Source organism: Bubalus kerabau, chromosome 1 (assembly GCF_029407905.1).
Source record: "Bubalus kerabau isolate K-KA32 ecotype Philippines breed swamp buffalo chromosome 1, PCC_UOA_SB_1v2, whole genome shotgun sequence".
Classification (NCBI taxonomy): domain Eukaryota; kingdom Metazoa; phylum Chordata; class Mammalia; order Artiodactyla; family Bovidae; genus Bubalus; species Bubalus kerabau.
In genome coordinates this window covers 61,999,774-62,288,131 of record NC_073624.1, presented here as the reverse complement: position 1 = coordinate 62,288,131, position 288,358 = coordinate 61,999,774, and the positions used below count along the sequence as shown (strand labels likewise).

Below are 288,358 nucleotides of genomic sequence, written 5' to 3'. Positions count from 1 at the left end.
CCCATGGGCAGAGAAGCCTGGCGGGCTACAGTCTATGGGGTCGCAAAGAGTTGGACACGACTGAACAACTAACACACTGCATTCAACTAGAAAGTTAATAGCTAAAATAGTACCTGTTAGATCTTGATGCCAATGCTTGCAATTAATGCATGAAGCTGTACACTGAAGATAGCTTTGTGCATTAATAGACAGAAAAAAATAATCTTGAAGATAGTCTGCTCCTATGTTGCAAACAATTTCATTATTTTAATACCTGTAATTTCTTGCTAAAACTTTTTTCTAAAATTTTAAAGGTATGTAAGCTGACCAGCCATAAAATGGATTTCAGCTGTTAGAAAGATGAAGAGTTTCAATAAACAAACCATTAATCTGTGAGCTAGCCTATATCTACATAGTCTACATAGGCAGCATACAATTGAAAGTTGAGCATTTGTTGGTGGAAAGAGAGTCTTTTCTCAGGTTCTGTTTCAGAGCTTGGGTATGGGCCAGCCTGGGTCATAGATATAACAGGGTGCCATATGTCATATGGACAATTTGAGAAGTATCAAAAAAATCCCTCCTCTTCCACCAGCTCTAAACTTCTGCAGATATGACATCTTTATGTACCTACCAGCCAACCAGCCAAACAACCAAACCTTTTGGATAAATCCTCTAGCTCAAATCCTGGCTCTACCATTCACTAGCAGTGTGAGCTTGAACAGGTTACTCTATGTGTTTGTTTACAATTTGTAAAATGATGGTGATAATAATGTCTCTGTTATAGGAATCATTTTAGATTAAATGAATATTATACAAATCACCTAGAAAAATGACAGTACATATTAAGCATTCCTAACAGCTAGATGTGATTATCATTGATATCTGTCAATTTATTTGTATTCCTCTAGAATATTCTTTGCTAAATATTCTCTTAACAAGCAGCAAATGACAGACCATTTTATAAGACTATCTTGCACTAGTGTGTGGGTGCTCAGTCGCGACCAAGTCTTTGCAACCCCGACTGCCAGGCTCCTCTGTCCATGGAATTTTCCAGTCAAGATCACTGGAGTGGATTGCCACTCCCTACTCCAGGGGATCTTCCCAACCAAGGGAATGAACCCATGTCTCTTGCATATTGGCAGTTGGATCCTTTACCACTACACAACTTGGGAAGCCCATCAAATGATATGTACATTATTATTCACTTAATATTGCAAAAGATTAGAAAAGTCCAAATTTTGTAACTTAATTTAATCACATATTATGGTTTTTGCCATGAAATGTTAACCAGCTATAACAAGAAATTGAGATTTTTATGACATATGAAAGAAACATGATATGCTACCAATAATAGAAAAAAAAGAAGAGGATAAACAAACTTAATATTTGTACCTAATGTACCTAATATCTGCTTACATATTCATAAAATATCTCTGGTAACTAGTAAACTAAAAATTAAAAATTGATTTCTAGTTGGAGAGTGAGTACTGGACAGATGGAGATTGGGGGTGGGAGGATGACTTTCATTCTTTTTTATTTCTTAAATATTTTAAACCATTTCTCTCCCTCGATTAATCAATAATATTTTATTAAAGTTTATTTTTATCATCATCATCATTATTATTTCTTTGTCATCAGCAGTTATGCATGTAAGAAGGGACCCTGAAAAATTTTAACTGGAGAAATCTGAAAGAAAAAAATCTTGAGAAGGAGCTGTTAACAGGCAGTTGCCAAAAAACATGCCTCATAATTTTTTGAAGAGTTGGTAGGCCCAGCTAAATTTTGGATAATAATTTATCTTCCTGTGGTCCACCTCTCTGTACATCATCTAAGTCATCTCTTTGATGGCTTAAAACACTCAAAGCCATAGAGTTCTGTAAATGGGGAGTTGTTTTTTTTTTTCTCAATTGCAGATGGTTGATTATGTGAGTGGCAGAGTGCATCTAGGCTTCTAACTACTTGGTTTAGACCTTTCAAATCTTCTGGAAAGATCAGTTGAAATATGGGATGTATAAATCCTCCGGACGGGCCAGCAATCCTCCTGTTGCTCGTAGGATTTAGAGCCCAAGAAAATTAATAGGTGAAAATAAAGAAAATCTTTGAAGACTGACAATGCAAACACAACACAATGTCTATTAAGACTCACAGCTTTATTTCTGCTAGAAAAAGAGGAAAAACATTTTTTTTTTTTTTTTACAAAATGTTTAAACAATTGTTTTGCATTATTGGGTAAAGTCCCCAGAACAAAAAGACCATCCAGGGTTGGAGAGTAGGTTCTTTCCAATTACACGGCATTTACAAATTTTATTCAATTATGAAATCTCTGAACAATCCCGCTCTGGTTCACAGATACCATAGTCCCTAAAAGCATAAACAATGAGCCAAAATGATTGGCTCATCTTAGAGTGAAGAAAAAAAACTAAGAAATATTAACTTGCATAGCCATTCAAATTATTGCTGCTTTTTATAAAATTCGTATAGGTAACTTTGCACTAACTTCCTCCTTTGCCCTCATCCCAAAACTCAGGAATTCCTAGCAAAATTATGAGCTACTTTCCGAATGAAGTCTTGGGGAGGGTTTGCAAGCACATGTATACAACCTAAGGAATTTGCATGAAAATGAGAAATAAATTAAATAAATATCTAATAAATAACTCAGACAACATTCATTATCTACAAACTTAAATGCCACAAAATGCTAACTTCAAGGATAGCTTCCCCCACCCCCATAACTTTTCAGGAAGGTAAGAACCAGTATAGACTCAGAAAGCACCGAGGATGGCTTCATCAATCATTTTACTTGTCTATTCCCTCTAGGGCAAATCACGGTGAGGGGAGCCACTTTGGTGGCTGATGGGGTTTAGGATCTCTCTTCAAGGGTACTTTCAAGTAGATTTACAAATTAAGGGTGCAAAAAAAAAGTAAGGTTCGTGTTGCAAGCAAAATGAAAAGAAAATGACTTTGGCTATAAGGAGATAATAAGTAAGGGTAAAAAAAAGTCGATACACAAATAGTTTGGCAGGTTTTAGGAGTTAGCTGAGCTGTAGAAAATCACATACTAATCTGCCTTATCAATTTTATTCATTGGCCCTATTTGTGTACCCTGCCTGCTTCCTAAACTTATCCTCTCTGGCAGGAGCAGGATATGATCCACTATCATGTAAACCATGTAGGCTTTTGGTTTGTTTTAAATAATTGTTCTGGCAGATTGAACAGGACAGTGAAACTTCTCAGATCACATTTCTCTGGGAAAAAATAAACTTAACAAAATGACTGCTAATATAAAGGAAAGAAGAGTTACATGAAGAAAATAAACATCCTGCAAATCAGGATAAATCTGTGATGAAGACATAGATTAGTAAAAGCATTTGCTGACCTTGGATTTGATTTCTACATCCCTAAGTTTGGTCACTTGAAATGTTATTTACAATATGTAATAACATATTTTAAAAGTGAAGAAGAGGTAACTATTAGTGGGAAAGGAGATAAGGAATTATATATGTTGGAAAAATTCAAGTTTGGTCAATAAATTGACTGGTGCTTGTGCTTTGAGAATATATGTGTGGGCAGATGTTAGTGGTTTTTAGCCATGCTTTCTTTAACCAAATGAAATTCATCTTGCCAAAGAAAACCTAGTGGTTTTCCTATGGACAGGTTAAGAGTCCCAAAATGATGGTTAGTTAGTATCCAATGGCCATTTTATTGCTCTTGAATGTGACCTGGGTTGTTTGCTGATTCCAATAGCAGAACCTGAGTTTCATCAGAATTTCCATGCCTCTCTGGTTATGAAGGTCATGAAATGATTCTCCAAGTCCTGTTGGCTTGGAAGAGTCTAAGGTTTCAGTGTCTTGCTTGCCCCACTTCGAGTACTGAGAAAAGTGCTTTTGAAATGTTATCAAGAATCAAGTTGGTATGAGATCTCTATTATGGTTCTCAAATTACTAAGGAAGATATGTTCAGCTTTCAGCCCAGTAAGAAATAGAGCTAATCTCTTAAAGAACATTATTCACAGTGACAATCAAGGTAGAATGTCAGCCTCTGGAAGCTATTTTTAGATGGATGCAAAGAAGTCCTTTCATCAAGTCTGAAAGACATGCACCTGGTGCTCCTTTGGCGATTCCATCCGATCATCCCATACATAGTGTCCATTTCCTATTACTCCTCAGTCCTTCCACCGTTAAGAAGTTTGTAGGAATGATCCCCAAAGTCATAGAATTCCATAACTGTGAAGAACTTTAGAAATTATCTAAACTTAGAACAATTTCCTGATTTACCAGTAAGTAAACAGAGGCCAGAAATGAAAAACGAATTGGCATAGACCATCCAGTGAGTTTTGGCACCACCAGGATAAGACCCAGGGCTTCTGATCTATTTTCACATGATTGTAAACAATCAAATAATTTCTTGTGAGGACCCAAAATAAAGGAATCAATACAATATGAGAAATTGATGAGAAAGGAGGGTGACAAGTTAGGGAGACCCAAAGAGCCTAGGACTATTGTGTTTGATATATATCTATAGGGTCCCATTAAGGTCACCGAATCCTCAGCTCAGTGACTTGAGCTATGGAAAATGTCTCCAGGCATCTTTCTCTGAAATGCTGGTCTGACTGCCCTAGTCAGTGAAGATTGTATTGAGTTGGGCCCCAATGCTGTGGTGGGGGTAAGAATCATAGGACATATCTATGGGAACATCATAGCGGGGGGTGCCAGCCTGAAAAGGAGTTGAATGCACATGCCCTGAGCTTAGACTTGCAGCAGGGTAATGTGGCATGAAACTGTAGGATTTATCCAGGTCAGGGGAGCCATCTTGCTTCAAGGAGAAGTTCCCACTGATGCTCAGGGGTGGAGTAAGTGGGCCCTCATAAGGTGGTGTACTGCAGTCAGGTGGGTGGCTCCCAAAAGATGACTCTCCCAAACTCTTGAATACTGGGGGTTTGAGATTAATAAGATGTGTTTCCATATGGCCATAAGGAGGGCTGGGGAGCCCAGGAGATTGATAGTTGAAGTTGTGGACAGAGATGGCAGAGTCACAGATCGATTTCTCCTCACGCTTTTCCAGGAGGACGGACTGAGAGCCCAACTGGAGGCACCCAGCCACCAGGTTGCTTGTAGGCTGAGAGAGCCCTTTACAGAGCATCTCCACAAAGCCCTTCCCTTCAGGTGTCTGTCCAGTTTCTAGGACCTCAGACAAAGCCCAAATATAGTTCCTGGCCAGTCTAAGAGTCTCTATCTTGGAGAGCTTTTGGGTCTTAGAGTAGCACGGCATGACCCTCCTCAGATTGTCCAGGGCATCATTCAGGCCATGCATCCGGGTCCGTTCCCTAGCATTAGCCTTGACTCTTCGAGCCCTGAATCTCTCAAGGCGAGCTTTTGTCATCTTCTTTTTCTTGGGACCTCTTCTTTTAGGCTTCTCCCCATCTTCTTCCTCTTCTTCTTCCTCCTCAATACTGTCATGATCTTCAGCTAAGCTGCCAAGCATTCCATAAGCACCCAGTCTTCTCTCCTCCTCCTTTACCTCATTCTGAGAGGCCAGACCTTTGTCCATCCAAGATGGTGTGTTGACCAACTCTGTCATCTCCTTGGGTTTCACATAAGCTTTTGCCATCTCCAGACTCTGGGAAGAAAAACAGCAATGGTTAGTGCCTGTGTACATTTGACTTGGTTTAAAGTTAAACTTTCTTTTTACATCTTAGATGTAAAGCACAGAATTTGTGTTGGAATTCAACTTATGATTATCTATCCCAAACCCTCCACTCTAAATAACAAATCTAAACTCAAGTAAATGCCCAGCACACTCATTGGAATGTAGTATTTTTAAGAAAGTCAACTATAGAAAAAGGAAATTGACTTGATTATTCATTGCAGAGTCAATATCTAACTCTTTTTATTCTCCAGTTCTTCATCTCATGGATATTTTATTCCAAAATAGCTGATATACCACTCAAAACATGTTTTTCTTTCTTTGCAGAATCAGATCACAAAAGAAAATAGCTAAGGTGGGCATATAAATTATTGTCCAAATACAGAAACTTCTGAAAGGAAAGAAGATGCTGAAGTAGTTATAATTAGATAATATGTAAACAATAATTGTAGTTGTTGCACAATTTTAAAGCATATCAAGAGATAATATTAATAAATTGTTGTATATTTACATCACAAAATAAACGAGAAACTGTAGTGAGATCATTCAGAGTTTATGTTCTACAAAGGACTACTCAATCTCTATTTAGAGACATATCTCTTACATCTAACCCCAACATCCCTTGTTTCCCACTGTCTCTGCTGGTACACCATATGATCATGAAATATTTCTCTCACCATGGCCAAAAGAGCACTTAGTTTTTTTGGTAAGCACCTTGTGGTCTGCCTAATGTTAGTGGTGTTAGAGGTGTTAGTCACATGGTGTCTAGAAAGAATCAGAAAAACAGAGGAGGTTACCATTGATTATCTTTCAAATCCACCCATATGTTAAAAGTGAGAACTCTTCATTGAACATGTATCTCACACCACCAGACAAGAAAATGGCAGCAGCTAGAATTACAAGCCAGAGTTCTACCAAACCTATTTAAGATTATCTTCATGCAACTATTATAATAAGATTTCATTAAAAATGAAAAATCTGGAACAGATTTTACACTTCACCAAACAGTGACTGCAAACATAGCAAAAGACTATTTAAGGCAAACATGCAAATAGTCTAACTATTTTAACTCACCTGCCTAACAGACACTGTTTAGTCAGAATTTTCTATGAAAAAATAGTAAAACTTATTTGAAAACCAAAAGAGACTAGTTGTTTAGTCAACATTTAGCATTCAATTCTGGAAGAGCCTGAATTGTTTTGAAATTTGTTGAGAGATTTGTAGGTATATAATTTACCAAATAAAAGTATCTGATAAACTCCATTGGGCCATCCCAGTTCACCAGCTAGTTTTTGAGATGTTAAACCCTCCATCACCTTTGTATATTAGAAAGGGGAGAACATGATAAGTGTTTTTTGATGCTTGAGGCTTGAGCCTCAAATCAATGAATGCAGGAATTAGTATGTAGCTTTTAAAAGTATAAATATATGGTTTGATGGTTTCTGGTAATCTGAGCTTGTTTTCCTTGTAACCTCATTTACCTCCTATAAATAATTAATGCGACTGCATGGCAAAAACAGCCTAGGTTTCATGTTAATCAGCACGGAAATCATGTCAGCTTGACTTACTCACTTAATAAGGCTTCCTGGGTAAGCAGCTTTATTGAAAACACACGTTCAAACCTATTGGTCAACTGGCTGCCCAGGCCAAATCAGAAAATCCCACTTTTAATATGGATGATGGAGCTTGTGTGCTGAGCTGCACTTCTAACGCAGGCAAATATCCAGAGGGAGGGTGAAAGACCTAATTAACTTTCTGTTAAAGTAACACAGACCTTCCAGAGGCAGGTGCACTCTGAGGCCAGAGAGGACGGAGTGGGCTTGGGAAACCTAATGTTCCACACATAGCTGTAATACCGTTTGTGTAGTCTTAGAGCAAAATGTTGAGGAGTCTCTCCTTTTGGGAGACTCTGATGCTCATTTTATAGTTGAGGTCACTGCAGGTCAGGTAGATTAAGTAATGGGAATATGAAGACATACAGCAGGTAGAGTAAGACATAGCACCAGTTCTTCTGATTCCAAATACTAGGTTTTATGCTTTTTTTCCTTTTTATTTTCATCACAGCTACCAGAAGAAACAAAGAGACTTTGACTTCAGGAGATGTGGGTCAGTAGAGCTAAGTCAATAGGAAATGATCCTCATCCAAAGGGAGGCTCATTTAAGAGTTCTCTGCTTTCTAAACTTTTATATTCCAGGATTCCTTCCTCTTCAAGCTAGATTCTTGTTGTTTTTCATTTATTCTCCCCTCCTTTTTTAAAAAACTGTTTCCTTCTCCTTTACCACTTTCTTCTCTTTCTCTCTTCTCCTTTTCATTGTCATCATTAGCATTGGGTGGTACACACATGCACAAAGAGGATAGAAGGAAGATGCAGGAGAGTTTCCTCAATTGTCCTAAAACCAAATACTATCCTAGCCTCTGCATTTGAGTTTTTTTATCATCCCCACCTCTGGACACTAGCCAAGTGCTGTCTACCCTCACACCCATCACAACATGGGATTAGATCAGAACAGACTATATTTTGCCTTTAACATAATTGGATGGTTTCTGTAAGAGCTGTTTTCAAATCAGATTTACAGCAGGTATAAAGGAAAAGAGCCAAAAGACTTTGACTAAAACAATTAAAAGGGCAACAAGTTTTCATCTTTGTTCTCTTACTGACCATAGAAAGGACATAGATAGCTCCAGTTTAACTTTCTCTATTCCCATAAATTCTGGTCCATAAGCTCTTAGAGAATCCCATGAATATATAGTGTGGTTTCAAAACATGGAAGCTGGAATAACACACATTCTAGTCCCAACTCTTTTAATTCCTGGTAATCGTTCCCAAACACAGTACATAAGCTCTCTGATCTTTCACTTCCTCTTTGATAAAGTGAGGATAAGATATATTCTATGTGGTTTTGCAAGACAAAAATATGAGAAAGGATTTTGTAAACTTTTAATGATATAAAACATTGTCCATATATTTATTTGTTTTCTGTTTATTCTGGGGTTTTCTTATCAAATTCATTCACACATCTGCTTATTCAGAAATACAAATTATTCCTCATGGGTGAATAGTAAAAGGAAACTGTATTAATTACTGTGACCCTTATTATCTGGATGGAACCTCCTCTGATTGGCTCAGATCATCTGACAATTGCCTAATAACCTTCCCTTTTACCCAATATGGCTAGACAGCACAAACCCTGGAGTCAGATTGTGCATGCGTGCTCATTCACTCAGTCCCCTTTGACTCTTTGCATCCCCATGGACTATAGTATCTCCTGCATCTCCTGCATTGGCAGGCAGAAGCTTTACCATTGAGCCACTACCTGTGTTCAGATTTCAGCTCAATTACTTACCAAATATGTGGTCTTAAGCACGTTTCATAATCTTTCTGTCCAGTCTTCTCTTTAAAATAGGAATAATCATAGGAATACCTCACTAATTTATTATGAGCATAAATACATTTAAAGACTTTGAATAGTGCCAGATATTGTAAATGCTATGTGCTGCCCGCTGCTGCTGCTAAGTCGCTTCAGTCGTGTCCGACTCTGTGTGACCCCATAGACAGCAGCCCACTAGGATCCACCGTCCCTGGGATTCTCCAGGCAAGAACATTGGAGTGGGTTGCCATTTCCTTCTCCAATTCATTAAAGTGAAAAGTGAAAGTGAAGTCACTGAGTCGTCTCCAGCTCTCAGCGACCCCATGGACTGCAGCCCACCAGGCTCCTCCGTCCATGGGATTTTCCAGGCAAGAGTACTGGAGTGGGGTGCCATTGCCTTCTCCCAAATGCCATGTAGTTGTGAGGTATTTTGTTCCTAAAGTTCACCATGAGTTTTTCTGGCCACATGGACAAAATAGGTGTAATTACAGTCTACGCTTAATGTTGATTTTATGCCAGCAAAAGCCAATGGCTCCATCTCAACACCAATTTCAAATACTGCCCTGATAAACCCTCTCCCCTAACCTCCTAATGAAATGAAATTTCAAAGCTCCTATTCTGTTACAAACGATGAGGAAACAGAACTCTATCCTCTGCCTTTGCTGTGTTGACTAAAACTCTGCTACCATGTTCCAGAAGGAAGTTAACCTCTTTTATCCTGTTTTATAATTCCAAGACAGCAGTTGACTGGACTCCTCCTCAGTCACATGAATTTTCAGGGTCATAAAGTTTCTGGTAGAATAGAGACCACCCTTGGCACTTGGACATTTTTCCTTTGTCTCTGTTTAGACAATATTTGGGATAAGACTTTCCTACCAGAATCAAGGGCCAGATCACTGAGGAGAAAAATCAAGAGTCTCTTAAATAGAAATAAAAGCCAGGATTCCCCAAAGATACAGAAGAAAACCTTTCCTTTGACTTTTTCCACCTAAATATCTTCAATTCATCAAAAGGTCAGCAGGGGAAAAAAGATAAACATCCAGTTTTTTATTTGAGAGTTGAAAATGTGTGTGATGTGCTTCTGAGTTTCAATCAAGGAAACCAAGCTGTGTTCAGAACAGGTAAGTAATTCTACCATGGTTCTCAGCCTGTTAATGAACCAGCTCCAAGGTGTACTGAAAAAAGCATGAAATCGAAACTGTGTTCCATCACTCACTTATTATATGAGCACAAAAAGTATTATAATTCTTTTACCCTTGGGGCAAAATGGACATAATATTTTTGTCTTTCATATCTCATTTAGAAGCTTTTATAAAAGCAAGTACTTTGTAAAGTTATTATGCAAATGTAAGGATAAAAGCTGTATGGAAAAATCTATACCACTATTCCACAAAGTTCTGTGATACACCATTTTCAGGTTTTCCCAATTCCTAGAAAAGAAATTAGCATTCAAAATTTACATGAAGCAGATTCGAATAAGACAAAAATCAATGAATACTGGCTCTGGAGGCACAATACAGGCTCCCCTGTATCCCCAAATACATTCTGATCTTTTAAAGCTCATTTTATCTTTTAATCTTAGAATTTGGATTTCCTTATGAATCTACACTTTATACAGAATTTTTCCCTTTCTTTAGGATTCTTCTGTGAAATTTCAAGTTTGGAAAATTCTCTCAAATTCAATTTTTTCCCATTTTTTTTTCATTTAAAAAAAATCTGTTCTGTAAAACAAAAAGTTTTGCTTAGGCAATGATTATGATGACCTAATACTTTCATCCTTGGTGAAGGAAATGGCAACCCACTCTAGTATTCTTGCCTAGAAAATTCCATGGACAGAGCAGCCTGAAGGGCTACAGTCTATGGTATCCTAAAGAGTTGGACTATAGGAGGAAATGGCAACCCATTCCAGTATTCTTGCCTGGAGAATCCCACGGACAGAGGAGCCTGGCAGGCCACAGTCTATGGGGTCGCAAGAGTTGGACACGACTGAGCAACTAAGAACACACAATACTTTCATCACTGGGGCTGAGGTCTTTGGGCATTACTGTCATGTGGGACTGTCCTGGAATTCATCCTACACATTTACTATTTTTGAGTTGTAAAGAAGTTTCAGTTGATGAATAAGTGAGCAAGGAGCGCTTGCATGTGTGTTTGTGGTGATTAGGTGGTATCTTTCCTCTTAAAAGCTGATTGTACTAACTTCATCTCCTGATCTTACAACTAAATCCTAAATACAAAAAGGACAGGGACTATTCAGTCCAGTTTCTTGCAAATGTAAGGATCAGAGAGACTGTGTTTCTTGGATTTACAGTCTTTGCACTGACAACAGAATGCAAACCAGGGTACTCATAAGTCATGCTGCCTGGAAACAGCCAGCAGGCTGTTTTGCACTCTTCCTATTCAACCTTTTGGGTTTCCCTGGTGGCTCAGATGGTAAAGAATCTGCCTGCAATGCAGGAGACCTGGGTTCAATCCCTGGGTCAGGAAGATTCTCTGGAGAAGGGAATGGCTACCCATGCCAGTCTTCTTGCCTGGAGAATTCCATGGACAGAGGATCCTGGCGGCCTACAGTCCATAGGGTTGCAAAAAGTCAGACACAACTGAGCGACTAATACTATTCAACCTTTACACACTCCCACTTTCCTTCTTGATTAATACTTGTACACACACACACACACACACCCCTTATCCAGCATAGTTACATCATACTTTAGTTTTCATAGTCTCAGATCCTGATGGGGAACTTTGCCAACAGAAATTACTCAGTCCTTCAGTTTTCCCTCCTTGTTCTTCAGCATTTCATCTCTGGTCCCTCTGTCAAAATGAGGGAGGCATTTTACATATATTATTATTTTTCTGAATATATTTCTAGGGGTAGGTGAATGATAAAAGACTGAGGAGGCAAAACTATACATGGACAATCCTTCTTTTCTGATTGCCCATCTGAAAGAGCTGAGGAAGAGGAAATGTTTCCCCCCTGATGCTAACAGTCTAAGGACTTTTAGCCAAGCAAAGGGGGTCAATGGTGAAAACATATGCCTTTCTCTCCTTCCCTTTTCTATTTTCATCACTCCTGCCCCATTCCCTTCATTCCTTGCATAGTCAAAAATGCTGTGAACTGAATGGTGGATTGGGTCAATTCTTTCAACATATTTGGTGACCCACCTCTTCTTTGGCCCTTTTCTTCTGCATCAATAAAATGGAAAAATAGGTTTGATAGGAATGGTGGATAATTTATAATCCCTATTTTATAAAAGTGATTGGCATATTTGAATTTCACTTTGAGTGACAGATGCTTGGGAATTAGTGAAATTATTACAATTTTAATATCTGTCCATAAGCGTTCTTTCTCTGCTTCTCCATTCAAGTTTCCTAAATCCTACTCCCTTCTTACTTAGCCCAGAAGAGACTTACCTCACCCCAATTGCTCCTCTAGGTCCACAGAAACTACCCACAGAAACTTCAGTAATCCCCGTACCACCCCATCGCTGGCTCACCTCTGTCAGTAGCAATCCCTGGAGTGAACTCTGTGAATCTGTGTCCCGGAGGAGACTTAGAGAAGCCAAGTCTCCCTGACCATCCAGAGCATAGGAGGAGGTGCTTTTAGCGATCCATGTTAAACCCGGCCACTGCCTCTTAGAATTGCCCCGGGTCTGGTTTCCCTGACTGCTATTCTACTCCTTCCTTGGAGTTCTATATGCGCCTTCAGGACTCCTTTAGGCTGATGCAGCTGGTTTAGTCGGTCTTCAGTACCTCCTCTCCCTGGCCAGTTCCCTGGAGTGGAGCTTTCAGGACCACAGCCTCTGGGCAGCTCCTGTGCTCTGGCTGGAGCCTCAGAGTTGCAGCAGTTTTGATTGCTTTCCCAGCTGTCCAGGGAGGGGTGATGCTGCCGGCAATCTAACTCCTCCCCTTCCCCAGATGAAAGGCACGCCCACTTCAAAGGGCTCCTCTGGTCAGGTCCAGCTGAGCCATGCGTTTGTTTGTTTAAATGGGGATAGAGGTTAGTAGGAGGGGAATATGAGAGAAGAGCTGCTGAAGTTGAGAGGTAAAGAAAAAGAGGCCTGGAAATTTTTGTAGTTAAAAAGATAAGAAATGGGACTTGACCAAAGGGCAATACAGGGAAAGAGAATTGGTGGTAAACTTGGATAAAGGCAAATAAAATATATTCGCCCATGTCTGAAAAGTCAAAAAAAAAAAAAAAACCTGAGAAAGATGCATGCCCAGGGCACAGCATCAATGACTGTTATCTTACACATGTGGATTGGTGTCTTGGCTTTAAAACTTCCAAACTCTAAAAGTAGAAGAATTATCTTCCTCTCCCTTTTTTCAAACTTGTCAAACTTATTCCCATTTAAAACCCTTTCATTTTATTTAGTGAATATAGACAAAGCTATATCTATATTTACTATTCTGTTCTTTCAACTTTTCTATTTGTTTGAAATTTTAAAAACAAAAAGTAAATGAATTAAATATTTCATTCTGAGGACACTTAACTCCTCAAATTACAAAGGAGGATCCTGTATTGTTTTTCACAAAATATATCATTACGCATTCAGGTAGAAAAAGTTCACCTGAGGGGTAATGAATTTGGAAGGAAAGAAGGGTCAAGTAATTCCTAAAATTCCTGTGGCATTTTGAAGTTAGATTAAATCACTAGAAGAGAAAAAAGAAAACTACATCTGTAAAGATTTAAAGAAAATACATGTATATGCTTTATGACAGAGAACTATCTGTGGACCAGACTATCAAGTCAAAGTGTGGAAACTTCATTGTAGAGATTGTCAAATTTGGAATACTATCTGGTGTAAAAAATTTACCAAGATCAAATAAATAATTGTGAGTTCCTTTTAAGGTATAAACAATTTTACAATCTTCTAGTCATTCTGAGGAGGAAACGGTTGCATGAACTTTAATAGTTTGACTTCATTTCTGGCATCAATTTTCACATCTGTAAAATGATCGAATCACTTAAGTGTTTTCTAGCAGTAGCAAGATAGGATTCTCAACCTCTTTTTGAAATTGACTTGAAGGCAATTCTCCAGGCTTTTTGGAAATCACTTACTTTACCAATGTAACAAGCACATGTTTGTGACAGAGATGAAGAGTTATGCCTTGTTGTAAGGAAAAGTGCAAAAGTTTAAAAGAAAACATAAGTTTTACTGCCAATAAAGTTGAAAGAAATACCGTAGGTTTGAAATTGTTAAATTTTTTCTAATTCTAATATAGGTGTCACATGACTCTTGTCCTTCCCCAAAAGCTAGAAAATAGAAATTAATACTTTGTTTCATACAAAGTTGTTCATAGGAAAATTTCAACGCTCTTACTGATCTTTTTCACATCCCAATCCAGGAAATATCTGCTCAGTAAAATAAACTTCATTTTCAGAGTCATTAAATAACACATGCTAGGAATGGTGAACTTCTAAAAACCGAATCAAAATCTACTCCTCAGCCAGAGGAAATTTATCCATGGAGGGATTTGTGTTTAAGAGTACAGCTGCAATGAGCACGTATAGGACGGATTGATCTCGTTTGTGTCTTCCGAGCCACCTACTTGAATGTTTGAGAGCTGATGGCACCAGTGGTGTTCGAATCCTGCCCCTGAAATGTTCAGAGGGCAGGGAGGAGGTTAGCAGAAAGGTGAACATATTGAGACAAAGATGAGGGTGGGGACAGAACATTCTGTGGGGCTCCTTGCTTTAGCTGACAGATGTGAGGAACTGGACACAATAGGATTAGCGCTCAGAACACGTTTAATTGTGTGTTCGTGTGTGTGTCTGCGCATGCATCCTTCGTAGGGAGTCGAAGAGGGTACTGAGTTTTCTTTAAGAGCTGCCTTTTTAGAGGGAAGGGTGGAATCTGTTTCACCAGGGTCCCCCTCATCACAGCTCTTGGACGGTTAGACACTTGGCTATTCAACTCAGAGGGAGCAGGAAGGCGGCGGTGGGGGCGGGGAGGGGCGGGGTGGGGATGCAGTCGGGAGAGGCCAGGGGGTGGTGGCTGAATGCCGGGCAGTTGTACTCAGTCTCCTCCCCCAACACGGTTTCTGGGCCAGAGGGCCAATCCCCAGCCCTTCCTTCTTTCTCTGCTGCTTTTTGTAAAGCTCTGAGCTAACCTGTTAGAACCATCTGCTGGGCGGGGGAGAAAACGCAACCAGCGCTCAGTGGCCGGCCCACGGGCCTCGCGGCCAGGAGCCATTGAAACGGAGAGGAGGGAGGCAACAGGCAGATTTATGGGCAGCAATCTGTTACCAACCCCCGCCCCCAAGGCCCCTCTGCCAGGAGACAGCTTGATAATCCATCAAGCCCACTAATGAATTAATTAGTATTCCCAGTAATCCCGACCCCCAAAGGGAACTGGCCCGCGGGCCCCTAAGAGCCCTGGAAACTGCCTTCTTCGACCAGACACTGAAGACCAGGGACCAGTGCCTGACATCGGTCCCCAGGGTGCTGAGCTGCAAGCCGCAGAGCCTGTTGGGAAAGATCCCCAGATGTCTGCCTTCTCACCTTCCCTCGGGAGATGGCTGGCTTTTGCTGAATTAAAACCAAATGGAGTCCCAGAGCCATAAATTAGGGACTGTGGAGAGTAGGACGATGAACTTCCAGAAAGTGAGAATTCCGGCTGCCCATATTCCGGGTAAAACTTGAGCAGTTACTAAAGATATTCTCCGAAGACTAGTACAGGGTTGAGGCGGGCCAGGGATGGGGGCAGAAGCTCAGCACTCCGGGCGGGAAATAGTACAGGGTCAAAGATAATTATGAAACAGGTTGGAGCAAAATGACATGTCTCCCTACTGAATAAGAAGACTGGAGTAACACAGAGGTGTCCAGTTGAGTTTCTGAACAGTCTGGAAACGGAGTTTCAATAATCCTCCCTTACAACTGCAGAGTCCTTCTTTCTTTCACTCTGTGATGCAGTGGGGTGAGAAAAGCTTGGGAGTAAGGAAAGCTTTGATCTTAAACCTGTGTCTGCCCTTGATTGTGTGGCCATAATGAGTGATCTAAGGACTCACGTCACCAGTAAATAACCAGGTTGGATTACGATCTCTTGGGTTCCTTCAGGCTCTATCATTCAGCAATGATGACATAGTTAAGTGTTACAGTGCCCCTTTGAGGGCGATTAACATTAGCCCATTCAAAAGCCTTCGGTCTGAGTTGCCAAGTTTGAATGGGTAACAAATGAAGTTAGTGACAAAAAGGGATCTGGAAACTAGGTAATAGTCTTAGGTGTATCCTCTTCTTGGGAATCCCCAAATTCCTTGTCTCTTTGGGGAAGAACATTTGACTCAACCTTCTCTTGTGCCATTCACTCAAGGCCTGTACATGTGGGCATTCACTGGTTATACAGAGTGACTCATTCCAGCTACAAAAAATACTACCACTTATTGAAATCTGTTGGGAAATGTCTGCACCTGTATTCTCTGCCTCCCGCATCATTTTCTCTACATCCTCACCAACATTTGTTATTTGTAGACTTTTTTGATAATTTCTTACTGTTGTTTTAATTTGCATTTCCCTAAGAGTTAGTGATGTTGAACATCTTTTCACATACCTATTGGCCATCTGTATGTCTTCTTCAGAAAAATGTCTATTCACCTCCTCCCCCATTTCTTAATCTTTATTTATTTATTTATTTTGTTGTTGTTGAGTTGTATAAGTTCTTGATGTATTTTTGGATGTTAACCTCTTATCAGATATATCATTTGCAATATCTCCCATTAGGTAGATTGTCTTTTTGCTTTGTTGATCGTTTCCTGTGCTGTGCAAAAGTGGTTTTTTGTTTGTTTATTTGAGTTAGTCCCATTTGTTTCCTTTTCCTTTCCCTTGCCTAAGGAGACATATGAGTTAAGTTACTGCTAAGACCAATGTCAAAGAGCAGACTGTCTATGCTTCCTTCTAAGAGTTTACAGTGTTGGGTCTTACGTTCAAGTCTTTAATCCATTCTGAGTTAATTTTTGTGTATGATGTGAGATATCGGTCTACTTTCTTTTTCTTTCTTTTCTTTTTTTTTTGCATGTCAGTTGAGTTTCAGTTGTTCAGTCGTGTCCAACTCTTTGTGACCCCATGGACTGCAGCACACAAGGCTTCCCTGTCCATCACCAGCTCCTGGAGCTTGCTCAAACTAATGTCAGTTGAGTCAGTGATGCCATCCAACCATCTTATCCTCTGTCATCCCCTTTTCCTCCTGCCTTCAATCTTTCCCAGCATCAGGGTCTTTTCCAGTGAGTCAGTTCTTCACATCAGGTGATCAAAGTATTGGAGCTTCAGCTTCAGCATCAGGCCTTCCAATGAATATTCAGGACTGATTTCCTTTAGGATTGACTGATTGGATCTCCTTGCTGTCCAAGGGACTCTCAAGACTATTCTCCAAAACCACAATTCAAAAACATCAATTCCCCAGCACTCAGCTTTCTTTATAGTCCAACTCTCACATCCATACATGACTACTGGAAAAACCATAGCTTTGACTAGACAGAGCTTTTTAGGCAAAGTAATATCTCTGCTTTTTAATATGCTGTCTAGGTTGGTCATAACTTTCCTTCCAAGGAGCAAGTGTCTTTTAATTTCATGGCTGTAGGAGCCCAAGAAAATAAAGTCTGTCACGGTTTCCATTGTTTCCCAATGTTTTTGCATGTGGCTGCTCATTTTTCCCAATACCACTTATTGAAGAGACTATCTTTTCTCTATTTTATGTTTGTTGCTTCTTTGTCGTAAATTAGCTGTCCATATATGTGTGGGTTTATTTCTGGGCTCTCAATTCTGAACTAAAATTTTTTAACCAACTTTCAATATCCAGAAAATCAAATTACATAAATATATATTTCAAACCTCCACTTCTTCATGTCTTTTATATATATATATATATATATATATATATATAAAGTAGAATATATATATATATAAATATATATTCTACTTTTTATTTATTTTTATTTTTCTGTTATTTGGGGGGAGCTGTACCACATGGCTTGTGCTATTTTAATTTCTCATCTGGGGATTGAACCCAGGCCCTCAGTACTGAGAGGTCAGAGTCTTAACCATTGGACCACCAGGGAATCCCTCTCCATGTCTAACATAATTACCTATGTCCCATGGAACCATGTATGGACCAAATGTGTTCAATGCAGTATTGTTTTTAATATAAAAAGTTTTTGAATGCATTGCGTAACCAATGGGTTAGCCAACGTGAAGTCGCTCAGTCGTGTCTGACTCTTTGCGACCCTGTGGACTGTAGCCCACCAGGCTCCTCTATCCATAGGATTCTCCAGGCAAGAATACTGGGGTGGGTTGCCATTTCCTTCTCCAGATGATCTTCTCAACCCAGGGATCGAACCTGGGTCTCCCTCAGTGCAGGCAGATGCTTTAACCTCTGAGCTACCAGGGAAGACCATATATATATATATATATATAATTTTACTTTTATTTATTTTTATTCTTCTATTATTTGGAGGGAACAATACCACATGGCTTGTGCTGTTTTAATTTCTCATCTGGGGATTAAACCCAGGCCCTCAGGACTGAGAGGTCAGAGTCTTAACCATTGGACCACCACAGAATCCCTCTCCATGTCTAACATAATTATGTATGTGCCATGGAACCATGTATGGACCAGATGTGTTCATTGCAGTATTGTTTTTAATTTAAAAAGTTTTTGAATACATTGCATAACCAATGGGTTAGCCAAATAATGGAATACTTTCTGATTTGCATGAGTTGGTATATATATCCTTAAAAGAAATGTACTTTATGTATTAATATGCTGTGGGGGAAAATATATAATGATTTTTAGAAATACAGGTTCAACATGATACAGTTAACCTTTAATATTTACACACATACATTAAATAATAGATACACACACACAAACTGATAACAGTGAGTCTTCAGAATATCTCAGGACTGAGATATAAAGTAGATTTAGATCAGGCAGGTATTAAAAAGAGATTGTTTATATGACAAGTATCAAGTATTCATATATAAGTTTTGAAAGTAAAATTGATGTTAAAACATGCTGTCCTTAAAATCTCATTCCCTACTAATAGCCAAACTTATTTTTCTGAAGGATCTTATAACTCCTTCCAACCCCAAACTCTGGAGTATATGGTGGTATGACTCCTTCATGAAAAGATTGCTGTACTAGCTCCCATTAAGTCTACCCTCATACACTCAGCCCCAGGAGCATTTGTCTGATCTTAGTAGCAAACTTTGGGTTGAATTTAAGAGGCTTCTATCAAGCTCTGAGAAATATCTGGTAGGGATAGTGGAGGTTTCCTAAGCATCCAGCCTTAATTTATACTATTGGAAGAAAATAAGGGTAATGAGATGAATAATACCAAGTCTCCTGGGAGGACCGAGCAAAGCATTGCCCTTGGCAGTCTCAGATCGCAGCCAAAGCTCAATTACTCTAAGTGGACCCTGCACCATTACAGAGACTGTTCCCTTGCATCCATAGGAGCTTTCAGTGGTCTGCTCCACAAGCCCAGTTGCTCCAATCATGTCACCTCTCCTAAGCATTCATTGATTGAGTGAGGCAGAAGTCAATGAGAAGAAACTAATTATTAACTGTATTAATTACAGCTAGGCCCTACAGAACATTTAACATCTGTTAGAGACTAAGTGCTTTGCATGTATTATTTTTATCATCATAACAGCCTTATTATGTAAGTATTATTATTATTATCATAATCATTATTATTAATATTATGTCTGTTTTACAAATAAATTGATCAAATACAGAAAGGTTAAAGCAATTGCCCAAGGTCACATGGGAAGTGTTGGTGTACTAAATGATGATCCTGGGATTTGGATACAAATAGCCCACTACCCCATATTGCCTTCCTAAAGCAGACAACTGGTAGTTAACTGTACATCCAGAATCTATCCACTGGATGCTCCAGGGTGGAGATGGGGTGGCGGGTGGGGGGTGCGGCAGGGAGGGGAACGACACAAAGTAAAATGATGAATAGTAGCCCTTCTGCTACCACAGCCTGAAGCACCTGGCAGGTTGGCATTCTCATCTGGTTCCCCACTGTTCAGAAAATGTTCAGAAGAATCATGTTTTGCCCACAATACAGTTACCTGAGATTCAATTTCAGGAGACTTTTTACCACTACAACTGATGATGCAATATGAGGAGGTGGTCGAATCGTGGTCCCTAGAATAGCTCCTGCAGCACATGAGATACTCTCCTCTCATCTGGCCTATCCTGAGCCCCACTCTGTCTCAGACCTCATGCTCTCAGAAGGTATTTGATGAATCCAGAGCAGAGAGAATAACCCCTCTTATGAAAATAAAACATAAAACCTCTGGGCCAACCAGAGTATTGCAAGAAGACCATTGTGGGTGCTACCTACAGCAGCAGGCTGCGTACTCACCAGCACGGAATTCATCTTCCAAATGGGGTTTTCTCCCACTAATCTAAAGGGAAAATAACAAAATAATATAAGAAACAATCACATAGCCCAGCTCCCAAACTCTGACGTTCTGCTTCTACAATAAACAATTTTCAACCTCAAAGGTCTGGTTGAACCTCTCAGACATTCTCCCCTTCCTCCTGCTCTTCTATTCTCTCATCAAGGAAGACCTTTATTTCTTGACACCTCAATTCCTGGTATGAGCTAGGAAGACAGGGAATCAGGCAACAGAAGGAAAAAGTGCTCTGGCCCTTTGGGGTTCAAAGGTGAGTATTTTACGATTCCATAATTACAGTATGGGGAAAAGGTAGGGATCAAGGAGGAAACTGATATATGCAAGGTATTTGCACCATACAGTCACATTAATCGTCTGCATACATTATATCCATTAGAAACACAGCCAAGTTTCCTGAATGTCCACATTGAATTCAGTTTTACCTGGGTTACTTCATTTAATTGCCACTACTTTTTGATGTAGGAGCTACTGTTATCACTTTTTTAACAAAGAAGGAAAACAAGGTCCCTTAATTCATGCCTTCAATAAATATTTGACTGCTTCTTACTTGCAACAGACCCTGGGGATCTATCAGCAAACAAAACAGAAAGAACAAGGAAGTTGCCCAAGGTCACACAGCTAGGAAATGAATGCGGTACTTTGAAAGTCTGCTTGCTCTTATGTTGCTTTTGTTTATTTATATTATTATTTTATCCTTTTAATACATAAACATTAGGAGGATAGATTTAAATGAAAATTAAATAGGTTAATACTTCACCTCCTCCTCCCTGGGTCAGGAAAAGCCTCCGCAGAAGGAAATGGCAAGCCACTCCAGTATTCTTGCCTGGAGAATCCCATGGACAGAGGAACCTGACGGGCTACAGTCCATGGACTTGCAAAGAATCAGACATCTAAACCACTCACCTCCTCTTAATTGGCCAGGCTCCTCCATCCATGGGATTTTCCAGGCAAGAATACTGGACTGGGTTGCCATTTCCTTCTCCGGGGGATCTTTCTGACTCAGGAATCAAACCCGGGTCTTCTAGCATTACAGGCAGACTCTTTACCATCTGAACCACCAGGGAATCCCCTAAGGAGTCATACTTCTACATAAAGGGAAGTAGTTATCAGAAAGAGATTCTCTGTGACAAGTTGAATAGTTTTTGTATCCCACCCCTGTGCTCTAGTCACTCAGTCATGTCTGACTCTGCGACCCCATGAACGGTAGACTGTCAGGCTCCTCTGTCCATGGGATTTTCCAGGCAAGAATACTGGAGTGGGTTGTCATTTCCTACTCCAGGTGATCATCCTGACAAGGGATTGAACCCACATCTCTTGCATCTCCTGCATCCATAGGCAGATTCTTTACCACTGTGCCACCTGGGGAGACTTGCCCTCCCTTCAACCACACACACACACACACACACTCACACACACACATTCACATAGAGTCAATACACAGCTATAGAGTTACCTGCCAATTTATTCCTGTCCAGAGTGACTAAGCTCTAGTTTTCTTAGTACAGTGGCAGTTCACACCTGATGTAGAACACCTAATGCCTGTTAATTATTTTTAAAGCCCTTTCCACTTTTAAAACTATCCCAGCTTTAATGTACATTGTTCGATCACCCTACTTACACTCTACATTGAAGCTTCAAACTTTCTCATTCCCAATTAGGACCTTAGCTCTCCCTGTTCATTTTCCTTTCCTCCACCATTAAAGGGGTAAAGCCTCCCACACCCTCCCTAAGCTCAAAAGAATCATAATGAGGGGAGTTGGAGGGGTGTGGAGATATTGGAAGGTGAGGGCTTTATAAATGAACTGTGACAGGTGAATGGAGAAAGTGAGAAAAGAGAGGTTAAAAAGCAAAGACAAAGGCAAAACCTTTCTCTACCCCATCCAATAACCCCTGTGAAAAAATATTCCCAAGTGCAGCTCAGCCTCCTGATAGCCAGCCCCCACCACTCCCACCTTCACCCAGATGAATCTAGGAGTTAGAAGCCCAAATCCAGCTTTAAGGGTGGGAGCTGTTTATTCCCCTAGGCTAGAAGGGATTTAATGTCTTTAAAGGCTAAATTAAGGCTCTGAATATTTTCTGTGGGTACCAGCTGAGGCCAAACCACTCTGCTCTCCTCTAGGAACCTCCCACAATAATTCATGGGAAGGGTTGCCACCTATTATTAAAGAAGCTGATGGAGTCTTTCTCTAGATATTGTTTCCCACCCAACCACCTACCCCAGGCAGTTATCTATTTATTGGTGGTACTGAAGATTCAGTCTTACCTAAATTTTTTTTCCTTGTGAGTTATCCATTTTATTTTCTTTAACAGCTATTGAATTAACTAATTTTTAAAACCTTTTTATTTTGTATTGGGGTATAGCTGATTAACAAACAATTTTGTGATAGTTTCAGGTGAACAGCATAGGTACTCAGCCATATATACATGAACACATGTATACATTCTCCCCACAAACTTCCCTCCCATTCAGACTGCCATATAACATTGAGCAGAGTCCCCTGTGCTATACAGTAGGTCCTTGTTGGTTATAAATTTTTAAATAAAGCAATGTGTACATGTCCATCCCAACTCCCTAACTATCCCTTTCCCCCACATCCCACATTTGAGAATAATTGGAATACTCATCCAAGTTCCCCAAGGTTTGGGGATATTATGAATGTCTGACCCTCCCTGTATCTCTCCCCTTACTCCCCAACTGTTTTGGAAAAACACTAGCCTCCCAAGATGTGGCTTCCTTTCCTTTTTCTCTGCCTAACTAACTCTGCACTCTCTTCTTCAGGCTCTGAGGGGGTCTCCATCCCACTGTCTCAGTCACCTCTCTACTGTGTGTGTGCCCTTTTCCCCCTCCCATCTTTTCCCTTCTTTAGTGCACATGTTCCTCAATTTGATTTACTTCTGTACATTGTGTAGCTTTGCAACGGTTGGTCCTTAGAGAGCCCTCAAAGAGAGCGCTCCATCTGTCAGCCTCTCACTATCCCCTCCCTGGCCTCCAGCCATCACTCCCCTCCCCCTTCCCAGGGGCAATTTCTATGGGAGCTGTGGAAGATTTAGGCAAACTTCCCGTCCTCCACCTCTTCCCACTTCAGCCCTCACTTGAGAGTTTTCTCTTACCTGATTTTCCCCCACTCTCACTCAGTCTGATTCCTACCATTCTCTCAAGGAAAGCCTTTGAAGTCACAGAAATCAGTGAGAAAGTGCAGTCCAGTGAAGTCACCTTGCGCCCTCTATCCTACTAGGATGCCTGATGCTGTATAATTAAGACTTGCTGATCTAACACTACATTGGGTTATCCATAGATTCAGGCTTAGGCACTTGGACAGTAGGGAGAAATGGTGCGGAAAATCCCAAACTGGAGATAATTCAAAATTATATCTCATTCAACAAATCCTTGTTCAAAATTATATCTCATTCAACAAATCCTTGTTCAAATCCTGGAAGGTGCTGGAGACACAAATGTGAATAAAATTGGAACACTCCAGGGATTCATAGTCCAAGGGAGGCTATTCACACATATGAATAACTTTAATCAAGGAAAAGGATGATGCATGCAACATAGGCACTAGGATTCTAGAAGGTGTCTTTTGCCTCAGGGAATGCTTCCAGTAGGAGGTACAATTTGAGCTGTGCCTTGAGACAGACAGACACAGCTTCTGTGTGTATTCCTGTTAATGCAGCAACAAATGGAAACTGGGCATTTGTGTGCATTTTTCTCTAAATAATGTGCATTTTCCCCATAATCTTTATTTTATACTGTGTATGAGTAACTGTGTATAATAATAAACTCCTCAAGGGGGTATATTTTTTAAGGTGACACCCTTAGATGTTTTGTTTTGTTTGTGACTGCTGAGGAAAATCAGCAGATTTACTTATCATTTTTGACTAGGATTGATAATTCAATTAACTTGTTTCTGGGAAATGTGTTGCATGATTGTACTAGCTTTTGAGGGTCTGACAGTTTTGAGCCATAGAGAATAAATAGCATATTCATATATACAGAGCGCTTTAGATATCTGCCTAACTTTTTCCTCCCTTGGGCAGAAAAATCTAAATTATTTTGTGCATGTTAAAAAAAGATCCAAAACATCCATAGGGAGAGTGAACTTGAGGTTACCCACTGAGATGGCTTAATGACGTGATGGGAGCTTATCTGAAAACAACCACAACAAAACCAAAAGTCACTTGTGTGTTAAGATGAGACTACAATTCTTTGCTCGCATAGTTTCACCTCAAATCATCTAAACAAAACAACCTCAAATCAGAAGTATCCTTGTGTATAAGTAAATTCATCCCTGTGCTGTTTATTTAAGTTAAATTAGGAAATAACTCAATTGGGCTCAGCAGAATAATTAATTCAATTTAGATAAATTTGTGAAATTAAACTTTGCAGCTTTTACCCTGTGTTTACCACAGATTTTGAAGACATCTAAAAATGGCAGAAAGTAAATAAAGAGCACACGCGCGTGTGTGTGTGTGTGTGTGTGTGTGTTTTCAGTTGTTCAGTTGTGTCTGACTCTTTGTTACCCCTTGAACTGTAGCTTGCCATGCTCCTCCGTCCATCAAAATTTTCAAGCAAGAATACTGGAGTGGGTTGCCATTTTCCTCCTCCAGGGGATCTTCTCTACCCAGGGATCGATCCTGAGGCAAAGGAAAATTTTGTACACAATGCGACCTCAACTGTCTGCAATGTGTGCTAAGAACTGACAATTTTCTACCCCCATACAGCTTACTGTATACATTAACCTGACTTCCCTATTCAAGAAGCTCTTGTCCAGGAGGAAAATTATTTCAAGCGCTTTACGGTTTATTTTAGGAATTTTGCTGAAAGAAAGGAGGAAAAAAGTTTAAATGAATATTGAATGATAGTACCAAGTGACTCCTTACCATCTAAGACTCTTCAAAATTCTCACTTCATAATCCTTGCCTTTCTGTCTTTCTTAATCCTAAACTGTTATATCATTATCTTTATCCTGTTATCTTCACATCTCATACTGAAACACTCTTCTTAAACTACACCTTCACACTATAAATATCCGAACCCCCTCCCAGTCCCTCTAAAAAAAAAAAACAAAGCAAAACACACCTAAGATTCTGACAACACAATGATCTCCCTTGCCATGGAAAGCAAATATAAATAGCTTATTTTGGTAGAATTTTGGAAGAATCCAGCATTTTCAAATATTCAAAGGAAAAAAAGTAGGAAAGAAACACAACAGATTTCGGTTATTCCTCAGGCAGTAAGATATGTTTGATTTTTTTTTTTCTTTATTTTTATAGTAAAATGTTGTTTTACCAGTTTAAAATAAGTTGTTAGTCAAATATGTAAGAGTCTCCTCAGGTTTCTTGAGATACATTTCACATCACTAGGACACAGAATTTATAATCCCTCTGAAAGCAATCCAACATGGTGATTCAAAACACAGACTTTGAAATCCCAATATTTTCTAACTTCCTTTTAAAACTTACCTTTCTGAGTCTATACTAACTCTACTGATACTAATTTCCTGCATCTAACTCTTTATGATTATGTTCTAAAGCCATCTTTGCTGTAAATGTTCATGCCCAAGTATGTATCTTCAGTCCAGACCACCCCCTGGATGCCAAACCCATATATTCGACAGCCAACTTGATTATCACCAAGTTGCGAGTCAGAGACATCTCAAGTTAAACTTGTCTAAAGCTGTATCCTTATCTCTCCAAATCGTATCCTCCTCCAGGCTTCTACCTCTCAGTTACCACTGACAAAATCCCGCTGTCTAGGGGCTCTGGCCAAAGAGCTTGAGATCATTCCTGTGCACTCTCTTTCCCTTACTCTTCTAACCAGTCAACAAACTTTGGTTGGTCCAACCTTCCAAGTATATACAGAATCCCACCAGTTCTGCTATGACCCTGGTCCGAGTCATCATCATCTTTATCTGGGTGATTGTCATAGTCTCCTGACTGGTCCTCTTCTTTACATCCCTAATACAAGTCTGTTCTCAGCCTAGCATTGAAGTGAGAACTATTGCCGTTGTTTGCTCAAAAGCTTTTAACAGCTTCACACTTTCCTCACAAAGTCCTTCCAGTGACTTATACATCTTTCCTTCTTCTGACTGGACCTTGGGTCCTCTTTACCTTGCACACTCTCCTCCAGGATCCCTGGCGTCTTTGCATGTCTCAAATACCCTGATCTTCTCATGCTCCCTCCTTTGTCTCCTACAACCATTAAGTGAGTGAAGTCGCTCAGTCGTGTCCGACTCTTTGCAATCTCATGGACTGTAGTCTACCAGGCTTCTCTGTCCATGGGATTTTCCAGGCAAGAGTACTGGAGTGAATTGCCATTTCCTTTTCCAGGGGATCTTCCTGACCCAGGGATCGAACCCAGGTCTCCTGCATTGCAGGCAGATGCTTTACCCTCTGAGCCACCAGGGAAGCCCATTTATTCATATCCAAATTATATTCAGATTAGATTATTTTGCCTCCCAACAAATAATTTCCATTCTCTGTTAAAAACCCATTCATTTTTCTAGTGCATGCCACCTTTTTAATGAGCCTATCCTTCCAGTCATTTTTTTACCTCTACCGTAGCAGTACTATTATGTGCTAAATGATCACAATTCATTCTGTTTGTTCATGTCTCCTACAGAATGAGTGCTCTCCTCATGTCAAAACTTATCTTCTTTTCAATGTCATTTCTGTAGCACAAAATGTACTGTGTTAATTACATGTGTTGAACCGAGCTGTGAGAGTTGATCTCAAGAGTCCCACATCAGGGACTTGCCTGGAGGTCCAGTGGTTAAGAATTCACTTGCAATGCAGGAGACATGGGTTTGATCCCTAGTTGGGAAATTAAGAAGTCACATGCTATGAAGCAATTAAACCCACTAACCATAACTGTAGAGCCTGCATGCCACAACTAGAGAGTCTGTGTGCGCTGCAACAAGAGAGTCCCACACCACTGGCAGGATGACCTGGCCATCATTACATAAACTTTTTCTGAGCACCTAGGCTGGCCAGACAGTTTTGGGCACTAGGGATCTAGTGGAGGATTGGGTTGACAAGTATCTTGTCAACTTTCTTTCAATAATACATGATATTATTGTTTACATTAAAATGAGAAAAATCATTTAAACACTAGAAAATTTAATTTCACAAGTGTTCTCAGGAATAATCTCCTGACATTTAAACTCAGGATATTCGATCTTGGTTTCAACCTATCCTATTTTCCCTCTGCTGTCACAGAAATCCTATTTTTGTCTTTCAGTGAGAAGTTCTTATTGAAAATTCTTTACTCAAAACAAATATCTTTGTTCCAGGCCTCAAGGAGCTTATGCCTTTAAAATGCTTATAACACTGTATAAGTAATTGAATTAAATGTGTTGTAAAACGTCCATGTGCATGGCAAGAGTAAAGACTAAAATGAGATGTTAAATGTTTGTTTTGAATGCAAAAAGGGGAAATAAAAATGGGTCAAAATAGGGAAGAGGTGGTGAAGTAGGTCCTTCCCTCTCTGTCTTTTCTAGAAGCATTCCATCCAGTTCCCTTGGCTTATCCAGGAAATTTTCCTCTCTTAGGAACCAAATTAGCCCAAGATCTAGGTATCTCTCTGGTGCCCAAAGTATGCTCCATAACAAAAGTATGTGTGTCTGTGTGTCTTTGTGTCTGTGTGTGTGTGTGTGTGTTTATAAGAGATAGGGACAAAGACAGAGAAAAGAGACAATGTGTGTTTACAGAAGGACTTCGGCCTGAAAGAGTTCCTATTCCTATTCATGGAGCTTATAGAGAGTGAAACTCTTAAAGAAATGGGAATGCCAGACCGTCTTACCTGTCTCCTGAGAAACCTGTATGCAGGTGAAGAAGCAACAGTTAGAAACCTCCTGTGTGGAACAACTAACTGGTTCAGGATTGAGAAAGGAGTACAATGAGGCTGTTTGTTGTCACCCTATTTATTTAACTTTTACCCTGAACACATCATGAGAAATGCCAGGCTGGAAGAGTTTACAAGCTGGAACCAAGATTGGCGAGAGAAACATCAGCAACCTCAGATATGCAGATGATACCACTCTAATGGCAGAAAGTGAAGAGAAACTAAAGAACCTCTTGATGGGGGTAAAGGAGGAAACTGAAAAAGCCAGTGTAAAACTAAATATTAAACTAATATCATGGCATCCAGCCCCATCACTTCATGGCAAATAGAAGGGGAAAAGGTGGAAACAGTGACAGATTTCCTCTTCTTGGGCTCTAAATTCACGCAGCCATGAAATTAGAAGACCATTGCTTCTTGGCAGAAAAGCTATGACAAACCTAGACAGAGTGTTGAAAAGCAGAGACATCATTTTACCAACAAAGGTCTGCCCGTGTAGTCAACGCTATGATCTTTCTAGTAGTCATGTATGGTTGTGAGAGCTGAAGGCTGGCTGCTGAAGAATTTATACTTTAAAACTGTGATGCTGCAGAAGACTCCTGAGAGTCCCTTAGACAGCAAGGAGATCAAACTAGTCAGTCTTAAAGGAAATCAACCGTGAATACTCATTGGAAGGACTGATGCTGAAGTATAAGCTCCAATATTTAGCCTTCTGATGTGAAGAACTGACTCCATGGAAAAGACTCTGATGTTGGGAAAGATTGAGGGCAAAAGTAGAAATGGGCATCAGAAGATGAGATGGTTGGATGGCATCACTGATGCAATAGACATGAACTTGGGCAAACACCTGGAGATGGTGAGGGACAGAGAGGCCTGGCATGCTGCAGTTCATGGGGTCATGAAGAGTCGGACACAATTGGGTGACTGAACCACAACAACAACATAGGGAGTGAGGACAGAAGCTCCTTAAAGAACAGGAACATCTTAAATTTATAAAAGAAAAGCAGAACTTCAGTAAAGTAGATTCACTCATTAATATGTATCATGCTAAATTATTAGCAGTCCCTCCTTTTCATTCTCAAAAGTGCCTCAATTTGGAAAATACACATAAGATTATCCTACTTTTCATGAAGTTTTAGAGGAATAGTAGAAGAACAGAAAGAGGCAATATTTGTTCTCTAACTTAATGTTAGTCACTCAGTTGTGTCTGACTCTTTACAACTCCATGGACTGTAGCCTGTTAGGCTCCTCTGTTCATGGAATTCTCCAGGCAAGAATACTAGAGTGGATTGCCATCCCCTTCTCCAGGGCATCTTCTCAACCCAAGGACTGAACCTGGGTCTCATGCGTTGCAGGCAGATTCTGTACCATCTGATCCCCCAGGGAAGCCCAATATTTGTTTTGCTTTCATAGCAGCCTCAATTTCATAGGAGAAATAACCAAACAAACATAGGCAAAACAGCGTGTCCACAGTTCAAATAAGAAAAAAAAAAGCACACTGGCTGGAAGGTAGGTGATTTGGGTTTCAGTTCTGAATTAGTCAATAATTCACTTCATTACTTCTAGCAAATTATAACACCTCTGTGAACTCTGTGATCACTACTCTCCCATTTCAGATTTAACTTGCTAAGATCACATTGAGATGACACTGAATAAAAACAAATATCATATGATATCACATATATGCAGAATTTTAAAATATGATACAATGATTTTAATGATTTTTAACAATTTAAAAAAGAGAAACAGATTCATAGACATAGAGAACAAATTTATGGTTACCAAAGGGAAAAGAGGGGTAGGAAAGGGATAGATTAAGAGCTTGGGATTAAGATATACACACTACTATGTATATAAAAAAATAAGCAACAAGAACCTACTGTATAGCACAGGGAACTATATTCAATATCTTGTGATAAACTATAATGGAAAAGAATCTGAAAAAGAATATATATATATATGTGTGTGTGTGTGTGTGTATATGTATATATGCATTAACTGAATCACTTTGCTGTACACAAAAACATTGTAAATCAACTACTCTTCAATTAAAAAATTATGAGCTGCATTATGAAGCCAGACTTCTTGGAAGAGGAGATGTGGCAGGTTTAACAACCAAGAAGGTTAACCTCCTTTTAGACTCCTCCTCCACACTGCTTGCTCCTGGCTAAGTCATTCTTTGGCTGGGGGATATGTTGGGGGGAAGTGGCTGAGAAGATCAGTGGAGGGATAAAAAGGGCCCTAACAAAGCAGCTGGTCTAGTTAACTGCAGAGGTCTACAGCACTTTCAAAATTAAGAAAAAACAAATTATGTGTTCCTCTCCCATATTCTGAAGGCACTGCCAGTTAGCTGAGCACTTAATAAATTTTGTATTGTTTTGCAATTGTCTCTCAGTGTTGTTGTACGTAGCTGCAATACTCATTAGCGCTTTGTAAGATTTTTTTCTTTAACTACTTTAGTCCATTTATAAGCAAACTTTTGGGTGTCTCTCTGATCCAGATACTGGGAAAACAGTTACAATGAACTCTTGTGAATCATCTATGAGCTTAAGGAAATGAGAAAGAAAATTAGCATATCCCTACGAACCCACATGCCAATGCACAGGTTTGATCTCTGGATCAGGAAGATGCCCTGGAGGAGGGCATGGCAACCCACGCCAGTATTCTTGCCTGGAGAATCCCATGGACAGAGGAGCCTGGCAGGCTGCAGTCCATAGAGTCACAGAGTTGGACATAACTGAAGCAACTTAGCATGCATCCAGTCAATTTCACACCATTTTTTAATTTAAAATTTGTGATGCTTAATTTTATGTGTCAACTTGACTGGGCTAAGGGATACCCAGATAACCTGCAAAACATTCCTGGGTGTGTCTGTGAGGGTGTTTCTGGGAAATGTTTACATTTAGATAGGAGACTAAGTAAAGATCACCCTCACCAGTGCAGGTATATGTCACCCAACATGCTGGGCCCCTGAACAGAATAAAAAGGTGTAGGAAGGGCCTACTGTGCTGATCTCAAGTCTGTGCTCCCTGCCTGAGGGACATCCATCTTCTCCTGCCCTCAGATTTGGGTGCTCCCATTTCCTGAGCCTTTAAACTGGGACTCGGCAGTCCCCTGGTCCTCAGGCCTTCAGACTTGGACTGAATTGCATTATCTTCCTTCCTGGTCTCCAGTGTGCAGTCAACAGGTTGTAGGACTTCTCAGCCTCCAAAATCAAGTGAGCCAATCCCTACAATAAATAAATACATATAATTGGTTTTGTTTCCCTGAAGAACTTTGATTGATATAATATTCCCCAAGAAACTACGAAGAAACATGATTTTGTCTTTTGCAGATAAGGACTGAATAGTTAAGAAAAAGTATATAACCAAACAATGTGTCCACCTGTTCAGTGCCATGGCGGGACTCTCACCCACACTTACCTGACTGCAAGTTTCATAATCTTTTGATCACCCAGTGTCACTGGGGAGGAAGACAAGGCCCACGTGTGAAGAGAAGTATGAAAGGCAGCCTATAAAAATATGAATAAACCCATACAAGGCATGAGCTGATGAAGTGGCAGAATCCTGAAGGGCTATGAAATTTCAGACCCAGATCATCTCATTCTGATATACTCAATCACTTACTCTGAAGAAGGGTCTTAAAAACAAGTGTCTGGCGGTCCAATCAATGCCTTGGCCAAAAGTGGACATGCAAGTTGCTACCAGCTCGGATTTGTCCTTTGGCCAGCACTACAAGTAACAGTATGTCATGTTACCCAGAGAACTTTTCAAATACCCACACCCATCTGATGTTTGAAGAAGGGTGGAGGAGACTGAGTTTCCAGAACATCCAGGCTGGAGTCATTACATGATTCGTGAGCCAAAACCACCTGTTCTTTGGAACCACTCCTCCGAAAGATCAACTATAAAGACATGTATATGGGGATAAGCAGTTGAATCTTTTTCACATTAAATGTACAAGTATATCTAAGGCAGTATTCAGTGAATACTCAAAAAATGTACAAATTATTCATCCATACCTGTGTGTGAGCTGTATTCTTCCCAGCAACAGAGCTCAGTTAAATTCAAATAGGTTACTGTTCAGTGTTCGAGATAAGTTTTCTTCTAGTCAGTTTTTCTCTTCATATAAAATGGACTTAATATAAAGCCTGTTTGACTTTACCTCTTACTTTTGTTAAATAAAGTTTGTACATTGTATTTACTTTGATGTCTGTTTGGTCCACTGTGCCTTACTGAGGATGGTGGCTCATTCTCCCTGAAGTTATCATTCAGGCTTTATCTAGAAATTGGCAGCAAAACATTGGAGCTGACTGCACCCAGGGTCAGAGGCAGACCTTGTGTAGGTCATGTATGAAGGACACGCATCCCCTGTGGAGGGCCTGGGGCAAAACCCCAGGGGGACATTTCATTTTGGATATTGGTAAAGAGACCTCATCAGACCCTCTCCTGGAAGTGCAAACTTAGGACACACAGATGGTGAGTTAGGAGAACTCAGTTTGTCTCCTTAATTATCCCTGTCTCTCTCTCTCTGGGCGTCACTATCCTGGCATTCCTGGACTCAGAATAACTGAGTTCCTGCCGCCATGCGCTCCCCTGCAGCCTTATAGTGGACCTGAACTACCGAAGGCACGTCTACACATACGTAGACCAATCACGAGTCCCTGCTCTTCTTCAAAGCAGGAATTATGCCTTTACAAACTTTCACATGGGCTTCCCTGATGGCTCAGTTGGTAAAGAATCTGCCTGCAATGCAGGAGACTCCAGGTTCAATTCTGCAGTCGGGAAGGTCTGCTGAAGAAGGGATAGGCTACCCATTCCCATATTCTTGGGCTTCCCTTGTGGCTCAGCTGGTGAAGAATCCACCTGCAATGCAGGAGACCTAGGTTTGATCCCTGGGTTGGGAAGATCCCCTGAAGAAGGGAAAGGCTACCCACTCCAGTATTCGGGCCTGGAGAATTCCATGGACTGTATAGTCCATGGGGTCACAAAGAGTCGGATGTGACTGAGGGACTTTCACTTTCATACTTTCACATCTACCTCACTATGGGATGTATGGTAAGCACACAACCAATATTAATGGAATGAAATTAAGGACTGACAAACTTTGTCTCTAGGCAATTTGAGATATCAGTTATGTTCCAGTCTTAAAGGCAAGGCTCCCCAGGTGGCTCAGCTATAAGGAACATGTTCTGCCAAGGCAGGAGACATAGGAGACGTGAGTTCGATCTTGGGTCGAGAAGATCCCCTGGGGAAGGGAATGGCAACCCACTCCAGTATTCTTGCCTGGAGAATCCCATGGACAGAGGACTCTGGCAGGCTACACTCCATGGGGTAGCAAAGAGTCAAACACAACTGACTAAAACAACATGAAGGCAAAGGCTGGAGGACAAGCTGTAAAACAGAATTCTGTAAGGAAAGTAGCCTTCTTTTTCACTTGAGATAGAGGTAGAAGAAAAGACCCTGATGCCAGAAAAGATTGAGGGCAGGTGGTGAAGGGGGCAACAGAGGATGAGATGGTTTGATGACATCACCAAATCAATGGACATGAGCGTGAACAAACTCCAGGAGATAGTGAAGGACAGGAAAGGCTGGTGTGCGGCAGTCCAGGGGGTCGCAAAGTTGGACACGACTTAGCAACTGAACAACACTGCAGGATAAGTGGCAATGAATATTCGGAGAAAAGACTTGGGAGTTAGGAAGAGGGGAAGGGCTTACAAAAGTAGGAGTAGAATCTCAGTTTTGAGAAAGAGTTCTGTGCCATTCTTTCTTCCTTGGCCTGGTGATAGTGGCCAGGCACAGCTGGCAGAAGGATGGATGGGATTTAGGTAGGTCCTTTGAGTAAAAGTCTCTTCTCTCTTTCTGATTTAATCTAATTCCAGGGGCCCAGATTGGCTGGGGAAGACAAAACCACCCAGGCAAAAAGAGTCAAATGTCCTCAGCAAATATTGGCAGTGCTCATTTACTTCTCATAGGCCCCGTACCCTAAAGGTGGGGGAAGAAAATTCCGGGCTGAAAATATAATTAGTCAGCCTGCTGGTTTGGGCTCTAATTTAATCTGGGCAGCTGTGTCAGGAGCCTGTATTAGCATGACACTGGGAGGCGGAGAATATAATTACTGAGCAATAGAGTAGGGGAGGAGAAGTGGGATGGTGACCGGTTTGTGCTTGTGGGAGAGGATGGGGGGTGGAGGGTGATGTCAAAGAAAAGTGAGGATTCTCCTGGGAGAAGGCGCTAGGAAAGAGGCTTCTCTTCGTGGATGGACGGTGACTTTAATTTGGCTTTTGAGAAATGATGTGTGTGTTGTGCAGGATGTGTGCGCCTGTGTTGGTGTGAGGGGCAGGGGAGGGGGAGGGTGCTCGGTAGCTGGCAGCTAGTCCACTCTGCATGACAAAGGTGAGCTTGAGAGCTGATAGATGGGCCTTGTTGGCTAGTGTGGAGAAAAGGAGACGGAAGGGACAGGAGTGAAGGAGCAGGTTAGGGTTCAATTCTGAACAAATATTCTCAGATACTTTTTCAGTGGATCGAAGTGGGGAAACAGAAGAAGAATTTTAAATGTGCATGCTCATTATCTCCTTTTTGTCTTAGGCAAAAGAAATGTGATTGGAAAAATATTTTGTAGGCAATTTCACTTAGACCAAAAAGCTACCAACTACCAATTTCACTTTGAGGATGCCTACTTTGTGCAGAGCTCTGGGTTAAGCAGCTTATACTTTAATGTCCTAAATGGTCCTTTGAAAGTTCAACAAGATACATGGTATGCTGCTGCTGCTGCTAAGTCGCTTCAGTCATGTCCGACTCTGTGCGACCCCATAGATGGCAGCCCACCAGGCCCCCCCATCCCTGGGATTCTCCAAGCAAGAACACTGGAGTGGGTTGCCATTTCCTTCTCCAAAGCATGAAAGTGAAAAGTGAAAATGAAGTCGCTCAGTCATGTCCAACTTTTAGCCACCCCATGGACTGCAGCCTACCAAGCTCCTCTGTCCATGGGATTTTCCAGGCAAGAGTACTGGAGTGGGTTGCCATCGCCTTCTCCGGATACATGGTATGATAACCCCCAATTAACAATGGAGGAAACTGAAGTTCAGAGATGTTAATTACAATACTCAAAGTCAGACAGCTAGTAAGTTTGAAGTTATCATTTAAATCCAGGCCTATCTGACTCAAAACACTATGCTATTAACTAGCAACCCAAAAGAGGTGTTATCCTCTCCATGTATGGGGCTTCTCTGGTGGCTTAGACAGTAAAGAATCTACCTGCAATGTGGAAGTCTTGGATTCCATTCCTGGGTCAGGAAGATCCCCTGGAGAAGGGAATGGCTACCCACTCCAGTATTATTGCCTGGAGAATTCCATGGACAGAGGAGCTTGGCAGGCTACAGTCCATGGAGTCACAAAGAGTCAGACTTGACTAAGCAACTAACACTTTCACTTTCTTCATGTATATTTGGGGGAACTGAGGCTCAGAGTAGTGACATAATTTGCATTAGCTCAAAACATGACTTAGTATCACAACCGGAAACAGATCTTGGATCTCACACAATACTGCCTTTTTACATAAAGGATATGTAGGGGAAAGAAGATATTATTTACCAAGAAAAGAACTAGATATCTTGAAAGATATACAAATACAAGAACGGTTTTCCTCACCCTCAACCCAGCACTTTTCGTTGTAACTAAAAAGTATGCTAACAAACAGCCAAATTTTTTGCTCACTTGTCATATACTAGGTGATATACTAAATTTTATACACCTTCTTATTTCACTTTCACAACACCAGAGATGGGCATTAGTATTGTCCCATGTTACATGAGAAGATAAGGCTTCAAGGCTACACAGCTTGCCCAAACTCATATAGCTGGTTAGTGACAAAGCAGTGATTCAAATCCTGACAGCCCGCCTCTCTCTTCATTACCATCTCCCTGTGAAACGCTGTTCCTTCAAGCATCAGCCCATCCTTCCTTCAATATCCAAGATGGATCTATCAGCTTTATCTACCCTCTTAAAGTGACATAATACTTAACAATATTCCACAGAAATCTTCCTTTATTTCGACCCTAGGCCAGTCCCACTCACATTTCAGCCTATTATTTTGGGGAGTAGGAAAACATATAGATATTTATTGGGGATCTTTTACTTTACTCTCAGAGCTATCTTTCTCTGTAGCTTTTAACTTTTCTCCGCCCTGGCAAGGCCTTGCAAATTTGTCCTCTGTCTTCTGTCCTAGGGGTCTCTGTCTTTTAAGCAAAAATCAGAGGAGAAGCCTGGTTCTTCTATTGCTTTTGTCCTTTTGAGGTTCCATCTGCCCTTCAGCTCTCTTTTTCCTAGGCAAATATCTCTCAAGGGGCCTAGAGAGCCAATGGGAGTGAGAAGGTAGAGAAGTCAACTCTTGGCCTCCCAAGGGAAGGGGAAGCCCGGGAGGAAGCTGTGCTCCAGGGCTTCTGGACAACCGATTAGCTGGAGGAGATGGCCCTTCATGCCTGCCTGCCTAGTCCCGCTTGCTCAGCTGCTCAGCATCTGCCCTGCCCCCAAGAGAAGAGTGGGTCTTCTCTAGGGTCCCTGCCAATCTCCTGGGCTCTGGCAAAACGAGCCAAGAAGGGCGCAGATGTGTCCTGCATCCTGAAGCCTGCAGGCACCACTGGGCGGCTCTGCAGCCCATATCCGGGAAGCCAGAAGAGGCATCGTGATTTCACAGGTCTCCCTACCCCTGAAATCCTCCACCCCCCACAGTGTTTGCTCCCTATGTCTTCCCCCTCAGGCCCCCAAATCCTCTCCTCCCTCCTCAGAAGAAAGCATAGGCTATAATTAGAAAATGCTTCTGACTGGAAGTCAAAGAGGTTACTTTCGTCACTAGCCACTAAGACCCCACAAACTGAGCAGCATGACCTAAGTAAACAAATAAAGTTGATTCAAAAGAAAGAGACTGGTTATATCAGTTACCAAGGCAATGACAAGGGTCGCTCCTAGTATGGCCATCAGAATGAGTGGATTTATAAGCCAGCAGCAATGATACAGTCTTCATAATCAGACAGACCAGAGATGAAATCCTGGCCTTCTTCTGAGACTGCTGGAGCTCCTTTTCTAACATCTAACCCAAAGTCAATCCCAGGCAACTGCAGACAAACCAACCTGGGGGACGCTCTACACAACGGAAGAACGATAGATACTCTTCCAAAATGTCAAGGTCACGAGAGAGAAAGGGAAATTAAAGAGCAATTCCAGATGAAAGGAGATAAAATAGACATGAAATCTATGTGCTATGTGTGATTCTATACTTCATGGAGGAAAAAATTAAATTTGAATAAGATCTATCTTAGATGATAATGTTGTGTCATTGTCAGATTTCCTAATTTTGATCATTGTACTAGTCTTGTGAAAATTAGTAGCTTTGTTTTAGGGTGACACGACATCTGCAAATTATTCTTAAAATTCAGAAAAAGAGACTGTGTGATAATGCAAAATATTAACCATTGTCAGTCAGCGTGACAGGTGATGTGCATGTGCAGAGTCTTCTCTTGTGTTGTTGGAAGAGGGTGTTTGCTATGACCAGTGTGTTCTCTTGGCAAAACTCTATTAGCCTTTACTCTGCTTCATTCTGTACTCCAAGGCCAAATTTGCCTGTTACTCCAGGTGTTTCTTGACTTCCTACTTTTGCATTCCAGTCCCCTATAATGAGAAGGACAGTTTTTGGGGGGTGTTCTAGACGCAAAGAGTCGGACACGACTGAGCGACTGAACTGAACTGAACTGAGACAGTTTTGTAGGTCTTCATAGAACCTTTTGAAATCCTATTCAACTTTGACTCAAATAAAAATTTACCCAATCTTAGGAATAAGCCCTCTTTTAACCCTTAAATCCAGCCAATCTCTTGAGATAATGCATCAGTTTGGGTTATGTCAACCTTTTCAACTGTGGCCTGGTAGTTGATGCCTACTACTACCTTAGGCAAAGCAGAACTCAGAGAATAAGTATAGGCTGCCACCTGGTGGCCTTTAAAGAAAGTTACTTGAAAAATTCATCCTTAAACAGAAGTTGGCAGAATAGGAAACACTAGGACACAGAGATTCTGCTTAAAGTCTCGTTTAATTTATCTGTGGGTTATAAAGTCCACTCTATGGAAGTGAATTTTGAAGTCTAGAGTCAAGATATATTCACTGTTTTCCCCAGAGTATTTACTCAATAAATGGTAACTAGAATTACTAGAAACATAAAATGTTATACTGGAAAGAAACTTGAAGACCATTTATTTTTATCTAATCATTTTATAGTTAAGAAACCTTGGGACTTCCCTGGTGATCCAGTGGTTAAGAATCTGCCTTGAAATGCAGGGGATTAGGGTTTGATCCCTGGTCAAGGAACTAAAATCCCACATAACCTCTGCCAAAAAATATTAAAAAAGGAAGAAGAAGAAAGAAAGAAACCTAAAATCCAGAAAAGATGCAGATCAAAGTCTAAAGGACAGGCTTTTGACTCCTTGCTTTTACCAAACCTATTTCAGAAGAAACCAGTTTATCCTGAGTGCAGCAAAATGATAGAAGGTGACTACAGAACACTTGAGTTTAAATCTCATTCACACCCACCCTCTCATTTACTCCTACCTTCTAAAGTGGGCCTGGCTGCTGCCAGCTCCAAGTAGGTTAGGGTAGGAGGGGGCTCCAGAGGACAGAACTGTCCCCTCGGTGAAGGAGGAGGACAGCTGTGACAGGAGCAGGTGCCTGCAAGAGATGAGATGTTTTTATGAGGTTGGTCGGCCAAAGCAACTTGCCTTTTGAAGTTGGGGTGGTTTTACACTCTAGTTTTGCTTTCTCTTGTGTATGGATCACTTCCTTTCAGATTCTCTCTCTGCACTTGTCTTAGGTTCCATTTCTCTTCTTCTCCTCCCTTCTTCCTCTTTCTTTCTCTCTAACCCTAAACAAAGAGAACTCTCCTTGGAGCCGAGAGTCCTGCACAGACCAATAGCTGGGGTGGACCCTACACCATCTCCCACTCTGCAACTCTGCCTCTGATCAGAAGCTGACGGTTATTCCACTTCCTCTGGTTAACTGACACATCACTGATGAAACTTTTTAGCATCCTTGCAGATATCCTGGTTTGTTGTTCTCCACCCATCAGTGGGTTCTGCCCCACACCCTCTCTTACCTCCATATCTGCTCCGCCCCCCAGGTTCTCTGGTCCACTGTGGCTGGGAAGAACAGGCTAACTTCGGTGGAATGGCCTCAGAGTTTCAGGGCTTCTCTTCTGTAGAGATGAGAGGAGAATGTAAGCTTAGAAAAGAGCCCTCCACTTCTTCCTGCAATCTGCTTCTCCTGCCCCTTCCTCATCAGAACCCAAGGTCTCTTGTTCTGCCTCTAAACCCTAAACCCCACACTCAAACACTGCATTTCCCCTTATATCAGATCTAAAGCAGCTTTCAAATTCTGCCTGCTGTTGTGGCTTTTAATCCCCCTCCTTTTAAAGACTTTAGCGTGCTGGACCTAAAGACCCCAGCTTTAAATGTTTCCCCAGTCCATGAGGTCACTAAGTGCCTCCTGGCACTTGACGCACAGTTTCTCAAAGGTTCAACTCACCTTAGATGCTCTTTCACCCAAACATTTTGACAGCTTTTCTTTCATCCCCTCATTGTTTTCTTACCGCCAGTTATATCATTGCTGTCAGTGTTGACTTTGTACCAGCTTCCTGGTAGAGAGAGGAACCGTCCTAGAAGCCGTCCTTTCTTCTAGCTAGGAAGACCAAACTGAAAATGTTTCCACATTTCTTGTTCCTCAAGTCCACAGGGTTGTCCCAGCTCCCAAAGTCCTCGGACTCCCATCCTGTGAATCCCCAGATCCCTCCTCGTTCACTGCACTTATGTTCACATCCTGTGGACCTCAGACTCTGTCCTCCTCAAAGGGCTTCTAAGACATTGAGCTTACTACATGAATCACACTTGAGACCCCATGAGGCCTCTAAGTTAAATGACATACTTCTAAATTAAACAGGCTTGATCAGAAGAAAGGTAGGACATAGGCTTACCAGACAATCTCTGTTCAAACCATCCGAGTGTGATGAAAGACCTGAGCAGCGTTTTTTAATCCAGAGAGGGCAGAACAGAAATGACTGTAGTGGAGGACAACTTTCCTATGAGTGATTTGTTTGGGATGTTCCTCAAAAAAATAAAAGAGAGAGAGAGAGACTAAGACATTTGGGAAATAGAAACTCCTTCTGAGAGAGTCACAACTGATGTCAGCTTGCTAAAATCTTCAAGAAGTTGTGCCTTAAAGAATCAAGTTTTTTCTTTTGTTAGCCACGTATTTCCTCCAAATTATTTAATCACACAAGAGAGTGAGCCTTCTAAGGGATAGCATTTTATATTGTCTATCTTTGTATCCCCCTGGCTCTAGTTTTTCTCTGGAACTTAGATGGCAGACAACTAAATTCAATTCAAATAGAATTATCACATCAGATCCCCACAGGAAAGCCCTCTGCTCTTTAGTTCTGCTGGATTTATAACAGGGAAGCGATAGCAAAACAGAACGAAGAACTTCACTGCAGTTAAACTAAGTGATTCAGGGCACTGGGTGTATTAGGAAATAATAGTAAATCCCATTTCTTTGAATCCTGTACTGCCAAGCACAGAAGCAAAGAAAAGGACAAGATGAACCTCTGCAGGTCTGAATTTCTCATGAAGTTCAGAAAACTCTTCATGAGTTGAACCCTTACTTTCTCTCCTATGGCATTACCCATGCTCTCTCCCCACTTCTTAAAAAAAAATTTGGCTATGTGGGCTCTTAGTTCCCTGACTGGGGATCGAACCTGCACCCCCTGCACTGAAAGCAGAGTCAACCACTGGACCACCAGGGAAGTCCCTCTCTCCCCTACTTTTGAGCCTTTGATACAGGAAGGGGACAAATGCATTCAAACTCTCACATCAGTGATTTGCAGAAACAGACCCAGTGGAAAATGGCTGTTCGCAAACCCCACGGTCTGAAAACAGAGAAAGCTGAGAACTGAAATGAAAGCAACTAGCTTGCATCTGGGCTGTGGCAGAGGGGTCCAGTTGCTTGGCCCAGAGCAGCGGCTGTGAGCAGCAGCTTGTCCATCTTGGGACAGTCTTGCTGGGCAGCTGTCCTGGCTCTGCCCCAGGTCTGGCTGGGCTGCCTGCCAACTAGCTCTCAATCTGGTAGCTTCAGAACTTTTTCCCAATCCTGCTCAGCTGTTTGATGGACACCTCAGTGCTAGGAAACTGTTCTTACTTATCAGTGTTATCAGGTTACATGTCTGGAGGACAATATCATTCAAAGGCCATTTTTACTTAGCTTTGTAATGGATAACACTTTGTTCCCTAACGCATTCTCTCTTGCCTTTCTAACGATTTCTTACCAAAGATCTCTCACTTAATATTTTCACTTTCTGTAAGAAACCACACATAGGTACATGAGAGAAGAGTAAAAGTATGTGTAGATTTCTAGAGCCAAGAGAACCTTACAAAATCTTTCTCTATTTGTCGAAAAGGAAGCTGATAGCCAGAGAAACTGAGTAACCAGCATATAGCTAGTGTTAAAGCCAAATGGCTTTTTTTACTCCCAGTTCAGTGTTTTTACTAAATTTCTTAAAGCAAGGGAGGTCACCCTAGAATGACAAGTTGACCATGTGATAAGGCGTTAATCTACTGAATCGCATGGGCAGTAGAGAGATAACTCTACATCTCAGATAGTTTAAGAGTTTTTATTTTTAACCAGGGGTGGGGCGGGGGGGGGTGGGAAACGAGCAAAATCTCCTAAAAACCTCCTGAAATCTTGAACTACATCTAGCAGAAAAAGGACAATTGGTCAAGGTTTCAGGAAGCCCATGGAATATATGATGAGAAAACTTTAGCGAGTCAAAGATATAGAGGCTCCATCCCTGGACAGGGGAGATCCCCTGGAGAAGAAAATGACCACCAACTCCAGTATTCTTCCCTGGAGAATTCCATGGAGAGAGGAGCCGGCGGGCTACAGTCCAAGGGGTCGCAAAGAGTCGGACACAACTGAAAGACTGAACACACACACACACACACACACACACACACACACACACAATGTTATCAGAGGACATAGGAAGGGTAGATAAGAGGGAGAGAGAGAAATAATCTACAATTGAGGAATAAGACAAACATAGAATACTCTGGACTTCTTTGTCTTCCTAGGGATCATACAGCAGCATCTTTGTCTTTCAGCAATTGCTTTTAAAGAAGAAAACATTTATTTAAAAAAAATCACAGACCTTTTTTTAATTAACAAAAAAAAAACTCTCAAAATTTGCTTGTGAAATGAAAATTTGTTTCTTTAATAAGTAAGGTCACTTTGGTGGCTTCAGGGACTAGAGTTTTCCCAGAGTTTTGCAACTAGTCCTTTAGGAAGATTATCTTCATTTTGCAGATAGGAAGTTGAGGCCTGGAGGTGTTAGTTAATGTGTCCAGGGCTTCCCTGGTGGCTGAGTGGTAGAGAATCTGCGTGCAGTGCAAGAGACTCGGGTTTGATCCCTGGGTCGGGAAGACTGGAGGAGGGCATGGCAACCCACTCCAGTGTTTTTGCCTGGAGAATCCCACGGACAGAGGAGCCTGGTGGGATACAGTCCATGGGGGTCACAAAAGAGTTGGACGTGACTCACTGACTAAACAACAACAGACAACATAGAGGTGGTACTTTCCCTGTCCCCAGCATGTTGAAGATAACAGTTAAGGAAAGTAGTGAATTTCAGAAACAAGGTTAAAAACAATTTTAACTTCCATTAGTTAGTTTTTGTAGTTAATTTGTACAGGGTAAAAATAAATAGTGTTAAAGAGACCAAGGGAGTGCTAGATTTGGTTTTTTACTTGTGGATTTTGAGTTAATTCTCTGAAAAGTTTATATTTAGCACCTACTATATACTGGGAAAGAGGTTTAGACAGTTTTATCCCTACATGTAAATGAATGTATTGTGTGTGTCTGTGTGTATGAGAGAGAGAGAGAATTATTATTTTAATCCTACTTATCTTTGAAGAAAATAATATTTAGAGAAGTTGATTTGCTGAGCAGAAATTTAGGCTTCTTTCCATAACACTATAACTATATTGTGAATATCCAATGAAGTTGTCCCACTGGCAATTGGAAATGAAATTTTGGAACATGGTAAAAAGAGATCCAGCTGTAGTTACAGCCATAAAATTGGGAAGAAAAGAATGAACACATGAAAGTCAGTCCCAGCAGTACATCAGAGGTGTGTCTCGTATGATAAATATTATGATAAATATTTGTAAGTAAATGACACAGGAAAGGAACAGAATCAGGACCTGAAAGAGAGATAGGAGATAACTTGGTGCAACACCAAAGAAGAAAGAGTATCAGGAGATGGGGTGAGGGATCGTCAAGGATACTGAATGCTGGTCAGAGGTGAAAGTGACGGAGGGATGGAAGAAAATCTAGAGTCTAATCAGTCTTCTTGAAACTGAAAGCCAGTAAATGGAAGACGTCTCCAGGGTGGGACAGATTTGGGGGTGAGAAATCAATCAGTCATTTAACAAGAAATACTTTGAGTTGGTTTGAGCAAAAAATAAAACATTAAGAAGTCAACACAGAGAGACAGTTGCTTACAATGGTGCAGTATTTGAAAACAAGCTTCTGGGGACTTCATGAGAGCGCGAAAGAGTTATGAAAACAGATGTACTCTGGCTTAGAGGCCTCTTCAGTTTGTGATGGGGCTGTAAGCATCTTCTCAGAAATAAATGTGAGATCATTTTAGGGAGAGAGCATTACCATTTTTAGACACTTCTCCTGCTGAGGACAGAAGCTTTACGTGAGGCAACAGAATTATCTGAGGCAGTTACATGGTTAGAAGACTTTTCCTATACACATCCTTCAGTGAGCTGTACCTTCCCCTTAATAGGAAAAGATCTCCTGTTGTCTCGGAAAGAGCAACACAGCTCTTGACGGGAAGGGCTCCTTAGTGGTGAGCTGCGGGGACCTCAGATATTTTGTTCTACCATCAGTCTGCCGAGCTAAACAGAGGATGTGGCTGGGGTAGGAGGCGGGGACTGTGCATGTGTGTGTGTGTGTGTGTGTGTGTATATGAGCATTTTCTCATTTCCGCTTCCCCTTTCAAGCCGGCAAAAGCAGTTTCATGAAGACAGAGAGAAAGGTGCGATATGCAATATGATACCTTCTCCCTGTCCTCGCCTCTGTCCCAAAACAGGGGAAGGGCAGTGCCCAGCACTGACAACTGCATTGCCTCAAACTCAGCTCTCTACCAGTGGACAGGTGAGTACAACTTCCACCTCAGTTTTAAGACTGTGCTGATTTTGAATGATGCCAGGAGATAGGGAACTTCCCTGGTGGCTCAGCAGTAAAGAATCCATCTGCAATAAAGGAGACCCAGGTTCAATCCCTGAATCAGGAAGATCCCCTGGAGTAAGGGGAAATGACAACCCACTCCAGTATTTTTACCTGGAAAATTCCATGGACAGAGAAGCCTGGAGGGCTACTGTCCATGGGGTCGCAAAAGAGTCGGACATAACTTAGCGACTAAACAACAGAAGACAGGGCGAAACAAGTCAGAGAAAACTCAGGCTGCAGAGAAGAGGGAAACAGGAGAAAAGCTCCCACATCCCTGACTTCAACCTTAAGAAATGCATCACTGTGCCTCTTGGAACGTGGTCTCTTTGCTTTTTTTTTTCCTTCCTGTTATCAGAGAGGTACTCTTGGCAGGGACATAAAACATGGGTTCCTTTGAGGACCTGGTTAGTATTTAGGAATTCTTTCTCACCTGAGAAGTTCCTCTCTGTGCCCTGCTGTCCTTAGTTTTGCTTCATTTCAGTCTGGTTCTAGCTTTGAAAAGTTCTCAAGGAGAAAGGTTTCTTCCCTTCATCTGCTCTAGTATTCATAACTCTGACTCTCGAGAGTACCTAGCCTAAGTCAACTTTGCTTTTTGTGGATATGGCCTCTTTCTTCAAAAGCTGCAGAAGGAGGTTGGTGAGGAGATAAACTATAGCAATATATGCTTGGGTGAGAGGTGAGGGAGAATTTATACAACTGGACAACACTGGGTCAAATTTACTGGAAAACCCAAGATCAACAACCACCTCTCAGGTTGGTGTTCAAGCCGTACATCTCAGAGACAGGTTGATGAATATATTGACCCCTTAATGATCTATGTAATCCTGAGTGAGGAGGGGGTCTGCTCCTCCAACACACCTGGTCTCAGCAGTAACCAGGCTGAGCATGTCACCACCTGCATGAGTTTGGGGGAAGGTAGAGGAGTGTGCTGGGGTTTTCCCATGCCCTGCTTGCTACTGAACCCACCAGTGGGTGGAGGAGCAGAGGTGAGTCCCCAGTGCAGAACAAGGACAAGATGAAAGAGCCCCCCAGAAGGGATTTGATGAGACCAGGAGGATTTGGAGGTGAGCCTCAGTGACTCTGTCTACCACAAATGGCCCTGAATAGAGAGAAAAGAGAATTTTCTAGACTTCTAGACAGCACACAGTGGTACCCAGGATAGGAGATTGGCAGTTGCAGGATTTCAACTTTTTTGTCTAAGCTTGTTATTAGGCTTGAGTGATTAGACCTAAAGATCTGGTATAATTTTCCTATAACTTGAAGCATTATTGTGAGGAGGGCAAGTCAGGTTTATTATCTGTCTCTACTGAGAATATCATCAGAGATAACTTGCTGAAGCTATCACAAGAGAGATAGAAAGGGGTTTTACAAATGGTTTCTTACTCACAGACACCCCAGGGAGTTTAGAAATTCTTTCCAACTGTACTAATAACTTTTTCTCATAACTCCTTTGCTCCACTGAAACTTAGATGGAGTTCAGTGATTAAACATAATGTAGTGGCCATGGAGACCCAACATAGTCATTTTGATTCATATTCTATTAGAAAAAGTAGAGGGGAAAAAAAAAGGAGAGGAAATTTATTCTCAGCTCGGATCATGATTCACATAATAAGAGAAATAGATCCGACATCTATCTCCACTTAATAACTGCCAAATGTTTACTGCCTAAAAGACAAGACCAAGGTTGGTATTCCAGTACCCATGGTACTACTACGTGTCTGGCCCATACCTGGGCCTACTCCAAAAAGCTTGAACACAGATTTTGAGAAGATGAAGAGAGGGTGTAGATATAGTGAAAGAAAAAGAAGAGTAAACGTGAGTACCTGAAGGACAGAGTTTCATTACCAAGGAAATAATACTGAAGCATTAAAGATTGTAATTCACAGAACTAACTCAGTGATCGAGACATCTGCTCATTCTCACTCCTGTTTTTAGACTGAACTGCCTGTAAACCAGTCCAAATGAACTGATGCCTCTTATTCTTGATGCCTGATGATAATCCATCCAGAGGAAAGAAATTAGTGTCTCCCAACATGGACAGCACAAGATTCCTTTTTTCCAAATGTACAACTTAAGTAAAGAAGAGAGAAAAAGAGTCTGTAGATGGTCTTCTTTCAGGATGCATTCAACTAAGCTTATTTGTGTGTAAGGGGGGAAGGAGGGGATGAAAAGAGAAGGGGAAAAGAGTTATAAAAGTGAATAGGCATTTTTCTTGGTTTTATTTATCAAATAGTATCCCTCTTTTCTCCTTGAATAGATTGAACTGCTCCCTTAGACAACAAGAATTCTCTAATGCAAAAATGCAGCACTCAGGATAAATTTTGTTCTGATGGTCTTCCAAACAGCAATGACATGGGAAAGGGTTACAGACTGGGAAGGCATTGCCTATCTGTGAAGGGACATGAGAGCTTGTGGCAGGTATGGAGAGCCTGGGGGTATGGAGAATGGCGGGCTGTCAGCCTGGCTTGAGGTGGAGTTTGTCCTATTCAAAAACCGAGAAATTGGCGGTCCTGGGATTTCCCACACCACCTTAAACAGTGGTGATGTCTGTCTTGGCTGTGACCGAGGATAAGATGTACCCACTGCGGAAGGTCTTACAGGCCCCATCATGGAAACTCCGTTTCCTTTTTCTCTCCTCCCACGCTTGTTTTCACTCTCAGTCCAATTCACAGGTACTGCTCAGGGTGTAGGCATAATTCAGAGAGAAGAGAAGAGAGGCCTGTCTGATACATGTCCTAGGAGGAGGCCCAGAGTGCTGAAGAGAAAACCAGGGCTGGGTCTTAGAAACCAAGAGTGGAGGAGGAGGGCTGTGCAATATAGAGGAAGAAAGCACACACCTGGGGCTCAGAACTTGTGTGTGTTCCATTGATAACAGTCGGTATTCTGTGTGACTTCAGATAAGTCTCTCTCTCTCTCTGTCAGTTTCCTTAACTGCAAAATGAGGGATCGGGATTATATGATCTCTCTGATCCCTCTGAGTATTAAATAAGAACAAAGAACCTATTTACTGCTTATTTTTCATCTCTTCTTAACAGCGTCGTCTTCCTTTCATCCTCTGGATTTGACACGCACTTCTGTACCCTGTCCCCTGGAGGAGGAAATGGCAACCCACTACAGTATTCTTGCCTGAAAACCCCATGGACAGAGGAGCCTGGTGGGCTACAGTCTGTGGGGTTGCAAAGAGTCAGACATGATTGAGCACAAACATATCTCTACTCTACTAACCACTTCTTGTTCCTTCTTTCCTTATTCCTGAAAATGTTCCAACTTTAGTGAATGATTTAGACTGAGGGAAAATTAATAATAATAATAACTATGTTTATTAAGCATCTCCTTTATACATCAGGGACTTAATATGCATTATCTGATTTTTAAATTCCAATAACCCAACAAGTCTGGTACTCTGTCTGTTTTATATATGAAAAAATTTAGGTTTAGAGGGGAAAAGGAATTTCACCAAGGACACATACACAGTAAGTAGGCAGAACTGTGATTTCAAACAAGGTTTATTCTGATTCCACAGTGCACATTCTTTCTACAGTTTTCCTTCTCAAGAATTGACCATTCTTCCTAAACCCCTTCAAAACTTCCTCATAGTAAGATATCTGTAACTGGAGCTGATATTTGGCAGGTTCAGATTGGTAGGCTATAATGGTTGTTAAAATATTAAAATATGTTCACATCAAATTATGATAAATATTCATTGTTTCAAGCCCTCTGAATGCCCATCACTAACTCAGCTATCCCAGTGCTTCCAACAAGACTCCCCAGATGGCACCAAAAATTCAGTGCCATGCTAGCCATAGCACTTGTGGGACCCAGGCCAAGGACTCTGACTGGTGTCACCTCTGATTTTCCTGTGCTGCTAAATGTTCTGAATGCTACAACCATCTAAAAGTAATGTGAGATTCCAGGCAAACTCTCCTCTAAAGTAGAACGTAGGGTCTTGATTGCTATTAACCAAACAAAGTCACTCTTCTTTTGCTAAGATGATAGTAAAGTTGAGCCAAAATTACTTTTGGTTTGTCTGCCTCCTCTGTACTAGATTATAAGATGGAGAGTTTATGTAGCATGATGTGGAATAGAAGATTTACTAACATCGTTTCTCCTTCCTTTTATCCTAAATTGCATTTACTGCTGACATCTACGTGGTGATCTTAGGTTATTCTCATATGCTATTACCAGTGGAAAGATGATACAACTAGAGTCAGATTAATGTGAATTTAAATCTCAGTACCACAAGATCTTAAATATATGACCTTGGATCACTCACATATCACTCTGAGCTTCAGATAACAGTAATTAGCTCCAAGGAGATTGTGGGGATTAAGTGAAGTAGTTTGTGGAGAAGTTTTATGGGTAAATATAAGGAACTCTATACATCTCAGTTATTATGAATACCTATTACTTTGACTTGCCCATGTTAATATTAAGTGAATCTCAGACTACATTCCTTAGAAAAGAGATACTGGAAGTAAGTGATGATCTCAGTGTAGTTAAAATCACATACCCATAAAGATTTTCTCTGCTACAAAACTTACTGCTTCTGCTGATGATTTTGGTTGGGAGATATTCCTTTCAAAGCTCTTAAACAACTTCCTAGTCTGAAACCATGAATGGTGACTCTTCTTGTCTAACTCCAATCCTATCTGCTGAAATTTTTTCTTTTAACTATGACATCCTCAGAACAAAGAGAATTTACTCCTTCTCTGTTTGGTTGTAGTCAGTTTCCAGAACACTCAACAGATGATGGAGAAATATTTGGGGAGTAAATCTCTAGAGAAATGTAGGGAAGGCAAAGACAAAGGACTGAAAATAGTAGCAGAAGGGGAAAGAAGATTTTGGAGTGGTTTAGGCAAGTAGCAATAAAACCAGTGTGGCATTTTTATTGTTTTTTTTGGAGTGTGTGGGGGGAAATAGTTAATGGAAATGTCAGAGAAAATTTATCAGACATCCATCCTTACAGAAGATAGATTAAATATAACATTATAATATAAACCAGCATTAAGAAAGATGGTACTCAAATCCCAAAGGAACTTTTGAACAAGGAGTAAAAATTTACAATGGAAAATTCTGGAAGACAGTTTTTTTTCCATGTTTTTGTTTTTTAGGATAGGAGGATTTGATAGTTTCAGCTTATAAATTCAGTAAGACTTGTGTGGCCCTACGTTCTAGCAACAAAGCCTTGGTGTGACTATGCCCCAAGCCTTCTTCCTCTTCATTACAAGGTATATAAAACATATACTGATACATTAGAATTTGAGACCGTGTGGACCTGTCCTAGGACATAGTCTAGATGAGGGTAATTTTTCAGCTCCAGTGCGATTCTTGCTTCTCTGCAGGTACAGTGTCTACTGAGCCCCTTCTGTTGTGAGGTACTGTGCAATGTCCTGAGTAAGATTTAGGGGAGAGGTTCAAGCATTGGTGGATAATGACAAGAAACGTAGGCACATATATCTTTCTGAACGTGACATAGGTACATGTGCTGGGTGCTAGAGGTTGGCAAGAGAACAGAGATGACTTGAGGAGGTCTTCAAAGGATAGATAGCATATGGTTGTGTAGAGAGGAAGGTGGATGAGACTGTATAAACTAAGGCAAAGGATCAGAGAAGTTCAAGAAGCGCCAGGGGTCCATGAGCTCTCCTGACTGAGTCACACTCCTTTGGTCTCCTTCTTTCAGCCTTCCTCATCCAGGCTTACCACTTTCCTAGGTCACTAGGAAGTTTTAAGTCTGGAACCTCATGAAAGTGAAAGTGTTATACACTCAATCATATCTGTCTCTTTGTAACCTCATGGACTGTAGCCCACCAGGCTCCTCTGTCCATGGAATTCTCCAGGCAAGAATACTGGAATGGGTAGTCATTCTCTTCTCCAGGGGATTTTCCAAACCCAGGGATCAAATCCGAGTCTCCTACATTGGAGGCAGATTCTTTACTGTTTGGGTCACCAGGGAAGCCCTCATAAATCAGTATTAATTGAAAGTAAATTTGTTAAGTAGGAAGTAACTCCCGAGGCCACTGGACCATTTTCTAATTCTTACAGGGAAAACTACACAAATGCTTCTTTTGTACAGTATTGTTTGTACAAATATTTCAAATTCAACTAGAATAAATTCATAAATGTTACTATTAGAGGCAAACTCTACAACATTCATTGCCACTAATTCACTTTCTAGAGGACAAAGTCAATGCCCAAGTAGAAATCTGATTGACTTACCAGAAGTCAGTTAATTGGACAGCAAGTTTGGAAGAATGCCCAAGTCTCCAAACTCCCAGTAAGTGCTTTTTTCACTGCACCAAACTCCACTGTACACACAGGTGTGTGTTTTTGTATGACTTGTTTAGAGGAAATACCTCCATACCTTCTATTACAAGCCACCCCCCATACCTTCCAAGGTGCCATCCTGACAGCTGTGTGCATACATCCCTCAGTTCTAACACTCTCACTGCTGATGTGCTTGCCTGATAATCATTTGCCACTTCCTCCAGATTTCCACAAACACTCAGTTTCTTATCTTCCAGCAACATCGCTTCCTTCTGCTACCACTAACCAGACAATTCTATTTCTTTCTGCCTCGGAATATTGCTGTACTTATAGTGTTCCCACACAATGCCCCATGAACCCATCTCTATAATCCAAGTGTGGCAGAGATTGGAGAAAACCAGTTAGATTCTGTTTAGGCAACAGAGACGTAGCAGTGAATAACCCAGAGAAAAATCTCTGCCCTGGTGGAGCTTCTATTTTAAGCAGAAGAGTAAATAATGAATTAGATTAACAAGTAAAATATAATGTTAGTGATAAGAACAATGAAGAAGGGGAGGAACTACGAGGAAGTGACTGTTTCCTGGATGCTGTGGAAGCCAGGCCTGGCTTCACAGAGAAATTGCTTGAGAGCTGGGCTTTGCAGGTTGAGTGCGTCAAAGGCAGAGGTGGGGGTAAGACAGGGGAAAACAATGTGTGAAAAGCCTGGGGTTGAAAAAGAGATAAGCATTTTCAGGGGGCAGAGGGGAAATTAGTCTATATGCGTGTGATGTATTTTCCAAGAAGTAGGAGGAATACAGGATAGATTCACATCATGGAGGATGTTAAAACCCAAGTAGAGGCCTCCATCACTCATCTCAGGTAGTGAGATTCTGACACAGTGCTTGACTATAGCATCCCCACTGAGAAAACAAGCCCAGAGAAAGGGGGTGAATTTGCCAAGGTTATACTTTTAGCAAGTGGCTGAATATGGGAATCCACGTTCCTTCCTTTTTTCCCTCCTTCCTTCACTTCTTCTTCCCTCTCTTCCCGACTTTTTTCTCTCGCTTCTTTCCCTCTTTCTTTCCTTCCTCTCTGCCTGCCTTTCTGACTTCCTTTTAAATTCCTGCTGCTGCTGCTAAGTCACTTCAATCGTGTCCGACTCTGTGTGACCCCATAGACAGCAGCCCACCAGGCTTCCCCATCCCTGGGATTCTCCAGGCAAGAACACTGGAGTGGGTTGCCATTTCCTTCTCCAATGCATGAAAGTGAAAAGTGAAAGTGAAGTCGCTCAGTCGTGTCCGACTCTAGCGACCCCATGGACTGCAGCCTACCAGGCTCCTCCGTCCATGGGATTTTCCAGGCGAAAGTACTGGAGTGGGTTGCCATTAAATTCCCCTCGTCCCCAAAAAAGTTCTGGTGAGCTGAAGATTTCCTGTGATTTAGGTGGGGTTCATTTGCTCTGGAAATTAAAGACAACAGGCAAGTCGGAAATTAAAGACAACAGGCAAGTCAACCTTTGATATTTTCTTCCCCAGTCTGACTGATGCCAACCTATTAAATGCTTTGGATGGTGGTGCAGGACCAGGTAAATGCAGGCTAAGACGGCTTTTTAGACTCTCTCCCTAAATTCTTTACAGTGGCAGTTTCATCCTTGTTTTATCACCTCACAGCAGCTTTAGCCAAAGGACAACAAATTCTCTCTGCTATCGCTCTTTGCGGCTTCACTCTGCATCACAGGTTTCAGTCAATCATTTAATTTCCCCTCAAAGGCACTGGCTGTGGACAAAGAGCACAGTGTCAAGGGTTAATAAAGTTGCATAGTGCCAACTACTATCTCTCCTTGGGGGAAAAATATGCCTTAGGCTGAACCTGAAGTAAAAGAATTTAGATCAGACAGCAGTAATTATGTATCCTTTTCCTCTGAATATATTTTGTCTGTAACAAACAAAAGCATCCAAAACAATTTTATTGTCTTAGGAAGGCTTTTCTATTTAGGATGTTCTTTTCAAAAATAGCTATTTTAGTGCCTAAATTAATGCTTCACTGATGGTTTTGTTTTTAAGAGTTTGAAAAGCAGGAGTCTCTGGAAACTGGCTCTCTTCTTATTTTTCCCCCTTTTATTTTTCCTAACTCTAACAGATAAAGGTGTAGGTATGAGGATGGAGTGTTTATGGCAGCTGCAGGGATGAGGGGTGGCCCCACCTCCACCTGTTCACTGTGGAAGTTGTGAGTGCAGCTGGTGGAGAAGAGGCAGGAGAACAGAGTATAAGCAAATTACAGTATATTAGCCTAAATCTTTTAAGCTCTATTTGCACAGTTGAATGATTCATTCCCTCTGATTTCCTCTTCAAATAAGTGGCTCGTGCCATCGGAATGCATCACTTGGAAAAACACACGTGTTGATCAGGAAGTGTAAAATGAAATATTAGCACACTGATAAACTGGGGAATTAACTCTGATCCAGGGGAAAACCCAAGATGACAAATTAGAAGGTGATGATTGTAAAGGTGGTAACTGCTAATTGATCCAGAAATTCAAGAAAAGAAACATCTACATCTGCTTCATCAACTGTGCTAAAGCATTTGACTGTGTCGATCACAAAAAACTGGAAAATTCTTAGAGATGGGAGTACCAGAACGCCTTACCTGCCTCCTGAGAAACCTGTATGCAGGTCAAGAAGCAACCATTAGAACCAGACATGAAATGACTGATTGGTTCAAAATTGGAAAAGGAGTATGACAAAACTGTATATTGTCACCCTTGTCACCCTGCTTATTTAACTTATATGCAGAGTACATCATGCAAGATGCTGGGCTGGATGAATCACAAGTGGGAATCAAGACTGCCAGCAGAAATATCAATAACCTCAGATATGCAGATGATACCACTATAATGGCAGAAATTGAAGAAAAACTAAAGAGCCTCTTGATGATGGTGAAAGAGGAGAGTGAAAAAGCTGGCTTGAAATTTAACCTTAAAAAAACTAAGATCATGGCATCTGGTCCCATCACTTCACGGCAAATAGAAGGGGGAAAAGTGGAAGCACTGACGGATTTTATTTCCTTGGACTCCAAAAGCACTGCAGAAGGTGACTGCAGCCATGAAATTAAAAGATGCTTGCTTGTTGGAAGGAAAGTATGACAAACATAGATAGTATATTAAAAAGCAGAGACACTTTTATGCTAACAAAGGTCCGTATAGTCAAAGCTATGGTTTTTCCAGTAGTCGTGTATGGGTGTGAGAGTTGGACCATGAAGAAGGCTGTGCACCAATGAATTGATGCTTTTGAACCATGGTGCTGGAGAAGAGCTTTGCGAGTCCCTTGGACTTCAAGGAGATCAAACTGGTCAACATTAAATGAAATCAACCTTGAATATTCATTGAAAAACTGATGCTGAAATTGAAGCTCCAATACTTTGGCCGCTCGATGTGAAGAGCCAACTCAATAGAAAAGACCCTGATGCTGGGAAAGGCTGAAGGAAAAAGGAGAAGAGGGTGACAGCAGATGAGATTATTGGGCTGAATCACCAACTCAATGGACATGAATTTGAGCAAACTCCAGGAGACAGTGAAGGACAGGGAAGCCTGGTGTGCTACAGTCCATGGGGTCACAAAGAGTTGGACATGACTTAGTGACTGAACAACAACAATAACAACAGTGTCTCCGTGTTGTTTTTATTATGGGATTCTCCCACCCCTATTTCCCCCAGAGAAATCCTATTTTAAACAGGAAACAAAACAAGCCCAGAATGACTAGTTAGAGTGACATCCTGGTTGTGAGACCTTTAGAAAATTGGTTTAACCTTTGAGATCTAATTTTTCCCCTTTCATATATCTTTATGAAGATCAAATAAAGTGAAATTTACACATTGCAAATTTAAAGATATTTTCATTTCAATGGAATATTCTGGGAGACAAAATTCTTAAGAATTAAAGAAAATGTTTTCTAATACGGCAGCTAACCTATCATGAGAGGCAGCCCTTTCTCGTTGTCCCTTAAATCATACGATGTTTCAAGTTTTCAGATTTGAAGAAATCTGAAATTGCCCTGGTGTTTAGGTTGTTCAGAGCATTCCTTTTTTTTTCTTTGAAGAACCAGACATCTCCTCCCAGCTCCTGAATAGGCAGAGGGTTATGCTCCTTTGTGCAGAGCTGGGAAAATGTGGAGGCAACCCTGGGGGTGGTGGATTCTGAACACAGGATGATGGTGTATCACTGTGTTCCAACTCTCAGGATAGCATCTCTGTGGCTAGAGGCCCTGAAGTCTGAATCGGCGCCATGGAGGGCTCTGTGCTGAGCCCCACATCCTGGGAGAGACGCAGGGCCTGGCTCCGTCAGAGCCGGCACTGGCAGACCCAGGTCCTGGAGGAAGAGGCTGCAGCGGCCCTACAGAATGTCCCAGATGCCGAGCCCTCTGGCCTGGATGACGTTTTCCAGGAAGGTAAGGAGGCCAAACAGAGAGGCATATTGTCTTGAGATAGGGAATATGTGGCAGATGCCCAGGTCTGCCGTGAGGGCAGGGGGTCCCCGGTTTCCTCCCTGATAGCTTGGTTGGTAAAGAATCTGCCTGCAATGCAGGAGCTCCCGGTTCGAATCCTGGGTTGGGAAGATCCCCTGGAGAAGGGAGAGGCTACCCACTCCAGTATTCTTGGGCTTCCCTTGCGGCTCAGCTGGTAAAGAATCTGCCTGAAGTGAGGGAGGCCTGGGTTTGTTCCTTGGGTTAGGAAGATCTCTGGAAAAGGGAAAGGCTACCCTCTCCAGTGTTCTGGCCTGGAGAACTCCACAAACTGTATAGTCCATGGAGTTGCAAAGAGTCCGACACAACTGAGCAGCTTTCACTCTCACTCCATGTGGCTCATTTTGACTGGGTTAAATGAGCTAAAGGGAAGACCATAAAGACAGTAACGTAAGGTATGAATTGTGTACAAAAGAAAGGGCATAAGATTGAGAAAGAGGAAGAGGCGCACTTTTGCGTCGTCTTGAGTAGTTGTGAGGACCCCAGGCCAGGTATCTCTGTGAATGTTTGGAGTGTTTCTATCTTGAATGTGTGACAAAGCTACACTCAATCTTGGTGCCTGGACTCTGGCTGCTGCTCAGTTGCTGATGTGACCTTTGGCAAGTCACTCACCCGTCTAGAACATACTTGTCTAATTGAAGTATTAGTACCTGAAATAGTAATATTACCTTTTCCACATGCCTCTCAGAACTTCTTGGAGTTTCAAATGATGCTACAGACATGATTGAAAAATAAAAAATAAATCTTATGTAAATACGCCTACCCTTGCTTATTTAATAGGAAACAAAAAAGGACAAAAGCAAAATTGTGCTGGTTTTTCTTGTTTTTTCTTTCTTTTTTCTTTAAACAGAATAATCTACCCCTGCTCCCAAACCTTGGGGTATTTCCCAAGTTTCTGGGAGAAAGGGGGCCCAGAGGCCAAGAGAAAAGAGATGTCCACTGTTTTTTTACATGGGTATATCACTCTTGTATCTTAAGGGAAAGTTTTATGGGAATAAAAAGGGTTCATGAGGTGGCTTGAATAAGGATAAATTTGTGGAACAGGTTGAGTTCCAGGGAGGAAGTCTGATATCCTTCAGTCCCCACAGTGATCCGATATCTGACTTTTCTAGGAAATCCAATCAATAAGATTGAAGACTGGCTGCAAGATTGTGGGTAAGTGCCAGCAAAGTGGTGTGTTGAGCATGGTTGGTGGTTGGGTGTCCTGACTGGAGGACTCAAAGACAGGGACATAAGTTTTAATTGGGCCTAATAATTAGAAGTGAGGTTGAAATGAGTGAGAGGGGTCTGTAAAGAATTGGGTGAGTGTGGGGGTTAGGGCTGTGAGTCAAGTGCCTCTCTGGGCTGAGACTAAGTTAGGGTGAAGGTCTGGAAACACAGACTGGATCTGGTCTAAAACCAAGAAGGATGGAAATTGGCAGCCATAGTGAATGACGGCTAAATTCCAGACCCCTGCTCCATTGCTTTTACCTTTGGATGAAAGTCTTACACTGCGTGACAGAAGAGGAGTTAAAAACCTAACTGTTCTTATGATCAGAGCAATTCATTATTATGAATCACTATATTGTTTATTTCTACAACAGAACACAGGAAGGGCTAAGCATTTACCCTAGTTATTCAAAGCATTGACTAAGTGGAATAGGTACTTCAAGACAGATTGTAGTATTTCTTTCCTGAGAAACTCTTAAAATTTGAGGCCCCACACCCCCAACAGGCTGTCCCATTTTAGGCTCAGTCTACTCAGACACGGAGGGAAAGCTTCTGTGACCTGTTTAAGTGTGATCACTTGTGTGATAATGAATTCTCAGAACTTAAAATCTACTGCCTGCTCTTTATTTCCTCTCCAGAAATGTCTCTAGCTTGATATAGCCTTTCATCTAAACTCATTTATTAAGATAAAAATAAGCCCATCCTGGTTGATTTGGTAGGAAATAAATAGCACTGCATAATCCAAGGTTGTTTATTTTAACTCTACCCTGGCAGGTAAGGCCAGGAAGGATTTATTTTGTTTTGTTTGTTGTTGTTTATTAAACATATTGTCTTTATTGATTGTCATAATCTAGTTCAAAATTTTTTTACTTCAAAAGTCAATTAAGGGTAATCAAAATACAGGGAATTAAAGGGATGATGTTAATGGGAATGCTTGCAGGTTTGGGTGTGTAAGAACTGTCCCAGGATTTAAAATGCTTCCCAGAGTTCAATACTCCTTTGTACTCTTTGTTTATGAATTCAGTATATAGGAAGAGCAGTAACTTGGCCCTTCTATGTCAGAATGAAATGATGCTAAGGGACCTTTCAATGCAAATATAGAGAGGAGCAAACTCTGGATTTAGTCTCTAGTCATTGATTTTATGTCCTAAGCAACAACTCATGAAAGGCCTGGGACTTGGACGAGGGCTGTGAAATGTCAGACCATCATTCTCCGTGAGAAGACATCAACAGATCCAGGCTTTTGTCCATACTTCTGTTGTGTATCCCACATACGCAAAGAAAAGCAAGGGTCAGCCTGAGCTGGTCTTCATATATAGACTATAGAAATGCCTACTAGAGCACAACTAGAAAATAGAAGCAAAGGGTGTGCACCCAACAAATTTTGTGTTACCAAATTTTGTTTTGGACAAATAAGGAATTTTATCAGTGGGATTTTAATGTAAATTTTATTGAAGTATAGTATACACATCAGTAGAATTTTTCTTTTTAATATAAATTGTACAACTCAATGAATATAAGTTCCAGCTATGGTAGATGAATACATTCTAGTGACCAGTGCTTTACAACGTAGTGCCTGCAGTTAACAATATGGTATCGGGCACTTCAAAATTTGTTTAGAGGGTAGATCTCATGTTAAGTGTTCTTATTTCAAAAAAAAAGTCAAAGGGAAATGAAGATACCCTGGGAATTGTTGGATATGTCTGTTTTCTCGATTGGTGATGGATGGTATCACAAGTGTTTACATATGTCCAAGCTTATCAAGTTACACATGTTAAATATGTGCTGTTCCTTGTATATCAATTGTACCTCAAAAAAAAAAAACCTGTTAAAATAAGAGCAATATAAATCACATTGAAGTATAGAATATTTACTGAAAAATAAGTGAGGATTAAGTATATGGTTCAGTGAATTTTCTCAAAGGGAATAGAGTGATGAAATCTGAAAAATCTGGAGTGAAACATTGCCCGCGCTCCAGAAGCCCCTTTTGTCCCCTTCCATTCACTGCCCTACTTCCAAGGGTAACCAGTACCCTGACTTGTAGCATCATAGATAAGTTTTGTACTTTTTAAACTTTATATAAAGGCAATCATACTATATGCACTTTTTTATGTGTTCTTCTTTTGTTCAGCCTTAAATTTGCAATGTTCATCCATGAATTTTCATCCAGCATTAGGTCCTTCTTTTTAATTGTGTAGCCCTGTCTATCTATCCATCATGCAAATAATCCACTTTACAATAACTAGAGATTTGGGAGTCTCCTGTTTCTGGGTTATTATATATATTATTTCTTTTGGTGACTATATACAGGCATTTACATTGATGGCATACCAAGAAATGCAACAATAGTGTGTTTTATTGTAGTCATATTAATAGTGGGCTTTAGTAGTGCATTACTGTGTTCTGACAGCACAAGCATTAAGTGGAACAGTAGATCTTGTCATTCTAGTAGTTGACTGCATTAGCTACCATAATAGTAGTAGGAAATATTAATTTATACTAGTATTTGTGATGTTCTATGTACTAACACATGTTTGTTGTATTATATGTTTTTATGCAATTATATATTAGGAAGAAAAGCATATATTTGTAGTTCTAATTGTGTTTATTAGAGTTACCCATTCTTAATTACCTTGAGTATAATTCTACATTTTATAACACACATTGATGTTTTTCTTATAAGGACATGTAAAAATACAGATTTTAGAAAGTATTGTTGATTTTTTCACTATTTAAAGAAAAGTACCAGTAATATATAGTGATTTATTTTGTAAAATTAAGCAAAGTTTGTTCTACAGTGTCTGTAAGCCCATTTTCATTACAAAACATTTCATGAACTGAAACTCTGATAGCCTGAGACTTGCCTGGATCACTGAATAAAGAAGACTTATTTAAGAACAGCCCCAGTGGCTGCTTTCCAGTCAGTTTCCCTGTTAACTTGCTTTAGCAACTCTCCTCTATTCCAGCCTCCATTTGAGATTATATTCAAAGCATCATGTGCAACTTCCATTTTTAAAACTTTCAGGAAAGCCAACTATAAAACTCACAACACATCAGTGCTCAAAGTGAACTTAGAAAATGATAATATCTAGGCCTCTAAATCCCCTTACTTAATACATTTGAGAACATAGCAGCAGCAAGGAGCCAGGACTGGAATCCAGGTACTCTGTTACCCATTCAAAGCTTTTTCATCGACAACTTCATTCACTTGCTTCAGACAGTGAATCTCTTCCTTGTTTAAGCTGTTTCTCACTACCGTGTATGCTGACTTCCATCTGTTCTTGTGGAGATAGTGAATGTTTGATAAAGCACATATCTCAAAATGTAGAAACATAATCTTTAACCAAAATGCTGTTCCGACTGCTTCCTGAAAGACATGATATTCACCAAGAAAGGAGCTCAGAGGAAAGGAAGGAGAGGTGGGTAAATAAGATGATTTAAAAAATCTCCTAAAAGATTTTTTCTTAGTCTCAATATTTGCATTTGTAATGAAAGTTTATGGCACTCAAACCCCTGCTTCTGTAAATAGATTTCTCCAGTTTTGTTTCCATATTCTTTCTTTCCTAGCTTCTAAAGAATTATTGCTAAGCTGACTTGGGGCACTGTGGTCAGCACGATGGCTGCTGCTGCTGCGGCTGCTGCTGCTAAGTCGCTTCAGTCGTTTCCGACTCTGTGCAACCCCATAGATGGCAGCCCAATTTAAAATATGGGGCCTGCTGACTACCTCTATGGATTTGTCAGTCAAATCATCACTCTCCATTTTCTTCAACATAAAAGTGATTTAAATACTACTGACTCTCATTAGAAAATTATACAAACTTGTGGGAGATATTTGAAGAAAAGCCCCTTTGAAAATGTAGTGATTTCAACCTGTGTTTCTTTTTGGTTTTTAGATACTCTGAAGAAGGGTTTTTTGAGGAAGCAGGACAGTTGAACTACAATGGTAAGTAGAGGCTCTATTCTTTCTTCTCCTGTTCATCTACCTTAGACAGTGACATCACTGCGTATGTGTACATGCACATGCATATGAGTGCATATGATGCTATCCTTTCACTGCCTGCAGAACACCTATTAATGGTCATAAGGCAATCCAGGAGGCCCAGAAGATAGTGTTGGCTGAGAGCCCACAGGCTGACTAGTCCTCAAAGGTTATCTTCTGTTAGTGGTTGCTCAGCTAATAATCGGAGAAGGCAATGGCAATCCACTCCAGTACTCTTGCCTGGAAAATCCCATGGACGGAGTAGCCTGGTAGGCTGCAGTCCATGGGGTCACGAAGAGTCGGATACGACTGACCGACTTCACTTTTACTTTTTACTTTCATGCATTGGAGAAGGAAATGGCAGCCCACTCCAGTGTTCTTGCCTGGAGAATCCCAGAGACAGGGGAGCCTGGTGGGCTGCTGTCTCTGGGGTCTCACAGAGTCAGACACGACTGAATCAACTTAGCAACAGCAGCAGCAGCTAATAATCACTGCTATGGAAAAAGAGCTTTATAAAATGTGTGTGTCTGTGTATGTATGTTTATGTGTCTGAGTGCATACCTCCATGTGCTAATTCTTTGATAAAGGACTGTGTACATGACTATGTGATTTGGGGACAGATTAATTATAGGTAATTTTATAAAACAAAAAAAAATTACATGATTATTTTTAATCAGAATTATGAATGTAATTTCAGTATATGTATGGCTGGGGTTGTTGTGCAAATGTGTGGATGTGTGATGTGATTGTGTGGTTGTAGATGTGTATATAAGTGTGTGAGCATGTGTGTGAGTCCAAGCCTGATTTTCTGCAGCCCTTGACTCATTATTTAATAGGGTGCCCCAGCCATGGAACCAGCTTTGAAGATGACTTGAGCCTTGGAGCAGAGGGTAAGTGGCACAGCTCTCTGAGGTTGGGATTGAAGAAGCAGCTATCCACTAGATGAATGAAGATAGACTGGAAGGGGAGAACTGCAGAAAGAAGCAGCCCATCCCTGGCATCTTCTCTGCAGGGAAAGAGCAATCCCATATGATCTAATGGAAAACTCAGAAAGCATCACATGCCCAGAAATGTCTGCTCACCATCCTATCAAGACATTTACTGGTTCATCATTGGAGCTTTCCTTTGGCCCCTAGGAAGATAATACATAAAATCACCATAAAGTTGGCTGCCCAGACATCTTTGAAATGGTTTTCTATATAGAAGACCCAAGCAGCCTGAGTACTGGGTGTAAGAGAGATATTACATTGGAGGAAGATAAAGGCTGAAATGAAGGATGGAGGTACATCAACCCACCTGCGTCTTCTGGGACCCTTAGAGACCCATGTGGTGAGATAGGAACACTAGCCTGGGGGCCTGAATGACTCTGTCTTCCTCAGGACAGAGAAACTCTTGTCTGGACACCAGGCATGGTTCAGAAGTTCGGAGACACGGGGCCAGTTTTTGTCTACCATGTTTGTCCCCCTTCCAGGTCTATGTTTGATAATCTTCATATACTTTCCTAAAGAAAAGGGTTCATAGGGTTTATGGGCCTGTAGTAGTAGCAGAGAGGAACAGAAGGGGCCGAGGTTTCAGTTCAGAGGGGCAGCTCAGATGATTTTCCTTTCCCCTTCTAACTTTGTCTTTCTGTTACTTGTCCAGCCACACTGTTGGCCGCCAGCAGCAAACTCTACTCCAGGTAAGTGTTAGTTTCAGCCAGGCTGAGTGATATCTCCTTCAGGAGCTACTGAACTGGGGTGGGTGTCAGAGTCCAAGAGATTAAAAACAAAGAGCTGCAGTTTCACAATAGAGAGTGAAATTTCCAACCAGAAATGAGACCATAGATTCAGTTTTTACAGTAGATGGTTCAAACATACCCAGCAGGGAGTGACTGTGCCCTGCAGGGCATGTCTAGAAGCCAGAGTACAGACTGATTGCTCACAAGATTAGTGTGTCTTAGCATTGATCCCTGCAGGAGCTTCCTGGAGACATCCCGGCCCGGACAGCTACTAGATCTTGGCTGCAGTTTGGCTTCCAGCAGCATGACTGGTGGGACCAACAAGACTAGTTCAAGGTAGGTACCAAGTTTGGCAGGGTTATAAGGTCAGGGAAGATGAGAGGCAGAAGAGACTGGAACTTAGAACCATTGCCAGTTTTTTTCTGGGATATATTATTACTAGTGCTTTTATGCAGTCACATACTTGACAAGGGTGACAGCGTGCTTCAAGAATAGCAGGGATGCACAGATATCTACTACTCAGAGCTGGTTGCTGTGTGTAAAATACAGGTGTCTCCTCCCCTGAACTTTGTACCCCAGGAAGTGTAATATTGGTCCAATCACATTTCCAGGACTTATAATAAGTTCTCAGTAAACAATCAGTTGGATATCAATTTCAGCAAACTCTCAGAGATAGTGAAGGACAGGGAAGCCTGGCATGCTGCAGTCCATGGGTTGCAAAGAGTTGGACATGACTTAGTGACTGAACAACAACAAAACAATCAAATTATTAAAAAAAAAAAAATCAATAAGTGTATCCATTAATTGATTGATCAATTGAGGTGATAAAATATTGATTCATTCAAGCAATTTTGTATCTCCAAATGCAGGCCAGGCAATGACTGTATGGAATTTGAAAATCAAGCAGATAAAAAGTTTGCCTGAAGGAGCTCAACAATTCTATAGGGTGAAAAAAAAATACACACCAATAACTCTAAAACAAGGTGGAAAATGATGAGAACTAGTGTGCTATTATAAAAATTGTTTGGAATTTGGAGTCAAAGTTTGAATCTCAAACCTGGTTCGCAGACTTATTAGCTTATTTACTATTTTTAGTGATTTGTACTCACTGAGCCCTACACCCCAATTCAGTTAACATGGAATCTCTGGGGGTGAGACTCAAATGTCTGCATTTAAAATAAAATTTTTTTTGAAGTACATTTGATTTACAATGCTTCAAATGTACCGCAAAGTGATATATATATATATATATATATATATATATATATATATATATATTCTTATTCAGATTCTTTTCTATTATAGGTTATTACAAGATATTGAGTATAATGTCCTATGTTGTACAGTAGGTCCTTAGTGTTTACCCATTGTATATATAGTAGCATATATGTGTTAATCCCAAACTCCTAACTTATCTCTCATCCCTTGCTATCCCCTTTGGTAACCATAAGCTTGTTTTCTATGTCTGTGAGTCTATTTCTATTTTGTAAATAAGTTCATTTGTATCATTTTTTTTGGATTCCACATGTAAGAAATATCATATGATATTTATCTTTCTCTGACTTACTTCACTTAGTATAATAATTTCTAGATCTGTGTTGCTGCAAATGGTTTTATTTCAATCTTTTTTATGGCTAATATATACCACATCATTTTTCCCTTGATTTTCTGGTTTTTAATTTATTCATTCTTAATTAGAGGATAATTGCTTTACAATATTGTGTTGGTTCCTGCCACACATCAGCATGAATCGGCCATTGGTATACGCCCCGCCTCTTGAACCTCCCTCCCACCCGATCCCACCCCTCTAAGTTGTCACAGGGCGCCAGGTTTGAGCTCCTTTTGATTTAGAGCAAATTCTCATTGGCTATTTTACGTATGGTAATGTACGTATTTCCATGCTACTCCCTCAGTTCGTTCCACCCTCTTCTTGCCCTGTGTCCACAAATTTGTTCTCTATGTCTACATCTCCATTGCTGCTCTGCCAATAGGTTCCATATATATGTGTGTGTGTGTGTGTGCATGTGTGTGTGTGTGTTAATACATTTTTTTCTCTTTTTGACTTACTTCATTCTGTATAATAGGCTTCAGGTTCATCCACTTCATTAGAACTGACTCAAATGCATTCCTTTTATGGCTTAGTAATATTCCACTATATATATATATATATACCACAACTAGCCTATAGTTGTTAGGGTTAGAGTTAGAGTTAGGGTTAGGGTATCTCTATATATACCACAACTTCTTTACCCATTCGTCTGTTGATGGACATCTAGGTTGCTTCCATGTCCTAGCTATTGTAAACAGTGCTGCAATGAGCCTTTGGGTACATGTGTCTTTTTCAACTATGGTTTCCTCAGGATAAATGCCGAGTAGCAGATTGTTGGGTCATATGATAATTTTATTCCTAGCTTTTTAAGGAATCTCCATACTGTTCTCCATAGTGGTTGTGTTCATTTATATTCCCACCAACAGTGCGAGAAAGTTCCCTTTTCTCCATACCCTCTCCAGCATGTATTGTTTGTAGACTTTTTGATGATGGCCATTCTGACCAGTGTGAGGTGTAGTTTTGATTTTTAGTTCTCTAATCATTAGCAATGATGAACATCTTTTCGTGCCTATTGGCCATCCATATGTCTTCTTTGGGAAAATATCTATTCAGGTCTTCTGCCCATTTTCTAATTAGGCTCTTTAATTTTTTGATATGAGTTGTATGAGCTATGTATTCATTTTATATTAACTTATTATCAGTCATATCATTTGAAAATATTTTCTCCCATTCAGTAGGTTTTCTTTTCATTTTGTAAATGATTTCCTTTGCTGTGCAAAATGTTTTCAGTTTAATCAGGTCCCATTTGTTCTTTTTTGCTTTTGTTTCCTTTGCCTTATGAGACAGATCAAAAAAAAACTTTACTGTGATTTATGTTCAAGAGTGTTCTGCCTGTGTTTTCTTCTAGGAGTTTTGTGGTTTCTGTTCTTATAGAACTGTCTTTATCCATTTTGAGTTTATTTTTTATATGGGGTAGGAAAATGTTCTAATTTCATTCTTTTACATGCAGCTGTCCAGTTTTCCCAGCAGCATTTGTTGAAGAAACTGTCTTTTTTCCCCATTGTATATTCTTTCCCCCTTTATCATAGATTACTAGACTATACATGCATGGGTGTATTTCTGGGCTCTGTTCTGTTCCATTGATCTGTATGTCTGTTTTTGTGCCAGTAGCATACTGCTTTGATGACTAGCTTTATAAAAGAGCTGTATCTGAAATGAGCACAAGTCACATCTTCCCCCAGAGTGTGCTGGGAACTATCACCTTAGTGGAAAGTGCAGCTAGAGATCGGGGGTGAGGGCATTGGCTAGAGCCAAAGTTAGGTGTGAGCCAGGGCTTCCGTGCTCAGTGACTGACAGTTCCCTATTCAGGGCAAGATTGTGTCCTAAGTTTTTGGAGCAGGATTCCTGAGGGTCAGGTCTGAGCTGGTTCCCTTCTCTTTTAGTGTGTGGTCTCCCCCATCCCAGCTTTGGTACCTTTGCCCTGGAGGGGAACAGTGCTAGAGCAAGAAGGGCCAGAGCAGGTACCCAATGCAGGCTAGAGCACACTCTGGAGAAATTCTGGCACATTCAGTTAGAGTTTCAGCCCGTTCTTGATCCGCCTCCTCTGGGAGCAACAGTAACGGCTGCCATCACCCCTTTCAGATGTAGTGCCAGGTCCAAGCCAGCTCCATCCCCCACAGCTACACACTGTCTTCACAAATGGTGGCCTCCACCCTAGTGGAGCACTGCACTAGCGAGTGAGAAGAGTTGGAGTGATGCTCGGTGTAGGTTTCAGGAAGCTGGCCAGAGCCCTAGACACATTGAATCTGCTTCCTCATCCCTGTTTCAGGAGTAAGCAAGTGTGTGCATAATCTTTGCAAGCACAGTTCTTACTGCCCTCCTGTTAGTCCTACTGGTTTTCAAGCTAGTGAATGGGACTCCTCTGCCCAGCATCAGACTCGAGGGCTATGGTGCCCAATTTGTGGTTTGAACCATCCATTCCCCAGGGAGGATCTCTGAGCCTCTGGGACCTCCCTTCTCCTCTGTGTCCCTTCCTAGGGATACAGATCCTGACCTGATCGTTTCTCTTCTCTTCCTACCCACTTCCGTGTAGATCATTCTTTATAGCCTTAGTTGTAGAAGAGTCTTTCTGCCAGTCTCCATCCAGTTTGTTTTCAGCAAGAACTGCTCCTCATGTGGATGTATGTTTTGGTGTGTTCACTGAGGGCAATGAGCTCAGCATCTTCCTTCTTTGCCGCCTTGATCTCCTTCCTCCTCAGGGATCTAGTCTTATGAGGACAATTCAGATAAGGAAACTCGGGATCATGGAGATGAAATTAGCAGTTAGGAGGAACACACAAGAATAGAGCCAGGGATTCCAATTATCCAGCTTTTACTTAAACAAGATGATTTCAGTTTGGAACACCGGCATCCTTTCCGAAGAGATTAACAGTGATTAGTCAAAGCCTCAAATAATTCACAGCTCCCCTACTCTCACTGATGTTTGGAATGTACTGTTAGTGAGCTCTTGTGTCACCAGCCTGGTACTGCAACGATTTGCACAGAGATGGTGGTTGGAGACAGAAAGTGTTTGATCTACAGATGCAGGGATTCTATCCTGAAATTGTGCTACAAACAGGCCTACCTATCACAGCTGTATTGATAAAATTTTATCCTCAAGGTGAGAATAAAATGAGTTCTATGTTGCTTACACACTTATTGCCTGGTTGTTCCACCAACCACTGGTGCAAGCTGGTAAGCAAGTGACAAAGCACTTGGCAAAAGCCAGCTATATCATATAGCAAATGGGAACTGACTGGTTAATAACACAACCACAGATCATTTTGCAACTATACTGATTTTGGTTTTTCAGATCCCTCTCATAGCAAATTTTCATTCATCTGTAATCATTTTAATCAGTCATTTGAAGTACTCTAATAGAATCATGTTCAATTTTTAAACCAAGGCCAGATTGTAATTCCCAGGTTTCAGACAGAGAATTTAGATTCAGAGAAGTGAAAGTTTTTCTGGGTTGCAGTGGTAGATAGAGAAATGGCCAGAAAGATATCTCAGTGTCCTGACACTTTTATTAGATAGTCTGGATTACCCTGCTTCTCAAAGCTTCCTGTGTTTACCCAAACCCCCACTTTTCAGCATCTCAGAGATTCTGGACAAGGTGCAAGAAGATGCGGAAGATGTCCTTTTCAGCCTGGGCTTTGGTCAGGAGGACCACAAAGACACTTCTCGAATCCCTGCTCGATTTTTCACCACCCCCTCTCAAGCCAAAGGCATTGATTTCCAGCTCTTCCTGAAGTCCCAGGTGCGGAGGATTGAGATGGAAGACCCTTGCCTCATGCTGGCCAGTGAGTGTTAGCACAGACCCATGCTCTACTTCTCTCTCAACCTCCAGACAGTCATAACAGGGATCAATGGCTCTAAATCCAACTTTCTCTTGGTTAGCTTCTCTGGACCCTTTGTCTCTTGTGTCTGTTTCTTCCTATGTTGTCTTAAGTGAATGGAGAACTTTGAGTTCTGCTTCTCTCTCTGACGAGTTTTCTTTTTTTTTTTTTTTAAATTTTATTTTATTTTTAAACTTTACATAACTGTATTAGTTTGGTATCACAGTGACTTTCTTTTAGATCTTCTCTCTTTTCACTGAATCAAATTGGACTGGTGTCTTTAAATCTTATCACCATTTTCTATCTCAGTTGGAATTAGTGAATGTTTCCCATTTATAACCATTACATTAATACAATTTCCATTTAGGACAGCAGTTCTGTTAATTATGTTAAATTGTGCAGGAGTTTATAAAGCATTCATATTCATTGGCTTTTCTTCCACAGAAAGAAAGGCTCAGGAATATTTAAGTAAGCACACCAGTGATCGTTATGTATAATCTTACCATATCTAGGGAAACAATGACTTAAGTTGTCCCAATTCCATACTGAAGAAAGATATGAGAGGGCCTCTCTACTTTGATGAGGGATGAAAGACTCTATTTTATTCTGTATGTTAGAATATATTTCAAATAATATTCTTTTACAGCCCACCCACCCCCATCATAATGGTGTTCCTGATAATGTTGTTTCAGATCCTTTGTCCCAGATTCAACTTCAAAATTTGGTAAATTATACTCCTGAGCTCCACTTGCTGAAATAAGGATTTTCAGTGAATTATTTCACAAGCACTTTATATGATTCTTATGCACCTTAAAGGTTAAAGATGTTTTTGTTGAATGTATTTTATGTGCCAGGTACAGAAGTTAAATTCTGGAAGAACAGCAGCTAGGCAAGAGGAACATGATCTTGCCTTTAGGACACTTACAGTTTAATGGGTAAATGGTTTATCACATGCTTTTCAAACATGGATGTGCCTATGAATTATGAAAGGATATTGTTAAGATGCATGGGATACAGTCTGAGATTCCCAAGTAATGCCAATGCTACTGAACTACTGACCACACATTGAGAAGCAAAGTCTATTAGAAATAACATAGTCCATCTAGATTTCTCTACCCTTGTCCATTGCCTAGTAATTGTTATCTCTCAAATTTGCTTCTATCAGAGAAGATTTCCATAACCCTAAATTTTTCCTACTAAGAACACAATGTTAGTTTTGCCTTTTTTAGTCATGTTTGTCATCTAAAGCAGGGGTCCCCAACCTCTGGGATCTAATGCCTGATGATCTAAGGTGGAGTTAATGTAATAATAATAAAAACAAAGTGCACAATAAACGTTTGCACTTGAATCATCCTGAAGCCATCCCTCTACCCCAAGTCCGTGGAAGAAATTGTCTTCCATGGAACTGGTCTCTGGTCCCAAAAAGGCTGGGGACTGCAGAAGCAAACATAGTGATAGAGGCCATTGTATACTGACAGCAGAAAGGATATGCTAAATCAAGATATGGAAAAGTTTCTCATCCCGTATAGAATTAATTTCTAGACTACTGGTGATAAAGAGTCAAAAAATCAAGAAAGGGAATCCTAGGTCTAAGAAATCTAAATGGGAGAGATGTTGGTAGAGAAATTGGCATCTTCTTTCTGAACTTTGAGTTTTAGGAAAGCTATTGAAGGGAAAAATTCAAGAAGTAATTTTCTGATGACTCCTAGACTCATCATCTTCATCCCTTGCACTCAGGCAGGTTTAAGCAAGTGCAGACACTGGCCGTCACTGCAGATGCCTTCTTCTGTCTCTACTCCTACGTGTCTAAGACACCTGTCCAAAAGTTCACACCATCCCACATGTTCTGGAATTGCAACCCAACTGATGTGCCATCCATCAAGATTCTGTCCCCAGAGCCTGAACCTCACTCACCCAGAGAGCGCCTCCGGAAAGCCATATCCAAAATGTGCCTGTACACATGCCCACGAGATAGGCTATCACCACCCGACCATACTCCCAAAAGAAACAGTTTAGACCAGGTGGTGTGGGAAGTGATGGACAGAGTGAGAGGAGAGAAGTTGGTCCTCCAGCAAGACTCTGGGTTTGGACCAGGCCCACAGGGAGATCCCGTGCCCCCTTTCAAGGGTACAAAACTGCCTACTTCTTCCTGTCCATGTGTCCTCTGCCTTAAAGAAGAAACACAGCAGGGGATGTCCACATGGCAAGAACCTTCAGAAACTATGGATTCTGACTTCAAAATACCATGTTGCTCACATTCTCTGCCCAGAGCAGATATACAGTGGAACACAGACTCTGCACAGGTAAAGAGAGAGCTGTGGGGGCTACAGGCCACCAGTAAGGAAGCCCATTCAGTCAAGGATGATGCCTTCTGGATAAGAAAGAGCAGAGCAAGAAGGAGTCTGTTTCAGAAGAATCCCATGGGCAAGAAGGTTAAATCACTGGATTTGTCCATCATCCAACAGAAATGGAAACAGAGTCAAGAGAGAACAGAAATGCACCGATCTCTAACTGAGCAGTGGCAGGACACTTTGGACTTGGAGGTGAGTGGGTTGAAAGTGAAGGAGAGGTTGGCATTCCTGGCCGTGAATTCTGGATTCCTGCTCTTGAGTTAAAATATATCTTCCTTGTCAGATATACCAAGTCTTGAATTACATTCAGAAACCTTTGAAAGTGGGTTCCCTGGTGGCTCAGATGGTAAAGAGTCTGCCTGCAATGCTGGAGTCCCGGGTTTGATCCATAGGTCGGGAAAATCCCCTGGAGAAGGGAATGGCTACCCACTCCAGTATTCTTGCATGGAGAATTCCATGGACAGAGGAGCCTGGTGGGCTATAGTCCATGGAGTTGCAAAGAGTCGGATACAACTGATCAACCAACATTAATATAGAAGGAAGGGGAAAGAGAAATAGACCCAGTTTCTTAAGAGCACCCAGTTTTTGTCACTATTTTTCTAATTCCTCTTCCAGGCTGATCTTCACTGAAATTTCCCATCAAACACACCTACCCCTATCATCTGTGGGGTAGACACACAAGAGTAAAGATAGAGGTCAGTTACACACTAGACTAAACACAATTATATAAAATCTCTTCTACCTTGGCAGGTATATAACCATGAAGACCTAGAAGTTCAGATTCAAATCTAGAATTCTCACTCTTAGGACTTCAGTGCTAGAACATGGCAGCATGGGCAGAGCCATCCCAGCCCTGGCCTATCTCTTTCTCTTCCCATACCCATGTCTGTCCTGCACCATAAGGGATTTTGCACACCATGTGTGAACACCCCAGCTGGCATATTCAAATGCCACAAAACCCCTGCATGTGTGCATGCATGCTAAGTCACTTCAGTCATGTCCGACTCTTTGCGACCCTATGGACTGTAGCCTACCAGGCTCCTCTGTCCATGGGATTCTCTAGGCAAGAATGCTGGAGTGGGTTGCCATGCCCTCCTCCAGGGGATCTTCCTGACCTGCGGCTTGAACCTGCATCTCTCACATCTCCTGCATTGGCAGTTGGGTTCTTTACCACTAGCGCCACCTGGGAAGCCCCCACAACCCCCCTACCAATGCATATAACCATCTACCAGTCATCATTCAGGCCTAGAAGTGCATACCCTAGGAAAAAGGCCAGCCTTGAGAGAACAGACACCAGGCGAAACCAATGCATTTCCCTGAAATAGGCTTTGGGCCATTGAGTTGCCTTTGGGGAGGGGATTGTGGGCATCCAGAGCATGGTCTAGAAGGCGTAGTGCAATATCAAAGTGGACACATTCTCTCGGTCCACTGATTCTTCAGCCCATGAGCTCTCTAAAACTCGGGATTCCTCTTGCCTGGGTCTATAGACAGTGCTATGATCAAGTGCCAGAGTCTCAAGGAAAATCCCTCAAACCCTTGCCACAAAGAGAAGCGTGGTGATTTGCAGTCCTGTTTGCATGTGTGTCACCTCTCACTGAATGTAGAGCTGGCCCTGCCTTCCTCACTGCCAGGCTCCTACCACAAGAGAAGAGCCCAGGTTTCTCAAGTACACTCAGCCTCTTTCCCCTATAGTCCCCTGCTGTCCTGCACTTTCCCCTGCCACTGGTACTGACTGAGTTCTGCAGGGATCTTGGTTACAGGTGCAAAGCAACAGTGAGGAGGAGAAGAGCCACTGGCCCAGCAGACCTGGACATCACCACCTCTGCCAGACTTTTGCTGGTGAAGACTCCAGAAGTAAGTGAAGTGGATCTCTCATCTCTCTCTGTCTCTCTTGGTTCTCAAACTGGGCCGCACATTGCAAGCACATGTTGAAATTTTTACAAATACTCATAATGAAGTGTCCCACATCCTGCCTTCTAATTTAATCGATATGGAGCCCAGGGACTGATTTTTTCATTGTTAAGCTCTTAGGTAGGGTGATTCTATTATGGCTGGATAAATACTTCTGTAAATCAGTGATTCTCAGACTTTAGCATCAAAATCCCCTGGAAGGCTTGAGGCACTACAGATGCCTGGGTCCTCACTGCCAGAGTTTCTGATTGAATAGGTCTGGACAGGGCCTGGGAATCTGCATCTCTAACATGTTCTCAAGTGATGTTGATGTGGTTGGTTTGGTGATCACAGTCTGAAAACTGTTGTCCGGGGAGAAAATTCTGTATTACCCTAATATTCAAATATAGTCTACAGAATAGCAGTTTTAGCATCACTTGGGATATTGTTAGAAATGTGGGATCCCAGCCCTTCCCCATCTTAGATCTGATGAATCGAATTTTACTAAGACCCTTAGGTGATTTGCTTGCACATTGAAGTTTAAGAAGCATTGTAGTTTTGCAGCAGGTGAAAACCAACCATGGAGATTTATACCCTCGCACCTGCTTTTAGCTGCTTTCTAATCGGCCTAAATCATAGGACTGAGGCAAAATTCCTTAATGTGTTCATTTAAGCTATGAGGTCCATCTTGCAGCTCGGGTTAGGTATACATAAGCTTTCCTTCCCTCCTCAAAGAAGGACCATTAATATTATATAGGTAGTTACTGCAGCTAAAATGTCTTTCCTCTAGATGTGAATTTCAAGCATTAATTCTTTCAGAGGTATTTTTTATTCTTTTTAATTTTAGCTAAAGATTTGTATTTAAACTAAGCAGAAATTAGTCTCCTGGTGCTACAACTGCCTGTCCCCTAGGACCACAGAGAATATGGCAAGAGTAAGAATTGAAATCTTTCTTGAATTAAGTAAATGGATCATCTTGCTTGGGGTTCCCTCCATTTTGGATGTTTTATTACTATTTACTGTACTTCCTAGTCTGATATTAATCAAATTGTTGATTATTAACCAGTTGTTAACCAAAATTTTGATTAACACTGAAATTTCATTGTTACTGGTCCTGAATCACAAAGGTCTTTATGAGACTAACTCCTTTAACTCTAATTATCTGTGGTTTTAGGGCCCTAGTCACTTTATTTTCTCTTGTGCCCATTACCTTCATCTCCAGGTACATAACTAGTAGCTATCAGTCACTCACAAAAGAGGTAAATATCAGAAGCAGCAATCTACTATGTGTAGTTGAAAAAATTTAGGCTATGAAGTCAAATAACCTACCTCGTACTAGCTCAGTAATCTTGCAGAAATCAACTTTTGTTTGTTCCTATGAAACCTTTCAAGGAGTATGTGAAAGAAATGTGATTTATTGGAGTAACTGTTATGATGTTGCTGCTGTAGATGATGATGATATTTTAGGAAAAATTAATTATGGGCATAAAATATTTAGATCAGTGATTCCCAATCTTGCAAGCTTTTTTAAAAAAATATATTTTATTTCCTGGATTCCACCTAATAGAATTAAATATAAATCTCTTAGATTTGAACTTGGGCATTATTATTGTTTATTCTTCTTTAAAAGTTTTCCTAGTGATATCAATCATCTATTGTTGTATAATAAACCACCCAAAATGTAGTGACTTAAAGAAAAACTTACTTATTATTTCTATTTTGTGGGTTTGCTGGGGGGATTCTTCTGCTTGTCTCATCTGGTTTCACTTATGCAACTGCTTTTGGCTAGTTGACTGGGCTGGATCTGGTCAAAAGTGGGCTCGCCCTAATGGTGCTGACCTTGGACCAAATCATGGTGCTTACTGTCAGCCAAGTACTCTCTCCATGGGGGTTGAGTCATTCTTCAGTAGTCTTAACTGAAGAATGTTCAGCAAAAACTGAAGTTGCAATGCCTCTTTTTAAGGATATGTTGTAAGTTGTACAATGCCCCTTCAACCACATGTTATTGCTCAAATTAAATTGCAAAGCCAATCTAGATTCAAAAGGAGGGAAAACATACTTTACTTTTTTAATAGGAGTGGCAAAGTCACACTGTGAAAAGGCATGTGGAATGGGAGGGTTGTTGTGGCCATGTTTATAAACAGTCTATCACAGACAGTGATTCTGGCACCCGGTGAGGGTTAAGAACAACTAGTTTAATTAAAGGGCTTTATCCTCACATATTAAAGATGCCCCAAGGGCAAGCTCTCATTCTAAAGCTCACTGAGACTCAGCACAGCATACAAAATTTGAAAATAAAATTAACTGCCAAACTTACCAAATTCAAATAGAAAACGTGGAGTATATGCACCACAGCTAAGCTTCACTGCCAAAAATTTTAATTTACTCTAAAATACAAAACTCTGATCGAGTGTTATTTGTCCAGCAGATGTCAGCCTCACACAAGCAAAAAATAATGCCAAGATGTCCAGCAAAGCAGGCTGTGCAGAATCTATATGACTACACTTTTCTACACAATTCATGAAATACCCAGCACATCAGTTCCTCTCTCAAACATGTCCCATCTTTGGCTAGAAGTCAGGTATACAGAAAGATTGGAATTGCTTTGCCAGAGAAGAAGTTTTAAGGAGTTACACATTTCAAATAAGTAATAGATTCTATTTTCTGCTAGGGTAATAGGATTTCATTATAGTAGGAGTTATTGTGGTTAGAGATGCTGTATTTCACTTATTCTAAGATGTACATTTTTCTGTATTTGAATATGTCTGAAATAGAATGGGTCTAACAATTGGCATTGTCAACCAATGTAATTATAAGATATACAGTTTTGTCCTACACACACACACACATATACTTGCCTCCTTGAAAATAATTATAAGCCTTACAAACAATAGCTTATCAGATTCAGTGAAACACAGTAACTTTAGAAAGGAAATCAACCCTGAATATTCATTGGAAGGACTGATGCTGAAGCTGAAACTCCAATACTTTGGCCACCTGATGCAAAGAGCTGACTCATTATAAAAGACCCTGATGCTGGGAAAGATTGAAGGCAGGAGGAGAAGGGGACGACAGAGGATGAGATGGTTGGATGGCATCACCGACTCACTGGACATGAGTTTGAGCAAGCTCTAGGAGATAGTGAAGGACACGGAAGCCTGGCGTGCTACAGTCCATAGGGCCACAAAACGTTGGACATGACTGAGCGACTGAAAAACAACAACAACAAAAATAATGTTTCAAGAAGGGGGGTGTAGTGTTCAGTAACATATGTCATAAAATATCTAGTAGGAAAGACTGTGCAACTATACCACTAGATTTTCCACTAGAAAATGGTTAGGAAACTTGATAAGAGTATTTTTATTTGTGTGACAGAGCTTTATAATATTAATGTTAAAAATGAATAGGAAACTATGCAAGCAAAGTAGATAAAAGGGTCAAGAGTCTCTAAGGAGTGTTTTGTGTTTTTTTCCCCTAGGATGATGAAGTTTTAAGCATGTATATTTGCTGGAGGAAAAGAATCAATAGAGTGTGGGGGACCATGGTTCAGGAGGGTAGGGAAATGATGATGTGAGGTCAGTGGAGAGTGGGAATGAGCTGAGATCCAAAGCACTTTTGGAGGGTTCAGCCAGGGACTAAGATACGGATCTTTGAGATGAGAGGAAATGAAAAAGGACAGGCGTGACTAGTTACATTGGTCATCTGGAGAGGAGGTCAAGAAATGTATGCTTACTCTTTTCTCCCTTTTTCCTGTCAGGTCAGCAATAAAATTGTGAGGCAGGAAATCTGAGGAAGATCATAAAGGTTTGAGATCACCACTATGGAGAAAGGAGAATAATAGAATAATAGAAACATATATTAGTATTTGAATTGGTGAATAACATTAGGGCTCAGCTCAAGTTGCAGAACATGGATTGGCAATGGTTTTGTCATTTTCTCCAGCAGTGCTCAGTAATCTATACAAAAGAATAAGAATAAAAGTATAGGTAAACGTTTTATAACTCTAAACATTGAGTTCAATAGAAAGTCTAAGTCACATGATTCTTTGATGTCTCTGCTGCTGCTGCAAATAACTTTAAAGATCACTTGTAGTAGCAAGAAACATTTCCCCAGGTAGGGTATGGAAATTTCTACCAACCCAGTGCCTACAGTTGTCTCAAAGATGCATGATGTGACAAACAACCCAATCAAAAATGAGCAGAAGACCTAAATAGACATTTCTCCAAAGACATAAAAAGCTGCTCAACATTGCTAATTATTAGGGAAATGCAAATCAAAACCACAGTGAGATATCACCTCACATGGGTCAGAATGGCCACCATCAAAAAGTACAAATAAATGCTGTAGAGGGTGTGGATAAGAGGGAACCCTCCTATACTGTTGGTGGGAATGCAAATTGGTGCAGCTGCTATGGAAAACACTAAGGAGGTTCCTTTAAAAATTAAAAATAGTATTACCATATGATCAAGCAATCCTACCTCTGGGCATATACCCAGAGAAAACTCTAATTCAAGACAATTCATGCACCCCAATGGCATTACTTACAATAGTCAAAACATGCGTATCTGCTAAGTCACTTCAGTTGTGTCTGACTCTCTGCAATGCTACGCACCATAGACAGGCTCCTCTGTCCATGGGATTCTCCAGGCAAGAATACTGGAGTGTGCTGCCATTTCTTTCTCCAGGGGATCTTCCTGACCCGGGGATTGAACCTGCATCTTTTATGTCTCTTACAGTGACAGGCAGGTTCTTTACCACTAGTGCCACATGGGAAGCCAAAACATGAAAGCAGCCTAAATATCCATGGACAGATGAATAAATAAAAAAGATATAGTATATATACACAGTGAAATATCACTCAGCCATTAAGAAGGATGAAATAATGACATTTGCAGCAACATGGATGGATCTAGAAATTATCATACTAATTGAAATAAGTCAGAAAGAGAAAGACAAGTATCATATGATACCACTTATATGTGGAATCTTAAAAATGATACAAAAAAACTTACTTACAAAACAGAAACAAACTCACAGATATAGAAAGCAATCTTATGGTTACCAAAGGGAGTAATGAAGGAGCAGGAGAGGTAATTTAGGAGTCTAGGATTAACAGATACACACTATGTGTGTATGCTCAGTGGCTCAGTTGTATTTGACTTTGCAGCCTCATGGACTGTAGCCCGCCAAGTTCATCTGTCTATGGAATTTTCCGGGCAAGAATACTGGAATGGGTTGTCATTTCCTACTCCAAGGGATTTTCCCGACCCAGGAACTGAACCAGTTCTTGTGTCTCCTGCATTGGCAGGCAAATTCTTTACCACTAGCACCACCTGGGAAGCCCAATACACACTATACTATATATAAAACAGATAAACAACAAGGTCTTGTTGTATATCACAGAGAAATATATTCAATATCTTGTAATAACCTATAAGGTAAAAGAATAAAAAGAATTCATCTGTGTGGGCTTCCCTGGTGAGTCAGTGGTAAAGAATCCTCCTGCAATGCAGGAGACCTGGGTTTGATTCCTGGGTTGGGAAGATTCCCTGGCGGAGGGCATGGCAACCCACTCCAGTATTCTTGCCTGGAGAATCCCCATGAATAGATAGAGGAGCCTGGTGGGCTACAATCCATGGTGTTGCAAAGAGTTGTACACGACTAAGTAACTAAACGCACTTATATAATTGCATTACTCTGCTGTACACCTGAGGCTAACACAACATTTGTAAATTAGCTATACTTCAGTTTTTTTAAAAAAGCGTGATGTGTTTCTTTAAATTTCCATTGCAGGCTTTCACCACAACCACAGCACATTCTCTGACAGCAGTGACTTCACAGAAGAGCCTAATTCCCACCTCTTCTCACAGGAGGCTCTACAGCCTCCAACATCCAGCTCCTGCTCCCTGGCCCTGCAAACTCCTGACTTCAATAAGAGAAAAGCAAGATGGTACACCAGACAGAAGACAAGAGTGAGAGACTTGGACTCTCCTCCTGATGCTGTCATGAACAACATGCACAGAGATAGAACTTAAACAGTTGCTTCATTTCTCTGCACTTTGGCTTTTCTATGTGGGTATTAGAATACATGATCTATATATGAACAGTGGTAACTTGGACAAAGAATTTTCTCTCAAGCTTTGACACTGCCTAGGGCAGTTAGTAGATTTAAGGATAATCAAATTTGAGAAACAAGGGTGCTACTGGAATACTCTCAAAAGGCTCAAACTAAATGAGGAAAGACAATTCCCACTTTCAGGCTCTGAAACCTTGGTGCAATCTACAGTGGGATTCCCTCAGAGCCTCTACTCATCCCTCTGTGCTCCCAGTTAAATTCCAGGAAGTCTTCCACCGTACCAATGTCCTGTTTTTCTTCTTGTTTATTTTTAGTTTATTTAATTGGAGGATAATTGCTTCACAGTGTTGTGGTGTTCTCTGCCGTACATCAATGAAAACTAGTCATAATTTTATATATATATATCCCCTCCCTCTTTATCCTCCCCCACTCCATTCCACTCCTCTAGGTCATCACAGAGCACCAGGCTGGGCTCCCTATATTATACAGCAGCTTCCCTCTAGTATTCTATTTCATACATGATAGTGTGTATATGCATATACATATATATGCATATGTATATATGCTACTTTCTCAGTTTGTCCTGCCCTGCCCTTCCCTGTGTCCACCAGCCCATTCTCTACTCTGCATCTCCATTTGTTCTCTGTAAATATGTTCCTCAGTACTATTTTTCTAGATTCCATATATACATGTTAATATACTATATTTGTTTTTCTCTTTCTGATTTAATTCACTCTTTATAAGAGGCTCTAGGTTCATCCACCTCACTACAACTGACTCAAATTTGTTCCTTTTATGGCTGAGTAATACTCCATTGTGGAGAAGGCAATGGGACCTCACTCCAGTACTCTTGCCTGGAAAATCCCATGGACGGAGGAGCCTGGTGGCTGCAGTCCATGGGGTCGCTAAGAGTGGGGCACGACTGAGCGACTTCACTTTCACTTTTCACTTTCATGAATTGGAGAAGGAAATGGCAACCCACTCCAGTGTTCTTGCCTGGAGAATCCCAGGGACGGGGGAGCCTGGTGGGCTGCCATCTATGGGGTCGCAGAGAGTCGGACACGACTGAAGCGACTTAGCAGCAGCAGCAGCAATACTCCATTGTAAATATGTACTATATATATATATATCTTCTTTATCCATTCACCTGTCAATGGGACATCTAGGTTGCTTCTATGTCCTGGCTATTGTAAATAGTGCTGCAGTGAACATTGGGGTACATGTATCTTTTTTAGTTGTGGTTTTCTCAGGTATATGCACAGTAGTGGGATTCCTGGGTCATATGGTTGTTTTATTCCTATTTTGTTTTTCTTCTTGAGGCCCCATCTGAGGAGATCTGCTTGGAGCCTCCCCCCGCCCAAAAACCAGCTTCCACCTGTATCCCAAATTTTGGATCTTCATAGGAAAAGAGATGAGTGGGATTCAGAATCCCTCCTCTTGGCCATTGCAAAAAATGTGCAGTATTTTTTGCTGGCAGAAAACAATACAAATAAAAATATTTATTTTTTCAATTGGAATATAGTTGCTTTACAATGTTGTGTTAGTCTCTACTGTACAGTACATCGGCTACATGTAGACATGTATCCCCTCCCTCTTGAAACTCCCTCCCACCCCGCCCCCACCATCTCACCCCTCTAGGTCACTACAGAGCTCCCTGTGCTATACAGAAGGTTCCCACTAGCTATCTGTTTTACACATGCCAGTGCACATGGCAATCCCAACCTCCCAATTCATGGCACTGCCCCTCCCTGCCTTGGGTCTACATGTCCATTCTCTATGACTGTGACTCTATTCCTACACTATAAATGGGTTCATCTGTACCATTTTTCTAGATTCCACATACATGCATTACTATAGGATATTTGTTTTTCTCTTTTGTTAAAGGATATTTATTTGTTGCATTGGTCTTTGTTGCTACACTTGGGCTTTCTCTTGTTGTGGCAAGTGGGGCTACTCTCTAGTTTTGGTGTGTGGGCTTCTCATTGTGGCGGCTTCTCTTGTTGCAGAGCATAGGGTCTAGGATACGTGGGCTTCAGTAGTTGTGACTCACAGGCTTAATTGCCTCTCAGCATGTGGGATCTTCCTGGACCAGGGATCTAACCATGTCTCCAGCATTGGCAGGCGGATTCTTAACCACTGGACTACTGGAGAAGTCCCCTGTTTTTCTCTTTCTGACTTACTTCACATACCAAGTGAAGTAAGTAAAAATATGTTTTTTAAACCTTGGCATTTTTAAAAGAGAATTAACAATTGTGGTTTGTATAAGACATAAAGTGTTTCATCAGTAAACAGAGCCTGAGCACTGACAGGGCTCTCCCAGGCAATATACAGTAGAGAGTATTCTTCCCAAAGAAAATTTCAGTCTAGTGAGAGAGGTCTCACACACACATACACACACACACACACACACACACACACACAGAGGTTTACAGTGATGTATCACTTGATTGCCTAATACACTGCAAGATAACAAAGACCAGGAAAGAGGGATTCAAAAGAAAACATAACCATAAGTGTTAAAGGAAAAAAATCATACCAGATATGACAAGCAAACAGAGCTCTATTTTATTTAGATACTATTGCTGGTAATAGACCAGTCTCGTTGCCCAGCTAGGTGGAAACAAAGGGCTGAAGACTTTTTAAGAGATGGAGTGGCAGGCATCTTAGACCATCAGTGTTTGCTAATTGGCCTTACCCAAAGGAAAAGTCCCCTGGAGAAGCAGATGGCAACCCACTCCAGTATTCTTGCCTGGAGAATCCCATGGACAGAGGAGCCTGGCAGGCTACAGTCCATGGGATTGCAAAGAGTCAGACACAACTGAGCAACTAACACACTACACTATACACTAAAGGAAAAGTAAACTTTCTGGTATCTTCTTGAAGGAGGTAGTTTTGCAACTTGGGACTAGCCTTCCTCCCCCTCACCCCTAAGTCAGGATCTTACCCTCCCGGAAACTGGGTGATATTTTCCTCAATATTTACATTTCAGAGAAATGACTCTTTGGTCATAGAGAAAGACTTTCCAGGGCTGTAAAAGTGGAATGAAGCTGAGAGAAGATTTACATCTCAAATGGACAGAGACAAGATTTACAATAGCAAGCTTTCTAAAATAAATGCTCAAAGAAAAGAGAAGTCAGAACCTAGAGTCTGGAAGATACCCATCCAAAGTTGAGTCAACCTGTAGGAAGGCCCAGTGGTTTAGTCATATCCAACTCTGTGACCCCACAGATGTAGCTTACCAGGCTCCTCTGTCCATGGGATTTTCCAGGCAAGAATACTAGAGCAGATTGCCATTTTCTACTCCAGGGGATCTTCCTGACCCAGGGATCCAACTGGCATCTCTTGCATCTCCTACATTGGCAGGCCGATTCTTTACCACTGCACCAAAGCTGAGGGGAACTTTAAAGCCATCGTGATCAAGGAGACCGGAAGTATCTGAGATTATTTCATTTAAAGAGTTTGAGAGGCTAACAGCCTATATGACCCCATCATGGAAGGAATAACTTGGGACTGCAGAACCAGACAACCCACTATTAGACGCAGGAATGAAAGTGAAAGTGAAAGTCGCTCAGTCGTGTCTGACTCTTTGTGACCCCATGGACTTAGTTCATGGAATTCTCCAGGCCAGAATACTGGAGTGGGTAGCCTTTCCCTTCTCCAGGGGCTCTTCCCAACTCAGGGATCGAACCCAGGTCTCCCACTTGCAGGTGCATTACCAGTTGAGCCACAAAGGAAGCCCAAGAATACTGGAGTGGGTAGCCTATCCCTTCTCCAGGGGATCCGCCCAACCCAGGAATTGAACCCCGGGTCTCCTGAGTTGCAGGAGGATTCTTTACCAGCTAAACTATGAGGGAAGCCCCAGTGAATAACAAGACTTTTAGAGAGCTCATCTGGAGGGAGGTGGGGACAGGATTCTGGAGGCAGGGTATGCAGGGATAAGCTTCTCTGTTCCCTAACTGCTTCCTGGGGCGCTGTTCCCTCAGGCCAGGGAGCTTGGAATAACCCATGGATCTGTACCAGAGGCAATATCGGAGAGGGAGGAAAAGTAGTCTGTCTCCCTTTTCCCTCCCTGGCAAGATTCTGAAGAACTGGGAAGGTGAATCAGTCATTTGCGGAAGATTCTATTATTAGCCCTGGGAACAAAAGCTTCCTCTGGTCTCTGTCCTCCCCTTATTTCTGCCAGCATCTGTCGGGGCTCCACCTGCTCAACCTCCTGAGTGGTTAGAGGGGCAGGGTGTGGAAGGCAGAGCCAATGCAGCATTTCGGAAAAAGGGATTAAAGGTGTGGTAATTCCATGGCTTGTTAACTGGAGTTCAGCCACTGGAGTCCCACAATGCTCCCAGATCCCAGTTGTGCTCATCTATACAAGCTGTTCCACCCATCAGAAATCCCAGCTGCTACATCCTTGTGGGCCCAGGGGAAAAGGGGTTAATATCTCCACTCTCACTGAGAAAACTGAGTCATGGAATATCACAGTTTGAAGGAACTAGTCTAGTCAGTTGTCTGACTGTAAAAAAAAAAAAGAATGAAAGGAAAGGATTGTGTGTCCAAAATCATATACTGGCAGCCAGTGCTAGAATTTAGATCCTCTGATAGTTAGTGGGGGGTACTTTTTTCTATTAAATCCATTTTCTGTATTGCCCAGGCATTTTAACACAATCCTCTTTAACCAACACCCTTTTTTAATGTATTTTTACAAAACTTTTACTAGAGTATAGTTGATTTACAATGTTGTGTTAGTTTCAGATATACAGCAAAAAAAAATCAATTATACATACATCCATTTTTTTAGATTCTTTTCCCTTACAGGTCATTACAGAGTATTGAGTAGAATTCCCTGTGGTATACAGTAGGTCTTTATTAGTCTTTCTGAAAGTGTGAAAGTTGGTCAGTCATGTCCAACTCTTTGCGACCCCACGGACTGTAGCCTGCCAGGCTCCTCTGTCCATGAAATTCTCCAGGCAGGAATACTGGAGTGGGTAGCCATTTTGTTCTCCAGGGGATCTTCCCCACTCAGGGATTGATCCCAGGTCTCCTCCATTGCAGGCTCAGGCCACTTCAGATCACATTCTCCTGTTCTTCATGTTGGAGAACAGTGGACAATTAACCCACAATTTATATAAACCCATGACAGAGAATTCATGTTCTCTAATATCATGTGAGAAATAAGCAGATTTTCAATATTCACCATGGACAATGCAATCAGGAATATGGCTTTCTCAGGCTTGTGCTCAGGATTCCTTATAACCTCTCCCCCAGTGGAAGTTTTGATATGAGGCTGGGATAGAAAACAGTCATTGCAGGAAGGAGATGAAGTGCAAGTGCAGACTCATCAGGAGAGGTGTCAGGTGGAGTAGCTGTTGTATCACGTGAAAGAGAAAAATGAAATAGAGGATATGAGCTGAACACCAGTTTGGGTGTGAAGAGAAGAATATGGACAACGATGCAGGTTTTCACAGATAAATTAACTTTAGTCTTTGGTGCACACATTGAGGGGGGAAAGATGCACAGAAAATATAAAACCTGACAAAAACATATGTGATAATTTGCTTTCCTGAATAAACTTCTGATTTACATTCTTAAGCAGATTCTGAAGCTGGGTTCAGAACTGACTAAAGATCTAATCATAAGGAATTCAAGCTCACGGACCTGGCCTGAAAGTCTTAAAGTCATATTTCTATGCTAATCTTACAACCCCACCCCCACCCCCGTTACTCGCAGTATTTGACAATTAAGGCTTAAAAATGGTGAAAGGTACTTGAGGATAAAGCTGCTCTTTAAAAACTTATTTTTTAACTTCATAATTAAGACTGCAAAAAATTATCCAGTTACCCGAAGAATTAACAACTCAAACTTGCAATTTAAACAATTACCATGTTTCACTTTCTTTTTTTATTGCAGGGGTAAGGGGAGAGAGCGAGTCCTGTCTCAAACTTGAGCAGTCATTTTTTTCTTCCTATGTTACACGTTTCTTTACGCGTCCCAAGTAAGTTTAGCCTATTAGCAATCCTTCCCCGAAGACCAGAGGGAAAGGTTTAGGAAGCTGGTATTTAAAAGTCGTTTAAGTGTCTCTAAATGGCAGCAGGTGCTGGCAAGTGCCGGGACGGATCAATGCAGGGAAGGCAAGACATTCCTTATAAAAGCAGGACTCGAACGGCCCTTCCAAAGCATGTCAGAGGCGCTTCGAGCATCACCTGGCGGCAATCAAAGCCAGGAGCAGGATGCGGCTTTATCTCGAGAGCGCCAGCTCCGCAGAGGGAGCCGCAGGCATCAGAAACGCGATCATTTGCGATTACATCTTCTCTACGCTGCATCTCCCTCAAGTCCCCATTTCTCTGCTTCTCCCAACTCGCCCAAGGCCCAGTCCTCGCCAGAGCGGCCATCTTAGCGCTCCTCCCGCGCCCTCCTCCCTACCTGCTTCCCTCCCGCTCCTGCTCCCCCCACCCCCTCGCTCACCGGTACCGCGGCGGCGGCCGGATGGGGCGGTTACGTCAGTGGTGACGCCGCGGCCGATCCCGCTCCCACCCTGCCTAGCCTTTCGAGCGCCCGAGGAGGGCCGGCCCCTCGGCGCGGCGACCATGGACCTGTGGCTTGGCGGCCTGAGGGAGGAACCCGGCGCCCGGGCTCCACCTGGGAGCCCGGGGATGGATGTTCCTCTGCGCCGCCTGTGGCTCGGCGGGGCAGAAGCTCTTCCTGGGCGGGTTTCGCACTTGTCGTAGCTTTCGGGGCCTGGGAGGGGGCATCCAGTGTTAACTCCAAGCTACTGAGATGCAAAATATTCCCCGGACGTCCTTACCCCTTCATAGAATTTCTGCCACTCAGCGTCGAATGGTTTGACAGAAACGTATCTCGTTATCTTCAGAATCTGCCCGTATTGACTGGCGTAGAAAGTTTTCCAGAAAACATTTCCTTTGAGGAGGCAGCCAGGTGTGAGCTCAGGTGGCAGTGAGTGCTTTGAATTTGGCTTCCTCAGACAGCAAATAAGTTTCCAGAATGGGAAACAAGATGTAAGGGAAACGAAAGTCGCTTCTGTTCAAAATTACTTTACCTGAAACTGCCAATTTAAGGTAATGAAGTAGTTTCCGGAAAGAAACGGAAGGAAGAGACTCGGGGAGAAAAATCTAGAGAAAAGTCAGGCCTACAGGTACGGAAAGATTAATCCACTAGTATTTATTGAGCTTTTATTTATACTTTGCGTTCGACTCTGAGCCATTTGTGCTCTGTTTCCCCGTGGGGAAGATGGAAAATGAACCAGCGAGACAGACGTGCAAAGTTAATAACATGTCAGTGGAGTACGGTATCTTGCAATATATAAGACAAGTAATACAATTGTTCATATCTTTTAAAACAACAGTTCCACTTTGGGAAATACCTTTCAATGGCGTGACTTTTAAAAAATGAATGCACTAAGGTACTCATGCGGTATTATCCAAAATTATCCCAACAACAAAAATTTGAAGGGAGAAAAAAATTCTAACTAAAAGGGAAAGGCTAATCAACTTCAGGCATACTGACCTTGGGAATTCTTGGCGCAGATCACAAAATGGCAATAGCCTTATCGATTAATAGTTGAAAAATACCAAAATGTACCTGCAGGCTCAACTGCGTAAAATGTAGTTATGCATATAAAGATTAAAGATGAGTGAATTTGGATAGCTTAATATGCCTTTCATTCCTTTTTCAGTATATTTGAGTGCATAATAACTTTCCAATTCAAGTCCGTCTCCAGTGCATTCCTCCTCCTCAGAACACAAACTGCTGTATTGTAATCTTCCCTACCACCTTCATTCCTAAAATGTACTAAATTCATTACATGAGAGCATCTCTTAAAAGCAAATATTTCTTCTAATTACGTAGTTCTAGCATATGGTATAGATGTCCCTGTGGTTCCTAAAAAGCAAAATATAACAAATTAAAATCGTCGCTCCTATTTTAATGTCATAAAACCCTTGGAAGTTCATCTGGCAAACACTATCAAGAGTGCCACCTCTGATGTAGTAATTCAACTTTTAGAAATCAAGAGTTTTTACTTGAGGCTCATGCAATTTAGCAGGCTATTCATCTCACTGTTATTTATAAGAGTGGAAATCAGAAACATGCTACTGTTGGAACAGTTAGGTACATCTGGAATGTTCACAGGACAGAAAATTATATAGTCATCAAAAATCTTATTTTCAAAAAGTAAGAAATGAAGGACTATAGATCAAAACAACTGTGTCTGCCATTCCCTTTCCTCTAAGAGGTTTCATCTTCATAAGTTCTGTTATGGTAGACATGACTCTTTCTCCCTCTTGGCAACATTTTGTGGACCGGCATGGACACTAAGACCCAAGAGTAATAGGTCTGTTGGAAATTTGTTAAAGCTCTACCCAAACACTGTAAGGAGAAAGAGAGGCTGAGGTGCTTTGAAAAATGGCTTAAAGGCATTGAGTAGGCAAGTGGTGGATGCCAGACAGCAAAAACCACAGGGAGAAGTCATGAGTAATCATAGGTTACAGAGAATACAGGCTGAGTTACAGAGAGGCAGCAGTAGCAGGGATCTTAGCAAGATTCTGAGTAGAACCACTTGAATTCTAGGAGCCTCCAAAATAACTATGGAAGTGAAAACTAAAAGCAAGATGCAAAGATGTATATACTGAAAGGGAGGGGACATATGTATACCTATGGTTGATTCATGTCGATGTATGATAGAAACCAAGACAACATTGTAAAGCAACTATCCTCACATTAAAAATAAGTTAAAAGGCCTAGGCCTAAAATATGGCATGTCTAGCTTGTCTACTGAGCTCCAGGATCTTTCTATTGCAGTCTGATATTTTAACTGTATTTTAAAATATGTGAAAATTATTCACATTTTACAATATTTGGAAGGAATGCATTAGTATTTTAATAATTGTGGCAAGATTACAAGTGATTTTTATTTTCTACAACAATCATGATTTTTTAAAACTTGAGCATTAACTAGCATGAATACCATCAGCAGTCAAAAATTCTAATAATTTTGAAAATAAGTTCTGTGTTGTCATTGTGTGGTTAAAGTGACTAGCAGACAGAATTTCAGAGAATTTTCTGAGACTATTAATGCCTTAAGGTCTTATAAGGACCAAAATCATTTGACTAAATGACAGGAGGAGGTGAAATGGAAAGAAGATGAAGTAAAGGCAGGCATAGGTGGAGAGTACTAAAAAGGATGTCTTGAATAAAATGTCTTTGATACAATAATGTAAACTAGGGAGAGGTGCTCCATGCGAAGGGGGGACTGGAGATAAATTATCTGGAGATAATTGTTAATTAGGTTAATAATTAAAGAATAGGAATGGGATGAGCTTCCCTGCTAGCTCAGGTGGTAAAGAATCCGCCTGCAATGTGGAAGAACTGGGTTTGATCCCTGGGTTAGGAAGATTCCCCTGGAAGAGGACATGGCAACCCACTCCACTGTTCTTGGCTGGAGAACCCCCAGGGACAGAGGAGCCTGGTGGGCTATAGTCCATGGGTAGCAAAAAGTCGGACACAACTGAGGGACTAAGCACAATAGGAATGGGATAGTGTGTAGCATAGCCTTTTCTTTATTGTTTTTATCTTAATTCAACTTGGAAATTTCCTCAGCTACCATTTTATTTCAGGTCTTAACAACCTAGGCCTAAAATATGGCATGTCTAGCTTGTCTACTGAGCTCCAAGACCTCTCTATTGCAATCTGGTTTTTACATAACTATCATAAAAATCATTCTTCTCAGGTAATTTCCCTATTTGCTTTTTACCCACCATATAAAATCTAAGCTTTTAAATAACAACCACAACAAAAATCTCCATCCCTTCCCCTCTTTATCACCTGACTTCCCCAAACTTACCAATTGCATTCTCAAAATCAGTCAGTTCAGTCGCTTAGTGATGTCCGACTCTCTGCTGCACGCCAGGCCTCCCTGTCCATCACCAACTCCCAGAGCTTACTCAAACTCATGTCCATTGAGTCGGTGATAACATCCAACCATCTCATCTTCTGTCATCCCCTTCTCCTCTCGCCTTCAGTTTTTTCCAGCATCAGAGTCTTTTCAAATGAGTCAGTTCTTCAGATCAGGTGGCCAAAGTATTGAAGTTTCAGCTTTAGCATCAGTCCTTCCAATGAATATTCAGGATGATTTCCTTTAGGATGAGATAATCTCACTTTCTTGGTTATGGAAAGTATGGTTGGATCTCCTTGCAGTCCAAGGGACTCTCAAGAGTCTTCTCCAACACCACAGTTCAAAAGCATCAATTATTCGGCACTCAGCTTTCCTCACAGTCCAACTGTCCCATATATAACTACTGGAAAAACCATAGCTTTGACTAGACAGACCTTTGTTGGCAAAGTAATGTCTCTGCTTTTTAATATGCTATCTAGGTTGGTCATAACGTTCCTTCCAAGGAGTAAGCGTCTTTTAATTTCATGGCTGCAGTCACCATCTGCAGCGATTTAGGAGCCCTGAAAAATAAAGTCTGACACTGTTTCCACTGTTTCCCCATCTATTTCCCATGAAGTGATGGGACCAGATGCCATGATCTTAGTTTCTGAATGTTGAGCTTTAAGCCAACTTTTTCACTTTCCTCTTTCACTTTCATCAAGAGGCTCTCTAGTTCCTCTTCACTTTCTGCCATAAGGGTGGTGTCATCTGCATATCTGAGGTTATTGATATTTCTCCTGGCAATCTTGATTCCAGCTTGTGCTTCTTCCAGCCCAGTGTTTCTCATGCTCTACTCTGCATATAAGTTAAATAAGCAGGGTGACAATATACAGCCTTGACATACTCCTTTTCCTATCTAAATGAATACAATTCCCAGATTTTCCAACCCAGACTTCTGTTAACTTCTGACCCCATATATCTATCTGCCTATTCAGTGTCTCTGCATGGATGTTGAATAGATAGCTGAACTTGACATTTGCAAAACTGAATTCAAAGTCTTCAAGTCTGCTCTGTTGTTGTTCAGTCACTAGGTCATGTCTGACTCTTTGTTACCCCATAGACTGCAGCACACCAGGCTTCCTAGTCCTTCACTATCTCCCATAGTTTGCTCAAGTTTGTGTCCATTGGATCGGTGATGCTATCCAACCATCTAGTCCTCTGCCACACCCTTATCCTTTTGCCTCCAATCTTTCCCAGCATCAGGGTCCTTTCCAATGAGTCGGCTCTTTGCATCAGGTGGCCAAAGTATTGGAGCTTCAGCTTCAGCATCAGTCCTTCCAATGAATATTCAAAGTTGATTTCCTTTAGGACTGATTGGTTTGATCTTCTTGGTGTCCAAGGGACTCTCAAAAGTCTTCACCACAATTCAGAAGCCTCGATTCTCAGTGTTCAGTCTTTTTTATGGCCCAACTCTCACATCTGTACATGACTACTGGAAAAACTGTAGCCTTAACTATATGGACCTTTGATGGCTTTTTCTGATGTTTAACATAAGATCAAAGAGATTTATTCTTAACATACAGAACATTTAAAAAGTCTAAATAATGGGTTAAAAAATAACAGGAGACAGAAGTTATATGTGAGTATCCTGTCATGCTAAATTAATATAAACATTTGCTTGGTTCAGAATTATTAATTCATGTCCTGTCTTGCCAACTGCAGCAAGAACCCTCCAGAGAACCATATTTATAGCTGTAGTCATTCACCATCTTAACAATAAGGATCAATGATCCTGTTCAGTCAATAACAAGTCAGAGGGTGTTCATAACATGAATGGGCTCTGAAGCTGGCATCCAAGATGAGTTCAGAGATTAATGGGTGTGAATGGTTTAATGAAAGATGACATGTCACAGAATACTTCAAGTCCAGCTGGTGGTATAAGAATCCATCTGGGAATTAAGCTTATCAGGAGTATAAAAACTGGGTCTTTTTAGGTTTGCCATGATTAAATGAAGCTGAAGTTTAGAGTTCTATGTTCTTCTAGCATGAGAAAATTAATTTTTGAAGTAGTAAATGAATCTACTTATAAAGTGAACTGAGGCTATTCTTTTGAGTGCCAGGGGGATTTCTAATTTCCCATCGAAAAAGGAGAAAAGATCTTAAGAGTGGAAAAGCAGTATTTGTTTATGTTGAATATTTAAAGCACTTGACTTTTCCTGTTGAAGCCCTTTCCTTAGTGAATTTAGCCATAAGGGGGTGCTCTGGGATAATACTCTTCAGCAAAGCCTCTGTCTTTTCTACTTGGTTACCTGAAAAAAAGCAAACTTGTAGATTTGGTAATTCTACTTCTCATCCAGACTCATTAACTTTTGAAAGGTGTCAGCTTAAATTAAAACAACCAAAACTAGTGAAAACTATTTAAAATAACAAGTGTCATTTTGTTAGACCTTTGTTTCCTTTTCAAAGAAATAACAAACATAATAAGCCAAAGTTACACTTGAATTCTGTTGACTTGAGAGCTAAATCCATATCTTGAGGAACTAGTAGTTACTCTTTTCCTTCAGTTCCTTTTTGTGGCATTACTTTCACTATGTCATTGTTTTTGGCCAATGCTTTGGGGGTGCATTGTAGTTGAAACTGCTTTCTTACGAAGTTTCGCCAGTGTTTCTGTAACCGCTACTGTTAACCTCTGCCACATTTATTGACAAATTCTTGCCTCCCTAAGTGTTGCAAGTGACACAGTGAGAAGGAAACTGAATTCTCTTTTTATGGCCTGGAAGGGAGAATGAGAGGCAGTCATAGTATTCCAGACACAGAATGCCGTGAAGGACAACTAACTAGTCAAGATCACTAACAGGACATTCAGTGAGATGGCTACAACATCTGATGGCTAGAACAGAGGGTCCTCATTGTTTTGGGCACAAGAACTCACTAGGTTCTACCACAGGATGTGTGATGGTGTTGGCTCCTTAATTGCCTGGCAAATAGCCCTAGTATTTAGTAGAGGGATAGAGAGAAATGTTATACCTTTGCTTATAATAGACTAAGTCTCTCTCTGTATTTCCTAAACTCATCTCCTCAGGCATAACTCAGTGAGACTTCTTTAGTCACCTCTATATACAAGAGGGAAATTTGACTGAGGATTTATATAGTGTAACTTGGGAGGTTTTTGTTTTTTTTTTATGATTGGTGTATAGCTACTTTACAATGTTGTGTTAGTTTCTACTGTACAACAAAGTGAATCAGCTACACATATACATATATCCCCACCTCCTTGAATTTCCTTCCCATTTAGGTCACCACAGAGCATTGAGTTCCTTATGCTCCACAGTCATTTCTCATTAGTTATCTATTTTATATATAGTAATGGATATATGCCAATCCAACTTGGGGGATTTTTAGAATAATGTATATTCATCCATCTATAGTGTCCTTTTTTCCATGGCATTAACTTAAAAAATAAGATCTATCCATATCAATATCTATATTTGAAAAATACATTTTTCTTAAATATATGTTGGGTTCCACTTCTTAGAATTGGTTACCTTTAAGCTTTTTTTTAAGAGGTGATGCAGAGAAATGAGGGTGAGAAAGAGTTATGGGTAAAGGAAAATGTATATAAATTTTTTCCTCCCTATTTTTAAGGTTTAAACTAGTATTTTCCTGTTCTTTCCACTTGTGGGGGAAAAATCCAAACTTTTATTAGATTCCTAGAATCTAGTATTAGAAACCCTAAGAGTTTATCAAATGTCAAAGAACTAAAACAAAGAAAGAAAATGTTCTCTGTTTTTTCTTGCTGCTTTCCCATCCATTTAAGATGAGAACTTTAAAAAGATTTTTAAATAAGCCACAAACTGCACATGTCTGATAGTTGTCTCAAGGATTTTGTGGGCTGATCAAGCATCAGAAGGGAGATGTACAGTTACTAAACTGGCTCCTGACCTGCACACACATTTTTTTCTCATTAATCCTTTGCACAGAACAGATGCTCTGGGTGTAGCTTTAGGCCAGAAGAATGTCCAAGATATGTGGGTGTGAATTTGGCCAAAGGGTTAGCTGAATGTGGAGCTCAGATACCAACCTGGTAACAGGCCACATTTTAATGAAAAACGCACAATCAGCATGGCATTGTGTTTTTCAAAGAGGTAATTCCCAGCCATGGGGAATACAAGGGAGAAACAGGCAATCATGTGGAACTGCTTTAAAACAAAGTTCTTGTGTATCCTGGCTGGTGGGGCAGGGCTCTCTAGTAGCCCTTGGGAAATTAGATGATGGAATTTTGCTAGGCATAATTGAGTTTTTTTTGATCATCAGTCATAACTCTTCAAAAAGAAAAACCCTCTACAATTGAATAAAGAAAAGACTTCAAAATTATAATTGGTTATGGTAGAAAAAACTTTCTAAGGGGGCAAAGATGTTGTGTCATGCACATGCTGAGAACTGTGAATAAGCACAGGAACAGAATTTTCCTTGTTCCACTTAAGAAAAGAAAAAAAAAAAAATAGTGAAGAAAACAAAGTGACCAAAAACTCTTTACCTGTACATAAAGAGTGAAATTCTCTTGCGTCCCTGTGTCTCAGCTGGTAAAGAATCTGCCTGCCATGCAGGAGACCTGAGTTCAATCCCTGGGTTGGGAAGATCCCCTTGGAGAAGGGAAAGGCTACTCCAGTATTCTGGCCTAGAGAATTCCATGAACTATATAGTCCATGGGGTCACAAAGAGTCAGGCATGACTGAGCAGCTTTCACTTCACTTCACTTCAAAGAGTGAAATATAAGTCTCTTAGATACATGTTGTACTAGAAATGGTTCTGTTTCCTCTCAAGAAGCATGTATGTGTTTTAAACCATTTGGGATCATCTGTAAGTACATAAGCGGCTTCCCAGATGGCACTGGTTACCACCTGCCACTGAAGGAGATGTAAGAGACATGGGTTTGATCCCTGGGTCAGGAAGATTCCCTGGAAGAGGGCATGGCAACCCAATCCAGTATTCTTGCCTGGAGAATCCAATGGACAGAGGAGCCTGGAGGGCCACAGTTCATAGCATCGCAGAGTCTGACATGACTGAATCAACTTGCACACACACACATAAATACATAAGAAACATAACTGAGGTTATCTTTTAAGAATGAGAGAAGTGTAGAAACAGTAGTCTCATTCACTTTTAAAAAATTTATTTACTTATTTATTTTGGCCCACCATGTGGCCTATGGGATCTTAAGTCCCTGTCCAGGGGTTGAGTCCATACCCTCTGCAGCAGAAGCATGAAGTCTTAACCCACTGGACCTCCAGGGATGTTCCAGTCATGTTTTAAATAGGAATATAATGCTATTTGATAGTGTTGACAAATAAAGATTTAATTTTATGTCACTGTTATGGCTAGTTGTATGCAGCATACAAAAACAGCAATAGAAAGTAGCTTCGGAAAAGGAAACACATTAATAAAGGTATTATGTGTGAAGTAAAGAAGGTGAGAGCTTATTCTACATTCTGCTAGTCAATTTTATGTTCAGAACCTTCCTTCAGAAGAGCTAAGGTGCTGAGGGAAGGACAGCAAGGAAGAGTGAAAGAATCTTAGTGTTGGCAAGACTAGAAGAGTCAAGAGGAGGAAGAAAGATCAGACTTCTTCTGGAAGGATCTTATCATGTTGAATTTTGTTCCGTGAATGGAAAAAGTAGGTATTGGTCAAATTTTGGTTTAGTAGTGAGCTCTTCAGGGGCCTCCCAGGTGGTGCTGGTGGTAAAGAACTCACCTGCCAATGCAGCAGATAAGAGAGGATGGCTTGATCCCTAGGCTGGCAAAATCCCCTGGAGGAGGGCATGACAGCCCACCCCAGTATTCTTTTTTTTTTTTTTTTTTTTAAACTTTACATAATTGTATTAGTTTTGCCAAATATCAAAATGAATCCGCCACAGGTATACATGTGTTCCCCATCCTGAACCCTCCTCCCTCCTCCCTCCCCATTCCATCCCTCTGAGTCGTCCCAGTGCACCAGCCCCAAGCATCCAGTATCGTGCATCGAACCTGGACTGGCAACTCGTTTCATACATGATATTTTACATGTTTCAATGCCATTCTCCCAAATCTTCCCACCCTTTCCCTCTCCCACAGAGTCCATAAGACTGTTCTATACATCAGTGTCTCTTTTGCTGTCTTGTACACAGGGTTATTGTTACCATCTTTCTAAATTCCATATATATGTGTTAGTATACTGCATTGGTGTTTTTCTTTCTGGCTTACTTCACTCTGTATAATAGGCTCCAGTTTCATCCACCTCATTAGAACTGATTCAAATGTATTCTTTTTAATGGCTGAGTAATACTCCATTGTGTATATGTACCACAGCTTGCTTATCCATTCATCTGCTGATGGACATCTAGGTTGCTTCCATGTCCTGGCTATTATAAACAGTGCTGTGATGAACATTGGGGTACATGTGTCTCTTTCCCTTCTGGTTTCCTCAGTGTGTATGCTCAGCAGTGGGATTGCTGGATCATAAGGCAGTTCTATTTCCAGTTTTTTAAGGAATCTCCACACTGTTCTCCATAGTGGCTGTACTAGTTTGCATTCCCACCAACAGTGTAAGAGGGTTCCCTTTTCTCCACACCCTCTCCAGCATTTATTGCTTGTAGACTTTTGGATCACAGCCATTCTGACTGGTGTGAAATGGTACCTCATAGTGGTTTTGATTTGCATTTCTCTGATAATCAGTGATGTTGAGCATCTTTTCAGGTGTTAGCCATCTGTATGTCTTCTTTGGAGAAATGTCTATTTAGTTCTTTGGCCCATTTTTTGATTGGGTCATTTATTTTTCTGGAGTTGAACTGTAGGAGTTGCTTGTATATTCTCGAGATTAGTTGTTTGTCAGTTGCTTCATTTGCTATTATCTTCTCCCATTCTGAAGGCTGTCTTTTCACCTTGCTAATAGTTTCCTTTGATGTGCAGAAGCTTTTAAGGTTAATTAGGTCCCATTTGTTTATTTTTGCTTTTATTTCCAATATTCTGGGAGGTGGGTCATAGAGGATCCTGCTGTGATGTATGTCAGAGAGTGTTTTGCCTATGTCCTCCTCTAGGAGTTTTATAGTTTCTGGTCTTACGTTTAGACCTTTAATCCATTTTGAGTTTATTTTTGTGTATGGTGTTAGAAAGTGTTCTAGTTTCATTCTTTTACAAGTGGTTGACCAGATTTCCCAGCACCACTTGTTAAAGAGATTGTCTTTAATCCATTGTATATTCTTGCCTCCTTTGTCAAAGATAAGGTGTCCATATGTGCGTGGATTTATCTCTGGGCTTTCTATTTTGTTCCATTAATCTATATTTCTGTCTTTGTGCCAGTACCATACTGTCTTGATAACTGTGACTTTGTAGTAGAGCCTGAAGTCAGGTAGGTTGATTCCTCCAGTTCCATTCTTCTTTCTCAAGATCGCTTTGGCTATTCGAGGTTTTTTGTATTTCCATACAAATTGTGAAATTATTTGTTCTAGCTCTGTGAAGAATACTGTTGGTAGCTTGATAGGGATTGCATTGAATCTATAAATTGCTTTGGGTAGTATACTCATTTTCACTATATTGATTCTTCCAATCCATGAACATGGTATATTTCTCCATCTATTAGTGTCCTCTTTGATTTCTTTCACCAGTGTTTTATAGTTTTCTATATATAGGTCTTTAGTTTCTTTAGGTAGATATATTCCTAAGTATTTTATTCTTTCCTTTGCAATGGTGAATGGAATTGTTTCCTTAATTTCTCTTTCTGTTTTCTCATTATTAGTGTATAGGAATGCAAGGGATTTCTGTGTGTTGATTTTATATCCTGCAACTTTACTATAGTCATTGATTAGTTCTAGTAGTTTTCTGGTGGAGTCTTCAGGGTTTTCGATGTAGAGGATCGTGTCATCTGCAAATAGAGTTTCACTTCTTCTTTTCCAGTTTGGATTTCTTTTATTTCTTTTTCTGCTCTGATTGCTGTGGCCAAAACTTCCAAAACTATGTTGAATAGTAATGGTGAAAGTGGGCACCCTTGTCTTGTTCCTGACTTTAGAGGAAATGCTTTCAATTTTTCACCATTGAGGATAATGTGTGCTGTGGGTTTGTCATATATAGCTTTTATTATGTTGAGGTATGTTCCTTCTATTCCTGCTTTCTGGAGAGTTTTGATCATAAATGGATGTTGAATTTTGTCAAAGGCTTTCTCTGCATCTATTGAGATAATCATATGCTTTTTATTTTTCAATTTGTTAATGTGGTGTATTACATTGATTGACTTGTGGATATTGAAGAATCCTTGCATCCCTGGGATAAAGCCCACTTGGTCATGGTGTATGATCTTTTTAATGTGTTGTTGAATTCTGATTGCTAGAATTTTGTTAAGGATTTTTGCATCTATGTTCATCAGTGATATTGGCCTGTAGTTTTCTTTTTTTGTGGGATCTTTGTCAGGTTTTGATATTAGGGTGATGGTGGCCTCATAGAATGAGTTTGGAAGTTGACCTTCCTCTGCAATTTTCTGGAAGAGTTTGAGCAGGATAGGTGTTAGATCTTCTCTAAATTTTTGGTAGAATTCAGCTGTGAAGCCGTCTGGACCTGGGCTTTTGTTTACTGGAAGATTTTTGATTACAGTTTCAATTTCCGTGCTTGTGATGGGTCTGTTAAGATTTTCTATTTCTTCCTGGTCGAGTTTTGGAAAGTTGTATTTTTCTAAGAATTTGTCCATTTCTTCCACGTTGTCCATTTTATTGGCATATAATTGTTGATAGTACTCTCTTATGATCCTTTGTATTTCTGTGTTGTCTGTTGTGATCTCTCCATTTTCATTTCTAATTTTATTGATTTGATTTTTCTCCCTTTGTTTCTTGATGAGTCTGGCTAATGGTTTGTCAATTTTATTTATCCTTTCAAAAAACCAGCTTTTGGTTTTGTTGATTTTTGCTATGATCTCTTTTGTTTCTTTTGCATTTATTTCTGCTCTAAGTTTTAAGATTTCTTTCCTTCTACTAATCCTGGGGTTCTTCATTTCTTCCTTTTCTAGTTGCTTTAGGTGTAGAGTTAGGTTATTTATTTGACTTTTTTCTTGTTTCTTGAGGTGTGCCTGTATTGCTATGAACTTTCCCCTTAGGACTGCTTTTACAGTGTCCCACAGGTTTTGGGTTGTTGTGTTTTCATTTTCATTCGTTTCTATGCAAATTTTGATTTCTTTTTTGATTTCTTCTGTGATTTGTTGGCTATTCAGCAGCGTGTTGTTCAGCCTCCATATGTTGGAATTTTTAATAGTTTTTCTCTTGTAATTGAGATCTAATCTTACTGCATTGTGGTCAGAAAAGATGCTTGGAATGATTTCTATTTTTTTGAATTTACCAAGGCTAGCTTTATGGCCCAGGATGTGATCTATCCTGGAGAAGGTTCCATGTGCGCTTGAGAAAAAGGTGAAATTCATTGTTTTGGGATGAAATGTCCTATAGATATCAATTAGGTCTAACTGGTCTATTGTATCATTTAAAGTTTGTGTTTCCTTGTTAATTTTCTGTTTAGATGATCTATCCATAGGTGTGAGTGGGGTATTAAAGTCTCCCACTATTATTGTGTTATTGTTAATTTCTCCTTTCATAGTTGTTAGCATTTGTCTTACATACTGCGGTGCTCCCGTGTTGGGTGCATATATATTTATAATTGTTATATCTTCTTCTTGGATTGATCCTTTGATCATTATGTAGTGACCTTCTTTGTCTCTTTTCACAGTCTTTGTTTTAAAGTCTATTTTATCTGATATGAGTATTGCTACTCCTGCTTTCTTTTGGTCCCTATTTGCATGGAAAATCTTTTTCCAGCCCTTCACTTTCAGTCTGTATGTGTCCCCTGTTTTGAGGTGGGTCTCTTGTAGACAACATATGTACGGGTCTTGTTTTTGTATCCATTCAGCCAGTCTTTGTCTTTTGGTTGGGGCATTCAACCCATTTAGATTTAAGGTAATTACTGATAAGTATGATCCCGTTGCCATTTACTTTATTGTTTTGGTTTCGAATTTATACACCGTTTTTGTGTCTCCTGTCTAGAGAATATCCTTTAGTATTTGTTGGAGAGCTGGTTTGGTGGTGCAGAATTCTCTCAGCTTTTGCTTGTCTGAAAAGCTTTTGATTTCTCCTTCATACTTGAATGAGATCCTTGCTGGGTACAATAATCTGGGCTGTAGGTGATTTTCTTTCATCATTTTAAATATGTCTTGCCATTCCCTCCTGGCTTGAAGAGTTTCTATTGAAAGATCAGCTGTTATCCTTATGGGTATTCCCTTGTGTGTTATTTGTTGTTTTTCCCTTGCTGCTTTTAATATTTGTTCTTTGTGTTTGATCTTTGTTAATTTGATTAATATATGTCTTGGGGTATTTCACCTTGGGTTTATCCTGTTTGGCACTCTCTGGGTTTCTTGGACTTGGGTGATTATTTCCTTCCCCATTTTAGGGAAGTTTTCAACTATTATCTCCTCAAGTATTTTCTCATGGTCTTTCTTTTTGTCTTCTTCTTCTGGGACCCCTATGATTCGAATGTTGTAGCATTTAATATTGTCCTGGAGGTCTCTGAGATTGTCCTCATTTCTTTTAATTCGTTTTTCTTTTATCCTCTCTGATTCATTTATTTCTACCATCCTATCTTCTAATGCACTAATCCTGTCTTCTGCCACCCCAGTATTCTTGCCTGGAGAATCCCATGGACAGAGGAGCCTGGCAGGCTACAGTCCTTAGGATCACAAAGAGATGGACACCACTGAAGCAACTTAGCATGCATGCACGCATGCAAATGATTACAACTAACAATATAAAGAAAACTCTTTTGAGTTTTAACAAATATTGAAGTAAGTTGAACCCCTTCTTGTTACCTTCTCTGTGAGATGAAAGTGGTTGTCAAGGGCTAGAGATTTCCTACACTTGTATTAAAAGAAAAGAAAAACAACTCAGAAGACTCTCTTCTTGTTCTGGAAGATCAGTGCTGGAACAGTTGAGTATCTTTATGGGAAAAAGAGAAATAGACTTCTACCTCACACCATAGACATGCAAGCTCAATGCATGAAGCAGGGCACCCAAAGCCGGTGCTCTGGGACAACCCAGAGGGATAGGGTGGAGAGGGAGGTGGGAGAGGGGTTCAGGATCGGGGGGACACATGTATACCCATGGCTGATTCATGTTGATATATGGCAAAAACACCACAATATTGTAAAGTAATTATCCTCCAATTAAAATAAATTAATTAATTAAAAAAATCAATACCAGGTAGATTTATGACTTCAATATGAAAGTCAAAACTATAAAGCTATTAGGAGAAATATAGGAAAATACCTCAAGGTTTAAGTGACATCAAACAAGTTACAAAAATCACTAAACATAAAGGGAAAAATTGACTATATTAAAATTATGTCAAAAGATGACTTAAAAAGACAGAAAAGAAATGACAGAAAATGGAAGACTTTTGCAACCTGTAGGATCAAGTATTAATTAGTACTCAGAATAAAGAACTCCTTTTTAAAAAAAAAAAAAAATCTATAGCAACAGCAAAACATGTGAGGGACTTTTCACCGCTTCACAATAAAGGATATCCAGATGGCTGGTAAAATTTATGAAAAAGGTACTCAACCTCCTTTCTAATCAAGGCTATGTAGATTAGTGGGATACCTTTACACACCCAGCAGATTTGCAAAAATTAATACATCTGACAATATCAAGGGTTGGCCAGGATAAAAAGCAGCTGGAGCTCATAGATTTCTAGTTGCAGTGTAATTAGACACAATTGCTTTGGAAATTAGTTTGCATTATCAGGTAAAATTGAAGATATTCATATCCTGTGACATAAGAATTCCAGTCTTAAGAATACACTGTGTGCTTATGTTTATCACAGTTCATGTTTAACAGCATTCATAGCACCATTATTGTTAGTAGTCCTCAAATTGAAACATCATAAATGTTTATTAGATGTACAATAGAGAAATAAAAGGATATTTAGAAATGGAGTATTAGAAGTAAAAATGAACAAGTATAGCCATAAGCAACAATACGGAGCAAAAGAGAATACATATAGTATGATTCAACTTTTATGAATTTCAAAAATAGGCAAAACTAAATTATATTATTTAAGGATACATATATGGGTGGTGAAACTAAAGGAAGCAAGGACAAGACTATGATAAAAGTAAAGGTAATGATTAAGGGGATCGGAGAATAACAGAAGATCCATTCTCCAGAGTTAGTAAGTATGGATGATTTCTAGAAGGAACAAGGTATAGAAAGTTCGTGAGTTGAAAGTGTGTCTAAAAGAGCTATCTATAAATAAGGTATCATCTAATTTTGAAATATCTTAGAAGATAAATTCACATCCAAACCTAACTAAGTTAATATGGGCTTATTTTACCTGAAATCTTATGAGGGTAGATTATTGGTAAAATTGTAGAATAGGCCAAAAGTTTTCTTTGGCTGTCTGGTGAACTCCTTTCATCTCATTTCTAAGTTATTTAATGAAGATGATAACTGCCCTCTTGGCTTAAGGGATTAAGTCTCCCAGGAATTTGTATTTTAAGAGATTTTTTTAAGAAGACTGAAAGGTTTTTAAAGACTTCTAATAAAATCTCAGAGAGTGGAATTTAAACTATTTTTTTTTAATGTGGAGCAATTTTTCACAAGAGGACTCACTTGTAAGGTTTTGCAAGTAACAATCAGTCTCTGCTTATAGAAGGCCCACCAAAGAAGAGAGCCCTGTCTAACTTGGCGGTTGATTACTTTTGAAATCAGCAAAGATTTAAAACACTTTACCTGAAGCTTTTGCTTCCTAAGAGGTGAAATCTCTACTAACTCAACGATTTGTAAGTAGAGATGCACATTTTAGTTGTTCATATATGAGATGGTTTTTTTCAGTTCAGTGAAATGAAATATAACCAGCCACCAAAGTATGAAACGTATATCCTTTATAAAAGAAACTGAAAGCTTATACTCTTGGTTAGAATGGAATGAATTTCTTTGATTTATAAAGTATAAATTGTTAAGATTATTGGTTTGGCAAAATTAAAAGAATGTATTACTATGCATGAGTATAAGACTTCTGTTGAATTTGAAATGCATTCTTTAAATAATTATCCCCAAGACTGAATCAACTCTCGGGATAGAAGCAATCATCAGAAAGTACTAAATATCTAACTGATCAAGTAGATAATTTGTGGAGCTGTGCTTGCAATGAACAAAAGAATTTAAATAAGTTGGACTATATCCTAATTGTTGAATACCCCCAAATTCATTGAGTGGCAATAATTGCTAATTCAACTCAAAATTGTAGGTGAAAATACTCCTGTATTGGTTTAAATGTTAGCTCAATAATATAAAGAGTACAGTATAGTTGACCCTTGAACAGCAATACATTTGAACTGCTCAGGTCCACTTATCTATGGATTTTTTCAATAGTAAAATAATGCAGTACTATATGACCCAAGGTTGGTTGAACCCTCAGATGCTGAACCATGGGTACAGAGGAACTTAGGATATTGAGGGATTACTGAAATTTATATGCAACTTTTCTACTGCTCAGAGACTGCAGTGTTCAAGGGTCAACACACACTAACACACACACACACACACACACTTGAGAATTTCATTAGATTCTTGTCTGAGTAGTCAAGGATACCTGTAATAGATTTCAAAATGGATAAATATCCTGATGCATCTTTGTTTCAGAGTAGCCAATCTAGTTGCCACAGTTAATATTTTATTTTCTACTTCCATTACCTGATTTTTATGAAAATCTCACAGATGCACAAGGATATAAGTATATATATGTATATATACTTATATATATAAGTATATAATGTTCTCCCCAGAACATTTTTAAGTTTAATTTTTATTTTATATTAGAGTGTAGCTGATTTACAATGTTGTGTTAATTTTAGATGTACAAAAAAGTGATTCAGTTATACATATATCCATCCTCTTTCAGATTCTTTTCCCATATAGATTATTACAGAATACTGAGTAGAGTTCCCTGTGCTATATAGTAAGTCCTTGTTGATCACTGTATATATAGTATTGTATATCTGTTAATCCCAAGCTCCTAATTTATCCTTCCCTCAGCCTTTTCCCTTTAGTAACTATAAATTTGTTTTCTATGCCTGTGAATCTCTTTCTGTTTTGTGAATAAGTTCATTTGTATCATTTTCTTAGATTCCATATATAAAGGATATCATATAGCATTTGCATTTTTATACACTAACAATGAAAGATCAAAAAGAGATATTCCACTTACCATTGCATAAAAAGCAATAAAACACCAGACTTCCCTAGTGGTCCAGTGGTTAAGAATCTGCCTGCCAATGCAGGAGACATGAGTTCAATCACTGGCCTGGGAGGATTCCGCATGCCACGTGGCAACCAAGCCCATGAACCACAGCTACCGAAGCCTACACTAGAGCCCGTACTCTGCAACAGGAGAAGCTGCTGCAATGAGAAGCCTTCACACCATAACTAGTGCGTAGTCCCCGCTAGAAACTAGAGAAAGCCTGTGCACAGCAACAAAGAACCAGTACAGCCAGAAAAAAAAAAAAAAAAGAATAAAATACCTACCTAGGAATAAACCTACCTAAGGAGAAAAACATTATTTCTGCTTTATTGACTATGCCAAAGCCTTTGACTATGTGGATCACAATAAACTGTGGAAAATTCTGAAAGAGATGGGAATACCAGACCACCTGATCTGCCTCTTGAGAAATTTGTATGCAGGTCAGGAGGCAACAGTTAGAACTGGACATGGAACAATAGACTGGTTCCAAATAGGAAAAGGAGTACATCAAGGCTATATATTGTCACCCTGCTTATTAAACTTATATGCAGAGTACATCATGAGAAACGCTGGACTGGAAGAAACACAAGCTGGAATCAAGACTGCTGGGAGAAATATCAATAACCTCAGATATGCAGATTACCCCACCCTTATGGCAGAAAGTGAAGAGGAACTCAAAAGCCTCTTGATGAAAGTGAAAGTGGAGAGTGAAAAAGTTGGCTTAAAGCTCAACATTCAGAAAACAAAGATCGTGGCATCCGGTCCCAGCACTTCATGGGAAATAGATGGGGAAACAGTGGAAACAGTGTCAGACTTTATTTTTGGGGCTCCAAAATCACTGCAGATGGTGACTGCAGCCATGAAATTAAAAGACGCTTACTCCTTGGAAGGAAAGTTATGACCAACTTAGATAGCATATTCAAAAGCAGAGACATTACTTTGCCAACAAAGGTCTGTCTAGTCAAGGCTATGGTTTTTCCTGTGGTCATGTATGGATGTGAGAGTTGGACTGTGAAGAAGGCTGAGCGCCGAAGAATTGATGCTTTTGAACTGTGGTGTTGGAGAAGTCCCTTGGACTGCAAGGAGATCCAACCAGTACATTCTGAAGGAGATTAGCCCTGGGATTTCTTTGGAAGGAATGATGCTAAAGCTGAAACTCCAGTACTTTGGCCACCTCATGAGAAGAGCTGACTCATTGGAAAAGACTCTGATGCTGAGAGGGATTGGGGGCAGGAGAAGAAGGGGATGACAGAGGATGAAATGGCTGGATGGCAAACTGACTCGATGGACGTGAGTCTGGGTGAACTCCGGGAGTTGGTGATGGACAAGGAGGCCTGGCGTGCTGTGATTCATGGGGTTGCAAAGAGTCAGACAAGACTGAGTGACTGAACTGAACTGAACTGAAGGAGGAAAAAAAACCCTGTACTCTGAAAATTATGAGATGCTGATAAAAGAAATTAAAGACACAAACAGATGAAAAGATAAAATGTCATGTTCTTGGATTGGAAGAATCAATATTGTAAAAATGACTATACTACTTAAGGCAATCTACGGATTCAATGCAGTCCCTACTAAATTCCCTGGAACATTTTAAAGGGAAAAAAAAAATTGAAGACAAGCTATAAGCTCATTATAGTGGAATAGTTGTATTATGGTACAATGATAAAATGGGATACAATGATAAAAATGAATGAGCTAGATTTATAGTATAAATGTAAAAGGATTCCTGCTTCTGAGACATTAGCTTCTTTCTCCCAACCTGTGCCTGTGGCCTCATTGGGAGTTGCCTGCAATCAGTTGATAGGGGAAGAGAAATCTTAGGCCTGGTTTATAGATGATTCTGTGCAACATGCAGACAGTACTTGAAAATGGACTGCTGTAGTACTACAACCCCTTTCTGGGACATCTCTGAAGGATGGTGATGAAAGGAAGTCCTCCCAGTGGGCAGAATGTCAAGCAGCACACCTGCTTGCTCATTTTTCTTGGAAGGGAAAATGACCAGCTGTGTGATTATATACTGATTCATGGGCTGTGGCCAAAGTTTGGCTGGAAGGTCAGACACTTGCAAGAAGCATGACTGGAAAACTGGAAACAAAGAAATTTGGAGAAGAAGTATATGAATACACCTCTCTGAATGAGTGAAAATGTGAAGTTATTTGTGTCTCATGTCAGTGTTCACAAAAGTATGTCCTCAGTAGGAGAGGAGTTTAATAATCAAGTGGATAGGATGACCCATTCTGGGGATACCAGTCAGCCTCTTTGCTCAGCCACCTCTGTCATTGCTCAATGGGCTCATTAACAAAGTGGCCATAGTGGCAGGGCTGGAGTCTATGCCTGAGCTCAGTGAAATGGACTCGTACTCACCACAGCTGACCTGGTTGTGGCCACTGCTGAGTGCTCAGTCTGCTATCTACACTGAGTCCCCAAAAAGGCATCCTTCCCCAGGGTGATCAGCCAACTACCAGCTGACATGTTGATTACATTGGACCACTTCCATAATGGAGGGGGCAGCATTTTCTTTTTATTGGAATAGACACTCTAGATATGAATTTACCTTCCCTGCACACAGTGCTTCAGCCAAAAATACCATTTGTAGACAAATAGAATGCTTTATCCGCTATTAGGGTATTCCAGCATTACTTCTGATCAGGGAACTCAATTTACAACAAATAAAGTGTGACTATGGACTATGTTCAGGGAACTTGTTGGTCTTACCATTTCTCCCATCATCCAGAGGCATCTGGCTTCATAGAATGATGGAAAGGCCTTTCAAAGACTCATTTATAGTGCCACCTAGGTGGCAATTTTGAGCATTACTTTACTAGCGTGTGAGATGAATGCAATTGTGCGGTAGTTTGAGCATTCTTTGGCATTGCCTTTCTTTGGGATTGGATTGAAAACTGACCTTTTCCAGTCCTGTGGCCACTGCTGAGTTCTCCAAATTTGCTGGCATATTGAGTGCAGCACTATCACAGCATCATCTTTCAGGATTTGAAATAGCTCAGCTGGAATTCCATCACCTCCACTAGCTTTGTTTGTAGTGATGCTTTCTAAGGCCCACTTGACTTCACATTCCAGGATGTCTGGCTCTAGGTCAATGATCACACCATCATGATTATCTTGGTTGTGAAACTCTTTTTTGTACAGTTCTTCTGTGTATTCTTGCCACCTCTTCTTAGTATCTTCTGCTTCTGTTAGGTCCATACAATTTCTGTCCTTTATCGAGCCCATCTTTGCATGAAAGTTTCCCTTGGCATCTCTAATTTTCTTGAAGAGGTCTCTAGTCTTTCCCATTCTGTTGTTTTCCTATATTTCTTTGTGTTGATCACTGAGGAAGGCTTTCTTATCTCTTTTTACTATTCTTTGGAACTCTGCATTCAGATGCTTATATCTTTCCCTTTCTCCTTTGCTTTTCGCTTCTCTTCTTTTCACAGCTATTTGTAAGGCCTCCCCAGACAGCCATTTTGCATTTTGCATTTCTTTTCCATGGGGATGGTCTTGATCCCTGTCTTCTGTATAATGTCATGAACCTCAGTCCATAGTTCATCAGGCACTCTATCTATCAGATCTAGTCCCTTAAATCTCACATGCTAGTAAAGTAATGCTCAAAATTCTCCAAGCCAGGCTTCAGCATTACATGAACCGTGAACTTCCAGATGTTCAAGCTGGCTTTAGAAAAGGCAGAGGAACCAAAGATCAAATTGCTAACATCTGCTGGATCATGGAAAAAGCAAGAGAGTTCCAGAAAAACATCTATTTCTGCTTTATTGACTATGCCAAAGCCTTTGACTGTGTGGATCACAATAAACTGTGGAAAATTCTGAAAGAGATGGGAATACCAGACCACCTGACCTGCCTCTTGGGAAACCTATATGCAGGTCAGGAAGCAACAGTTAGAACTGGACATGGAACAACAGACTGGTTCCAAATAGGAAAAGGAGTACGTCAAGGCTGTATAGTGTCACCCTGCTTATTAAACTTATATGCAGAGTGCATCATGAGAAATGCTGGGCTGGAAGAAGCACAAGCTGGAATCAAGATTGCTGGGAGAAATATCAATAACCTCAGATATGCAGATGACACCACCCTTATGGCAGAAAGTGAAGAGGAACTAAACAGCCTGTTGATGAAAGTGAAAGAGGAGAGTGAAAAAGTTGGCCTAAAGCTCAACATTCAGAAAACTAAGATGATGGCATCTGGTCCCATCACTTCATGGCAAATAGATGGGGAAACAGTGGAAACAGTGTCAGACTTTATTTTGGGGGGCTCCAAAATCACTGCAGATGGTGACTGCAGCCATGAAATTAAAAGACGCTTACTCCTTGGAAAGTTATGACCAACCTAGATAGCATATTCAAAAGCAGAGACGTTACTTTGCCAACAAAGGTCCATCTAGTCAAGGCTATAGTTTTTCCAGTAGTCATGTATGGATGTAAGAGTTGGACTGTGAAGAAAGCTGAGCACCAAAGAATTGATGCTTTTGAACTGTGGTGTTGGAGAAAACTCTTGAGAGTCCCTTGGACTGCAAGGAGATCCAACCAGTCCATCCTAAAGGAGATCAGCCCTGGGTGTTCTTTGGAAGGAATGATGCTAAAGCTGAAACTCCAGTACTTTGGCCACCTCACGCAAAGGGTTGACTCATTGGAAAAGACTCTGATGCTGGGAGGGATTGGGGGCAGAGGGAAAAGGGGATGACAGAGGATGAGATGGCTGGATGGCATCACCAACTCGATGGACTTGAGTTTGAGTGAACTCCAGGAGTTGGTGATGGAGAGGGAGGCCTGGCGTGCTGCGATTCATGGGGTTGCAGAGTTGGACATGACTGAGCGACTGAACTGAACTAAGGTGGCAATATCTTGTAGGAGTAGGACAAGATTGGCCAGGAGGTTTTATGTACTCTGTACTTTCTGCTGTTTTCCCGTAGCCAGGATTCGTGAGTCTAGGAATCAAATGGTGGAAATGGGAGCAGCACCATTCACTATTTTCCCTAGTGATCCACTATCAAATTTTTTTCTTTCTGTCCTCATAAACTCATATTCTGCTGGCCTAAAGGTCTTAGTGTTAAATGGAAGAATGCCTTTTTCCAGGAGACACAAAACGGTTTGGAAGTTAAGACTGCCACCCCACCACTTTGGGCTCCTCATACCCCTAAACGGACAAAGAATAGAGTTACTATGTTGGCTGGGATGACTGATCTTGATAACCAAGGGGAAATTGGTCTACTACTTCACAGTGGAGGTAAGGAAGGGCATGTCTCTTAGGGTGTCTCTTTATTATTACCATGCCCTGTAATCAAAGTGAGAGTGAAAGTGAAGTCACTCAGTCGTGTCTGACTCTTCACGACCCCATGGACTGTAGCCCACCAGGCTTCTCTGTCCATGGGATTCTCCAGGCAACAGTACTGGAGTGGGTTGCCATTTCCTTCTCCAGAGGATCTTCCCAACCCAGGGATCGAACCCAGGTCTCCCACATTGCAGGCAGACGCTTTAACCTCTGAGCCACCAGGGAAGTCAAAGATGATGGAAAGTTACAACAACCCAATTCAGGCAGGACTAGAAATAACCTAGACCTTCCAGGAATGAAAGTTTGAGTTATCTACGTGGTAAAGAACCACAACCAGCAGAGGTGCTTGCTGAGCAAAAGGGGAAATACGGAATATGGAGTGGAAGAATGTATTCTAAATACCAGCTGTGACTGTATGACCAGTAGTAATAACTGTTGGTGAGGGACAGGTAAGCCTAGCGTGTTAAGGTCCATGGGGTTGCAAAGAGTCAGACACAACTGAGCAACTGAACTGTACTGTAACAACTGTAATTATCATGAGCATTTCATACTTATTTTATTATGAATGTCTGTATGTGTGTATTCCTAGCAAGTATCTTTGTTTTCTTCTTTTTTGATCCTCTTATATAACATAAGATGTATTAGTTTTATAATATTTAAGTTGTATGGTAAGAAGAGTGAACATCACCCAAGAACTTTGCATCTTTTTTTGGAGAAAGGGTTAGTGCTTTTTCAGTTGTACAAAGGATAGTTGTACCATATTAGGTGAAAATATAATCTTATTGTTATGGATGGAATGTTTGTGTCCTTCCAAAATTAATATGTTGAAACTCCACCCCTACAGTGTTATGGTATTAAGAGATGTGGTCTTTGGGATTAGGATAACATGGGGTCATGATGATAAAACCCTCAGGAATGGGATTAATGCCCTTATCAAGCCTACAAGAGAGCTTCCTATCCCTTCCTGCTTTCTGCCATGTAATACAAGAAATCAGCAGTCAGTAACTGGAAGAGTTTCTGGAAGAACTTGGCCAGAACTTGACCATGCTGGCACCCTGACCTCTGACTTCCAAGCTTTAGAAAAATACATTTCTGTTACTTATAAGCCACCCAGTCTATGGTACTTCACTATAGTAGCCTGAACTAAGACACTTGTTATTATCTTTATTTAGATATTAAGTATGATTTAAAAAGTACCAAATTGACAAAGGGTGTACTGTGATGATTAATCCTGAATGTGTCAACTTGGCATGTCTGTGGTGCCCAGATGTTTGGTTAAATTCCAATTTAGATGCTGTCAAGGTAATTTTTAGATATGATTAACATTTAAATCAGTAGTTTGATTAAAGCAGATTATCTTCTATAATGTGAGTTGCTGAGAAGCACATAGAGTAAATTCCATTTTTATTAAAAATTCATATTCAAACATATGCATACCTATAAATAAGTAGTCATAGAAAAAGTTCTGGCAATAATGCACATCCAACCAACAACCATTACCTCTGGGGAATGGGACAGGGGTTGAGGTGAGGAAAGAGGTGGATCATTCCTTTTTGATCTTATAAAATTTATGTAATTAAAAGTTCACCAATCAGAATATATTTCTTACATTTGTACTATATTCCATAAGAAGATTCTACTTTTCTTTATTTAGTTTTTATTTTGGTTAAGAGGATCAGTTATCAGACTGACAAACTTGGTTCCCCGAGATTCACCTACAGCTATCTGCTGGAACTAGTGCTATGTCCAAAGCACAGCTACACCATGACCATCCTCCCTCCACCGTGCAGGCTGTATAAATGTGCATAATAAGACAAGGAATACTGTAACTTTTTTGAGATTCCATTTTTTTTCAATAACTACATTTAGTGTCATGAAGTATTAAAAATGTGATATATTTTGTGGGAGAAAAGATGGCCTTTTTTTGGTAATGTACTTGCAGTGTTGCAAGTTGGGTTTCCCAGGCAGCAGACTCTGAGACACAGCTTAGCATGCAGGATGTTTATTAAGCAGTGCCCTTGGAATTAAAACTTGTTGAAACATGGGGAAGGAAGCAAAGGGATAAATCCAGCTGTGATGCACACCAACCACTGTCTCCGCTGACCCTACAAAGAGCTCTGAAGCTAGAATGGCCATTCGGGGTTGTCCTAAGTTGGCCCTAGATGGCTAAGTCTTTATACTTCCACATCAACCAGTCATTGGATAGGGGCCACCCTGGAAAGGGCATGGTTTGGGGCAAGGTTTCCCCTCATAGCTCAGTCAGTAAAGAATCTGCCTGCAATCCAAGAGACACCGGTTTGATTCCTGGGTCAGGAAGATTCCCTGGAGAAGGGATAGGCTACCCACTCCAGTATTCTTGGGCTCCCCTTGTGGCTCAGCTGGTAAAGAATCCACCTGTAATGCAGGAGACCTGGGTTCAATCCCTGGGTTGGGAAGATTCCCTGGAGAAGGGAAAGGCTACTCACTCCAGTATTCTGACCTGGAGAATTCCATGGATTGTATAGTCCATAGGGTCGCAAAGAGTCAGACACAACTGAGCAACTTTCACACACACTTCAGGCAAAAGTCTCTGCTTCTGAGGCAGTCCTGGAAGGGGCTGGCTGAAGGCAGAAACCTGATTAAGATAGTTCCTGAAAGGTGTTAACGTAGGGCAAGACTGTCTGCCAACAATGTTCTTAGCTGAGGCAACGTCTGTCAATGAAGAGGAATCTGGGCGGTGCAACACAATTTCTACCTCATGCACCCTTCTTAGTCTTAGGATCAACTTCTCAAAACCATTCATATGTCTTTTTTTGTATGTAATTATATTATATAATCATAGCAGTATGATAATCCAATGACATAAGTCATGTGAAATATTTATGATGCCTATTAAGTGCTCTCATTATCATAATTATTAATACCATTGTTATTATTCTCACCTAGTTGGCAGATGTCTTGGAAAAAAGAAAACAGTATAATTCACCAAGCTGTTTTTTTATTAAGCATGGAAAAGAGCTAGTATAAGTGGAAAGGAAAATTATAACATTTCTGTTGAGCATACATTATATCGTTTATCCTAAAAAAGTTTCAAATTTTAGGTTGTTTTCTTGTGGTGTGAGTGCTAATTCCTTTCACATGACAAAGGGAATTTTATTCTTCCCTTTTTATTTTATAAGATATACTTAGTGTTATTCAGTGATTCCTAAGGAACTCTCTTTCCTGGTTTATTAAGAAAAGAGTTAGGCCCAGATTTTAAGGTCATTCCCTTGACAAATGTAATCCCCATCATAAATCACCATAAATGAAAAGCTGGCTTTTGCTCTTGGAAAAAATAGTCATGTGAGACTATTGCGTTAATGCATTGACATTTGGTTTTTTACATTTTACTGCTATGCTGATGAAAAATACCTGTTAACCAGGGGGAAAAAAGAAGCTCACACTTACTGAGTACTCTTCTAAATATTTTACCTGCCTTATTTCATATGTCAATCTTCTGAGGTAGATACTAGTATTGTCTCTTTTACAGATGATGAAAGTGAGGTTTGATTAAGGTCAAACGTGTACTTAGAGGCAGCACAGGAATTAGGGCCTAGGGTTTTTGGACTGTAAGATTCATATCATTCCTCTTTACTAACATTAAGGACTGATTTGGGTCCATTTCTCTGTTAATTAATTGTTTATTGAAAACATACTGTGAGCCCAGCACAGCCCAGGATTGGAAAGATTTCAAGATAATCAAGGGAAGTGTTCCCTACACCTTAATTATTCATTTACTATTTTTCTTTTTTGTCATGTGGTCCACATGAAGTATTACTTCCCCCTCTCTGAACACTTTTGTTTCCAAAACTTGACTTGTAAACTCAATTCTCCCCACTGTGTTTAAAAAAAAAACCTTAACCAAAGAAATAGTTTTTCTTTTATCTTTTGTATTTTCTTGAAAGATAATTCAATACTTTGTTTAGGACAATAAGAAACTGAAGAGTGATGTAATAGTGGTGATTTATTTTACTATTGCAAATACTTCTGGTAATTTAATAATTCTATTTTCTTATTTTCTTATTCTTTGAAAATCATAGTTGAGAATAATTGGTAAGTATTGATGAGCCAATTTCAAGGATGATGGCATAGCAAAATAATTGAATATATGAGAAAAATAAGGTCACTAAAATCCCATATGTTAGATTTTGAAGAGTTCATTGGACCTGTATGGCAATTACAAGATAATAACAGTTTAAGCCTAAAAATTAAAACACAAAATTTCTCTTTGTTTTTTTACAATCTCTAAAATAAGTCAATCTTCTCAGATGAAAACCTCTATGAAAGGTTAATCTTTACAAATAGAGCTGCTCAAAATAGAAATTCAAAAATCAAAAAGGAGTCTAGTGGACACTGACATTATACCAAGGTTACATTTTGAAACAATTTTATGAGATAGATTCTATTATTTCCATCTTACAGATCAAAATATTCAGTGTTTAAGAAACTTGTAGTCAGTCCAACCTTACAACCTGTGCTCATATATATGCTTACTATTCTATAATAATTCTCCTAACCTCTCATGTCATCCTTTAGTTTTCCTTCAAAAACTATACATACATACAGCTTCTCACTGTAAGGACAGAAAGTATGTTTTGCTGACCTCAGTTTATCACTGCTTACAGTAGTGCCTGGCACAGAATCAATGCACAGTTAATATCAATAAAATTGAAAAAGAGACAATTATTTAGTCATTGTGCTTAGCACCTAATCAGTTAACATGGGCAAAGGTGTCTAAATACTTTATATATTAAACACATATTCTGTTAAGAGCAAGTTGTAGACTCTGGAAAAAGAAGATCAAGACATAATCCCTGCCCTCAAGGAACCTTTGATATAGATGGGATGTAGGGCAGGGAGCAAAGACAGGGGGATAAAAGGGTTAATAATAATGCAGGAGGGAAGGTATAGACAATTAGTCTATATAGAGCATCACCCTCCCTAGGAGCTTCTCAGCTTCACATGACGGAGTCATCATGAGGGTTCCATTTTGTCCAGGACAGAGGAAACTAACCCATATAAAAAGAGAAATGTATGCCTCCTTTTTCTAATCCATGGTCTCTTCCAGGACGTTATTTCAACCTATGTCTTATATGCTCAGTTTAAACAGACATCATCTTTTCCTCTTCTTAGAGATAGGAACTAGTGGTGAATGTTCATATGCAGACTTTGAGGATCATTTACTAAGTCACTCTCCAGTCTTCTTTTCTCCAGGCATATAATTTTTAAAAGTTTCATCCTAAGTTTTATTTTCCTACCCTCCAGTTATAATTACGGCTTCCCTTAGACTTACCTGCAAAATTTCCAGGTTTATTTTAAGTTGTGTAGTTGAGATTTGAACATGGCCCTTATAGTCACTTCAGTTCAGTTGCTCAGTCATGTCCGACTCTTTGTGATCCCATGGACTGCAGCACTCCAGGCTTCCCTGTCCTTCGCCAACTCCCAGAGCCTACTCAAACTCATGTCCATTGAGTCAGTGATGCCATCCAACCATCTCAACCATCCCAACCATCCCCTTCTCCTCCCACCTTCAATCTTTTCCAGAATCAGGGTCTTTTCCAGTGAGATGGTTCTTCACATCAGGTGGCCAAAGTATTGGAGTTTCAGCTTCAACATCAGTCCTTCCAATGAATATTCAGGACTGATCTCCTTTAGGATGGACTGGTTGGATCTCCTTGAAGTCCAAGGGACTCTCAAGAGTCTTCTCCAACACCACAGTTCAAAAGCATCAATTCTTTGGCGCTCAGCTTTCCTTATAGTCCAACTCTCACATCCATACATGACTATAGGAAAAACCATAGCCCTTATAGTAGAATCATTATTTACCTGTTTCTGCCTATTTTCGTCTTCTTTTCTTTTTCTTTTTTTCCTGCATTGGCAATGCCAAACAGTACTTTTTTCCCCCCACTATGTTTTATTATACAGACATATTAGAGTCAAATTTTACTGATAGTAGCATACTGTTAACTTTACCCAAGCCACAGCTCCTCTGTGGTAAATTCAACTATAATTGAGTTATATAAAATAACTATGCCTTCTGTTATTCAGGCCCCTGTATCATGTTCTCCTCTTGACTGTGGGCTGGCCCTGAGACCTGCTGTAACTAACAGAATACTGAGAAAGTGACGCTGTGCTCATTCCAGACTTAAGCCTCAAGAAGACCTAGCAGCTTTCTGGAGTAAAGCCAGCCACTGTGTAACATTTCCACCCTAAGACTGCCATGCCGTGAGCAGTTGTGCTCCACATCACCTCTCCATGAGCCCAAACTAGCCACATGGAGAGGCCATGTAGAGAAGACCAACCCCTGGCCAACAGCCCTTGCTGATCTAACTGACCATGCCAACTACACCAGCTTGACCTCCCATCAGTGAGGCCATCTTGTAAGTAGATGGAATTCTCTAATCATAGACATGGCAGCCCATCTGAAGCCATGTGGAGTGATGACAAACTATCCTTGCCCAGCCTTACCCAAATTACAGAATTAGAGGCAAATAAATGGCTTTTTAAAGCCACTATCTTTCAGGTTAATTTGTTAAATAGCAAGAGAATTGAAACACACTCTCTATGCAAGATGTTTTTCATCTGTAAGATGAATTAGTTGGACAAGATAATTTCCATATAGCATAAACTTCCAGAAGTTGCTACACAACTTCTGTCTGCAGCCTTATTCTTCATATCAATTTGTGACTGATCTTGTTAAAATTTTTTCTTTTCTTTTTTAAATTTTAGACACAAGCCTCTAACTTGCCAAAGTCATTCTCGGTACTGATTTTTATCCTCCAGTATGCTAATGCCTCTCTCAGCTTCGTGATGTGTCCATTTTATGACCTTACTTTCTACTTCATCGTTTCCTTCAGCAGTCTCACAGCTGCATTCTCACAGCTGGACTGGCTGATTCACTGTCTTTCTTGGCCCTCAGAAAATCTTACTGGCATAGTTTTTAGGATTCAGAATCCTGCAGCTCAACCTTCCCACCATTTTGCTGTTTCTGGCTCAAGAATACTCCTAAATGGGTCACTTTTCCAAGACATAGCATGTCCATTCCTGTGAATTTCTTATGAGTAATATGTGCTATTAGAAAGTTAATGAGAAAAATACTTCCCTTTTTTGGTGGTGTCTTGGCTCAGAATATTTCTGAAGCAATCGTCAATTAATTATGCCTCAGGACTTCTGTGATATTGATGTGAAACAAGTAATTTTTTCTCACATCATGTCTCAGAATATTACAGCACATCTGCTCTCCTTGAGCCGAATTATTTCCAGAAAGAACATGTTTCTCAGTAAATATCATCCAGTCGTTTCTGAAGGCCCTTTAAGCTTAGAGAGTATTAAAGTAATTGATTCTCAGCATTTCTAAAACTACTTTCAATTTTAGCCACTGCCGACCATCTGTTTATTCACTTCAGAAAGAGTTCCAAACATAGCCTAGAGTCATCATGAGTAATCTTAACAGGCTCACTGGAGCATATGCTATAACCCCCATCTTCCCAGGATTTCAAAGTGCTTTAGAGAAAAAACTACATGCCATGTTAGGATCCATTTATGCTGTCTCATAGATGATATACTCAGAATATCTAGGAACTAAACATGTTAACTGAGGTAAAAACAAAATAGAAGAGTTGATCTATGGGACAACTGTAAGGTTGTAAGGTTAACTCAACACAAATTCCCATGATGTTAGGTTACTAGTTCTAGGGCAGAAGATTGCTGCTTTCCCTCCTCACTAAACCTTTCAACTTGGAAAGCACTAATTGCCAAAGACTCCTTAAATACATGCATAAAAATGTTCTGGAGTAATACGATTTACCAGACATTCAGCTTTCCTACTGCACTGTACTCTCTTTTTTTTTTTTTTTTTTTTTTCCTATCCAGCATCCTTTCTTTACGGGAACTGCCTCTCTTCTACTTCCTGTGACTCTTAGTGGCTGCATTTCCCAGGGTCTCACTCATTTGGCAACAGTAAAGGCACATGAACCAGGCTTGGCCATTCATAGTAACCTCTTCTAAACATCGTGATTGGCTCAGGAGTGGGCATTGATCTAAGCAAGACCAGTCTGAGACTTTCACTGAACTGATGAAAGGTGGTAAAAAGGATTCCTTCTGCAAAGCTGCCAGATTAGGATATAGCATGAAGCCTCACAGAGTAATCCTCCCAGGCCTCATGGAGTCTGTCTTATACTAAGAGAAAATTAACACACAGGAGCAGAGTGGAGAAACAGAGAGAAAATGAAAGGTGCCAGTATTGGTCTGGTTCCTGGATATACTTGTATTTAAACTTTTACAGACAACCTAGTCATTTGCTCTTTTTCTTAAATGCATTTAAGTTGTGTTTGTCTCATTTTTAATTGAGTTATAATTAATAGCAATCTATTCTTTAAGGATCTTCTAGAAGTGACACCAAAAACAGATGTCCTTTTCATCATAGGGGAATGGAATGCAGAAGTAGGAAGTCAAGAGATACCTGGAGTAACAGGCAAGTTTGGCCTTGGAATACAAAATGAAGCAGGACAATGGCCAACTGAGTTTTGCCAAGAGAATGCACTGGTCATAGCAAACACCCTCTTCCAACAACACAGGAGACAACTCTACACATGGACATCACCAGATGGTCAATACTGAAATCAGATTGATTATATTCTTTGCAGCTGAAGATGAAGAAGCTCTATACAGTCAGCAAAAAAAAAAATACCCGGAGCTGATGGTAGGTCAGATCATGAGCTCCTTATTGCAAAATTCAGAATTAAATTCAAGAAAGTAGGGAAAACCACTAAGCCATTCAGGTATGACCTTAATCAAATCCCTTACAATTATACACTGAAAGTGACAAATAGATTCAAGGGGTTAGATCTGATAGACAGAGTGCCTGAAGAACTGTGGACAGAGGTTTGTGACACTGTACAGGAGTCGGTGATCAAAACCATCCCCAAGAAAAAGAAATGCAAAAAGGCAAAATGGCTGTCTGAGGAGGCCTTACAAATAGCTGTGAAAAGCAGAGACACTAAAGGCAGAGGAGAAAAGGAAAGATATACCTATCTGAATACAGAGTTCCAAATAGAAAGGAGAGATAAGAAAGCCTTCCTAAGTGAACAATGCAAAGAAATAGAGGAAAACAATAGAATGGGAAAGACTAGAGATCTATTCAAGAAAATTAGAGATACTGAGGGAAGATTTCATGCAAAGTAAAGCACAATAAAGGACAGAAATGGTATGGACCTAACAGAAGCAGAAGATATTAAGAGGGGGCAAGAATTCATTGAAGCACTATACACACACACACACACACACACACACAAAAGATCTTAATGACCTGGATAACTCTGATGGTGTGATCACTCACCTGGAGCCAGACATCCAGGAGTGTAAAGTCAAGTGGGCCTTAGGAAGCATCACTATGAACAAAGCTAGTGGAGGTGATGAAATTCCAGCTGAGCTATCTCAATCCTAGAAGATGATGCTGTGAAAGTACTGCACTCAATATGCCAGCAAATCTGGAAAACTCAGCAGTGGAAAAGGTCAGTTTTCATTCCAATCCCAAAGAAGGGCAATGCCACACAATGTTCAAACTACCATACAATTGCACTCATTTCTCATACTAACAAGGTCATGCTCAAAATCCTCCAAGCCAGGCTTCAACAGTATGTGAACTGTGAACTTCCAGGTGTACAAGCTGTACTTAGAAAAGGTAGAGGAACCAGAAATCAAATTGCCAACATCCATTGGATCATCGAAAAAGCAAGAGAATTCCAGAAAAACATCTACTTCTTCTTCATTGACTACACTAAAGCCTTTGACTATGTGGATGACAACAAATTGTGGAAAATTCTTCAAGAGATGGGACTACCAGACCACCTTACCTGCCTCATTAGAAACCTGTGTGCAGCTCAAGAAGCAATGGTTAGAACCAAACATGGAACAATAGACTGGCTCAAAATTGAGAAAGGAGTGCATCAAGGCTGTATATTGTCACCCTGTTTATTTAACTTACATGCAGAGTACATCATGGTAAATGTCAGGCTGGATGAAGCACAAGCTAGAATCAAGATTTCTGGGAGAAATATCGATAACCTCAGATATGCAGATGACACAACCCTTATGTAAGAAAGGGAAGAGGAACTAAAGAGTCTCTAGATGAAGGTGAAAAAGGAAAGTGAAAACACTGGCTTAAAATTCAGCTTTAAAAAAATGAAGACCATAGCATTTTGTCCCATCATTTCATGGCAAACAGATGGGGAAACAATGGAAACAGTGACAGACTTTATTTTCTTGGGCTCCAAAATCGGAGGAGGTGGTGAGTGCAGCCATGAAATTAAAAGACGCTTGTTCCTTGGAAGAAAAGCTTTGACAAATCTAGACAGTGTATTAAAAAGCATAGACATTACTTTGCTGACACAGGTCCATCTAGTCAAAGCTGTGGTTTTTGCAGTAGTCATGTGTGGATGTGAGAGTTGGACCATAAAGAAATCTGAGCATTGAAGAATTGTTGCTTTTGAACTGTACTGTTGGAGAAGACTCTGGAGAGTCCCTTGGACCTCAGGGAGATTCAACCAGTCAATCCTAAAGGAAATCAACCCTGAATATTCATTGGAAGGACTGATACTGAAGCTGCAGCTCCAATACTTTGGCCACCTGATATGAATAGCTGACTCATTTGAAAAGACCCTGATGCTGGGAAAGATGGAAGGCAGGAGGAGAAGGGGACAATGAAGGAGAAGATTGTTGGATGGCATCACTGACTCAACAGACATGAGTTTGAGCAAGCTCTGGGAGATGGTGATGGACAGGGAAGCCTGGCATGCTGAGGTCCATGGGATCATGAAGAGTCAGACATGACTGAGCAACTGAACAATAAAAGTCTTTAAGGAAAGTCTATGCAACCTTAAAAGTTGCTTTCCTATCCAGTAATCCCGCTTTTTGGTATATATAGTCAAAGGAAATGCAGCCATTATCTTGAAGCAATATCTGTACTCTTATGTTCATTGCAACACTATTCACAATAGCCTTGGTATGGAAACAACCTAAGTGTCCATAAGGGCATCCCAGGTAGCACTGGCAAGAACCTGCCTGCCAATGCAGGTGACATTAAGACACCAGGGTTTGATCCTTGGATGGGGAAGATCTGCTGGAGGAGGCCATAGCAACCCAATCCAGTATTCTTGCCTGGAGAATCCCATGGAGAGAGGAGCCTGATGGGCTACCATCCATAGGGTCACAAAGAGTTGGACACAACTGAAGCAACTTAGCATGCATGCATCCATTAACAGATGACTGGATCAAAAAAAAATCTCATCTATCTGCACACACAGATACCAACACAAACACAGGAATATTAGTCAGCCTTAAAAAAGAAGGACATCCTGTCATTTGGGACAATGTGGCTGAACCCAGAGGGAATTATGCTAGGTGAAAGAAGCCAGACAGAAAAGACAAATACTACCTGGTTGGGCTACAGTCCATAGGGTCACAACGAGTCAGACACAACGGAAGTGACTTAGCACACACACACACACCATGTACCTGTGGAATCTTAAAAAAAAAGTTCAAACTCAAAGTAACAGAGCAGACTGGTAGCTACCAGAGTCTAGAAGATGGGGGAAAGGGGGAGATAGTAATCAAACCGTACAAACTTTCAGTTATAAGACGATTAATTTCTGGAGACCTAGTGTACAGCATGATGACTGTAGCTAGTAGTAATGTATTGCATACTTGAAATTTGCTAAAAGAGTATATCTCAAGTGTTCTTACCACACACAAACATACACTCTACATACAAGGTAACTATGGGAGGTGATGGATATGTGAATTACTTTGATTGTGGTAATCATTCCATCATATATTTATACATATTACGTATGTGTGTATACAATTTTTATGTCATACATAAAAATTCAGACACAGTTTAAACTGAAAATTACTAATCAAAGTGAACAGACAAAATTCCAGTTTAAAAAAACAAATGGGAAGGGAAGAAGTAGAAGGGAAGAGGCATTCTTAAACTTGGAAAATCTTAGAGGATTATGCCAGTTTTCTTTATAAAGATAAAAACATTAAATTACAAAGACGGCAGTTACGGTGAAATAAAAAGTTTACTGATCATCTTTGCTTAGAAGTGTCCTTTTCCATCTCCTGATACATCCATCAGAAAATACTTATGTTCAGTGGACTCTACATCATGATCACATCTTGAAATCAGTACCCCCTGCCCCCCATCCCTAAGGAGGCACATGCCAGAGTTTCTTAATTCCGATTATTTCTCTGGGTTCTCGGTTTCTAATATTTCAGGCTAAAGAGATGCTGCAACTATATTCCTTGGGCTAAAACCTCCCAGTAGGTAAAAATACATTTTTTTTAAAGAAAATTAGGATGGAGAATCTTATCAAACAAGGCTCTACCTGCCTGGATTAAGGATGCCACTTCTAGCTCTGGTACTCTTGCCTTCTGAAAAATTATCAAATTATATGAAAATTCTGTTCTAAAATTTTAACACCTATCATTTACATTTCCAAAAAGAAGGCTATTATTCATTTTGGCCATGTGGCTTGCAGGATCTTAGCTCCCCAACCAGGAATTGAACTCCATGTTTCTATGAATTATACATTTTATAGTGGAATTGACAGTTGCTGTAAACCAGTGACTACTGCGTATTTCCCATTTTTCCCTTTTCTGACTTGGAGTTTTTATTGTGGTTATCTTGTCTTTGTCATACTACATATTGGAATGGAATATGTATAAACATTATATATATATATATATATATATATACATACACACACACACACACACACACACCACATTTTCTGTATTTTTATTTATCCATTCATCTGTTGAGGGATACTGAAATGGTCTCCATACCTTGGCTATTATGAATAATACTGCATTAAATATGGAAGTAAAGATATCTGTTCAAGATGTAACTTTATTTCCTTTAGATATGTATGCAGAAGTGGGATTGATGAATCTTATGGTATTTCTGTTTTTAATTTTTTTGAGGAACCTCCAAACAATTTACCATAATGGCACACGGGTTCCCTATCTACACATCCTCATATATAAGCAACTCCTGCAGCTCAATTCCAGAAAAATAAATGACCCAATCAAAAAATAGGCCAAAAAACTAAACAGACATTTCTCCAAAGAAGACATACAGATGGCTAACAAACACATGAAAAGATGCTCAACATCACTCATTATCAGAGAAAGGCAAATCAAAACCACAATGAGGTACCATTTCATGCCAGTCAGAATGGCTGTGATCCAAAAGTCTACAAGCAATAAATGCTGGAGTGGGTGTGGTGAAAAGGGAACCCTCTTACACTGTTGGTGGGAATGCAAACTAGTACAGCCACTGTGGAGAACAGTGTGGAGATTCCTTAAAAAACTGGAAATAGAACTGCCATATGACCCAGCAATCCCACTGCTGGGCATACACACCAAGTAAACCAGAATTGAAAGAGACACATGTACCCCAGTGTTCATTGCAGCACTGTTTATAATAGCCAGGACATGGAAGCAACCTAGATGTCCATCAGCAGATGAATGGATAAGAAAGCTGTGGTACATATGCACAATGGAGTATTACTCAGCCATTAAAAAGAATACATTTGAATCAGTTCTAATGAGGTGGATGAAACTGGAGCCTATTATACAGAGTGAAGTAAGCCAGAAAGAAAAACACCAATACAGTATGCTAACACATATATGGAATTTAGAAAGATGGTAACGACAACCCTGTATGTGAGACAGCAAAAGAGACACAGATATATAGAACAGTCTTTTGGACTCTGTGGGAGAGGGAGGGGGAGGATGATTTGGGAGAATGTCATTAAAACATGTATAATATCATATAAGAAACGAATCGCCAGTCCAGGTTCGATGCAGGATACAGGAACCTTGGGGCTGGTGCACTGGGATGATCCAGAGGGATGGTATGGGGAGGGAGGTGGGAGGGGGGTTCAGGATGGGGAACACGTGTACACCTGTGGCGGATGCATGTTGATTTATGGTAAAACCAATACAATATTGTAAAGTTAAAAAAAATAATAATAATACACATCCTCACCAACAAGTGATACTTTTTGACTTTTTTGATAGTAGCCATTCTAACAGGTTTGAAGTGATATCTCCCATATTGTGGTTTTGATTTGCATTTCCCTGATAATTAGTGATGTCGAGCATCTTTCATATAACTGTTGGCCATTTTTATGTCTTCTTTGGAAAAATGCCTATCCAAGTGTGTTTGTATTTTATATTTATAGTACCTTAAACACATTTTCGAAGAAGGCAATGGCACCCCACTCCAGTACTCTTGCTTGGAGAATCCCATGGATGGAGGAGCCTGGTGGGCTGCAGTCCATGGGGTCGCGGAGAGTCGGACACGACTGAGCAACTTCCCTTTCACTTTTCACTTTCCTGCATTGGAGAAGGAAATGGCAACTCACTCCAGTGTTCTTGCCTGGGGAATCCCAGGGACGGTGGAGCCTGGTGGGCTTCTGTCTATGGGGTTGCACAGAGTTGGACACAACTGAAGCGACTTAGCAGCAGCAGCAGCAAACACATTTTAGAAGTATAATAAATACACATATATACATACAAAATAAGGCTAGAGACTTCTGGCAAGATTGGAGGAAATAGTAATAAAAACGTACTTTGAATTTAGACTCAGTATTATCCTCTAAAAAATTAACAAGCACACTAGAGAACCTAGCAAAAATGATACTTTTGATAAGTACTTAAGCTGAAGTAATCAAATATTTTTGAACACCCATGTACAAGAAATCATGCCAAATACTGAGAATGAGAAGATGGAAATGATTTAATTCTTCACCCTTAGGAATTTAGTAAGGGGGATAGATTTGATTTCCCAAAGAAGCTGGACTAATACTTCTTCCATTAGGCTCTTATTGTAACTATCTCTATTACAGCATATATTATAATTATTTCTTTAAGTATCCATGTACTTTTTTTTTTTTTAATTTTGGTTATGCTGGGTCTTCACTGTGGCACTCAGGCTCTTTGTTGTAGCCTGCAGACTTCTCTAGATGCAGTGCATGGGCTTCTCTAATTACGGTGTGCAGGCTTAGATGCCCCGAGCCATGTGGGATCTTAGTTTTCTAACCAAGAATTGAACCCACATCCCCTGCTTTTAAAGGATGGATTTTTAATCACTGGACCATGTCCCTCCATGTCCTCTTTTAGAATAAAAATTCTCCAGTGGACCAGTTGACTGTCTTCATTTTTATACTTTCAGTGTCAAAATCTTTCCCTGTACAGTAGATACTTAACAAAAACTTGATGATGCAACTAACTTATGTTAACTTATGTTAGTTCACATAAGGGGAACTCCAGTGGTAGGGTGGATCCAGCAGTCCCAATATGTCGTCAAAGACAAAAGGTCATTCTGTTGCTGTGTTCTGTTTCAATCTGCAGACAGATTTCTTTTGGTGTTGAAGGATGGTTACTAGAACAATTAGGGTGCAGGCAAACTTGGCATGTGACAGGATAGAGAGAGATAGAGACCGAGAAGGAGGAAGTGTCACACACACACACACACACACACACACACACACACTCCTAAGCTTCTTTCTTAAGAGACATGAGCAGTTTTCCCAGAGCAGCTAGAAAACCTCTTCTTGTTGGTTGGACTTGGGTCACATCATCATTCCTTCTCATCAGAGGGATGGGATTAGGGCTTCTCAGCCTTGACACCATCAGCATTGGGCTGGGTCAGTCTTTGTTGTGGGGGACTGTCCTGTGCATTTTAGGTTATTTGGCAGCACCCCAGGCTTTTACCCACTAGATGCCAGGAGCATCCCCCAGCCAGTTGCAACAACCAGAATATCTCTAGATGTTGCCAAATGTCCCCTAGAGGCAAAATCACCCTGAATGAAAACCACTGATTTAGATAATTCAGGATTACTCCAGAAGCTCACGGTAGATCAGGTTGTGTAAAGCAGATGGGAACACAGACTTAAACTCATCAGGGTACTGTCAGGAAGGTAATGGATCTGCTTAGGTAACTGACTGACAATATGCACTATGCCTGTTGGACATAGAGACCAATTTAAAATTGGTGTCCAATTTAAAATTTTAGTTTTCTTCCATCTCATGTCCTCAAAACCAATTTCTGCACAGTTTGGTGAAATTAGACATGAAAAAATGAATTTGTGTTAGAATGATTATTGTCTCTAAGCAGTTTCTTACAAAAGTAAAATTGAGTCAGGGCACTTTAAGTTGGAAGTTACGGAAACACAATCCAAACTGTTTATGCAAAAATGGAACTCACTGGCTCATAATAATAATCACAGCCAAATTTTATCAAGTGCTTCCCCTTAACAAGAATTGTTCTAAATGCTTTCCATGTGTCAACAAATCTAATTCTCATAATAATTCTGTAAAATCTTTGCTATTGTTTCTGTAAGGAAACCAAAGCACAGGGAGGTAAGTAACCAGTAACTAGCCAGTAAATGATCACAATTTTTAAGTGCTGTTGGAGCCCTAAGGAGGAATTGATTGATTCTGACCTGGGTATACTAAGGAGATCTTATAGAGAAGGGGCATTTTTACTTTGCTTGAAAGCAAGAGTAAACTATTTATATGGTTAGGATGACATTGTGTTGAAGGTTGAATAGAGAGAAGAAAATGTTCCCCCCTACTGTGTAATGCTCACTCAGGGGTGTACTTTGGCAAAAACTCTGGATCCTGAAAGGTAGAGTTCTGCTCAGTTTACAAGTCCCCACTATTTCCTGCATAGGCACACTCAGAGCTCTGATGTGGTTGCTTCAGATGGGTTCTGATATTAACTGCGAAGTACTTAGAAGCAGCACTCTTTCAACCCTTCTTGGGAAGCTTGGCTCATTAGTCTAGACTCCTGTCTTCACAATGAGTGTCTTCTAAAGGATTCCTTGCCCCTTCCTGTAATCTGACCTCATTCAGGATTGGGACTATCACAGCCTTGCAGTTTGTATACTATACAATTCCAGGTGTGTCACTCACAGAAAACTATTTAAAGTTTGCAAGAAACCATAAACCCATGCTTTTTCATACCCCAATACAACCCTGGGGCCCACACCAGCAGGAAACAGACTGAGAAAATTTCAAGTATCCAAGAAGGACATAGTTTCTAATACCAACTTCAGATGTGGTTACAGAGGATGTCGGTGAAAGAACCCCCATAGAGCAGAACTGGGGTGATCAGAAGTGCCAACCAAGGGACTTAGTCTTTGCTGGGGCAGGGAATCTTTGCAGTTTTTGCTCATTAGGAATTGACAGTTGCTGTGGACTAGTGACTACGAACATATTTCCCATTTTTCCCTTTTCTGACTTGGAGTTTTTATTGTGGTTATCTTGCCTTTGTCATACCACTACATATTGGCTGTCTTATGAAAAGAAGCCACATCCAGATATGATGGAAAAGATTGCTTAGTGCTCACAGAACTTGGACTCCAAGATGGATGTGGTAACTGGGTGGGATGTTGGATGGGTTCCCATGGGAGGGAAGTGAATGTTCTCTTATGTATCAGAAGGGTATGTGTCAATACTAGGGTGGCCAGAGAGGTGGTCTGTAAGAAAGCCTACTAATTGACCTCTGATAATTATTCTGTCAGTCTTTTTTTTTTTAATTAATAGAAGCTCCAGTTTTTAGTTGGGAAAATGACTATCAAGCTAGAAACAACATTTTCCAGCTTTCTCTGAATGTAGGCCATGTAACTAAGTTCTGGTCAATGGGATGTGAAAGGGATTGTCACACTTAAGGAAATATCTTTAGTTCTCTTTTTACCCTTTCACACAAGCTGCAGTGTGGTGGTAAACCAGCTTTGACTTTGAAGTAGAGAACTTCATTTAGTATATTTCTTTGCAGAAGTTGGCAAATTTTCTTAAAGGACCTGATAGGAGATATTCTGACTTATAGGCCATAGGGTCTTTGTCACAACTCAGTTCTGCTCTTATAGGTTAAAAGCAGCCATAGCCAATACTTACACACTTGGGCATGGCTATATTCTAAAAAACTCTTTTTTTTTTTTTACAAAAGTAATCAATCACCCTATTGACTATAGTTTCTCTACCCCTGCTCTTGTGGAACAATAACATAGGTAAAATCTGGGTTCTTGTGTGACTTCATGGAAGAAAGCCACCCTACACTCCACATACCACACTCCACTACCAGCTCAGACTTTTATGTGAAGGAGAAATAATTCTTTATTCTTATTTAAGTCACTGTTATGTTGGATTCTGTTAAGGTATTCAAACCAATGTCTTAATGCAGTCATATCTTATTGTGAGAAATTCCTAAATATATGTAATCATAATCCACTAGAAGCATTATTGCTTTATTTTAATCACTAATCTATTTCTAGAAAAAAGAGCATTGATTTGAGAATGACGTTCTCAAAATCCCATGGCAAGTCTGTGATAGTACTGAGAAATGCTCTCATTTCCCTTGATTTTGAAGATGTCAATCAGGCATAGCAACTAAAATTTTTTGGTTTTGTTTTTAACTTGAAATCATTGTGAAAGTGCTTGGAAAATGTCAAATGACCTCTGAGCCACTTATTTATTGGTAAGGATATAATAAATAACTTTTCATTAAATGCACATTAGTTGCATGTTCTTACATGAAATTCTGGTTAAACATACGTATTTTAAAGATAGCATGTTGGAAAAGGAAATTCCAGTATGATGCAATAAATTTACATTTTATCCATCATTCAAGGCCTTGTATGCACTATTAACTTCTCTAACCACTCTCCTTATTCATAGTGAATGTAAAATTGAAAGGAACTTCCTCTCCTGTTGTTGATAGCTTGATGTTTCCTGAAGAGCAAGTTAATCAAAACAAAAGAATAGGTCACGTTGAAAAAGAAAATTTACTGAATGAAGCAGGTAGTTGGAGGGAAGGGGTTATAATTATTTTTGAGAAAAGTTGCATAGATTGTTCATTTTAAAAGATCTTCAGAGTATTCTTTTTATTTGCCCTTTTTAATGAAGGCATAAGTGTATGCTGTTTAATGTTCTCTTCTCTATAGTAAATAGCACATTCATTCACTTACCTAAAATTTCATCTTTTGGCTCCATAGTTTTAAAAGTGCAAAGTGATATTTATATTACCATTTTGGATTTTTGCAGTAGTAGGTGTGGTTGCCTTATAAAAAGCTCTTTTATTTGGTATAGCGAATGTCATGTTCCTTATTTGTGTGTTATTTGCTAAACATATTCCAGGCAGCACCCCCTGAGACAGCTGTGACAATAATGCCCCACCATGACAACAGAGGAACAGTGCCAAAGCTCGGCAAAACAAAATTTACTTGGCAGGGAAGAGAGAATAGAGGCTTTCACTGCTCTTTGGAAATGCTAATAAGGTCTCAACCTTGAACCATGCTCATTTTTTATCTTGGAAACCCTTTCCAGTTATGATACAATCTGTATAAGTAGAAGGAAGAGATTCCAAGTTGGGAGTTTATGCAACAGCAGATTTATGAGAAGGGTTAGTCCAAAATCCGGGTGCTCTCATCTGGGAGAAGGTACACATGGGGCCATTTTAAAGTCCATAATCAACTTCTTTGGGCCCTTAAAACTTGAGTCTCCAGCTTGGCAGGCATCATCACCAGGGGTGGCATTGTGTTAAAACGGATGAAATACATTTGTGTTGTGTAAACAGTTGACTCAGAGCTCGGATTTTGTTCTGATGAATAGCTCTTTTAAGCTTACCTGCCCATTTTGTCCTACATTGCATAGTTGAAGAAAAATATTATTATTTCATGGCTGAATTTAAAGATCCACACTAAACCAACTAAACTCAGCCTTCATACTCACATATTCCCCTCCAATATGTGGCAGTAATCTTTTAAATAAGCGATCGGAGGAATACTGTTTTATGGGTGTATGAAAACTGGTCACTCTGTTATGTCTCAACAACTCAACGGAAGCTTGAAGCTGGGTTGCTGGATGAAAACTTTCCCTTTTCTTTCTCTGCTGTATGCTCTTTGGAATAATTAGATGGATGGTGCTTTCCTTCTGTGATTTATCTGTATTTTCAATGACATAAATCCCATGAAGAGATGGGCTATTAAGAATTACAAAAGTCAATACATTTAAATATCTGTTTGAAATTTTTATTTCTTTTTTACTGTTTCTAAGAATCTTGATAAATAAGCTGTAACTCTCTTGTTGATCATTTTTAGTAATTTAAAGCCCCCACCCAATTATATAAACTGACACTGTTTGCAGAAGGAAATGGCAACCCACTCCAGTACTCTTGCCTGGAAAATCCCATGGACAGAGGAGCCTGGTGGGCTACAGTCCACGGGGTAGCAAAGAGTCAGACACGACTGAGCAACTTCACTTTCACTTTAGTATAAAAACAGATAATACAGGATGGGAAATCCAAGTTGTATCATTGCAGAGCAAAAGTCAACAATTAGTTATGATTAACTGTCTTAAAATTTATCTCTACCTACAGAAGAAACAGTATTATTATTAGCAGGTCCCTTTGGATCCTTATTGTTATTTTTCTTTAGTACTGGATGTCTGGTAATATTTTTCTCTGTATTTTCATGCATGCTTTAATAAATGACTTCCTTGGTGGCTCAGATGGTAAAGAATATGCCTCCAATGCAGGAGACCCAGGTTCCATCCCTCTAGGGAAGATCTCCTGGAGAAGGGAATGGCAACCCACTACAGTATTCTTGCCTGGAAAGTTTCATGGACAGAGGAACTTGGTGGTCTGTAGTCCATGAGGTCATAAAGAGTCGGACATGACTAAGTGACTAACACACACACATACTTTAATAAGAAAAGCAGATGAGATTAAAAACAACATAGGAATGTTATGTCTATGTAAATGAATAAGGCTTAAGTAAGTATTTTATGGCAATTAAATTAGTAATATGAATAATAATATGTGATCACTGAGTGGTCTCCATAATAAAATGTTGGAAGTTATATTTACAGTAGTTTTCAAATTAAGATGAGGCAATGGCACCCCACTCCAGTACTCTTGCCTGGAAAATCCCATGGATGGAGGAGCCTAGAAGGCTGCAGTCCATGGGGTCGCTGAGGGTCAGACACGACTGAGAGATTTAACTTTCACTTTTCACTTTCATGCATTGGAGAAGGCAATGGCAACCCTCTCCAGTGTTCTTGCCTCGAGAATCCCAGGGACAGGGGAGCCTGGTGGGCTGCCATCTATGGGGTCACACAGAGTCAGAAACAACTGAAGTGACTTAGCAGCAGCTGCAGGGACCAAAGCATACTTTCATAATAAAATAATTTTTCAGTGTTACTACAAACCAAACTATGTGTGTATATCTGTATGTAAGAAAAGAATGCTTGTTGTAGAAAATTTGGAAAAACTTCACCTAAGATTTTAAAGGAGATAAAAACAAATACTCTGTTACATCTTTCTAGTCTTTTTCAAAAAATGGACACAAGCATTTTCTCTTTTACAAAATTGAAATAAAAATCTTTATACATCTAACAGTGCTTCACTATCTGCTTTTGCTTTCACCATGTGATATTTTATACATTTTACTATTTCTTTCAATTTATTTGGTAACATGACTTTAAAGCTTAATCAGGTAAACACCACAATTTATTTAACAAAATAATGTTGGTCATTTAGATTGGGCTCAATTTTTCCTTGTTATGGTAACATTCAGCATAATACCACTGAACATAAATCTTTGGATGCATCTCGATTATTTCTTAGGATAAGTTCCTAAGTTTAACATTAGTGACTCCAAAGTTACAGTCACCTCAGTTTTAATGGGCGAAATAATTTTAAAAGTTATTTTCAAGTCAATAGTTTCCTTTAATTTCTATATGTGAGAAATAAGTTCTCTAACAAAATAAACGTTTTCCTTTTAAAGGTAAAGGTAGTTTGGCTTATCCAACAAATGAAATTTTATGTCAGTGTATATGTGATTTTGTAAGTATTATAAAATATATTTGGGGAACAAATTGCCTTGGAGCCCCCCCTTCAGCATGAGTGCCCCATTGCTTCATTTATAGCAATCCATTTGCAGCTGTTATTACCACCCCTGTCATTTGGGAGGGTGGAGGTAGAGACAAAGACTGATGATCAAAGATGGATTAGGAATTAATACCAAATCAGACAAGAAGGACATAAGTAAATGGTGAGAACTGGTCAGATAGTTCTAGAACCAGAGTAAATAATTTAATCTATTTCGATGAATGCTAATCAGCTGGCTTAGTGACAATTTTGTCTTAATATACAAAAATACAATGGCTTATGCAAACATTTGAGTATTGGATACAGTTTAGTTATTAATACGTGGCCCTAGGAACAGATTACACAGTTGGATTCTTCCTCAATCATTTTCCTTTCCCGAACATGCCCCAAAATGCAGCTATGTGAATCAAAACAACTATTAAAAAATATTTATTTCAGAAGTGTAGTGTTTTGAGTGAAAATGTAGTTCAAAGGTTATAGACAAGAAATAATTAATTTTTTATAAATAATTTTTATTCATGGAACAAAGCCAGAAGGTTTGAAAGCTATTTTGTGGTTGCACTGCTACTATGGAACAGTGAGGAACTTTCTTTATAGGAGTAGAGGACCAGCCGCCCAGGAAAATTGTTGCTACCTAGGACAGTCTTCATTCCATCTAAAACTAAAGAGCAAGCATAATTATCCCTCCTTCCAAATTAAAGCAGAGGTAAGACGGATAATTGAAATCCTGTGTGTCAGAATTTATCAGAGAGATGAGATGGTCAAACAGGGAGAGGTGATGTTAGAAATAAACAGATGCAGTCACTGTTGTCACTGAGACTGTGTCCTCTGGCCAGGGTTGGATCTCTTAGAGCTGTGGTTTCCAAATCTGACCATCAGCTATAACTGAGGCATTGACATGTTCTAACTCAGAACCTTCGGAGAGAGGGGGCTTGAGAGTCTATCTTTTAAAAAAGTTTCCAACTCTGTCAGGCTAGGAGCTACTGTCTTGAAGCTTTATCATTTTAAAATGTGCCTGTGGGCTCTGGCCATCAGACCTAGTAAGAGTTTCTTAAAGTTATATAGTCTCCAAAGTAGGTATGTTGGAAAAAATATTAGAAATATCTTTATTTTTAAAATCTCATTTAAAACATTGTACATTTTTCATGCTTTATGAAATACATGATACAGGAGTACATATTATATAATATGATTTATAACTCAGGTGGCTCAGTGGCCACAGGAGACATGGATTTGATCCCTGGGTCAGGAAGATCCCCTCCAGGAGGATGTGGCAACCCACTCCAATATTCTTGCCTAAAAAATCCCATAGACAGAGGAGCCTGGTGGGCCACAGTCCATGGGGTCACAAAGAGTTGGATACCACTGAGTGACTGAGCACAAACAAACATGCATACAGTGGAACTTGTGCTCAAACTGGTAAGAGTTGAGTAGTCAAAACAGAATTTGGCAACCACTGTCTTTAGATAACCGGGAAAATTAAAACTTATGCTTAAGGGGCAGATATGTATCCAGAAAGAGTATTTGGCCTTCAGAAGCAGGTATAATGGACGCCACATTTTTACGTCACTATACGTACACACATTCTACGTCACTGTATCGTAGAAAATGAATGATCCAGACAGGACAAGGGTAAAATACCAGGACAAGGAGAAAGCAGGGCAGGAACTGCAGTTCTGACCCCTGACAGTTCGAGAGGGGGCATGACACAGCAAAAAAAGGGTAGACTTAGGAATCAGCGGGCCTGACTGAAACTTTGAGTTCTGCCACTTCACAGCTGTGGAGGTCAGTGTTTGATGTCACATATCATGCTGTCTATAAGAAGTGATTTGGAAGTTTATAAATTTAAAAAGTCTCAGACTTTTGTAATATCATATAATAAAGTAGAATAATTATATGGATAAATATATACTATTTGTCAATGAGCAAAACATTTTTGTGTACATTTAAAACATTGTTCCATTCTCATGCCCTTTTACATATACAGATTTTCAATGCTACATTAAAATATAATCTTGAAATTATTTTAAGTGACATTAAATATAAATTTAAATATCTATGAGAGTATGCAAGTAACTGATAAAACCTGCATTATACTGATGTTCTATCTGAGAATTGATAGCATTTTAGAATCAAATAATTTGAAATGTCTCTTTTCTAGGTATAGATCAAGACTCCTCTGTCTGTTACCTCTTTTTCTTGGGGAGATCTGTTGTATTCTAGTTAAGCAAGATTAATCACGTAGTCCAATCCAGGACCAAGAGAACTCCAGGAAAGGGATATAGGCACTATCTTTATCTTAGAACAGAGGAGAGACTATAAAAAGAGCTGTACTGGACTTGGTGAAGTCAGCTTGGACTGTTAATGCCTGAGCTCTGGTGTTATTTGGAAAAGGAATGACCCTGGGCTTTTGGAAGTATATAGAAGTGATTATCTTTGAGACTCTCAGAGTAAGACCATACTTTGGTGGGTTTGGGATGGTGGTTTTCATGATGACAGTGGAAATTTATGATCTTGGAAACTCAGTCATCTTGAAAGAAGCACTTCCTGGGACTGGAAATAAAATAGAACTTGGGTGAGCCTTAGACCAGATGAGAGAAGTCTTTTGTCTCACTAGACTTGTTGGCACTTTGCCTGGGTTTTGCTACATGGACATTCCAGTACGCTAGTAGTGGTGGGGCTGAGCCAATGTCTACCACGCGAATGCAGGTGGAAAATTAGACAGGGATGTGCCCTGAGGGTTCCTCATATTGGCTGCTGGTCTTATGGGCTCTGAAAGAAGTCACATCTTATAGCAGTTGTAAATTACTTCCCATGCCAGGCAGTCAAATATTGGTGTGCATGTATACCTTCTGGGGAGATTATTATCATATCTGAGTCCCACTTCCAGAAATTCTAATTAAGGGCAAAGTGGGGCCCTTAACCTTGTTTGTTAACAAGCACTTCAGATAATTTGAATGCATGTAATTTAGAGTTTAGCAGATAATCTTAGGGTCTCTTCCACTTTGTTACTTTTGAGCCTTTGTTGAAGCCTTGTTATGGGTGATATAGTCTGCCTTGATGAATTATTAGAAAGGCCTGTTGCATGCTTGAAAAGACGTGGCAAAGAGAAGAATGATGCCACATCTCTAGGGCCAGAGAAGTGGGAGCAGTGGTGGTGACCAAGCTGAAGAAAGCTATGCTTCATAAAGTAACTACCTCACCAGGGACATCATGATAGGAAGCAGCCTTACTCAGGCTGCTGGGGAGGTGGCAAGGTTGAAGTTTGCAAGGCTTTCTCAGGGGAAGAAATAAGAGGAAGTAATTTGGAGTCAAGGATCTAGCTAATTTAGATAAAAGGGCTCAAAATTAGAGTGGTTTCCAAAAGAAGAAAAGGCCACCCTTTCTCCCCGATATTCCACCCTCAGATATATGTATAGCCAGGAAACGCTGACTTCAGTTTCCCTCAAGGGTGACAAACAGGAAGAGAAGACAGAGTTCGACACTGCTGCTCCCTGGAGCCGTTCTTATCAGCTGGGCTTCACTGAAGCTCCCAATGGTACTGCTATTCTTGGGGACTTCCTCCAATTTGTGTGTTTGATAACTAACCTGTGTGTGTGTGTGTGTATGTTCAGTCTCTCAGTCTTGTCCACCTCTATACAACCTATGGACTATAGTCCGCCAGGCTCCTCTGTCCATGGAATTCTCCATGCAAGAATACTGGTTCGGGTTGTTATTTCTTCCTCCAGGCGATCTTCCCTATCCAGGGCTTGAACCCGCCTCTCCTGCATTGCAGGCAGATTCTTTACCGCTGAGTCAATGGAGGAAGCCCGGAGAAGTCCTGGTGGTGGTGGTTTAGTCACTAAGCCAAGTCCGACTTTTGCGACCGACCCCATGGACTGTAGCTAGCCAGGCTCCTCTGCCCATGGACTTCTCCAGGCAAAAATACTGGAGGGGGGAGAAGCCCTGATCCCTTCCCAAATATCCTTAGGCCACGCAGAGACTAGAAACCGCAGTATCGCCTCTAGAGGGCGCCTGGATCTATCCCAAAGCCGTCAGTGGCCTGACTAATCTGAGATTTCCACTCATCTTTTAAGAAATTCCTTTTTTAAGGTTACACAAGAGAGAGAGGCCAGTGGGGTCCTAATCGATGTCCCGTGTTCTCTATCTTCTTCAGTGCCACGCTGGGGGGCAGGTTCCTCTCTCTGCCCTGGCTAAGGACACATTCTTGAATTTTCCGTTAGGTACCCTCTTCCCAATGCTCCTCCTGCACGGCAGGGTGTTGATGCCAGATCCATTCTCAGGAGTCTTGTGGTCTTGGCAACAGCCCTAATGACTTCCTTCTGTGTTGCCCCAAGTAGGGTGCAGGATCACAGAGGCAGACTGGGCTCAGGTACTGCTAGAGGAACTGATCACAGAGAACCCTAAGGTAGATTTGCAAGCTAAACTTTGAAAATCAGCCCCAGGAAGCACTGATCGATATCAATTTCCAGGCAAGAGCAAGTGAAAAGAAGTTCTCCTCTGTCAACCCCAAAGAAAAGCAGTTTTGACCTCTTTGTCCTCAATAGATTGTTTGCTCACAGTAAAAAATGTTCACATGGAATAGCTGCCATTAATATGGGTGACCTAAAGGTTAATATAGCCCAGGGAATGCTTTTCATTGTTCCGTATTGTTTGTTTCCCTTTTGTGAACTTGTGGCCAGGGAACTGCATCATTCCAGTATGTGGCCCAGTAGCACATTACTAATTGCATTCTTTAAAATACAGATTTATGTTGATTTGTTTGGCCATACCAGGAGAGAAACCAGTGCAGGGGGTTATAAAGCGTCAAGGTTATAAACTTTATGGGGCTTTCAGGCAAATGAGGAATTTTTATTAATTCTTTAAATGCAAATGTCTAGTAATGTCCTCACTTGTCACACCCCTGCAGCGCTCCAGTTAGGAAAGGATTGCAACCTGCTCAGTTGGGGGCCAAGTGGAGGAAGAAAATCTGATTATTCAGGGGCTCTCCGTTGTTGAAGTGTATAACTGAATTAAAAAACTCCCCTTCTCCTCTGACTCCTCTCCTAAAAAACCATGTGTCACATACAAATGCAAAACAGAGGAATCCCTTTCATTTGTAGCCCCTGGCAGGACACATTTTAGAATGAAATCAGCAAGTACTTTGGCAGGCACCCAAGGTATCAGGTAAATTGTTAACTATCTGACTGTTCTTTTACAACCCCCAAACTGAGTGTGATGTTAAAGCAAAACCTCTTTATTTTAAACTAGTTGTTCATGATCCTATTTTAGATGTCCCTAAATAATCCTTCATAAGAACTTTTAAAAAGTGTGCTTTTTTTCCCCCTTTCATACTATAGCAACGAAAGTCCAAACTTAGAATAACAAATCAACATGTATCAATCACCTTCATATTCCTGTCAAGGGCATATTGGGTTACCATGAAAAAGACCCTAAACCTATCTTCTTGTTCCCAAGTTAGCATGGGATGAACTTTTCACACTTTAACATATTATTATCTGTAGCCACGTGTTTTTGCTGACCTATGTTTTTGTTTATAATGCATACAGTAGAGATTTGATGGTTAAAGAAGGAGGAGATTGCTTTATACTAGTAGTTCTCAACATGTGAAAATGGGGAATTAGTGACAGGGTTCTCTAATCAGCTGTGACACAGCACTGTCTGTGGATCATAAATAACAATCTTGGGATGGGGTGAGAGATAGGAGGAAGGTTGAAGAGGAAGGGGACATATGTATACCTTTGACTGATTCATGCTGATGTATGGCAGAAACCAACACAATATTGTAAAGCAATTATTCTTCAATTAAAAATGAATTAATTTTTTTAATGTCTTACATGTATATGTATGTGCTTTATGAAATCAGGTGCCATATTGGTTTTTACTCACTTCTGTACCTTCAGTGCCTGCCTTGGTACCTGGGATATATTATGCATTCCATAAACAGACAACTACAGGAAATAATGAACATGGTTTTCCTAACATATGTAAATGCCATAGAAATACAAATTTTTTTAGTTTTTTTTAATTGAAGGATAATTGCTTTACAGAATTTTGTTGTTTAAAAGCATCACTAAATTCATATTTTGTCATCCTGATTTTTTTATTGTAGTAAACTACTCATAACATTAAATTTACCATTTTAACCACTTTTAACTGGATAATTCTGTGGCATTAGTCAACATGGTTTCTTAATACCAGGAGTTCAAATACTAACCTGATGAATTCAAAGGGGACCTTATACTTACAAACGTTGGAGACCACTTGTATTCAGTTTTACTGATAGCAAGTCATCCAATGTTGACTATTTCCAGTATCATAGATCTCATCCTTTTGAAGGGGTGGCATGTTTCATGACTGGGCCATAAAAGTGTTAAAAATTTATTATTTGTATTGAATTGAAATCTGTCTCTCAGCATTTTCCCATCCGTCTTATTGATCCTAGCAGGAAGAAACAGCATCAATATACATTATGCTTTCTTCCAAGGAACAGCCCTTATTGGATGCCAGCTTTTAATTTTTTTTTTCCTTTTAAAGCAACTTGTTATAAAATCTTGATTAAATCTAACCAAAATTCCTCCCATTTAAATTTAAAGACTTTAAAAATTTTCTGCTTTCTATCAATTCTGGTTAGTAATATAAAAAGCATATGTAGTTTGGGTAGGCCACGTATGTCGCTCTCACACCTCAGAGACCAAGCCCTGGTAGGACAGCTCAAGTTTTCGCCTGCGAAGGGAAGGCCTTGTCCAAGACAGAGCCTCACTTGTCTTCTTTTTGTTATTAGTGATGAACCACACAGTGGGCTACGCTTGACCTCTCCTGCTCTCTTCCCCACAGCCAATCCAGCACAGAAGAGACTTGATGTTTCCCTTCCACAATCCTATATGTGCCAGCTTTGATAACATCTTTGAATCCAAAGTTATTACTTTCTTTTCCCACATCATCAGATGTTTGGGTATATATTTTTTAGAAATGTTCTTTCTTTCTCCTGTCTATTTTCTTCTCCTGTCATTCTGTTTTCTCTCCACTATTCTGCCTTGTATCCTATAGACCACTGCTTTCCTTCTGTGATTTGTTTGGCAACAATAATCTCTGAGTTATTCATCTCAATTAAGAGTAATGTCAGTGTCAAACCAGACTCCTGGCTTCATGTTTTGATGAAGAGTTACTACACTCAGAAAACAGTGGGTCTAGTGCTAGGTCACACTCCAGTGAATGTTGAAGGAAGGTTGACTACTGAGTGAAAGATGAAATAACAAAACAAGCTAGTTGGAGATGCCAGTCTATACTTGGCTGCCTCTTGTGTTTCCCTGATTACCAGAGCCAAAATTAGCTATGAGTGGGAGATCATGCTTTCTTTTTCCAACTCCCACCCCATGTTGACTCACATGGACATTTCAAAGGATCCTCAAGTCCAAAATAATTTGTCACGAGTACAAATACTTCATTTCTAATTCTGGCCTTTAATTAAGGTCTATAAAGGAAGTTTGTACCTGATGGTTAAATAAAGTGTATGGGAACCAATATCTAAATTTAGGTTTTTGACTTCCTTCTAGAAGTCAGTTCCTGGACAAGTTCTTGACAGTTTAGCTTCTCGGTAGTTATTTCCACAAGTGAGCCTTTGTCAAAACTTATATAATATGATATGGAATCAATAGGAGCTACCTTTACCTGGTTTTCTTTTCTCCCAGCTGAAAAAACCACTTATGCTCGGTCAGAATTTTTCAGCACCCCTTTAATTCTTTTGGTGTTGTTCTAGAGAATTACTTGAAAGAACTAGTGAAAGTCAGCTAGGTCTAGCTATGCTTTCAGGATTGAATTTAGCTAAGCCAACCCAATTGGACCATAAGTTCTAAGGACAATATAGGCCTTCCGTGGTATTAACTGACCTGTTCTCTTTTCAACTAGGACAGGAAATAATCTTGCCATTTCTTCCCAACAAGGAAAACTTCTGATTGCTCTTTAATGTAAAACAGAAATTCTGTTGGTCATTATCCCATGGTCATCCTCTGAATACATATGTAGTGATGGGTTTCAGAGGATTCTAGGACTGGAAGCAAGCCCTCGGTAATATGGTACATTTCCACAATAGTCCTTTATGTCCATGTTAAAGAGCCTAAGTCGGCTCTTGGTCATTTCCCCACCATGTTAAATGACATTATCTCTACAAGATTTGCTAGTGTCAATTTCCTCTCTTGGAAGAAGAAAACATTCCTTTTTCTGTCTGAAAGCATTTGTCATGTGTCTACAGTACAATACAGTATAGGTTTTTTATCCTTTGCATATGGAGGAAACATTGTTAACATGCCATTATTAGAGCATATTCTTTAAGTGACAGTTTCTTCAAAAACAAATGTCATGGGGTAAAAAAAGAAGAAGGAGGTACCATTACAAATAAAAGGAAAGTTGAGGGCCATATCAGTTAACCAAAATCTATGGGCCTGGTTTAGATCCTGATTTGACCAAAACTATTGTAAAAACGATACTTTTGACACAGTTGGGAAATTTGATCATGGAATGCATACTAGAGGATATTAAGCAACAATTGTTTTAAGAAAGAAATGATTGCTAGCTTCGTTAGATATGATCATTGTATTGAAGTTATGTTAAAAAGAAGTTCTTTTCTAATAGGGATTCAAACTGAAATATTTATAGTTGAAATTATAATATATTTGGTATTAGCTTTAAAACATTCTGGAAAAATAAGATAAAACAATTTAGAAAATAAAAATAAAACAATCTAGAAAAATAAGATGAAATAAGACTGAATAAATGCTAATTATTGATACTGTGTAAATGGAGATTCATTAGATTAGTTGCTTTAATTTTGTATATGTTTTGAAATTTCCCAAAATAGAAGGGTTTTTTTTGAGGGAGAAAGAGCAATTCCTTAATTTTTCCAACTATTAATTTGTTATTGTTATTATTCTAGAAGCAGATAAAAAATATTATTCAATCTGGGTCTTACCTATATTATTTGTACTAATGATAAAATAATCCAAAACTTAGTTACTAAATTAAATAGCTACACTGGCTGTTTTTTGTTTTTGTTTTTGTTTTTAGAGTTAACCACTATATTTCAAGTGCTTTATAAATATTTAATTAATTGCTCTGTAGTAGATTATGTTATTCTCCTTTTACAGTTGAGGAAACTGCACTTCAGAGAGCTTAAATAATGTAGGGTTAATAAAGTAACAAATGATTGAGCCTAAGGTCTGGACCCAGAGCTATCTCATTCCAAAGCCCATGCTCTTTGCACTACCACCCTACCTCTCATTCTATGTGCAGTTTGAGACCTTGTTGACTAGAGGAAGCCACATCAGCAGGTTAATTAAGAGTGAATCTCCTAAAATATAATGCAGAGTATGTCATTCCTCAGCTAAAAACCTCCCAAAGAATTTCCATCTCACATAGTGAAATTCAGAATGTTTTCAGAATCTACAAGGATCTTAGTCATCTTCCCCCCTGCCACCCATTCCACCTCATCTCTTTGCACTCTCGCCTTTGCTTACTCTGCTGTAGCCACACTGGCGACATCAGTGTTTTTCCTAAAATGTATAAAACATCCTCTTGTACAAGGCACTTCACTTGGTGTGCCTTCTGCCTGAATGCTCTTTCCATGGATATCCCATGGTTCACTTTCTTCTCCCTTCCCTCAGTTCCTTCAGTCTTTGCTCAGACATCTTCTTATGAGAAAGGACTTCCCTGGCCATCTAAATTGAATAGCACCCCCACTGAAGTTTTCTCTTTTCCTCTTTAACCTTCTTTATTTTTCTTCATAGTGCTTATCCCTACTTGACATCATTATGTACTTAGTTGTCTGTTTCCCCTTGCATATTCAGTCACTTCAGTCATGTCCAATTCTTTTTGACCCCATGGACTGTAGCCCGGCAGGCTCCTCTATCCACGGGATTCTCCTGGCAAGAATACTGGAGTAGATTGCCATGCCCTCCTCCAGGGGATCTTCCCAACCCACGGATCAAACCCGAGGCTCCAGCATCTCTATCATTGCAGGCAGATTCTTAACTGCTGGGAAGCCCTGTTTCCCTTTATTAGAATGTAAACCCAGCGAGGACAGGGACTTTGGCTGTTGATTCACTGCTGTCTCTCTTATACCTAGAACAGAGCCTGGCACACAGTAGTTTCTCAACAATATTGGTTACAACTGAGTGGCTGTGGGCCTCATCAGCACTGTGATCTGAGTCATCAGTCATATACATCATTCCTAGTAACCAGGCAATGTGTGGGACTAACATGGGATCACTAATAGAGACCAGCAGCACCCTCTGATGTTCTGTTTTATGACGTGGACATTGTGGAAAGATTATCATTCCAGATCCGTCATTTCCCAGCTGCCTATAAGTATATTTTTTAACTCATTTTAGTCTTACTTCTTTAAATGAGATAATAATGTAAAAAATGAGATAATAATTATTAATTACATGATTATTAGATACTCATGTAGAGTACTGAGCAAGTTGTACAGTCCAAACCTTCTCTTTATGGTATATCAGACGGTCCTCCTTTAGCTCCAAACATTTTCTTTCATAGACCTAGACATCTGGTCAGGGAGCCAAGAGCTCTGAAAGGCCTTTGGCTGGAAACTGAGGATTTACTAAAGCCCATGTGCTCTCCCTCTTGTTTGAGCATGTAGATGACATGGAATAACCCCTCTGATTTATTGAATTGGCTTTTCCAGGGTTGTTTGTATTGCCAGATGATCACTTCCCATTTTGATAAAGCTCACTTCATAAGAGGGATTAGATGGTGCAAAAATGACAGTGGTCTCTGCCGGATCTGTCAGTCTTTTTTTTTTTAACCAAAAATCTCCAGCATGCCAAAACTTTGCACAAAGACTTATTGTTGTACAAGTTTCCAGGACTTAATAAATTACCCATTGTTATGAGATAACCTCAAAACATTAAAAGATCCTGGCTAGGAGGCAATAAAATAATTAAAAAATGGAGTAGAAGTATGGATGTATCAGTTAAAAAAAAAAAGCTTTAATCCCAGATATTATATTTTTTTTCCAAGTTTGAGTAGAAAGTAGTATAACCACAGGAATGTACATTAACAAAAAAAATAAGCTAATTAAATAACACAAATATTTTATTGTCTGGGTATTAATGCTTAAAGGTCGTGTCTTAGTTTACAATGGTGAAGGGAATGTATTAAGGGAAGGTTATTTGACAGGAATCTTTTTGTCCTACAAATTATGTGGAGGTTAAGATAATCAACAGTTCTTTCTTATTTATTTTTTCCTTTGAGTGGAACCATAGAGAAGAGAAGTCTCTGCAACATACATGTCTTGTTTGTTACATTATGGTGTTTGGCTCACAGGATCTTGGGAAGAGGAGAAGTAAAAAGAGGAGAGGAGAGGAGAAAACTCTTTTTGGGCATAAAGCTGGGGGCTAGTGTTCTAATCAGCTGGCCATAGTAAGGGGCACTGAGTCTTGCACAAGTTTCTGGGATTTAATACCTAACAGAGCAGGAAGCAAATGAGCACTGAGCAATGTGGCACCATTTTCCTGTCATCTCTAAACAAAGAGAGCAAACGTCCAAAAGCACAAAGGTGGGTCTGGCACATGGAGCTGAGTTTCCTGGTGACTTTATCTCTGTCTTGGCATTTGGTCTGTGTTTACAGTCTGAGTAACAGATATGAGGTAATGAAGCAAAGGAGGGAAGTGCTAAATAATGACCGTAACACAGAGGTACTGTTTGCTCGGAGCCTTTTGGAGGGTAGAGGAGGGCTGGAAAACTCAGCTATACTTGAGTCTGTCTGCGATCCGTCTGTGGCCCAGGCTTGCTCCATTCAATAGTCCACCATCACCCAGGATCGCACCAGAGCTCCTGGAGGGCAGTGAGGGCTGTGAAAAGCATGTGACATAATGACACTTTCAGAGAAAACTGTTGGTTCTAGCGACAATAACTGGGTGCCAAGAACTTCTTGGTGCTAGGCATAAAGAAGGTTCTCAATAAATATTTGAGGTGACTTGACCCTGACACAGGCTCTAGTAAGAGACTCCTTTCCTTTACTAGGATAACCTAGGCTGTTGTAGTTCTGTGTAGGGAAACTAAGAAATACCCCAGGCTTGTTTTGCTCAGGTGTCCCTACTTCACCTGGGAGTGGTATAAGGGCTGGTAGTCATGGAGGAAGGGCCAAGGACACACTCAAAGACATGGGCTAAAAGAGAGTCAGTGGGTCCATGTCTTGCCTCAGAGACTCAAATGTTAGTCAAGAGGCAGTTTTGAGTATGACTGCAGTGTGTTCCCTTAGCTTCCCTACTCTAATTTGTTTAGGGCCGTATGCAAGTTTGATTCAAAAAGGGTTTGGGGGACGAACTAGGAGACATGATCTTTGCAAGCAATATATATATTCAGTGGAGAGACTGCTCTGAGCCACTCTTTGACAAAGGTATTGCAGAGTCCCTTTAAGAAGTGTAACCGGAACTTCCCTGGTGGTCCAAAGACAAAGACTGTCTTCCAATGCAGCGGCATGGGTCGGATCCCTGATTGGAGAACTAACGTCCCTCATGCTGCAAGGTTGCAGTCAAAAACAAACAAAAAAGAAAGTGTAACCAACTCCTGAGGCAACAAGGGGCATCAGCGTGTGCAGAAACTTTGCCACTAGGGGGAGCCATGGCTGAAGAGAGTAACAAGGAGCCTGAGACAAAAAGAGAAAAAAGTAATTCAAAAGTAATTCAGTCTGGGTATGACAAACTCTGAAGTAAATCAAATAATGAAATAGGCTTAAAGCAGAGACCAGAATTAAAGCTGCTTCTGAAGATGCCTGAAAAAATGTGATAACAGGCACCTCTGAGAGTCTCTGTCATCAGGTGGGCAGCATAGTTACTCCACCTTATTTGCAGGGCAAAGAATGAAGGAAGAGGCAGAGACCACAAAATGATTTTGTGGCAAGGAGATGTAACTAGAACCCAGGAGTGGTGAAATCTGAGAGAGTTTCATGGGTCACTGGAAATTTCCCAGTGAGCACCACGGCCAGATGAAGTACTGTTGAGTTCAGGGAAATAATTTTTCACTAAATGACAGTGATCAAGCAGAGTTAGCAGTTTTCAGCCTTGCCAAATTCAATGCTTTGTTAACACCGTGAACCAGAATTAAAGCAGAACACAGTTGGCCCTGCTGTCTGTGGTTTCTGTGTCCGTGGATTCAACCGAGGATCAAAAATGTTAGAAAAATAAGTTTCAAAAAGCAAAACTTGTATTTGCTGTAAACTGGCAACTGTCTACATAGCATTTACATTGTATTTACAATTTACATAGCATTTACTTTGTATTAGGTATATAAGTAATCTAGAGATGATTTAAAATATACAGGAGGATGGGAAGATATCCATAGGTTTTGTGCAAACACCATGCCACTTTATGTAAGAGACTTGAGCATCTGTGGATTTTGGTATCTGGAGGGGGAGGGGATTTCCTGGAACTAGTCCCTGCATATACCAAAAGACTATGGTATTTGTTTCCATATTGTCTTTTGTGATTTGAACACTAGGCGATGGCACCCCACTCCAGTACTCTTGCCTGGAAAATCTCATGGATGGAGGAGCCTGGTAGGCTGCAGTCCATGGGGTATCTAAGAGTCGGACACAACTGAACGACTTCACTTTCACTTTTCACTTTCATGCATTGGAGAAGGAAATGGCAACCCACTCCAGTGTTCTTGCCTGGAGAATCCCAGGGACGGCAGAGCCTGGTGGGCTGCCGTCTATGGGGTCACACAGAGTCGGACACGACTGAAGTGACTCAGCAGCAGCAGTCATTACTTCCTAATCTCCAGTTTTATGGTTTTATCCATACCTCACTAGGACCAGTCAGTGAAAGAATATTTAGCTGCCAGACAACAGGAAAATACCATGCATAGCACTTGAAGATGTATGAGTTTAGAAAAACATGATGGCCTCAGAAAATCAACAAGGATAATCCTAGCATATAGCCAATAATGACTTATTTTAAACTATAGCTCATTTCAAGTAATCCTTCTGTTCCAGGAAAAAAGCACCTGTTCACTGGAATTCCTGGCATGAGACTATAGGAAAAGTTCTCCAAGCCAAATTACTACATAATACAAATAATAATATTTCATTATGTGAGATATTTGTTGGTGCCTTTTAGGCTTCTTGGAAAATGCTGCAGATTAAGCCACACGGACAGAATGGCTGCTCTTGAGGATCATTACTTGCTCACACTCCCTTCCCACCTCAACCCTCTGCTAAGAGTCCCTAGGACAGACAAGTGGGACTTGAAGTAAGGAAAGCATTTGTACAAGGTGGGAATCCTTAAGATGTCAAGCCTGAGGTGAGGAGGACTAGAAGAGAAAGACTAGAGCCTGTGCAAGCAAGATGAGGGCCATCACCATGTTCTGAACTCCATGAGCTTTCGGTGTGTGGTGAGCTATCTGGGAGGACAGACAGGGCTGGGCTTGGGGAAGGAAAGCAGCAGGGACTGGGGGGATGTCTGAACAGCAGCCTAAAATTGTGAACCTGGCCTACCCACCATTCTACTATTTTTATGAGTTTGGCTTTTTTAGATTACACACATGATATACAATGTTTGTCTTTGGATTATCTCACTAAGCCTAATGCTCTCAAGGTCCATCTGTGTTGTGCAAGTTCCTTCTTTCTCATGGCTGAATAATATTTCACTATTTATAATAGAATATTAAATATATATGTACATATAATATCATCTTTATCCATTCATCCACTGATGGGCATTTAGGTTGTTTCTGCATCTTGGCTACTGTGAATATAGTAAACATAGGAGTGCAGATATTTTTTTCTCATTCTGTTTTTATTTCCTGGGACTTTCTCAAGGCCTTGCATGTTTCTTCTTGTTCTCTTGAGTCTCTGCCCCTATCTTTGCCTGGCTGGCCTGCTGGTCCTAGGAGGATGAGAGACATAGAGTGTAGCTACCTGTCTGACCCACAGACCTGCAGATAACAACAGAGATGCTTATATTAAACCACAGACAATTTACAGATGTGAGTAAAAATATATTATTGTTGTTTTATGCCACTGAGTATTGGGAATCGTCATGTGCCAATAACCTCCCAGGTAGTGCTAATGGTAGAGAATCCTCCTACCAATGCAGGAGATGCAAGAGATGTGAGTTTGACCCCTGGGTCAGGAAGAGAAGGTTACCTTGAGAGGGAAATGGTACCCCAGTCCAGTATTCTTGCCTGGAAAATTCCATGGGCAAAGGAGCCTCATGGGGCTATAGGCCATGGAGCTGCAGAGTTGGTCACGACTGAGTAAGCACACACATGTGGCAATAGCAGCATTTGTTTATCTTTCCAAATATACATCTTTAGCCTTTGGTGTCTCTTCTTTTGTGCTCTAGACTTTTATATCCAACTGACTACTTGACATCTCCACTGTGTCTAGGGGGCATCTCAAATGAAAAAATCCAAAATAGACTCTTTATTTTCAACCCAAAATCTGCCATTTACCATCTCAGTGGATACCACCATTCTTCCAGTCGTTCAAGCCAAAAGAACTAGGAGTCATTCTTGAGTCTCTTTTTCACTTTCCACATTTAATCCTTTAACAACCCTGTGGGGTTTCCTGCAGAGTCGTGCATGTAAATACAGCCACTTTTCTCATGTTCATCAACATACCAGCTGCTGCTGCTGCTGCTAAGTCACTTCAGTCATGTCCGACTCTGTGAGACCCCATAGACGGCAGCCCACTAGGCTCCCCAGTCCCTGGGATTCTCCAGGCAAGAATACTGGAGTGGGTTGCCATTGCCTTCTCCAATGCATTAAAGTGAAAAGTGAAAGTGAAGCCGCTTAGTCATGTCTGACTCTTAGCGACCCCATGGACTGCAGCCTACCAGGCTCCCCCGTCCATGGGATTTTCCAGGTAAGAGTACTGGAGTGGGGTGCCATTGCCTTCTCGACAACATACCAGCACTTGTTAGGAAAACTTCAATAACCTTTTAATTGGTCTTTCTGCCTTCACTTGTATTGTTTCTTTAATCTATTCCCAAAATACTAGCCAGAGGGATCTTTTTAAAAAGTAAAACAGATCCTGCCTCTTTCCTCCAATTGCTCGTCATCATTGTCTAGAATAAAATCCAAACTCTTCCAAGGTTCTCATGCTCCGGCCCCTGCCTGCCTCTTCAGATCTCATTTTATACCACTCTCCACCCGGACTGGCTATTTGAACTTTGAACACTCCCAACTTGTTCAGTCCTGGGGGACACTGTTCTATTTCCTTTAATAAGAATGCTTTCTCCTCTCTACTTTATGGCTGCCACTTCCTCACTGTAGAGTTACCAGCTTAAACATTACCTCCTCAAAGAGACCTTCCATGACCACATTTTCAGGCAGTTACCCGTCCCTTCCATCATGTCTTCTAGGTGGAATGTGTACTGGGTGCTGTCCTGTCTCCCTTCAGTGGCAGCAGGCAGTCTTCAGCTGTCAACCCCTTTAGGAACTTCTTCAGCTGCAGAGATCATGGTCATGCCCCTTCCTTAGGTAGCCCCCATCCAAAGAGGTATCTAAAAGCCTGTTTACATCAGCCCCACTCAGGACAGCCCTGAAGGTTCACTCTGCTCCAGCTGTCCTCGTGGCGTGGGCTGGGGCTACAGTTGGGCCTGCTTTGCTGTGCAGTTTCTCCTCTGATTACTTCTGTTTCCATCTCCTCCCTTCCACAGAGGTTGACCTCTCCTTAGTAAACATTCTAAATCCCACCTCAGTGCTCATTTTGCAGGTGGCACTAGTGATAAAGAACCTGCCCTCCAATGCAGGAGATGTAAGAGACACAGGTTCCATCCCTGCGTCTGGAAGATCCCTGGGAAGAGGGCATGGCAACTCACTCCAGTATTCTTGCCTGGAGAATCCCACGGACAGAGGAGCCTGGCAGGCTACAGTCCATGGGATCGCACAGAGTTGGACACAAATGAAGTGACTTAGCACACACACACACTCATTTCTCAACACCAGGAAAGTGTCATTTCCTTCATAGTGTTTAAAACTATTTGAAATTGTTTCACTGACTGGTTTGTAAGTTTATTGTTTGTTTCTCCCACTAGAATGTAAGTTATATGTACACAGGGACCTATCTGACTTTTTCACTAATGTACCCTCGGTGTCCTGAAGCTTCGAACATCATCATCATCTTCATCATAGCAAACACCTACTGTTTATTATATGCCAGGTGCTGTTTTATTTATTTATTTATTGGCTGCATCACTTGACATGCAGGATCTTAGTTCCCTGGCCAGGGATTAAACCCATGACCCCTGTATTGGGAACATAGATTCTTAACCACTGGACCACCAGGGAAATCCCCAGGTGCTATTCTAAGCACTTTACCTATGTTAATTCACTTCTTCCTTACAACAATCCAAGGGTAGGTGGGTGCTATTACTTGCCCCATCTTACAGATTGGGAATATAAAATACAGAAAGGTTAGTTGGTTAGCCCAGGTCCACATAGCTGATAAGTGACAGAACCAATATTTGAATCTAGGCAGTCAGTTTACATTCTGTGTTCTTAAACACTCCATTAAGCCATTTTTTTTTTTAGTAACTGCTGTTCAATTAATTTTGAGTAATTAAATATATAAAGAAAAGGGAACAGTTGAATGTTTTGGGAGATATCACCTATTTATTCATTGACAAATATTTTCTGAATACCTGCTATATGCCAGGCACTCTGGTATGCATAGGGGATATAATGTGAAGAAAATAGATATAGTGAGTCCCCTACATATGAACCTTCAAGTTGTGAGCTTTCAAAGATGCGAACCCTGAAAGGAGTGAAGACTTCTTGCAAAAGCCATAAGTAGTCATAGATGTGGATTTCCAAAGCTTAAGGAAAAACTACTCTGCAAAAATCAGATCACAATATCTTAGTGCTCTGGAATAGCAACGCTTATGTTAAAAATCTCCAAAGCTCTGAAATGTCATTGCCCAAAGCCAAAGGATTATTCACCAAATCCCAGATTGACCTCCCTATAAAATCAGCTTGTGGTTCATGATAAAAAACAGCAGGGAGAGAATCTATAGAGTTAATGACTAAACTTTGGTCTATTAAATGTACAAAGCATACGAGGATGGTGCTGAAACTTTGACGTAAGTGGAGGAATTTGAATTCTTTTGCAGCTGGAATGTGCTGGAACTTCCAACAGCTTGAAAGAATGCCTAGTATTTCTTTTTCTATTATAATCACTGTTATTTCTCACAGGGGCAAGTGAATCTTCCCAAACTCTCATGACTGGAGTTGATGAGACCCCAGTAAGCTTGTGTGGGGAGCAAAGCCAGCCAGTGCACCAAGGCTTGGGCACCTGGAATCCCTGTGTTTCTCATGCATGAGTGTCGCACAGAGCTGTTGTAAATCTTTGAAGCCAACAGGAAAATTAATGAGCACCGCACAGAGCAGGACCTTGTCAGTTCCATAATGGGTGGTGGGAGGAAAAATTCTGCTGCTTCTCGCCTCCCCCCAATCCCAACCCAGGCATTTAGTGTAAGTCAAAAATGCCTGCTTTGTGACCGTGCCAATTTTAACAGCTTTCCATTCTGAAGAATTTAATCATTTATTGCTTTCAGTTCATCTGGGAGAAAATAGTATTCAATGCAACCAAGATGACAGGGTTCATTGCATTAGATTTTCCCTTTAGTGATGAAAAGAGGATATTCCTCTTAAATCATTTAGGGCCAGGGAGCACTCCATAAATAATCCTTGCAGCGTGGATAAAGAGTAGGGCTTATTATATGTATCTTATGAAAGGCCTCTCCCAATACAGTGTAAGCTCCATGAGAGTAGGGATTTTATTTCATTGACCTCTGTATCCCCAGGACCCAGAACAATGCCCACTGCATGGGAAGGTCATTAGAAATACCTGTATTCAAAATGTTGTTCTGAGGATCAATTGAGATGAAAATTGTGATGAAGTTTGACACTCTGAAAATGCTTATTCTACCCCTGCCTCCCATAAATCATGTTGTTTCAGTCAGGAATTTACATAATGGATGACCTACTCAATGGGAGACTAAGCGAGTCAAGCATCTCTTTACTGCCTTAAAAATCGATATTAAAGAACTCTTCATGTTGCAGGGTACTTACTCTTGTTTTTTTTAATATGTGTTATTTTCTTTTCTACTTGAAAATGGAAAGCACATTTTGTAAAGATACTGAATCAGAATCCTGAAAAATCAACCGTGGCCTATACGAGGCTTTAAAACATTTCTCAAATAGCTTTTACCTAATCCAAGTTGGATAACATTTAGGGTCAAGCAAAAGCTTGGAGGGATCTTTCCTAAAGTTAGCTTTCTTTCCTGAGACTTGTAAAACTTGTAAAATTCTGGAGGATGCGAATTAAGTATACTTGTAAATACTGCATTAAAACAATGTATTCACTGTGTTTTTGCTTCAAACTACTTAGTACAACATTTATCAAAGGCAGAGAACACTGATAAAAATATCCAGTTGTGTATTCTCAATTATTATAAAAAGCTCTCAAGGTTGCTAAGGTCACTACTGGCCAACTCTCTATGTGTAAGAGGTTGGAGCTTGTATGTGTATATAACAAGTATTACTGAAGTTAAGGAATTCTATTTGCTGTGATACAAGTTGTGTACATTTTCTCGATTTTTCTGCCTATGTGTATCAAGGAAAATGTTATCCTAGATTTTACTTCTCATTTACAGGAATGAGAAAGAAAAATGTGAAGTCTGTGCAGACTATCATTTGTGGCATGAATCCTTATTTCTGAGAGAGGGTAAGTTAGATGGTTCTCAATGCTTTCCTTTCCCAATGTCACTGCTTTTTATATTTCTCCTTACTTCTTAAGCTTCTGAGTGGGTAGCTTACACTCACAATTGAGTGTATGAATAGGACTGGCGCTGCCTAAAGGGAAATTAGGAAGCTGCCTAAGCTGCCTGATTTATGAGGCATTGAAAAGCACAACTGACCAAAAATATCTCCTCCACTGGCCTGCCATCAGTGCCTGAAATTCCTATGATAAGAATCACCCATTAAAAGTTTTCTGCAGACACGCATGGTTTATTTGGGTCAGTAAAACATTGTGTTCGGGAAAAAGAAGAAAGTGGGAAAATGGGAAGGTGTCTCATTACGATGGCTTATTTTACCTTATCAGTTTGTGAATCTCTTAGTAAAGAGCAGCATCTTGACAGGTAGGTACAGTATACAGTTTAAGGCTGGAGGGAAAGTTGGGAGTCCAGAGTTTCATGTAGCATCTTCGTGTAGACTCTCAGCAGTATGAAGGCAATAAGCGCTGGGGAGAAGATTGCCCAAAATGGACCAAGGATCAAATTTAAATATTTCACAGTTCTGTTTCAGGCCAGATTAAGAAGTAGGGTACATAATAGTTGGAGGAATCTCCTTTCAATTCCCTTTTCCACTATCTTTGTTGTTGTTGTTGTTCAGTGCAACCCCATGAACTGCAGCACACCAGGCTTCCCTGTCCTTCACTATCTCCCTGAATTTGGGCAGACTCATGTCCATTGAGTCAGTGATGCCATCCAACCATTTCATCCTCTGTTGCCCTCTTCTCACTATTAGTTCTTGGGTAACCATAACAGGACTAATGATTTGGTTATTCATAAAATAATATTCATGATGAAGGCCAAGTGGATTTATGACCAGAGGGAGATACATTTGTAGAAGCAGAACTAATGATCATTCTGACTTTGTTGAGACTATTCTGTAAAAGTGTCTAGGGCAGTTGTATCTGAATCACCACACAGATTTAATTGCCTCTCCCCGGTTCCCACCCAGAGTTTCTGAAACAGATGTTCTGAGATGGGGGTCTGGGACTCTGCATTTTAACAAATATGTCTGTTGATTCTTATGCACATTATTTGAGAATTATTGGTTTGGAGGTTTCAGTAGATTATAGAGGTTAAAAATATGGGTTCTAAAGGTAGGTAGGTCAGGGTTCACATCCCACCTCAGCTGCTTGCTTGTTTGGTGACTTTGGACAAGCAACCATCTAGCCCTCAGTTTCTGCCTAATAAGAATACCAACTTCACAAGATTTTTAAGTGAGGTCCGAGGAGCTAAGTTGTATGAAGTTTAGCACAGCATCTGGCACTTAATAAGGGCAAAAGTGATATCATTATTAAGATGAGTATATTTATTGGAAAAGACTCAGGCAGGACTAATACTTAGATATTAAATATTTTGATCACCATGTACTTTATAAAAGATGATTTCAAAATGCTATTGCAATATATGGTAAAACCAATTGGTTTCCTAATTATTGTTCCCTAAGGTTTTTCTGTTGCTGTATCTTCTTTAGCTTTTCTGACTTCTCAAACATATCTAATAGCAAAAGAGTTGGATGGAATATTTTGTAATAAAAATTTGGAACAATCTCACCTAAATCATGGTATCTAGCAATGGAAGAATTGATTATGTTATACTTTGAAATATTTTGCATATTCTTACTCGAACAGACCACCTGGTTTCTTTTCCAGCTGTCACTTTCCTTTTCTTCTCGTATATCTTTACCCCTTGTTTCTTACCTTTTGCTCTCTCTCCTTGGTCAACATAGTGCCTACATTCTCTATTTTCTTCTGTTTCCTCGTCTCTCTGGTGTAATTCCTTCTCATTCATCTTGGAAGCAGAATTGCTCTACATAGCAAAATCTAAAGCTGAGAGAACCGATTGAAATTCTGTTAAATTGCATAGTAACTTATTCAGGGTCATTACTGATAAATGCGAAAGTGGACCTTTTACCTAAATAGATCTCAGAAAATCAAACCAAGAGGAAAAGAGCAAACATAAAAATGGACTCATTGTTTCATCCTAGTGTAAACTATGGTAAACAGTTTTACGCTAATGGCAATGTAATAATGAGAAAGAAAATTATGTAATCACAGAATAATGGGATACATTATAATTTGGAGGATAGAGAAGGAAAACTGGGATTCAACTGCAATCCAAAAGAAACAGCATGTGAAATCTAAAATATCACACAAATGACCTTATCTACAGAACAGAAACACTCACAGACATAGAAAACAGACTTGTGGTTGCCAAGGAGGAAGGTGGAGTTAGGAAGGGTTGGAGCTGAAGTCTGGGGACTAGCAGATGCAAACTATCATATATAGAATGGATAACAACAAGGTTCTATTGTATAGCCACAGGGAGCTATATTCAGCATCCTGTAATAAACCATAATGGAAAATAATATGAAAATATATATATTAATATATATATACATATAAATGAGTCACTTGGCTGTGCATCACAAACTAACACAACATTGTAATTCAACTATACTTCAATGAATAAATAAATAAAAGAAACAGCCAATGAAAAAAATGGTGCTGTTGGCATCATCTCACATGAATTCCCCTCTGAATACTAGGATCCCCTTTTAGTGGTTGAAATATGAACTCTGGCAGTTAGAATGCTTGGGTTCAAACACAGGCTCCACAATTATTGGCTGAGTGTCCTTGGACAATTTAGTCTCACTGTGCCTCAGTTTCCTTGTCTGGGAATGTAGATAATAACAGCATGTCCTTTAAGGGTGCTTAGGAGGATCAAATGAGAATAACATGTGTAAAGCACTGAGAGAAGTGCCTTCTTTGTAGCAAACTCTTAAGTACTGATTGCTATTGATGTATTATCTTTCTTATTTTTCATTCACCAAGTTTGAAATCCTCAGTGATGTCCTGAGTGAGGAGGAAGTATTCAGGGAGTTTCTGGACAGACCATTTTGCTAACATTGTGAAAATTTGCTGACAGTGGTTATTTTTCTTTCTGGGAAGCAAGCTTCCTTGCCTGGCTGCCATTCCCCTTTATTCAGATAAATGCACTATGATTTGATCACCCCCAATAAACCTTGGATAGTTTTAGATTTATAAATTAACTTGTTATTAATGATCACACTCTGGAACATAATCACCCATCTGTGACCACATATTAAAAAACTAGAGGTGTATTCAGTATTTACTAAAACTCTCTCTTAACAGAACATGCATCTTAATTCTGGAAATATCTATTTGACCCAGTGCATATATCTTTCTCTCTCATAACTAATACTGCTTTTTTTGTCTTTCAGCATATATAAAGACTAATAATAAAGCTGAGAATTTGTCTTTTAAAATATTGTAGGTCTCAAACACAGTCAGTAATGTTAAAAAAGTAGAGAAATGTTCAAATCTCTTTGGCAGAAGTGTAGGAAAGCAGGAACAAGGGCATCATTTTTCAGAAAGTATTCTCAGACAAATCATTCTCTGAGAGATTAAAAAAAAAAAATCAGTCATGCAAGGCACACCCCTTTGCTTCTATTCCATTTTTATCATGGCAATCTCCCCTACAAAATTGAGGTTGTTCGTAAATATTTTCCTTCCAAACTGTGGGAAATAAATCATGAGTAACTTTGGATCTTTGATAAAGTTAGGTTAGGGGACTGCTTATCATTGAAACAATGAACACAAAGGCAACTCAGTCCTGGGGCCTCTGACAAAACTCTCAACAGCTGAGGCGGTACTCATGCTCCTTGTTCTCAAGCATTCCAGGGGAGCGGCAAAGGGACAGACAGCACAAGGAATGTTCAAGGTTCTTTTTCCCACCCTTCAGAGTTGATAAGTCTCTAATCATTTAGAAAGGGATTTGTTCTGCAAGAACCCAAAGTATCCCAAAGAACTATATTTACCCATAACAGGCCTTGCTCTCTGTTTAATCTAGCCAGATGGACACTGCTTTTTGGACTCACAGTCATATCCCTACAGATTTGACCTCATTTAGCAGACACTATTAAAAGATTATCCTATGATTGAGAATTTCCATTGCATCAAATACTAAATATTAGTAACATTCCTCTATGGGGAAAGTGATGTAATAAAAGGGCATAGACTGAGTTGACCTCAGACAAATTATACAGAGAAGTATGTGAAGATTATGCAACTAATCTGCTGGCCAATAAAGCCCAGCGGTACAGGGAGTAAAGCTCTGGGGGCAGACTTTCCCACTAGCTCTCGAAGGAAGTGTTCATGTTCATCTGCAGCCATAGATAGAAGCTGTATGTGATTCTGTTGCCTTGGTACCGTGATGGTTATTTTGAAAGATGCCAAGGGTGAGAAAGTATACAGAAGTGTGGCAGAATGATGGAATGGTGGGATGGGAGTGGGGTCAGGAGGCGGCTTCCTCACATTTCATTTTGTTATTTACTTTTACAAATGGGGAGCATGAGGTCTCTTTTCTTTTTTTCCCTTTGGAAGCCAACAGTGCTCACAGGAAATTAAAACTGCAGTGAAGGGGCTAAAAATGATATGAAAATCAAGGCATTAAGAAATGATTATAAGAGGGGCCTTTTTTTTAGAATATTGCCAGAAAAGGTGTTGAAAGAATACCTAGTGAAGATTCGAATCATAAGGACTGGATTCTGATCAAAAGACATGTTTTTTAAGTTGCTTGTAAATGGAAAGCCATATAGGGGTACCCAGCAATGTGGTAAACTAGCTAAATTAAATTTTTGCTATGATTTTGCTTGAACATACTTTAAAAACAATTGATTAAAAGTTAATTATTTAAAAAATAAGTTACAAAACCAGTACATAATGAAGGAAAGAAAGTCAAGCAATGCAGACATATGCAAAATAAAAGGTGAACGCCTCCCTCCTTCTTTCCCCTGCAGGGGCAAATATTACTACTATATAATCTATCTGTCAGAACTTTTGAAACTCTGTATATTTTATAAATGTGTTTAAGGAGTGGGAGCTAATACTGTACATATTGTTCTGTCATTTTCTTTTACTTAATAATATATTATTAGCATCTTTGTACTCTTTTAAAAAATAGACATTATTTATATTCTTCTTTTTAAGGGGTTATTTTATGTAAAGTGAAATGGAAACGAAGGCAACCTGGCGATTCTGAAACAAGAAAATCATATATTTGATATATTTTTATTTTTCTTGATATGATGTACTTACCACTATGTTTTATAAGTTGCTTGTAAATTATGCCTGCTAGATAGCATTCCATCTACCAGGATTAAGACAGGAATAGAGAAGAAACTGAGATCTATGCTACAGGTTATAAAAGCAGATTTCCTAATAGTATGTATAGTATAATTCCAGTTCTATAAAAGGTATGTATATGCATAGAAAGCAGTCTAGCAACATCTACACTGAAATGCTAATAGTTATTATCACAGGATTGTTGGAGTAAAGCCATATTTTTCTCTCATTATGGTTTTCTGTATTTTCAACAATGAAATTTTATTGCTTTTAAAATTAGTTAAAAAGTAAATGTAATATAAAAATGCAATGCATCTGATGAAAAAAGTTTACATCCAACAGCTACAGAAAGTAAACCCTTCTGAATTAGCATCCACTCCATTCCCAAACTCCACGATATTTTATTTTCTTAATTTAAGGGATTAGAGTTGAGCTCCTACATTGAGAGAAAGCAATCTTTAATATCAGTGAAAGAGCTGATCAGAAAATGAGGCAAAAATAAGGAGATCATATTTCTTTATTACATATATGAAGTATAAAAAACTTAACAGAGCAATATATATAAATTTTTTGCTAGTCCACAGGACCTCAGGAAAAAAATATGTTCTGAATGTGAAGTTAATCTTATGGCACTGTGGTTCACGATTTATATATTCAAGTACAGAAGAAATGGTATATATAGTGGTTATGATGGATACAGAAGATGAATAATAATGAAAAACTGTAATTTGGTGAACTATCACATACATTGCGTCCAAAAATGAGTGAACAGAATGACCATATACTGTTAATAAAGACAAGGAGGAAACTGTCTCAATATTCAGGTTTAAATACTAAACACAAAAAACAAATTCTGTGTCTACAATAATCTTTGAAGTGTATACAAGTGCATTGCAAATAAATGGGCTTTTTACAATTTAAAGTCCATTTCCTCTTTATCCAAGCATTTTCTATACTTAGGACTCCTTTCTCTTATTTTAGAATCTCTTCTTGTTTAGTTTTTTTTATTTTTCAAAGTTTCACCATTGCTGGTATCTGTGGAATCTAACCTCTAGCCCAAAGCTGAGACTTCATACAAACATATTCTCCTTTCAGGTTGCATCTTCACATAGTTTCTCTACGTGTTCAAGGTTAAAGAGTACAACTTTCTGTATGTGGTCACTTTTTTCCACACATAGTGGCAGTGCTTCTGTTTCAGCAGGTTTTCATACACACCTTTTTCTCTTTTTTTCCTGTCAACAGCAGTCTCCAAACTTTCACAACACAAGTGGTAGGTAGTAAAGTGCTTTATACAATGAAATACTATATACATGTGGAGAGGATCCATTTAACACCCCACAGACCAAAGTTCACACACATCACGCAAGAGAAGGCTCTTTTTAAGAAACACCTTTTCTGATAGTAGGGTTGGGAATTCCTTAAAATCTCATTAATTACTTCAAGTAGCACAAATGTAAGTAACATATCTGAAGATGGGAAGAGTCCTTGTTAGGTGCATTGGGCTTAATAGATTACTGCTAAATATCATATTGCTATTAAAATATCCTTAATAGTTACGAATTTCAGAATCAGTCTCATAGAAAATAGGTATCAGTATTAGGATTTTTCATTCTTCTTTATGAAACAAACTGCATTTAAACATGGGCCCAAAAGAGATACATTAAATAAGGTCCATGCATTGGAACATTTCTATATATTTTGGCACTTAAAAAAGTTTCCAGTTTCATTTTTGAGGTCTCCTTTCCATTAAGTTTGTCTTTTGTACATAGAGACGTGCCATTAAGTGCTATAAACCTTTACTGTTACTTGCACTCTCTTCTCAAAATATCCATGACTTTTCTTCCAAGAGATGGTTTCCAGTGCTGGACAAAACTTTTCATATTCACGACTAGTTTGCCTGTTCTTACATCCTCGTGTCCTGCTACGAGGTACTCCAAACCTAAAAGAGAACAATATTAGGGGCTATGCAGTATCATAATTTATGGAAGGGAAAGATATGATTTTAGCAGTTTTATATATACGTGGTTCAAGGTTTTATCAATTCACAGTTGAAATAGGGAGTCACAGGCAATAATTTGGTAAATATTTGTTAAGTGCCAAACGCTTTAAATGGATTATCTTCTTTAACCTTAAAAATAATCCTTTGAAGTAGGTATCACTTTTCTTTTTACAAATAAGGACAACTGAGGCTTGGCAAGATTAAGAAACAGTGCTTCCCAGCAAGCGGTAGCTCTTTGACTCAAGCTTAGCCCTGTCTGATGGTAGAAGTTTTACTCTTTGCTATATACCACTCTCCATGGTGAAGAAGTGAGGATTCTGTGGGTACTTAACATGCTGCTATAAATCAATAGTTCTTGGGGACTCACTATATATGGTAGTGTACATCAAGGAGGATTTTATAAAAGTGAAACAACCATTTGGGAAAACATATTGAAAGAAAGAGAAGCCCCAGTGGCTCAGCAGTAAAGAATCCACCTGTAACGCAAGAGATGCGTGCAGATGTGTGTTCAATCCCTTGGTTGGGAAGATTCCCTGGAGAAGGAAATGCAACCCATTCCAGTATTCTTGCCTGGAAAATCTCATGGACAGAGAGGAGCCTGGTGGGGTACAGTCTATGGGATCACAGAGTCAGACACGACTGAGCAACTGAACAACAACAACACTGGAAGAGAAGTATGGATTATACAAAATAGCACATATCTCCTAGATAAAGTGTTTTTGGAATATAGAATGTTTATTTGTCATACTTTTAAAAAATGATGAGACTTGACAAGACCTACTGCTGATTTTATAATAAAAGAATTTTATAAAATTCTTTTCAGGCTTCAAGTAAAATTTTTTGGCTAACAAATAAAAAAAAACCAAAAGGACAACCTCATTATCTATACATTAATAAATAGAAATATGATAATCTCCCTCAGTAGATGTCTTTAGTAATATCAATATTGGTATTTTGAAACAGTTTTCTGTAATATTATAGGGTAAAACAAATAAGTAATTACATTTATAAAATAAAACTGTCCAATATAAGATAAAGAGACATATACTTTAAAACTCAAGGGAAAACATGATATATTAAAATTCAATTGAAAATATCAATTTAAACTCTTGATTATATATATATATATATATATATATATATATATATATACACACACACACATAGTCTTGTTCATTCACTGGACTGAAAGTAAAAGTGCTAGTCTCTCAGTCCTGTCTGGCTCTTAGCGACCCCATGGACTGTAACCCACCAGGCTCCTTTGTCCATGAATTCTCCAGACAAGAATACTATAGTGGGTTGCCATTTCCTTCTCCCCGGGATATTCCCAACCCAGGGATTGAACTCAGGTCTCCTGTATTGCAGGAAGATTCTTTACTGTCTGAGCCACCAGGGAAGCCCCATTTCATTTTCTGAAATGGTTTTAAAAAATGTCATTCTGATGGTAAGGATTACCTATTACTAACATAACGTGGTCTCTAATAACAGGTATCACCGAAAACAACACAGAACAAAGCTTCCTGAAGAAATGCTTTTTCTAGTTCCAAGGCAGAAAGATACAGGTACGCATGGGACTTATTATGCTAAAAAGGCTCATAGGAATCATTTTAAAAGGGCACAGTAAAGGAATCAGTAAAGGAGGGTTATAACTTGTCAAAGTTATGATAATTTGAGCACCAAGAGCATAGTAATTGTGTGCTAACATACTGAATCAACAAAAATCCATAATTCCAAAGTGATACTCAAAAAGTATCAGAGAGAAATTAACTTGCCATCTTGAGACAGTTGTGAAAACCATTCCTTACCTTGGAAATTGCTGATTAAAGGAAACAATTTAGCCTTTATCCTGCTTTTATAATAGGAACTATATTTCATGGTAACCTAATAGCCCACCATGGGAGAGAAAGTCCTCTTACAGAATAATGTCATGTAATAAATGAAGGGATTTAGACAAAATTAGAAAAAAACGTTTCTCAAACTAATTAAATTATTCATCCAAGAAGGGATTGCCAATTGGGTGACAAAATCACTAAGTGAATAGTTGATGGGAACTGGATGTTTGCATAGTGACTAAATAACTCACACTCATTGTTTCCTAGTCTCAAAAGGGAAAACAAAACTCCCCAATGGAGAGATCAGACTGTTCAGTTTGAGCAACCCAGATGTTTATAGACCCGCGATGGTGGGTCATCCAGGTACTGTATACCTTGTGATGTGATCTAACATGAAACAACACAACAATATCTATAGTAAGTGCTAGCCAAAATGCTTATCTTGAGCCTATCAAGATAAACTGTAGAGATTACAAGAAAAATAGGAAGTAGAGAGACAAGCTAAATGACACTACAAAGAACCAACCAAATACAGAAGGCAGGATAATCTACAGAACACCTGGCCTATTTTTTTCAACAATAATTTCTAAAGCACTAAAAAGAAACTCATCATAAATCAAAGATATTTGAGGGACTTAAAAACTAGATACAATTTGTGATTTTGGATTGAATACTGGCAATGATAAGCCCTAAAGAGCATTTTGGGATCAGTTGGAAAATTGGAATATGATCTCAGTATTAGAGTATATGAAAATAAACTAAAATTTAAGGTAAAGATAATCATTAACTGAATAAAGTAGGTTGCAGAATGAAGTGTATATTATGATTTCATTTTGGTTAAAAATATAATGTGTACATATATAGAGAAATATCTGGAAGGATTCACACTAGGATGTTAACAGAAATGATCTTTGGAGGACAGAAGTGTAAAATTTAAAAATTTCCCCTAAATTTCTATAATGTACATGTGTTTTTTCTATAATAATAAAAAAGGTTATTTAAATTATTAAAAGATATTAATATTATTAAAAGAAATTAAGTCTAGGACTTAAAAGCTTTAAGTCCTAAACTTAAAAATAGCTATGATGATATTTTCAAAAAAAAAAAAGGAGAGAGACAAAAGAAAAAAGAAAATAATGACATAGGTTTCAAACACTGGAGAGCATAAATGTAAGGTGGATTATAAGGTATTTAAATTCTTTAAAGGGTAACCTTAGCTTCTCCATGAAAAAGAATCCCAGTATTTAATCAACAGACTAGTTGAAACATAATCGTTGTGATATTGTTTGTATCATCCCTAAAATAATAAAACCCTCTTTAAAAATACAATGAATAATTTTTAGGAAACTTTCAGTGTTACATCTAGTATTTAGATGAATTTACTTTGAAAGTACAAATAAAACAAATATTATAAGAGTTTGCCATTATGTCAAAGTATAAATATAAATTAAACTAATGAAAATGATGCTGAATAAATCTGTAAATTATGGGACAGCATCATACCAAAAGTTAGCATGAAAAATAACTTTATCTGTTGTATCACTTATTAGCATTTACATTTAATTTTGATATCTCTTTGCTTTTGACATCGACTTTGCTGAAAGGTTGAGGGCACAAAGCTCACTTTTTATCCACAGAAAAAGAAAATACAATATTTTAGTGCTAGTCTTGACATTCTAAAATATTCAATAAATGAATGAGCAAATATATGCATGAAAGTAAGAATGAATGAATTTTTAGGGATGCCAACTAGATTACTACTTTTCAAAAGTAGCAAAGGAAACAGGTTGGCGTGTAAGGTTTCAGTGTTTTCTTATCAGCTTTCTTTGGCCTTAGCTATTAAACTTGTAAAAATGGAAAAACAAAGTGAAAGAGTGTCTGGTTTTGCTTTGGCAAAGTCTTTTCATCAAAGTGAATAAACATGTTTTCAAGAATTCTTTGAATAATTGTGCTTATGTTTTCAATTGTGATGAACTCAGTTGGTTCTTTTACTCTGTTTGGCAGAAACCTGATTAGGAAGTATAGTTCACTTCCTGGAGGGTGGTGCAGATGGTTAAAGCTTTTGTTTTTAATGTCTTACTAAAAAACTGAGTAGATTTCTTTTTTTTGTTGTTTGTTTGCCAGTTTAGTCAAAAGTGCTTATAGAAAGAGCCCCTATGCAGAGATCACTGGGAAACAGAACTTAATGACTCAGTCTCCAGTATTCAAAATCCAAGATTCAGATTAGTTCGTTCTTTGGAAACATATTTTAAAATGTCTTTTAAATTTTCCTTATTAAAATTATACAGAGTGAAGTAAGCCAGAAAGAAAAACACCAATACAGTATACTAACGCATATATATGGAATTTAGAAAGATGGTAACAATAACCCTGTATACAAGACAGCAAAAGAGACACTGATGTATAGAACAGTCTTTTGGACTCTGTGGGAGACGGAGAGGGTGGGATGATTTGGGAGAATGGCATTGAAATACATATAATATCATATATGAAATGAGTCGCCAGTCCAGGTTCGATGCACGATACTGGATGCTTGGGGCTGGTGCACTGGGACAACCCAGAGGGATGGTATGGGGAGGGAGGAGGGAGGAGCGTTCAGGATGGGGAACACATGTATACCTGTGGCGGATTCATTTCGATATTTGGCAAAACCAATACAATATTGTAAAGTTTTAAAATAAAATAAAATTAAAAAAAAAGAAAGTGAAAAAGTAAATAAATAAATAAAATTTAGATTAATTTAAATAAAATATGAAGAGCTATAAAAAGGGTGTGAGAGGTTAGTCAACAAAGTCAACAGTTATATCATTGTTTAGATTGTTTAGGTTGGGAGATATTTTATTGATAGCTTTTCTCTCTCTCTCACTCAGTTATCTGCTTCTCTCAAATTTATTAACCAAAGACCATAAATGACTTCTTAATGTAACTGTGCTTTCCTGGACTTAACTTTGAAAAGAATTAGATCCAGAACACAAATTATGCACCTGTTTCAGGAGTGTCATTAAGACACAAATGGCAACTTTGTAAACAGGGAAGTATAGAAGATTTAAAAAATATATTATTTGTTTTGCTAGAATTCATTATTTGTGTACTGCAGTACTATTATCTTGGAAATAATGGTAGATCCTGGAGACAGTATGGTCAAAAATCTAAATCCCATCCTCAAATTTAGTGAGAGAGATAGAGAAATAAGCAGATTATGATACAATGTAAAGACTGTGCTTATAAGGTAAACAGATCAGAATCCCATGCTTACTGGCCTGCCTCTGTGTCTGCCATATTATTTTAAGGTGTAAATTTCCCTCCATTCCAAGTTTCTCTAAGATTCTATAGTTTTGCTGCTGTTTGTTTATTTTTACTGTTCTTGATTTGAAACCAGAATGATCATTTAATGAAAAAGAAGATGATGACAACTTGAGAGTTGTTTTCTATCCAGAAGAAACAGATGCTTCCCGTGCAATAGAAAAAATGAATTCAATATTATTTGCACAGATGGAATTTTGCCTTTGAAATTCCTTTGGGAGCAAGTTCTAACCAGGGCATTGTAATAGGACCTAGCTTTCCAGTACAGTATTAGTGGCAGAGGAATTCATGAAAATGTTTTCCTTGCTACTGCCACTGGAACCAATCTGAGACTTCTCTTCAAGACAGAAAATATTAAATTGCTGGATTTTAAAATATTTTACTTGCATAGAGCATGTGAAGAATTCCGTTTGGACTTTCCCCAGAATTCAGGTGGTGAAAAGGAGAGATGCTCTTGCTGAGTTTATTTAGATTGTGATTCAGAGAATGTAAGACAAGCAGCAAATCAGCAGAGACAAGGTAGGGATCAAGCTAGTAACATCTAATGCTCACCAGGATTGAGGATTGGACAAGTGCAGCCTCTGTTAGTCCATGATTCTGGATACAGTGTTCGCTTTCCTCGTAAAATTTTCAGTTTGGTGGATTTTAAGATTTTTTTAATCTTCACGTTGACCTCAGCATGAGATCCTTTATCATGAGCCGATAAGATCTTTATTTTTAGCACTGTAAGAACACAATTCCAAAAGTAAAAATGAATAGAATTTCATACTATTCTTTGAACTTTGAACAACTTAGATATGCATTTCAGAGTATAATGGAAAAGTGAACTAGTGATTATAATGTGGAAATATGCTTTAAAAATCATTAGGGATTAAGAGGTACACATTTCTATGTATAAAATAAACAAGTTACAAGGATGTATTTACAACACAGGGAATATAGCCAATATTTTATAATAACTGTAAATGGAATATAACCTTTAAAATTGTGAATCACTAGTTATACTCCTGAAACATATAATATTATATATTAACTATATATCTCAATAAAAGAAAATCATTAGGCTCATTGATTTTACACTAACTTCATCCAATGTATCTATATTAACTATCCTCTTCCTTCTTAGACATTTTCAACTGTTACTTCTTTCCATATCATTATGTTAAGAGAATATCAACCATTTGTCTACTGCAAATAAATCTTAAGCACATTCAGCTATCAAATCTAAAAAGAAAAAAGATGCACAGGAAGTAGAATTGTTATCCTGGCTTTTATTTAGATTCTGACTATATTATACTCTATGGCTGGCTTTGTGTAATGTTATGACAAGGAGCAAAACGTTATTGCCAGGACATATTTTACATAGTCTAAAGAGATTAAATATTATTGGTTACTTTTCTTCCCTGGTGTAAAATTCAAGCTGACTGGGATTAGGAAGCTGTCCTGTGTGATGGCAGAGCTCCAGTTTCATGATTCTATTATACTCTTCCATTTATGAAATGGATGTGGATAGGGATTATATATATTTGGGGCTGTATAAGTTATGGAATAATAAAAGACTCAGACACTAGTCAATGATATGTCGGCAAGATAAGCATCTTTAATATATTGAAAGTGAAAGTGTTAGTTGCTCAATCATGTCCAATTCTTTGCAACCCCATGGACTGTAGGGACTGTAGCCCACCAGGCTCCTTTGTGCATGGAATTCTCCAGGCAAGAATACTGGAGCAGGTTGCCATTTCCTTCTCCAGGGGATCTCCCCAACCCAGAGATTGAACCAGGGTCTCCGGCATAGTGGGCCTATTCTTTACCATCTGAGCTACCTATACTTAAGAATAAAGCCATTTAGAATTTAAAAATAGTAACAGTCTTTACTTAGGGCAATGACATTTTCCTTTGTCCATACACTATCTTCTGGGTATTTGAAAGGTAGAGGAGTAGACAGAGATGGCAGGGAAGAGAGTCAGGCAGAGAGCTAGTCTCAATGCCTTTCCAGTATATTTCTCCTTCCCTCCTACTACTTACTGAACATCTAGTATGTGCAAGGAAATGTGCTGTGTGGTTTTCAAAAATCTCATTTCATGGGGAAGATGGCATCATCCCTGTTTTACAGATGAAGAAGTTTGGAGATGTTAAGCTGCTGCTGCTGCTGCTAAGTTGCTTCAGTCGTGTCCAACTCTGTGCGACCCCATAGATGGCAGCCCACCAGGCTCCCCCGTCCCTGGGATTCTCCAGGCAAGATGTTAAGCTACCCACCCAATAAACCAGAAATAAAACACACAGAGGTCTGAATCCAAAGCCTGAGCTTTTAATCACTGTGAATACACTGCTTTAAACTGATTTCTGCTTAGTAGTACTACTGGCCAAGGAGTCATTTAAGTGGCTAGAGACTTTCCTTTTAGATTAATAAAATAAGAATCATTCATAGGAAAGGATTACATGTCAAGATGTTGTTGTTGTTGTTGTTGTTGTCTGCCTCCTTTCCACATACTAGGATAACCTTGCTTTTGCTCTAAAAGCCTCCTACTCTCACTAAGACATTCAAAACCATCTCTATCAGGAAAATCTAGGTCAAGACCAGAATACTGTATTTACTACTGTTACATAAGACTAATGCTTTGATTTGTTGAGAATGTCATAAACCAGGCCACTCATTTCCTTCAAAACTCTTTGTACAGGTAGTTTGAATAGATCCTTGGAAGCACTCATGGACTTCAGACTCACCATATGAGTATTTCATTCCACAGAATGCCTTGGAGTTTCCTAACACCTGTTCCTTACATTCACATTTACCTGAAGAAAGTAAATGAACATGGTGTTAGTAATTTGGAAACAAAGTAAAAAAAAAATCAGCAAGTAAATCCAAGTGGCATAACCTTTTAAGACTTGATGATTTGTACAATATAATCCATAAGAAACCATGAAAAGTCACTTAAAAGAAAACTATTTCATCCAACAAAGTATTGACCTAAGAGAAATATAGAAAAGTAGAAACGATATATTTTAATGCTTGTAACTGATGTAGGTAGATACAGAGATGTGGGAAACATTGACATATTGGTTCTAGCTGAAGTTTCTTGAGAAATCAGAGCACAAGATTTGCAAGTTGAAAATCATAATGGGATTAAATAATGGGAAAGATAAATCAAAAGTGCTTAAAATGAACTACTGTGATTTGTTCAATAACACTGCTTATCATCCAAACAATGCAGAGGATTGCTCATGCAGAAATTGTAGCAACCCGAGTGGATACCTCAAGGCCTTTGATGATTCTACCAAAGCAGGAGAGTATGGTAACTACCATGTTAATTGAAATCCAAATGCTAAATGAGCTACAAAAGCCTAATTGAACTCCAAATGCTAAATGAACTCCAAAACCTATTTGAACTCCAAATCGCATATCTTTAAAATTTTATTTATTTATTTGGCTGTACTGGGTCTTTTTCACCGTTGGCTTAAATCTCAACATTCAGAAAACTAAGATCATGGCATCTGGTCCCATCACTTCATGGCAAATAGATGGGAAACAATGGAAACAGTGACCGACTATTTTGGGGGGCTCCAAAATCACTGCAGATGGTGACTGCAGCCATGAAATTAAAAGACGCTTGCTCCTTGGGAGAAAAGCTATGACCAACCTAGACAGCATTTTAAAAAGCAGAGACATTACTTTGCCAACTAAGGTCCATCTAGTCAAAGCTATGGTTTTTCCAGTAGTCATGTATGGGAGAGTTGGACTATAAAGAAAGCTGAGCGCCAAAGAATTGATGCTTTTGAACTGTGGTGTTAGAGAAGACTCCTTGAGAATCCCTTGGACTGCAAGGAGATCCAACCAGTCCATCCTAAAGGAAATCTGTCCTGAATATCCATTGGAAAGACTGATGCTGAAGCTGAAACTCCAATACTTTGGCCACCTGATGCAAAGAACTGACTCATTTGAAAAAACCCTGATGCTGGGAAAGACCGAAGGCAGGAGAAGAAGCGAACGACAGAGGATGAGATGGTTGGATGGCATCACCAACTCAATGGACATGAGTTTGAGTAAGCTCTGGGAGTTGGTGATGGACAGGGAGGCCTGGCGTGCTGCAGTCCATGGGGTCACAAAAAGTCGGACACAACTGAGCAACTGAACTGAACTGGGTTTAGTTGCAACACATAGGATCTTTGCTGGGGCATGTGGGATCTTTCAGTTTCAGCATGTAAACTCTTAGTTGTGGCATGTGGGACCTGGTTCCCTGACCAGGGATCAAACCTGGGCCCGCTGCATTGGGAGCACAGACCCTCAGCCACTGGACCACCAGGGAAGTGCCCTCCCCACCACCAATGGCATATCTTATTCCTGAATGTAATGCTCTTCTCTTTAGTCCTTCAGCCTATAAGAACATGAGTAAGGAGGGACAACATAGGGGTAGGGGAGTGGGAGATACAACCTATTGAGTGTTAGAGAGGCTCAAAGATGTATTGTACAACATGGGGAATATAGTGAATATTTTGTAATAATTGTGAATGGAAAGTAACCTTTAAAAATTGTATGAAAATAAAAAAGGGGAAAAAAGAAAAAAAAATTTAAAGAACATGAATAGGTCTGTTATTTGAAAACCTTTTCTTGGCTGCTTTCCAATACTCCCTTTTCATATGCTAAGAAATCAGACATTAAAATTTGAATAAATCTTTCTTGATTAGGCCTCAGCCCAGATGCGTTTTCTTAATAGAAATCTGGAAGAGGAGGAAAACCTATTTAGTTATACTGGGTTGTTAGAATATTTCAAAAAAGAAGTATTATTTATAGTTCTGTTGTACTAGTTAAAGCCAGTTAAGTGAAATTTTCATCTGATGTTCTCCATCTCACAAGACGTGGTAGAAATTAAGAGTATCTTCATGTAATGCATTATATTCCTAGTTATGGAAACATGGCAGGTAAATAGGTAAACAAAGTTGAAGAATTTGAAAAACCATTAGAAAAATAGAAGAAATCTTTCAAAAGCAATTGTTCAAACATAGAATTCAGACTAAGTAGCATTAAGGCACAAAATTAACGGGAAAGATTTTTCCTTTTCAAATGCTAACAAGATAGATACAACAACTTCATATTATCTAATCTTTCCTACCTTCTTTCCTGTTGTAAATTAAAGTAACACCAGTTAAGAAAATGATCTTAAGATTGTGAAGTGAAAAAAAATCATGATACAAAATTGCTGATATCGAGTGTTTCTCATATTTGAGTTCTTGATTCTTGAAAGGTCCATAATTCTTTATGAGAATGCATTAAAACTGTGGTTTCTTAACTCTGCTCCAGCCACACTTGCCTCCTTGCTGTTTCTTAAATAAGCCAGGCCTAGCTTTCATGCGTTGGAGAAGGAAATGGCAACCCACTCCAGTGTTCTTGCCTGGAGAATCCCAGGGACAGGGGAGCCTGGTGAGCTGCCTGTCTATGGGGTTGCACAGAGTCAGACACAACTGAAGCAACTTAGCAGCAGTAGCAGCAGGCTTCCCAGGTGGCGCTAGTGGTAAAGAACTGCCTGCGAATGCAGGAGACAAGAAACTTGGGTTTGATCCCTGAGTTGGGAAGATCCCCTGGAGGAGGGCATGGCACTCCAGCATTCTTGCCTGGAGAAATCCCATCGACAGAGGAGCCTGGTGGGCTACAGTCCCTAGAGTTGCGACACTGAAGTGACTGAGCTGGCACGCACACACAGTCTCACCTCAGGGTTGCTGTATTTGCTTTATCTCCTGCCTAAACTCCTTCCTCTTTTATCTGTATAGTTCATTCCCTTACCTTCTTCAGGTCTTTTTCCCTCAAAAGTCCTTTCATAGGACTTTTCTGATCACCCTACTTAGAAGTGTGTCCCTCTCAAGTCCTTCTTTTCCCCCATCCCTGCTTTATTTCTCTATTATACTAAACATCATTAAATATTTAATTTATTTATTAGCTGTCTTCCTCTGCATGAATGTAAGCTCCTAAGATACTGAGATTTTTGTCTGTTCAATTACTCTATTTGCAGCACTGGCACATAGCGTAGGCTACTCAATAAGTAGCTGCTAAAAGAATGCGTTTATAAAGAACACTTACAAATTAGTAAGAAAATTACAAATAGGAAATTCACAGAAAAAGAAACCTGAATGTCCCAGAAGTCATGAAAAATTGCTAATCAGGAAAATGAAATTAAAATGGCAAGCTCCCATTTCACACCCTTCAGATGGGCAAAAATTTAGGTTTGATAACATTAATTTTAGAAGTCCAATAAATATTAACTGAGTTAAACGGCCTGAATGAATGAGTTATGATAGTGCTTGGCCCTTTGTATATGTTGTATAGATATTTACAAAATACAAAGTATTAGTGAGGATGAACAACAGGATGTCATATTTTGCTGGTGGAATGCAAATGGATACAACCACTTGAGAGAGCTATTTGGCAGTAAATGATAAATTTGACAGTAAGCACTCTTGCGACCCAACAAAATTCCAGTTGAACTATTTCAAATCCTAGAAGATGATGCTGTGAAAGTGCTGCACTCAATATGCCAGCAAATCTGGAAAACTCAGCAGTGGCCACAGGACTGGAAAAGGTCAGTTTTCATTCCAATCCCAAAGAAAGGCAATGCCAAAGAATGCTCAAACTACTGCACAATTGCACTCATCTCACAAACTAGCAAAGTAATGCTCGAAATTCTCCAAGCCAGGCTTCAACAGTACCTGAACTGTGAACTTCCAGATGTTCAAGCTGGTTTTAGAAAAGGCAGAGGAACGAGAGATCAAATTGCCAACATCTGTTGGATCATAAAAAAAGCAAGAGAGTTCCAGAAAAGCATCTATTTCTGCTTTATTGACTACACCAACGCCTTTGACTGTTTGGATCACAACAAACTGTGGAAAATTCTTAAAGAAATGGGAATACCAGACCACCTGACCTGCCTCTTGAGAAATCTATATGCAGGTCAGGAAGCAACAGTTAGAACTGGACATGGAACAACAGACTGGTTCCAAATTGGGAAAGGAGAACGTCAAGGCTGTATATTGTCACCCTGCTTTTTTAACTTACATGCAGAGTACATGAGGAGAAATGCTGGGCTGGATGAAGCACAAGCTGGAATCAAGACTGCCAGGAAAAATATCAATAACCTCAGATATGCAGATGACACCACCCTTATGGCAGAAAGTAAAGAACTAAAGAGCCTGTTGATGAAAGTGAAAGAGGAGAGTGAAAAAGTTGGCTTAAAACTCAACATTCAGAAAACTAAGATCTGGTCCCATCACTTCACAGCAAATAGATAGGGAAAGAGTGGAAACAGTGAGAGATTTTATTTTGGGGGGCTCCAAAATCACTGCAGATGGTGAGTGCCGCCATGAAATTAAAAGACACTTGCTCCTTGGAAGAAAACGCAGAGACATTACTTTGCCAACAAAGGTCTGTCTAGTCAAAGCTATGGTTTTTCCATTAGTCATGTATGGATGTGAGAGTTGGACCATAAAGAAGGCTGAGCATTGAAGAATTGATGCTTTTGAACTGTGGTGTTGGAAAAGACTCTTGAGAGTCCCTTGGACTTCAAGGAGATCCAACCAGTCCATCCTAAAGGAAATCTGTCCTGAATATTCATTGGAAGGACTGATACTGAAGCTGAAATTCCAATACTTTGGCCACCTGATGCAAAGAACTGATTCATTTGAAAAGACCCTGATGCTGGGAAAGATTGAAGGCAGAGGAGAAGGGGATGACAGAGGATGAGATGGTTGGATGGCATCATCGACTCAATGGACATGAGTTTGAGTGAACTATGGCAATTGGTGATGGACAGGGAGGCCTGGCAAGCTGCAGTCCATGGGGTTGCAAAGAGTCAGCCGTGACTGAGCGACTGAACTGAACACTTGAGACGCAACAAAATGAGGTTGTATCCTAGAACAGGGATCAGATAATAAACATTATAGACTTTTGAGCCACAGGGAAAAATTAAAGATTTTATGTAGGTATTTATGTAACCACTTAAAGTGTAACTGTTTAAGCCTTAGAGCAGTTAGCTTTCAGTTCAGTTCAGTCTCTCAGTTGTGTCCGACTCTTTGCGACCCCATGAACTGCAGCACGCCAGCCCTCCCTATCCATCACCAACTCCCGGAGTTCACTCAGACTCACGTCCATCGAGTCAGTGATGCCATCCAGCCATCTCATCCTCTGTTGTCTCCTTCTCCTCCTGCCCCCAATCCCTCCCAGCATCAGAGTCTTTTCCAATGAGTTAACTCTTCACATGAGGTGGCCAAAGTACTGGAGTTTCAGCTTTAGCATCATTCCTTCCAAAGAACACCCAGGACTGATCTCCTTTAGAATGGACTGGTTGGATCTCCTTGCAGTCCAAGGGACTCTCAGGAGTCTTCTCCAACACCACAGTTCAAAAGCATCAATTCTTTGGTGCTCAGCTTTGTTCACAGTTTAACTTTCACATCCATACATGACCACAGGAAAAACCATAGCCTGTTTAGACGGACCTTTGTTGGCAAAGTAATGTCTCTGCTTTTGAATATGCTATCTAGGTTGGTCATAACTTTCCTTCCAAGGAGTAAGCATCTTTTAATTTCATGGCTGCAATCACCATCTGCAGTGATTTTGGAGGCCCAAAAAATAAAGTCGGAAAAAAAACTGTTTCCACTGTTTCCCCATCTATTTCCCATGAAGTGATGAAACTTTAGCCTGCAGAAAAGTATAAGGCAGGCCAGATTTGGCCTGAGGGCTGTAGTTTGCCTGATCTAGTGAAACTCCTTCTCAAATACACAATATAACATATGTAGGAAAACATTCATGGTAGCACTGTATGTAATAGTGGAAAACTGGAAATTGGAGATAACCTAAATGGCAAACAATGGAAGAATAAAAATGGATAAATCTAAAAAAAAGTACACATTTAAGTAAAAATAATTTTAAGGGGTAGGTAAGTTATCATGTACATAAGATTTTTAAAATATTATATAATATACTAATTATATACTATTTACTATGAAAGTGAATAGGAAAAGCAGTTCGTCAAGGCTGTATATTGTCACCCTGTTTATTTAACTTATACGCAGAGTACATCATGAGAAACGCTGGACTGGAAGAAACACAACCTGGAGTCAAGATTGCTGGGAGAAATATCAATAACCTCAGATATGCAGATGACACCACCCTTATGGCAGAAAGTGAAGAGGAACTCAAAAGCCTCTTGATGAAAGTGAAAGTGGAGAGTGAAAAAGTTGGCTTAAAGCTCAACATTCAGAAAACGAAGTTCATGGCATCCGGTCCCACCACTTCATGGGAAATAGATGGGGAAACAGTGGAAACAGTGTCAGACTTTATTTTTCTAGGCTCCAAAATCACTACAGATGGTGATTGCAGCCATGAAATTAAAAGACGCTTACTCCTTGGAAGGAAAGTTATGACCAACCTAGATAGCATATTCAAAAGCAGAGACATTACTTTGCCAACAAAGGTCCGTCTAGTCAAGGCTATGGTTTTTCCTGTGGTCATGTATGGATGTGAGAGTTGGACTGTAAAGAAGGCTGAGCACCGAAGAATTGATGCTTTTGAACTGTGTGTTGGAGAAGACTCTTGAGAGTCCCTTGGACTGCAAGGAGATCCAACCAGTCCATTCTGAAGGAGATCAGCCCTGGGATTTCTTTGGAAGGAATGATGCTAAAGCTGAAACTCCAGTACTTTGGCCACCTCATGTGAAGAGTTGACTCATTGGAAAAGACTGATGCTGGGAGGGATTGGGGGCAGGAGGGGAAGGGGACGACAGAGGATGAGATGGCTGGATGGCATCACTGACTCGATGGACGTGAGTCTGAGTGAACTCCGGGAGTTGGTGATGGACAGGGAGGCCTGGCGTGCTGCGATTCATGGGGTCGCAAAGAGTCGGACACGACTGAGCGACTGAGCGACTGATCTGATCTGATCTGATGAAAGTGAAAGTGAAGTCACTCAGTTGTATCTGACTCTTTGTGACCCTATGGACTGTAGCCTATCAGGCTCTTCAGTCCATGGAATTTTCCAGGTAGGAGTACTGGAGTGGGTTGCCATTTCCTTCTCCATGGGATCTTCCCAACCCAGGGATCAAACCTGAGTCTCCTGCATTGCAGGCAGACGCTTTACCATCTGAGCCACCAGGGAAGCTCACTATTTACTATATGTATAGTAAAATAGTAAAAATATGAAAGTGTATGGTGAACACCAAAATTCAGGTTAGTGGTTATTCTATGGCATAAGGAAGGCTACTTGAGTTTGTAGATTGGTACACCTAGGGCTTCAAATGTATCTGTAATATCTTATAATTTAAATGAAAATATGGCTTCCCAGGTGGCACTAGGGGTAAAGAACCCATTTGCCAATCCAGGAGACACAAGAGATGTGGGTTCAATCCCTAAGTCAGGAAGATCCCCTGGAGGAGGACATGGCAGCCCACTGTAGTATTCTTGCCTGGAGAATCCCTGGTGGGCTAAGTCTATAGGGTCACAAAGAGTTGGACACAACTGAAGTGACTTAGCACATGAGATAATTATTGCAAAATTAAGATTTGATAGCATTACAAGGTGTTCATATGGGTGTTCATATCATAGTTTTGGTGTTTGTAATGTTTAATAATAAAAATATTTTAAAATTTATTTTAAGTTTTATTTGGATGATTTGGTGATCACTTTATAGCCAAATGCTGACAAGATTTTTTGTCCACATTTGTATTTTTGATAAGAGTAAGTTGGTGCTAAATAGAAACACTTGATTTTCTATGAGAAAAGAATACAGACAGGATAAACCCAGAAATTATGTATTCACACCAATATTACAGCATGCTCCTCAAATGACAGAGCAGATAAATATCACAGCAAAACTGAATCAGAAGAAAGAGTAGTATAGACTTCATAAGCTCAAAGAATCATCTTTATAGAGTAAACAGTGTTTTGACTTCAGTAAAAATCATGTTTCATATTCAATTAATATTGTTAACATGAATTTTATTAGTTTTATTTGGCTTATATTTAGTCTATAAAATTACTTTTAGAGTTGTAACAAAGCTATAAACATAAGGCATTCACAGCTAGTTTTTACTTTATGCTATAAACATAAGGCATTCACAGCTAGTTTTTGCTTTATGCTATAAACATAAGGCATTCACAGCTAGTTTTTGTTTTGTACATACTGAGTTACACTCAGTCTATAAGAATATTTTTCTTTTAAATGGATCTGTACATTTCCATCAAAACAGTATATTTTAGAGAGAAGGAAACACATCAAAGTACTAAGAGTGGGATAGTGAGATTTGGGTATTTTTTTTACTTGATATTTTGTGTTTTCCAATTTTTTACTCTAACTATATGTTATTCTACCAATAAGAAAATTTAAAAAGCTTGTTTTATATTTAATAGTTTTATACTTATGGGGTTCACTACCTGGTTAACCTCAGAACTAAAGCATTCCCCTTATAAGATTCAAAATCTGTTCTCTGGTTTGTCATGGATCACTGCTACTCGAGACCAGACCCAGAAATATCATCTCTAATTATACCTCTTGTCCCACCTGAATGTCGAAGTGCAGAAAATCCTTGCTCATCCTTCCAATCCCAGGTTGGCTCACTCTTATTTTGCATGGAATGGAAGTCAGGAACTTCATGATACCAGTCTATGTCTGTGCTGCTAATAAAATAGAAAACGATGAAGAACCTATTAAGGAATTTCTTAGAACTTAAATTAAATGAATGTATTTATAGGGATTTAAACCTTGTCAGCTATCTTCCTATCTTTTCACTTTTCAGAAATAAATAGTATCATAAAGGGCCTATTGTTAAAAAGAATAATTCATCTTGCAAAATGAACCAGACCATCTCTAGAATCTTGCAAGCACAATTTCCTTGATTCTGCAATTTGACGAAAATTCTTTAAAGAGATGTGAAACTACATCTTTGCTCCTCCAGTGGCATGTAAGGTTTTCCAGATCACCATCAGATCTTCAAAAGAATGTGAAAGACACAGAGATGAGAGCAAGAGCCATGCTTGTTCACCTGCTGAGGCAGTCTCCTGTATGAGGGTCGCAGCTCCCCGCACAGTCACAAGGCCTGCAGCCGTAGTCTCCGAAGCCCCAGTACCCCACCATACACCTCTCACAATGTGGCCCTGCCACCCCAGGCTTGCACGGGCAGTCACCATTGCTGGGGTCACAGAAGGTCACCGAGCTGAAAGGAAGGACAGCTGATCCAACTGGATGACAGGAACACACTACAACAGAGAAGACACAGAAGCACCAATGAGTGAACCGGTTATCTGCAAAGATTGGTCCCCAGCTGTTTCCTCTCACCACACAGCACATCTCTGAGGCTCCTCCTTTACCCACTTACTGTATGCTCAGCGAGTGAAAGCTAATTAAACTGCAGATAAGAAGACATCATCAGAAAAGCACATCTGTCGCTAAACCACCTAATTTATCATTAAATTAAAGGCATTAATATGAACGGCTTTTTGTCTGGGGTGATGAGGATGAATAAGCAAAGAAGACAAAGAAGAAGCAGTTAGTGAGAAAGAAAAATAATCATGAGTGCATGGTGTTCTGGAAGCTGAAGCTCCAAGGAGGTGGGCAACATCAACTGTGTTAAATGCTGTAAGTCCAAGCAGATGAAGGGCAGGAATGGATCAATGCACCTGACAGCATGAAGACCACTGGTGTCCATGACAGGAACAGTTTCAGTGTAATAGTGAGTAGTGAACCTCATTGAATAAAACTCAGGAGAGAATAGGAGTAGAGGAATTTGAGCATGAAAACAGACAGCGCTATTGAGAGCTTTTCTATAAGGGCACAGAAATGTGGTGGTAGCTTAAACTGGAGACAGGAACTGAAGTGAAGGTTTCAGTTTTTGTCTGTTGTGTTTGTTTTAAGCTGGGGGAAATTACAGCATGCTTGATGTTGGTGGAAAAGATCCAGTAGAAAGGGGGAAACTGATGAGTAAAAGAGAGATGGGAGAATTTTAAAAGGGATATTTGGGCATACTTGGGTAAGGATAAAAGGATGGGATTTGGTGTAGAAGAGGAGGTGTTGGCCTTGGGTAAAAGCATAATTAGTTCATAGTAATAAGATGGAAGGCAGAGCATATGGATACAAATGCAGGGAAGTGGATAAATGCCATGGTGGGAGCTGGGACTTTTCTTCTGACTGCTTGTTTTCTGGATGAAATAGAAAACTATGTCATCAGGTGAGAAAGATGACAAAGAATGGGAGTGGGAAAGTGACTGAGAGACTTAGGAAGTGAAGTATAATTGCCAGCAGCATAAAGGGCACCTTTTGAGATTAGTAGTCATGAATGCATAGTGACTTTGGACAAAATGATTGGTTGTTTCTTCAGTTCTATACAACTAGAAGAGTTCAGATGTGGCACAGGAAGAAAGCTTGATTTGATTTGCTGAATGTTTGTGTCCTTCCCACTATATTTGCATGTTGAAGCCTAATCCCCACCATGATGGTATTAAGAGGTGGGAAGCCTTTGGGAGGTTTGGATACAGTTTAGGGGAGATGAGATTGGTACCCTTATAAGGGACAAAGAGCGCAGAGCTCTCTTCCTTGTGAAGGATGTGAGGCAACAACAGAAGTTGGCAGTCTGCAACCTGGAAGAGAGCTCTCACCAGAACCGGGCCATTGCTGGCATCATATTGCAGACTTAAACCTCCAGAACTGTGAGAAATAAATGTTTATGTTTAAGCCACCTGCCTGCCTGTCTGCTAAGTCGCTTCAGTTGTATCCCACTCTTTGCAACCCTGCGGACTGTAGCCCGCCAGACTCCTCTCTCCCTGAGATTCTCCAGGCAAGAATACTGGAGTGTGTTGCCATTTCCTCCTCCAGGGGATCTTCCCCACCCAGGGACTGAACATGCGTACTCTGTAGCTCCTGCTTTGGCAGACGGATTCTTTACCACTGACCATCTGGAAAGCCCTTAAGCCACCTAGTCTATGATATTTTGTTATAACAGCCTGCATAGGCTAAGACAGCTCCTCAGACTAGAATCTATAATCACCATTTCTGCAAGTTCTTTATATTAATCAAGAGTCCTTCTCCTCAGCCCTATGGACAGAGAAGCCTGGTGGGTGCGACTTAGCACATATGCAGTAGCCGACTAACAATGCTGTGACAGTTTCAGCCTCCTTGTTTCATGCCTCCCAGATAGTTAACCACTCTTTCTTCTACACTGCCTCTGTTCTTTGTATGTATTTCTATTTTGTGTGTATCACAGTGCATCATTATTATTTGTTTATGTGCCTGTCTCCCTTATTACTAGACTCTGAACTCATTGACAGAAGCATTTTTATCTTCTTATTTTGGCTTTCTATACTCCAGAACAGAGTCCAGAGTATAGTAGATGCCCAAATAAGAATTTATGGAATTGACATGAAGGTCATTCCAGGCTGTGGAAGTCGTATGTGAAAGGGCCTGTTTGGGGAATGTGAGAAGTTTAGTGTGTGTAGAGTATACATTTAGGGGAAAGCAGTTGGAACTGATACCATTGTTGTTGTTTAGTCACTAAGTCATGTCTGACTCTGCGACTCCATGGACTATATCCCACCAGGCTTCTCTGTCCATGGGATTTTTCCAGGCAAGAATACTGGAGTGGGTTGTCATTTCCTTCTCCAGGGGATCTTCCCAACTGATGAGGCAGAAGAAAAAGTGTAGAGTTAGGTTTGGAACCAGACCATGGCAGAACCTAAGCTAAGAAGTTGAATTTTGTCTTATGGGTATAAAGAATCATAGGAAGCAAACAGTTTTAATAAAAAAAGCAGAATTATGACATGGTTAGAATTTAATTTTGACACTTACTTTGGTGACATCATAAATAGACTACAGTAGGGAGGGACTGATGTCAGGGAAACCAAACAAATGAGAGAAAACAAGGAACTGAACTAAGACAGCAGATGAAGGAACAGGAGAAAAGGTTGGATGTGAAAAACTTTTTAAATATTGAATTGATAGGATTCAAGGGCTGGATGATGAGGAAGAATGCATTGTTGACGGACAACAGAAACAGGAAGATTTTAAGGTTTCTAGTTTATGAAAGTGAATAGAGCAGGTTGGGGTAGGTGAATCCATGTTGGGGTGGAGATAAGGAAGAGAGGGAGAAAAAGATGAGTTCAGGGTTAGACATATTGAGATGTCTGAAGAATACACTAATACGTTATACTGTGTATGTTTGTGCTTAGCTGCTCAGTCATGTCCAGATCTTTGTGTAGCCCACCAGGCTCCTCTGTTCATGGGTATTCTCCAGGCAAAAGTACTGGAGTGAATTGCCATGCCCTCCTTCAGGGAATCTTCCCAATTCAGCAATCAAACCCAGGTCTCCCACATTTCAGGTGGAAGCGTCACCATCTGAGCCACCAGGGAAGCCCAATAAGTTATACCAAGCAACTGGAAATAATAATCCGAAGTGTAATAGAAGGTTGGAATAACAAATACAGTTTTGAGAATTGTCAGCAAATGGGAATTGAAACTAGGACTACTGGATGAGATTTCCCAGAGATAGTATACAGAGTAAGAAGTGTAAGTAAGAAGTAAGTAAGTAAAGTAAGAAGTTCTACCAAAGTGGAACACTGGTGAACACCCACATAGTCCAGGCAGTGGAGGAGCAGTAACTTGTGAAGCAGATAAGGACCAGATAGAAAGGGAGAAGAATCAAGTAGATGTTGTTATGGAAACCAAAGGATGAGAAAGTTTCAAGTGATTAACAATGTCAAACAAAGCAGAATGTGTAAGTCACATAAGATATATAATAGGACAGTAATGCTGTCACACAGGAGGGCATTGGTGACTTGGAAGAACAGGATCTGAAGAAATGGAGGTATTAATGGTATAGCATTCTGTTCAGCGGAGAAGGCAATGGCAACCCACTCCAGTACTCTTGCCTGGAAAATCCCATGGGCGGAGGAGCCTGGTAGGCTGCAGTCCATGGGGTCGCTAAGAGTCGGACACGACTGAGCGACTTCACTTTCACTTTTCACTTTCATGCATTGGAGAAGGAAATGGCAACCCACTTCAGTGTTCTTGCCTGGAGAATCCCGGAGACGGGGGAGCCTGGTGGGCTGCCGTCTATGGGGTCGCACAGAGTTGGACACGACTGAAGTGACTTAGCAGCAACAGCAGCAGCAGCATTCTGTCTAGATCTCCTTCATTTTGTTAAGCCTATAATCATTAGGGTAGTAGTTTTCAAACCAGCAGGAATGTGAGAAGTCTACAAAAATTCTATACATGTTATATCTGTGAAATATACCCTTCCTTTCCTCTCTATGCTCTCCTTGGTTGAGAACCACTAAAATAAGAACATGGAATATTGCCCTTTCTAAAAACAAAAGGTATAAATTATCTTCTTGGGACTATTCATTTATTTGCTCACTCAACCAACATGTGTTAGTTAATAATTCTAATGTTTATGAAGCATTTGTAGTTTACAAAACACAACTACCCCTTAGTCAAATATTTAAGGTCCTTCATATTATGGCCCTAGCCCACTTTCCTACTTTAACTTCTCATTACTCTCTTGTGTACAGCCCTTATTCTAATTGAATGAGATGAATTCTTGCAGTTAGCCTTTATTCTAATTAAGTGGAACCCCAATCTTTCCTGCTCTTGTACCTTTATGAATCCCAATAGGGAAATCTTTTCTCCTACATCTGTCTTTCAAAATTCTACACATCCTTTAAGATCTATTCAAGTGCCAACCCTAAAGGTTGTCTCTGGAAGGCCATGGTCAAAATGATTCAACGATTTGGAGTAGTGGAAATGCTCATGGTAGGAGCCCTGTTTGCATCTTTCTTATAAAGACAAAACCTCACAGTTGAAATTCAGTGATATTCAGAAAAGATGCGGCACCCTTCCCGCTGCAACCCTCTCCCACCCCACCAAGTATGAAGCCCAAAGCAGCCATTCCATTTATCTATCTAATGGGCAAGTTTACCTTAGAAATCATTCCCTATTTCAACATAGTTGAATATGATTTCATCCTTTATTTGAAACCTCTTAGTGCTTTAAAAATAGCATTTCTTGTTATAGCTCTGCTCACTTCTACTTTGCATTTCAGACAGTCAGGTGTCTACTTTTCTCTGACCAACCAGTATGTAAATTCCTTGAAGATGAGCATGGGTTTCACTCACCTACCCCCTGAAGTCTTTAGTGGAGAGACTTGGGTTCAACTCCAAGCTAAATTTTTTTATCTTTATGAGCCTCACGTTTCTATTTTACCAGGTTGTATTAAGAATTAAATGAGTCATAGTGTATCTCCCTTGGAGAAGGAAATGGCAATCCACTCCAGTGTTCTTGCCTGGAGAATCCCAGGGACAGGGGAGCCTGGTGGGCTGCCGTCTATGGGGTCGCACAGAGTCAGACACGACTGAAGCGACTTAGCAGTAGCAGCAGCAGTGTATGTCCCTAGGACTTAACAGGCAGCTAGCAAATAGCAGATTCTGGCTACTCAATAAAAGACTGTTTATTTGAATTAAAAGGCAGTGATGAAAAAGCTATTTACAAAGGGCAGCAGAGGAAAACACCATAATAGACATTGCTTGAAAAGATAAGTGTGTGTGTTTGTTTAAGGCAGCATTTATTTATCTGTTCACTTACTCAATAGACATTTAATGAGCACTTACTGTGTGTTAAACACTGAACAGACTCCCAGGCACTGATTTGATATTTTTGGCTCTTAAAGATATCCAGAATTTAGAAGAATAATTATTAGAAGATTAAAAAAACTTATCTAATGCAAGGAGAAAAGTAAACATTCTGCCTCTAAAACACTGAGTTTTTCAGGAGACCAACTTTATTTCGGTTCATACAGTTATGGTGATTGCTGACATTAAATCCCCTGATTTTTTTTTCTTTTGGTTGGGTTTTGTTATGAAAACATTAGGCATTTCCTCTTGATAGCAAAGTATTTTTGATTTTTCATTTGTTTTTAATTAAATAATTTGGAGAGATTATACAGTATGTAACATGAATGTATCAAAATGCTATGTGAAGACGTTTTAATTAAATTAAATCCCATAATCCAATAGAAACATTTCATCATTTTGAGGTGACTAAACCAACAGTTACCGTATCACTCAGTTAAGTCAACTTAGTTCTTGACAGCAGACAGGGGACCAGAAGAAAGACAAGGTAGGACTCATCTATTGTATTATATGGTATTCCACCACTACCACCGCTATCTTTTACTCTTATGGAAAAATCCAGTCCTTTCTAGGATTTGACCTCTCTGTACTGCCATATATTTTAAAACCTACACACATTTCAGGAATGGCCAGAGAAGAATGTGATTCTATTACACGTGCTAGTGGATTTCTGTCAATGTGACTTTTCACATAATTAAAAGATAAAAATACCATTTGGAAACTATGCAGAATTAGCTCCAGGCAAAAGCCCCTGACACCTTTCATGGCATACTTTTTCAGACTGCACACTGAGGCTCGCCTTGCATACCTATCTCCTGAAGTTTCTATGGCAAGCAATATCTATTACATACATAATCTACATTTCTTATTTTCTTCCAAAATGGAAGTATATTTTCTCCTTGTTTGGGAGGAGGAGGGAAGGTTCTTCTTAGATTCCAGTTCAGGTTATGATCTTCCAACATAAACAGTAAGTGCTTGGGTTGAATTTTAGAATCAATAATTTACTAATTGTTGTAAATCAATAACTTACTAATTTTTGACTCTAAAATTCAACCCAAACACTTATATTTTATACATTCATTATGGTGAATATCAAATTAAAACCAAGGGGGCTTTCCTGGTGGTTCAGTGGTAAAGAATCCACCTGCCAATGCTGAAGACATGTGTTTGATCACTGGTCTGGGAAGACCCCACATGCTGCAACTAGGAGTTCACATGCCACAGCTAAAGACCCCATATGCCACAGCTAAGACCTGGAGCAGCCAAATAAATACATTTTAAAAAAAATTAGAACCCAGAGTGACATAAACCCTTGACTTCAGTTTTGTCTTCTCCTTGGTAGACACAAAACCCAATAGTAGAGATTGAACTGACACCATATACTATTATTCTAAACTTAATTATTAGTTTCATTATCATTTGGGGGGGTATTCAGCTGTGGTAAATTGTTCCCGACAGCCAAAATGGTGCTTTGAGTAGTAACCAGATACACTGGGTTGGCCAAAAAGTTCGTTCAGGTTTTTCTGTAACATCTTATACAAAACCCTGAATGAACTTTTTGGCCAACCCAATATTTAGAGGCTATGTGGTCTATCTAGGAAGTAAATTATTACTGGAGTAATTATTAATACCACTACCTCCCAAAAGAAAATTCACCCTAGGCTGCTCTTGTACAACCATACTGACAAAGCAAAATTATTTTTAAAATGTCATTTTAATTCCTCATTATTGTCACAAGATTTCTTTAATAACGAAACAACTTATTTTAAACAGTATGTTCTGTCTGGTATGTCCTGTTATAAGAAAACATGACACAGTAGCACAAAACTTCCAGAACAGATGAGACAGAGGAAATGAGTACTTCACAAAAGATTTCACAACAATTTTCCTTCAAATAATGAATTTAGATAATTGCTAAATGTTGTACAGATCTCATTTACAGATACGTATTAGTAGCACCACATCTATTTTGTGATGTATTGTCCCTCCACAGAGCATGTACAGACAAGACTGAGGACAGAGGCGGTTTTTTCCTTAGAAAAGGTAACTACAAATAGAACAATGGATGAACACTTTTAAAATAACCTTGTGTATATATAAGGCTCTGAAACTAATATCTGTTTCAATCACAAAGGCTGATGATGAATACAACTGTTTGGAAAGTACCTGTAATGTCTCAGAAGACATTACCTACAATACAAAGACAATCTAATAGAGTTGGTAATGGCAAAAACTTAAAGAGTCAGACTAAGAGTTCAAATTCTGGTTATGTGGCTTACCCCTTATATAACTGTGAAATTAACCCCCTCAAGTCTCAATTTTCTCACTCATGAAAGCAGAGTAATAATACCTATGCTACAGAATTGTTTCTTTGAGGATTAAATGAGATAATGTATATATGTAGCAATGTTTCAGGCATTTAGCGGCACCTTATGAAAGGGGACGTCAGAGGATGAGATGGCTGGATGGCATCACTGACTCGATGGACTTGAGTCTGAGTGAACTCTGGGAGTTGGTGATGGACAGGGAGGCCTGGCAGTGCTGCGATTCATGGGGTCGCAAAGAGTCAGACACGACTGAGCAACTGAACTGAACTGAACTGAACTATGCTTAGATAATCACTGTTATTGTTATCTGCATGAAACATACCAGCTTTAAATGTCCACCATTTATTCATTTATTCATCAAACCTTTACCAAAGAGTTATTGAGCTTTGGTGTTAACATGAACTATGCTAGGAGATGAAGATACAAAGACAAATAGAGAGTCATATCTCTTCAGAGAGATATGCAAATAAATAATTGTTGTTGCTAAGTCGCTAAGTCGTGTCCAACTTTGAGACCCCACAGCTGTAGCCCTCCAGGTTCCTCTGTCCATGGGATTTCCAGAACAAGAATACTGGAGTGGATTGCCAGTTCCTTCTCCAGGGGATCTTCCCATGTCTCCTGCACTACAGGTGGGTTCTTTACCACTGAGCCACCAGGGCAGTAAGTGTTAGAACAGAGGTAGACCAGGGTGCATGGAAACGCAGAGGAAAGAAGAAAAACTGCCTCATTAAAGATATGGGTTTTTTTAAGGAAATTAATTCTCTAACTGGCTTTCAAAACAGGCTGAAATTCCTTGCTTTGTACCTGGAAGGAACCGGTGGCAAACAGCTTTCTTGACTAATCTAAGTCCTCTAGGTTACTCGCCCTGTTACATGTTCCCTTCTCTGCTTAAAAGAAAATTAATCAGCTATCACTCTTATTTTGTGGGTCAAAGTATGTTGAGAAAAAGTAGGGTATTATCTATGGTCCTGCTGCTTATAGGGAGATTCCCTGCAATGGAACGTAGGATAAGAGTCACAGCTGTCAGTCTGCATGAACATAATAAGCATGTCAACATGGATACAGAATGGCCAGGAATATAATGGAAGGGCTATGGCTTCCTCTATTCTGATGGGATTGCTAAAGCCTTTGGTGGTAGAGACCACTGCTGCCTTTTCAGCTTTATTCCCACCTTCACTGCAGCTCAATGAGTCTGCGTATCATTCAAAGAGTGATCCAGGATGCCAAGTGTGGGAACCACCTTGGGAACCACAGAGTTCCTAAACTCAACCACCTGCTGAGTTTAGCATCTCACTATTTTTTAAATTGTCAGGACTTCTTAGTATTACCTGATGGCTCTAGCTTTTGCCACTTTGTTAGTAAAAGCTACACTGGGAGCAAAATACCCTGGAAGTATTTGCTTCTGATTTAGCTTTTCTAAAAACAGAACTCCAAGGTCACGGCTCTCAGCTGGGAAAGAAGCTGCTCATAAAGCTTTTTCACCACTGCTCAGCAACCATGCCTTAAGCAGCACCTTCCAGCCTCCCAACATTGTTGTCTCATGAAAAGGCCAAGGCCCTACAAAATTTCTGATGGGGAATTTCTAATACCAAAGCCATTTCAAAAGTTGCCCAGCTTCCTGCCAAGGTTCTTAGAAGGAACAGGAAATGACTTTGAGATTTAGCTCCAAACAGGAGACAGTATGAACTGTCATTACTATATTAAGTGTGAAGTTAAGCGTTAGATAAAATGAAGTTGTCTATTTTTTTGACATTATTTTCTCCTTTCCTTCTACTATCAACTATTTTTTTTGCTAGTGGATGGATAGCTATAAAAAATAAAAAATTTGTACATGAATTTTACTCAAATAAAATATGTTTTACCCCTTTATTCTCCTAAGGAGCATGTTTCTATTCACTTTTTAAGTGTTATACACATTGTATTCAAAGATAGCTAGTTCCACAATATTCAAGGTATATATTCCTTTAAAAAAAACTACACTAGAATAAACTTAATAAGAAAATAATCTAAATTAAGATTGCCTATCAGTTACTAAAATGCAATGTCTCCTGAATTGTACATCCCACACAAAGATAGAGATTCGTCTGTGCCTGATATCTATCCATTCTTGCCTCTATTGAATAGTTTTTAAAAATAAATGGAAGGTATTTAAGTATATTTCCTATCTGTCTTCTATAAGCTTTTAAATGAGTAATGCAAATAAATACAAAACTCATGCCCTTTATTTATTTATTTTTGGAATTGAATTGCTCGGATATAATCCCACTGAATTCTTATTTTATTTATTTATGTATTTATTTTTGGCCATGCTGTGCAGTATTCAGGATCTTAGTTCCCCCACCAAGGGACAGTCCGTACCCCTTGTAATGTCCCCTGCAGAATCTTAACCACTGGATTGCCAGAGAAGTCCCCAGGCTGTTTGTTTTTAATGCTTTACTATATGACCACTGCTCAGACCTTCAGTTTGATCTCTATATCATTCCTTTCCTGTTTACTAGTTGTAACTGAGCCAGTTCCTATTTATTTCTGGGTATATGTAAGAGATCTTAGAGAACTAAATAGCTGATTTTTATATTCCTGGGTTGCTACTTTAGTTAAAATTGAAGGAAGTACTTTTGGGTGTATAGACAAATTTTACTATGGCAAAACTTTTTGGTACAGTTTTGGACACTGTATTTGGAGAATTTGGTTAGATTATACACCATTGTCTTTTTGTTAAAGACAGCCTTCTGTAATATTCCCAGTCCACTCAGGTACCATCCACTTAGTCATCTCTAACTCCTTTTTCCTTTGAAGAAAGAACCCCTATGGACTCCATTTATAGCCCCTGCTAGACTGTCATGGTACCCCTTCCTTCTTAATATTTAATGTAGTTTTTTTTTTTTCCTTAATGCAGTTTTTAATTTACACATTTACTTGGGTAAATTTATTTATAGCTTGTTCACATGGAGTTAGGGACTCTTGTTGTTTGTACCATGAATAGGATAGACCAGTCACATGATAGGCACTGGGTAAATCTGTGTTGAGTTTTTTAAAACTGGGTTAATTACAGTCAGTTAATAAATGTTTCCTAATGATTGATGGTCTTCTGGCCTCCAGTGTAATTTCAGTATGATTTTTCACGTCACTGCCATCTCTATAGGATATTGTGAAGGCCTAGAAGGTAGAGGCCTTGTCTTTTCATCTCTGTATTCCCCAAAACCTAGGACCATGACTGACCCATTTTTAGGACTTACTCAATCTCTATTGAGCAACAACCAGGAAATTATTTTATGTTTTCAAGAACCTCCTAAAAGGCTCATACTATTTCTTTTACAGGTTTTTAGTAACACTAAGATACTAGAAACAGAACAAGCAGAACAAATTCATAAAAAATGGAAATGGCCAAATAGAAGAGAATATTCTGAATCTTCCTAGAGCAAGGCTGTTCCCTGCATTAGTGCAAGACTGCTTCCTACATTTAATGAGCTACTCAGTCAAATAATATTATTTATTATTTGTAAAAAAATTCTTTATTCTAACTCTGTGGGAGACATTCCCCACCCATAAATCTTCTCACTGGCAGCAAAATATTTTTTTCACATTAATCAATCTGAAATTCCTTTCCTCACTTTCAAACCAATTATATCTAATTATGACTCTTTGTTCTAGGAAATTCAGTTCTTTTTTGCCACTCCATTTGTAAGCTGGTAAAGAGTCCACCTGTAATGTGGGAGACCTGGGTTTGATCCCTGGGCTTGGAAGATCCCCTGGAGAAGGGAAAGGCTACCCACTCTAGTATTCTGGCCTGGAGTATTCCATGGACTATATAGTCCATGGGGTTGCAAAGAGTCCGGACACAACTGAGCAACTTGCACTTATGTACCCTTATACCTTTCAAGTATATGTAAAAAGTTTTATTCTCCCTGAGCAGTTTCCTCATTGATCTGAGAATATTTATTCTCTTCCATGTTTATTTATTAGTATCTCTTTTCCTGATTCTTTTGTTAGTCTATTTGAAGCTCTCTCCATTTACCTTCACCTTTGTTATACTAAGTTTAAGATAAATGCAGTTCTTAGGTCCAAGAATAAAAGTATACATATATAATTTCTGATTCTATCTGCCTTTGTTTACTCCTTTTGTTTTCATCAACTAGGTCACAATGTGGTGTGGAATCAAGTTCTTTGGATCTTAACAGGTCTTTGGATCAAAGTCTTTGGGAACAGATAAACCTGAGTTCAAATCTCTGTGCTGATCAGTTGTGTGAACTTGGACAAATTATATAGTCAATTTAAGCCTTGATATCCTCATTTATGAAATACAATAGATACCACCCAACTCATAAAAATTGCTAAATGGGAAAACTTATGTAAACTTCCCAGCACAGTGTCTGACCTATAGTAGCCACTCAACAAATGCTAGCTCTCTTCTTTATAGCCTGTCTAATTTTTTCTAGGTTTTCTGAGAGTTTAAATATTTTATCATTGTTTGCTTGATAATTTAATGCTTCTTCTCATCAAATGCAAAATATCATATTATTTATTTATTCAGTGAATTGTCCTAGAGACATTTTAGAGAACAACGGACTGGTTCCAAAAGCAAAAGTTAGAACTGGACATGGAACAACAGACTGGTTCCAAATAGGAAAAGGAGTTCATCAAGGCTGTATATTGTCACCCTGTTTATTTAACTTATATACAGAGTACATCATGCAAAATGCTGGACTGGATGAAGCACAAACTGGACTCAAGATTGCCAGGAGAAATATCCATAACCTTAGATATGTAGACGAAACCACCCTTATGACAGAAAGCCAAGAACTAAAGAGCCTCGTGATGAAGGTGAAAGAGGAGAGTGAAAAAGCTGGCTTAAATCTCAACACTCAAAAAACTAAGATAATGGCATCTGGTCCCATCATTTCACAGCAAATAGATGAGGAAACAATGAAAACAGTGACAGACTTTATTTTCTTGGGCTCCAAAATCACTGAAGATGGTGACTGTAGCCAGGAAATTAAAAGACACTTGCTCCTTGGAAGAAAAGCTATGGTAAACCTAGACAGCATATTAAAACAGAGACATTACTTTGCCAACAAAGGTCCATCTAGTCAAAGCTATGGTTTTTCCATTAGCCATGGATGGATGTGAGAGTTGGACCATAAAGAAGGCTGAGCATTGAAGAACTGATGCTTTTGAACTGTAGTGCTGAAGAAGATTCTTGAGAGTCCCTTGGACAGCAAGGAGATCAAACCAGTCCATCCTAAAGGAAATCAGTCCTGAATGTTCATTGGAAGGACTGATGCTGAAGCTGAAGCTCCAATACTTTGGCCACCTGATGCTAAGAGCTGACTCATTAGGAAAGACCCTGAGGCTGGGAAAGATTGAAAGCAGGAAGAGAAGGGAATGACAGAGGATGAGATGGTTGGATGGCATCACCAACTTGATGTACATGGGTTTGAGCAAGCTCTGGGTGATGGTATGAAGAACAGCAAAGCATGGTGTGCTGCAGTCCACGGGGTCGCAAAGAGTTGGACCTGACTGAGTGACTGAACAGCAACAAATGACCTCTCCCATTTCTCTTCCCAAATTTCACTGACTTTTATATTTATCAGTTCATAAAATATCTCCTTTTGACAGTGAATTTTAATGTTATTTAATCTTTTAAAGGATAGTCCTAGTATGATTATTACAATATATATATATGCATTTTATCTATCTCTTTGACTACTTAACATTCTGGTTTTACATCCTAGATTTTTTCAAAACTGAGATTAAAGTTTCCTAACTCTTACTGCCAAGTCACTGTTCTATTTAAAGTTTCGTTTTCAAAAACAGTTACTTCATATTGATTCTATGCTAGAATCATTCACAGTTGCTTCCAAAATAAAACAAAGATGTCTGTGTTGTTTATACAACATAAGATAAACTCATGTGGCTTTGCTAAAACTACAGTTTCAAAGAAAAAACCCACTAAGCTACTCCTGGAATCTATGTCAATACCCTTGGGGAACAATTCTTTTCTGAGATGGACTGGAATACAGGCACAAGAATGAAAAATGGAAGGTAATACTGTGGTAAGGCAGTCTGGATTTGATTAACAATTTTACTTCAAAGACAATTTGAAGGTAAAGAATAACTATGCCAGGGGTAGAATGAAATACTTGTTAAATAGGCGTACGAGCAGAGAGTGATTCTTGTGAATCTTCTTGGGACCATGATGAGAAGGTGATGTCTGAATAGGACTGTGAAGGATGGAAAGAGGGTCTGTGGCAAAATAGTTCCCATTCAAGGCACTTGTATTTCTATCAGCTGAACAGTTTTCATCTAAGCCAGAAAGAAGAAAGCAAAAAAAAAAAAAAAAAAAGGAAAGAAGACACAAAAGAGATTTGAATGGATAATAAAACTCAATTCTTTACAAAGATAGTTGGCTACATAGGGTAATGGTAACCAAGTAACCAGACAGTATCTTGGTAAACATTTGGTTTGGGGTTTAGGGCAGAGGGACTAAGTTTATTTTTATTCACTCTCTGCTAAAGGCAGTTGACTACATTTATTTTGTCCCACCAGGGAGGAAGGAAGGGCATGTAAGTTTTTCAAGCGGTTGTTTAGTTTGACAGAGAATGAGTTCTACTTTCTTTTCCGTTCACTGATTTTTCTTTAAAGGAGGAAAGAGAGTGTGCAATAGGTAAAAATATATCTTGACATAAAAGTCAATTCATTTATTGTAAAGTAACTGTTTCCCAAAAAGAGAACTAATGCTGTTCTACAAAGCATTTCTTCAAACATCTATTTTAAACCACAAGTCCCACTAAAGTAAGGGAAATTTTCTATAGAAAAATGTCATGGACTAGCTGTCAATATTCCACATGCAATCAATTTCCCACCCATCGAACATTTAACACATCTTGTGGTGTTAAAAGAACAGAGAAGGGGGAAGGATGGGACTTCATGAAGTACTGGATTCAATAATCATTTAAATACCAACATAACATAATAGTTTAATGCTACTTCTGGAATATGTAATATAGAAGTAAAAGTAAATTGTCAATGTGGTGGTAAACTAATTTTATTATAAATTCCAGTCTCACTACTATAATTCACTTTAAAGTATGAGGTATTTATGGTAAATAAATCTGTATACTATGAATAGGGGTGTGTGTCTCTGAATGGAATTGCTAGGTATTTATTTTGAAATTGTTATATGAAAAACAGACATCTTAGAATTCTGCCAGAAATTTTGTTGGAGAAAGGCAGAGATTCTGAGTGAGACATTCTTAAGTGGGAGAAGATAACTGAACGAGTGCTTATCAGCATTCATATCTATCATTGAGTTAGGAAAACATGTCTAGCCAGAGTTTTAGTAATCCTTTAGAATTTTCCACCAGAGATATGGCTAATTCAGTGAGTAGACTAAGTTATAGATGATAATTAGCTCAAAACCTTTGGTCCAAGAATGAAAGTGAACAGAGTTCATCCTGGAAATAGGAATAGCATGTGTAGTGCTATCACATGCTAACCTGGAGATCAGAAGGCTGAATAAGAATCACCAATGATGCTACAAATTTCTGTCGCCACTCCTGTTGGAGATTCTGATTCAATAGACCTAGGGCAGGACTCTGGGATTTCATATTTCAACAGGCCTTCCCAAATGATTCTTTTTTTTAATTTTTTGATTAATTTTTGTTGGGGTATATAGTTGCTTTGGGAGAAGGCAATGGCACCCCACTCCAGTACTCTTGCCTGGAAAATCCCATGGGCGGAGGAGCCTGGTAGGCTGCAGTCCATGGGGTCGCGAAGAGTCGGACACGACTGAGCAACTTCACTTTCACTTTTCACTTTCATGCATTGGAGAAGGAAATAGCAACCCACTCCAGTGTTCTTGTCTGGAGAATCCCAGGGACGGGGGAGCCTGGTGGGCTGCTGTCTATGGGGTCGCACAGAGTCGGACACGACTGAAGTGACTTAGCTTAGCTTAGCTATAGTTGCTTTACAATGTTGTGTTAGTTTCTATTGTACAGCAAAATGAATCAGCTCTAAAGTATACATATGTCTCCTTCCTCCCATACCTCCTGCCAAGTGATTCTGATCCACATACAGGTTTGGGAACCAATGACTAGATAGCAACAGTGCTTGAGATAAAATAAGGGTACTGTGAAAGTGGAGGCAAGACTTTGTTCAAAGGAAAGAAACCATCCTACTTTTGGTTTAGAATCTGAGTTTCTGACTTTAAAAATAAAGCCTGGTAGCTTGAAATTGGTCATGGTGGAAATATTTAAATAATAGAACTGACCAGTGCTGCAAATCAGGGCTTCCTCCCCACTAAAAAGCCAGCACACCACTGTCTAGTAGGGTTATTCTCATATTTTTAATAGGCCTGCCATAAGAAAATCTATCGAGGTTACAGGCTACCAAAGGCACATAAGTGACTTAAAGGATTTCAAGTGAATTACTCTAGAAGAAACTGCTGTTTTAGAACAAAGACAGAATTCCTTCACTGTGGCTCAGGACACAGTGATAGATTTCTCCTGTATCTTAACAACTAGTTTGTGCCTCCATTTTGTTCTCAACCCTAAATTCAGCTGGAGAGATTCACAATGTCCCTTGTGTTTACAGACCTTAAATGCACTGTCCTTAAATAAATTTTTTTTCTAAGTTGTAGAAATAAATTCAGTTTCAATGATCCCTTCTAGTTTTAAAAAAACAAACAACATCTCTAAAATCCTCAAACGTGATTTCTCGGCTATGAAAATATGTAGTTGATTATTTGGGTCCCACAGGTGACTCTAGTTAAGGCAAAAATAAAGAGGAAGTGAGAACAGAGATGATTTAACTTCTCACAGGAATAAATCTATTGGCCAGTAGGGTTGACTCGGGGCCCTGTTTATTCAGGTTTGGTGAATTTATGGCCAGTAACTAAAAGTTTACACACAAGGACCATAGTATTTAGCATGGTGTTTGTTAGGAGGGAAAAAAACCCTAGAACATCCATGGGACCAATAAGTCCTTGGCTTATCTGGCAGAGAACTAGTTACCTAACTGTGAATAGAGTCCCAAGAGCAATGTTATTATTATTTGTTGAATGAACTAATGTGCCCAGGTAAATATTCTATTAAATGTACAGTAGATTCTGCAAGGAGGAATAACATCAATTCATTCCCTTTTCCAGATCACTTCATTAAAGGCAACAGAGGCAATCATTGATTAGAAAGTAGGTCAAACTTTGTGTTTTGGCACTTTTAGAGGGAAAAATAAAAACAGTCACCAAAGAAATATTGAAGACCTCTCTTCAAGGAAGTCTCCCCTTATGCCCTCACACCACCCTCAAACTCTCCTTAAGGCACTTCATGTATCACTTTCATTGCACTTTCTTCATATAATAGGGGACAATAATATTACCTACATGAAAGTGCTTTTGTGAAAGATAAATGAGTTAATACCTATACAACCCTTTGAACAGTGAACAGAAAAGAGCAGGCACTCAATAAATGTCAGCCACTACTATTACATCATCACCACACCACAGTGTATTGAAATGATCTATTACAATAAATTTCTCCCCATCGAGATATAAGATCCTTTAGGGAAGACCTCTTCATCTTTACAGATCCAGTGCTTACCACAGTGCCTACTGTAGGGGAGACAGTCAATGAGTGTTTCTTCGGCTAAACTGCACTTTGATTTTTACACTTCTAATAAACTTTGGACTGCTGTTTGAGGTTTTCCAATAGTTCCAACTCCTGAAAAGACATAAGCTAGGAAATAAAGGAGAGAAGGATTTTGATACATCATTGATGGCCATCCAATAGATTATAATTGCCCAGGCCTATTTAATATTAGAGAGCAATACCGTATAGGAACCTGGAATGTTAGGTCCATGAATCAAGGCAAGTTGGAAGTGGTCAAACAGGAGATGGCAAGAGTGACCATCAACATTTTAGGAATCAGCAAACTAAAATGGACTGGAATGGGTAAGTTTAACTCAGATGACCATTATATCTACTACCGTGGGCAAGAATTCCTTAGAAGAAATGGAGTAGCCATCATAGTCAACAAAAGAGTCCGAAATGCAGTACTTGGATGCAATCTCAAAAACGACAGAATGATCTCTGTTCATTTCCAAGGCAAACCTTTCAATATCATAGTAATCCAAGTCTATGCCCCAACCAGTAATGCTGAAGAAGCAGAAGTTGAATGTTTTTATGAAGACCTACAAGACCTTTTAGAACTAACACCCAAAAAAGATGTCCTTTTCATAATAGGGGACTGGAATGCAAAAGTAGGAAATCAAGAGATACCTGGAGTAACAGGCAAGTTTGGCCTTGGAGTACAGAATGAAGCAGGGCAAAGGCTAGTAGAGTTTTGCCTAGAGAATGCACTGGTCATAGCAAACACCCTCTCCCAACAACACAAGAGAAGACTCTACATATAGACATCACCAGATGGTCAATACTGAAATCAGATTGATTACATTCTTTGCAGCCAAAGATGGAGAAGCCCTGTACAGTTAGCAAAAACAAGACTGGGAGCTGACTGTGGCACAAATCATGAACTGTTTATTGCCAAATTCAGACTTAAATTGAAGAAAATAGGGAAAACCACTAGACCATTCAGGTATGACCTAAATCAAATCCCTTAAGATTACACAGTAGAAGTGACAAATAGATTCAAGAGATTAGATGTAATAGAGTGCCTGAAGAACTATGGACAGAGGTTCATGACATTGTAAGGAGGCAGTGATCAAGACCATCCTCAAGAAAAAGAAATGCAAAAAGGTGAAATGGTTGTCTGAGGAGGCCTTACAAATAGCTAAGAAAAGAAGAGAAGCTAAAAGCAAAGGAGAAAAGGAAAGATATACCCATTTGAATGGAGAGTTCCAAAGAATAGCAAGGAAAGATAAGAAAGCCTTGCTCAGTGATCAGTGCAAAGAAATAAAGGAAAACAACAGAATGAGAAAGACTAGAGATCCCTTCAAGAAAATTAGAGATGCCAAGGGAACATTTCATGCAAAGATGGGCTCAATAAAGGATAGAAATGGCAAGGACCTAACAGAAACAGAAGAGATTAAGAAGAGGTGGTAAGAATTCACAGAAGAACTATACAAAAAGGTCTTAATGACCCAGATAATCACGATGGTGTGATCACTCACCTAGAGAAAGACATCCTGGAATGTGAGGTCAAGTGAGCCTTAGAAAGCATCACTATGAACAAAGCTAGTGGAGGTGATGGAATTCCAGTTGAGCTATTTCAAATCCTAAAAGATGATGCTGTGAAAGTGCTGCACTCAATATGCCAGCAAATCTGGAAAACTCAGCAGTGGCCACAGGACTGGAAAAGGTCAGTTTTCATTCCAATCCCAAAGAAAGGCAATGCCAAAGAATGCTCAAATTACCACACAATTGCACTCATCTCACACACTAGCAAAGTAATGCTCAAAATTCTCTAAGCCAGACTTCAACAGTACATGAACTGTGAATTTCCAGCTGTTCAACCTAGATTTAGAAAAGGCAGAGGAACCAGAGATCAAATTGCCAAAATCTATCAGATCATTGAAAAAGCAAGAGAGTTCCAGAAAAACATCTATTTCTGCTTTATTGACAACACCAAAGCCTTTGACTGTATGGATCACAACAAACTGTGGAAAATTCTTTAAGAAATGGGAATACCAGACCACCTGACCTGCCTCTTGAGAAATCTGTATGCAGATCAGGAAGCAACAGTTAGAACTGGACATGGAACAACAGACTGGTTCCAAATCGGGAAAGGAGGACGTCAAGACTGTATGTTGTCACCCTCTTATTTAACTTATATGCAGAGTACATCATGAGAAATGCTGGACTGGATGAAGCACAAGCTGGAATCAAGATTGCCAGGAAAAATATCAATAACCTCAGATATGCAGATGATACCACACTTAGGGCAGAAAGTGAAGAATAAAGAGCCTCTTGATGAAAGTGAAAGAGGATAGTGAAAAAGTTGGCTTAAAACTCAACATTCAGAAAACTAAGATCATGGCATCTGGTCCCATCACTTCATGGGAAATAGATGGGGAAACAGTGAGAGACTTTATTTGGGGGGGGCTCCAAAATCACTGCAGATGGTGACTGCAGCCATGAAATTAAAAGATGCTTACTCCTTGGAAGAAAAGTTATGACCAACCTAGACAGCATATTAAAAAGCAGAGACATTATTTTGCCAACAAAGGTCCATCTAGAGTCAAGGCTATGGTTTTTCCAGTAGTCATGTATGGATGTGAGAGTTGAACTATAAAGAAAGCTGACCGCCAAAGAATTGATGCTTTTGAACTGTGGTGTTGGAGAAGACTCTCAAGAGTCCCTTGGACTGCAAGGAGATCCAACAGTCCATCCTAAAGGAAATCAGTCCTAAATATTCACTGGAAGGACTGATGCTAAAGGGAGGAGGGTTCAGGATGGGGAACACGTGTATACCTGTGGTGGATACATGTTGATATATGGCAAAACCAATACAATATTGTAAAGTTAAAAAATAAAATAAAATATTAAAAAAAAATAAAGCTGAAACTCCACTACTTTGGCCACCTGATGAGAAGAATTGACTCATTTGAAAAGACCCTGATGCTGGGAAAGATTGAAGGTGGGAGGAGAAGGGGACGACAGAGGATGAGATGGTTGGATGGCATCATGGACTCAATGGACATGAGTTGGTGATGGACAGGGAGGCCTGGTGCTCTGCAGTCCATGGGGTCTCAAAGAGTCAGACACAACTGAGCAACTGAACTGAACTGAACTGTGATCATTTCACTGCTAGAAATATAAAGTTTATTTTCTCCTTAATATACAGGTGTAGGCTCTGGCTCTAGCTCTTGAAAATGAGGAACAAACATATAGAAGGAATCTTCTAGGATATGTCTTTGTAAGTGACTCTTCATATAGGTAAGGCCACTATACAATGCAATATTTCCAGTGTGTTCTATGGAACACTAGTCCTGACAGAGACTCCATAAGGAAAGCATTCTCTGGTTAAATTTGGGAGTCATACTTCAAAGCTATATAGGAGTTTTATCATGAACACTGTCATTTAAAAGCTCTAAGAAATCTTTAAGTAAAGAAACTTTTGACTAATTCATCATTTCCTGAATCTGAAGGCTGTAGAAAAACTCCCATATATCTAATTTCTATTAACATCTTATGGAGTTAGTGTTTCATGAATCAAATTTTGGAAAACGCCAAATCATAGAAACACATGTATCCAGATTTCCATCCTTTTCATCAGATTTCCATCCTTTTCATCCTTTTCATCTATGTAATTCATTAAAAATCTAAGTCTATATGCATACAAAGAGAGATGCAAGCTTTGGTTAATTTGAATGCCCAGGAATCGTAGGATATTCTGTCTGGCTAACTAAAAAAAAAATTAACTGTAGAATAAGTGCTAAATGCATTTAACCCTTGATGAAAAGTATTCTGCCCACTCTCAAACTTTAAATATAATCACCTGAGAGTTTTAGTAAAGTGCATGTTGGCTTCAGTAGGTGTTGGGTGGGGATCAGAGTTTCATCAGCAACTGAATGATCCCAATGCAGCTGGTCTTTGGACCACACACTGAGCATCAGGTTACTTTTCTGCCTTGGAAAGCACAGTAGAATAAATACATTGTTATTTTGAATAACACTATACATGTTGATGAAGCCACACACTGAGATAGTTTAATTTTTTTTTCAAATGTCCACTTGTTTTCTTGATATGACCTTCCTCATATAAAAGTAAAGTGGGACCCAATGGGCAGAAAAGTTGTAGCCATAATGATTCTCTATCAGCACTTAGCATGAAATATGGTGCACTGTGCTGTGTGTGTGCTAAGTCCCTTCAGTTGTGTCTGACTTTTTGTGACCCCATGGACTGTAGCCGTCCAGACTCCTCTGTCCATAGGATTCTCCAGACAAGAATACTGGAGTGGGTTGTGCCCTCCTTCAGGGGATCTTCCCAACTCAGGGATCAAACTTGTGTCTCTTATGTCTCCTGCATTGGCAGGCAGGTTCTTTACCACTAGAGCCACTTGGGGAGCTTGTGGTGCACTGTAGGTACTTGATAAATGTTAAGTACATTAACATATTTTTCATAAGCTTAATTCTCAGCCTTGGTAAACCTAAAGGTGATATAGAGACACATTTGCTAAAGAGGGAGTTAATAATATGAAATATTACTAAATAAAAATGAAAATGTTGCCAAACATGTTGCCAACCAAACAGCATGTTATGGAAAATACTTGAAAGAGAGAAAAATAGGATGTGCTAATAAGTGGTGGAGTCTACTCCTGACTCAGAAAAGGGAAAGGAAGAACTAGAGTCATAACCTGGAAGAAGGTGCCAGTTAAGAAAAGCCATGCTTGGGAAGTGGACGCAGGCATCTGTGTCCCAAACATGCTGGAACTGTCATAACATGAATGGAGATATGCCTTTCTCAGGCAGTCTACCCAGAATCGAAGACATGTCTGGAGAAGAAAAAAAGGAAATATGGATCTTCCATACTAATCCATTTACCTCCTACAAATTATACTAAAAGGACTAAATTGGTACCAGTTATTTTCATAATTCCCCTATTTGTTGCACCATACTTATAAGGTGTAAATATTTTGAATTAGGAGTGATTAGCATTATGAATTACTGGTGGTAGTTTCTAGCTTCAAGTCATTCAGGATTCCAGATGTAAGGGAATACTATGATAATTTAAGGGGTTCAGAAACTAATCCAGAAAAGCGTGTTACAATTATCATACAATGTTTTGTTTTGTTCTAGAATGTCATTACTGTGCTGTTCATGGACTTTTCATTGAAATAGCTTTGGTACCTTTAGTCTCCTGACAGTTTGACATTGCCTATAAATATCTTTTGGTAGTGTCCAGTAATTATATTAAATGGTACTTATTGACTGACTATCACCTGCTTGTGGGATAGTTCAACCCACAGCATCTCACTGATGGAAGTATCCAAGATGAGGCACCTCCAGCCAACCACCCATCTTCTCTACTTCTCTCATCCTCATACTCCTCTACCATGCTCCCCCTTTTTTTTCCCTCTGTAAGGTCTGTCTTGGAGAAGGCAATGGAACCCCACTCCAGTACTTTTCCCTAGAAATCCCATGGACGGAGGAGCCTGGTAGGCTGCAGTCCGTGGAGTCAGTAGAGTCAGACACGACTGAGCGACTTCACTTTAACTTTTCACTTTCATGCATTGGAGAAGGAAATGGCAACCCACTCCAGTGTTCTTGCCTGGAGAATCCCAGGGACGGGGAAGCCTGGTAGGCTGCAGTCTATGGGGTCGCACAGAGTTGGACACGACTGAAGTGACTTAGCAGCAGCAAGGTCTGTTTAGTCAAGGCTATGGTTTTTCCAGTGGTCATGTATGGATGTGAGAGTTGGACTATAAAGAAAACTGAGTGCTGAAGAATTGATGCTTTTGAACTGTGGGGTTGGAGAAGACTCTTGAGAGTCCCTTGGACTGCAAGGAGATCCAACCAGTCCATCCTCAAGGAGATCAGTCCTGAGTGTTCATTGGAAGGACTGATGTTGAAGCTGAAACTCCAGTGAAGAACTGACTCACTGGAAAAGACCCTGATGCTGGGAAAGATTGAGGGCAGGCGGAGAAGGAGACGACAGAGGATGAGATGGCTGGATCGCATCACTGACTCAATGGACATGGGTTTGAGTAAACTCTGGGAGTTGGTGATGGACAGGGAGGCCTGGCATGCTGCGGTTCATGGGGTCGCAAAGAGTTGGACATGACTAAGCGACTGAACTGAACTGAAGTGAAGTATTCTAAAATTTTTCCGGTTCTTTGAATATGCTATAGTCTTTCTTCCTTCTGTTCCTTTTTAGCACTGGTTGTTCTCACTGCTGGGAATATCCTTTATCCATATCATGTTGATTCCTATTAAACTTCAGGTCTTAGATCTTAAGTCGAAAAATCAACTCTTGCTCATTGCCCCTCCTATGATCTCTCCTGTATACTCTAAACAGTACTGGTCATACTGGTGTGATTTAACACACACATATATATCACTAGTTGCCTATACACACACACACACACACACACACACACACACATACATATATATATTTATTCACACATAAGCTCTGTAAAAAGACTGTGTCTCAAAAAAAAAAGACTGTCTCTCTTGTTCACTGTTATAATTCCCAGAAATGAGCACACTTAGTACACAGTAATAGTCAATAAGAATTTGTTAAATGAAAGGGAAAGTTTTTAAAATGTTCTAATTTTGCTTCAACTCTATTGACCTTGGAAATCAAACAGTATATTATGGAAAATATTGTCTCTATAGACATTTTCATGGACTAAAAAATAATAAAAAGTTATGTGTTTTGTAGTTTTAGCTACATTCTCACATTTTGCTGATGTTTTTATAGAACTGTAATTTGGAGACCAAAACCTAATAAAGCCTTTTCAGCAAAGGTCCCCAGAAGAGCTATATAAGTAGTAGGATAACTTTTTAAATAATCTCCTCTTTCATGATCTTTTTATAAAACTCTGAAACCATGAGCCCTCTAGTATTTAAAGAGCTAGAGCTGACACAACCTTTTTACATTTTGTAAGAATATGAGCAGTAGCTTGAACACAGAACAGTAACAAAACAAAAGGTGTTTATTTTGGCTCCAAGTCAGCCAATAAATCTTTTATATTTCTCTTTTTATTGGTAAGACTTAGACATTAAAAAAAATTATGTCTGTTTCAATCTTTTATACATTTACTCATCTTGCAGTTTTGAAAAGCTGAAGAATTTAAATATTGACTAGTAAAGTAAAATGCAATGAAAAATATGCAGTGCTTTCAAATTAATCTGAACATTATATTAGTAAAATATATTTGAAATATATGAAACTTTCCAGATTAATCAATGGCTCCCAGTACCCTAGAAAATTAATACCAAAAATTTTTAGGCTAGCATACAAGGCCCTCTAAAATCTAGTCCTAATCAATATTTCAAAGTTTTCTTTCTCTCTTCTTACAGGTCTTCTGCTTGTTACGCTAATGAAAGTGACTAGCCATTTGCTATACCAGAACATGTGCATGCATGCTCACTCAGTTGTGTCTGATTCTTTGCGACACCATGGACTGTAGCCCACCAGGCTTCTATGTCCACAGAATTTTCCAGGCAAGAATACTGGAGTGGGTTGCTATCTCCTACTCCAGGTGAATCTTCCCAACCCAGGAATCAAACCCGTGTCTCCCGTGTCTCTTGCATTGACAGATGGATTCTTAACCACTGCGCCACCTGGGAAGCCATACTAGAACAGTGAAAGTGAAAGTGAAGTCTCTCAGTCGTGTCCGACTCTTTGCGACCCCATGGACGGTAGCCTACCAGGCTCCATGGTCCATGGGATTTTCCAGGCAAGAATACTGGAGTGGGCTGCCATTTCCTTCTCCAGGAAATCAGAGTAGATGCTTAAATGTTAGTTAGATATTAGAAACTAGGTTTGTTTTAATCAATGCAAGTAAAATTTGCAGAGTCTTAATCTAGACCAGTGTTTCTCAAACTGCTTGCATCAGAATCACCTGGCAGGCTTGTAAAATTCAGATTTCTGGGCTCCACCCCAAAATCTGGTGCAGCTGGTTTGGGTTGCAGTCTGAAAACTTGCATTTCTAACACATTCCCAGATGATGCTGATGGTCCAGGAACCAGACATTTTGAGAATCACTGGTTTGCTTGTTGACTGCAACTAAACTTGAATTGAGCTGCCTTTGTTCAACACAAGAATGAATCTTTGAAAAGTAAGTCAGATTATACCACTTTTCTGTTCAAATATCTATGCTGGTTCATCATTTCACTTCAGGTAAAATGTGCTGTGCTTTCAGTGGCTTACAGGCCCACATTATTTGCCTCATACCTCTGGTCTCATCACCTGCTTCCCCCCAAATCCCATTCTGATACAGCCACGCTGACCTCCTTGTTTTCATTTTGACACATTAAGCACCTTCATGTCTGAGGACATTCGCTCTGAGTATTCCATCTGCTTAGATTTTCTTAAATATTTGGCCAACTTTTTTACTATCTTCGGTTCTTTGCTCAAGTCTCACCTTCTTAGTGATGAGGCCTATCCTCATTCAATACTGCATCTTGTCTATGTTCTCACTTATATCAGTGAGAAGCTAAAAAACCAAACTTATAGGAATAGAGAACAGATTGGTGGTTTCCAGAGGTGGGGAAAGAGGGGTTGTTAGGGCAAAATAGGTGAAGATGGTAAAAACAACAACAACAACAACAACAAACTTCCAGTTATAAGATAAATAAGTTTTGGAGATATAATGTACAGCGTGATAAGTACAGTTAATACCATACTGTGTATGTGAAAGTTCCTAAGAGAGTAGATTATAAAAGTTTTCATAATAAGGAAAAAATTATAATTATGTGAGGTGATAGACGTTAACTAAACTTACTGTGGTGATCATTTCACAATTATACATATACCAAATGATTATGCTGTACATCGTAAACTCATATAGTGCTATATGCCAATTATTTCTTAAATAATGAAAGTGAAAAATAATACTGCATCTTGCCAATCATCTTCTCATTCCAAACCCCTGGCACTTCGGATCCTTCTTAACTTGTTTGATTTATACTTCTTTGGTGATGTTATTAATAGCACTTACCATCTTCTAACATATATACTATATACTTCATTTATTAATTTTATTTATTGATTTTTATTAGTTTTTATTGGAGCATAGTTGCTTTCCAATGTTATGTTAGTTTCTGCTATACAGCAAAGTGAATCAGCTATACATATACATAGCCCCTCTTTTTTTGGATTTCCTCCCCATTTAGGTCACCTCAGAGCACTGAGTAGAGTTCCCTGTGCTATAAAATGTTCTCATTATTTATGTATTTTATATATAGTATTAATAATGTATATATGTCTGTCCCAGCCTCCCAGTTCATCCCACCCTCTTCCCCATTTGGAATCCATGCATTTGTTCAAGGTTATGGTTTTTCCTGTGGTCATGTATGGATGTGAGAGTTGGACTGTGAAGAAGACTGAGCACCGAAGAATTGATGCTTTTGAACTGTGTGTTGGAGAAGACTCTTGAGAGTCCCTTGGACTGCAAGGAGATCCAACCAGTCCATTCTGAAGGAGATCAGCCCTGGGATTTCTTTGGAAGGAATGATGCTAAAGCTGAAACTCCAGTACTCTGGCCACCTCATGCGAAGAGTTGACTCATTGGAAAAGACTCTGATGCTGGGAGGGATTGGGGGCAAGAGGAGAAGGGGACGACAGAGGATGAGATGGCTGGATGGCATCACTGACTCGATGGACTTGAGTCTCAGTGAACTCCGGGAGTTGGTGATGGACATGGAGGCTTGGCGTGCTGCGATTCATGGGGTCGCAAAGAGTCGGACATGACTGAGAGACTGATCTGATCTGATCTGATGTCTCTATTTCTGCTTTGTAAATAAGATCATCTATACCATTTTTCTAGATTCCACATATATGTGTTAATATACAATATCTGCTTTTCTCTCACCGACTTACTTCACTCTATATGACAGTCTCTAGGTCCATCCACATCTCTCCAAATGACCCAATTTCATTCCTTTTATGACTGAGCAACATTTCATTGTATATATGTACCAAATCTCCTTTATCCATTCCTCTGTTGATAGATATTTGGGTTGTTTCCATGTCCTGGCTATTGTGAATAGTGCTGCAGTGAACTTGGGGGTGCCTGTGTCTTTTAGACTTATGGTTTTCTTTGGGTATATGCCCAGGAGTAGAACTGCTGGGTCATATGGAAGTTCTGTGCTTAGTTTTTTAAGGAACCTTCATAATGTTCTTCATAGTGACTGTATCAATTTACATTCCCACCAATAGTTCAAAAAGCTATACAAACTGGAAAATAAGTAAAAATGTCAGTGTTTGCAGATAACATGATACTATACATAGAAAATCCTAAAGTTACTACCAGAAAACTACTAGAGCTAATTAATGAATCTGGTAAAGCAGGATACAAAATTAATGCATAGAAATCTGTTGCATTCCTACACACTAACAGTAAAAGATCACAAAGAGAAATTAAGGAAACAATCTCATTTATCATTCTATCAAAAAGAATAAAATACCTAGGAATAAACGTACCTAAAGAAGTAAACACCTGTACTCAGAAAACTATAAGACACTAGTGAAAGAGACCAAAGATGACACAGAAGGTGTTTTTGGATGGGAAGAATCAATATTGTGAAAATGACTATACTACCCAAAGCAACCTACATATTCAATACAATCCCTATAACAGTATCTTTCTGAAAATGTTGCCCCATTGCCATGCAAGGCAGTAAACTAATTTCCTGTTTTATCTGCTTGTTAGTGCATACATTCTTTCTTTTAGACATTTTTACTAGTGGAATTTTTTTTACTAGTGGAATTTTACTGAAGATGTGAAATACCCCCATACACATATATATTTAAATATATCCTGTACAAAATGGTGCTGGGGCTGAATATGTTTTAGATTGAAAAATTTCATAAGCTGACCCTTCACTGGGCACACAGAGTTAAGGAAACTACATGTTAGTCCCTAAGGTACTATGGATTTTAAAGGAGTAATAAGGTTATAAGGTATTTTTAGTCAATGAAGAGTAGATCTTATAGGACAACAGTTTATACTAGTATTTCATTTTTTTAGGACTTACTATATGACAAGCAACCCGCTAAATGCTCCACATATTTTAGGTTATATAGTTTTCATTACAACCTTGTGAGTAGAAAGACATTGGAGTCCAAAGACCTTCAACAGCTGGCATTGGGTTACACAACTGTAAGGGGCAGGGTAAGTTTCTATTCTAGATCTGTTTGAATTCTACTAAAATGAAAGTCTGATGGTTGGGGCATGCAGAAGGGAGGCTCAAGTATATGTGTATCAGTTCAGTTCAGTCACTCAGTCCTTTCCAACTCTTTGTGACCCCATGAATCGCAGCACGCCAGGCCTCCCTGTCCATCACCAACTCCCGGAGTTCACCCAAACTCATGTCCATCAAGTCGGTGATACCATCCAGCCATCTCATCCTCTGTCGTCCCCTTCTTGTCCTGCCCCCAATCCCTCCCAGCATCGGGGTCTTTTCCAATGGGTCAACTCTTCACATGAGGTGGCCAAAGTACTGGAGTTTCAGATTCAGCATCAGTCCTTCCAATGAACACCCAGGACTAATCTCCTTTAGGATGGACTTGTTGGATCTCCTTGCAGTCCAAGGGACTCTCAAGAGTCTTCTACAACACCACAGTTCAAAAGCATCAATTCTTTGGTGCTCAGCCTTCTTCACAGTCCAACTGTCACATCCATACATGACCACAGGAAAAACCATAGCCTTGACTAGACGAACCTTTGTTGGCAAAGTAATGTCTCTGCTTTTGAATATGCTATCTAGGTTGGTCATAACTTTCCTTCCAAGGAGTAAGCGTCTTTTAATTTCATGGCTGCAGTCACCATCTGCAGTGGTTTTGGAGCCCCCCCCCCAAAATAAAGTCTCTCACTGTTTCCCCATCTATTTCCCATGAAGTGATGGGACCAGATGCCATGATTTTCGTTTTCTGAATGTTGAGCTTTAAGCCAACTTTTTCACTCTCCTTTTTCACTTTCATCAACAGGCTGTTTAGTTCCTCTTCATTTTCTGCCATAAAGGTGGTGTCATCTGCATATCTGAGGTTATTGATATTTCTCCTGGCAATCTTGATGCCAGCTTGTGCTTCTTCCAGCCCAGTGTTTCTCATGATGTGCTCTGCATATATGTTAAATAAGCAGGGTGACACTATACAGCCTTGACGTACTCCTTTTCCTATTTGGAACCAGTCTGTTGTTCCATGTCCAGTTCTAACTGTTGCTTCCTGACCTGCATATAGGTTTCTCAAGAGGCAGATCAGGTGGTCTGGTATTCCCATCTCTTTCAGAATTTTCCACAGTTTATTGTGATCCACACAGTCAAAGACTTTGGCATAGTCAATAAAGCAGAAATAGATGTTTTTCTGGAACTCTCTTGCTTTTTCCATGATCCAGTGAATGTTGGCAATTTGATCTCTGGTTCCTCTGCCTTTTCTAAAACCAGCTTGAACATCTGGAAGTTCACGGTTCACGTATTGCTGAAGCCTGGCTTGGAGAATTTTGAGCATTACTTTACTAGCGTGTGAGATGAGTGCAACTGTGTGGTAGTTTGAGCATTCTTTGGCTTTGCCTTTCTTTGGGATTGGAATGAAAACTGACCTTTTCCAGTCCTGTGGCCACTGATGAGTTTTCCAAATTTGCTGGCATATTGAGTGCAGCACTTTCAAAGCATCATCTTTCAGGATTTGAAATAGCTCAACTGGAATTCCATCACCTCCACTAGCTTTGTTCATAGTGATGCTTTCTAAGGCTCACTTGACTTCACATTCCAGGATGTCTGGCTCTAGGTGAGTGATCACACCATCATGATTATCTTGGTCGTGAAGATCTTTTTTGTGCAGTTCTTCTGTGTATTCTTGCCACCTCTTCTTGATATCTTCTGCCTCTGTTAGGTCCATACCATTTCTGTCCTTTCTCGAGCCCATCTTTGCATGAAAGATTCCCTTGGCATCTCTAATTTTCTTGAAGAGATCTCTAGTCTTTCCCATTCTGTTGTTTTCCTCTATTTCTTTGCATTGATCACTGAGGAAGGCTTTCTTATCTCTCCTTGCTATTCTTTGGAACTCTGCATTCAGATGTTTATATCTTTCCTTTTCTCCTCTGCTTTTCACTTCTCTTCTTTTCACAGCTATTTTTAAGGCCTCCTCAGACAGCCATTTTGCTTTTTTGCATTTCTTTTCCATGGGGATGGTCTTGATCCCTGTCTCCTGTACAATGTCACGAACCTCCGTCCATAGTTCATCAGGCACTCTGTCTATCAGATCTAGTCCCTTAAATCTATTTCTCACTTCCACTGTATAATCATAAGGGATTTGATTTAGGTCATACCTGAATGGCGGAGAAGGCAATGGCACCCCACTCCAGTACTCTTGCCTGGAAAATCTCATGGATGGAGGAGCCTGGTAGGCTGCAGTCCATGGGGTCGCAAAGAGTCAGACACAACTGAGCGACTTCACTTTCACTTTTCACTTTCATGCATTGGAGAAGGAAATGGCAACCCACTCCAGTGTTCTTGCCTGGAGAATCCCAGGGACGGCAGAGCCTGGTGGGCTGCTGTCTATGGGGTCGCACAGAGTTGGACATGACTGAAGCGACTTAGCAGCAGCAGCAGCAGCAGCATAACTGAATGGTCTAGTGGTTTTCCCCACTTTCTTCAATTTAAGTCTGAATTTGCTAATTCACTATGTTACAGCAGAAACCAAAACAATGTTGTACAGCAATTATCCTCCAAATAAAATAAATAAATTAAAGTCTGAATACAGAAATAGCATTTAGAATCAAATCCCATACCGGCCAGAGAAGCTCAGAGGGCTCAAACATACCTTGTACGCACCAGGACCTGGAGACCCCACAGAGACTGAGACAGAACTGTGTTTGGGTGTCTCCAGAGGAAGTACAGGTCAGAAATGGATTGCTGCAGGGGCGGGCGCTCTGGGTTCAGTAGACCTGGGTATGGCATAAGCCCTTTAGGAGGAGGTCACCATTAACCCACCATAGAGTCGCTAGGTCTTACACAGGACTAGGGAAACAGGCACTCGAAGGGCACAAACAGAACCTTGTATGCACCAGGACCCAGGAGAAAGGAGCAGTGACCCCACAAGAGACTAACCCAGACTTTCTCATAAGTGTCCAGGAGTCTCTGGTGGAGGCATTGGTCGGCGGTGGCCTGCTGCAGGACTGGGGACACTGAGTATAGCAGTGCGTGCATGGGACCTTTTCATTACCTCCACCATAGTTTGGCCTCAGGTCAAATAATACCAACAAAGGTCCGTCTAGTCAAGGCTATGGTTTTTCCAGTTGTCATGTGTGGATGTGAGAGTTGGACTGTAAAGAAAGCTGAGCACTGATGTTTTTGAACTGTGGTGTTGGAAAAGACTCTTGAGAGTCCCTTGGACTGCAAGGAGATCCAACCAGTCCATCCTAAAGCAAATCAGTCCTGAATATTCACTGGAAGGACTGATGCTAAAGCTGAAACTCCAATACTTTGACCACCTGATGTGAAGAACTGACTCATTTGAAAAGACCCTGATGCTGGGAAAGATTGAAGGCGGGACGAGAAAGTGACAACAGAGGATGAGATGGTTGGATGGCTTCACCAACTCAAGGAACATGAATTTCAGTAAATTCCAGGAGTTGGTGAGGGACAGGGAAGCCTGGCGTGCTGCAGTCCATGGGGTCTCAAAGAGTCGGACATGACTGAGCGACTGAACTGAACTGAACTGAGTACAGGAAAAAAACAGGAGTAAAACAATTCTTGGAGAAATATTGTGACGTAAATCAAAATTTGGGGCTTAGTGTTGAAAGTGAGCTGTTCCACGTTCTATCTTCAACAATATAAGAGAAAAGGCCTGTTAACAAGTAAGCCCACTCATATTTCATGTAAATACCTCCTGCCTTATGTCAAAACTGTTTTTTCAAGAGCAACAGAATTTTTCCTTTAAATTAAAAACAAACTCAAGATTTTAAATGATTGTTTCCCATTGTTTGTTCCTTTCCTGTCTCTGTTTTTTGACCTAGCGTAGAGTCCTTAGTGGGAAAAGGAAGGGCATGATCATTTATCTCCATTAACAGTCTTGAGTGGTTTCTGTGATCTAATCATCTGAGTCAAGAGACATGTAAATGCTCATGTAGTTAGAGGAACTATTCATCCACACTGGACTTTTACTTACGATCTGTCTACATCCTTCATAGTCATGTTTCAGAGAATGTCTCATTAACTGGGCAGATCTTTGAAAATTATACTCTTTCTTTGAAAAAAACCTCTTATTGGATTTATACCAACAAAAAGCAGAACCCATTCTTTAATAGTTTAGTATTTGGAGGGAATGTAAGGAATTCCTGTTATGTTCTAAATTCATTTATGATACCATTGTACCTTAGAGCAGAGTCAACCAGATTGCATTCACAGTGGAACCAAAATCTGTCATTTTTCAGATGTTCAAGTTCACTGCAGAGATGAAAACAAGAATGACCCAAGTGCAGATAACCACTTTTTATTTCATCAATTTGAATCCATTATTGTCTGTGTCCTACTCATATATTTGGTCTTAAGAAAATATGAGCGCCGCAGAATTAATGCTTTTGAACTGTAGTGGTGGAGAAGCCTCTTGAGAGTCCCTTGGACTGCAAGGAGATCTAACTAGTCAATTCTAAAGAAAATCAACCCTGAATATTCATTGGAAGGACTGATGCTGAAGCTGAAACTCCAATACTTTGGCCACCTAGTAAGAAGAGCTGACTCATTGGAAAAGACCCTGATGCTGGGAAAGATTGAAGGCAGGAGAAGGGTATGACAGAGGATGAGATAGTTGGATGGCATCACCAACTTGATGGACAGAAGTTTGAGCAAGTTCTGGGAGTTGGTGATGGACAGGGAAACCTGGCGTGCTGCAGTTCATGGGGTTGCAAAGAGTTGGACATGACTGACCAACTGAACTGAGCTGAAGATAATCTTAAATATATCTTCCTCTTGATCATGCTTTTTACCCTGTTATTAGTCATCTTGTTTTCCAAAATATGGTGCTATAGGAGACAATTTTATTTCATGGAGAGTGAGTAAGGAGATTGTTTTTATGACTATTGTACTGTGCCCACCTGACAATTTTTACCCCTTATCAATGAAGTTAACTGAAGTGTATGAGTGGATTGTCTGAGAATTTCATGACCTCTCTCCCTTGGGTGAGCAAATGAAGGATGCAGTGTCATCTCTTTTGTAAGAATCAAACTTTTCCCCCCATAACCATGGGTTCACTTACATTTGCAAGCATCTGGGGCAGAGAAAGGTCTTCGGAGGTCCCAGTAGAAGCCTGGCTTACATCGCTGGCAGTGTTGACCTTCTGTGTTGTGCTGACAGTCATTGCAGACGCCGCCACTACGATTCCCTGATGCCTCCCACACATTAATGTCAAAGTGACAGGCGTCAGCATGTCCATTGCACTTGCAGGCTGGGGGAAAGAAGAATCAGAGGAAAACAAAGAATTAAAAATAAAATGACAGTTTCTCTAGTATTCAGGCAGTTACGAGTAGGGCAAACTGACTGCTAAATTTTTTAAAAAATTAGTTTTTTCAGATTCATAAGTAGAAAACAGACTTGTGGTTGCCAAGAGGGTGCAAGGATGGGGAAAGAATAGAGTAGGAGTTTGGGGTTAGCAGATGAAAACTATTACATATAGAATGGATAAACAATGAGGTTCTACTGTAAGAGCACAGGGAACTACATTCAATAAACTGTGATAAACCATAATAGAAAAGAATATGGAAAAAAAGAATACATGTGTGGTGTGTGTGTGTGTGTGTGAAGTTGCTTCAGTCGTGTCCGACTCTTTCGTCCCTTAAAGACTGTAACCTGCCAGGTTCCTCTGCCCATGGGATTCCCCAAATAAGAATACCAGGATGGGTTGCCATTCCCTCCTCCAGGGGATCTAACTGACACAGGGATCAAACCTGTGTCTCTTATGCACTGGCAGGCGAGTTCTTTACCACTAATGCCACCTGGGAAGCCCTATGTATGTATAATTGAATCACTCTGCGGAAATTAACACAACATTGTAAATCAATTGTACTTCATTTTTTTTTAATTTAGTTTTTTGAATAGTATACATTTTCACAATACAGGAGTCAAAACAGTGTAAGCAGGTTTACATATTAAGAGCTCTAGTCTCCCCATCCCTATTCACCCTGTTTCCTCTGGCCCTCAGTAGTTTCTTTCCTTTCTTCCTTCCTTCTCTTTCATCCTTCTCTCCCTCCCACCTTCCTTCAAACCTAGAAGGAAACCTCTGGTGCACAGGGGTTAGTAACTTGGCAGATAGATTGATTTGCCTTTCATGAAGTACTGTTCTTCAGTTATTATACTGGTGAGTATGAGGTGGTCTCCTAAAGAGGCCTTAATTTTCTTATGGGAGAGGCTTGCAAGTTTCTTATGTAACAGATTCTCAAAGTCATTTCTAAGATTATAGTCAGTAGCACCAAGGGACAAGTCTCTGTGTTCTATATGTATTTAGATATGCAGCTGGTTTCTGTGGAAAGGGTCATAATGGCACTCTAGGAATTCGGAAGAAATTCTTTAGATTCTCTTGATTGATTTAGAATAAGGATCTGAACTTTTTCCTGGAGGTCAGCTGTATTTGAAAATGTTTTTGCTATTGTTTTTCATTGTTTCCTTGATGTGTTATGATATTTTGACCAGATTCATAGTCTTTAAAAAGCATACTATAAGATAATTTAAGATTTATGCTTAGAGGAAATCCTGTACATTTCCGTGAAACTAAAATAAATCAGTTATGATTCCAAACTACCTATGGGAAGAGACTTCTCACAATTTTACCCACTGTGTTTCCCTTTAAATCCTAGTAAAGTTGAAGTTTGTTAGTGTAAACATTGTTATGGGCACGTGCATTTCTCTGTGCTTGTATATTTCCATTTCATGTGTGCTTCATTTTTAATTGCAAAGAAAAAAATGGTTCACATTCCCATATTTTTAACTCTTCTATCTAATCTCAAACCTCAAACCCAAAGTTAGCCATGACAGTGTTAGTCTCATTCTTGATGAATTGGCATAGTTTCAAATCTAATTTGTTTTTAAAAGTATAAGTGAAGAGACAGGCATTATGGTATTCTAGAAAAAAGTATTTAATTTGGAGTCTGAAAACTAGGGATCAAGTCCTGACTCTATCATTTACTAACTTTGGCAAGATACTTAAAATTTTATTGGACCTCAGTTTACTGATCTCTAATATGGGATTAGGAGAAGGCGATGGCACCCCACTCCAGTACTCTTGCCTGGAAAATCCCATGGATGGAGGAGCCCTGTAGGCTGCAGTCCATGGGGTCGCTGAGAGTCGGACACGACTGAGTGACTTCACTTTCACTTTTCAGCTTTATGCATTGGAGAAGGAAATGGCAACCCACTCCAATATTCTTGCCTGGAGAATCCCAGGGACAGGGGAGCCTGGTGGACTGCTGTCCATGGGGTCTCACAGAGTCGGACACGACTGAAGCGACTTAGCAGCAGCAGCAGCAATATGGGATTAACACCACCTACTTTATAGGATTGTTTTGAGAACTGAATTCAAGATACCTATTTTCATTATTATAATTCAGTATCTGTGAACTCTAAACCTCAGTTGCTCTGTGTCTGGCCATGTTTTTATTATGTTAAACTCTCAAGAAGGGTGCTCAGGTTCAACATAGAGTCCCAGCAAATAAGCAACACATTTTTGGCAAAATAGTCATACCAGCGACTTTGCAAGCAGTAATTGTTTCCTGAGCACCGAAGAACTGATGCTTTTGAACTGTGGTGTTGGAGAAGACTCTTGAGAGTCCCTTGGACTGCAAGGAGATCCAACCAGTCCATTCTGAAGGAGATCAGCCCTGGGATTTCTTTGGAAGGAATGATGCTGAAGCTGAAACTCCAGTACTTTGGCCACCTCATGCGAAGAGTTGACTCATTGGAAAAGACTCTGATGCTGGGAGGGATTGGGGGCAGGAGGAGAAGGGGACGACAGAGGATGAGATGGCTGGATGGCATCACTGACTCTATGGACATGAGTCTGAGTGAACTCTGGGAATTGGTGATGGACAGGGAGACCTGGCATTCTGCGATTCATGGGGTTGCAAAGAGTCAGATACAACTGAGCGACTGAACTGAACTGAATTGTTTCCAATGGCTGAAGTCACAGTGGGCAGTGATATGGGCTATGTTTGTGTAGGTTAGCATCTGTAACCTACCACTTAATATTGTGTTTCTCAAGACAACAAACAAGAAGTCTACAGATGTTTACTTAACAAAGAAGGCTTCTGAGTCTGTGGACTTGGTACTTACTTCTGCACTCATTTGGAGACCCTGTTTTTCCATCAGCTGCCTCCCAGGGGTGGTCGTTATATAAAGGTGCACAGTGTTGGCAGTGGGTGCCCGCTGTGTTGTGCTTACATATACACTTTCCATGGACCTGCAAAGAAAAGTAAGAGCTAAGAGCACAAACAACGCTAGGAAAGAACATTCTTCCCACAAGCTCATCTCGTTCATTGGCTTTAGCCATATGACATTCATTCACTTGAAGACGTTAATCATCAAGATGAGAGATCCTTTCTTTGGTTTGTCTTTGCTGTTAATTCAAAAAACTACAAAATATATATTTTCTTGACAGCAGGATACATGACCCAAATAAGCAATTCTGAGATAATTGCTAGGCATTTACTTAAATTTTTAATACTTCAAATTTTTTTTTATTCTTTACACAAAAGTGATACATCTTCAATACAGAAAATTTAGATCTTTCCATGTCATTAAATGTTTTTGTACAACACCCATTTTAATGATTTCCTTGTACAATATACAGTTTATTTAACCAATCACCTATTTTTGGCTATTTAGGTTTTTATATATTTTTATACAGTATATTTTAATTCTATAATTAATATCCTTGTAGCTATTGTGTACATCTTCATTTATTTGGAATGTGTTTTCTAGAAGTAAAGTCGAATAGTCATCATCTGTATATTTTTAAGGCTTTGAAGACATTTTGTCATAATACTGGGCATTTTCTTTTAATCCCATAATTCAGAGTAGCTGAGGGTTTTAAAAATAGTATTTCTCACAAGGAAAAATATTTTAATGGAATTGTTGCAGGAAGGGGGATCCCTTCCAGGGCCCGAAACTGGGCTCTTGTCTAACACTCGGAAAAGAATTGTCCAAGGAGACACATGTGCTGACAAAACAAGAGATTTTATTGGGAAAGGGCACTCGGGTGGAGAGCAGTAGGGTAAGGGAACCCAGGAGAACAGCTCTGCCACATGGCTTTTATGGTGATGGTTTATGGGGCTTTATGGGTTTTATGGGTTTTTATATGGTTTTATCAGGTTTTATGGTGATGGGATTAGCTTCCGGATTGTCTTTAGCCAATCATTCTGACTCCAGAGTCCTTCTTGGTGGTGCACGCCTTGTTCAGCCAAAATGGATGCCAGAGAGAAGGATTCTGGGAGGTGGTCGGACCTGTGGTGTCTCCTTTTGACCTTTCCCGAACTCTTCTGGTTGGTGGAGGCTTATTAGTTCTCTGTTCTTTACCAGGACCTCCTGTCCTAAAACAACTTATGCAAATGGTTACTATGGTGCCTGGCCAGGGTGGAAGGTTTCAATCAGTGTGCTGCCCCTAACAGAATTATTTGGGATCTGAGCATTTTATGAGAATTTTAATATTTTGTATTATCTCATCAATAATTTCTAAAAATTAGTATTTGGGATGATCTGGAATACTTCCTAATAACTAAGTTTGCCATGAATTCCAGTACCACAATGAATTTATTGACACATGATATCATGACTGTACAAACGAACGTTTTTTGAAGTAGCTCAGAGACAGAGTCCCAAACTTGGATCTATGAAGTGTTTGTTTTTTCTTGAGAAACAGTATAAAAAATAAATCAATGCAGAGGTAATAAGTTATATCAACCATTTACAATTATTTAATGAATACCTACTAGAGAAAGTTGCTATATTAGGCAATGTTTGATACACAAAGCATTACAAAACATGATTTCTGTCTTTAAGCAAAGTACAATGTAGCTGGATAAAAAAGATTTACATAGAAAAAATGATGCATAAACAAGACAATAAATAAATACCTAAGAAAGAAAATCATGTTGGAATTCAGAAGATGCAGAAATCACAGTAGATTAACAGTGACTGAGGACTTTATGAGACAGACGGGTTTTTGAGATGGGCATTGAAGTTGGGCAGTATTTCTGACAGGCAGAAGGGAAGAGACTTTCCAGGAAGAGGAAACAAAATTAACCAAACTGTGGTTCTAGAAGGTTAGGGAAAATCTATGAACAAAGTTTATTTCAATACATCTGAAATATTCTGACTGTGATGATAAAGGAACTACTAAAAATGAGACGTACTTAAACCGGCCAGAAATAAAATTAATCTTAGGGTTCAACAAATGTGGAAATAGCTACAACCAATACATTGAGGTACTACTGCTCGACCTAATTTAACACTTGAGAAAGTTGTGTTGTCTACCCAAGCTCTCCTTTCTCTTTTCATTCTCTTGGAATATATTTCTTTGTTTCCACTGGTAGAGGCACTCTGGGAACAGCATATGCATTATCCAAGTGTGTTATGTGACTACTGTGGACCTTTATGTACACATAAAATTCAAGTACAGGAATTATTCAGGGTTTGGAGGTCCACAGGCTACTTGTGAATGAATCACATGAGACCTAAGAGCCATCTTGCTAAATTTAGTTTCTATGTATTATAAACAAAGGTTTTTGTGCTTAATGAAAATGAACTATAGCTGTCCTTTTAGTTCTTAGGGATTAGCTATGATATAGATTTTTTAAATGGTAGAATTGACTCAGAGTACAATATGTTACAAAAATTTTTGTTGATTTTCCTTATAGAAACTCAGCTAATATTATAGATTCAATGTATTGGTTTTGTTCTTGGAATGCCCAAGCATGAGGTGAATTATAGTTACCTTTATTCTTGGGCTTTTCTTTGTGAAAAGACTTGTTTATACAACAAAGCTAGGACTTGTTTATACATAAAGTCCCATGGAGTTGTTAGGAGTTTACTATACATAACTATTCACACATCCAGGTAAGAGCTAAAGACAACTTTGCACTTAAATTTGGAGAGCTGCAGGAATTCAATGTTCACTACTTTATAAGAATGAGGTGTTTTCATCCTAGCTCCTAAATATCTAATTTTTCATATATTCTGGTAGAAATGCTTCAGTCCAACTGCTTTTTATTAAATCTTTTAAATTCAACATTCTTATCATCATGAAAAAAAATAGAAATTCTATCAAATAACTTCTACAAGGTAAGATTCTTTTTCTTAATTGAAATATAGTTGATTTACAATGTTGTATTACTTTCTGCTATACAGCAAAGTAGTTCAGTTATGCATATATATATATATATACCTTCTTTTTCATATTCTTTTCCATTATGATTTATCACAGGACCATGAATATAGTGCCCAGTGCTATAAAGTAGCTTGCTGTTTATCCACCCTGTATATAATAGCTTGTATCTGCTAGCCCCAAACTCTCACTCCTTCCCTCCCCCACACCCCCATGGCATCCCAAGTCTGTTCTCTCTGTCTGTGAGTCTGTTTCTGTTTCATACATAAGTTCATTTATGTCATATTTTTTTTTAACTAAAAAATTTTTACTGGAGTATAGTTGATTTACAACATTGTGTTCCAGGTATACAGCAAAATGAATCAGTTATATATAGGTGTGTGTGTATATATATATCCAGCATATATATATATACCTCCAGCATTGCAAGCGGATTCTGCTGCAAATTATTGCTATTTTTCTTTAGAGGAACTAAACTATCATTATAAGTCAGTTTATCAGGTTTGGTCTTGGAATGCCCAAGGCCTGTATGTAATTTCACCCAACTCTGGTTAGTCCTGGTCCACAAATTCCAGAACTCAGGAGACCAAAGACACTTAGGGAACCTCATCAAACATTCACGTGCATCACAAGATGATGTGGACCGGTCAGTTCCCTCTGGAGTAAGGATCTCAGAGCACTTCCTTGCACCCACATGCAAGGATTAGGATGAACCTCCCGGGGTCTGAAAGATGCCAGCACAGCAAATATTTCTGCACACAGAAAAAGTCAAGGAACTGTCATTTTGAGAATTACTAAAAGTAGTTGTAAATCATTACCTAGACCATTTGAAACAAGAAATCCTTTCTCAGCGATACAACTGTTACTGTTCAAGCTTGAAAGATCACCCACTATTTGATGCTTGTGAAAAATGTACAAGTGAAACTAGGTCTTCACTGGGGAAAAAAAAAAAACAGAAAAAGGAAACTTTAGTAACAAGTTAAACAAAGCTCTTGTTTGGTACACAAACATAAACTAGATAAAGAGCAGGAAAATGGGATTATGTATTTAAGGCTTAGTTGAAAGAGAGGTGTCTGGCTGTGTAACTGGGAAATGAGAATTCATCTGTAACAACAAATCGACAACCCTAATTATACAAGAGTTATACCTTGGCATTTTTGATAGTCTATGAATTTCATAAACCCCTCCATTATACTGAGAGTACATTTCTCCATTGATGTCAAAAGTTTCTTACTATATCCCATACAGGGAGGGAATCATACAAACTTTGAATAAGAAATTTAAGGGATTACTAGAACAGCTTGCTCATGAATACCTGTCTACTTTGGTGACAAATATGATATATTAGAGGTAAATAGACACAGAAGAGAAAATACTGCTCCTTCATATGTAAGGCTCTAAGAATCTATGTGGGAACAAAATGAGGAAATTATTATCTTTCAAATTTGTCATTGTAAGATAACCCATCTTGCTTAGAAAAGCTCATTTTTAATTGTTCTTTGGGGGCAGAAGGCCCTCTAGTAGTCAGCAAACATAGACTTGAGGAAATTGTCCATGGCAGGAGGTTGTGAGAATCTGGCCATTGGCAATGTTAAGCACAAGGGTTGGACAATCGCTTATCAAGATAGTGTAGATATTTAAACATTAAATGGAAGATTGGCTTTGACAACTTTTAAGGTCCTTTTAGTCTTAAGGTGATTAGTCCTGGGTGTTCTTTGGAAGGAATGATGCTAAAGCTGAAACTCCAGTACTTTGACCACCGCATGTGAAGAGTTGACTCACTGGAAAAGACTCTGATGCTGGGAGGGATTGGGGACAGAAGGAAAAGGGGATGACAGAGGATGAGATGGCTGGATGGCATCACTGACTCGATGGACGTAAGTTTGAGTGAACTCCGGGAGCTGGTGATGGACAGGGAGGCCTGGCGTGCTGCAATTCATGGGGTTGCAAAGAGTCAGACACGACTGAGTGACTGAACTGAACTGAACTGAACTGAGTCGTGCTGCTGCTGCTGCTAAGTCGCTTCAGTCGTTTCTGACTCTGTGCGACCCCATAGACAGCAGCCCATCAGGCTCTGCCATCCCTGGGATTCTCCAGGCAAGAACACTGGAATGGGTTGCCATTTCCTTCTCCATTCCATGAAAGTGAAGTCACTCAGTCGCGTCCGACTCGTAGCGACCCCATGGACTGCAGCCTACCAGGCTCCTCCATCCATGGGATATTCTAGGCAAGAGTACTGGAGTGGCTTGAGGTTCTATGATTCTAAGGCCTGCCTCTGTGTATTGTGAATACTGCCTGGTTGAAGGCAACTACCCATAATCCTTTCCAAGCTGCCAAATAAGCCTTAAATGTCATATGGCAGGGTCCTATTACCATTTCACCAAGAGTGTTTCCAAATAATGTGAAAGTCAAATAAGGGAGAGTTAGAAGAATATCTCTCCTTTTTAGCAGGCACTACCTGATGTGGCAGAAATGAAAAACTAAATGTTAATAGTCTCTGAAGATGGATTTGCATATGTCAATAATGACTATACCAAAACTAAAATAAGTTTCATTCTTTCTGATTTTTCTCCTACTATTTTCCTCCTTCTGTACTGCATTTTCCCCATTGCTTATGAGAAAAGTAATCAGACTGTCATTCTAGCACCTGCCTTCCAAATAAAGGTATATTTCATCATCCACAGACATTCACTATAATGGAAATACCAAAGCAAATAATAAATATGGTTAAAGCTTTGGAAGACTCAAATTAACTGAATTCTTTTATCAATGTCTGATAAAATTTGCTTCCCAGCTGCTCTCCAAGAAAGAAAGAACCAACTATTGTTCAAGTCCTACTACAATTTATAATGAAAGTTAGTGGGAAAAAAAAGATTTTACAGCCAAGTATTCAGAAATTCTTCAATTTCATCAACTGGGTACTTTCCTTTAGCTCCTGTGCCATTATTGTTTATATATATATGATTTTATTTTCTTTCTTTACCATTCAACTTTGAATTTCAATGGAAAATGAATATCCTTTCATACCATCATTGGAACCTTAAAAAATGTTTGTGAAAAGAGAATACAAACAGTGCCTATTCTATGATCCTAAGAAAACTGCCCACTTAAAGGCAGCTATGGCAATTCACAGACCTTCATTTAGCTCTGATAAATGATTTACAAAAGTGGAATAATGCTTTGCAGCAACTTTAGAAAAGATGTAAAGGCAAAAAAACTGATTTAATTTCTAAAGAGATAGTATGTCCCTTTTAGAGAAAAGGATTAGCTTCCAAATGAATGAACTTCTTATGTATGAAAAGAGATAAATTCTAATAATGGGCTAGCCTGTTAGAACCTGCTCCTCTTAAGCAGGACAAAAACAGGCACAACAATGCTACAGCACAAACCTTTGAATAGAAAGCATTGTGAGGAAAACATGTCTTTTCATTAACAAATAAAATCTTTCTCTACCCCTATTAAAGGTATGCATATTTCAATTTAACAGAAGTGGGAGTTCTATGGTGAATATGTAGCACAATAATTGAGTTTGGTAAAAGGAGGCTTGAAACATAGTGTTAGAATGGAGTAAAATGAAGACTGAATATTTCAAACCCTTGCCCAATAATATATATATCGCAGGATTGTAAGCAGTGGAAAAGCTCTACAATCTATTCTTTGGTCTATACTTGAACACTAGAGAAAACAGGTCTTGTAAGAAAGCATGAGCAATAAAATAGATAGGTATAGAGCAGAAACAATTACGATTAAAGAATGAAAATCAGCCACAGGAGACTTCTCTCTTCCCAGTCAGCCTGTTGCCTGAAATTCTTCCTATCAGGACTCATTCCTTTAGGCCCTGAATATCGTTTTAGGTTCAAAAGCTCCCTACAAAAAGGGACTTAAGCTCAGAAACCGTAAATCCTTAAATTATTAGCAGCAAACATATCAGCAGGGATTATAACCATCTGTTCTCAATTCTGGAACTGTACTCAGAGTTGCCTAAAGAAGGAAGTAGCTTTCTGGTGGAGGGAAAGGGAATGTCTAAAGAGAGGGAAGGAGCCAAAGATAAACTGTGCCTACTTCACTAAGGTGCCAAGAACCTTGCTCTGGCTGACAAACCTGGAAAAAATGCATGGGGCCAATGCAAATTTCATAACAAAACTGCATTTAAGTACACTGTATGGTAATCATGTGTTTATATACATCTCTCTGATAGATTGTAAGCTCTTGCAGGGAAGAAACTATGGCTTAAATTTCTTTGAATCCCTATTAACTGGCATATAATAGGTTTTCAATTGATAATGTGTTAATTTTTTTCATTCAGCCAATATATATTCAATGGAACATGGAGAACCTTAGTTATTGAGTTTAATTCCATTTTCAAAACTTCCCAAGAAGAGAGGGTGCTCATTATTCATTTGAAGTGGGAATGGGGTACTTTTGTTTGTCACAGAGCAGGATTTGGGGCAGAACAGGGTTGAAAGATACTCAGCTTTGTCCAGAGCACTTTTGAACAAGTCACACTGGTAAATATGATGCTATGTAGAGAGTTACTGTAAGCCCAAGGCATAAGGTTAGTCAGGGAAGGAAATGAGAATAAAGATGAAGATGATGATGATGAATTATAAAAATAATAGTAGTAGTTAATATTAATTAGCACTTACTATGTACCAGGTGCTGTTCTAGGCAGTGTATAAATATTAATTCATTGGATTTACACAAGAACCCATAGTATTTTAGTTGCTAAGTCGTGTCCAACTCTTGCGACCCCATGGACTATAGCCCACAAGGATCCTCTGTCTGTGGGATTTCCCAGGCAAGAATACTGGAGTGGGTTGCCATTTCCTTCTCCAGGGGATCTTCCCAACCCAGGGACTGAACCCAGGTCTCTTATATTACAGGCAGCCTCCTGCATTGCATGTGGATTCTTTACCCAACTGTGCCACCAGGGAAGCCCCATGAGAACCCTATAAAGTAGGTATAACTATTGCTGTCATTTTACAAATTAGAAAACTGAAGCTTAAGTAATTTACCCAAGAATTCTATAGCAGTCTGACTCCAGAGTCACGATCCTAACCCTTAAATGACCCTGGGGAGTAGGATTTTTGAGAGATCTACCTTGGCCAAATATCTTCAGTGTGTTACTTAAATAATATTGATGTTTCAAACCAATTTGTCTGTCCTTGAAGAGCTCCTCAGGATGAAGGTTGGTATGGACTCAAAGTGAGTCATTTCAAGGGTATTCTGTTCTTGAATGGATTATTTGTCCTCTTCCTCTGTGAGAAGCCTAGCAATTTTGGCAATGGGTGAATATAGGAAGATTGGCCCCATTTCCCACACCTGGCATCAATAAGTTCAGGGCATGTAGGAGTAGAGAATATTTTTAGATTCTTATTGGTGCAGTGTAAAATCTATCTGTACCTTGGAAATTCTGATGCCTCCTAGGGGTATTTGTGGGCCACTGCAGGTGTTAACAAGTCTTAACTTAGAAGTGAAAGTCACTCAGTCCTGTCCAACTCTTTGTGACTCCATGGGCTATAGTCCATGGAATTCTCCAGGCCAGAATTCTGGAGTGGGTAGCCTTTCCCTTCTCCAGGAGATCTTCCCAACCCAGAGATTGAACCCAGGTCTCCCACATTGCAGGCGGATTCTTTACTAGCTGAGCTACAAGGGAAACCCAAGAATACAGGAGTGGGTAGCCTATCCCTTCTCCAGGGGATATTCCTGACCCAGGAATCCAACCTAGGGTCTCCTGCATTACAGGCGGATTCTTTACTGCCTTAACGTAGAAACTCCCCTGAATAAATTTGCAAATGGAGATAATAGGAAAGTATGTAAATACATTCTAATTAAAGATTTGCTCTTTGTGAATAGCCTCCCTTTTGTTATCTGTTCTCCCTAATAGATATGATCTGGTAAGGATAGATAGTAATACTGTGTAGTGTGATGGCTTTTACAGTTAGTTTTAATTTATAAAGAATGGTAAGTCAAACATTGTACATAACCTAATGATTCAGGTCAAAGTTAAGATTCAGGCTGTTGGCTTATTTCCATTTTTTTAATGTACAAAACTTTGTATGCCCCAAAGCTTTGATTTGTATATCTAAATGGCAGTTTTTCTGTGCCATTGTGCATGGTATTTATCAGAAGAAATCAGTAGCTGAGGTGCTATTCGGAAGCATGAATCCACATACACAGAATTTCCAAATGCTACCGGATCTATGTATTCCCAACTGTGGACATTAATTTTAAGATTTCTTAAAGATGTATTTCAGTAGACCTTTGTTTTGTAGTATGACAGCTAGAACTGAGAACTAACTAAATTAAATTTTGTGGTTTATCTTTCAACATACCACATGGCCCTTGCTGAGAAATTAGATGATTGGTCAAAACAAAGCAAAACATACAAAATCAAACCTTCCAAACCCAGTATCTGCAGAAAAAAAGGCAGAAACTTCTCCAGGACAGAGAAAAGCCTTTTGGACCTTCCAAATCAATTTCAAAATACTTTTGAGTTAAAAAATGTTAATAAAGTAACCTATTTTAAAAGCCAAGTGAAAGATTTTAAAATATTCCCATTGTTTTAAAATGTACTGTTAGCTCAACTGTGTTTTTTGTAAGTGAGCACTTTAGTTTAAATTTTGGGTTCTTCAGTAAATTTTAGGTACAATTTCCTCTTAGCTTTCAGAGTGATGATTTCCTGGAATAAAGAAAATCTCTCTTTGTGAGTCCAGGGATAGGGAATACTTTTATTTATAACCATGGGCAGGATCAATGCAGGATCTTTTGGAAAACCACATTATTAGAATACTTTTCTTTGCCTTTTTCTCTAATTAACAAATAATATTCTTTCTATTGGATAAAATTGTGATAAACTTTGAAATGCACCCGCCCCCCATAAAGAGAGACTAAGTGTTCTGGCTAACATACTTTTCTAGATTATATCTGCTTTTTTCTCTTTTTAATTGAAGTATAGTTGCTTTACAATGTTGTATTCATTTCAGGTGTACACCAAAGTGATTCAATTATATATAAATATATATATATATTCTTTTTCAAATTATTTTCCATTATAGGTTATTACAAGATATTAGATATAGTTCACTGTGCTATACAGGAGGTTCTTGTTGTTTATCTGTTTTATATATAGAATTTGTATCTGTTAGCCCAAAACTCCTAATCTATCCCTCCCCTACTTTTCCTTTGGTAACTATAACTCATATGTCTGTGAGTCTGTTTCTGTTTTGTGAATAAGTTCACTTGTATCTTTTTTTATATTCCTCTTATAAGCAATATTATATTGTATTTGTCTTTTTCTGACTTACTTCACTTAGTATGATAATCTCTAGGTCCATCCATGTTGCTGCAAATGGCATCATTTTATTCTTTTTTATGACTGAGTAATCAGATCAGATCAGATCAGTCGCTCAGTGGTGTCCGACTCTTTGCGACCCCATGAATTGCAGCACGCCAGGCCTCCCTGTCCATCACCATCTCCCGGAGTTTACTCAGACTCACGTCCATCAAGTCAGTGATGCCATCCAGCCATCTCATCCTCTGTCATCCCCTTCTCCTCCTGCCCCCAATCCCTCCCAGCATCAGAGTCTTTTCCAATGAGTCAACTCTTCTCATGAGGTGGCCAAAGTACTGGAGTTTCAGCTTTAGCATCAGTCCTTCCAAAGAAATCCCAGGGCTGATCTCCTTCAGAATGGACTGGTTGGATCTCCTTGCAGTCCAAGGGACTCTCAAGAGTCTTCTCCAACACCACAGTTCAAAAGCATCAATTCTTCGGCGCTCAGCCTTCTTCACAGTCCAACTCTCACATCCATACATGACCACAGGAAAAACCATAGCCTTGACTAGACTAACCTTTGTTGGCAAAGTAATGTCTCTGCTTTTGAATATGCTATCGAGGTTGGTCATAACTTTCCTTCCAAGGAGTAAGCGTCTTTTAATTTCATGGCTGCAGTCACCATCTGCAGTGGTTTTGGAGCCCCCCAAAATAAAGTCTCTCACTGTTTCCACTGTTTCCCCATCTATTTCCCATGAAGTGATGGGACCAGATGCCATGATCTTCGTTTTCTGAATGTTGAGCTTTAAGCCAACTTTTTCACTCTCCACTTTCACTTTCATCAACAGGCTGTTTAGTTCCTCTTCACTTTCTGCCATAAGGGTGGTGTCATCTGCATATCTGAGGTTATTGATATTTCTCCCGGCAATCTTGATGCCAGCTTGTGCTTCTTCCAGCCCAGTGTTTCTCATGATGTGCTCTGCATATATGTTAAATAAGCAGGGTGACAATATACAGCCTTGACGTACTCCTTTTCCTATTTGGAACCAGTCTGTTGTTCCATGTCCAGTTCTGACTGTTGCTTCCTGACCTGCATATAGGTTTCTCAAGAGGCAGATCAGGTGGTCTGGTATTCCCATCTCTTTCAGAATTTTCCACAGTTTATTGTGATCCACACAGTCAAAGACTTTGGCATAGTCAATAAAGCAGAAATAGACGTTTTTCTGGAACTCTCTTGCTTTTTCCATGATCCAGAGGATGTTGGCAATTTGATCTCTGGTTCCTCTGCCTTTTCTAAAACCAGCTTGAACTTCAGGAAGTTCATGGTTCACATATTGCTGAAGCCTGGCTTGGAGAATTTTGAGCATTACTTTACTAGCGTGTGAGATGAGTGCAATTGTGCAGTAGTTTGAGCATTCTTTGGCATTGATTGAGTAATATTCCATTGCATTTGTATATATATATACATATATATACATATACACACCACATCTTCTTTATCCATTCATCTGTTGATGGACATTTAGATTGCTTCCATCTCTTGACTGTTGTAAATACTGCAGCTATGAATACTGGGGTACATGTATCTTTTTGAATTAGAGTTTTCATCTATTTTGGATATATGCCCAGAAGTGGGATTACTGGTTCATATGGTAAGTATATTTTTAGTTTTTTAATGAACCTCCATACAGTTTTCTATAGTAGCTGCACCAATTTACATTCCCACCAACAGTGTAGGAGGGTTCCCATTTCTCCACATCCTCTCCAGCATTTATTGTAGACATTTTAATGATGGCCATTCTAACTGCTGTGAGGTAATACCTCATTGCGGTTTGATTTGCATTCTCTAATAATTACCGATGCTGAGCATCTTTTCATGTGCCTGTTGGCCATCTGTATGTTTCTTTGGAGAAATGTCTACTTAGGTCTTCTGTCCATATCTGCATTTTATTATCACTGAACTATTTCACAACTCCATAAGCTGTAGAAAATTAACAATAATGCAAACAGTTCTTCTCCACAGAAATGCAAGTCAGTTGTGTCTGACAGTGCAGTTGAACAATTCTTATCATATGACCTGTTTTGCACCTCTTTGTAAATATATTTATTTGCCAATGTATGTGTGGTTTTTTAAATTTTTCTTTGAAGCAGTAGTAAGGTCTTACTGTCCCCTTATTAATTACTGAGTTAAATAAAATTGTTGACATGTATTTATTTTGTATCTGTGTGAATCATGACTTTATTCTTTAAAAGAATATCCTTTAATATTGCCATTTCTTATCCTCCACGTTACCTAAAGTTCTTCCATGTAGACTACTTAAGAATATACTTCTAAAAGTGGAATTTCAACATGCTGTATGTAGTTAAATGGGTTTTGAATGTCTCATATCTTTACAAGATTAATTCTACTAGCTTTGTTTTTTTCCATTTCATCAGGCACTTCATCTCTCCTGTGGAAACTGTAATACATATTTCAGCCATAAAAGTGTAAATAGCATTAAACTAAAAACTATGATGCCTAGGAGGCTTATGAAGATTACATTTAGATAAAATCAAACTATTACCAATTTAGGTGATTTTCTTTCTATCCTTACTTCATTACATAGAACTCTCTCTTATTTGCTTTTTGTTTTCAATGAGCTTTACGTGTTATTTCTGACTACAGGCTTTTAAAAATGATGTCTGTCCAACAGACTTACTTATTTGGATAAATCCTACAAATGAATACTTAGGTTACATGCATAATCTGGTTTCAGATTTGCATGTGTACAATGGAAATAAAGCAAGGCACTCTGATTTTAAGACATTTATTTTGGTGTATCTATGGAATTACCTCAAAATGTCAAGTTAGCTCCTTTTCTACAGTTACAATTTCTTCAAGGTACAGAGTAAGAGAAGATTGACAAATACCATTAGATTCTTGCTGCAGTTCTTGTTTATAGGCAGACTTTGACTTTACTACAAGACTATATATGACACTACCTTAGTATACAGATTCGACATTTAAAATCTGTTTCAAGCCTGCTACCTGGTTACTGTGTTGAGTTACTGAAACAGTTGCTACATAGCCATGTGATCCACTTCATCTCTGTTCTTCATTTGATCTCAGTTAAGTCTTGTTTTCATAAGTTCACTTTGCACTTATCTTTTTATATTTAAGCTTTTCCAGGGTCACAAGGCAAGTCAGTGGCAAAACAGAGAACAAAACTCCCAAGAGAATCCAAAAATATTAGAGGCTTCCATCTTGGAACAGTGATGTCATCAGGAAGATTTTTTTTTTTTCTTCCCACAAACACCTAAAATAACTTCTTAGGATAAACTTTCTTGAGGGGTAAAAAGGGTAATTTCAAATTTTTATCTAGTTAATTTGAATAATTTTAGAAAGAAAGAGTGAAAGTGGAGTTAACAGTATATAACTTCTATGCTGTTAAAACTATTAGCACAACAACTATCAGACAAGAACCTGAGAAACTAAGTGAAGGGAAATACTAGAACTAATTTTGTGAGCAACTTATCTGTCAAGCAGCATTTGACACAAGAATGAAGGAAGGTCTTGTGGGGTTTTGTTCAGTGTCTTTTAGGATTTAGATGGGTTTTTATAATTAGTAGAAGACCAGGTAAATTCTATTAGAAATGCTGTGGGGGACTATTAAGTACTTTTCACTTGCTCAATGTGTTCACATAGCTTCTGGTTATTTTAAAGAAAATTCCTTGTCACAGACTATTTTGCATTCTCTTACAATTTTAATTCATTCTACTTCACATTTCTCACTGTTTTTCCTCTTTTCTTGACAGTTCTGTTTAACTGTCACTCAGTATTCTATACAGTGCAGAGGGTGTTACAAAAGTTGACTTGTTTAAGATAAATGAGCCCCTGATTGTCGTACAAGAAGCCAATTGCTAGGGCATGTTTTCTTCCATAGTCTTTTTTTGTTAAATTAATTCATTAAGATGCTTCTTTTCACACTGGAAAATTGCTTGTTTCTAGGTGAACCATGTAAAACATAGTCTTCATTACTGAATATGTTCATGTGAATATCAAGGTGGAAATACTGATATATTAAAACTTATGCTTATTTGATAACTCTATCAGAATGTCATTACCAAATCTGTGGTCATTTGTACACATCCAGAAACAACAACTGCAGCTACTGAAAGAACTGGTTTTCCTCAATACCCATCCATCCAAAGCTAGTGCTTTTTAAAACAGTCCCAGCTAATGACTGGGACTTGAAAAGAAATATATTCATTTTGTAAAGTTCCTTTATAACCAGCCATAGGTTGGTTTGTTTTTCAGCTTTTGATTTTTTCTTACTGAGATTATATTCACATAGCATAAAATGTATCATTTTAACTATTTTAAAGTATATAATTCAGTAGTTTCTAGTATATCCAAAAAAAATTATGCAGTCATTGCCATTATCTCATTCCAAGGCATTCCCATTACTCCAAAAAGAAAATCTGTGTCCATTAAGCAGTTACTGCCCATTCCTCCCTAAGCTCCAACTCCTAGCAACCACTAACCTACTTTGTCTTTATGGATTTGTCTTCCCTGGACATTTGATATAAAAGGAATAATACAGTACGGGGCCTTTTGTGTCTGGCTTCTCTCACTCAGCTAATGTTTTCAAGGTTCATTCTTGTTGTAGCATGTATCAGTACTACATTCCTTTTTATGGTTGGATAATACTCTGTTGTATGGATATACCACATTTTGTTTATTCATTCATCAGTTGATAAACACTGGGTTGTTTCCACCTTTTGGCAAGAATAAAGCAACTATGAATATTCAGGTACAAGGTTTTGTGTAGACATTTGTTTTCCATTCACTTGGGCAGATACTAAAGAGTAGAACTGCTGGGTCATAAAATAATTCTGTTAAACTATTTGAGGACCTGCCAGACAGCAGCAGCACCATTTTACATTCCTACCAGCAGTGTGTGAGGGTTCCAATTTCTCTGCATCCTCATCAAAACTTGTTATTATTTGTGTTTTTCATTATAGTCATTCTAATAGATGTGAAGAAGTATTTCATTGTAGTTTTGATTTGCATTTTCCTAATGACTAAGAATTTCAAACATCTTTTCATGGGCTTATTAGGCATTTTCATATCTTCTTTGGAAAAATACCTGTTTAAACCTTTGCCAATTTTTAAATTGGGTTCTTTTCTTAGCATTATGTGGATAAATATGACATAAAGAGAATAAACTTTGGAATTAGATACATGGGGTTTCCAATCCCTGCTCTCAGTAACCTTGGATAAATTCCTTAATAACAAGCCACAGTGTCCTACCTATAAATAGTACTGGCTCCATGTATTTGAGAATTAAAAGAAAATGCGTGTAGATGTGTGACACAATCAATCAAGAGCAGTCATTATTATTGATTTTTAACATTATCTGAAATAAATCCCTTATTTTTAAAATTCTATTGACTAATTCATTCATATATTAACTGGTGATATTTTGAACCCACTATGTGTTTGATATTTTGATTATTCCATCATCTGCCTTTAAAGAGTCAGAGAGGTTAGCAGATAGGAAAAGCTGAATATGTAAGCAAATGATACAGTGAGGTAAATATTTTAATTGCGAGAGGTACAGGGAACTCTTGGAGGTCTGAGGAATGATTGGGGCTTTGTGTCTAGGCCACTAATAACCTATTTGTTTGAAAAAATAGGTTGTAATTCTTTACTTCACATGTTAGTGAAGTTAAGTGCCAAAACAGAACCCATAGAGTGAAATTCCCTTTTTATTACCTATGAGAACTGGCAAATGAGAATTAGAGGCTAAATATACTACAATTATGATCTTTAGCCCTTATTCAGAATAATGGAAATACTAGGATCCCATGTTTTCTTTAATCTTAATGCTACTCAGCCCTTATCGGGGAAACAATGAAACCAATGCCCTTCAGGAATTCTGAGAGCTGACTGAGCCAGCTAAATTACATGCCTGGTACTAATGCCCTTAGAGATGCAAAAATAGAAGGCCAAGGACACTTGGTCAGTGTTTACTTTTATAAATTTAATAATTGTATCTATAAAATATTTCCTAGTGGAAAAATAATCATTTTTCCATTTCCACATATATTGTAGTTTTTGAAACTACAATATATTGTAGTTTTTGAAGCCATAATTTTCTCTGCTTTTTCTATCTAGATAGCTAGAGCAAAGAGGTTAAAAGATACCAAAATTTCATCTTATTAAGAATTAACTAATACTATACTGTTTCTATGGAGAAGGCAACGGCACCCCACTCCAGTACTCTTGTCTGGAAAATCCTATGGACGGAGGAGCCTGGAAGGCTGCAGTCCATGGGGTTGCTGAGGGTCAGACACGACTGAGCAACTTCACTTTCACTTTTCACTTTCATGCATTGGAGAAGGAAATGGCAACCCACTCCAGTGTTCTTGCCTGGAGAATCCCAGGGATGGGGGAGCCTGGTGGGCTGCCGTCTATGGGGTCACACAGAATCGGACATGACTGAAGTGACTTAGCAGCATACTGTTTCTATACCCCCACATGTGTACTATTTCATTCCATTAAATATTTACATTGCTAAGATATAATATGACTGTAGTTCCAGTTATAGTATTAAGGTTTTGAATGCTAAGACTAAGACACTTTGCTGTTCTCACTATTTGAAATGACTCTGAAGTTTCTCCACCTTGTGGAATAATTATTATATATATTATATCACATATTGTATATATTCATATATTATATATGAATATATATACATATACATACACACGTGTGTATGCGTGTGTATTTTAACTTTGTGTGTTTGGTCACTAAAATTCACCTCATAAGAGGGAACAGGACTTAAATTACAACTTATCTTCCACTGAATGTAATTGTTTTAAGACAAATCGAAGTACATTTCCAGCTCTTATAAAATTGGCAAGGCACAAGTGAAATACCACAGAGATACGAGACCTGGGGTTGTGAACCAGAAGTCAGATATCTGTAACTTCAGCTTTTTTCCATGTAGCTTCGCCCTCCACTCACTCCATTATACCAACAATTGAACAGGGAGACTAGGCTTTCCAGACACACAGATCTGATCTAGGCTTCCAACTATCTATGAGATGGACCTTCCAAATGCTACAGCACTGAAAAGGAATTAGTCTTAAGAAAATTTGCAAAGTGATATATTAAACTCATTTTTGTACCTTTACAATACTCAAAATTTGACCTAAATATACATGTGATTCACATTCTTCAAAGCATATTCATGAAAAGTTGAACATACAAAATATAGTATTTGGAGAATCAACCTTATTTTCCTATTGGCTTGTATTTTATTTTCAGAGATGTCAGCTCTCACACTAACATCTTAGCTTTCCAGTATTTTTATCCTTTAACCTCTCTATTAAGCAGTCCAAAGCCCATAAACAAATACTTAAATGTTCTGGGGAACCTTTAAAAGGAACTTCACAGGGAATTGCTTTCCTGAGTGCAAAAATTATTTTGTAACACTTCTAGTTCTTAAGTCTTCTGGTTTCCTAATCATCAAATAAAAAGAGTAATCTTAGGCAACGTTTGCCATTAAAAGAGAGTATGTCTTACTGTTTAGAGGGAAAATAAGGCTAGATTCATTTGCAGTCTTATGGTCAAAACACCAACAATTTCCAACCATGAACATATTTTCCTGACTTGTCCTGCTACTAGGAAACACAAGGTAGTAATGAAGTATAAAGAACATTCTGTACACCTTCTATTATTGTATCTGTAGTTACTCATTGCCAAGGGACTACTGGCAAAGCTATACCATACTAACATAGGAACACTGAAATAAGAACATTAAGATTTTGAAATGAGTTGAGAATAGTCTCACACTAACTGTGTCAAGTTGGCAGTTTCTATTTTGTTAATATTAGGAACAACATTGTGTCCCCGTTGGTGATAGGATTACCCATTCCTCCATGTGACACATCAAGTGTGTGAGGTTGCTGCTGCCTTTCATTAGCTGTAAAAATGATTTAGGGCTGGAGATGGAAGTAAAGAATGGTAGGTCCAGAAATCCCTTTCTAGTAAAACCAAAGATACTCAACAAAGATGAGTCACACACTCCAAAAGACAGGTACTTCTAAATTATTCTCTTTGTAGATTTTCCAGACTTGTTTTTACTCTTTCTTCCCTTTGGACCATTTCACTAATGAACAGAAGAGAAGAGAGAACCAATGATAATTTCAGATTCAACATTAAAATGCAGATGACTTGGATAGATTACCTATTCCTATGAAAAGAGTCTCTTTAGCGAAAGCTTTTTCCTTGGTAGCATATTGAGGGTAGAGGTGGGGTACAGTAAAAAGAACTCTGAATGTAGAAATTACTATCACTGTGACTATAAGCAGGTAAATTAATCTCTCTGTACCTCAGTTTCCCTTATCTGTGAAACAGTATTGACAATGCTCATCTTCCAGAATTGTAGTAAGGATCAAGGGGAAAAAAATGCATGGGAACAGGCTTTATAAAATGTAAAAATTAAGAGCTTTTGGTGGTGGAAATAGTCTTTGCTCTCTTATGTCATTGCTCAGTTTATTTATTTATTTTTTATTTTTTGGCCATGCCACACTGACCTGCATCTTCTGCGATAAAAGCACAGAGTCCTAACCACTAGACCACCAGAGAATTCCCTTTGCTTGGTTTAGATTCCATGATCCATGATGATTATTAATTACTTGAGTCTATCTCCACCTCTCTTGCCCTCATGTCCTGTCTATGCTCTTTTTTCCTCTGTTCTTGACATATTATCAACCCTGTATAGATTAAATTTTTACAGTACAAAAACAACAAAAAGGGATGGACGATGAATTTCACCTGAGCTCTACTCTTCATTAATCTTTGGGAAGTCAGTTAGCGTTCCCAAGCCTCAGTTCCTCATCTAAGAAAGAAAGTGATGATGACACTCCACTCAGTTGTTGTGAAGATTAAATTCAATAAACGCCTGTAACACGACAGCACGAAACCCGGCACACAGTAAGTGGTAACTGTTAGCAGTAGTGTTTATAATCCATGATAATCATTTTTTTCTCTGCTGAGAACTCAGACCTGACACTAATTTACAAATGTTCATTTCCAAATACACGTGTATGTTTGCTATAAAAATATGTTAAAATTTTGATTTAATATTCTCATTTAATAACCTTATTGTTTTTAAACCCTATGTCCTTTTCCGTAATACCTTGAAGAGCCAAGAGCTTTCAAATTAATACATATTCACAGTACAGCAAAGAATTTTTAAAAAGAATATAAAACTATGGCCTTAAATCTGTCCTGAATTTATAAAACATGACATATAAGATGAACAAATATAAATATGTGAATAAAAGTCTTCAGATTCAGAGGAGAACAATGTTTGTAATGACGTTATATGAATGATTCTGCTACCTGACTTACACAGCTAGTAGCTAAGTAATATCTTCCTCAAACCTCACTCTATGGTTCCACAAGTTTTGATGTTTACCTTCAGATTTAGAACACATTAGTCAAAACTCTTATAAAAAAGAGTTTCTGGTTACAAAGAAAAATCCACTTTAACCTTAGTGTAACTCAAGGCATTTAAACAATTCTCCACAGCCTTCTTTTTTTTTTTATGTTTTCATATATTTCTTTTTGTTTTTTTTTTAATTTTATTTTATTTTTAAACTTTACAATATTGTATTAGTTTTGCCAAATATCGAAATGAATCCGCCACAGGTATACCCGTGCTCCCCATCCTGAACCCTCCTCCCTCCTCCCTCCCCATACCCTCCCTCTGGGTCGTCCCAGTGCACCAGCCTTCTAAGGCCTGTGTGTTCTCCAATGAATGGTATTTTAGTAAAACAATGAAACATTCCATGTTCCTTCTTATTACCATCCATCATCCCACAGCTGTAAAATCGCCAGCTGCTAGGAAAAAGGGAACTAAATCAGTCCTCCCCAGCTGCACAGAGAAAAAGCTTAAGATCTCCCTGCCACATCATTTCTGGGATCCCAGCAGGCTGGAATCAAAGTACCATTTTCCGTGGCATAACACCCCTGCTGCTGCTGCTGCTAAGTCGCGTCAGTCGTATCCGACTCTGTGTGACCCCATAGATGGCAGCCCACCAGACTCCGCCCTCCCTGGGATTCTCTAGGCAAGAACACTGGAGTGGGTTGCCATTTCCTTCTCCAATGCATGAAAGTGAAAAGTGAAAGTGAAGTCGCTCAGTCGTGTCCGACTCTTAGCGACCCCATGGACTACAGCCTACCAGGCTCCTCCATCCATGGGATTTTCCAGGCAAGAGTACTGGAGTGGGGTGCCATTGCCTTCTCCGCAAAAAGCACCTGCTCTATGATTTATTCTTGTTGTTATTGGGAAAGAAGTGTCTGTGAGAGAAGTGGTAGAAAAGACAATACAAGATAACAATAGTGATGTAAATAGTGGCTACTGAATGTCAGGCACTGGCTACCCCATTTTTAAGCCTCACAATAACTGTGTAAGGTAGACATTGATCTCATTTCCTTAAGGAAAATTTTCTTGCTGCAGTGGCAGCAGACTCGCTGTTTTTCATAGAACATGATTTCTATAATACGATCTATTGATAAAACCCCTCAGCTATAGGAGGACAAACAGGCTGACCATCAATGTCAGAACTAGGGCTTCTCACGAAGCCTCTAATACGGGCTATTTCTTGTGCCGGATCCACAAAGGAACCCCCAACACCATAGACTGCTTCCTTTAAAGTTTCCAAAATATTACAGTGGAGTGATGGGCAGGTTTTGGGGGTCTCCGACTTTCTTACACATGTAAATTCTTAGAGAAAAGCTGTAAATATAAGGATGGGGAAGAATTTAGTTTAGAGCCACAAAGCCACCAATGTTTCTGCCCCATTTCACTATATGTTCTTTTTTGAGAAACACTGCTGAGTGTTAGCACTGTGGTTGAAAGAAATGATTCACTTACCACCATCCACCCTCCTTTATCCTCCTTGTGAATCTCACGAGCTCAGAGGCTGAAGACAAGAAGGTTTTCTCTGTTCTCTCTCATCAGGGAACTCACTGAGTGACCTGGTGGCTGTCATGAGAGAGGCAGCCCAGTTGCCTGTGTCCCTTGCCACAGAGATGTGGCTGACTTTGTCATGTAGATGGAGAATTCCTTGGTTGGCCACTCCACCTACTTAGGTGGGTGTTAGACCTGTGAAATGAAACTTGCCAGTTTGGTCAGGGATGTGCCGCCCATTGTGTGAGAAGCCCTCTTTCTTGAGGCTGGAGGCAAGTTGAATCTGAGCACTAATGACACAGTTGGCCATGCCTTTAATTTCTTGCAACCATTGTTTTTTGCAAATCTGGGCTGGTCTCAGGGATTAAGGCAATCAGGACTCCACTGAGAATACATAGGATGGATCAAGATCTTCAAGTGCAATTCCACCCTTTTGGCTCCATCGGCATCTTTGTAGAACCATAGTGAAGGCTCCCACATGCTCACATATAAGCATAGGACTTACATAGGCATAGGACTATGTAACGTTCTTGGCATAGGACTGGCAGAGATAAACACAAATGCCCTCTTTCATGAAGTGCCGCACAGCCCAGACATCCTTGTTATCACCACTGGCAAAGCCCTTGATCATCTGGCTGAAGATTATATAGAATGGTTGTATTTTAAGACTTCTGCCATCAGCAGACCAGGTCAGAAAGGGGCACTGAGGTGGCTCTGCCTTGCTGCTGGTACCGATAACATCTTACTTCAAATCTGGATATTGAGGCCTGCAGTGGCTCTGGGGCCGCAGTGGCTGAGGCTGAAGCACTGGGAATTGATGATGTCCCTACCAGCTAGTGTATAAAGATGCTTGCTTTTATTGAGGGGCCACAGCTAGGCCTGGCTGTCCTTGCCCTCAGAAGCACAGAGGGATCCCTATGGAGAGATAGTCACAGTGGTCAGGTAGTCTGGGGGGCTGATATGATTGGTCTTCAGTTTGCAGTTTACCAGGCTTCATATCTTGACCAGCTTGTCCCACGCACAGGAGACAGTGATGGGATTGCTGCTATTGAGTGAGAAGCATATGCAAGACACCCCTCTCAGTGGCTCTCACTCTAGACAGTGTACTTGCAAATACCCAGAATATATAATAAAAAACTTCTGGGATTTTCTCTTCAGCCTTAGAAAATGTTGCTAGAATTGGCATAGGATTGGCAGAGATAATCTGCCCACTTGAAAGTTTATATTCAGAAGATTTACTTTAAAAAAAAAAAAAAAAGAAAGAAGCTATTGCTTTTAAATGCATACCCATGAATGCTTTATAAGGCTCTTGAGAACTCTGGTAATTTAGTTTGGTTGATCAGAGTCATTCAGGTTGTCTCATAGGTCATGAGACAAATCAAATGTGGCCTATCCTGTGCCACTCATGTTTTGGGGGCCTCTAAGCTTGTATCCATCTTCAGGACTCTACCCTGAAACTATCCTGTAAGGCTCAGGTTACAAGAGACAGTTGAAGAAACAAGAGGCCAGTGTCGTAGTCTGTTTGGGCTGCTAGAAGCAAGTACTATAGACTGGGTGGATTATAAAAGACAGAGATTTATTTCTCAGAGTTTTGAAGGCTGAACGTCTGAGACCCGGGTGTCAGCCTGGTCAGGTACTGGTGAAAGCCTTCTTCCAAGTTGCAGACTGCTCGCTGTGTCCTCACAGGACAGAAGGAGAAGCTAGCAAGCTATCTGGCTTCTTCTTTTCAGGGCACTAGTCCCATTCATGAGGGCTCCACTCTCATGACCTAATCACTTCCCAAAGGCTCCATCTCTATGTACCATCACACTGGAACTAAGGGCTCAACAGAATTTGGGGGTGGGGACACAAACATCCAATACATTGCAGCCTGCAGGCTCTCCTTTCACTAATGCACCTAAATATAATGGCAGAAAGTTACTAACATCTTAACTCATACAGACTTGTTTTCAGTCTGGTTGACACGTCTCTAGAAAATCTAGGTTACTTTCTATTTGACTAATACCTGAACCCAATTAACTTAGGTGTAAAAAATTATTTCATCATTTATTTGAAACAATATTGACTCAAAAACCCATTAATGAGTAGAAACTAGTACATGTTTGTTGAATGAATATTGCACTTTCTTCCACTTGGGAACCCCAGATTCACTTCGAAGTAATAGCATTATTTCTATTCTTGTTACTTCCTGGCTGCTGTCCTAATCATTTCAGTTACCCCAATGCTACTCTGCACCCTGCCAACTCAGCCCAGCTAACAAGATAATCAGGCTGGCTAACTGGTTCATGGTCCCTGGTGGCCCTATCCTATATCAGGGCTGGTAGAAAGAAGACAAATGTGTATGTCAACGCTTTAGGTAACAAAGTAAGGATATTCTGAAGCCTTTTATTTATTTTTGATTTGGTTTGATTAGAAGTATCAGAAGAAAATATAAAATTAAAGAATCAGAATGCTCTCCTATTTCCCTATTCTCCATTCATGCCTCCACATGAATCCCAAATGGTTCTTGCTGTCTGAGACACTCTGTGTCTTTTTTGGAAGAAGATGAGGTGAGGACAAATGGTGACAGTAATTTACATCCTCTCCCTATTCCTATGTTGCTATCATTCAACCAAATACCTGCTGAACACCTTCTTCTGGCTCAGGTAACACAATAGATCCTGAGAATACAAAGATCACACAGTGCCTGTCCTCCTGGGAGAGGCAAACAAGTAAAAGTTCACAGGAAAAGTGCAATGAGAAGTGTGAGCCTAGAGGAAAGAGCGTTTAAGTCTGCCTTAGGGTGAGAGGCCACTCTTAAGAGAGGAAAATTATTATTCATTCTACTGGCTGGCAAGCAGAAGATACCAGGAGTTAAACTAAGGTTCTTATTTTTTACACTCTAAAGTCCATTTAACAAGAGTACCCATTTACTGTCAAAGCTGGTTTCTATGTGATAATGCCACAAATATGATTATGCTAACCTCTCCTACTGCTCACCTTACACTTTATATCTGAAGGTCATAGTACTAAAATCTGGCATGAATGTTTTCCAAGGAATCTGGTTATCATGCTTGACTATTTATAATTCATAAATGGAAGATTAAACAAAAACAAAACCAAGTCAATAGGCACATCCTGAGATGACCATGGAGTTGGAGAGTGAATCATCAGAGGAAGAAAGAAGAAGCACTGTGCAAGCATAGACTCACTGTAAGAGAATTTAGACTATCTAAGGATTTTTTTCATAAGTGAGGACTTGTTTTACATACCACGTGGAATGCTCCAGGGGCCTTGACAGGTCTGAAGCCATCAATAGGTATGCACTGGTCAGCATGGCCGTTACAGAAGCAGCTGCCCTTAACAATGAAATCATAGATTGCATAGTGGGTAAAATGTTGAGGCTCTGCATTCAGGTGGTTTCTCTGACAGGGACAAGACTGTCGTTTTAGCAGCTGCACACGGAGGTTGGTGATCTTCAGCTGCTCCTGCACCTTGGCACCGTAAGGGTTCTCCATATCATTCGGTGGTGACAAAGCTCTGAAAATAACCTGTAAAGAAAAAGAAAACGCGGTGCATATACAGGACTGTGTGCAAACCCTGAACTCTTCTGCCCCGTGTAGTCCTACTTTGCTTTATACCTTTCATCATCTACAAATGATAAGATAAGAGGGTTTCAGACCTTGATCCCATCTGGGGAAGAGCTGCCCTATTATTTCAAGGAACAGATGTGCTGCCTGTTTGGATGCAGAAGTATAAACTGAGTAACAGCAGAAACCTGACTCTTGGGATAAAGGCAGCCATACAAAGATCTTGAGAGAAGAGCCTTCCAGGCAGAAGGAATAGCCAGTTTAAAGACCTTTAAGTAGAATCAAGCTTGGCTTATTCAAGGAAGAACAACAAGATCAGTGTGACCAGAGTCCAGGGGACAAGGGGACAGTGTTCAGAGAGGAGGACAGAGCCCTTGTATGACAGATTATGAATACAGTGCCCTTTAAAGGCCATGGTGAGTCATTCTAACTGTAGTGGGAAGCCACTGGAAGGTAATAGGCAGAGAAGCGATGTGATCTGATTTGCATTTGTGTGTGTGTGTGTGTGTGTGTGTTCTATAAGGGCTAAACCAACTTTCTTTCTTTTTTTTTTAATTTTATTTTATTTTTAAACTTTACATAATTGTATTAGTTTTGCCAAATATCAAAATGAATCTGCCACAGGTATACATGTGTTCCCCATCCTGAACCCTCCTCCCTCCTCCCTCCCCATACCATCCCTCTTTTTAAGAAAGGGAACTTACTTTTGTGAGGAGGGTGGATTACAAAGAGTAAAGAACAGAAGCAAGAAGACCAGTTAGGGAGAGACTGCAAAATAATAAAGATCCAGGCACTTATATTTGTAAATGAGGTATGACCTTTTCAAAGGCTCATCAGTTATTAACTGAGGCCACTTCCACTAGAAATATTTTTGGTCCTCCTTTTCTGGATCTGCCTGGCAAGCCTGTGGCATATATTTGGAATATTTTTGTGTGTTAGTCACTTATGTGTTAGTCACTCAGTCATGTCCAACTCGGCAACCCCATGGACTGTAGCCCACCAAGCTTCTCTGTGCATGGAATTCTCCAGGCAAGAATATTGGAGTGAGTTGCCATTTCTTTTTCCAGGGAATCTTCCCAAATCAGGGATTGAACTCAGGTCTCCTGCATTGCAGGCAGATGCTTTACCATCTGAGCTACCAGGGAAGCCCGAAAGTGAAGTCACTCAGTTGTGTCTGACTCTCTATGATTTCATGGATTGTAGCCTTCCAGGCTCCTCTGTCCATGGGATTTTCCAAGCAAGAATACTGGAGTGGGTTGCCATTTCTTTCTCCAGGGAATCTTCCCAACCCAGGGATCAAACCCAGGTCTCCCCTCATTGCAGGCAGACTCTTTACCGTCTAAGCTACCAGGGAAACCACAATATTTTTACTGGCAGTAAATATACAACCCTTTGAGAATGGATCTGATTTCTGAAGTTAGTCAAAAGTCATTTAAATCCAGAGAAGGCAATGACAACCCATTCCAGTACTCTTGCCTGGAAAATCCCATGGACAGAGGAGCCTGGTAGGCTACAGTCCATGGGGTCGCTAGGAATTGAACACAACTGAGGGACTTCACTTTCACTTTTCACTTTCATGCATTGGAGAAGGAAATGGCAATGCACTCCAGTATTCTTGCCTGGAGAATCCCAGGGACGGGGGAGCCTGGTGGGCTGCCGTCTATGGGGTCTCACAGAGTCAGACACAACTGAAGTGACTTAGCAGCAGCATTTAAATCCAATGCAGTAAGTAATAAACCTGATTGAGTTAGTTAACAGCACTTTTGGTGAAAAGCAAGGTATAATTAAGTAATGATTTTTTTTTTTTGTTTAGGTTATAGATAGGTTATAGATTCTATCGGCAATTTAAGGTGTTAGGAGGGAGGGAGGAAAACCAGAGGGAGGAAGGCTCAGAAGGGCATGTGAAGGAGTCTATACCTTATATGGGGGTAATAACATGGGCCTTGGGGTGGGGTGGTGTAAAATTCTCTAGTGGACCTGTTACCTTGGAGTAGAGACTGGTGGAGAAGGAAATCGCTGCCTGTTGAAACTAGTGAATATAAATATAATGTAACATGAAGGATTATTAGAAGGAAGGCAACACTCATGCATGAGTTGCCTCAACACTCATGATGAGTTACACCTCATCATGCAGTTAAACAAAACAGACAAAACCTCAATCAATTTCATTGATTTATATAGTAAGAAACACGAAGCTCATCTGAAAAATTCTTAAGCATCTCTTGGCTTTAAAAAAAAAACGCCAAAACCTTATTTACAAAAAAACAGAAATATTTTGATAACCACATACAGCCATCCCTTGGTATTCCAGAGGACTGGTTCCAGCACTGCCCCCGCCCCAATACCAAATTTTGCAAATGCTCAAATCCCTTAGTTGGTCCTCCATATCCACAGATATGAAGCCTGTGGATACAGAGAGCTGACTATACTATGAAATAAATTATTAAAAAGTAAGCTTTGGATAAACTCCCATTTAGAAAGAATGTATGTAAAAGTGACTTTCCAGGGGGAAAAAAATTTTTCTTTAAGGAATACTTTGGATAGAAAAATTTCATTTTACAAATCAATTTTGCATGGAAAGTATGAAAAGACAAGACTCTACTGTGTAGGATCAGATTTCCAGGTCTACTGGTACAGAACTGTCCTCAGTGAAATATAACTTAAGGCAAGGTGCTAATTCAATGGACACTAGGCCTCCTCTAGCCAATTCTCCATCCAGCAGCCAGAGTGATTCTTCACTAACAGAAATTGGACCATGTCCCTTGCTTAAATCCACACCCACCCAAAGACCTCCCATTTCTCTCAGAATAAAATACAAAGTCCTTATAATGGCCCTGCTTTATTTTTTATCTTAGTGCTATTACCACCTGCACATTATAGTTGTAGTTGTTTAATGTTTTACTAGTAGTCTTTTCAATATAGAATATAAACTTCTTTTTTTTTTTTTTTGGCTGCACCACAAGACATACAGAATTTTAGTTCTCTGACCAGGGATCAAACCCATGCCCCCTGCAGTGGCAGCGTGGAGTCTTAACCACTGGACTGCCAGGGAATTCCAGTTCCCTAGAATGTGAACTTCTTGAGGGGAGTCACTGATGTATCTCAGGACAGTGCCTGGCACAGAACAGGCCTGGTATTCAACAAATTTTTGGTAAATAAATTGATTAATTATAACATTGTTCTCCGCATTCAAATAACAGATGAGAATTTCAAATAACTTCCTTCTATAGGTCGTAAACAAATTCACATACTGAATTCATGTCACAGCACTAGAAGGGAACAGGTAAGTTATATTAAAGCAATAGTTATAAATAATGAATTATTAACCAGTATGTAGCTAATTTTGAACTTGCAAAACTTAAGAAAGCTGTGTCTTAAACAATAGTCTGTCTCCTTCATTCACATGTAAGGTGGCAGAAAGCAACACATTATCAACTAAAGTTTTCCAACAAATAATATGTCACCTATTTGAGAGTCAATATAAAACTAATGTCTTTTGAGACTTCCCTAGGGTCTAGTGGGTAAGATGTGCTCCCAGTGAATGGGGCCTGGGTTCCCTTCCTGGTCAGGGAATAGGATCCCATGTGCCACAACTAAGACCAGGCTCAGCCAAGTAAATAAATATTTTTTTAAAAGAATGAATGTCTTTTTCTTTGAACAATAGACTAAACAGAACATGGTTTTATATTTCCAATCATTAAAAAAATTTTTAAAAACAGTGACTTCATTGTGAGATTTACATAGGGTTTATTTTCCATATGACTCCAAACACTGGCATTATGTTAGACACTTGTGAAGAACTCTTGCTCTAAATAAGATCAGTGATGTGGCTACCTCCCAATTTATTAACCAGTGGTGCAAGGACATGGAAAAGGGTAACCAATGCTAAGTAAATGTGTTCCACTCAAAAGTCTTTGCATACTACACTGTCACCCACCCATCCTTTTCCTGAACATTGGTGGCAACTGTGTTTGCTCTCTCTGCTCCTGGCACATTTTCACCCTTGACATTTACCCTAGTTCCCTCTCTCTCCCTCCCCGTGAGAATTGTTCAGCACATGCAAGACTACAGGAAGATCTGTCAAGGTTTGTAGGAACTCAGAGGCTATTTTGCTTCCTGAACCCAGACTGTGGAAGCTGAATGGTGGCTCTGTGCTTGGTGTGCATGACACCACAGTTGGCACACTGATATCAGCAGGGAACGGGCATTGTGACCCCCGAGGCTGCATGCTGGAAAGGAGACAGCAGAGTGCCACAGACACAAAAGTGAACGGGAATTTAAACCATGAAATCTTTTTTTCTAGAAAGGAGACGCCTTAATCTGATACCCTGGGAAATGGATCTACCCTGCACCAGGAAACAAAGAGTGTGCCAATCCAGATGCTTCAAACTTCTGGCAGGTCGCCTTTTGGGTCCCACCCAGTTTTCCTTCAAACATCCACAGAAGAAGCCTGTATGGCACTACTAAAATGAAGGAAGAAAAAGTGTAGAAGCTCTCCATATAACATCAGCCTCTTGTGTCTTTGTTCCCATCAGGAACTTGATGTATACACAGGGGCCATTGCTGTTCCTCTGTCTGTGATTGCTTCTGAAGATGCACTCCTAACAAGACATCGTTAAAAAGCCAGAGGGGGGTGAGGATCCAGCCCAATTCAATGTTTCCAGCTTGTTAGTGCTATTGGCCAGGACTTCATGATCTTAGGCTTCCCCGGTGACTCAGATGGTAAAGAATCTGCCTGCAATGCAGGAGACCCTGGTTCAATCCCTGGGTTGGGAAGATCCCCTGGAGAAGGGAATGGCTACCACTCCAGTATTTTTTCCTGGAGAATTCCATGGACAAAGGAGCCTGGCCAGTTGCAGTCCATGGGGTTACAAAGAGTTGACACAACTGAGCAACCATCATTCATGATCTTATCTTTTTAACTAAGAAATTTGATTATGTTTTAGTGATTATACTATGCTCATTACAGGAAAATCTGTCACTCAAAGTGTAGAAAACATTAAAAACTTACAATCTGATCCACGTGGAAGACAACCAGGGATGCCAGCTTGATAACATTTTTCCATCTGAACTTCTATATGTATACATACAGAGTATAATGTAAAAACTTTGGTTCAAATTTGCAAAACCTTGTGAATATTCTTCCAAATCATTAAAAATAACTCTACATCAGTTGTTCTCAAAGTGTGGCCTCCTAGACCACTATCATCAGTAACAACCTGGGAACTTGTTCAAAATGCAAATTCTTGGGCCCTACACCAGATTGACAAATCAAAAACTCTGGAGATGGAGCCCAGCAATCTGTGTTTCAACAAGCCTTCCAGGTGGTTTTGAAGCACAATAACATTTGCAAATCACTGCCACATAATTTTAAAAACTGCTTGGCATTCCATTGTGTCACTATGACACAATTTCTGCAGCCAGGCTGGTATCATTGTTTCCAGCTTTTCAGTATAACTCGTTACAAAGTACAATGTTATAGCTAGAATATGGGAGTTTATAATAATATCTTGACACATTTCCAAATGTGAAAATTAAGAGTTATAGTTTCAAAACCTATCTGAGCTTCTTGAATGAATCATGTACCCTTTCTTACCTAATCTTTGGAATCTTGACATTTCTCAGTCTTGCCTCACTTCTCTAAGCCTGGAATGCCTCAAACTTTGCCTAAGGATCTGGATTCTTGGCTTAGGCTCTGCCATTTCTCATGCTCTACTAAAACAAAGAGATCTTCTGAACAGGGTAGAATCACCTACATGTTCTTTCTTTTCTAGAATACTTACAAAAAACTCTAAATAATACTGAGAATTAGTTAAAAAATGGCATTCTATACATTTACATAGCATTCTATTTATACTCAGAAATTTCAACAGAGTACCAACACAGTGTGGACAAAATAAGTAGTAGAGTAATATTAGGTATATAATAGTCAAGGAATTCTTTCCATTCTGAAGTCTAATTTACATACCGTTTTATACCTAAAATTGTATTGCCTGTGTAGAATAATACTTCAAGAAACTTAGTTATCACATTTGAAAAAAACAAAAACAACTTTTTAGCTGCTAGTTTGAGGAATATTTCAGGTCCAAGCTGATTACCCATTCCATGGACTCCTCTGGCACTTGTTCTTCCCATGATGGCATTTTTACACTAGTACATTGTTATTGCTTATTTACTTGTCTGTATCCCACATTAGACTCTGCTCAGTGGGCAAGGATCTTGTTTGTCTGGTTAACAGCTGTGTCCCCCAGCAAGTCCCACAGTCTTTGGCAAATTGTAGCATTTCATAATTAAGTTGAATGAATAAATGAATGACTGATTTCTCCAAATAGCATTTTTAAAAAAGGAGAAGCCAAATAGGGAATAGGGTTTAGAAAAATAAAGAAAGCAAGATGGTCTTACCACAAGTTCTGCACTCCTGATGAGGAGTATGTAAACACACATATTTGTATAAATACCTATGTAAAAATATAAGTAGTACATTTCAAGTGGTTTCATAGATTCTTTCCCTTCAGTAGCACACAAGATCTTTCATGTTCTTCAGAAAACAAATCAGGCAGGCATGAGCAAGGACCCAAACACATACAAATACTAGATATTTCCCATGGTTTTTGGTCTAGTTTTTTTTTATTTACCAAAAATAGAAGCTTCAGGATCATAACTGCAATTGTTATTTAATGGTTTTTGAAAGCCTAGATAGCTTCATGTTCTCAAAAGAGCCTTTGGTTTCAATGATTTTCTCTATTTTTCTATTTCGTTTTTGCTTTTTAAAAACAAAAAAAATTTTTTTAATTTATTTTTGGCTGTGCTGGGGCTTCATTGCTGCTCGGGCTTTTCTCTAGTTGTGGCGAGCGGGCGCTACTCTTTAGTTGCTGTGGCTTCTCTTGCGGTGAAGCATGGGCTCTAGGTTGGGCAGGTTTCAGGAGTTGCAGCACATGGGCTTTGTAGTTGTGGCTCCCAGGCTCTAGAACACACACAGGCTCAATAGTTGTGGCGCTTGGGCTTAGTTGCTCCAAGGCATGTGGGATCTTCCCAGATCAGGGATCCAACCCATACCTTCTGCACTGACAGGTGGATCAGATCAGATCAGATCAGTCGCTCAGTCGTGTCCGACTCTTTGCGACCCCATGAATCGCAGCATGCCAGGCCTCCCTGTCCACCACCAACTCCCGGAGTTCACTCAGACTCACATCCATCGAGTCAGTGATGCCATCCAGCCATCTCATCCCCTGTCGTCCCCTTTTCCTCCTGCCCCCAATCCCTTCCAGCATCAGAGTCTTTTCCAATGAGTCAACTCTTCTCATGAGGTGGCCAAAGTACTGGAGTTTCAGCTTTAGCATCATTCCTTCCAAAGAACACCCAGGGCTGATCTCCTTCAGAATGGACTGGTTGGATCTCCTTGCACTCCAAGGGACTCTCAAGAGTCTTCTCCAACACCACAGTTCAAAAGCATCAATTCTTCGGCGCTCAGCCTTCTTCACAGTCCAACTCTCACATCCATACATGACCACAGGAGAAACCATAGCCTTGACTAGACGGACCTTTGTTGGAAAAGTAATGTCTCTGCTTTTGAATATGCTATCTGGGTTGGTCATAACTTTCCTTCCAAGGAGCAAGCGTCTTTTAATTTCATGGCTGCAGTCACCATCTGCAGTGATTTTGGAGCCCCCAAAAATAAAGTCTGACACTGTTTCCACTGTTTCCCCATCTATTTCCCATGAAGTGATGTGACAGGTGGATACTTTACCACTAAACCACCAGGGAATCCCCTTATTTTTGCTTTTACCTTTATTACTTTCTTCTGCTTCCTTTGGGTTTCATTTTCTTTTACTAGTTTCTTGATAGAACTGTAGATCATTGTTTTGAGACCTTTTCCCCTAAGTGCTTCATTAGTTGCCGCTCATAAATTTTTCTATGCTGTATTTTCATTTATAATTCAGCAGAAATGCTTTATAATTTTCCTTTCTATGTCTTCTTTGACCCAAGGGTTATTCAAAAATGTGTAATTTCCAAATATTTGGGGATTTCCAAGATACCTTCCTATAATTGATTTCTAAGTAATTCCTTTGTGATCAGAGAATAAACTTTGTATGATTTGAATATTTTTATATTTCTTGGCACCTGTCTTATGACCCAGTATATGACTTATCTTGATAAATGCCCTTGAAAAGATTTATATTCTACTGTTGTTGGTGAAGTGTTACATAAATGTTAATTACATCAAGTTGGTTGATAATGTAATTCAAATCATCTATATTCTTTTCCCTACTTGTTATATCATGATTTTCTCTACTTATTATATCAATTTCAGTGAGAAAGTTGTAGAAGTCTCCAACTATAATGATCAGTTTATCTATTCCTTCTTGCAATGTTTGCCACATTCATTTTGAAGCCTTTTTATTAGGTGCATAAACATTTAGGGTTGTTATGTTCTCTTGATGAACTGGCTCCTTAATCAGTATGAAATGTCCCTCTTTACCCCTGGCAATATTCTTTGATCTGAAATTTACTTTGTCTGATAATAATATAGCCACTATCAGAAGCTTTTGATTAGTCTCAGCACTTATCTTTTTCCACTCTTCTCCCTTTAAATTATTTACATCTTAATATTTAAAATGGATTTCTTATAAGCAGCATGATTGTGTCTTTTAAAAATCTGTATTCAATTTCATAATCTCTGCCTTTAATTGGAGTGTTTAAGCCTTTTAAATGTAATATGATACACGTGTGTTTAATCTACCATCTTGGTTTTTGCTTTATATTCTGTCCCCCTTCTTTTTCTATTTTCCATTAGATTGAACATTTTAGGGTCCTTTATATTTCCATTTTTATTAGTTATAACTCTTTTTTAAAAAATAGTAATTGCCTTAGGGTTTATAGTATACATCTTTAACTTAGCACAGTCTATCTTTAAGTAATATTTACTACCTCACTAACAGTATAAGAAACATCATAGTGTACTCCCTTCCCTCCCCTCAACCTGTGTCACTGTGGTCATGCATCTGACTTCTATATATATTATAATCTCCACCACATATTGGTAATACTTTTCCTCTAAAAAGTCAATTCTCTTTTAAAGAGATTTTAAAAATAAGAAAAAAGTATTTTACATGTAGCCACCTATTTTCCCTTTTTGATGACCTTCATTCCTTTACATAGATCTAGATATCCTGCCTGAAGGATTTCTTTTTAAAATTTCCTGTAATGCAGGTCTGCTGGTTGCCTTTTCATGCCTGAAAAGTCTATTTCTTCTTCATTTTTGAAAGATATTTTTGCTGGGCATAGAAGTCTAGGTTAACTTTTTTTTTCCTGTCAATACTTTCAGTATTCTGCTCAACTATCTTTTGGCTTGTATTGTTTCTGTACAAAAGCTATCATTCTTGTATTTGTTCTTTTGTACATAAATGTGTTATTTTTTTTGTCCCCCTCTGGCTGCTTTTAAGTTTTTCTCTTTGCTATTCATCATTAAACTATTTGATTATGATGTGCCCTGGGGCAGTTTTCTTCCATTTCATGTGTCTAAGGTTTGTTATACTTGCTTGTTTAAGGTTTGTTGGATCTACGGATTTATCAGTTCAGTTCAGTTCAGTCGCTCAGTCGTGTCCAACTCTGCGACCCCATGAATCGCAGCACGCCAGGCCTCCCTGTCCATCACCAACTCCCAGAGTTCACGCAGACTCACGTCCATCGAGTCAGTGATGCCATCCAGCCATCTCATCCTCTGTCGTCCCCTTCTCCTCCTGCCCCCAATCCCTCCCAGCATCAGAGTCTTTTCCAATGAGTCAACTCTTCTCATGAGGTGGCCAAAGTACTGGAGTTTCAGCTTTAGCATCATTCCTTCCAAAGAAATCCCAGGGCTGATCTCCTTCAGAATGGACTGGTTGGATCTCCTTGCAGTCCAAGGGACTCTCAAGAGTCTTCTCCAACACCACAGTTCAAAAGCATCAATTCTTCAGCATTCAGCCTTCTTCACAGTCCAACTCTCACATCCATACATGACCACAGGGAAAACCATAGCCTTGACTAGACGAAAAACTTCATCCATTATTCCTTAAATTTTTTTCTGTTCCTCTCCTCTCCTTCATGGATACCAACTTATTCATGTACTACAGTTCACTGATTTATTTATTTTTTTAATTGCTGAGTTATTTATTTTTCTGCTTTTTGAAGTTGTTCCACAGCTCACTGATTTATTTATTTATCTGCATTTTTTCTCCCTGTGTTTCATGCTGGACCATTGCTACTGCTATGTATTGAACTTCATAAATCTACTTATCTGTAGTGTCTAACCTACTAATCCCATTCCATGTATTTTTCATCTGAGACATTGTGTTTTTCAACAGTGAATGTTGAACTGGGATTTCTGCCATATTTTCCATGCTCCACTTAACATGGTCAGTCTTTCCTCTACATTCTTAAACATAAGGAATATAGTTATAATCGTATTAATGTCCATGACTACTACCCCTATCATTTATTTGTGTCACTTCTGGATCTGTTTCTGTTTACTTTTCTACTCATCATAGGTTGTATTTTCCTGCTTTTTTGCATAGCTTCATTGGCTGCAAGACATTGTGAATTTTACCTTATTAATGGCTGGATTTTTTTTTTTTTTTTTTAATTCTTGAGCTCTTTTCTGGGATGCAATTACTTGGAAATAGCTTGAAGTTTAAATAGCTTTTAAGTTTTGTTAGGTGGGACCACTGCATTTTTTAGTATCAGGCTAGTTCTGTCCTTTCATTCAGGCAATACCCTTCTAATTATTCTACCGATGCATTACAAGGTTGGATTATAAAGTTTTCCACTGTGGCTGACTAATCCTGGTCCTGTGTGATCTCTAAGGATTTGTTCCCTCTGTCCTTTAAGGTGGTTCCTTCTCTGCCTTCAGGTAGGTTTCTTAAACACATGTGTTGATTGGTACTCTGCTGAAGACTTGAGGGGGACCATTTGTAGCTCCCTGGAAGTCTCCCCCAGTGCAGCTGTTTTTGTTGTTGTGGTTGTTTCTGGTGCTCCACTCTGCAAACTCTGCCTCCTTGGTCTTCTCAGACTCTCAGCTCTTTAATTCAGGAAATCTATTAGGCTTCTCCTCAGTTCCTCTTTCCTGTGCCCCAGCCTGGAAACTCTAGGCAATAAGTTAGGGCAATCATAGAGTTCACCTCATTTGCTACTGCTCTCTTCAGGGATCACTGGGATGTCCAATACCATCAGGGATCTGCTGCTTGATGTCCAATACCTGAAAACATTTGTTTCATAGATTTTGTCCATTTTTTTAGTTGTTTCAGGCAGCAGGATTAGTCTGATTCTTGTCATTGCATCTTAGCTGTGAGCTGAAGTCTAAAGAACCAAGAGAGTTTAATTGTATAAAATATAATTTAAAAAATGATAATTGAACTAAGTCCTTAGTTTTGTATAAAGCTATCATGGAAATTATACATTGAAATTTTAGAAGTGTGGGAACCATACTTGGAACATTTAGTAGATAAAAAGGCTTGAAAACTTGTTTTTTTATTGGGCATATCAAACTAAGAAATACAAAGAATTGAAAACAGAAGCATCTGAACTTTGTAAGTTTATTCAGTAAATCTGTTTTGGTAATTTGCATATTTTAATAGACAGGAAAATCCTCATTATAACATTCTTTACAGTTTATGTGACTTATTATAATCTTCTACTTTATATTTTTAAGTTTATATCATGCTTTGATGCATCTTTGTATTCCCATCTAATACTGTCTGATAGATTAATAATACTATTGAAAGAGTGTGTTAATTAGGATCATGCTAAGACAGGCTTAAATTTTCTGATTTAAGAATAATATAGATATAAAATTTTATTTATATAATGTGAATTTTATTCATAAAAGAACATACTAAGCACATAGTACTTCACAAGAAAGTTTATCATCTTAAAAATATCTTGTTTGTTAGTCTTACACTACCTAAAATTTTTACCTTATTAAAAAAAGGATTCACTATAATCAATATTAAAATACTTTCTGAGTGACAAATTTGAATAATGTATTTTCAGTAATAAATTTACATCAACTGCAAGAATGACAACACATTTAGAAAGGGAATCCCTGGTACTTTTGCCTAACATAATTTAATAAAAAGATAAAACACCTCTACCGTAAAAACTAACTGTATATATATATTAGAAAAATAATCACACTTCTTCCCAGCTCTACAGAATGACATCTATATTGAGAGATATTTCCAATTGCATTATAAAGCATTTATTTCATGTGTTTCAAGTCATCTTTTTCATGTGTTTGCTTCAAGTTGTTTGTTTCATGTTTACTAGTTCTTTAGAAATCACACCTGGTTAATTCATTTGAATCTCATTACTACACATTGACAACTGTTCTGTTTATTGTTAGGTTGATGACACACCTTAAGATCTAAACATAGAAACTAATATATCTGTCTTCATTTTTACTGTTCCTCAAGCAAGATTGCAAACTCTCCTGCTTAAAAAGTGCCTAAAATTTAGTGGGATTCACACACTCTAGTTTTGTATTGTCACCACACAAACAAGGAAGGCTTTATGTCACCTGGCTTCTGAAACTAGTTGCTGGCACCATGTAAGCTGACATTTTAAGAATCTGAGATGGAAAGCTGAAAGATTCTTTGAGTACCTGTACCCTAATATATTTTTGAAACCAGCTCTCTGTTGTCCTGGGTAGGTAATCTTTGGGAAAGTATGTGAAGTTTCAGGCCTCTTAAGGGTTGCAGTGAGTGGAGTTCTGGTTTCAAGGGGAGAGAAGGCTGGACCAGGAGCAGACAGCATAATTAACAGGTGGGCGTCTGCGGCAGAGCAGCTGGTTGGGTTAATTTTAGAACATTTGTCCTTGACTGTGCCACTTTAAGTGGAGCACCTACTTGTGTTAGAGAAGTGTGTCTGTCTTTGGGCAGTGCCAAAATCCTTTTGCTTACACTCTGGAGCATTAAGCACCCTGTTTCATCAGATAGCCCACCTTTTAAAGTGGGAGAGTTTTATCTACTCAACTAGTTCTTCTAAGATAGGACAATATAACCTAATAAACCTCTCAGTGGAGCAAGCTGAGGAATGCAGTGCACTCAAGTGACTTACTTGTACGATAATAACCTCGATTTGTAAGTACACAAAAGGCTCTTTGCATGTTTCAAGGACATATTTACAGTTTTAAAATGATGAAAAGGCAGCTTCTTAAATATCTTCAGGGGGAAGGGAAATGACAGAACTGCAAGGAGAAACAAGAAACAAGACAGAAGATCAAAATAAAAATAAAGACTGGGGCTAAAAATAAATTTTAAAACATTCTCCAATACATTTGGAATGCTGGCTTTTCCTTTGCCCTCAGTAGTTGGAGTCTTGGGATCTGAGTGTCAGGAGAGTCCTTAGCAACTGATAATCTAGTCTGATGAGAGGAAACTGAGGTGCAGACTGCTTAAAGTGATTTACCAAATGTCAGTAAACAGGTTTATGACCAAGCTAAAACTAGCACCCAGTTTCCTGAATCTAATCTCATGAGTTTTCCAATATATCCCACTTTATACTTGTTTGGCAGCCAGCCATTCCTGAATTAAAGTTAAATTTTAAATGCAATATTAAGGAGAATTTTATATATGATTTATCCCACTTGTCATCCTCATAATGGATGAGACTAACTGTGCCACCTTTTTTTTTAATGGATATGACTAACTATACCCTTCATAAAAGTAACAACACTTACTCTTGATTGGCTCACAGGGATGCAGGGAAGATTTTTTAAAAGATATCAGATATAGAAACATTTTGAAAAATCACTGCTCTTTATAAATAAAATTGATTGGTGAATAGCTTTTTATTAGGGACATGCCTTGTTTTTGTCAATCTACCTTCTTTGGGACTGAGCAGCCCAGTGGCTAGGATTCATGACAGGCCCTTCAGATGAGGGCTGTATGTCAACCTGAGTAACTTCCCAGTCTTTCCCTTCTGTTTCCTGGCAACACGGTCAGTCTACAGTCTGGAACACCCTCTGCCTCATCTCGGGTCATCAATGCCTTCTGTTTGCCTCACCTATGCTAGAAATTGCATGCATGACCTCTCTGCTTTCACTGCCTGTCCCTTCCAACTCTTGCTCCCTCTTTGTACTCAGTTTTATATACTCCAATCATATTGAACTCCTTTCTGTTCCTAGAGAGCCCCATGGTCTCTCTCCCTTCCCCTTCCCAGACTTGGCCCATAATATTTCACTGCCTGGAATCCTTTTTACATTTTTTTTTTTTTTTTGCCACTGTCACCCACTGCTTGACTCCCCTTCCTTCCTTGGCCAACTGGTTACCTGTCTTTTAGGTATTATCTTCCGCATCTTTCTTCACCATTCCTCTCCACTGTAAGTTTAGATGAGATGTTCTCATATGCTACTTCAAGCACCTGTTATTTCTTGCAGACTTCACACTACTGTGTCTATTTTAATTGCTTATATTCCTCTCTAGACTGTGAGCCCCATGAGTGCAGAGGGCTGTGTTTGCTTCTCCACCAGCATATAGCCGATGCTTGCCACATATAAGTCACTTAGTCATGTCCAACTCTTTGTGACCCCATGGACTGTAGCCTGCCAGGCACTGCTTCCCATGGAATTCTCCAGGCAAGAATACTGGAGTGGATAACCATTTCCTTCTCCAGGGGACTTTCCCAACCCAGGAATCGAACCCAGATCTCCCACATTGTAGGCATTTTATTTACCTTTTAAGCTACCAGAGTCCCAAGAGTTAACACATATTCTTAGAAAGATGATACTCATGCTTAATAATAATTCACATGTCACACACTGCTTTCACCTTTATTTACCTCATTTCATCCTTGCAGTAAACCTATGGTTGGTATTATTCATTGCCATTTTTCAGACATAGAAATTGAGGTGTTAGTTGACATGTCCAAATTCACCTAGCTAGAAGTGGCAGAGCCAGTATTGGAACCCAGGTTGTTGGATTCCAAGTTCAGTGTTATTACTATTACAACAAACTTTGTTTGGTTATAGAATAATTAAAAGTCTTAAGTAGGTGACCAAGGGAGAGACATAATTGGAGCTTCTCTACTGCTGCTGCTGCTGCTAAGTCGCTTCAGTCGTGTCCAACTCTGTGCGACCCCATAGACGGCAGCCCACCAGGCTACCCCATCCCTGGGATTCTCTAGGCAAGAATACTGGAGTGGGTTGCCATTTCCTTCTCCAATGCATGAAAGTGAAAAGTGAAAGTGAAGTCCCTCAGTCGTGTCCTACTCCTAGCGACCCCATGGACTGCAGCCTACCAGGCTCCTTCGTCCATGGGATTTTCCAGGCAAGAGTACTGGAGTGGGTTGCCATTGCCCTCTGCAGAACTTCTCTACAGAAGAATAAATCTGGCAAAGAAAAGCGTCTGAACCATAGTGGAGGCAGTGGGGAAAGGGTAGGGCAGACAACCCATAGATAAGAGGCAAAAAAAAAAAAAAAAGAATATTAGAACAAAAACTAAGAACTAAAGGCTAAGCTTTAGGAGCCACTTTTGGTTAAAGGCAGAAGAAAGGAGATGAGCCAGAAATAATACAAAAGAAGGGTCAGTGAGCAGTGTAGGAAAATATTAAAAATTCATTTTCCTAGAAGCCAAAGGAAGTAAGAATGCAAATAAAGAAAATTAGCTATTAGTGATTAGTGATGAGCTGAATACAGGAGGCAAGAAAGAAGACTGAGAAAAAAAAGGGGGGGGCGCGGGTGGTGGCTGACTGACAGAAGACTTTTGAGAGCCTAGACGGAATAAGGGACGGTTTATAAAAATTTCAAGAAAGAATAAGGGACAAAGAAGTGGAAGCAAAAAAGAAGTGACTGAAGAATTTTGGCAGTTTGTTTATTCATTAATCAGTTGATAGACATTTGGGTTGTTTACAGATTTTGGCTATTATGAATAAAAGTGCTATGACATTCACACAGAAGTAATTGTGAGAACCTAACTCATTTTTCCTGGGTATTTAGAAGAGGAATTCTTAGGTGGTGTGATAAGAGTGTGTTTAATTTTATTGGGAACTGAGAGTCTGTTTTCTAAGGTAACTATACTATTTTCCATTTCTCCTAGCAATATATGATGAAACTTTTAGTAGCTGCACATTCTCACCAACACATGGTATTGTCAGTCTTCTTAACTTTAGCCTTGATAGTGAATATGAATAGTCTCTCACTGTGGTTTTAATGTACATTTCCCTGCTGACTCATGGTGTTGGGCATCATTTCATGTGTTTATTTGCTATACGCCGTCTTTGGTGAAGTAGCTTTTCAAATCTCTTGCCCATTTTTATTCTTGTTGTTTTCCTTCTTGTAGACTTGAGTTCTTTATAAATTCTGATATATAATATATATGCGGTAAAGAATCCGCCTGCCAATGCAGGATACGCGGTTCAATCCTTGGGTGGGGAAAACCCCCTTGAGAAGGAAATGGCAACCCACTCCAGTATTCTTGCCTGGGAAATCCCATGGACAAAACAGACTGGCGGGCTACAGTCCAAGGGGTCACAAAGAGTCAGACACAACTGAGCATGCATGCATGCATATTCAGATATATTACTGGCACATATTTTTTCCCAGTCTGTGGTTTGTCTCTTCATTTTCTTAATAGTATCTTAAAAGCAAAAATTTTTAATTTTATGAAATTGAACTGTGGTGTTGGAGAAGACTCTTGAGAGTCCCTTGGACTGCAAGGAGATCCAACCAGTCCATCCTAAAGGAGATCAGCCCTGGGTGTTCATTGGAAGGTCTGATGTTGAACCTGAAACTCCAAAACTTTGGCCACCTGATGCAAAGAACTGACTCATTTGAAAAGACCCTGATGCTGGGAAAGATTGAAGGCGGGAGGAGAAGGGGATGACAGAGGATGAGATGGTTGGAAGGCATCACTGACTCCATGGATATGAATTTGAGTAAACTCCAGGAGTTGGCGATGGACAGGGAGGCCTGGTGTGCTGCAGTCCATGGGGTCGCAAAGAGTCGGACACAACTGAGCGACTGAACTGAACTGAACTGAATGAAATTGAATTATCAATATTTTCATTTTATGATTTATGTTGTGTCCCACCTAAGAAATTTTTGTGTAACTCAAGCTTATAAATATTTTCTCCTATGTTTTCTTCTAGAAGTTTTATAGTTTTAGCTCTTACATTTAGGTATACAGTCCATTTCAGGTTAATTTTCTCTAAGGTGTGAACTATGTGTTGAGAACTAAGTTGTGTTCTCTTTTTCCTTTTTGTTTCTTTCTTCTTCTCCTTTTTTGCATGTGGATATCCAATTACTCCAGCACTGCTTGTTGAAAACACTACCTTTTCTTTATTGCATCACCTTGATAACTTTGGTATATAGTTTTCTTTATGTTTCTTTTGCTTGAAGTTTACTGATATTATTAGATCTGTGGATTTATAGTTCCCATCAAGTTAGAAAAGATTTGCCTGCTATTCCTTAAAAAAATATATTTTTTGGTCCTCTGCTTCTCCTGTTTAAAAAATATTATCTATCCATTAAATTTTTTAGTCATACCACACGGCATGCAGGATAGATCCCCAACCAGGGATTGAACCCATGCCCCATGCAGCGGAAGCACAGGCTTAACCACTGGACCACCATGGAAGTCCCTGCTTCTCCTTTTAGACACCAGCTATATGAATGTGTCAGTATTGTCACACAGTTCACTAACACTCTTCTCATTCAATTCTCTTTTTTCTTTATGCTTCATTAATTTATAGCTTTCACTGCTATGCTCTCTGGTTCACCAGTCTTTTCTTCCACACTATCTACTCTACTGTTAAACCTTTACAGTATATTTCCATTTCATATATTGCATTTTTCATCTTTAGAAGCTCCATTTGGATCTTCTTTATATCTTCTATCTCTATATTCAATGTGTTTTCTGTATTCAATGTCTCAAACATACGGAGTATATTTATAATGGCTGCTTTAATGCCTTTGTCTGCTCATTCTATCAGCTGTGCCATTTCTGGGTGTGTTTCTATTAACTGATTTTTCTTCTAGTCAGGAGTTATTTTCTCATGATTGTTAAATTTTTTTATTTTTTAAAAACTTTCTATTGGAGTAGAGTTTATTTACAGTGTTGTGTTACTTTCTGCTGTACAGCAAAGTGAATCAGTTATACATATACACATACTCTTTACTCTTTTTGGGGGGAGGGGGGGCTTCCCTGGTGGCTCAGATGGTAAAACGTCTGCCTGCAATGCGGAAGACCCAGGTTCAATCCCTGGGTTGGGAAGATCCCCTGGAGAAGGAAAAGGCAACCCACTCCAGTACTCTTGCCTGGAAAATTCCATGGGCAGAGGAGCCTGGTAGGCTATAGTCCATGGGGTTGCAAAGAGTCAGACACAACTGAGCGACCTCACTTATACTCTTTTTTAGACTCTTTTCCCATGTGGGTCATTACAGAGTATTGAGAAGAGTTCCCTGTGCTATACAGTAGGTCCTTATTAGTTGTCTATTTTATATATAGTAGTGTGTCATGTTTGTTAATTTTATCTATTTTTGGCTGTGCTGTGTCTTCTTTGCTGCACAGGCTTTTCTCTACTTGCAGTGAGCAGGGCCTACTCTCTAGTCGGGTGCAGGCTTCTCATTGCGGGGGCTTCTCTTGTTGCAGAGCATGGACTCTAGGGCATGAGGGCTTCAGTAGTTGCAGCACGTGGGTTCAGTCGTTGCGGCACAGGGGCTTAGTTGGTCTGCAGCATGTCAGATCTTTCTAGATCACGAAGTGAGCCCATGCCTCCTGCACTGGCAGGAGGATTCTTTACCAATGAGCCACCTGGGAAGCCCAAGTTTGTTCATTATGATTGAACATTAGACGTTGTAAACATTATGCTGCTGGTTGCTGGATTTTGATGTACTTTTCTAAGAATGGTTAGACTTTGTTCTGCAGTCAATTTACTTGACATCAATTTAATCTTTTTAAAAATGAAAAGTGTTAGTTGCTCAGTCATGTCCGACTCTTTGCGACCCTGTGGACTGTAGCCCGCCAGGCTCCTCTCTCCATGGAATTCTCCAGGCAAGGGTACTAGAATGGGTAGTCTTTCCCTTTTTCAGGGTATCTTCACAAGCCAGAGATCAAATCTGGGTTTCCTGAATTGCATGCAGATTATTTACTCTCTAAGCCACCAGGGAAGCCCAATCCTTTTGATGTTTATTTTAATTTTTGTTAGGGTTAATCCAGTCTAGTCTTTATTCTCAAGCTAATTTAGCCCCACTATTAAGGCCATCTGAGAACCCTTCCAGGTGCCTGTGAATTATGAGGTCTTTCCACTTTGGATGGTAGGACCATAAACTATTCTCAGCCTTGTGTGAATACTAGGGATTGTGCAGCTAGCCTCTACATTCTACTGGTTCTTTCTCTACTCTCATAGAGTTTAGTTCACACATAAGCAGCTCAGTATTCAGTCAAAGATTTGAGGGGACCTTTGGACAGATCTCTGGACTTCTCCATGCAGCTTCCTCTTCTTCAGGGTTCTTCCTCACAAACTGTAGCTGTCTTGGCCTCCTTGAGCACTGATCTCCTGAAGTCAGTAAGATAACTGGACTTTGGGTTCCCCTTCACCATGCCTTAGAAATGCCCCATCGGTAACCTGGACAGTCACAGGGCTTGTCATGTTTTGTTTCCCCTCTCTGATCAGTTTTATGCTGCCTGTTGGCCAATGTCTGAAATAATTGTACCACATATTTTTTCCTGGTTTTCTAGTTTTTTAATGTAGGAAGGTAATTCCTACAGCAGCTAATTCTTCACAAGCAGAAATTCCATTTCAAATTGGTAATTTTTAAGATGCTATAGGGCTTCCCAGGTGGTACTAGTGGTAAAGAACCTACCTGCTAATGCAGGAGATGCAAGAGATGCAGGTTTGATCCCTGGGTCAGGAAGATCCCCTGGAGGAGGGCATGGCCACCCTCTCCAGTATTACTGCCTGGAGAATTCCATGGACAGAGGAGCCTGATGGGTTACAGTCCATAGGGTCACAAAGAGTCGGACACAACTGAAGTGACTTAGCACATACACACACACAAGATGTAACTTCTGGAGTGTCAGAAGACAAAAGGGAAAGCCTATATGATTTAATACTTAAATGTAATTATTCTTTCTTTCTTATTTCTTCCCTACCCATATCCCTTTCCCTCCCTAAAAGATAGAGGATTCTACTTGAGATTTTTCCCTTGAGCAAATGAAACTTGCAAATGAAGTTGCTTTCTATAATTTGTTGTATTTGGAGGTGTACTCATTACTTAAGAAGCAGAAACCATTGCGTTGCAGATACTTTCTTTTTCAAAGTAGATGGTATTACAATAGCTCTGGGTTGCTATTTCACTTACTGAATTAACAGTTCCTAGGATTTCACTTTGGCCCTGCTATCATTCAGCATGATCAGAACAAAGCTATTTACAGCCTTCTATGCCTCCTCAGTCACTTAATTGTAATGCTGCTGCTGCTGCTAAGTCGCTTCAGTCGTGTCCAATTCTGTGCGACCCCATAGATGGCAGCCTACCAGGCTCCCCAGTCCCTGGGATTCTCCAGGCAAGAACACTGGAGTGGGCTACCATTTCCTTCTCCAATGCATGAAAGTGAAAAGTGAAAGTGAAGTCACTCAGTCGTGTCTGACTTTTAGCGACCCCATGGACTGTAGCCCACCAGGCTCCTCCATCCATGGGATTTTCCAGGCAAGAGTACTGGAGTGGGGTGCCGTTGCCTTCTCCGCTTAATTGTAATATCAAGTACTTTAACACAGAATGTAAATTGTGCACACGGCAAAAGTGAATTTTCCTGCATCACAGTAATTGAGATATCCCTTTAAATGGAGTGACCTAAGAGGCATCCTTGGATCTCCAGTGTACTTGAAAAACATAGCCACATTTAAAAAAGATAAACCATGAACACTCAGTTATTAACATCCAGAAGAATTCTCTAAGTCTACTATACCTACATTTCTATAAATACATCCTCCTCTTTAAGAGTAAGACAACTCTTAAACACTAACAGGACCAAATGCCAGTAAAATTGTCCACTGTAGCAAAATTTTCAGCCATTTTTTCATGTTAAAGGCTTTAAAAATTTTATTCCTCTTTGTTTGTCCCCTCAATTAATCTTCCTTATAAAAATGCATATATACATATAAGTTAAAAATAAACACTTTCCCTAACTGGCTACCATAGAGAACCACAGTTAGCAATTAGTTTGACTTTAAAACTAGCTTTCTTGTTGAACATCTGTGTGCCTATTGGAGGTTTTCCATAATGCAAACCTTTGCTAGAATGTGCTTTCAACTTTTCATTCAAGAGACTTAATCAGGAACAACCAAAATATCCTGCTTAGGGTTTAAAACATATATCAAACTTTAAACACTGTTACTCTGGTGGGGAGATCCTGGCTACCAAACAAATAGACTTCAAAGGAACTCCCTGGGTTTCCCGAAGCCACAGACAAATATTTGCTATTATATTACTGTGGTAATAGATACCATATGGCCACTTTGTCCTTCACCTGCAGGAGATCTTGAAGATAGCTGTTGATCACCACAATGAAGTTTTCCCAGTAGAGATGAATCTCATATATCTTCTCCCATTAAGTTCTAGTCTGACATACAATGACTAGTTGCAAGAGCTTAATTAAGGAAGAGAGCTGAGAACTTAAATAGAAGGATAAATTTGCAGAAATAAACGCCCCACTCCGGTGTTCTTGCCTGGAGAATCCCAGGGACGGGGGAGCCTGGTGGGCTGCCGTCTATCGGGTCGCACAGAGTTGGACACGACTGAAGCGACTTAGCAGCAGCAGCAGCAGCAACCTGGCTTAAAGATAAAAAAGATACTATTTCTCTACTTTGACCTATATATAGTGAAGTACAAGCACTTCAACTGAAAGACTGGTATCCCTCATTTATATGATTTGTAAAGACAGAAAACAATAAATACTATAAAATTAGTATAAATTTGCTTCTGCTCCAGAGTAGAGATTTACAGAGAAGAACTAGAAGTATACAATTTTCAGGATGTTTAAGCCATTGAGCTTATAGAACAGGAAAGCCCATAGAAGAAATTCTGACCTCCAAAGAGAAGTAAGTTAAATCTCATTTCCTGGTGGCTCAGACAGTAAAGAATCTGCCTGCCAATGCAGGAGACTCGGGTCTGATCCTTGGGTCAGGAAGATACCCTGGAGAAGGGACTAGCTACCCATTCCAGTATTCTTGCCTTGAAAATTGCATGGACAGAGAAACCTGGTGGGTTATAGTCCACGGGGTTGCAAAGAGTTGGACATGACTGAGCGACTAACACTTTCACTTTCAGTTTCTAAAACTGTTTCTCATACTTTAGGTAAGAAAAAGACATTTCCAACCTGGATAGATTTCAAGCTTGGCCAATATAAATCCCAATTGTGACTCTTATCAGCAGTGTCATTTCTGAGTGATGACAGAGCTGTGATTAAATAAGATAAAATCCCAGGTCTATGTGACATTAAGCCTTTTTATAGAAGAAGCATTTACTTATTCATTCAATCATTATTATTGAGGAGTACTTTGTATCAGGCACTGTGCTAGGTACTCTGGATACAGAATTGAATAAGAAAAATCAATCATACATAGGATTTCAGTTATTCCATAATTCTTGAAAATTGAGTGAACTCTGTCAAAAGTGATGTTATATGACCTAGAGGGGTGGGATGGGGGGAAGGGGAGGGAGGCTCAAAACGGAGGAGATAGATATATAATTATGATTGACTCACGTTGTTGTATGGCAGAAACAACACAACGTTGTAAAGCAATTTTCCATCAATTAAAAAATAATTCTTTTTTTAAAAATGGTGTTAGAAAACAGCTCAAAACATACATATTTTTTTAAATCAGAAGGGCATATAAGGCCATTTAATAGAATTTCTCAATGCTGGAAGTTCCTCTAGAATGGCTAATATTCTATTAGAGTATTAGCTACTCTAATAGAGTATTAGCTCCATTCTCTACTAGATCCCACAACCTCATCGGGCAGCATGCTTCATTTTTAATGATTCTAATTATCAAAAAGTTCCCTTATGTTATGCTAGGATCTGTCCTCTGTAACTTCTAATACTGATCTTGGAGCTACACAAAATAAGTCTATTTTATCTTCAACAGGAAGTCCTTCAGATACTTAAGGGCAGCCACCAACTTCACTTGCATTCTCTAGGTAAAATATTGACAGTGTCTCATATCACATAGTTTTTAGACCATTTTCTACCACTCTGGCTAGGGAGCAAAAGACCTCTGTTTTATTTACATATGTAAGCTACCAATGACACTCTTTTCCTCACATTTTCCCCTCTAAGATTTCAAAAAAATTCTAATCTCTACTGGTGGACATTTTTTTTTCCCAATTCTTTCTCAGTCCAAATGCATTTCAAAGGTTTTTCTGTAACCTAAGGAATATTCATAGGTTTTTTTTTTCTTTTTGTATTATTGTATTTTTGTTTTTGTAGGAGAAGGAAAGAACAGCTTTATTACAGGCAAAGGGGGAACACAGTAGGCTAGTGCCTCAAGAACTGTGCCTGCCCCCGCCCAGAAATATTCAGATTTGTTTAAAAGACCTATAGTATGTCAGTACAGCTATTTGGGAAGAAATGGAGTTGATGACTGGAGACAGTGGTATTAAAGTGAATTCATGATGAGAATATTGTTTATGTGGCCTCCTGAGCACTCACCTACAATCATGGTCAAATAGGGAGGCAAGACTGCAGTAACGTCATTATTTTGGGAGGTGGGGAAGGGAAGGAAAGTCACTCCTGTATATGAATAGAATGTTGTGATATTATCTGCATATTTCCATAGCATTCCAATGATATATCTGTCATTGTATTATTTAGTTCTTGAGAAAATAATATTTCTGGTTATATGCCAATGAAACCAATAGGAAAGCCGGCAGGTAAAGCTAAGGTAACAAAGGTGGGTTGGGAGAGGTGGCAGCAGTCTAAATATTCAGTAATTACATATGAACATATTGGTTCCCCCTGTCTCCAGAAGTAGCTCAAGTGATGAAGGTGACTGGTTGGAAACTGATCAGGAGATTAAAATGGCCTTTGAGGATGAAAGTACCAGGGGCCAGCTCCACAAGTAAACATCCTTCTGGTTATACTTACAGCACCTGCTGGGTCACCCAGAAGTAGCTAAATGCTTCCTCAAGTGGGCTTTTTTTTAAAAAGGAGAACTAAAAAGGAGCAGAAATAAATACATCACTGAACTCCTGGCCCATGAAGCTGGTACATATTTCATAAAGTTCTTGGAAAACAGGTATTTTCCACCTGTTCTGGTGACAGTATTTCAAATTGATAATCTTTTGAACATAACTCCCTAACTTGAAAAGGACTTCAAGAAAGACTTTTTCAAGCATATTGTTTTAAAAGACCATTAATTTTAGCGACAAACCAACAAAGTCATGAAGAGTATCTAATCTTAACCAAAGCATTAAGGCAAGTCCAAATACAGAATCCAGGCCAGGGCCAGGAACTGAACTTTGCTCACTCACTCTGAGTTCACTACAGAGCAACCTCTTACTAGAATCACTTGAAAATTCCTCCTTGAGTCTGAAATATCAACAAGGTGTAGGCAGATACTTTTCAGTTTTGATAAGAACTTTTACTTTAAGCTCATACTTGTGTCTTAACATAACTTTGCCATCTAAAAATATCTTTAAAAACGTAGTTCCTTATCTTGTACTTGACATTCATAATATAGTTTTAAAAGAATTTGTAGCATCACAATAGATATGTAGAACTAAATATGGAATGACGAGACATGAAATGTTCTTTGTACGTGTGATGTGTTCATTTTTCTCTCACTCTAACTCCTTCTACTCTATTTTGCCTGTTAGTAAAGATGACTGGTTTAATAAAAAGTATATAATTCTTTATATTCACTTTATTTACTATAAAATGACTAAGACACATGTGTTCTCTAAACTAAATACCTGTCCAAATTAAGAAAGAAATGTACACCCGTGATGCTCTTGAAAAACTTTGACAGTTAACCAATGTTAGTACAGAATGTCCTGAATTTGCAAGTGACTTGTGTTCTAAAAATTTATTTGTAAGGTCAGTTACTTGGGCTTTATTTTTGTTTACTACTGTATCCCTAGAGCCTGGGATAGGGCTAGACACACAATGGGCATCCAAATATTTGCTGATTTACTGAATGAACTGGCCTAGAGTGGATTTCACTTATGATACAGTTGAATTATATTATAATAATAATTAGCATTTATATAGTACTTAGAATTTATAGAACACATTTATATGAGCCATATTTTACCCTTTCTCACATTGATTCCATTTACAAATGTAGCATCTAAGCCCCGCAATGCCAAGAAATAGAGGAAAACAACAGAATGGGAAAGACTAGAGATCTCTTCAAGAAAATTAGAGTTACCAAGGGAACATTTCATGCAAAATGGGCTCGATAAAGGACAGAAAAGGTATGGACCTAACAGAAGCAGAAGATATTAAGAAGAGATGGCAAGAATACACAGAAGAACTGTACAAAAAAGATCTTCATGATCCAGATAATCACGATGGTGTGATGACTGACCTAGAGCCAGACATCCTGGAATGTGAAGTCAAGTGGGCCTTAGAAAGCATCTCTACGAACAAAGCTAGTGGAGGTGATGGAATTCCAGTTGAGCTATTTCAAATCCTGAAGGATGATGCTGTGAAAGTGCTGCACTCAATATGCCAGCAAATTTGGAAAACTCAGCAGTAGCCACAGGACTGGAAAAGGTCAGTTTTCATTCCGATCCCAAAGAAAGGCAATGCCAAAGAATGCTCAAACTACCACACAATTGCACTCATCTCACACGCTAGTAAAAGTAATGCTCAAAATTCTCCAAGCCAGGCTTCAGCAATATGTGAACCGTGAACTTCCAGATGTTCAAGCTGGTTTTAGAAAAGGCAGAGGAACCAGAGATCAAATTGCCAACATCCGCTGGATCATGGAAAAAGCAAGACAGTTCCAGAAAAACATCTATTTCTGCTTTATTGACTATGCCAAAGCCTTTGACTGTGTGGATCACAATAAACTGTGGGAAATTCTGAAAGAGATGGGAATACCAGACCACCTGACCTGCCTCTTCAGAAATCTGTATGCAGGTCAGGAAGCAACAGTTAGAACTGGACATGCAACAACAGACTGGTTCCAAATCGGGAAAGGAGGACGTCAAGGCTGTATATTGTCACCCTGCTTATTTAATTCTATGCAGAGTACATCATGAGAAACTCTGGGCTGGAAGAAACATAAGCTGGAATCAAGATTGACGGGAGAAATATCAATAACCTCAGATAAGCAGATGACACCACCCTTATGGCAGAAAGTGAAGAGGAACTAAAAAGCCTCTTGACGAAAGTGAAAGAGGAGAGTGAAAAAGTTGGCTTAAAGCTCAACATTCAGAAAACGAAGTTCATGGCATCCGGTCCCATCACTTCATGGGACATAGATAGGGAAACAGGGGAAACAGTGTCAGACTTTATTTTGGGGGGCTCCAAAATCACTGCAGATGGTGACTGCAGCCATGAAATTAAAAGACGCTTGCTCCTTGGAAGGAAAGTTATGTCCAACCTAGGTAGCATATTCAAAAGCAGAGACATTACTTTGCCAACAAAGGTCCATCTAGTCAAGGCTATGGTTTTTCCTGTGGTCATGTATGGATGTGAGAGTTGGACTGTGAAGAAGGCTGAGTGCCGAAGAATTGATGCTTTTGAACTGTGGTGTTGGAGAAGACTCTTGAGAGTCCCTTGGACTGCAAGGAGATCCAACCAGTCCATTCTGAAGGAGATCAGACCTGGGATTTATTTGAAAGGAATGATGCTAAAGCTGAAACTCCAGTACTTTGGCCACCTCATGTGAAGAGTTGACTCATTGGAAAAGACTCTGATGCTGGGAGGGATTGGGGGCAGAAGGAGAAGGGGACGACAGAGGATGAGATGGCTGGGTGGCATCACTGAATCGATGGACGTGAGTCTGAGTGAACTCCAGGAGTTAGTGATGGACAGGGAGGCCTGGTGTGCTGCAATTCATGGGGTCGCAAAGAGTAGGACACGACTGAGCGACTGAACTGAACTGAATTGGAGCCCTGCAAATTTTTTTTAACTTCTCATTTAGGATTTATTGTTAAAGTTGATTTGGATTATCATAAGTATTACAATGGTTTGAGCTAGGTGGTATCCAACTCTTTGCAACCCCATGGGCTGAAGCATACCCAGCTCTTCTGTCCGCCACTATCTCCTGGAGTTTGCTCAAGTTCATGTCCATTGAGTCGGTGACACTATCTAACCATCTTATCCTCTGGCACCTCCTTCTCCTTTGGCCTTCAACCTTTCCCAGCATGAGGGTCTTTTCCAGTGAGTTGGCTCTTCCCATTAGGTGGCCAAAGTACTGGAGCTTCAACTCCACCATCAGTCCTTCAGTGAATATTCAGGGTTGATTTCCTTTAGGATTGACTGATTTGATCTCCTTGCAGTCCAAGGGACTCTCAAGAGTCTTCTCTAGCACCATAATGTGAAAACATCAATTCTTCAGCACTCAGCCTTCTTTATGGTCCACCTCTCATATCCATACATGACTACTAGAAGAACCATAGCTTTGACTATAGGGACCTTTGTTGGCAAAATGATGGGTCTGCTTTTTAATATGCTATCTAGGTTTGTCATAGCTTTCTTTCCAAGGAGCAAGCATCTTTTAATTTCAGGGCTGCAGGCACCATCCACAGTGATTTTGGAGCCCATGAAAATAAAATCTGTCACTGCTTCCACTCTTCCCCCTTCTATTTGCCATAAAGTGATGTGATCAGATGCCATGGTCTTAGTTTTTTGAATGCTGAGTTTTAAGTCAGCTTTTTCAGTCTTCTCTTTCACTCTCATCTAGAGGCTCCTTAGTTCCTCTTCACTTTCTGCCATTAGAGTGTTATCATCTGCATATCTGAGGTTGCTGATATTTCTCCCAGCAATCTTAATTTCAGTTTGTGATTCATTCCGCCTGGCTTTTTGCATGATGAGCTCTGCATGTAAGTTAAATAAGCAGGATGACGATATACAGCCTTGTTGTACTCCTTTCCCTTTGGAACCCAGTCAGTGTTCCATATCCGGTTCTAACTGTTGCTTCTTGACCCACATACAGGTTTATTAGGAAACAGGTAAGGTGGTATGGTACTCCCATCTCTTGAAGAATTTTCAACAGTTTGTTGTGATCCACATAGTCAAAGGCTTTTACATAGTCAATGGAGCAGAAGTAGATGTTTTTCTGGAACTCTCTTGTTTTCTCTATGATCCAATGAATGTTATCAATTTGATCTCTGGTTCCTCTGCCTCTTCAAAACCCAGCTTGTACATCTGGAAGATTTCAGTTCACATATTGCTGAAGCCTAGCTCAATAAAGTGTTGTCAAGAAACTGTAGGCATGATAGCCATACTCAACATAACCCAAGGCTGCTCATAAGACCCCTAAATTAAAGAGAGAGCCATTTAAGTTACTTGAGAGGATTGGGTGTGAGATGAGGGAGCTTGAATCAACATGGTGACAGTGGAGGTGAGAACCAACTTAGAGACAGAAACACCAGAACCTGGTGATGGACCTCATATAGGCTCCAACTCCTACACGTATGGTACCACATTGCATCTAATAGTGTAAGCTGTAGATAAAATATCATCTCTTCATACAAAATAGAGACTCGGAGAGTAGAGACTCATTTCTTTTTCTCCTGTCACCCTTTTCTTTAGCAGTTACGTGAGATCCTTATGTTCAGTGATTGAGAAGAAGGACCCTCTCACTTCGCAAGAAAAGAGATATCCCCAAAAAGATTAAACCAAAATTGAAGGCTCCTGTCTAGCTAGCAGGAAGACTGGTGTGATTAGCTAAGCAGTCTGAACCTAAGACCCCTGCTATTGGAGTAGTTTGAATGTAAAGAATTTACTCACTCTATGGTATAACCCTTGTATTCAGAGGTGGGTGAGACATTAAGGGGTCCTGAGACAAATCTTCAAATCTGCACACAAATCCTCTCCATAACATCTCTCACAGAGGCTCATTCAGGTCTTGCTGAAACACTTCATGGGATGAGAAACTCAAGGGGCCTCACTTTGTCTTTTGGATACATCCAGTTTTTAAGAAAGTCTTTCTTTGGTCAAACTCTTGCTTTCTGAAAAGCATCCGAGTCCATTTAATCCCTCTTCAAATATCTGAAGAATGCTAGCAATTCCTGAACATCCATAAATCCTCTCTCATAGGCAAAATATCCCAAGTTAATTGTTCATTATATAATGAGGTTTCTAATTGATCTCACAAGTTCTGAGCCTTCTCTAAATAGGAATATCTTGACCTGAACATAATATTCGAGCTATGCGTTGACTAGAGAACACAACAGAAGGACTATTCTCTTTCGTTTGGAGCATTATTCTCCTATTAATGCAGCCTAAGATTGCATTAGCTTTTTTGGCAGTCATGATGTACTGTTGACTCACACTGAGATTACACTCAACTGAAACCCTCAGGTCTTTTTCACATGAATGGCTGATAAGTCACACCTCTTTGGTAGTAGTACAGCTGCGTTTTTAAAAGAGGAATTTACCACAATTAAGTTTAATGTCATAAATTTTACTCAAAACTCTTTCACACTGTTCCCTGAGCTGTTTTTCTTAAACAGCTCTGATTATGTTATCCTTACTCAGAACTGTTGATTGATCTCTGCTACCTATAGAATCAAATCCAAAATACTTTGCATACTGCTGCTGCTGCTGCTGCTAAGTCACTTCAGCAGCAGTGTCCGACTCTGTGCGACCCCATAGACAGCAGCCCATTAGGCTCTGCTGTCCCTGGGATTCTCCAGGCAAGAACACTGGAGTAGGTTGCCATTTCCTTCTCCATTGCGTGAAAGTGAAAAGTGAAAGTGAAGTCACTCAGTCGCGTCCGACTGTTAGCGACCCCATGGACTGCAGCCTACCAGGCTCTTCCATGGGATTTTCTAGGCAAGAGTACTAGAGTGGCTTGCCATTGCCTTCTCCAACTTTGCATACTAGACCCTGTATAATCCAACCTGAGCCTTCAGGGTCAGCCTCATCTCCCCTCAGCTCTCTCTCCTCTCCACACCATACTATACCAGACTCTCCAGTCATTCTAAGGGTTGACTTTCTTCATACATGTGCACTTTTCCATGCAATTCCCTTCTCCGCCTTGCAATTATTACTTCTACTTTTAAGAGACAATTTAAAAGTCCCAATTAGGATGTGAACTTCCTGAAGGCAGGAATACACTACATGAAAGTTCAGGTAATAGAAAATAGGAGCTTCCCAGGTGGCGCTAGAGATAAAGAACCCACCTGCCAATGCAGGAGACACAGGTTTGATCACTGGATTGGGGAGATCCTCTGAGGAGGGCATAGCAACCCACTCCAGCATTCTTGCCTGGAGAATCCCTGTGGACAGAGGAGCCTGGTGGACTACAGTCCATGGATTACTAAGAGTTGAAGACAACTGAAGCAGCTTAATTTACAAGTTTTATATTTTTAAGTTTTTTTTTAAGAAAATAATATTTAAACCTCTTTTTCCTCCCACCTCTAGAAATCCAGGTAAGGGGCATTTAGCTTACTTGAAACAGTAATTCTTAGGGAGAGGAAGTAACAAGCTTGGCAGTTTAACCGAGTGAACCACATAGCTGCACAGGTTTGTCAAGAGGCAGTGTATTATTGTGATTATTTTCCAGAATCACACACACACACAAAACCACCTTTGCACCCAGTACAACACTGTGAAAAGAAATCCAGTGGGAAGCACTGCAGAAGCAATCATTTCCAGTGATATTGATGAAAAACTAAACAAAATATCCCTGTTAACCTTTTCATACCCCTTCCATTGTGTTCCAAGAGATGTTGATGGATTTGTATCTTTCAATCTAAACTGCTTTGTGTCAGGACTTTGCAGATTAGAAATAGAGCCTGTTGTTTGGGCTTGTAAGGGGATAGAGGCTAAGACATTGTTCTTGTTCAGAAATTGTACTAGTCAACTATCTGCCTTAGAATCTGTCATCCTAAATGGCTAATTTAACAGATATTTAGCAAGTCATCTCTCATATAGACTGTTTAGTGTACCTGCACACCAGGTGAAAGTGAAAGTGTTAGTCATTCAGTCATGTTTGACTCTTTGTCTGCCATAAAGATGCTTTAAACAACTAAAGGAAATAAATAGTCATTACCAATAATATTGGGCTTCCCAGGTGGCTTCCCAGGTGGTAAAGAATCTGCCTGCCAATGCAGGAGACCTAAGAAACACAGGTTTGATCCTTGGGTCAGAAAGATCCCCTGCAGGAGGGCATGGCAACCCACTCTAGTATTCTTGTCTGAGAAACCCCACAGACAGAGGAGCCTGGCAGGCTACAGTCCATAGAGTCACAAAGAGTTGGACACTACTGAAGCAACTAAGCACGCCCACATGCATGCACCAATAATATTAACAATGATAATGCCTCAGAACCAGAGATCAAATTGCAAACATCTGTTGGATCATCAAAAAAGCAAGAGAGTTCCAGAAAAACATCTACTTCTGCTTTATTGACTAGACCAAAGCCTTTGACTATTTGCATCACAACAAACTGTGGAAAATTATTAAAGAGATGGGAATACCAGACAACCTGATCTGCCTCCTGAGAAATCTGTATGCAGGTCAAGAAGCAACAGTTAGAACTGGACATGGAACAACAGACTGGCTCCAAATAGGGAAAGGAGTACGTCAAGGTTGTATATTGTCATCCTGCTTATTTAACTTATATGCAGAGTACATCATGCAAAATGCTGGACTGGATGAAGCACAAGCTGGAATCAAGATTGCCGGGAAAAATATCAATAACCACAGATATGCAGATGACACCACACTTATGGCAGAAAGCGAAGAAGAACTAAAGAGCTTCTTGATGAAAGTGAAAGAGAAGAGTGAAAAAGTTGGCTTAAAACTCAACATTCAGAAAACTAAGATCATGGCATCTGGTCCCATCACTTCATGGCAAATAGATGGGGAAACAGTGAGAGACTTTATTTTGGGGGGCTCCAAAATCACTGTAGATGGTGACTGCAGCCACGAAATTAAAAGACGCTTGCTCCTTGGAAGGAAAGTTATAACCAACCTAGACAGCATTTTAAAAAGTAGAGATATTACTTTGCCAACAAAGGTCTGTCTAGTCAAGGCTATGGTTTTTCCAGTAGTCATATATGGATGTGAGAGTTGGACTATAAAGAAAGCTGAGAGGCAAAGAATTGATGCTTTTGAACTGTGGTGTTGGAGAAGACTCTTGAGAATCCCTTGTACAGCTAGGAGATCCAACCCATCCATCCTAAAGGAAATCAGTCCTGAATAACATTCACTGGAAGGACTGATGCTGAAGCTGAAACTCCAATACTTTGGCCACCTGATGCAAAGAACTGATTCATTTGACAAGACCCTGATGCTGTGAAAGATTGAAGGTGGGAGGAGAAGGGGGCAACAGAGGATGAGATGGTTGGATGACATCACCAACTCAATGGACATGAGTTTGAGTAAACTCTGGGAGTTGGTGATAGACAGGGAGGCCTGGCGTGCTACAGTCCATGGGGTCACAAAGAGTCAGACACGACTGAGTGACTAAACTGAATGCCTCAGAATCCATGTATTTGATAAACAACTATTTATTAGGCAACATGTTAGAGGCAAGGGTAGTGTTTCTCATACTGTGGTCTGGACTATCTTAAGGAACTCACAAAACAATGTGATGAATGCCATAACAGATGAACGTGTGCCAAGAGTGCACATGTGTGATGCACATACACCATGCACCTAACCCACAATTTGGGAAAGAGGTGAAGATTAAGCCAAGTCCTTAAGGATGAGTAGGAATTATCTATTCTTTTATCTATCTGTCTCCCCAAAATATATGAGTGACAACTTAGCTAAATGGATAGAGGTAGGACTCAAGAAAAGGAGCATCTCAGGAACCGGAAGCATGTGTGCAAGGGTCAGGGGATGAGAAAGAGCATGGCACCTTGGGGTAAAACAAGCAGTTCCACATGTAGAGCTGGAGGCTGGGGAGTAAGAGGCAGTGAGGAGGCTGAGGCAGCAGACATTCAGAAAGGGCCTGGCATTAAACAGTGTGGATAATGTGTGAGGAAACTGGAGAGTCAGTGAAGGGTTTTAAGCAGAGAAGTGACATTTTGGATCTCACAAAGATCCTTCAGAGTACGATATAGAGAATAGATTGGGGAGCAAGCAAGACCGAACAGAGTGAACTCTCAGGTCGAGGGGACATTCCTATAAGGCATAGAAATGGTCTGCACCACCACTGGTAGCTTAGGGATGGAGAGAAGCATATGGACTCAAAAGAGACTCCAGGAGCAGAATGGGACAGGCCCTGGTGAATGTCTAAGGCTGGTGAAGGAGAGAAAGGATGGAATATGGGTCTCAGTTTTTGTCTTGATGGGCCTTTCTGGGTTAGATAGTAATACCATTCATTTCAGTTTTTATTTTCTCAGTGAGACAAGAGGCAAGCTCTGTGGCTGAGAGCAAGCAATGAGTGTGAGGAGGGGTCTTAGGGACAGGAGAAGATACTTTGAAAGAATCACTACAGGAATGGAGAAGAGTTAAGGGAAAAAAAGGATTTCCAGGGTAATTTAAGGGCCACATTCAGAGTGGGAAAAAAAATTTGTAGAGGCATCTCTAAGCACAATTGTGTTATTATTTTACCATTAGAGTTCAGCTCTTTAGCTGAAGGAAGAAGGTGAACAGTAGAATTGATAAGCACTGGGCTGAGATGGACAGACAAGGGGGCAATGGAGTTGAGCAGACTCATAGAAGATTCAAAAGAAAATCATGGGAACAAGCTAGGTATCATGCCCACTTTTGCAGACAAATAGCTATGTGGGGGCCAGAGAGGAGAGAAAATAAGTGGTCTAATGTAGCATAACTAGATTATTAAAAAGAAGAAATAAAAATTAGAAAAATGGCCAAAAGTAACAAATAGGAATTGATAAGGAAAGGAAGGGAGCTAGGGATTTGCAGAGGAGGAGTTGACAATTACCTGTTTGTTTTTACAAACTACACTTCTTCACTACACCCTCTGTTCTAGGAAGGATCCCCTAGTGGACCTCAGTTCTTCTGAACTTTGATAATTATCAGAGAGGGAGCTGTTGTTCCAACAGGGTGACTGTAGTGTCCTACCCCTTTAGATGTGCTGGGAGGGGAAACATGGGTTGTTGGAGATGAGGTGCCTAGTTCTCCTGGAAGAGCCAGAGCACTGGTCCACGTGACCTCCATTTATCTTTGCTTCTTATCTGGAGGTAGGGGTGGAGTCAGAGGGCTATGCACTGGGATACAGGATATGAGAAAACTATAGAAATCAATTACAAAAGGAACTGATGGAAAACCTCAGAAACCTCAGAAAGGTCAGGTTGACTGCCATAAAAAGAAACATAAATTCTTAATGGAGATTAAATAGTATAAGAGAGTGATTAAATTTTCTCTTTTCGATTTAATTTAATTTTTTTTTTTTTTATTGGAACATTAACTTTTTTTTTTTAATTTTATTTTATTTTTAAACTTTACATAATTGTATTAGTTTTGCCAAATATCAAAATGAATCCGCCACAGGTAACACCAAAACCTTTCTAGTAGCTGCTGAAAGATAGTGTTAGCACAGATGACGTCACCCAGAAAGCATCTGACTGTTTTTCAAAATTTTTTTTGTTTTGTTTTAGGAACTATGTGATTATGAAGTGTAAAGTAACGTCTGCAAACATAGCAGAGGCCTTGAAAGACTTCTGCTTCTCTCTGTTACAGACAGGAAAGTTAGGAAGAGAAGTGAAATATGACACAGAAAGAGGATTAGTGTTTTATTTTTGTTTGTTAATAAGACAAACCATCCAGGAAAAGAGCTTGTTTCTTAAAGTGAGATGTATACAAAATGCCCAACAGAGAAACTGGCACATTTTACTGTGATCTCTAAATGATACTTTTCTCTTCTCCTCCTTAAGAGAACAATTAAACATTCATTAAAAAGTAACATTTTCTGAGATTGTGAAAATGTAAATACTTTTACATAAATGGGATTAATTGCATAGCACCCTTGCCTTAGGTAGATGTTCTCCATCACATTCTGCAAATTAAATTTCACAACCCATTAAGCAGAAAAAATGTGTACAATGCTCTATTTTAATTTCATTTCCAATGCTGCGACAGTTCATGGATATTAAAAATGACTTCTAAAAAATCATCCTGCCAAATTTCTCCTATAGCTGGAATTTAGGGTCAAAAAAGGATTAAAAGTTGGATGAGTCAAGATAAAATGGAACGTGAGGTCCTTAAAATCTGAACGCCCCTAAAATCAGCATTTCTCTTTCAGCATGTTTTCAAAGATGTCTTTCTCCTTCAATACTGTTCCCTCTCCCTTTTCTATCATCATTATCTGACCAGTCTTTCCTGTCTCCCTATTTGTTTTAGTTCATCTTTTGAAAATCTAAAGTGGCAAATTTCACGCCTTCCCTCTCACTTTTCATTTTAGAATTTGTACCCACTGTATTGACAGTGGCAAGTCAATGTTATTCAAATTCATGATGTTGCTTAATTAAACAGCCATTGAATCTGCCGGTTGGTAAGACTGGTCCTTGTATATGCCTGGGCAGTTGCAAGTGTTTTTGGTAATGGCAGAGTCAGTGGAATAACTTTGATCCTCCCCTGGACTCCATTCTTGGACATTCCTCTTTTCTGTCCACACCCACTCCCTTGATGATCTCATCCAGTTTCATGGCATTAAATATCATCTCTGTGCAAATGACTCCCAAATGTATATATTTAGTTCAGACCTCCCCTTTGAACTTTAAACTCCCAGAACCAACTGCCTACTCAGTATTTCCACTTGGATGTGTTACAGGCAACTTATACCTAATGTGTCCACATATGAGTTCCTGACATTCCTTTCCAAATCTACTCCTTCTAGAGTCTTCTCCACCTCAGTAACTGGCTGTCCCATTCTTCAGGTACTTAGGCTAGAAACATCCTTATCTGTTTCTTTCTCTCATACCTGCACCCAACCTGCCAACAAATGCTGTTGACTTTATCCATAACATTGATCCAGAACTCAACTACTTTTCATCATTTCCACTGCAACCTTCTGTTTCTGCGCCATCAGATCTAGCCTGAAATTACCGGCAATAGCATTCTAGCTGGTCTCCCTGCTTCCCTCTTTGGTCTTTCCTTACCCATAAACCAGAGAAATCATATTAAAAATAAATTGATCATATTATCCTTCTGCTTAAAGCTCCAATGGCTTCAAGTATCATTCAGAGTAAAACTCATTGACTTTATAAAAATTTATTGTCCAGATTGGGACCTCTTTGAGAGTGAAAGGGAATGCTATTAATAGTTTAAGTGATTTCGGTGTAAATTTGGGCCATCCTGGACACCCGCTTATAAGGATCTGCATAATTTCCCACTCCTTGCCATTATCTCTCTGGCCTCTTACCTCACCTGTTATACTATACCTCAACCCTTCTGCCTCAGCACCAGCCTCTTCACTATCCTGACGGCAGGAGGCAGACTTCCTCAGGACCTTTGCCCTTCCCCTAGACATATCCATAACTCATTTCTGCTTCCCTTCAGATCCTTATTCAAAAATCCCATTAAGGTGTTCGTTCCCTGGAAGCTGTCTAAATATTTAAAACCCCCTTTCTACTACTACCTAGTCCCCTTCCCTGCTTATTTTTTTTAATAAAATTTACACTTATTACTATCAAACATCCCATATATTTTATTTACTTAACTTGTTTAGCACCTTACACTTAGAATGTAATCTCAAGGGCAGGAATTTTTGACTTTTTGTTTTGTACCCTCCATTCCTAAAATAGTTGGAACATAGGAGACAGTATGTAAATATTTGTAAGAAGAATGAATGAATCATGATTAGTTTGAAAGGATACATAGGAGTTGTGTAACATCCGACACATTTAAAAAATAGTATTATCATTTCACAGTTATTTTCATAGAATTCAATTCAGCACCAGCCTCCTTGCTGTCCTGAAGTACTGTCTGAATGTATCTGGACACTTATGACTTCTGGGGATATATGATAGATGCAGAAGTTGGGGGTCTAGGAGCCACAGAACAAATACAATGAGAGAAGAGGCGAAGTTCTTCAAGAAGTGAACACTATAGGAGTAGAAGAGATAAGGGACATGATATTATAGTTGCATGTGAGTGACACAGAGTTCATGGGTGTGCAGAAGAGACACAGTTTATATTCAATGACTTTTCAGACACTTCTGATTACTGATCAGAAGCAATAACTTCCATATTCTCTGGAATGACTCATTTTCCTCATCTTCCAAAGTGCCCAACCCCTGCTGCTGCTGAAGAACCCCCATTCTGGTTTGCGTTCTCCATCCCTTAGTAGGAAGCTACCTTGTATGCCCTACCTGACCTTCAGGTATCTGTTCCTCATTGTCTTAATTTTTCAACATGAATCATCGGTTACTAACTCGGCATTTTGCAATCTGATCTCTCAAAGTTTCCACAATATTACAATGAAATACTGGCAAATATGAAGCAAACAGATGCTAAACAGATTTTTTTAATAGCTATAAAGAAAGTATTTGCAGAGGAAAAATCCACCCATTGAAACCAATCAATCAAAGTTTATTGATTTAATCTCTGGGTTTGTTCTAATTTTTAATGTAGTTTCTTTGAATAATTTTAATTGATAACCATCCTGTGGGTTTTCCTTAAACTAAAGGCAATTTTTTAAAATGTGCTTTTATAAGTCTCCTGCCCCACCCCTACAGGAAGGGAGTAGCCTAGCCCCAGGGTGTGGATAATCAAAGCACTCTAAACAAACAGATAAAACATTTATTTTCCAAAAAATTCAACAAAATTATAGCTGAGAACATGCTTCAAAGTATAACATTAATAACTTAGAAAAATTACTTAAAGCAGTTACCAACTAGATAAAAAGTATTTCCTTCACCCTCATCCCCCACAAACAAACCAATCAATAAAAAGTGTGCTAAATGGTACTGAAGAACTGTTAATACTCATTCCCATATGGTTTATGCTAAATGATCTTGTGTTAGTCGCTCAGTCATCTCAGACTCTTTGTGATCCCGTGGACTATAGCCCGCCACGCACCTCTGTCCATGAAATTCTCCAGGTAAGAATACTGGAGTAGATTGTTATTCCCTTCTCCAGGGGATCCTCCCAACCCAGGGCTCAAACCCAGGTCTTCCACATGGCAGGCAGATTCTTCACCATCATCTTGGGTAACATTAAATGCAAAGAGTCTTTGCCTATTATCTTTCTATCTAATGTAAAAAAAAATTAACTTTATTATACAAAGTTCTCATGCATGCATGCTAAGTTGCTTCAGTCGTGTCCGACTCTTTGCAACCCCATGGACCATAGCCCACCAGGCTCTCTGTCCATGGGATTCTCCCATGGAGAATTGTCTCTTATGTCTACCTGCAATGGCAGGCTGGTTCTTTACCACTAGTGCCACCTTGGAAGCCCAAAGTTCACATAGCCATATTACAAATGATCAATTAAGCTGTAAGTTTTATAGTTTAATCGTTACCAGAGCAATTTAATTTTGTTTTGTTTTTAATTTTTGAGTTATAATAAAACCTAATCATATAAATAATTTTAAGGCAATCTAGTCATCCCAGCTCCAGCATCGATTACTTCCTCTGACCAAGTTACCCTGATTCACTAAGTCTCAAGGACTTTATCTGTAAAATAGGGTTGATACTGAAACCCAACTAACAACATTCTTTTGAAAATAAGGGATGTAGAGAACTCTACAGAATGCCTGGGTATGGGAAGCTGCAGTATATAAGAGCTGCCACCATAACTCTCATGACTGATGCTGCTGCTAAAACAGGCACGAGCATATTTCAATGACTGAAGAAAACAAGTAGCTAACCAGAGTAGTGTCTCGAAAGTATTCCTACTTGTGTATTACTTTATCTTTACAGTTTAAAAATCCTAAATATTGCTGAGCACCTTATACATGTAAATACCTATAAAACCCTGATTAATGTATCATTTTCTGCACATTTGTGCCACACTGACTTTATCACAATGTACTGAAATGTAATCCTCTTCAACAGCCTAAAGAGACACACACTCAAATCTTGAAAAGCATAGGACTTGCACAGCATACTGGGGGAATTAATCATGCACTGTCTCATATTATTTAACAAATCAGTCCATAAATGATATTTAATCTCTTACGCACTAGACTGTAAGGACTACAAAGGAAAAGCAATGTATGTAGTTTTTGCATCTTTCACACTACACAGCTTGACACAAAGGAATTTCAAATGATTGGGCTGCCCAAAAAGTTCGTTCATGTTTTTCCATAAGATGTTACAGAAAAACCACAAACGAATTTTTTAGCCAAGTCAATAGTACAGTGGAGTTAGCACTAGGCGAGAAGTCAGGAAATACAAACTTCAGCTGAGTAATTGTAGACAAGACATTAATTCTCTTCAGGCTTCAGATTACTCATCAGTCATGTGCTTTTCCATCTATGACATTGAGGTTCCTTTTCAAATGCTCTCATTCTAAAAAACACTAGCAAGAGGGATTTTTACCAGTGTTTGTTATTTTAATACACAACTTCATTTTTCCATATCAAAAGATTGAAGAAAGCCTTAATTATAGATTTTGTTCACTCATGAAATCTTGCCAGGAACTCAGAGTTCTTATCACTGTCTGTTTCATCCAACACAAATCCTTCACTCTGTTATAAGAACAGCAACCCCTCCCCTGCCAGCATTCCCACTGTCTGTGTGTTAGTCACTCAGTCGAGTCCAATTCTTTGCAACCCCATAGACTATACAGCCTGCCAGGCTCTGCTGTCCTCTGTCCATGTGATTCTCCAGGCAAGAATACTGGAGTGGGTAGCCATTCCCTTCTCCAGTGATCTTCCTGACCCAGGGATCGAACCCAGGTCTCCTGCATTGCGGGTAGATCATCTGAGCCACCAGGGAAGCCCTCCCCACATCCTCTATCCTGTTTTATTTTCTCCTTAGAAGTCATCACACTCTGGCATACTGTATAACTTAGCTAATTTGTTTTGTCTTCCCCACCCCACTCTCACTACTGTGCCAAGCACCAGGCCTATCTGTGCCTTTAAAAAAAAAAAATGGAGGTATATTTGGAAATTAAGAATTATATGTATTTAAGGTTTACAATTTGTTACACATAAATATTGTCAAATAATCACCACATTCAAGCTAATTAACATTTCTGTCACTTCAGATAGTCACCACTTTTCAGCACATGTGGTGAGAATACTTAAGATACAGCCTCCTGGCAAATTTCAAGTACACAATCAAGTGTTGTTAGCTGTAGCCATGAATGCGTGCATGCTCAGTCACCCAGTCGTGGCCGACTCTTTGCGACCCCATGGACTGTAGCCTGCCAGGCTCTTCTGTCCATGGGATTCTCCAGGCAAGAATACTGGAGTGGGTTGCCACGCCCTCTCCAACTATAGTCATACTATTGTACATTAGTTCTCCAGAACTTGTTTATCTTTCATAACTGAAACTTTGTGCCCCATGAACAATATTTCCTCCTGTTTGCGTCTTTCACCAGGATTTTGGGAGCACTTAATACCTCACCCCAGCATTTCCCAAATTATGCTCTGAGGATCTCTAGAGTTCTAAAAGGTAGGAATTGGAGTTCTGCAAAGACAGGATTGCATGGGCTAATAAGTTTGGGAATGTCCCATCCTATACCTCCCATTTGAAGATACAGGACACATAATGAGAATATTTATGTGTTTATAAATGTCTCGTTTTGTTAAACCCAGTCAGTGTCTCCCAACCTAGTTTGGCTATGGAAACTTTTATTCCCAGAACACCATCGACATCTCAGAGGACACTTTTGCTTAGGAGAAAGCTGTTTGGCAAATTCTTTTTTACCTTCATGTCACATCCAAATGAACAGCAAATGTGAGAGAGTGAGCGAGAGTAAAGAAAGACATCTCTTTGCTATCAACTCTTAGAGGTCAGTAATGGCGAGAGAACATGGTTTTATGAAACAAATACTATACTTAAAGTCTTTGTGATTTAGTCCAAGCTCTGTCACATAACTAACTGTATGAAAGTGTTAGTCGCTCAATCCTGTCAGACTCTTTGCAATCCCATGGGCTATAGCCTGCCAGGCTCCCCATCCATGGGATTCTCCAGGCAAGACTACTGGAGTGGGTACCCATTCCCTTCTCTAGGGTATCTTCCTGACCCAGGGATTGAACCCAGGTCTCCTGCATTGTAGGCAGATTCTTTACCATCTGAGCCACCAGGGAAGTCCAACTAATTGTAAGCTGAGCAACTCACCTTATCTCTGAGCCTCAATCTCCTCTCCTATAATGAGACACATTGTAGGATAATCATATCCCGTTCTTTGAAACTGCTGACCAGCTTAGAACGTTTTGTGTAAACTTAAACTTGTATTTAAAAAGTATTCTTCTGTGTGGATTTTTGAGGCCTGTATTTTTAAAGTCCTCTTTCAGATGACTGGTGCCTTCCACTCTGAAGATGGACATATCTGATTTCTTAGACATGAAACGACAGGACTCTCTAAAGCCCTAAAAAGCCCAAAGAAGTATTTCAGAATGGACAATGGAAACAAATTTAAAGACTGGGATATATTTACGTTAGCCTACGTAGTAGGATAATACCTAGAGAAGGCCTGAGAAGTCTTATGTAGAATGGAGAAACATATAGGTCTACAGTATTATAAATAAGGAATAAATGAAATCTGAGCCTGCTTATTTGATGCTAGATTAATTGGATTATTTTTCTGCTCAGTTTTCAAAAGTAGTGACTGATGCTACAGAATTGTACTGAAAAATTAATTTGTAGCTCAGCACTAATTTATATTTCAAAGCAACAAAGGAGCGGTAGATAATGATCACTTCCAAGGAGGCTTCCTCTGGTCCTTATCTTTGAGGAAGATTCTCTTCTAACTCAGGAGGGAAAGATTCATTCCCAAACCTGTCTCTAAGGGAAAGAAATTCTATGATGGTTTAACATATACTTGCAAGTAATGCTCTAGAGAGAACTAGATGGCATTTAATGTTTTTCTTGCCATTGAAATATGTCTGCTGAAATAACTACAATAAAAAAAATTTTAACTAGATATAAAAGGTGACTGCACACTGAAAGATCGATCTACCATAAGTTTTAGTCTCTACCTGCTTGAAATTTGATATAAGCATTGATGACAATAAGTAGTTTGGCTTTAAAGAAAACAAGATTTTGCTCTGCAGTGGAGAAGGCAATGGCAACCCACTCCAGTACTCTTGCCTGGAAAATCCCATGGGTGGAGGAGCCTGGTAGGCTGCAGTCCATGGGGACGCTAAGAGTCCAGCACGACTGAGCGACTTCACTTTCACTTTTCACTTTCATGCATTGGAGAAGGAAATGGCAACCCACTCCAGTATTCTTGCCTGGAGAATCCCAGGGACGGAGGAGCCTGGTGGGCTGCCGTCTATGGGGTCTCATGGAGTCGGACACGACTAAAGCAACTTAGCAGCAGCAGCAGAGTAAATAAATGTTTAGTCATTACTTTAGTCATCTCTAAGTAATTTCTTGGCCATTGAAATACATTTAATATGATATTTGCTAAGCAAGCATGCCTACCATCTGGTTACTGAAACTCTTATTTTTGCTACTTCATAGATAACATGACGCAGTAGCACTGAGATGGAGGGAACTGATATGAGCTTGTGGATCAATTCCAAAGCAATCTGAGAGTTCAAGCCATTCATTTGTTTGCAACACAAAGTGTTCTCCACAGAAGAAAACAAAGAGTCTAACTTATCTGTCTCTTTCCTGTCCTGCTATCTGGAAAAATGTCCATCGTGACAGGGTGCACACAGGTTTACAATACTAAGCCAACTTAAGGAAGAATGGAACGAAGAGTAAGAATGGAACACCATCTGCGTGCTGCTTGGGCTGTATCCTCCTTGGTTCTGGTGCCAGCAACACTGTTCCAGGTCTGCAGAGCGCACACAGAAACAGCAGCAGCTGGATAACATGGCAAAAGTCCACATGTCTATGGGAGTAAGGGGGAGAAGTACCCAAACCAATCTTTCCATCAGTCCCTGGCAAGTACCCCTGTGCACCAAACCAAAGACAGAATTTGTAGCACTGCCTGACACATAGTAGGGACTCAAATATTTACTAAATATAATCATCTGGGAAGTCTATGAATAGTAATATAAACACTGCTGGAAGAATGATCATCTTAGTGTCTGGATGTATGCTTAACACTTGGTCCAGACGTTCACAACTTTGACACTATTGACATTTTGAGCAAATAATTCTTTTCTGGGAACCGGAATGGGAGGAGTGTTATCTTGCGCACTGTAGGAGGCTGAGTGACCTCCCCAGTCTCCATCTACTAGACACCAACCGTGTCACCCCCACCCTCAGCAAAAGTGTCTCCAGACACTGCCAAATAGCCCCTGAAGGGTGATGTTAACAAAATCACCTCTAGTTAGGAACCACTTACCTACTCTCTGTGTCAGGTTCTAGAACTAGAAATACTATATTCTCTTCTCTTTTTTTTTCTACGTTGATATTTCTTGATCTATATATTGAAGGTACTTTATTCTCTAAACCTGCTTTCACCCCATTGTCTCTAAACTCCATGTTTTTATACATCTCAGTGGGGGGAGGGCTTTCTAGGTACATCCATACAAATTAAAAGAAAAAAAAAAGTCTCCCCCTTGAGCGATGGGAAATATGAAGCAAAGAGTAAACATTCTGTATAGAAATGGTACTAGTAGATAAGGGGCTGTTTTGCAGAGTGATATTGAGAAGGTCTTGCACCCAGGATAGACCCAGGAGCCTGAGCTGCAACTGATGTGTGTGTGTATATGCCCAGAAAGAATTCCTGCGTCTAAAAAGAAACTAGCTTCATTTGTTTGCTATGCAGTCTCTTAATCTTAACAATAAAACTCCTCTGTTATACAAAAGTATCCTTCTGACAAACATAGTATTTTCCTCCCTTGGCTTTGTTTTTATTTACTTCCTATTTATGTTAAGGTTGCAGAAAGATAGGCATGGGCTCCAGGAACAGGCAGTCTCAGTAAGGCTTGCCCCTGCAGAGGCACAGTAAGCAGTCCTGCTGACTGAAGACACCAGTAGTCTTTTAAACCTCTAAGGTAAACTGATAATGTTGCTTATCTACTCTTCCTTTAAATGAAAAAAAAATTAAAATCTTAGATTTCTGATTTAAACCTAGCCAGTAGGCAACCCGCTTGAAAATGATTCCACATGCATGTCTCAGGGTGAGAAATAATTTATGACAAATAAAGCTCATGAAAAATTCTAATTTCATTCATGTTGCTACAAGTATACCTTCATGCTTTAAAAAAAAAAATGTGGGCTGGTAACATTTTTCTACCTTACTTACAGTGTGGAGTTAAACCTGTGCCCTTACCTCTCCTCCAGTGCAGGGAAAAGGATTGGAGTATCTAGAAGTGCAAATAGCTCCCTTCTTGACAACATCGTCTTCCAGGCCAAATGTAGCTGAGCAGTTAGTTGCAAAGTACTTGTAAGGCTTCCATGTTTTTCCAAAGTCCTGGGACCGGTCCAGCACCATGGCTGCCGGCCGGGGAGACTTGAACACCATAATTAGATGAGTGAAGTAGAATTCAGCTTCCAGGTCTAGCTGGATCTTTTCTCTGTGTACATCCTCAGCAGACTGCCACCACGTGCGAGGATACCTGAAGGAGGAGTCTGCCATGGCAGCTGGTAGGTGAGCCAGGTGAGGCTGGGCAGCATTGCATTTGTCACATTTGGGCTGCTGACAAGTCAGATCAGTGTTCTCACTGTAGAAGCAGTACAGTTCAGTGGCGTTCTGACCACAGGTGGTGTCTGTCCAGAGTTTTCTCCCTAAAGCCAAATTTCCCATCCGAGGGTTACAGGCTTTTTCACAGCGGGAACTCACTCCAGCCACTCCACTCAGTCCTAGAGATGGGAAAGCATATGTTATTCAAGACAAACCCATCTGGAAAGCTCTTCTGTCCACCCAGTCCATCTTCAGCAGTCCCCATGTTGCCCTGAGACTTTCAGTAAAGAGGAAATTCTACCAAATGCAAATATGGAAGTGTGTGAATGTGCATGAGTGTATGAGGGTGTGCCTGCATGCGTGTTTCATGTTCAGATGTACAATTCACATAAAAGAAAATAAAATCACTTTAGATAAAGGGTGAGAGGAAGGAAAGTGTTAACATTGGGAAAAGATAATGGGCCTAAACCTTTTCAAATATTTTTAAACAGTCTCTATTTTTGAAACACACTCATTTGCTTTTGAAGCCATGACATAAATAATACTAAAAACCAATAATGTTTTTAAGATCACTCAGTTTAGTCTTTCAAATATAATTTGAGTCCTTGGCATTATCTAATATGTGTATGAGAATGCACTACAGAGGGAATATAGAATTCTACCATATTTTTAAGACAAAAATATGAAGGGACAAATTCTCTAGGAAAATCAATATGAGATATTGGTATACAATGGGATCTCATTTAGGGAACTAAGATGTGCAATATCCGTTTTTAGTACTGCATAAATGTAACTAAGAAAAAACCCTCTAAACTACCAGATGACAGAAAAGCTTATTTGATGTGCTCTCTCCCTCTTGAGTGCTTCTCCCTATGACAGGTTATATAGTAGTCACCTGTTTGCCTAACAGGAGAATGGTTACAGTCTGGCAGCCACTAACAGCACCTTTAAACATAATCTGTGAACTAAAACACCTTCTTAAAGAAACATGTGCTTCCACCCAAACAAAGGCCCAGCAGACTTTAATGTTTCAAAATTACTTAAAATGATAAACATTATCCACCCATTAACATTCTGACTACATAATATAATCCTTTAATTTGGGCTTGTCATTTTAATTATGAATACCTTAAACAAAATTATCTATTTTAAAAGTTAAAACAAAGAGGGAAAGAAGGAAAAGGAAGTCAAACCCCAAATTCTGGCTAATTGAACGTTTCTGCTTCTTAAGAGGGAGCACCTCTGAATTGTTATCACTATAAGCCAAATGACAACTTAGACCAAAAGAGAGACATTTCACACACTATCACGAGCCTCACATAGTCTTTGCAACCTTAAGAAAGGGCTTCCTTAGGCATAGTTTTTAAATGTCAGATTCAAGTGTGCCTTATGTCTGGACTCTGCTTGCCACTTTTCTGATTAGCTGGGGCATCAGCTGCTTGTGGCCAACATCACACGAACACACAATGTGCTATGACTCACCTGTAAAGCATTTCAGGGAAAATCATATACTGCCCGTACAAGTATTTTTGACTTGAAACACTTGCCTTGTGATATTTATTTACAACCTTTTGATTGCTTGCATGTTTTTGCCATAACATGGTTTGAAAGGTTTATTAAAGTTCACTTTGTGGTTGGGGGAGCATACATAAGTGCACACAGGGATGCTTAAGTAGCAGGAATTAAAATAAAAGCTTAGACCCTTTAACAGTTCCTTGGGAAACGTTCTAAGTAATTTTAGAGCTCCCCCTGCCCCCGCCAAAAAAAACTAAGAAGCAATCCAGAGAAGACTGGAGTTAGATAAATAATCGATGGACACAATACTTAGAGATCCCTAAAGAAGTGACCATCCAAATATAGCAAGGATGCCCCTAACAGTTCGACTGGGGTTTGGGATGCAGATTCTAAAGCCTGGCTTTTCTTCATGCTGGCATCTCTGGGGGCAAAGTAGATAAAACCGAAGGGAAGGGAGAAGTGTGCCAATGCTCCCTCTCCACCCGTCAATCCCTCCAGCCCACACTCTCCTTTCTGGAGCAAGTGAGATGCTTTGAAAGACCAAGAGGCCAAATAGTTACTCACTTTCTTTCCCCCTTACACCCTGAACTGCACTTGAGCCTAACTGGAAACCAGGTGACCTACAAGAGGAGAGAGAGGAGCAGAAGGGGCTCCCAAATTTAGAAAGAGCAAGCTAGGACTGGTGGCCAAGGGCAGCCCAAGGCAGCCCGGGTGGGAGTACAAGGGCGAGCGCATCTGACGACGCCGCTGCCCCGCGTCCAGTTACCCAGACAGGAAGCAGACCCGCCTCCGACCTCCCGCGGAGCCTCCGCCAGGGTACCAATTCCCCAGGGCGGCAAACCAGCTCCTTGCAACCTAGGGTGATCACCACCTACCGTCCCAGGCCGGGGTCTGAGTTCTAGCCACTGTCCCGGTGAGAGGGCCCTCACCCCGCCCCAGGTGTCCCTACCTGGCTCCCAAGTACCCAGCAAGAGTTCGGGGACGACGGCGATCGCTCTCAACAAGAGAGCGGCCCCGGCCCACGCGCGCCCAGGGTCGCTGGGCCACCCCTCCCCGTCATTCCTCAGGCCATGTAGTGCCGGGGGATGGCGAGCCTGGTCCTTTGTTCCCTCACAAAGTGGAAAGGCAGTTTTTTACTAGTCCAAACCGAGGAAAAAACCAAGGTCGCACTATCTCAGGCAGGGCGCACCCAGGATATCGGGTTATCCAAGGGCATGTGTATCGCAGATGCAAATTAAAAAAAAAAAATCAATAATATTTTAAACTGAGGAGACCCGGGGAAAAGGAGGCGGAACATGGCCACTCATTTCATCCTTGGGCGCTGAGCTCGGTGCTCTCAGCCTGCGCTCCCCTGTATCCCCGAGTCCCGAGATGGGGAACACAAGAGCGAAGGAAGGGGGGTGGGGGCCCGGCAGCGTCACCACCCACCTGCGGCCACCGCGGAGCAGCCCCAGAGCAGTAGCAGCCGCGCGCAGCTCCCCATGGCCGGGAGAAGCCGGGAGGACCCGGGCCGGGCGCGCGGGAGGGAGTCGAGCCCTCGCGGCTGTGGGATGAAGCGCCAACAAGTCCTCGGGAGGAACCAGGGCTCTTTATTTCTTCGTCCTCCTGGGGTGCCTGGTTCGGTCAGTGGGCGCGGGCGCCGGGAAGCCGCGGGCTGGGGCCGCGCTGGGAGCTGGGGTGACCCTCGCGCACCGGCCTGGAGGGGCCCGGGCACCTCGGGGGCGGCAGAAGCCCTGGGACCATAACCTGCCCGGCCGCGCTGCCCAGCGGAGCAGTCCGCGGGCTCCTCCGCGGCTAGCCCGGGGCTCGGCGCCCGCAGCAGCCGCTGAACTTTGCGAGACCTTTCACTTCCCGGCCGCCGCCGCCGCCTCCTGGGCGTCCTCCTCCGCTTTTACCACCTCCTCTGGCTGCGGCGTCTCCGTCCCCTGCTTCTCCATGGGCAGTTCCATGGGATGCATTTTTATTGCACCGACACCGCGGCGCTCCGGTGCCAGCCCTCCTCCCCTCGCACCTCCACCCCTTCCTCCCTCCCGCCCCCCGCGCTCGCTTTGACAGCCGGGGCGCTGTAGCCTGTGAGGGCGAATTGCCGCCGCAGCTCGGGGAGGGACGCCCCCCACCCCACCCCCCACAGCCAGACCAGCCGCCCCGATGCCTCGCTGCCAGCTTGACCCGCCCGCCTCCGCCCCTCCGCGAGCCTTTCACCTCGGGCCCCCAGCTTCGCCCGTGCCCCTCCCGGCTCTCGCCCTGCATGTCCCTGCGTGACCCCCCTGGTGCCCTCCAGCACCCACAGGCCTCCTTTAGAAGCAGTCTCCCACCTTCTCCCGGAACATTCCACAGAGCAGTTGACTCCTTGTTGATCAGGTCAGGGCATGCCAAGGGGCTTAAAGAACCGCGAAATAGGCTAGCGCCTACTTCCCACATCCCCCCAGCAAAAACAAACCCTCCCTCTTCTCCACCCCTTCTCCCAGAGTTTCACGACCCAGGGATAGAACCCCACACACACACACGCCCACCCAATCGGGGTCATGGGCAAGAGAGAGCTCATTAACTGCATTCGCCGCTTCTCTGCTGACCCTCAGGGGAGTTGAGGAGGGAATCTTGGCTAAACAATCAATGCTTACTTTATCCGAGGTGTATCCTTTTTGATATAAAAAGTGTTTCCTAATTCAAACTCAGGGTGCTAAAAGAAAAGGGGCACAGGATTAGCCAGTGCCCAGTTTAAGAACATCCTTGCTAGAGGCAGGGGCATGACAAAGAGAACCTCTTTGGTCCTTCCAAGCACTGTCCTTCCAGTTGTGCTGCGAAACAGTGAAGTTGTGAAATAACCTAAGGGAGAAGATTTAGTAGCAGCCAAAAGCAGCTAATTGTCCATAGCATTGTGCCGGGCTGCTGATTATGGAAGCCGGTTATGGAGCACTTGAATCTGGGGCTGACTCAAGTTCTGTGAAAATCAAGTTCTATGTACACATCCAGGGAAACTGGCAAAAGTTAAGTAGAAAATAGGTTTTGATTGCAGTGTTCATTTTGTGCCTTTGAATATTTTCCTGAAAAGTAACTGTTTTACAGATACAATTCAGTTGTGTGTGTTGCTGATGATGACAATTTAGATGCCTCAGAGTACAAGTAGGTATTATTTATGACTCAGCTGAGGCTATAGAAGAAGTTTATATCTCCCAGGAGGGACTGGGACGTGGTCAGCATCATCCATTTGGGGACATTAAAATTATTCTGGCCAGCACTGGAAAGTGGCAAAAGATGTGGAATAGCAATTTATATAACATTTCAGAAAAAAAACCCTTTAAATTTTCAAATATTGGCAATTTGGGGGCTTTCTTCATATCTTATAGACATGCTTCCAACTGAGTCAATTGGACATCTCTCCATATTATTCTTACCAAATAAATGACAGGAAATAATAACAATCCAAGGGCTCTTAACACCAATATTAACCTAATTATCAAAGCAAACTTTTAAAAAAGAAAAAAAATGCACATTTATTATTAACTTCTGATTCTACCCTATTGAGGCAGAACTACTCCATTTCCCATTACAAATATTAAGGGCATTACTATCTGCACCAATCCTGCCTTGATAATATACTTCTTTGATTGCTCTGTAACTGGTTCCTACTTCCTTTAAGGAGACATTGAGTTCCTTAATGGTCAAGCAGTCTGTTATACTTAGTCTGAACAAAACATTATTATCATTTTCTTTTATTCTTAACTGAAAACACCTGCTAGATATAAAATAAATTTTCATTAAACATTTTTGACTGGGTTATGTTAAAAAGCGATTGCAGTATACTAAAGACCAGGGATTAAGAAGAAAACCAGTGAAATCAGAATGATTCCCCATATTCTAAAGAAATCTGTATGTTTATACCAATATTTTATATATGAAGCAGCTCAGAAGAGAATAGTAATTAGCTTTCTAATCAATTTCATTTGGTTGCATAGTCTAATTTAGTTATAAATTCTGTTTTCATCACTGAAAATTTTTTTGTTACTTTTTTTTTTCTATTTTCATTTTGAAGATGCTATACAAGGAAAGTTTACCTACCTAAGGAAAATCTTGCTCAGTGATAATCGAGGGCATACACTGCCTGTGATTAAGTGTTTTTGAAAATTTCAATAATGAGTTTAGAATTTTTTAAAAAATTTATGTTAGTAGGAAGCTTAGCAAACCTATGGAATTTTGATAACAAGTTTCCAGACACCACATAATTGACAGATCTAGAATACTCCTGAGAATTTGAAAGAAAGCTAAAAAATGCCTTCAAGAACTAAAATTGATGGCAAAAAGTCCATATACCAAAGACCTTATTTACAGGTGAGCTCTTTAGGTCTTCACTTAAATTATCCACTCAGTGTTAATAAGTTTGGTTATGCTGTTATCCTAGACGACAGCATATTAGAAGCAAGAAAGTAGAATGAAGCAGGAGGTTGTTAAAACAAGGAATGAGTTGAGGCAACCTGGTAATAAAGAGGATGCATGCTGTGCATGCTAAGTCGCTTCAGTAGTGACCGACTCTGTAAACCTGTAGCCTGTAGCTTGCCAGGTTCCTCTGTCCATGGGATTCTTCAGGCAAGAATACTGGAGTGGGTTGCCATTTCCTCCTCCAGAGAATCTTCCTGACCCAGGGATCGAACCCCCCGTCTCTTTTGTCTCCTGCATTGGCAGGTGGGTTCTTTACCAATAGCGCCACCTGGGAAGCATAAAGGGGATGGTAGAACTATAAAAAGTAGCATAAGGACCAAAAACCCCGTAGCAATCTGAGGCCTTTAATTCAGAGGCAAAGCATCAAAAAGCTGCAAAGGTGTCACCCTATTATAACTTAGTACAGTAAGTGATGTTTCTATTGGATCATGGGGTTATTTAGCATCAAAAGGGACCTTGGGGTCCTTGAGGGCAACTTCTTACCTCATCAGATCCTCTCCCCAGAATCTCTGTCCAAAGGTCACCCAGATGCTGTTCTAGAAATCTCAGTAAACAAAAGCCTCAAAAACAGCCCTTTTCATTTTGGGTACTATTGTAATCCTTCTCCTTAAAATTCTACCTGTGTTTATAGTTTAATTGCCTGAACAATATAGAATAGGCCCAATCTTTTTCCAATAGGTATTTGAAGGTCTGAAGTAAAGTTTTATTGCTCCTCCTATTTTCTTCTCCAAGTGTTTAATTGCCCATATAGCATGATTTCCAAACCTTTAACCATCTTATTCACCCCTTTTCAGATATACTACAGTTTTGTCAACATTGCTTTTATACTGTGTACCTAGAACTCAACTCTAGGTTTGTCTGAATTGGTGTAGAATAAAACTGAACTAATAGTTCACTTCACTTAGGTCTAGGGCTTATATTTCATTAGCCTAAAAGTGTATTAAAAGTTTTATGATGTCAACTGATATTATGCTTGAAGCAAATTAAAATCCCCTTTTTATATGCTGATGTCTTAAGGACTCATTAATAAAAGGTAAACGTATTTTGTTTAACCAGAAGGAAAGAGTTCCACTAAAATACATTGCAGATAGAAAGCATTTGATAAATATTAGGGAAAAAATCCACAAATGCAAATTGTTAATTTTTAAAAATGATTAAATTTTTTAAAGGAAACTATTAGTTCTGAATGGGGTAAGTATTTTCTGAAAAAATAATCACTTTTATGGAAAATTTGATTCTTTAACAACACTGTATTCTGCTGCTGCTGCTGCTAAGTCGCTTCAGTTGTGTCCAATTCTGTGAGACCCCATGGACAGCAGTCCACCAGGCTTCTCTGTCCCTGGGATTCTCCAGGCAAGAATACTGGAGTAGGTTGCCAGTTCCTTCTCCTTAACAACACTGTATACATTGATATTATTATACATTTCCAAGAAAAGGAGGAACTTTGAAATAGTGATTTTAGTACGCTTAGTATCTTCCCTCCACAGAACTGTAAACACTATCTCAGTTATCCCAGAAGCATCAAGGAACAGGAAAAGTTTTTCACGTTTTCTGAGAGAGAAAGTGATATGAAAGACATAAATGCCAAAGTTAGATCATCCAATAAATACATACTAGAGATAGGACATGGATTTCCAGATTTGTTTGTGTTTTAACCATTGCTTATCCATCAGTTTTCCATGAGTACAATCTTCTCTTTTTGAACTAGAAAACCATTAGGATAAAATGAAATGGAGAATTGTTTCCATTCAAATAATCCTATATTTTGTTGTCTACCTGGTCTATTCCCTTTGAATGCCGTTTAAAAACACCATCTTGGGAATTTCCTTATGCTTTCATCTAAGCCTCTTACCACTGGCACTGTATTTCTTATTTCATCTGCTTCCTGGCTATAACTGTTCATTCCTAGGAAGGGAGCAGGAACCTTTGAAAATATATTTGCTCTTCCAGGAAGGTAAGCAGTACGTTTCTTATAAAAAAAAAAAAAATGCATGCTCTCTCATGTTCAGATTAATTATACGGAATCTAGAAAGTTCAAACAAACAAGAACAGTTCTGTTGTTACAGAGATAGCTCCTCTGGACAGCACTATACTGACAAATTTTAAACAATTTCTCTTCAGAATACTTCTTAGCTAAAACTTTCTATACATATTGCTATTTCTGACATTAATGAAAAGATGCTAAGAGACAAACAACTATTTTTTTAATGTGGGAAAATAGATAAAGAAATAGCTACCAAAGGCCTCATGAGGATGAAAGAAT

General features: G+C 39.7%; 3 protein-coding genes and 1 long non-coding RNA gene across 9 annotated transcripts; 2 read left to right on the top strand and 2 right to left on the bottom strand.

The window, feature by feature from the left end:
• Window positions 1–2,298: 2,298 nt before the first annotated feature.
• Window positions 2,299–12,805, bottom strand: NEUROD4 (neuronal differentiation 4). The gene is made up of 2 exons (XM_055566206.1): window positions 12,489–12,805; window positions 2,299–5,595 (listed from the first exon to the last, which is right to left on the bottom strand). Exon 2 carries the CDS (start codon window positions 5,584–5,586, stop codon window positions 4,594–4,596), a length of 993 nt encoding a protein of 330 aa, XP_055422181.1. The 5' UTR covers window positions 5,587–5,595; window positions 12,489–12,805; the 3' UTR covers window positions 2,299–4,593.
• Window positions 12,806–54,920: 42,115 nt separating this feature from the next.
• Window positions 54,921–77,952, top strand: TESPA1 (thymocyte expressed, positive selection associated 1). The gene is made up of 10 exons (XM_055570190.1): window positions 54,921–55,269; window positions 56,457–56,499; window positions 60,447–60,496; window positions 61,369–61,422; window positions 62,174–62,210; window positions 62,487–62,585; window positions 67,432–67,640; window positions 69,414–70,219; window positions 71,788–71,881; window positions 77,711–77,952. Exons 1-10 carry the CDS (start codon window positions 55,107–55,109, stop codon window positions 77,950–77,952), a joined length of 1,797 nt encoding a protein of 598 aa, XP_055426165.1. The 5' UTR covers window positions 54,921–55,106.
• Window positions 77,953–154,881: 76,929 nt separating this feature from the next.
• Window positions 154,882–284,071, bottom strand: NTN4 (netrin 4). Of its 6 annotated transcripts, none has more exons than XM_055576944.1 (10): window positions 283,974–284,071; window positions 279,793–280,322; window positions 234,995–235,273; window positions 210,452–210,578; window positions 207,387–207,575; window positions 173,548–173,761; window positions 173,055–173,182; window positions 164,255–164,323; window positions 162,083–162,253; window positions 154,882–156,335 (listed from the first exon to the last, which is right to left on the bottom strand). In XM_055576944.1, exons 2-10 carry the CDS (start codon window positions 280,264–280,266, stop codon window positions 156,199–156,201), a joined length of 1,788 nt encoding a protein of 595 aa, XP_055432919.1. In that variant the 5' UTR covers window positions 280,267–280,322; window positions 283,974–284,071; the 3' UTR covers window positions 154,882–156,198. The 6 variants fall into 6 exon arrangements, with proteins under 6 accessions (XP_055432919.1, XP_055432883.1, XP_055432898.1 ...); XM_055576908.1 differs by lacking the exon at window positions 283,974–284,071 and adding an exon at window positions 283,087–283,626; XM_055576923.1 differs by lacking the exon at window positions 283,974–284,071 and adding an exon at window positions 283,087–283,626 and having other exon boundaries at window positions 173,067–173,182.
• LOC129649492 (uncharacterized) lies at window positions 215,304–240,130 on the top strand. Its single transcript, XR_008713123.1, has 3 exons — window positions 215,304–215,377; window positions 218,384–218,456; window positions 239,616–240,130. It is a non-coding gene; the product is annotated as an uncharacterized LOC129649492 (long non-coding RNA).
• Window positions 284,072–288,358: the final 4,287 nt, after the last annotated feature.

Excerpts from the sequence above, each read along its gene's own strand:
- NEUROD4 (XM_055566206.1), bottom strand. The coding sequence starts at position 5,586 with ATGGCAAAAGCTTATGTGAAACCCAAGGAGATGACAGAGTTGGTCAAC.
- TESPA1 (XM_055570190.1), top strand. The coding sequence starts at position 55,107 with ATGGAGGGCTCTGTGCTGAGCCCCACATCCTGGGAGAGACGCAGGGCC. Across the intron at positions 56,500-60,446 it reads GACTGGCTGCAAGATTGTGG|ATACTCTGAAGAAGGGTTTT; the intron begins GTAAGTGCCAGC and ends TTTGGTTTTTAG. Across the intron at positions 62,211-62,486 it reads AGCAGCAAACTCTACTCCAG|GAGCTTCCTGGAGACATCCC; the intron begins GTAAGTGTTAGT and ends TGATCCCTGCAG.
- NTN4 (XM_055576908.1), bottom strand. The coding sequence starts at position 283,141 with ATGGGGAGCTGCGCGCGGCTGCTACTGCTCTGGGGCTGCTCCGCGGTG. Across the intron at positions 207,576-210,451 it reads GTCTCCAAATGAGTGCAGAA|CCTGCAAGTGCAATGGACAT; the intron begins GTAAGTACCAAG and ends TCTTTCCCCCAG. Across the intron at positions 173,183-173,547 it reads ACAGGAGACTGCCTCAGCAG|CAGCACAGACATAGACTGGT; the intron begins GTGAACAAGCAT and ends CTATTTTATTAG.